Below are 223,499 nucleotides of genomic sequence, written 5' to 3' on the forward strand. Positions count from 1 at the left end.
GCCTTTCTGGACACTAGGACCACCAAGAACAAAGACTCTCATCTCACTTCAGCGCCCGATATTTCACCCAAGCCCTTCCTCCCACCCAGAACCACAAAGTCCAGGCCTGGGCAGGGCCGCAGCTCTGCACAAGAGCCCAGGAAAGTCACTCCTTCCCAAGTCCCTCTGTCACCGCCACCTCCAGCTCCAAGACTGACAGTCCTGAGAGTCAGGTGGCAGCATCTTGGGTGCAATGACTCCTGGAAAAGAGGCAAGGAGCCAACGAAGGGAGTGGAAAAGGGCTGAGTCAGCAAGAGGATCACTGAGACACTGCTGAAGCGAAGGGAAGTGAGTCTGTGAAGTTTCCGGAGCTAAAGGTGGACGTTCCTGGGGTGGATGAGCCCAGACCCTGTACTAAGAAAGTCCTGACGGTCTCAGGGGCTGAAACGCCAAGGTGTAGGGTCAGCTCTGCCAGGAACTCACAACATAGCCCCGGGTTACTCCTTCTCCCATCCATAAAGTGGGAAAATAAGCACCTCATTGGCTGTGGGGACGAAAGGAGGAATCAGGCACATACTGGAGATACACAGACACACGCATACCACTGCCATCTGTACCCAAGAACCAGACACGTACTGGAGAAAGTTAGACAGATAGATATATAGAGATATATAAATAATGTACGTACACGTATAAAATACACACACACACGCACACACACACACCAATGCCTTTCTACCCAGCAGGTCCAGGGGTAGGGTTTGGTCAGGGACGCTGGAAAAAAGGTAAGAACAGACTAAAGGCTGAAAGCTCTGGTTCTTTCCCTGCGCTGGGGAAAGGGCACAGGCGGGGAGTCACAGACCAGGATCACTGCGACCCTACTCTGCCACCGGCCTCCCATTCGACCTCTGGCAAGTCAGATCCCACTCTGAGGCCTGCTTTCCCATCTGTATAATGGGCAAACGGACTCCAACGTCACTAGAACTATGACCAACAAGATGCTCAAATATGGAATGGGGGTGGGGGGTGGGGGGTGGAGGGTAGCGGTGAGGGGGTGGGGTTGGGCGGGGCCAGACGCTCCACCTGCAGGGGGAAGGGAGGGGAGGGCGCAAGGGGCAGGGGCGCCGGCCTCCCTCCCTTCCGCTGCGAGGGGCAGGGGCGCCGGCGGTAGTCACGCGCCCTTCGCGCCCAATCACCGGCGTCTGCCAGGACGAGGCGGACAGGCGGGGGCGCGCCGGGAGCCACTGCCAGCGCCACCCCTTTCCCCGTCCTCGCCCCTCCCCGGGTCCCGCTCACCTGCCCCGGCCGCCGCCGCCGCCGCCGCCGCCACAGCCGCCGCGGGTTAAACCACGGCCCGCGCCCACACTTCCGGGGCCCGCAGGCCCGCCCCCTCCCGCCGGATGTGACACCCTTCCAACGTCCGGGGCTGGGAGCGGGGTCCACGCCGCTGTCCCGCACCACGCTGGGAGACCCGCGGGCCCGAGTCACCACGGTAGCGCCCCACCCCGCCCCCCTCCCCAGCACACACACACACACACACACACACACACGCTCAGCCACCCCGGGCCACACCCACGGGCGTCCTCGCGACACCCCTCCCGCGAGCGGCGGACGCCCGGCCCCGCCCCCCGCAGGCCTCCGCCCCGCCCCTGGAAGGGGACCGCCCATTGGGCGGAGACCCGGCCGCCCAGGGCGAGTGCGCCTGCGCGGGTTTCCCGCGGTTCCTCTGGTGGCCGGGACCAGGGCTCTTCTGTTTTACCGGGCTTGGCCTTGGGCAGGCTGCTCTAAGCGGCCGAAAGGGGCCCGAGAAGAAAGGAGTGGAACCCCAGCACCTAGGGAACGACTTAGGTGGTCTGAGCTCGGACTAAGGGGCCCCCAAGCCAACCACACGCCCACGGCCGTGACACCAGTCAGCTCCAGGCCGGGAGTGACCACAGACCTGTGTCCCTGGCAGAGAGCAGTGCCTGTCAGTCTGGAACTGACTGGCGGGTTTTTCAAAACAACTCTTGAGTAGTTTCCCAAGTAACCTGTTTCCCAAGGCCCGAGATTGCACTTGTAGCCCATTCTGTGTGCGTAGCGCTTGACAGACGTCCTTATACAACCTCACTTGCCCAGAATCCCCAGACCGATGACCTGGGAAGAAAAACCCTGATGCTAGCTGGTGCTCTCTTCCCTGGGCACCGTGTACTAAACGACCAGACCTGGGGGTGAACCCCATTTCCTGTTTGGCTTCTCAGCGGGGTCCATGATTGCAGCTTTGTAAAAAAAGGGATCCCAGGAGGAGAGCTTCTTAGACCAAGGAAACCGTACCACCCAAAATTGGCCACCATATTAGGTGTGGAATTAAGACCATCGTTGCTAGTGGTAGAAATCCAACTCTAGGCCACCATCTGCAAAATGGGAATTATTGGGTCACATAACTATAAAGTCCAGGAGCTCGATAGCACCAGGCACAGCAGTATTCAAGGTCCCATCCTTACTTGACTCTGTTCTTTCTTTTGGGATATCAAAATTCCTTTCAGCAGAGAGTCTCAAAACTTCGATTTCAAATTATAGAGAGAATGGATCTGATTGGCTATGGTAATCGCCATTGTCCCTATTGGGCAGAGCCTCCTTCCTCTTTCTTGCCACCTCATAGGCTGCCAGGTAGCAGATGGATTAAGGACCCTTGGGCCAGGTGACCACGCAGCGATCGCCTCTAGAGGGCAGAAGGGACGGTGAGGAAGACAGTCTCAGCTACTGACTTGCGTAAGTTGGTTTTTGCAAACATCTCACTTTGAACACAATGTCAGAGTGGCTCCCCTTTACAGCGCCGTCAGATAGCTGGGGTGACACTGTTTTCCGAGGGGTCGGGAGGACCGAGGCAGATGACCTTAGCTTTGTGTCGTAAGACTTTTGTGCTATATAGTTTTTAATCTTGTGCATATATTACTTTGGTGGTAAAAAATTAGAAAACACTAGGATGGATTAGCTTGAGTTTATATTTAGCAAGCCTTTCACCCACTGGTACTGTGTTGGCAGGTGAAATCCAGACGTGATGCCTGGAGCTAGAGTAGCCATCTTGAGCTGTGAGGTGACCGGGGAATGGAGGCCATACTTGGAGGCACAACAAAGCAGAAGGACCCTGAGCCCTGACGCCATGGAGCGTCGAGACACTGCTGGATACTCACGTCTGGACTTCCACAGGAGAGGGAAATAGACCACCCTGGGTAAGCCACTCTCGTTTCGGGTTTGCTGTCACTCGTGCCCTTCAGGTTTTAGACTCCACTTCTGGAAAGCCCCTCTTGTACCCCCAAGGCTGGGTAAGTGCCCCCTTGTACGTTCTTCAAACACCCCACACCCTTTCCTGTCTCAGCATTTGCCACATTTTTCTGTAATGGACCATTCGCTCCCTCCGGAGAGTAATTTCTGTAAGGATGGGCAGGAACTGTTTTATACATCATCTTCTGCGAATGCTAGAAACTCCTGAAGCAATGACAGTAATAACCTGTGAATGTGACAGACACAATGATTCTATCCAGGGGAAATGACAAACTGCTCTATACTTTCCCCATCAAGTAGGTCATTGCCAAGTCATCCAGGTTTGGGGTGGGGGGGACGGCTGAATTAGCAAAGATAGAGAATTAGAGCAAAGGAGGGAGGGAGAAAGGGAGGGAGGGAGGAAAACGTGGTGAGTCGTCTGAGGCAGGTGGCCCCGGAAGAGGGTGCTCTTCCTACCTGGTTTCCTCCTGTTTTCCACTTCTGGCTCTTTTCAGCTTCCCCAGGCTCAAGCCCACCCCGTTCGGTCCTGGTGTCCTATCGCTGGCACATATGTCCCTTATCCCGTGCCTCAGTTACATCCAATTTCATTCATATTTCAGAGTGAGCCTGATACATGCAAAAGAGAGGGAGAGAGAGAGAGAGAGTGCGCGAGAGCAAGAGAAGACAGCTCCGTATCCTTCTCCCGTTCTGTCATTCCACATACATTCACTGCTAAGAACTGCAGACACAGGGGGGTCTGGGTGGCTCAGTCGGTTAAGCGTCCGACTTCGGCTCAGGTCACGATCTCACGGTTCGCAAGTTCGAGCCCCACGTTGGACCCTGTGCTGACAGCTCGGAGCCCGGAGCCTGCTTTGAATTCTGTGTCTCGGGGAAGTTACATTTTTGGTGGGAATTTGAGAGGCCCAGGAGATGTCTCTCCCCCAAGATATCTCCGTCCTTCAGATGATCTTCATCCAGCACAAAAAAATATTCAAGTCCAGATATTCCTTGTGTTTCCTCTCCACCCCCTCCTACCGAGGGTGGGTGGGTTGGTTGGACTCCTCCACTTGGATCTCGTTATGCTGGTTGACCGGATGGAGAAGTGATGTGAGCAGAAGTGAGGAAAGCGGAACAGGCAGGTCCGAGTTTGAGGTCAGACGAAGAAGGTGTTTGAGAGGCCGAGGTATAGTGGGGGCGAGGATTCGGGACCCGGTTGGAAAAGCAATTTTTGAAGGAAGCTTTGCCGCCTGGCACGCATAATCCCCAATTCGGGCTTCAGGAGATCTTCGGTGAAGACTCCGTTTTTTTTGTTTTTTTTGTTTTTTTTTCCCCTGGACTTGCAAGTCAGATTGGTCTGGCTGGTTTCTCACTCGGGCTCCTTCCTCCTGGTGCCCACTCAGTGCTCAGCAGATCCGGCTGTACCCCCCCCAGAAAGGAGTCGTGTCTCCAAGGCAGGGGCTGGTAGCTGCCTACAGCGTTACCCCGTCTCTCGTTTTCCTTTAAAAATAGAGTAGGGGCGCCCGGACGGCCCAGTCGGTAAAGGGTCCAACCGACTCTTGGTTTGGGCTCAGGTCATGATCTCGCGGTTTGTGAGTTCAAGCCCCACGTCAGGCTCCGTGCTGACAGCATGGAGCCTGCTTGGGATTCTCTCTCTCTCCCTCTCTCTCTGCCCTTACTGCTCTCTCTCTCTCTCTCTCAAAATAAATAAGTACACTTAAAAAAAAAGCGTCTAAAATAGAATAGAGTATATTTTATTGTACAGCAATGTGTCCAGTAGCTAAAAGGACAAACCAACCGACAAAAACCCCTGCATTTCCCAACAGCCTTTGCTGCCAGTTATGATGGTGACTTTGTGTAATAAGCAGAAGGATTGCGAGGAATTACTTGGAAGGCTGCTTTAAAGGAGCGGAGTCGGCTGGGAGGTGAGTCCTTTTGCCTTCCCACCTTCTTAACTGCTGCCTTGATTTCATATGTGACGGCTAGAATTCTTCTAGCTGTGTTGGACCATGAGGTGTCCTAGAAAATGGAAACCATTCAAACTCTGGATGGCCTACCTCCAGACTGGTTTGAGTGGGAGGGGGAAAAAAATCAAGTTTTATCTTGTTACGGTTATTTTAGGTCTCTTGCAACGTGTACCCAAACTTAAACCTGATCTGGTTATCATTAATACAGTACACCTTCATTAGTATTCTGTGGGGTTTGGTAAATGAATTTATATTTTACAAGTTTCTTTATGATCCTGTTCCATTTATGCAGAAACCATATATATACGAATATATATACTGATGCATCCTTGTGCCAATGCAAAATTGTGATTAGAAACATGCCTTCTTAAAGGTATAGCTTTGGGATTTTTTTTTCTTTTCATTTTTTTTGCTCTTGGTTTCCTGACTTATTAACAGCCTAGCGTATATCCTTTCATACGATCTCATCCAAATCTGTATCTACTGGCCTTGGGGAGGCTGAGGGGCAGGGTGGGGAGAGCTAAAAAAGAGTAAAGTATAGGCACGTGAATGAGGGGTGGTGACCATTATTGCTCATCATAAATATTCTAGCCAGGTCACATTACCCCGCCCCCCTCCAGCCCCCACCCCAGGTTTGCCATGACTATGGAATTTTCTTTGGCCACCGCGGTGTGCACAATATGTCACTTCCAGGTAGAAGCCTTCGCGAAGCAGGGTCCTGTTTGCCACGCATCCCCTTCCCTTGCATCAAGAGGGCGTGACTGTGATGAGCAGGGTCCCCTGCTAACCCGTGTCACATCTGAGTGCGCGATAAATCTTAGTTGTGTTGACCCGCTGAGATCTGGGGGTTGTATGTCTTCACAGTGTAACAGCTTATCTGCACTGAAACAGGAGGGCTTAACAGGGATGTTGTCTCCTTCTTCCTTTATTAAAAAAAAAAATTTTTTTTTTAACGTTTATTTATTTTTGAGACAGAGAGAGACAGAGCATGAATGGGGGAGGGGCAGAGAGAGAGGGAAACACAGAATCAGAAGCAGGCTCCAGGCTCTGAGCCATCAGCCCAGAGCCCGATGCGGGGCTCGAACTCACGGACCGCGAGATCGTGACCTGAGCTGAAGTCGGACGCCCAACCGACTGAGCCGCCCAGGCGCCCCTCCTTCTTCCTTTAATGATCAAACCCCTAGTCTAGGGCCACCTGGACAAAAAGACTAAAGAGGACATACATTTCCTAACCTGTCTTTCACCTAAAAGGACCCCTGTGACTTCATTTCGCCAGTGAGATACGAGTGGAAATAATATTTACAACTTCTGGCTGTGTCCTTTAAGGAACAGGGCATGTCCTGCTTCCCCTTGTCTACTTCCTGCGAGCCAGGATGCAGATGTAATGACAGGCGCTGGAGCAGCCACATTAGACCAAGAGTTAAATATCACGTGTTGAAGGTGGCATGGCAGCAAGAAAGAATTTGAGTCCCCATCACTGGGGAGCCACCTGGACCACTGCACCGGAGAGAAATGAAATTGTATTTTATTTAAGCCTGGGTTATGTAGGCCTGGGTTATGGAAGTTGAGCCTGTAACCTGGTACCCAACCCCTGTGTTAGCCTTACTTGGACAACAGAGTGTGAAGAATAGAAACCATATCTCTTTCCATGGACTTAGGAACATGTGAGATCCCTGCCCTCCAGAACATGTGGTCTAGCAGGGATATCAGAAATTCAAGAAAGGGCAAAGCCACATGGCAGAGAAAACTTCAGGGCGCTCTAGGAACACATAGGAGGGAAACTTAAATAAGTCAAGGTCCTGGTGGGTTGCCTGAAGAAGATCGTCTTAGGTCAGCCTCCCCAGAAGTAGCCCCAAAAATGAGGTGTCATTTATAAGGAATTTCTTTCAAAGTTGCTCTCAGAGAAACCAGTGAGGGACCAGGGGAGGGCAGGACAGGGAAGGGACAAGCCTGTTCCCACAGGGAACACTGAAAGGTTAAGTCTCACCTCAAAAATGCCCAACCCAGGGGCACCTGGGTGGCTCAGTTGGTTGAGCGTCCGACTTCGGGTCAGGTCATGATCTCGCAGTTTGTGAGTTCAAGGCCTGCGTCGGGCTCTGTGCTGACAGCTCAGAGCCTGGAGCCTGCTTCAGATTCTGTGTCTCCTCCTCTGTCTGCCCCTCCCATGCTCAGGCTCTGTCTCTCTCTGTCTCTCAATAATAAATAAACGTTCAAAAAAAAAAAAAAATTTTTTTTTAATTAAAAAAAAAAAAAAAAAAAGAAAATGCCCAACCCAGGGGTGCCTGGGTGGCTCAGTTGAGCATCTGACTTCGGCTCAGGTCATGACCTCACGGTTTGTGAGTTTGAGCCCCACGTCCAGCTCTGTGCTGGCAGCTCAGAGCCTGGAGCCTGCTTCAGATTCTGTGTCTCCTTCTCTCTCTGCCCCTCTCCCCCACTCGTGCTCTTTCTCTTTCTCTCTCTCTCTCAAAAATAAATAAACATTTAAAAAAAGGTTTTTTTTTTTAAGAAAAAAGAAAATGCCCAACCCGAGGCAGGGGAGCTCCCCGCAGCCGTCTGAGGGCCACCCTGTGCCCGCGGAGCCGCTGTAATAGATCCTCCAAAGCCAAGTCGCAGATGTCACTAGAAACAAAAGCACACCAAAGCCAGGGAGGATGCCACCTCAGACAACGTCCGCGTGCTCTACACCCCCTCCGCTCTCGCCAGCATCGGATCAAGAATCCCACCAAGGGGGGGTGGGGACGCCTGGGTGACTCGGTCGGCTGAGCGTCCAACTTGGGCTCAGGTCGTGATCTCACAGTTTGTGGGTCGGAGCCCCCCATCGGGCTCTGCGCTGACATCTCGGAGCCTGGAGCCTGCTTGGGATTCTGTGTCTCCCCTCCCCCTCTGCCCCTCCCCTGCTTGTGCACTCACTCGCACGCTCTCTCTCCCTCTCTCTCAAAAATAAATACATAAGCAAAATAAATAGGAAAAAAAATAAAAAAGAATAAAAAAAGAATCCCACCGAGGGGAAGAGCCCCTTCTAGACTCTAGAGCGAGCCATTCTGGGGAAGCAGGGAGGAGCCTTCAGCTGGAGTGTGTATCATCTCAGCATTTAAATCCCCACCTTCCCCCATACGCACATTCATACACACTGACATACTCATTTACACACTCTGTTCCTCACACACCCACACACACACACACACACACACACGCCAGTTTTTGAAGAGCAGGAAGCAGGGAATGGGAATGGCCACTGAGGAAGCGCTCAGTGAGACGGGCTGGGCTCTGTCTCCAGCTTGGGACCCCCAAGAACTGTGAGCCTCGGGTCCCGTCACAGCTGCTCATACTTCCATCCTCAGTGGCCACCCGATGGGCCACGATGAGGCCCCAGGAAGTCAAACACGGCTCCCCGGGCCCCGGGACCGGGACCGGCTGGTGACAGAATAAAAGGACAGCCTCTTGGGGCACCTGGGTGGCTCAGTCGGTTAAGCATCTGGCTCTTGATTTGGGCCCAGGTCGTGATCTCATGATTCAGGAGTTCAGGCCTCACATCGGGCTCCGCACTGACAGTGCGGAGCCTGCTTGGGATTCTCTCTCTCCCTCTCTCCCTCTCTCTCTGCCCACCCCCTCTCAAAATGAATACATAAACTTAAAAAAAAAAAAAAAAAAAAAAAGGACAGCCTTTTCTCCAGGCAGCAGACCCCAGGCAGACCCCACCAGAGAGGGGGTCAGGCAGCCTTGGGCCCGGAGGCCCACAAAGCAGCCTAATCCTCCCAGGCAGGACGGACGGCCGCCCCAGAGCCAACATCACACAGCTAGTGAGAGTCTGATTCTGGCCTCAGGCGTGGGCCTCACAACGCCTCTGAGTTCCAATTCATTTTGTCACTCAGTGATTTCAATCTGGGCTGACCTGGGCCAAGGCCTTTCTGTTCTCTGGGCCTTGATTCCTGCCCCTGCAAAGCCAGGGATGGAACCAGATGGCCCCTCAGTCATGACGTTCCACTAAGAGACAGCTCCTTCTTAACCCCCGAGTCCCAGACAGGCTCCCCACATATGGCAGTGTACCCGGCATGGATCTGCATCCAAAGAACATAACCGACTTTATGTAATGCACAGCACCTGGCAACGGTCTGAGCACCTACGCATATTCAAGCATGTGGCTCTGTTAGGATTGGTGATGAACCCATCACATTGGTGATGAAGGATGGTGAACGTGATGCACAGGAAGAGGAAATAACTTGTCCGAGGTCACACAGCTCGTCAAGGCCACGCTCGGATGTGAGCCGAGTCCCTCTGGCTCCAGCACTGCGTTCTCAGGCACCGTGCTCTGCTCCCCCTCATTTTGTAAAACAGTGTCTCGCACATCCTTCGATTTCTCAAGTTCGGTCTTCTCTCCCTTCCAGGCCACGCTTCCTCCCCCTCCGTGGAATCCAGTGAGATCCGCACACCTGTGTGGTGTCAGAAAAAAGTGGGGGTGGGGTCCAGAAACACAGCTCGCCCTCTGTCTCTGGGCAGGTCACACAGGGCCCCCCCTGCCCCGGACGAGGGCCAGTCCCACGGGGTCCCGCCAGCTCCTCTCAAGGCCACATGCGCAGCAATCAGACCTCGGCACCCCCCTACCTTCGATCAGTAATTCTGCCCCCTTCCCGCAGAGCTGAGCGGGAGGAGAACCAGCCCCCCCGGGGGACACCCCCGTGTCCCCCAGAGATGACTGCCTCCTCCTTTCCATCCTGGGACTTGCTCCTCTGTCCACCCTGCCCCCCACACCACTGGGTGCTCTCATTTAACTTCCAAACACTTGGCTGCGGTGGGAGTTCTTTCGGGGCAGAGCTCCTGTCCTACCGCCGCGAGAACAGGAAGGAAATTCACATTTCCAAATATTACGCCAGCAACTTTCTGTGCAAAGTGCTTGGCAAATAGCTTAAGTGACAACGAGAAGTTGATAACAGAAGTGGTTCTAAAACTCAAGCGAAATCTGCCTTCCCCACAGTTTAAACTCTGTCCCGTTCTGCTGTGAAAATTCGCCACAGAGGAGGCCTAGTCGCTTGGTTCTGAGAAAACCTTTTAGATCTGAGGTTGGTCCTTCCGCCTCAGGAGAGTCTGGATTGTCCAGGGTAAACAGCCCCCCAGGATGTCTGTGGCCTCTCCCTCTTTCCCATCACCCCCCACTACGCCCCTCCCCGTGACCTGTCCATACGCCCGCCCCCACCCGTTTCCACAGCCCCCCTCTTCCCTCTCTTGCAGCCTCTTCGTGTTCCAGCCTCCCGTTCCTTTTTACTCCTTTGCTTTCCACGGCCTAACAACATCGACTCACCTACTCAGCGCTGCCCATTGTGCACAGGATAAAAATTCCACGCTCCTGAACACGGCATTCAAGGCCCACCCATGACCTGGTCTTTGCTCTTTCCCACGTCAGCCCGTGTGTTATTAGGGCTGTCCTCCAGATTTTTCGAATCTTCATTCTACACGCATGCTGGATTACACTTCCACCGTGGTCCCTTAAATTCAGGGCGGCCACGTGACTTGTTCAGACCAATGAAATTTGAGCAGTAGTGGCACATGTCACTCCCGGCAAACGTTGTGACGGCCACCATGCGAGCCGACACCTGTCCTCACCATGACAACCAGTGGCACTGCAGATGGCGAAGTCTCCAACCATCTGCGTCCCAGAGGGGTGACATCTCCGGTCACAGGGCCTGTAATGGACAGACAGGAAGAGCAAGAAAGACACATGATTTTTCAGGTTGCTTGTTGCTGTCCATTCTTTTTTTTTTTTTTTTTTTAATATTTAAAACAAATGTTTTCAACGTTTATTTATTTTTGAGAGCGAAACAGAGGGTGAGCAGGGGAGAGGCAGAGAGAGAGGGAGACACAGAATCCGAAGCAGGTTCCAGGCTCCAAGCTGTCTGCACAGAGCCCAACACGGGGCTCGAACTCACGGACTCTGAGATCGTGACCTGACCCAAGTTAGACTCGTAACCGACTGAGCCGCCCAGGCGCCCCTGTTGCTGTCTATTCTGACTGATAGCATGTGTCACTCGGGCCTATGACCCTCGCAATTCCACCTCGCCAGGTGACTGACAATCCCTTGAGCTCACTGGGAGGCTGGTGATGCCTTCTTTGATGTTCTCTGCTCCCTATGCCCATCTTCTCATCCATTCACCCTCCATGCAGTTCCCCCACCAGGAAGCCTTCCTCACTTTCCACCCAAGGCCACTGAAGGGAAGAAAAAACTCTCCTCTACCCTCAAGGTCTTCGAGCCCGACTAAGAACTCAATTGACATGAGGCAGATTAACAGGAGAAAACAACCAAAAGCTTTGTTACAAGCACGCAGAAACCCAATAATGAAATTGAGATCCAAAGAAATCTCAAGGCAAGTTTTCACACCTTTTAGACAAAGAGGCCATAAATCTGTGAGGAATGAACAGGACAAAGAAAACTTAACCTGGGGAGCTTCAGTTCGGAATCCTAAACGGAATTTGAGCCGGGGTAGTAAATTAGGAAGAAATGAACAAGGGTTGTTTATATATAGTCTTCTTGGAGCTGAATGTCCCCTCCCTGGTGATAAGGATCTCTTTAGGTCCTAGATGGAACTTGCAGTCCGGCGGATCTGGGTTCAAATCTTGGCTCTCCTACTCACCAGCCATATCTCCTGAAGGGAGTACCTGACTCTTCTGAGCCTCAGTTTCCTCATTTGTAAACTGGGGACAATCTCGGCCTCACAGGGCATCCATGAAAAGCACGTGGCAAAACGCATCCGGTGTCTCTGGGGCCCCTTGAATGAGTCAGGCTCTGTGCCTGGGAAACCGGAGCGGCCAGGGAAGGTCTCGCCGAGGAAGGGACGGTTGAGGTGGTGGCTGAACGTGGAGAAGGAGACAGCCATGCAAAGGCCTGGGAGAAGAACATTCCAAACAACGGAACCGCGATCGCAAAGGCCCAAGGTAACCAAATTCAATAAATGGCTGCTTTTCCAGCTCCGGTCTTCCTTCCACACTGCAGGGGACACCTCGGCCACAGGTCGCCCAGCGTGACCTCATCACCTACCTCACTTGCAAGTTACCAGCAATGAGCGGTCACCCTCCTCCCCAGCACCTCCGAGGCTGCGTGTGTCCTGAGGCAGGACGATCAGGGAGATAGTGCAAAGTTTGCTGCAGGCCTCGGGCCGTGTGGATAAGCTGTTTATCTCCAGGGGCACAGTGGATGTCACTGCTACCACCACCGACTCTGGCTCTCTCGGTTTGCTTGTCCTCCTGGGCAGAACCTCCAGCACACCGATAGGGCCAAGAGGAAAGAAAACGCTCTGGTCTGATCTTCCCGTGTGATCGCGGGGCCGTCCGAGGTGGCTGTGCCCTCGGCCGATCTGGTCCCTCCATTCCTTCTCCAAAGATGGCCACGGGGCATCGGCATCAGCTCCTGACCCTGAGGCCCGGGTGCTGGAACTCAACCCGCAAGCAGTTGAGATCCAGGTAATGCCCAGCCTGTCCTTATGGGTCTGCCCTTTTCCTCCATCCGGATCCACACAGCAAAGTCCCCAGAGAGTGCGAGTGGTTTCATCCCCCATCAGGGCCTTCAAAGCTCCAAGGTCTGTCTGTCTTTTTTTTTTTTTAAATGTTTATTTATTTTTGAGACAGAGAGAGAGACAGAGCACGAGCAGGGGAGGGGCAGAGATAGAGGGAGATCCAGAATCTGAAGCAGGCTCCGCGCTCCAAGCCATCAGCACAGATCCCGATGCGGGGCTCAAACCCACGAACCGTGAGATCATGACCTGAGCCAAAGTTGGATGCTCAACCGACTGAGCCACCCAGGCGCCCCCAAAGTCTTTCTTGAGCATAGACAAGCCCCTTGAATGCAGGCTTGTCTGAGCCTCCTGACTTGGCTAGGCGTTCCCTAAAGAACGAATAAGACATCAGCTCTAAGTTGCCAAAGGCTGAGCAGACGAGGCTCAGTGCTCTAAATTCAGGCCAGTGCCAGGCAATCCCGGGATTGCATGAACGAGGAAGGGGAGCCATGGGGCTCGGCCTGAGCCAGACGCTGTCTGTGTGACTGCCGTCTGGTGCCACTCCAGCTGGGGCCGTGCCCGCTGTGCCCGGCACCTGGGAGAGCCAGCTCCCAACATCGTCCTCCTGCTGCCCCCAGAGGCAGGTCTGGTGACGGAAGCAGGCCAGACTGGAGAAGAAGGGGGAAGGACTTCGGCCCCGGCAGCCGAGGACCTCCGAGAGTCGCCCACGGAGGCGACGGCAGTGGATGCCATTGAGCGTTCTCTGAGCTGTCCCCGCTCCGCGCCCTCCCAGCCTGAGGACCAGACGTCTGGAGTCCCAACGCTTCGCTAGCTTTTCTTTGGTGAGTCACACTCCCCAGGCCCTAGTTTCTTCATCTCGAGGATGAAAGGATTGGACTTTTTCAAGGACAGCAGACGGTCCAGACTGCACGCCAGTGCCGGTTAGCGTGACAAGTGGCTGAGGGGTGCGTGTTGCCCAGGACTGCCCGGCGGGGTCTGCCCTGGGCTCCAGGTGGGCAGGGGCAGACCAGGTGCCATGATGTAACTGCCACCCCTGAGCCGGAGGACCTTTGGGCCCTGCCCGGCAGAACATTCTGCCGCTCGGAATCTGTGGGCTGAGATCAGGTGGTCAAAACACAGATGTTACCGACGGGGAAGGTTGCGGCTTCTTCAACAGAAACTCCAGCTTAGGCTGATGAATCATCTCTCCTAAAGGAATAAATAGCGATAAAAGGACTCTGGGTGCAAGACCTGCCAGGAAGGAGAGCTCCATCAGATAATATTTTAAATGCTTTGCATGGCCTGCCCTTTTGCAGTCTGGCTTGAGATGATGCCGCCAGCGAGGGAGCAATCGAGGGGCCGCTGGCTGGGGCTGTGCCTCTTTCCCGTGGCTCACTAGCAGCGAGGATGGCTCTGTGTCACCTCTACATCTGGAGCCGGAATTCTCGCAGATAGGATGCCACCTCCCGCGTGTTTACGGGGAGACCCGCTGGGGCTGGACCAGGGGCAGGTCCCATTCCTTGCCTGGGCCTTCTTCCACACCCCGGTCCCTCCCGGGCCTTGCCCAAGCTGCCCTCCCTCCTCTTCCAAAGCGCCACACCCCCTCACCCTCCTTGGCTCCCGCCCTACCCAGGCCGGTCCCTCACCTTGCAGACGGCACTGAAGATGAGTCCGGGGAGGGGGATGCCCGGTTGGTTTTTTCTAAAAATGCGCTCAGCCACATCCGGGCCTTGCCGTGGCTCCTCAGAATCTCCAGCGGGATGGTCAGGCAGCCCCGGGGTGGGGGTGGGGGTGGGGGTGGGGGTGGGCAGTTCCCAGGGGAAGAGCTAAAGGAGAAGCAGCTCCCAGTGACCCAGTCAGAGGGGGCCGGCTCAAGTCTGCTCTTCTTGGGTCCATCGGGGTAACACTAAAGGCAGAAACCTCAAAATGTAAGGGTTGTGTGGGGGGGTTGGTGGTTTTTTAATTTTTTTTTAATTAATTAATTTATCTGGAGAGAGCGTGAGCCAGGGAGCAGGAGAGAGAGGGGGAGAGAGAGAGAGTCCCCAGCAGGCTCCAGACGGTCAGCACAGAGCCCGCCACAGGGCTCCAACTCACAAACCGTGAGAGCATGACCTGAGCCAAAATCAAGAGTCAGATGCTTAGCTGACTGAGCGGACCCTGCTTGGGATTCTGTCCCCCTCTCTCCGTCCCTCCCCTGCTTGCTCTCTATCTCTCTCTCAAATAAAAGTAACCTTTAAAAACATTGTTTGAAAAAAATAAAATTAAAAAAAAAAAAACCTCCCTCCCTCCCCACCAGCCCACCTCCAAATACCATCATGTCGGGCATTAGGCTCCAACATGGGAATTTGAGGGACAGGGAGGGGGACACAATTCAGCCCATGGCAGTTACGCACATCTTTGTTTTATCTAGACCCTCGTTTTAAAGTTTTTGGTTATTCATTCATTTTTGCTGGTGTATTTTAAGGTACAGATTACCATTTCACTTTAAGACTATTGTACATCTCTAAGAGGTAAGGATTTTTTTTTTGATTTTTTTTTAACGTTTATTTATTTTTGAGACAGAGACAGAGCATGAACGGGGGAGGGTCAGAGAGAGGGAGACACAGAATCTGAAACAGGCTCCAGGCTCTGAGCTGTCAGCACAGAGCCTGACGCGGGGCTCGAACTCACGGACCGCAAGATCACAACCTGAGCCAAAGTCAGATGCTTAACCGACTGAGCCACCCAGGCGCCCCAAGATTTTTTAAATATATATAACCACAATGCTGTTTTATCCCAAACCAAAGTACCAATAACTTTCATATCGTCTAATGTCCAGTCCATGCTCGAATTTCCCTCGTACTCTCAAAATGCCTTTTTTCAACAATTTTTTTAAAGCTTATTCATTCTGAGAGAGAGCCCACAAGCTTGAGTGAGGGAGGGGCGGAGAGCGAGGGAGAAAGAGCATCCCAAGCAGGCTCCGTGTTGTCCGCACAGAGCCGGATGTGGGACTTGAACTCACAAACCGTGAGATCACGAGCTGAGTCAAAATCAAGAGTTGAACGCTTGACCGACTGAGCCACCCAGGCGCCCCTCTCACAATGCCTTTCAACGGTTTACTGATTTGAATTCGGGATCAGGATAGAAAGGACGTACACATGCATTGCATTTGGTTGTTGTCTCTTAAGACTTCGAATAAATAATAGTGTCTCCCCTTTGTATGCTTCCCCCAGATCCATTGTTTTATCAGGGGCTGCAAAGCAGCGATTTCTTCACTCTACCATTGCTTCTGAATTTAATTTCTAGGATGCTTCAGTAAAGAAGAACTTGCCTTTGCCAATTATTTGTAGTTACCTGAAATATACTTCACTCAGACAAAAATAGCGTAAATATCGATGATTATTTCCCTTTCTCCATCAATGATCAGACTAACGAGTCGGTGCCCTAGCAATGCCCCGTGGTGACAAATTAGATGCCGTATAATATCCCACGGACCTCATGACTTTTTGTATATTTGATTTGTTTCGATCAAGTTGAGGCGCTGCTCAAAGCGTCCCACTTTTGGCCAGCGGAAGCCTCTTCCTATTGATTCCTGAACCTTTGGACAGGATTTCAGTGATCTTTGGAGGCTCCCAACCTTCTGGACCTTCGAGACAATCCTAGGCTCACCCCATGCATTTCTTGGCCCAGCCCTGGAATCGGCCATCTCGTCAAGAATCCCTGATCCTCTAATAAGTAGTAAATGGTATCTGGAGGCCACAGGCTGGGCCCCAGGGCAGTCTCCGCTATCGGGTTATCACTGCTCCCAGGCTTTTCACCTGCCAGAGCCGGGAAATACAGTTGATCCTTGAACAACACGGATTTGAACCACACAGGTCCACTTAAACTCCACTGGAGTCTTTCCAATACATACAGTGCAGGACTGAAAGTGTATTTTCTGTCCCTTACGATCTTCTTAGTAACACATTCTTTTCTGGAGCTTACTGTATCCTAAGAATACAGGATATAATACGTATAACGTACAAAACATGCGTGAATCGGCTGTTTATGTTCCCAGTGAGGCTTCTGGTCAACAGTAGGCTATTCGTAGTGAAGTTTTAGGGGAGTCAGAAGTTACATGTGGGTTTTCGACAGCCTGGGGAGAGGGGGTCAGTGCCCCTAACCTAAACCCCACATTATTCACAGGTCCACTGTACATATTTAGTTAGAGAAAGAAAAATAATTAATTGGTACCAACTGAGACTTCCAATTCAAGCTGTCACCAACTTGAGGACCGTTGTGTTCATTTGCCACAGTTTATCCTCAATGTGGGGGGACGTCTTTTCGGGTGAGGGATTCTGTGGAACATGTACATGGTTGCAAAGCCACACAAGAGAACAAGAAAAAATGTCGCTTCTGACCCTGCCTTTCCCTATTAGTAACGGTGCTCGTTAGTTTTGAGTTTCTTCTTCCACGGATTCTTAGTAAAAGTAGGCATATATGTGTATATAAAAGCAGCAAGCTACAAATACTGTTCTGTGTTCTGTTCTACCCTGTCTTTTTTTTTTTTTAAACAAACAATATACCCTTGAGATTTCACCCATCCCTTTCTTTCTTCCATCTGCATTATACCCCGTTGTGCGGCCACCGTGCAGCTCGTATCCACGCTCCCCTTGACCGTCACTTTGGGAGTGCTGCTAATTTTTTGCTTTTGCAAATAGTGCATGTAGCTTATGAGTACATCTTCCTTAAAAAAACAAAATCACGGGCCCCGAGGGCATCACGTAGGCCAAGTCCCCAGTGGAGGCTTAATGCATAATCTCACTGCAGTTTCAACCTTCCCCAGAAATGTGGTCTTAACCGGTCAGTCAGGAATTCTCTGATGGGCCCTCTAGATCCCCTAAAGGAAGGTAAGGTGATCTTCATGATAAGACCCCTTAGTTTCCCCTCGAGGGAAAGCAGGCTTGCCTAGCACAATCTTTTTCTTTTGCTGGTAATTTTCTCGCCCCACCTGACTTGTAGGAAAAGTCTCCATTTCATACAGCTCCTCAGGGGCTCCCGTCTCTTTGCTTAGACAGGATGCTGCCCCATCCATGAATTGTACAGCCAATTAGATATTTAAATTTTACTCGGTTGAATTAACAAGTTGAAAAAGCCTGTAAAAGGCTTTTTGCCAATGTATCTTTGGGTGAGAGTCCTAGAAGTGGAATCGCTACATTAAAAAGGGGCATGTGTCGGGGCGCCTGGGGGGCTCAGTAGGTAAAGCGTCCCACTTCGGCTCAGGTCACGATCTCACGGTTCGTCGGTTCGAGCCCCGCGTCGGGCTCTGTGCTGACAGCTCGGAGCCTGGAGCCTGCTTCGGATTCTGTGTCTCCCTCTCTCTCTCTGCCCTCCTCCCCCGCTCGCACTCTGTCTCCCTCTCTCTCTCAAAATTAAATAAACATTTAAACAAATTTAAAAATTAAAAAGGGGCCCCCGCTCCATCTACTACCCAAGCCTGGGGACCAGGCCAGCATCCCACTGTTCTACTCAAGGGTCAGTCCTGGACAGATCTCACAGAGGAACCAACACCAGTGTCCTGGCAGTCCTACAGGAGCTGGAAAATTCCATTCCCTTCTCTTTGGCTGGAATAACACCAGTTTAATTGGGCAGCCCTGTTCATCTCAGGCTAAGCAGAAGCTTTTTTTTGCTTTCTTTGATTGACAAACTTAAAACTTAATTATTCCTTTGTGTGTTGGCTTGGCAGACAAAATGTTTCAAGGCATGAATCCTCTTGGGAAATTAAGTCAGGTGCTCAGCAAACAGAGGTTACCGGTAAGTTTGTTGGCTCATCTCTGACCCTGGTGGTCCTTCTTTACAAATGCTAGGTATTCCAAAAGATCTAAAAATGCTGATTGGGAGGCACGCACGCACCCCAATGTTTATAGCCGCTCTATCAACAATATCCAAGGTGTAGAAAGAGCCCAAGTGTCCGTTGACTGATGAAGGGATTAAAAGATATGATACAATGAAATACTACTCAGCGATCAAAAAGAATGAAATCTTGCCATTTGCAACAACATGGATGGAACCGGACTGTATTATACTAAGTGAATTAAGTCAGAGAAAGACAGATGTCATATGATTTCACCCATATGTGGAATTTGAGAAACTCAACAGATAAACACAGGGGAAGGGAAGGAAAAATAAGATAAAAACAGAGAGGGAGGCCAACCATAAGAGACTCTTAAAGACAGAGAACCAACTGAGGGTTGCTGGAGGGGCGGTGGGTGGGGGGTGGGCTAAATGGGTGATGGGCGCTAAGGAGGGCCCCTGTTGGGACGAGCACTCGGTGTATGGAAGTGATGAATCCCTGGGTTCTGCTCCTGAAACCGATACTACACGATATGTTAACTAACTTGAATTTAAATACATCAATTTTTGAAAAGGCAAAGAAAACTAATATGGCAAGGATGTATTCAGTCTCTTATTCGTTCAACCAACGTGAACTGAACACCCCTTCAGTCTGTGCTCTACTCCCACCGCTTGGCTAGAAATAAAAACCTGTGCAGCCTACAGCCCACAGTTGCTTGAGGTCTGGTTCACACTGTGTTTGTGGGTCGGTTTGTTTTTAAGAAAATAGTTGCTCACATTTGAAAATAAGGATTTCACATCAATATCCAGGCTTCTGACCTCTCTTGAAAACTTGGCCAGGCTGGCATCATCAGCCAGATGTGGCAGCTGCTGGTTGGAACGGGGTAGAGGCTGCCCCCTTGTGGTGGGGCAGGGGATGCCCCGTCCAGCCCTTCCATTCGTTTCCCTCACTCCCGGATCTTGAGCGTGTGAGCCCTGCCCTACATGGCAAGCTTCCTGAACCCAAGGACCACTTGTGTCTTATTTGACTCTGACTTTCTAGCATACAGCCCAGACCCCAGCACACGGTGGGCCCCCAAGAAATGTTTATGAATAAGATCTCTTTTGGATGCACACATCACCTTTCTCCTAATATTAAAATGGTGCAGGGCGCCTGGGTGGCTCAGTCGGTTGAGCGTCTGACTTCGGCTCAGGTCATGATCTCACGGTTCCTGAGTTCAAGCCCCGAGTCAGGCTCTAGGCTGACAGCTCAGAGCCTGGAGCCTCCTTCGGATTCTGTGTCTCCCACTCTCTCTGCCTCTCCCCAACTCATGCTCTGTCTCTCTCTCTCTCTCGAAAATAAATAAACATTAATTTTTTTTTTTTTAATGGTGCAATCATACTATTGCTCTGGCCTAATCTCAACAGAAAGACATCCTAAGTGCCCTTGGTCTGTGCCATCCCATCACCTCAAGTCACTTGTATGCAGTGTGCTGTCCCTCAGTGTCTTCACTGTGACTTTTGACCCCCTAGCAATCTCCTCTCCAAATGAGGCTCCCAGTGCATGTACCTCCAGGACCCTTGGGGGAACTGCAGAAATCAGAAAAGTCAAGCATAACACCTGGCACTTGTTTTTATCACATTATTAGCAGCACCTTTATCTCCAAGACAGCAAAAGTCCCCGCTCTTCTAGATCTTGTGGTTTGGGCTTTTTGTTTTTTGTTTTTTGTTTTTCCAGCCAAGCCCCAAGGAAGAGATTACACCAGAAATCTCTGTATTCTGTGAATTTTCTAAATCCCCTCTTCACAAACACTGATGGGCTAAAGATCTTATCGGGGAGGTTTGTTTTTCTTATCAGGTCCACTTAGCAGCCCTCAAGGGGACAACTGGGACAGGTCAGAGCACATATAGCAAACAACTTTTGGCGGCCACTGCATGCTCAGAACCCGAGGAGAAAGCATGAAGTGGTTTTGGGTCCTTGGGCTGGTGGCCCTCTCAGAGTGCTTAGTCACGTAAGTACAGGGACTGCAGGTGGCATCAGCTCTCTTTCTGGGCTCTTTCTTGCCCTCTTATTCTCCTGCCCATCCATGGGTAGAGAAGAGAATCTAATCATTCCCAGACTGTCTTAAAGTTCAAGTCTCCCTTTATTGATCAGTAGCTTACCATGTGCACTTTGGGGCCCCGGGTGTCTTGGGGCAGGCCTGCAGGGTTGTACCGCTCCAGGGGTGCCAGTCATGTGAGCTATGTGACAAGGTGCTCCTTGGAATTGCTCAGTGCACAACCTGTGCAACTGCAGGCATGGTTCTGTCTAGGAACAGCATTTCTCCTGCATTTGTTTCTGGGTCTCTTCTCTGCTCTCTCTCCATTTCCACATGTCTATGTCTCTCTTATTCGTCTCTGTCTCTTTGGACGTCTCTGTGAATGCAAAATACTGTATGTTTTCCATTTTGAGTCCTTCTTGTTTCTCTACCCTCTTCATTTCCCTAATTTATTCCCCACCTCCTCACTTCCTCTGTAACCCCTGTCTTCTGGCTGAGCCCCGGAAAGAGATCAAGGGGGCTACTTGTAGGCCCAGGTTTGCCTCTAACAAGCAGTGCGACCACAGGCAAGTCGCACACTCCCTGTAAAACGATGACGACGATTTCTGCTCCACCTCCCTCCCAGGGCTTCTTTGACAAAGACACAGTAAGGTGACAGTAGCAACAGTGATGGCTGCCACTGTCGAGGCCTCGTACCAGTCAGGTGCATCCCAGCCATCCTTTTGCTTAACGCCCAAACATGCTACGGGGGGGGGGGGGGGGGGATTATTGTCATTCCACCTTTTTGCAGGTGGGAAGGTGAGGCACAGAACGGCCGTATGGCTTACCCCAGATTACACAACAGAACCTGTATCCAAACCTAAGTTTATCGCCTCGGTCTTTCCATCGTGTTTGGCGGGGGGGGACCTGTCCTGATAGTAAGAGGACATCGTAAAAATGTTGGGAAAACCCCCGATAGCGTGACAGGCAGCAGAAGATCTGGCAGGTGCAGGGTAACACAGGGCAGGCCGTTGCTGTCTCTCATTTGTGTCTCTTTCCCAATGCTGGCGTCCAGAATCCCTCTGACGAGGGTCAAGTCCATGCGAGAAAACCTCAGGGAGAAAGACAGGCTGAAGGATTTCCTGGAGAACCATCCTTACAACCTGGCCTACAAGTTCGTTGACTCTGTAAATCTGGACCTGGGGATATATTTTGAACCGATGAGAAACTACCTGGATGTGAGTGCGGGGGGGGGGGGGGGGGGGGGGGGGGTGGAGAATGACTCTACAGAGCACACTAGGGCTCCGGCCAAGCGTTGGGGTTCATCTGGAGGTGTGCGCAGGGGGGCTGGGGCTGGGGCTCCTGCAGGCAGAAACGCTGGGGAGCGGGGACCCCGTTCCCAGGGGAAAAGGCACTCCTAACCTCAGCACTTGGCCCGTGGTGACCGGGTCCAGCAGTGACAAGGGGGCAGATAAACATCCATTTCAGTGCCAACGATACATCGTTGGGCACCTGTGAACCACGGTGCTTGGCCTGCGGGATTTTGTTCGTTCTGAACTAAGCAAAGCACTGAGTTATACTTGAAGGGCGAGCCCTATCTGATCAAACGACAAAGCCCACCGTGAACCCAGCCCGACACCCCAGGCAGAGGAAGTTCGGCCTCTACAGCCCCAAGAGTGACACCAGGAAAAAAGTTATTGAGCGCCTACCAGTGTGTGAGGTTACTGTTATTGTTGACAGAGAGTTACTGTCTCTTCTCCAGGGAGGCATAGCCCAGCCTGGAAGACAGACAAAAAGTAAATGAAGGTCCAGTAAAAGGGCCAGCCGCATGGCGTTGATATACATCTTGAGTTTAGAGGAAGTGGCCTGGGCTGGCCTAGGCGGGCTGCCTGGAGGAGGAAGCACTCAAGCTGGGCCTTGAAAGGCTGTAAAGGATTTAGTGAGCTGCAGGGGACACTGAGGAGCTTTTCAAACAGAGGCACTGGCCTGAGCAGAGGCTGTAAGGTAGATGATTTCAGGAGACCCGGGACACCCAGTGGAGGCAGGCACCCTGGGAGTCAGGGAGGACCAGGGCCGCCGGGCCTGCGGTAACCACCCCTTCCCGGCCCCTGCAGCTGGCCTACGTTGGCACCATCAGCATTGGCACGCCCCCGCAGGAGTTCAAGGTCATCTTTGACACCGGCTCGTCTGACTTGTGGGTGCCCTCCATCTACTGCTCTAGCCCTGCCTGCGGTGAGTGCAGCCTTCCGACGCGCGCCCCCACCACCCCGTCCCCGGTCCTCGGCAGACTGGCGGACGCTCACCTCCTGTGTCTGCAGCTAATCACAACGTCTTCAACCCTGTGCGGTCCTCCACCTTCCGGATCTCGGGCCGGCCCATCCACCTCCAGTACGGCTCCGGGACGATGTCAGGATTTCTGGCCTACGACACCGTTCGGGTAACGTGGAAACCGGAGGCTGCGGCAGGCCGGCCGTGGGAGCGATGACTGCTTAGAGGACTAGATGTGGGGTCAGGTGGGAGCACCTGTCTTCCCCAAAGTCCCCCGGCAGCTGGCCGCCTGCCCTGTGGGGCTGCGTCCCTAGGGAGGTATTCTAGACGAAAGGGAGTCCCTTTCCCACTGGGAGGCAGCGCAGGGCTCACACAGGTGGGGGGTGTTTGGGAGGTGGGGGCGGAACTGATACGGGGGGCGGGGTCCGGGCTCCCAGGCAAAAAAGCAGGGGCCACAGGAGTGGGAGTGGCCTGATAAATGGGTCCTTACCCTTGGGGGCCTTTGAGAATCTAATAAAAGCCTTGGACTGCCTCCTCCAAAGCACCTGAACACACACGCACACACGCACCCCTTGGGCGGACACAGAATCCACAATGAATTGCGAGGGACACACGCCATTTCTGTCACCGCGTCATAGCAATGCCAATAAGACGGCCACCCTCCTCTCGGTTCCTTTTGTCCTCAGGTGGGAACAGTTTGGTCCCACTTCCAGTCTCGGTTTCCCCGCCTGTGACAAAGGCATGGCGTCACGGGGGAGCAGGTGTGCGTTAAAATCCCCAGCGCCACGCAGACAGAACGTGTGTGTCTGTTCCGGCGTGTCGCGGCCACCTGAGGTCCGCCCAGGGCACGGCCACGCCTCGGTCTCTCTCTGCGGTGTTAGTCGTATCTCCCTGCCCACGTCCGCCCAGCCCAGCCCCACGTTCAAATCCGTCCCCGGTAACACCCTCTTCTCCCGCAGTTCGGGGGCCTCGTTGACGTGGCCCAGGCGTTTGGCCTGAGCCTGAGGGAGCCCGGCAAGTTCATGGAATACGCAGTTTTCGACGGCATCCTGGGCCTGGCCTACCCCAGCCTCAGCCTCAGAGGGACCGTCCCTGTCTTCGACAACCTATGGAAGCAGGGTCTCATTTCTCAGGAGCTCTTTGCCTTCTACTTAAGCAAGTAAGTCCGGGCTGGACCGGCCCTTTGTCGAAAAATGGTAGACTATTTGACCCTAACGTTTCTTGAGAGAGAGCCTAGTCCGGGGGTCAGCACACAATGGCCTGGGGGCCGTAGGTGGCCCACCATCTGCTTTTTGTAAATGAAGTTTTATTGGAACACAACCAGGCTCATTTGTTTCCATCCCGCCCGTGGCTGCCATTGCTCTGCTACGGCAACACCAAGCAATCGCAATAGATACCGTGCGGCCTGCGAAGCCTCAAATAATGACGCTCTGGCCCTTGACCGGAGAACTTTGCTGACCCCCGCAGTCTAAGTCCCTCATCTGACAGATGGGGAAACCAAGGCTCAGAGAGGAGCTTTGCACAAGGTTGCCCAGGCAGGTACTTGCGGACGGCAGGACTCGATCTCAGCCTGTAGGATTCTCCCCCATGGTGTGTGGTCAAGTCAGATCTCCAGGCTCCGGTCTCCGGGCTCAGTAGCGGGGAAAAACTGAAGTCCCCTGACCGGTTGAGGGTCTGGGAGGGGGCGGGGGCAGGGGAGAAGCCCAGACTCGTGAAGGACCCTGTTGACAGACTGTGTCTTCTCCACCCAAGGCTGAGTTTGACCCACAGATGTGTGTAGGGGACAGAGAGTATGGTGGAGGCTGTGGGTTCTAGGGGGGCCTGAGTTCAAACCCCAGAGCTGCTGAACCCCTCTGAGCCTCAGGAGTACGAGAGCCAGTCGAAGGAGAAGATTCATTCAACATGTATTGATTGAGCACCTACTATGGGCTGGCGAAGGAGGCAGCCAAGAAATAAGTACATAAAGAAAGGGAAAAGGTACCTCCGGATGGTAACTGGTTCCGCGGCAGCAACAAAACAAGGTGACAGAACAGACGGCAATGGGCGAGGTTGCAGACGGGCTACGGCAAAGGCCTCTCTGAGCTGAGACCTCTGTGATGGGAGAGAGCCGGGCCGGAGAGACAAAGTTCCAGGCAGAGGAGCACCTGAGCACCACCCGAGCACCAGCAAGGGAGCCGGTGCGGCCGGAGCCCTGGGGGAAGAGGGAGGTGGGAAGGAAGTCTGGCAGAGAGGCAGGGACAAGGCTCCCCTGGGTTGGGTTTTTTTTTTTGGGGGGGGGGGGGGGAGAGAGACAGAGCACAAGTGGGGGAAGGGCAGAGAGAGAGGGAGACGCAGACTCTGAAGCAGGCTCCAGACTCCGAGCTGTCAGCACAGAGCCCAACGTGGGGCTCGAACCCCTCAACCGAGAGATCATGCTCTGAGACGAAGTCGGATGTTTAACCGACTGAGCCCCCCAGGCGCCCCATGGCTCCCCTGGGGTTTTGCTCTAACGGGGAGCGGAGGCCTCTGGCAGGGGTTAGGCAAGGAAGAGACATGACCCAATTTACAATTTTGGAAGCTCACCCTGGGGGTGCCCCGGAGAATGATGCCGTGGAGCGGAGGCAGGGAGGCCGGGGAAGAGGCTACATACAGCAGCCTCTTTAGGAGAGAGAGGGTGGCGGCTTGGTCTGGGGAGGTGGAGGCGGAAGGGGGGGGAGGCGGGAACAGAGCACGAGTCAGGGTATACGTTGGCAGAAGAGGCAGCAAGATGTGCCCATAGACTTGTTATGGAAGGAAGGAGAGGGGTCGGCAGAGCAGTTTCCTCCCTCACTAATATTGTTTGCGTGCTCCCAGGCCCCGCTGCATAATTTGCAGGAAGGAACAGTGCAAAACGAAAACGTGAGGGCCCCTGTTTGACAAGCATTGGGAACTTCCAGACAGGGATGGCGGAGATGTGGGGCCTCGCCGAGCACGGGGCCCGTAGCCCACACCCCGGGTGAGCCTGAGCGCTCGAATTTTCTGAAAGATGGCAGGCCAGACCTCTCTGGCCGACGCGTCCTCCGACTGCCTATCTGAGCGCTCCGATCGCTCGAGGGGGTCGGCCCAGGGGATGGTCAGAGCCAGCCCTGAAGCCGGACTGTCCGGCTTCGAACCCGGCTTCACCATTTCATCAGCCAGGCTTCAACCTCTCCGTGCCTCAACCTCCCTGTCTGTAAAACGGAGAGCAGAGGATGTGTGGACAAGTGAGCCACGATAAACACAGCCCTCAGACAGTGCTGCTGAGCTTGAGAAAAGCATCCCCCCCCCCCACCCCCCGGCCCGGTTATCTTCCACTCACGATGAGCCCTTCCTTCTCCCTCCCACCTCAGAAAGAACGAGGAGGGCAGTGTGGTGATGTTCGGCGGTGTGGACCATTCCTACTACAGCGGAGACCTCAACTGGGTCCCCGTGTCCAAACGGCTGTACTGGCAGTTATCCATGGACAGGTAGGCCCGGCCCTCGGAGGGTCGCCCCGAGCGATGCCCACGCGGGCACACGCGCCCAGACGTGCCCGGACACCCGCTGCCCACGGGTCCTCACAGCCCCGCGCCTCCTGGCGAGGTCCTGACCAGGGAAGAGGGCCCAGGCCCGGATCTTGGAGTGTGAGGCGAGGGGCGAGGGAGGCCCGCCGACGTGGGGAGCTGAACTCTCTCGGGGAAGAAGCAGCGGCTGCAGGTCTGCGCCCGCCTGCTGGGGGGGAGGCTGAGACGGAAAGGGGATCAGAGAGACATCCGCCAAGGGAACCTCCATTTTCGCTGTGGGGGCCCCATCATGAGCCACGCACCAAATACGGGTCTCTCATTGTCCCTCGCTCGCTTCCTCTTCATTCGTTCGTTCGTTCGTTCATTCAACAAACATGTTGAACGGCTGCTGAGTCCTGGTCTCTCGAGGGAGGCCCTGAGAATAGAACTTGCTCTTCCAGAGCTCACCATCTCACAGGGCAGGTGTACAGGAAACAAGTCACACAAATAAGGAATTACCCCCTTTGATGCATGCCAGAAACGAGGAAAAGTATGCCAAGGTGACCCAGAGAGGAGACCTGACCGAGTGTGGGCGTAAGACTTGCCTGAAGCTGGAAGCTGGAGGATGAGGAGAAATTAGCCCAAGGGAGTTGGGGTGGTTCTAGAAAGGGGCAGCAGCGTATGCAAAGGCCCTGAGGCCCAAGAGAGTTCGGTCCAGTTGCAGACCTGAAGGAAGTCACAGAAGGTCAGCAGGGTCAGAACACAGGGAAACAGCCGGCGGGCCTGAGCTGAGGGGGGGTGCGGGAGAAGCCGGGGAGAGGGGGGTAGCGAAGGGAGCCCGCAGAGTCATCCTCCGGCCTGCTTTGTCCCTCTGCCTCCCAGCATCTCCATGAACGGGGAGGTCATTGCTTGTGATGGTGGCTGCCAGGCCATCATTGATACAGGAACCTCGCTGCTGATTGGCCCGTCTCACGTTGTCTTCAACATCCAGATGATCATCGGCGCCAACCGGTCCTACAGCGGCGAGGTGAAGGGTCACGCGGCAGGGTCGCCCTTGGGCTCCCCACACGTAGAAGGGTCGGCTGGGCCAACCTCCTCTCCCTCGCTTTCTCTGACAGTACGTAGTTGACTGTGATGCCGCCAACACTCTGCCCGACATCGTCTTCACCATCAACGGCATCGACTACCCGGTGCCAGCCAGTGCCTACATCCAGGAGGTGAGGAGCCCACAACCCCGGGGCCGGTCCTCAGATCCGGGACGTGCAGGAAGGCTGGGGAGCAGCCGGGAGGAAGAGCCCCCCCCCCCCCCAGAGGCCAAGCCGCGTCACTGCAGATGCCGCTGAGTGGCCAGGGAAGGCCCGCGTGGGTCCCCGGGAAGGCTGCCTGCAGGGGCTGAGCTCAGTCGGAAGGAGCCGGTAGGGGTGAGGGGAGAAGGGAAGGCATACTTTGCAGAGGGAACGGCCAGCGCGAGTCAGAAGGAAAGACCCGGCGGACCGTGAGAGCTGCAGACAGTTCTGGTTCCTGCGTGGGCACCCCACTTCCGCCGCTGCTGACTGGTGAGTGTTTCTGTCTCCTCCAGGGTCCTCAGGGCACCTGCTACAGCGGCTTTGACGAGAGCGGAGACAGCTTGTTGGTCTCAGACTCCTGGATCCTGGGCGATGTCTTCCTGAGGTTGTATTTCACCGTCTTCGATCGAGAAAACAACAGGATTGGCCTGGCTCTGGCAGTGTAAACACTGGGGCCAGCTCCAGGAAGCAACCGTGCCCACCCCAAACCCGCGCGCGTGTGCACACACACACACACACACACACCCCGCAGTCAGGGCATTCCTGCCCAGGGGCCGGCTTGAACTGTGTCTTCGGCTCTGCAAAGCCCTTCTCCCAGTGGAGAATAAAAGACCTCATTTTCCACGGTGCTAATATCAATGAGTGCCTCTCTTTGGGTCGGGGCGGTGCATCCGAATCAGGCAGGACTCCAGAATCCAGCCTGGACCGCCAGTGAGAGGGGCCCAACTCCAGCTGGAAGGCCACTGGGGACCCCAGGACGCAGGAACCAGAGCAGGTCCAGAGGTCTCGGGGACCCAAGGAATCAAACGCCATCGGCTCATTCTCTCTCTCCCTCCCTGTTTCCTTTCTCTCATCTTTGATTCTCTTCGCCTGACAAGTTTCTTTCTCTCGGTCTTCTGCCTGGGCTGAAGGACCGGGGCGGGGCTGCCGGCCTCACGACCTCCCAGCCGTAAGGAATCCAAACGGAAAGGAGGAAACCTTCTGCGAGAGCCGGGTACCAGGGAAGGCTCTGATTGGACCACCTCGGGTCATGTGTCCAGCCCTGGCCCGACCGTTGTGGCCCCGCATGATTGGCTCTACTTGGTCACGTGGCCTCATCTGGGCTGTGGGTGAGATTGACGGTATCTCACGGGACCACACGGCTCGGGGGGAGCGGCCCCCGGAAGAGGCGGCAGAGGTGTGTTCTAGACAGATGGGAAATTGGTGACTCTGCCACCAAGATCCGCCCCCTCCTCGCTCAGAGGGATGATAAAGGATGATAAAAATAGATTCTGTCCTTCCATTGCAAAGGACCAGCTGGCAGTGACCTTCTCCTGAACGAGGCCCTTTAAGCTCAGGTGGTTCCACCCTGGCCCCCCGTAGCCAAGCGGGCAAAGGACAGCCACCAACTCCCTGCCACCTACAGTGTCTTCTCCAGTCCTGCTTCCCAAGTGGCAGACCCATGTGGATGCCTGAGCCCTCCCCACCCCTCAGAAGCCCAACAGGGCCCCGCCCTTGGCCTCTAAGACTTTCTCGGGGAGATAGACGCTCACGTAAAAGGGGACCCAGGGTGCACAAGGCCCCCAGCCTTCTAGAGCTTGCTATTCTGTGCCTCCTCCAGGGGTGCAGCTAGGACACCATTTGGTTTGAGCTGCCTTGGTTTGGGAAGTGTGGGATGGGGGCATCACTTCTCCCCACCTGGAGACCCCAGGCAGAGGCCCAGGATGGGGCAGCGAGAGTCAAAAGGCAGAGGGAGGGAGGCCCAGACGGAAGAAGGAGTAAAAAAGTGGAAAACGCCATCCTATCCCATGCATGGTGCGGCCATCACTCCCAGGGGACAAACAGTGGGGGACATGACATTTCTTCCTTTGGCATCCTTTCTTTTGCTGTGCATTTACTGAGCACCTACGATGTGCCAGGCACTATGATGGGCCCCTGGGATAGAAGACTGGATTAGCAGGGCACCTGGGTGGTCTGGTCGGTCGGTTAAATGTCCGACTCTTGATTTCCACTCAGGTCATGATCTCAGGGTTCATGAGATCGAGCCCCGTCCCGGGCTCTGTGATATAAGCGCAAAGCCTGCTTGGGATTCTCTCTCTCCCTCGCTGCCCCCCACCCCGCTCTCGTGAGTGCACACGCGCATGCTCTCTCTCTCTCTCTCTCTCAAATAAATAAAGTTTTTTTTTTAAAGGGCTGGATTAGGGGGGGCGCCTGGGTGGCTCAATTGGTTAAGCCTTCGACTTCGGCTCAGGTCATGATCTGGCAGAGTGTAAGTTCCAGCCCCACATCGGCCTCTGCTGACAGCTCAGAGCCTGGAGCCTGCTTCAGATTCTGCATCTCCCTCTCTCTCTTCTCCTCCCCTGCTCACGCTCTGTCTCTCTCTCCTTCAAAAATAAATAAAGACATTAAAAAAATTTTTTTTAAACACACAAAAATCCAGAACTGGGCTTAATGGAGACTCAAGTGAACAGTTTGTAAAACTCGTTTTCCACGTGAGTCTTCCTGGAACCGGAGGCAACTTCTCGGTGGGTCAGAAACCACCATTAAGAGCAAGAATATGCTGTCTCGCCGTCTCCCCATGACCCCCTGCAAGGCAGGGAATGTACAGAAAAGGGGGGGGGTCTCTGAGCTTCTGGCTCCAGCTCCCGGTGACAGGCACATAGTAGGCCCTCAAGAAATACACGCTGATGAAATGGAGAGTTGAATTAGTAAGTGCTCCCCACGAGTGCCCACCGCTGCCTCCACGGTGGGGGACATGTGCGGCCTCAGTGGCCAGCGTGGGCTCACTGCCTTCACATCAACCGTAAACGGCCTTTGCTCCCCTGAGTCTAAGCTCAAGGCTGGAGCTGGTGTCTTTTAATGAACCAAACTTTCCTGGAGCCTCTGTATGTGGAGCCTGTGCCACCAACACGGGCATAAATCCTGATCTTCAAAACAAAAATTCTCCCCCCTACCCACCCACCCCCGCAGCCCTCCACTTTTAGCCTCTGCAGACTGCACACGGTAAGGCACGCATAGGCTTTGGTGAGAGAGAATATTATAGAGGAAAAGGGAAAAGCTAGCATTCGAACACTTCTTGTAAGAGGGTCAACTGATACCATCTTTTTAGAGCTTTGTCCTTAAACTAAGATTGGGAGGAAAGCTAAGCATGATTCTATGGAAGAGAAAGGCTTCCAACAGAGGGATGAGACCTGTGCTGGGGTTGCACACTGGCACAAATCCATTTCCGCAGAAAAAAAAGCCAAACGGGAACAGACTGTGACGCGCTGACACCTAGTGGCCGAGGGAGGTATTGCACACGCGCTCCGCGTCGTCTTCCCCGCCACCTGCAGCTGGGTTCCATCTACTTGAATGGCCATTTGGCAACATGAGACCACTGTCACGTGAACTCTCCCCCCTTTAGACCTGCCATGACTTTGATAAATAGATTCCAACTATATGTATTTAGCTAAAAATTATTAGCTGTAAATATTTTCCCAGGGAAGTTATATTAATAAAAGTTCGAAACTGGCGCATAGAGGTGCAGCGGGAATCGTGGGTCACGAGTACGCTCACTTCCTCCCTGATCACCTTCAAGTGTGTGCACCAAGGGCCCCTCCTCTGAGGCCTTCACTGGCACCTCCCTCTAAAATGTCAACCCTCAGGGTGCCTGAGGGGCCCAGTGGGTTGAGTGTCAGACTTTGGCTCAGGTCATGATCTCGTGGTTCGTGAGTTCGATCCCCACATCGGGCTCTGACAGCACAGAGCCTGCTTTGGATCCTCTCTCTCCCTCTCTCTCCGCCCCTCCCCTGCTCACTCTTGCAAAAATAAATAAACACTTAAAAAAATAAAAATAAACTATCAACCCTCACCAACACTCTCTGTCCCCTTGTCCCTTCCTTGTTTTCACTTCCCTCTTCCCCCCACTGTGACCATTTCACACACTATACAATTTGTCTATTTCTCCTGGGATTGTCCGTCCCCTTTCCTGCAGAGGAAATTTGTGAGGAAGCGATTTGTTCAAGGCACTGTCTTATTCTTTGATAGATTCCCCAGTGCCCACGTTAGGGCCTGGGACATGATAGATGCTCCATAAGTATTCTTGGGATGAATGTTATGTGAAACCAGTGTTAAGAAAACACCGCATCAGGGGCTCACGCGGCATACAATTCTGCAAACGCCCGAAGTGTGGATGTTGCCAGCTGTGATCAGTTTCCTTGGGCTGCTGTAACAAGTTCCTGGACTGAACCAGCTTATACAATGGAAATTCATTTTCTCCCTGTTCTGGAGGCTGGGAGTCTCAGCTCAAGGTGTCCGCAGGGTGGTTTGTTCTGATGCCTCTGTCTGTGGCTCGTAGGCGGCCGCTTTCTTCTGGTGTCTTCACATGGTCTTTCCTCTGTGTGTGTCTGTGTCCTAATCTCTTCTTATAAGGACACCAGTCAGATTGGATTAGAGCCACCCATATGACCTCATTTTATCTTAATCATATGTCTAAGGACCCTGTCTCCAGAGTTCCATTCGGAAATTCTGGGGGTTAGGACTTCAACATATGAAAAGGGGAGGAGGGGGAGCTAATTCAGCCCGTTACATAGATAAACACACCAAAAAATGCTGGGATGTGTCAAAAGAATACAGGTCTCAGCCGAAAGGGGTTCCCAGTGGCCAAACCCAGGACCAGCGAGGCATGAAACGTAAGAATAATAATAACAGATTATAACTCACCGACTAAAACGAGGATCTATGAGTCCATAGCGATCAATAAATACAGGTAAATAAATACGTAGGGTGAAAGGAATGGCTTTTCCTCACCATAGACTGCCAATTGAAAAATGCAAAAGAAAATTACCACTCTGCAGCCCTCGCTTTAATAATTGATTCGGACACAAATCCTCATGGGAGGCTTCAACCCGGGTGAAGGTCTCATGGAGAACAGCTTAGGAACACAGTCTCAAAGCGCCTCCCCGCAGAATACCTTAGTAATCCCGACTTGGGAATCGCAATGGAGAATCTGGACAGCGGATGCCCCCTTTTTTTGTTGTTTTTTCCATTTATTTATTTATTTTGGGGGAGGGGGGAATGGGCAGAGAGAGAAGAAGAGAGAGAGAGAGGGAGAGAGAGAGAATCCCAAGCACGGTCTGCCCTGCCAGTGCGGAGCCCGATGTGGGGCCCGAACCCACGAACTGTGAGGTCATGACCTGAGCCGAAACCATGAGTCAGACACTTAACCGATTGAGCCCCACCGGTGCCCCACAGATTAACAGGTTAACCAAGTAACCAAGGTCAGCAATGCACATTATGGGACAGATCAACACCCAGTACCTCCTGTGACATTCCTGCTAAAAAGCAAAAACAAAACAAAAACAAAACAAATGAACAACAACAACAAAAAAGAAAAAACCCATAACCTGAATCTCAAAGTCAGGATACATCAGATAAACCCAAATCCAGGTACATTCTGCAAAAGCAGCCGGTACTCGTCAAAACCGTCAAAGTCACGAACAACAAAAGTCCGGCTAAGGAGCTGTTCCAGACTGAGACCAGGCAGCCAAAACTAAGGCATGATCCTGGATTGATTCCTGGGTCAGGAAAAAAAAAAAATCACTGAAAGGGACAATCTTCGGACAGCTGGTGAAGTTTGAATACGTGCTGTGTATCAGAGAATGGCAGCGTGTCAATGTCAAGTTGCCTGAATATGATCATTGTACTGTGGTTACCTAAGAAAATGTCTTTCCTCTTTGGAGATACACACTAAAGATTTAGGAGTAAAGGCTCGTGACGTCTGCAGCTGACTCAAATTGTTCAACACCGTAATACTGTGTGTGCGTGTGTGTGTGTGTGTGTGTGTGCACACGTGTGTGTAGGGAGAGAGGGGAGGTAAATATGGCGAGATGTCAGTAAGGGGCGTACCTGGGTGAAGCGTATACGGACGCTTGTGGCGCTAGTCTGGCAATTTTTCTGTACCTCTGAAATCTTTTCCAAAGACAAAGTTTCAAAATTTAAAAAGGGTTTCGTGCTTGGTGCCGGGGACAAAAGAGCCGCAGGACGGCAGGGGGAGGGATGGTGCCTTACCTGAGCCGGCACAGGACAGGCAGAAGAGCCCGGGGCTCCAGTGCCTGTCACACAGGCACGCCTCCGCCTCCGGCTGAGAGGGGCTACTGGTTCTGGGGGTGCACTTCCCAGCCCCCAGCCGGCTCCGAGGACGCCTCCTCCTATCCTAGCGATCTAAAGCTCGTTCCAGAGGGTCTGTCAGGGCGCTGAACCACTCACCCCACATCGACTCTGTGCTGGGTTCAAATCCCTGTAAAAAGCTGATGCCCCCTGGGCGCCTGCGGGGGCGGGGGGGCGGGGCTCAGTCGGTTAAATGCCCAACTCCTGATTTCAGCTCAGGTCATGATCTCAAGGTTCGTGGGATCGAGCCCCGCCTCGGGCTCTGTGCTGACAACACAGAACCTGTTTGGACTTGTCTCCCCCCCTCCCTCCGCCTCTCTCTCTCCTTCTCTCTCTCAAAAATATATAAATAAACATTAAAAAAAAAAAAAGTTGATTCTTCCTGGGAAGGGGAAACAGACCTTAGGCTACTCTCATTAAGACAGCTCAAATGCCGGGGCGCCTGAGTGGCTCAGTCTGTTAAGTGTCCGACTTCGACTCAGGCCATGAATTCATGGTTCGTGGGTTCGAGCCCTGCATCGGGCTCTGTGCTGACAGCTCAGAGCCTGGAGTCTGCCTCGGATTCTGTGTCTCCTTCTCTCTCTGTACCTTCCCCACTCATGCTCTCTCTCTCTCTCTCTCTCTCTCTCTCTCGCAAAACTAAATAAACATTAAAAAAAAGAAAGCTTAAATGCCACCTCCTCTATCACAACCTCCCAGATGTTCCCTGTGACAGCCCCTTTTTCTAAATGACCTATAGCCCCTTGTCCCTTTTCAGCATCCTGCTCTAGTTAACTATTACGATCATTTTCTGCCCTTGTTATAGCGATTTAAGTATGGATCTTATTCCTCCCACTCAGATGTGAATCCAGTGAGGACAAAATTCACGGCTAACTTGTCTCTCGCAGGCCTACCGCCGGGCACGTGGAACGAAGGCGTGAGCGAAGAGATGAGCCAGGCAAAGGACTCCCGGGGAATCTGGGTGCTCAGGGAGCAGGCCAAGCCGTAAGAGGCTGTAGAAAGATTGGATTCGTGGCCTCACCGCGCACCCCCACCCCCAAGGCAGGACCCCTGCAGTGCCTGCGGCCCCCCGCTGTCCCCCTGCTGCTTCAAGGATGGCTTTTTTCATCTGGAGCCCGAGAGGCCCAGGGCAAGGGTTTTAAATACCCTCCGGCTGTTTCCCCAGCTCCCGCCCCTGTCACCAAACATGATAAAGTCACAGGTCAGAAGCCAGGACCCAGGTCACCGCCAGAAGGAACAGGGCCTCGATCAGGTCAGAAAAGACTCAGAGGATCAGGTCCAGAGGCGGGTCCCCCAGGGAGTAATGTGGCACCTGAGGATAAAGGAGCTGGGGCCCTGTGGGGCCAGACTCATTATCAGCGACCTTGACCTGTGTTCCCAGCAGGAGTTCGCCCCAGGCCAGCAGCTCCTGTGGGTCTCCGCTGCCCCCTGGCAGGCCCAGCTCAGGGGAGGTGGCTGCGGAGGAGCAGGGGCTGTGAAGGGGCAGGGGGCTTTCTGAGACTCCCTTCACCTCTGCTGAGGGACTTCAGGCCAACTCCTTGGTCATGCTCCAGTTCCCGAGAATTTTCCATACCCTGGTTAATATCTCCATCCCCTGCCAGCCCACTCCCCAGGTTCCAAACATGTCCTTGTCGGCTTCCAGTTAACCCTCGCTCTGCCCAGCTCCGAACGTCTGCCTCCCCCAAGCCCTTCCCTTGCATTTTACCCAAAGCTGGGGTGGAAACTCCAGACGGCGCTTCTTCCTTCCCAGGACTCTGCACGGCGTCCCTAACCCCCCCAGGGGCCACTGCCTCCTTCCTGCCTCCTGACTGTCCTCGAAAGCTTGGACCACGGTGTCCAGGGCCCTTGCTGCTCAAAGACCACAAAGCTGGGGCTGTCAGGGTCCCCATGCTCCTGCTCCCAGAAGGCTAGCGGGCTCCTGCTGTCCTGGGGCAACTCCCTCGCTCATTCACGTGTTCATTCACCTCATTAATCTGTAGGGAATGCCTATTCTGCACCAGCTGCCGGGGGCATCCCAGCTTCTGCTTGCATACCTCCTGTGGAGGAGAGCTCACTACCTGTACGTTGCCTCATCCACGGTCAACAGCTCCACGTGCCTCAGCAGAAACTCCCCCGCTGTCTGGGCCCCAGGGATGAACCTCGGGAGCTCTGAAGTTGGGTGTGTGCCTGTTGTGTGCGTCTTCCTGGGAAAGTGGTCGTCAGTGCTCACTGGCGTGGGCTCCGGATCCAGGCAGCCCGGGTTTGAAGCCCAGCTCTGCCCCCCTCCACCTGCTGAGTGACCTGTGTAACCTTGAACAAGTTACTGAACCCTCGGAGGTCTGGAAAACAAACCCAATGAGTAATTCACTTTCCTTAGTGGATAAGGAGGATCCAGAACCAGAATGAGGGGACTATCTGCTTTCTCATTTTCATTTTTTTAAATGTTTATTTATGTATTTTGAGAGAGACACAGAGAGAGAGAGAGAAAGAGAGCACAAAAGGACGAAGGGCAGAAGGAGAGGAAGAGAGAGAATCCCAAGCAGGCTCGACACTCAGTACGGAGCCCGACGCAGAGCTCGATCCCACGACCGTGAGATCATGACCTGAGCCAAGGTCAAGAGCCGGATACTTAACCGACTGAGCCACCCAGGCGCCCCTCATTTTTTATTTTTATTGTGAAGCATAACCAACATGTAAATAGGCTTAAAGCACAAATATATGTTTTGGGGCGCCTGGGTGGCTCCGTTGGTTAAGTGTCTGACTTCAGCTCAGGTCACGATCCTCACGTTCTGTGAGTTCAAGCCCCGAGCCGGGCTCTGTGCTGAGAGCTCGGAGCCTGGAGCCTGCCTCAGATTCTGTGTCTCCTCTCTCTCTGCCCTTCCCCCACTCATGCTCTCTCTCCCTCTCTCAAAAATAAATAAATATTTTTTTAAAAAAATTTTAAAAAGCATAAATATATGATTTAACACATTATCATAAAATGCTTGAGTAAACCCCACATAGGCCGAGAAATAGAACACGCCAGCCCCGAAAAGCTTCTCCTCGGTCTCCATTCAAGAGAATTTGCACGCAGGGGCGCCTGGGTGGCTTGGTCGGTTAAGCGTCCGACTTCGGCTCAGGTCATGATCTCATGGTCCGTGGGTTTGAGCCCCGCGTCGGGCTCTGTGCTGACAGCTCGGAGCCTGGAGCCTGTTTCAGATTCTGTGTCTCCCTCTCTCTCTGCCCCTCCCCCATTCATGCTCTGTCTCTCTCTGTCTCAGAAATAAAATAAACGTTAAAAAAAATTTTTTTTAAAAAAAGGAAAAAATAAAAGAGAATTTGCACGCATATTATCCCAAGAGTCTCAGGCCCAGCAGGACAGGCACAGTGGGCATCAGAGGTGAGTAGAGGGGTCAAGGTCACCAGCTCTGCCTCCACGACTCTGCACTGTAGGCAGGCTGCTGGACCTCTCTGAGCCTCAGTTTACCAGCTATAAATCTGTGAAATGGGGCCATACAGTCTTGGATCTATCTCACAGGAGGAGACCACAAGGGTACCTGGGTACCTGGCACGACACAGGAAAGTCCTTGACATCTACAGGCAATTGCTTTTACTAATTTGGGTGGGGACAGCTGTAGGGGAGAGATTTCCTAAGGGAGGTTTCTAGTCTCACACCTCTGCCCTCCCAAACTCCAAACCTGCAAATGAGATAGACACCTTAGAGGTAAGGGTGAGAACAGCATCTATTTCAAGGGTTTTTCAAACTGTGTTCCTTCGATTCCCAGGGGTTCCATAGAAATGTCTTTTAGGGCGACGGGGGCTTCATCCCCCGGCTGCCAAGTGACTCAGCTGTTCCCCTTTTCCTCTAATGGCATCGCACGCACGTAAGATTGTACAAAGGGATTTCGTTCCTAGAAAATTAAATTACTGATGTAAAACTCCCACAAATTGTAAAAAGGACAAACAAGTTAACTTTTTAAAGTTTACTTATTTTGAGAGAGAGTGCGTGTGAGTGGGGAAGGGGCAGAGAGAGAGGGAGAGAGAGAGAGAGAGAGAGAAAATCCCAAGCAGGCTCCACGAGTGAGTCGCTAAACCGACTGAGCCACCCAGACCCCCCAACCTAAATTGTTTTTTTAATTTTTAATGTTTATTTAATTTTGAGAGAGAGAGAGAGAGCAGGCATGGCAGAGGGGCAGAGAGAGGAGGCACAGAATCCAAAGCAGGCTCCAGGCTCCGAGCTGTCAGCACAGAGCCCGATGCGGGGCTCGAACCCACAAACTGTGAGATCATGACCCGAGCCATCCGTCGGCCGCTCAACCAACTGAGCCACCCAGGCGCCCCCCCACCTAAATTTTTTTTAATGAGCAAAAGACTTGAGTAGGCACTTGCTAAAAGAAGACACACAAATGGCCCATAAGCACACGAAAAGGTGCTCAACGTGACTATTCATCAGGAAATGCAAATTAAAACCACAAGAAGCTACCTCCTTACACCCACCAGAGCGGCTAGGATTCAATGACAGACGTACCAAGTGTCGAGCAAGTCACGGAGCGGCTAGAACTCCCACCCGCTGTTGGTGGGAACGCAAAAACGTACAACCACTTGGAAAACTGTTCGGCAGCTTCTATGAAAGCTGAACATATGTCTACCCTACGATTCACCGCGTCCACTCCTGGGTCTACACCCAACAGAAACGCACACGTCTATTCACCAAAAGGCGCGTACTGGGATGTTAATACCACCACTGTTCCCAAGCACCCCACTGGGGAAGCTACCCAAATGCCCATCCACCGGAGAAGAGGTCAATAAAACGTGTATTCACACAACGAAACGGCACGCAGCGGTGAAAATAGCCGATTTGTGGGGCGACTGGGTGGCTCAGTCAGTTAGGCATCCGACTTTGGCTCTGGTCGCGATCTCTCAGTGTTGCGGGTTCGAGCCCCACGTCGGGCTGTGTGCTGACAGCTCAGAGCCTGGAGCCCGCTTCGGATGCTGTGTCTCCCTCTCTCTCTGCCTCTCCCCCACTCACACTCTCTCTCTCTCTCTCTCTCTCTCTCTCTCTCAAAAATTAAACATTAAAAAAAAATTTTTTTTTTTAAGAAAATAGCTGATTTGCACCTGCACACAATACTGGGGTGAATCTCACAAACAAAATGTTGAGCAAAGGGACTAGGCACAGAGGCTGCCTGTTACACGGTGCTGTTTCCCTGAAGTACAAAAACCGGCCCAATTAATCTTTGCCGTTTGAAGTCAGGGCAGTGATTACCCTCGGTTTTGGGGGCGGGTTCGCGTCTGGAAGGGAGCCTGAGGGAACTCTGTAGGCGTTTGTAATGTTCTGTTTCTCGGCTCTGGGTCATGGTTACACGGATTTGTTTGGTTTGTGGCGTTTTATCAAGCCCTTCCCTGGGACACACACCTTTCCGTGGGCACCTGATGCTTCCAGAAAAGTTTCTAAGATGATGGTGTAAACTCACAAGGAAGCCCCTGGCAGACACACGAACGTTTAGTTTTCCTTTTAAAAGCAGGTCACAGCGCAGTGTGCTGTACCTTATGGCCCCCTACAGCATATTTTGTAGGAAAGAAATGCATGCATTTGCAACATTAATGATGGACAATTCTGGGTGGGGTTGAATCACTTGGAAGTTTTTGCTTACCTCTAAGTAACCTGCAAGGGACACGCATTAATTCGTACACTTGGGCCAAAAGAAAATGGGATTATGGATTTAATTTTAAAACCTGGGCCCTTCCCTTGGAGAAACTCCACAGGCCTGGGACTGGGGAGTGGCAGTGTGTGGTCAGTGTTGTCGGAAGATTGAAAGCCCCTAGGGGACCAGCTGTCCCCAAGCCTATCACAACAGCTCGATAACACTTATCACGCTTAAGTGCTCTGTTTCAGTCTTGCCGTGATTGGGTTCTTTAGATTTCGTTCCATTGCTTGATTTGATACGTTCGCGGAACATTTGTGAACACCTGTGCCCTTGGCAGGGGCTGCCCCGCGTTGGCGATGGATTTCCCGGTGGCCCTCAAAGCCAAGTGCCAGGCCGGGCTAATGGCAAAGTAAACAGCATTGTCTAATCTTTCTGCCAGGCCAATCTGGCACGCTGAGATTACCCAACTTCCCCCTGGCAGCCACGGAGGGGCCCTGGCAGATGATCAGACCTCATGGAGAACACAAGGTTCTGGAGTCGGGGGGGTCCACTTTCCCTCCAGGGAGTTCCCGTGGGGACTGGGCAGAGTGGCTTTTCTGAGTACCCCGGGGATTGGAGGCTGTGGCCGTCACAGAATGTCCACCTTATGCTCTAACCAATGGGCAGGAACCACGTGCGTGTGTGTGTGTGTGTGTGTGTGTGTGTGTGCGCACAGAGCCCGACCCAGAGCAACGGTCTCCCAAGACAAGAGCCTTCTGTGACTCAGGTCCCGGGCTCTAAATAGTGTCACTATTCGGTTACATGAACCTGTGTTGACCACTTAGACCTTCGGAACTGTGTCAGTAGGGACAATGCAAGGGAGGATAATAATTTTTAAAAGCTCGTGTATCTCAAAGCACTGAGAAAAGCATGGAGAACCTTGGAAACACAGGCCTTATTGCATGGATGGAGGTTCGTAGGTAGTCAACTTCCTCCAGTTCAGGGTCTCTCACAAAGCCGCAGCCAGGGTGTCAGCCAGGGACGTGGTCTCATCTGAGTTTCGACCGGAGAAGGGTCCGCTTCCCAGCTCACATGGTTGTTGGCAGGATTCAGTTCCTTGTGGGTTGTCACACTGGGGGAGGGGGGGTGGGGGGGGGGGCTCTGTTCCTTGCTGGCTAATGACTGGAGACCACCCCCTGTTCTTCAATGTTTGGGCTTCTCTGCAGGGCAGCTCGCCTCATCAGAGTGAGCAAGGGAGAAAGTCTATACAAAGAATCTACTGGAAAGACAGAATGATGATCTCACCTAATGTCATCATACAAGTGACATCCCATCTGCTTTGCCATATCCTGGCTTCTCCCCACCACCCCCGGCAGACACAGAGCGGCCCTGGTTGATGATCAGACTAGAATCAAGTCACAGGTCCTGCACACATTCAAGGGAGGGGTTTACGAGGGGCACGGATACCAGAGGGCAAGGATAACCTGGGGGTCATCATAGACTCTGCCATTAGCTGGGAATTGGTGCCATCCATTTCAGCCTCTCCCGGGGTGTTAAAATCTCTAATATAGGAAGACTCAAGGGCACCTGGGTGGCTCAGTCGGTTAAGCGTCCAACTTCAGCTCAGGTCATGATCTCAAGGTTTGTGAGTTCGAGCCCCGCGTCGGGCTCTGTGCTGACAGCTCGGAGCCCAGAGCCTCCTTCAGATTCTGTGTCTCCCTCTCTCTCTCTGCCTCTCCCCTGCTCATGCTCTGTGTCTCTTTCTCTCAAAAATAAATAAACATTTTTTAAAAAGAAGGAAAGAAAGACTCGATTATCTTCACCAATCCACCAGCTTCCCATTAGTGCAATCCAAAGACCTATCCAGGTAGGAAACGGAGAGCAGCCCTCCTGGATCCCTGGCCTCTCTTGACTTGACCACAAACCCGTTGAAGGCTTGGCATGTTTCCATTTTGTGCACAGATGTACCCCCAGCCGCTGGAACATGGCAACCCAGCATGTAGCAGGTGCATAATAAAAATGAGCTGAATGAATACGTAAATGGCTCCTTCAGGTTCCCTCCTAAAGAGCCTTCCTTCTGCTTCGCAAACACATTTCTCCTCTGTCTGAAGTTCCCATGCGGGGGGCCCCCAGTCCAGCTGTGCCCCCCAAATTGTTGCCCATCCTCAGACTCTAAACCCTACAACCCTCTCATATGCCCACGGGGGGAGAGCCTGAACACTGTCTACCCCTCCTAGATGGACCCTGGCCACCCCACCCTCACCCCCAGGATGGCGTGAAAGAGCCTGCCAGCCAGGGGCTCTGAGGAATGTTTGTGGGTCCTCACTCGGCGCTCCTCAAAGCTTTGCCACAGCGGCCCAGCTTTGTCACTGCCACCATTCGATGTGGAGGAGAAAAGCAAATTGTGACAGATTTTACTCATGGTGCCAAAGGACCAAACTGAAAGTAGGGATGAGGAAGGGGTCATTCTTCTCTTTTGCATTTCCTTTAATAGTATTCTGATATCTTATTTTTTTAAATAGAATCTATTTTGTTTTTAAATTTGTTTAATCTTTATTTATTCTTGAGAGAGAGGGGGAGACCCAGCATCCGAAACAGGCTCCAGGCTCCGAGCTGTCAGCGCAGAGCCCGACGCGGGGCTTGAACTCGGGAACCGCGAGATCGTGACCGGAGCCGAAGTTGGACGCTTCACCGACTGAGCCACCCAGGCGCCCCTTACGACATCTTATTTGAAATGAATGCCATGTGTCGCCCCCCTTCCAGGGCCCACGTGGGCAGAACCTAGGCACCCAATTTCCCTTCACCACCCCCCCCTCGTGTGGCTGTCACTGGCTTCACACGCCACCTGCTGTAAGGTCAGGTGCATTACGTCTGTGGCCGTGGAGAGAAACGTACCTTTTCAAGTGTACCATCTAGAGAGAGGGTATTTCCATCTCCCCCAAGTCAACCTCTTCCCTGGCCTCTGCCCTGTTTCCTGTTCCCATTATTTTGCCTTTTCCAGAACATCGTATACATAGAATCGTACGGATGTGGCCTTTTGAGTCTGGCCTCCTTCACTCCGCCTAATGCTTGCTTGTAAGATTTGTCCGGCAGCTCGTTTGTGTCTCTTGCTGAACGCTCTCCCATCGTGTGGCTACACCACCGTTCGCGCATCCAGCGCCCAGCTGAGGGACTTCTGAGTCGTTGCCAGTTTTCGACAGTTACGAAAAAAAGCTGTTATAAACATCTGTGTGCAGGTCTTTGTGAGGACACATGGTTCTCATTTCTTTTCAGTAAATACCCAGGAGGGGGATTGCTGGGTCAAATGGTAAGTGCGTGTTTACTCTATACGGAACTGCTGAGCCATTTTCCAAAGGGGCCATACATTTTGCGTAGCCACCTGCAAGGGGGGGCCAAGCACTGGGGGTTGACTGTGGCTTTCGCCTTAGCCCCTGGAAGGGTGTGGCTGGTTAGCACCCTGCATTCAGTCGTCACTACAGTCCCCTGGAAGTGGCAGTGCCATTATCCCCATTTTACAGATGAGGAAACTGAGTCTCAGAGAGACCCGATCACTAGCCCCGGGTCTCACAGACGTTCAGAGGCAGGGCTGGGATTCAAACCCGGACGCTGGACCCAGGAGTCTTCAGAAGATTCCTCCACGGCCTGCAGTAAACCCCAGTCAGGTGATGGGGGCCGAAGGCAGAGGGAACAAGAGAGAGAGGCCTGGGTTCAAACCCCTGCTCTCTCACTGTGTCCCTCAGGCAAGCGGCACAACTCCTCTGAGCCTCGGTTTCCTCATCCATAAAATGGGGCTGATAATATTACTTAACAGAGTGAGCTAAGGGTAAGAGGTCGATAGACCTAAGCTCCCATCTCCTCTAATGGCCAAGGGAGAGAAACACTTGGGATGATCCCACTCCGGGCAAGTCACCAGAATGAGCAGGCAATGGCAAAGACGGCTAATTATGGAATCGTGCCCCTGCTCTGAGCCGCATCCCCGAGCTGCTTTTAACCAAGCCCAGCTTGCTTGGGGTCAGTCAGGACACCGTCTTGAACACTTCTGTGCACCATATAATTCATTGAGAAAAGTGAAAGATGAATAAAACACACATCATGATCTTTATGGTCCGCTCCCCACATCTCAATCCCGAGGGTTCCCTGACTCTCCCCGCTACGACCCACCCACCCACATTTCCAACTTGAAAAGTAGGTGCAAATGATTCGGTTCTTTAAAAAAAAAGAAAAAAAAAAGACTCGGTCCTTGTTTCTTTCTTTTTAATTTTTTTATTTTTAATTTTTGAATGTTTATTTATTTTTGAGAGAGAGAGAGAGAGAGACAGAGCATGAGCGGGGAAGGGGCAGAGAGAGAGGGAGACCCAGAATCCACAGCAGGCTCCAGGCTCCAAGCAGTCAGCACAGAGCCCGACGCGGGGCTCGAACTCACAAGCCATGAGATTGCGACCTGAGCCAAAGTCGGACGCTCAACCCACCGAGCCACCCAGGTGCCCCTTGTTTCCTTCTTTTTTCAGAAACTATTTATGAACGGTTTCAGATACACATAACATATACATAAAGTAGAAAGAATAATGACGAGCACCCCCACCCCTGCGCACTCCCCCTCCCCCCCTCCCCCCTGCCCAATGGCAGCTTTGAGCCAGGGGTTCTGGTGCTCCCAGAACTTAGACAACCATCCGGAGGGCCATCAGCTCCCCCGTAGATGTGCTGAGATCATCCCAAAGGTGAGAGTGAGAAAAGCTGGAGGGGAATTAAAGAGAGAGGAGAGGAAGCAGGTACCACAAGATGGGACCGGGGAAAATACCGGGCAACGATCCACGTTTGGGCCACCAAGATGTCTTCACGGGTCTTCACGGGTTAAGTGTGAAACGCAAATGTGCTTTGTATTTAACCACCACCGGTCCCAACCTTGATCCACACCGCCCACCCCTCCACAGTCACCCAGAGGCACTGGGGGGGAACTTGGAGCTTTCATAGAATCTGTGTCTCCTGATGCTGGAAAAACCAGGGGTGGCCCAGGGGATCTGATTTCAAAACAAGACCCACAGATAGGGCTGGCAACCTCTCTCTCACTTATATCCCTCCCCGACAATTTCTGAATCAAAGTTTTCACTCCACTGTGGACCCTGAACACCCCCTACAAGGTAGAGAATCCGGTGGGCTGGTAATCCTGTTCTTTCTTTCTTTCTTTTTTAATTTTTTTTTTACTTTAGAGAGAGGGAGTGAGAGTGGGGAGGGGCTGAGGGAGAGAAAGAGACAGACAGACGGACAGACAGAATCTTAAGCAGGCTACACACTCAGCCCGGAGCCCAATGTGAGGCTTGATCCCACGACCCTGGGATCATGACCCGAGCCAAAATCAGGAGCCGGTCGCTTAACCAACTGAGCCACCCAGGCGTCCCAGTAGGCATCTTCTAAGAAGAGAATTCTCTTTGAAGCCATTCACATGCTAGTATGAATTTTCCCCGATAGCTTTGCTCTACTGTAGCTGATCTGGCCACGTTTTACGCATGAAGCACCTGGGAGCGTCAGGCCCCGGTGGGATCTCCAAGGCGGAGGCTTCCAGCAACCTGAGAGGGTCAGAGAGGAGCAGTAGGGAGAGAAGGAATGCGGAAAGCGAAGGGCACAGACTCCCGTGACAAACCCAAACCCAGCCTGTTTCAAGTTTGCTTCCTCCAGGAAAGACAGGCCTTGTTCTTCCACGTGCTCCACTCCCTCCTCTTCCTCTCCGCTGCATGAAAAACAAGAACGTAAGAGGGCCTGGAGGCTAGTTCGAAGCCCGACAAACCCTTATGAGGACATTTCTGGGCAGAAATGTGTCCTGAGGGGCGCCCGGCTGGCTCAGTCAGTTAAGCGTCTGACTTCCGCTCAGGTCGTGATCTCACGGCTTGTGGGTTCGAGCCCCGCGTCGGGCTCTGGGCTGACAGCTCGGAGCCTGGAGCCTGCTTCGGATTCTGGGTCTCCCTCTCTCTCTCTGCCCCTCCCCACTCACGCGCTCTCTCTCTCTCTCTCTCTCTCTCTCTCTCAAAAACTAAATAAACATTAAAAAAATAAAATAAAAAGAAAGAAATGTGTCCTGAGTCCCAAGCCACCAACCTAGGAATGTGTTTTGGGCTAGCAGCTACAGGAACGTGGCCCATCACCGGGTGGGGAACCATCCCCTGAGAACCCCAGCCCCTGTGCCACGGGGGCAAAGTGGGGGGTGACGAGCTTCCTCCGCATCCGTTCCAGGTTAAGTGCACTTTAGACCCATTCTGTCAAAATATTCAAGTTGTCACATTTTAATGGATTCCATGTAAGAAATAGGCCACCCCTCCATAGCTTGCCGCTCCCCCCCCCCCCAGGTCCATCCCAACTGCGGGCTATGGTTACAATGGAAATCTACTTCATTGGAAACTTCTCAGAACAGAGCTCGGGGGCGGGGACCGTCTTATCGGGAACTTTTCTGTTTGGGGTTACGATAAGGGGTGACATTGGGAGGCCGATAAGGCTGATCCCCAAGGACCTGGGCTGTATATAAGCAGCAGCTCCCGTGGACTGCGGTACACTTTCCACCCATCTACCCTTCTCCGGAGATCGGGACCGACGAGAACCATGAAGTGGCTGCTGCTGCTCAGCTTGGTGGCACTCTCTGAGTGTGTCATCGTCAAGTGAGTCCGGGGCCGCGCTGCCCGAGGAACAGCCATCTCCTCCTGCTGTCTTCCTCCCCGCCTCACGATTTCCTTCCTCCCCTCTCCCCCCATCCGACTCCACTCTGTTCCACTGGCTCCAGTCTCCCTTCTTGTCTCTCTCTCTCTCTCTCTCTCTCTCTCTCTGCCTTCTTGGGGACGCAGCCCCGCCGACGTGGGGCTCCAGCCTGGCCACGGCTGGGTGCCCGGCGACTTCGGGCAACCGCTTAACCTCTTTGCCTTAGCGTGCCAAAAAGAGAAGCGTCTCCCACCCCCCGCCTCGGCCTCCCTTCTTCGTCCTCTCCCGGGCCAGCTTCCTCGGCCTTCCGAGGCTTCCGCGGCACCGCACGGGCCGACTCCTCGCCCGATTCCTCTTCCTCCTGCCAACCCCCCCCTTTGCAACTGCTCTGCCACAGGGTTCCCCTCACCAAGAAGAAGACCTTGAGGGAGAATCTGATCGAGCACGGCCTCCTGGATGACTTCCTGAAGAAGTACAGCTTCAACCCAGCCAACAAGTACTTCCACGATGAGTCCGCCACCTTGATAGCCGCCCAGCCCCTGGAAAACTACATGGATGTGAGTGCACGGGCCGGCAACCGGGCAGCTCGGAGGATGGGCCAGCGCTCCGGACCCCCAGGCAGTGACCGCGGGGTCTGCGTCCGGGATCCCAGAGGCCCAGGGAGGGCAGGAAGTCACCGTCAGAGCTGTTGCCATTCATTCACTCTTTCCTCCGGTGTTTATGCATACGGGGCACCTCTCTACATGTCAGGGACCGTGCTGGGCCCAGGGGCACAGCCCCTGCGCTCAAGGAGCTCACAGTCTTAGGAGGGACACACAGACGGTCCCCAGTGAGCCTCACAACCCCGGCTCAGTGACGGTCTCACACTGTGAGGGTGTGGCTGGGACAAGCAGGGAAGGAACAACGGGGGTTTCCAGGGGACAGGAGAGCGTCCCAGAGGGCTGACGGCGTGTGCCAGACCTCGGGACAGCGGGGGACAGAGCGCATGCGAGGAAAGGAGGCCGGTGTTCAGGGAGAGCAGAGAGCTAGAGAGAGAGGCACGATGGAGGACTGAGGGGTCGGTGAGCGTAGCCAAATCAGAGTCTGTTTCCTCAACCGCCACTCAGTTGTCTTCACCGGGAGGGTCGACACGATCGGACTGGAGTTTCAGGAAGATCACTCTGACTCTTCCATCTGGGACCCAATGGCAACACCCTGCCCCTTAGGAGATGTCGTGTCCCCAGTGTACGTGGCACTGGGCCACGGCTATGAAGCAAGCTTGCCGGTCGTTAAGAGCGTAGCCTGTGAAATCTGCCAGACCTGGTGAAAGTTAGGCCGTAGGGCTGAGGGGCCGTGTGACCTTGGGCGAGTCATTTAAATTCTGAGTGAGCCTCAAGTGTCCTTGTCTGTAAAACAGAACCACTAGTATCTACCTTCAGGGGGTTGCTGTAAGTAATTAATGCAATAATGTTCTTTGGTTTTGTCTGCTTTTTGGGGGGGAAGGGGGTTTGTTTTTGTTTTTGTTTTTTGTTTCTCGTGGGGTTTTGGAGTGCTTAGCACAGGGCCTGGCCTTTGGCAAGAGCTTGGTAAAATTAGCCCACCTATTCACTTCACAAATATTTATGAAGCACCTACTATGTGCCAGAGGCTCGGCGCAAGGAGCTAAGGAAACAATGGTGGATAAACAAAGTTCCTAGAGCTTGTGTTCTAGAGGGAAAGGCAAGTAAGAGACAAGTATCTAAGATAATTTCAGGTAATGACCGGGGTCACAAAGAAGAACTAATTAGAGTAAGGGGAAGGAGAACCATGAGGGAAGGGCATATTTAGATAAAGCGGTCAGGGAGGGCCTCCTGGCAGAGGTGACAGTCGACTGGAGCACTGAATGAGTGGTGAGAGGGCGCCAGCCGAGGAAAGATCTAGAATAAACATTTGCCCGGCATAAGAAATAGCAAGTTCAAAGGCCCTGGGAGGGGAATGAGCTTGACATCATCATCAAAGAACGGCAAGCTTCACGGGGCTGGAACAGAGCTGGGAAGGGAGAAGGCGCTGCCACTGAGAATAACAATCCTGACTCTGTGCTTTCTTGAACCTGCTACACACACCGAGATTTAGGAATCAGAGCTGGGAAGGGAGAAGGCGCTGCCACTGAGAATAACAATCCTGACTCTGTGCTTTCTTGAACCTGCTACACACACCGAGATTTAGGAATCAGACGCCTCGAGGGGTGGCCCATCGTGAGGGGATTTATTTACCTCCCCGTCAGCAGTTTAAATGCAAAGCAGTTCAGCCTAGACTCTGATGGGTGCTGTAAGTTTCTACCCCCTGTCCAAGAACGTGCGAACGTTCTCTAGGACTACGACACTAAGATATACCAGACAAGAGCTGAATGAAGAGGGGACAGCCGATAATCATCAGGTGTTCATGGTGCTTAGAAGAGAACAGTCAGAGGGTAACAGAGGAGCAATCAGGGAAGACTTCCAGGCGGAGGGGGAGGCCAGGCTGGGCCTTGAAGGATGGATGCATTGGACAGGGAGAGAAAGGCCGGCAGAACGGTGAAGGGAAAGGTGGGAGGTGGGCTGAAGAGCCCACCCCGACATAGTCCCCGGGGAGGCCAGGCTGGGGAGCGGTCACTGAGCTGTGCTGTCCCACCCTGGCAGATGGAGTACTTCGGCACCATCGGCATCGGCACCCCCCCTCAGCAGTTCACCGTCATCTTCGACACCGGCTCCTCCAACCTGTGGGTGCCTTCTGTCTACTGCAAGAGTCCTGCCTGCAGTGAGTGCCTGGCCCTGCCCTGCCCGGGTTCTCGGGGACCAACTGACCTGGAGCCCTGAACACCCAGGGGCTTCCACTAGGGTTGAAGCCTGGGGGGAGTCACTCAGGGATTCACTCGGCAGGCATTTCCTGAGCAGCTACTAGGCGCCAAGCACTGGACTCGGGGGCCCAGGGAGAACGGCGTGAATCACACGCGGTCCCTGCCCTCACGGAGCCCGGTCCACCGGCAGAGAGAACTTGAAAGGGCTCGGCCCCGCGGACAGCCATGAGCCTGCTCTGTTCAGTGGTAGCCTGGGCGACCTTGGGAAGACCGTGAGGTCTGCTGGGGACCTGCCCTCAGTGACAGGGTCCCTACTGGCCCAACCAGACACAAGTGGAACCTGGGCATGCTTAGGCTCCGAAACCTGGGGCGAGGGTTACATTTCTCCTCCAAAGCCCCACCCAGAACCAAGGCACCCCCTGCCCCCAAGGAGCACACTCTCAGCCCGTGACTCTCGCTCAGCTTTTCGAACTTGACATTGTGACTTCTTGCCCCGGCAGCCAACCACAAGCGCTTCAACCCTCAGGAGTCCTCCACCTACCAGGCCACCAACCAGCCAGTCTCCATCGCCTATGGCACCGGCAGCATGACAGGCATCCTGGGATACGACACCGTCCAGGTGAGCACCTGCCGGCCGGCCGCCTCACCCTGCCCAGCCCCGGAGCCATCTTCCGAGGACCCCGGGGACCACGGTGCACCCCCTCCCCCAGAGCCAGCTTATTCAAGCGACGGAGGGCTCAGTGATCACAAAAGTAACCTGAGAGGGGATGCAGGGGGGGAAAGTGGCAGAGATGTCACAGACATTTCTAGGGGGGTGGGTAGTAGCGGGTAAGGGAGTGGATTCCCAGAGCCACAGGCCAACCTCAAGCACCCCCAAGTTGAATGGTGGGTAGGGGCCAAGAGCGGAAGGCACAAAGGCTCAGTTCTCTTTCAGCACCTCCTTCCCCTCCTCACCCTCCACCTGCAGCCCCCCTGAGTCACGAGAGCTTCACAAGCACCCCACCCCACCCCAGCCCCTGCAGGTGCAGCAGGGGTCAGGGGCTGTGACTTGTCTGCGGTCTCCTTTGCATCCAATCACCGGAAGCTAGAGCGTGCACGCACTCGTGCGCGCGCACACACACACACACACTGTGGCCATCTGCTCTGCAGCAAATTCTCACTCCACAGACTGTGGCCATCTGGAGATCAGTCGCAATGGTTACTTCCACAGGAATAACAAGCCTTCCCGGGGACGGCCCTCCTCCCTTCCTTCCGGCCTGCCACCCTGGAAGCCAATTCCTACTCAAAATGAACCAGGGACCCTCTGGGCCCAGGGCTGGTCCCCACAGTGCTCAGCCAACCCGCGCTGACCGCAAACATCGTGGTTTCCCCCGATCCAGGTCGGAGGCATCTCAGACACCAACCAGATCTTCGGCCTGAGTGAGACTGAGCCCGGCTCCTTCCTGTACTACGCTCCCTTCGATGGCATCCTGGGCCTGGCCTACCCCCAGATCTCCGCCTCCGGGGCCACACCCGTCTTTGACAACATGTGGAATGAGGGGCTGGTTTCGCAGGATCTCTTCTCAGTCTACCTGAGCGGGTAAGTTGGGCAGGGATGGGGAGGGGGGTCACAGCCACCTGGCCCCACAGGCGGCTGTCCAAGGCTGGAAAATAGGGCTTGTGGCTTCTACGAGGGAACTTTTAAATGATGAAAGCAGGTTTCCTCTGTTAGTTAACCAAATCTAGGTTCCGGTTGTGGCTATGAGTTAATTCCAAGAATGAATACAGAATACACCAAGGGTTGGTTCGATTGAGGAGAGGTTTATGCAAGAATATCAGAGGGTGTCATCAATTTTCCTGAGACACTCGGCTTTCTTGTGACACATCCTTCTCTTTCGAAGCGATTGGTCGTGGTCGATGTTTTTCTTGAGCTGTTAACTGTCCCCCTACAACCTCCCTGCGTTGCATTGCACGGTCAGAGGTTTGCAGGGAGCTGGGGTGGGGTTAGGTGAGTGGGGACCATTATATCTGGGGCCAGTTCTTTCGTGGTTAATTTCTTGGAGTCACCCACCTTCGCTTCCCTATCTAACCCGAAACTGCAGAGATTTAGAAAGAGGATGTCCCGGTCACAAGGACCCCTGCAATTTACAACAGGAGGAACCGTTCATCTGTTTTTCCTCTGGGACCCTTAATATTCAAGTCGCCTCTTAAACACAGCCTGCCTTTATGGGTGCTACCCATAAGAGAGGTCAGGGTTTCTCAATCACAGCACTATGGACATTTTAGACCCGATAACTCCTTCTGTTGGGGCTCTCCTGGGCATTGTAAGATGTTTAGTGGCTTCCCTGGCCTCTATCTACTAGCTCTCAGTGGCACCCCCTTACGGCCACTGGATCATGACAATCAAAGCATCCCAGACATGAGCAAATTAGAAACCGCCCCTGTCTGAGAACCTGTGAACTACACTGTCAAATCCTTACAAGCAGACACGCATCTGCTTCTTTTCTTCCCTTTTTTTTTTTTTTTTAATTTCTTAAGCTTATTTATTTATTTTGGGAGCAAGACAGAGAGCGCGAGAGGCACAGAGAGAGAGGGAGAGACAGACCCCCCAAGCAGGCCCCGCACTGCCGGCACAGAGCCCAATGCGGGGCTCGATCTCACACACCGTGAGGTCGTGACCCGAGCCGAAACCGAGAGTCTGGACGCTTAACCCACTGAGCCGCCCAGGCGCCCCTGCATGCACGGCAGTGAGGGCGAATATGCGGCAGAAACCACACGCGTTGGAACCAGAAAGACCTGGGCTCTGGTCTTGGTCTCGGTTTGGGCACTCGCTGGCTGTGTGGCCTTGGGCAAGTTGCCTCGCTTCTTTGAGCCTCGGTTTCCTCGCTGTGAAGCGGAAATAACAGTAGCGACCACTCAGGGGCCTTGGTGTAAGGATCACGGCTCCTGGGACTGGCAAGAGCTCAATCGTGGGCGTGGCTCTTAGGACACAAATGGCAGATGTTCAGATCAATGAATGAATGGATGAATCCCTATCTCCGCCCCACCCCCCACCCCCAGCAATGACCAGAGTGGCAGCGTGGTGATGTTCGGTGGCATCGATTCTTCTTACTACACTGGCAATCTGAACTGGATCCCTGTTTCCGTCGAGGGTTATTGGCAGATCTCCGTGGACAGGTGAGAACAAACACTGGACAGGGCAACATCCTGGCAGGGGCCCTGCATCTCCATTGCATATAGATTCCTAGTTAACTGAGCTTTCTAGAATCCCCCTGGAACAGCCAAACAGCCGGCCCAGGGAGAGGTACCCCAGCGGGAGAAAGGAGAAGTTGGCCAAGCCAGAGAGATCCCAAGAAAGACGCCTCACTGGAGGAGGCGAGCTATTGGGGACCCTCCCCACCCGCCTCAAGATGTTCTGCAAGGATGACATAGCCACTTTCCTTCCCGTCGAACAGACAGGACAATCTACCAGCATCCTTGTCCACACACCCCAGCACTGAGGAGACCCTGAACTGGCAGTCACTCCTCCCACCCTAGGGCGAGGGGGCTCATTGCAGGGCATTCATTCCCCCCGCCCCCCGCCACTGCCCCCTTTGGAGCCTGCCCCTCCCCCAAGCAGCCTCATTCCCCAGCTGTTTGTCACCCCGCTGGCCTCTTAGGGTGACCACCTACACAGGTTTGCCCAAGAATGAGCATTTCCCTGGGACGCCAGACTTGCAGTGCTAAAACCGGGACTGTCCTGGGCAAACGGGCACGTAGGGTTACCTTGCACCTGCCGCAGCCATGGCTAAAAGTCCCTCACTTCCTCTACCTCCTGCTCCTGCTCCGTATCTCTGTCACTCCCCGCCTGTGATGTCCTCCTCCCGCTATGTACCTCCCTAGCAACCGCTGGGTGTCCGCTTCCCTGAGAAGCCCTCCCTGATTGCTCAGCACCACCCCTTTTGCCCCCTGGATCATGCTTCTGTTCCCCTGCCACGTGTCCTGCTCCTCCTCGACCGTGAGCTCCCCGCAGCCTGGAACCGTGTGGCTGTCCGGTTTTGCATCCCCCATGCCTAGCACAGGGCAGGCACTCGGTCAATATTTGTTGAGTAACTGAATGCACGATGGAGAAGCTGGAATTTTATGTGTTGGCCTGTGGAGGGAAGGAGGGGACCCTCTGGGGCCACCTGGCTCCTCCTTGGGGAGATCTACCCCCTGGGGACTCAGGGGACCCTTCCTTGTATCTCATCCATGTGTAGCATCACCATGAACGGACAGTCCATCGCTTGTAACGGGGGCTGCCAGGCCATCGTTGACACAGGCACCTCTCTGCTGACCGGCCCAAGCAACGCCATTGCCAACATCCAGAGCGACATTGGAGCCAGCCAGAACTCATACGGCCAGGTGAGTCCGGCCCTGACTGCCCTGTTCTGGACCCAAGTGGCGGGTCTGTCCGCCCCGCAGAAGAAACCCAAGTCCTCCTAACCCTCAACTCTTTCCAGATGGGGATCAGCTGCTCAGCCATCAACAACCTGCCCGACATCGTCTTCACCATCAATGGCAATGAGTACCCACTGCCTCCCAGTGCCTACATCCTGCAGGTAAGGGGGCTCTGGGCCAGCCACCTAGGTGTGCCTGCAGGGAACGCGGCCAGCTACCACACCGCGCCCCACACCCCGCCCCCCGCTTTTGCACAAGGGAAAGGGCTCTTCCACAAGAGGAAGCTGAAGGCTGCTCTGGACAGCCTCCAGAGAAAATAGGATACATTGTAAACAGCTGCAGGCATGAAACTGTGGGTGCAGCGCCCCTCCCCCAACAGGGCAAAAGTGAGGCAAAGGCCCGTGGCAGGAAGAGAGGGTTTCTAGCTGCACACCTGAGTCCAAGCTGGGTGCCAATTACTGGCTCGCGGAGTCTGAGCAAGCGGCAGCCGCTCCCGGCCTCAATTTCCTGGTCTAAAAACTAGAGACGCCAGCTTCCCCCATCCTCCGAGGGTGGTGAGGGTGATCAGGTCGGAGCGACCACATCAAAGGCGCGAAAAGGGTTGAGCAAATGGAAATCGCACTTTCCGCAGGGCGGGGCTTGTGAAGTAACAAATCTTTACTTGGTAGATTACAAGCCACGAGGGGGGGTGGGGGGGGCGACGCACCGCCTGTTAGGAAGCCAGGGGGAAAACTAGTTTTGCCCAGTGACTCGAGGCTATTCAGCAAGAAGTGCTGAGGTCCGGGGCCGGTCCCCCAGGCATGCTGATTCATTAGTAGGGGGCGGGGCCTAAACAGTGGGGTTTTCCTAAGCCCCCCAGGTGATTCTAGCGTGCAGCCAAGGTTGTGGCCCGGTGCCCCAGTAAATGAAAAGGACTAACAGCCGATCCCCTTTGCCACTGGAGGGGGTCAGAATAATGAGAAAAGGCTGTGTCACCCCAGCTTCCAAAATCCTTCACGGCGGCTGAGTTTTCCCTAAACCCCTCAGCCCCGATGTTGATGTCAGGGTCTGTACAGCTGCCAGAAACACTGGATAATGTCTAGTAATCCCTGGAAACCAATAGTAGAATGAGCAGTTTATACAGGCCGACCCCCGGCCGAGAAGAGCCACGTCCCCGGACACCAGCCAGGACGCCGCTCCTTGCGCGTGCCTTGCGGCGGCCCGCGCTACCTGCGGCTTAGTCCCCAGTGCCTTGTCACTGCCGAGCCAGTGTCCCATCTCCAGCTTCCTTCTCCTCTTCTCCAGAGCCAGCAGGGCTGTATCAGCGGCCTCCAGGGCATGAACCTCCCCACTGCCTCCGGAGAGCTCTGGATCCTGGGTGACGTCTTCATCCGCCAGTACTTTGCCGTCTTCGACAGGGCAAACAACCAGGTCGGCCTGGCCCCCGTGGCCTAAGCCTGCGTCTTTCCCGCCACGTCCCCAGGAAGATCCAGCCTTTGTTGTCCACTCTAGATGTATATAATTCTCCTGATTGTTCTTCCTATGGGATCGTGGAGGCGGAATCTTGGCCCTGTTCCCTATCATACCAATAACGTAGAATAAAAACCCCACCTCCTGAAACACGCTCTGTGCAGTCTCTTCTCTTCGTATTTCTCGCCGCACCATGGGGGTTAGAACGCCAGGCCAGGGGGACAAGATGACCACATCCGCTTGGACCCCACCAAGCAGTGACAGTGGTTCACACCCCATAATCGAGTCAGGAAGATGAACAGCCCTCCGCGGGTTTGGCTGGGAGCGTCGTGTAAAGACAGGCACCAGAAATGCCAGGCCTGTTGCCTCCTCGTGGAACAGGGCACCAAGGTTCTTGGTGAGGGAGTCAACTTCTTTCTCCCAAAGGCAGTAAGAGATAGAAAAAGAAAGAGATGGAGGGCAGGTAGCTTTCCACCAACATTCCTAAGCAGGCCAGGCCAGGCAAGGGTCGGAGGGGTGACCAAAGCTGACACCCCCAAATCTACTGGGCTGCTCTCTGTTGGTCAGCTGCTTGATCCAGACCAACGCCTGAAAACCCCTCGAGCCTCTCACTCTGGGTACAGATAACTGAATGGGTCCATTTTCCCATCAATGAGTTAAACTTATTTTTTATTTATTTTTTTAATGCTTATTTTTGGAAGAGGGAGAGGCAGAGCGTGAGTAGGGGAGGGGCACAGTGAGAGAGAGAGGGAGCCACAGAATCTGAAGGAGACTCCAGGCTCCGAGCTGTCAGCACAGAGCCCGACGCGGGGCTCAAACTCACGGACCGTGGGATCATGACCTGAACCGAAGCCAGACGCTTAACCGACTGAGTCACCCAGGCGCCCTGCCCTGTCAGTCATTTAAAGAGGACGGTGTTCCAGGCCCCTGAGCCGAGGGTGTGAGAAGGAAGTGAGCAGGCTCATTAGCAGATACCGCCCTAGCCCTGCAAACAGGAAATCCTTAGAGCATTTCTGCCCATGGGTTTGGAAGCACAATGTCCAATGAGGAACAAAGTTACAAAAGAAGCAGAAAACACGTAGAGTTCTAGGTGGTGCTTCCTGGAGGTGCCCAAGGCATGTTTCCCAAAGGCTTGGCGAAGTGCTCCCGCAAAGTGATCTCTTTCACCTTGACTCAGCTCAGCGTGATGCCGCTTCCTTCCGGGTTCCTCTCTCGCTGGGGAACCCACTGCAGACCCCAGCTTCTCAGCTGCACCGTGGGAAAAACCCCCACAGCCAGGGGGCCGCTGGATTCCAGGCTGAGGGCCGGCACTAGGCCTCCCTGCAGAGAGGGAGTGACTTTGGGGTCCGCAGGACAACATGGCTTTGGAAACTCTCTTGTTGCCATCCTCCCCTGATTTGTCATTTGTCACCCATGCAAATATAAGATGTGGGGCTCTAGGATGTCCCGGTCTCCCTACTGTCACTAATACCTTCCCTACCCCATCTTCCACAGCCAAAAGATCTTTTTGAAACATAAATCTGATCACATCGCTCCCTTGCTTAAAGCCTTCTTTTTTTTTTTTTTTTAATGTTTATTTTTGAGAGACAGAGAGAGAGCACGCTTGCCAGCGGGGTAGGGGAAGAGAGAGAGGGACAGAGGATCCGAGGCACGTTCCACACTGACAGCAGCGAGCCCAAAATGTGGGGCTCGAACTCACGAACCTCGAGATCACGACCTGAGCCAAATCAGACCCTCTGTCAACTGAGCCCCCCAGGCACCCCCATGAAGACCTTTAATTAATGCCCTGGAATTGCACAGTTGAATAAGACAATAAGCCCTCCAAGCCTTGCATGCTCTGGTCCCCAGCTACCTTCCCTGCCTCACTTTGACCCCTCTCACCCTGAGCTCCTGCCACCCTGGCCCTTTGCCACCTCCACAGATGCCCAGACTTCTTCCCTACCTCCAGACCTCTGCACACCCCGTCCCCTTTACCTGGCTTGCTGCTCCTTTTCTCCTGACCTGCTAACACCAAGCGTCCTGCAGACCTCAGCTTAAATAGCGCTTCCCTGCGAAGCCCTCCCTGACTACCGTCGTTCGGCTCGGAGCCTGGCTCTCCCATCCGTGAGGGCATTCAGCACAACCTGCCATCGTGCATTTATGGGACAGCCTGTTTTCGATCCACCGGGGCAGGGACGGCTGAAGCCTCAGCGTCAAGAGCAGGGCCCGGCACACTGTAGGTGCTCAATAAATATGTGTTGACCGAGCAATGAATTCAAGATGACTTTTTGGAAGGAAACAGCAAGGAAGTGGATCTGACTTCACCGAGGGCACGCGTAAGACCCAGACGGGTCCGCTCCCACCCCCACCAGCGTTCTGTTCCAGTCGTACGTGGTCCCGAGACAAACAGGTGGACTTCTTGGGTTTCTGGGGAGGAATTTCACACTGTCTTGTCTCCTCTGCTGTGTTTCCGTTTCTGGCATTTCCGGAGCACCTCCCATGAGCCAGGCGGTGTGCTCGGCTCTGGGGATGCAGGCCCGGCTTCCTGGACCCTTCCCACTCTGCTCCTGGCCCCGGCAGCTGCAGCCCAGCCCCTCCCTCCCAGCCCCTCTTCCGTTTCCTCACCCTGGGATTCCTGGATCCCGACAGAATCTAAAAAGGCTCCCCTTTAAACAGACCATTTGGACTGAGAAACCCTGAGCTGACGTATCTGATCTGACTCTTCCCATTTCGCCCCACGAGATAAGACGGATTCACATTCCTTTTGTACGATCTCGGGCTTCTTCGTCTTTCCCCACTCCCCGCAGGCCTTGGGGGTCTGAGCACAGCTCCCCCTTCACGCTTGTCCAGGGGTGTATTTTCATCTCCTAGGTCTCTGCTCCACTGGTCTGTGGAACCCACAGCGTCGCCGGACGCACTCTGCTGGTAAGGACGGAAACTGGTACAGCCCCCAAGGAATGCCATTTGGCAATATCTATCCACATTAGAAATGCGTATACCTTCTGGCCCAGTAACGTCACTTCTGGGAATTTCTCTTAAAGATACACTTGCACACGTGCAAAATGATGTAAGTACAAGGTTATTCTTTGTAGCATCTTTTGTAAGAGCAAGATTTGAAACGACCCAAATGTCCACCGGGTGGGGGGCTGGGTGGGGGGCTGCTTTTAAACAACTTGGTGTGCGGGCAGGCAAGGTTTACAATGAGCGTGCTCTCCTAGGTGTGGGGAAAGATCTTGAGAAGAGACGGTTAGGTGAAAACACACATGCAAAGGTGACAACAGGCCTGTGTTATGCTGTCTTTGGATTACAAAGGAAGAAACTAAGATTTCCTTGCACTTACATACCTACCGGACCTGAGAAAGGACACCCAGCATCAGAAACCAGAAAAGAAAGAAGAGGGGGAGGGACACCTGGGTGGCTCAGTCGGTTAAGCGACCGACTTCGGCTCAGGTCATGATCTCGTGGTTTGTGAGTTCGAGCCCCGCGTCGGGCTCTGTGCTGACAGCTCAGAGCCTGGAGCCTGTTTCGGATTCTGTGTCTCCCTCTCTCTCTGACCCTCCCCCGTTCATGCTCTGTCTCTCTCTGTCTCAAAAATAAATAAACATTAAAAAAAAATGTTAAAAAAAAAAAAAGAAAGAAAGAAGAGGGGGAACCGGGTAGAAGGGGGATGGGGGAGATGTCTCACTGAATACAGTTTTACGTGTTTGTATTTCTAATGATGTGAACGCACTGCACACTAAAAATCAGGGAAGGCACTCTTAAATCTGAGTTTATCCTAATTCGAAGCCTACTGTGGTTTGTTCTCAAGCATGTTCATCTAAAAACCTCCAAACCCACAGGGTGCCTGCGTGGCTCAGTCGGTGAAGCATCCGACTTTGGCTCAGGTCATGATCTCAGGGTTCGTGGGTTCGAGCCCCGTGTCAGGCTCTGTGCTGACAGCTCGGAGCCTGGAGCCTGCTTTGGATTCTCTCTCTCTCAAAAATAAATAAACTAAAGCAAAACAAAACCTCCAAACCCAGGTCTTTTGAACAGGGTCTCCTAATGTGGCCCTTTGGGAACTCCCCAGGTCCAGGGAAACTGACACCGCAGACCAGGCTTCCAGCATCCTCTACTGCTCCTCAGACCCCTCCTAAGCACAGAGTCCCAGGTACGGGACACTGCAGGGCGCTTGGGGAGACACCCAAGAACAACCCCCCACCCCCGCCCCTGCATGTTGGAGTCAGAGAATTCAGACCAGCTGCTGAGAATTCAGACCGGCTCATCCCATTCATTAAAAGCAGCTCTCACCCATCTGGGGTCCTGAAGGCAGCCATCCAGCCTGCTGGAGCCAGCCAGCCCTGGACAGGGGCCCATGCATCCTGGGGCTTATTTCGGGCAGAACACGGTCTTACCAAGTTGGATTCTACTGGGGCCTCCCAACATGTCACATCAGCACTGCTCGAAGGAGGACAGCCCTGGGCCCCCCAGGGGTCCTGGGAAGGGACGGTGCTGACCACAGTGTGAGGTAATAGCAGTCCCGGCCAGCCGGGAGGCCCTCTGCAGACAGTCCCCTACCTCTTCTCCAAGCGCCTGCTTGTGCCCGGGAGACCGTATAAAGGAGGCAAGCTCCATCCTTGGCCTTGGCCAGTCGGACATGCTGGAGAGCCAACAGCCTGGGAGCAAGAGGGGGACAAGAGAGGCACGAGGATGCCTTTGTCCACAGGAGGACAGTTCCGAGGCCTGTGCTACACGGTCTCCCAGAGGGCCTGCAGAAGGGCCAGGTACCAGATGCCCCTAGCGACGACCCACTCTGTAATGCACCGCGATTGGTTTTCTTCCCATCTCTGTCTCACCGCCCCCTTCCCTTGCCGTGCTCCCCGGGATCACTCCCCAGGTCAGTGACTCTCCCCCAGATATTTATCTCTAAGTCTGCTCTTGGGGAACCCAAACCAAAACAGGGTAATCACAGCGCCCTACCATATACTGTCTCTAAAACTACAATGGAAGAATCCAACCAAGTGTGATGTGAAGGGACAAAACCCAGACTGGGAGTCAGAGAAACAGGGCTCTCCTCCCAGCTCAGACCTCATACTCTTGCACAACCTTAGGACACTTCTCCGGGCCTCTGTGGTCCCAGCTGTGAATGGGGAGCGGGGGTCCAGATAAGCATTATTTATACTTGGACCACCTCGGGGAGGACGTTTACAGCTATCCTCCCGCCCTTTGCTTTTGTTTTTTTTTTTTTTTAAACATTCAAAATAAATACAATTTACTTGAGCTCTGTGGAGGGGGAAACTGGGATTAACACTCAAGTTGCACACTTTATTGAATAGCCACGAGAAACTTGGCACTGACTTCTAGCCATTACCGTGTCGATAGCCGGGTTGTTCGAGAAGGGGCAGTGTGGAGGCAGCCAGCCTTCGACACTTTCATCCTGAAATTAGATCCTGGGGTGCGGGGGCGGGGGTGCTTCGTAAAGTGGGTGGGCCACACCAAGTCACAAGTGCAAACCACAGAGGCCTGAGCCTGCCATTGTCACAGCTCCGAGCGGCGGGAGTGTTACGATTCCCCATTAGACAGACCCAGGAGCCGGACCTAAGGTCCCTGGGCTAGTCACAGCCGAGCAGGGCATCCCAGACCTCACTCCTCACCACACGCCTATGTCTTACTGGATAAAACGGTCTCTAAATCCTTTGCATCTCTGAGTCTCGGGTTTCCACGCTCCCAGCTAGAAATTTGCGACTCCTGCCACCACACTGGGATTAGGACCTCACTGATACATTCATGTCTAGGTGGGTACCCCAGACGGATGCTCCCCCCCCCCGCCCCGCCCCGGGAAGTGTGCTGGGCAGCAGGTCAGAGGGCAGCTGGGGGTGGGGGTGAGGGCTGGGCAAATGTGATGGGGGCTGCAGAATAAACAGGTTTCAGTGGTGGCAAGCTGGTGACTGGGTCCTCTCCATCTGTCGCACACACTGGGCTGCACCCGCCCAAATCCTCCCCTTCGGGACTGAAGATTTATTCTCCCAGCTGCGGGCTGCCGGGAAGGTTGTTGGCTAATAGCTCTCGGCCATCAGCCCTCCCCGGGCTGAAGGGAGCTGCCTGGCCAAGGTCGCGCCCCTTTCCTGGGTCAACACGGGGGCCACAAAGCCCTGGCCCTGGGCCCCAATTCAGGACAACTCTGAAGGGCCATCCTAGCCTCAGAGGGGGTTGGCTGAGGCCTCGGGGCTTCCCCCTCCTGGCTGCCCTCCCTGCCTCCCGCCCCTCAGGTGCCATTGCTGAGAGGGTGCCCTAGGGAAACCAACCCCTGCTCCTGTTTAATTCCAGAGGCTCCCACCCAGGGAAACCAACCTACGAAGGCTCCTCCTCCGTCTGTCGTTTCCCTTTCCAGTGTAGGAGCCCTCCCAGCATCGAAGTCAGCAGGTGCTTACACGAGACCCCCCCCCTCCCCCGGTTCAGCTCAGGTTTTTTTTTTTCCCAAGCCGGGGCGTGGGGTGGGGTGGAGGTGGGGTGTTACTTTCCCACCGGTGGGCTCGGAGTGACATTTCCCCACCTTTCCAAAAGCGAGAAGTGAAGGAGTAGGGCAGCCGGCGGCGGAGGGGGGAAGACGGAGACAGCCTTTAATCGGGAAACCTCAGGGAGGGACGAGGGACGGCTGGAGGCACAATCCCAGGGGACTCCCAGGCCCTCTGACTCTTCTCCTCCAGAGCGGGGAGCTCAGCAGCCCCAGCCTTCCTTCCAAGACAGGCTGCCGTGGTGTCCGAGGAGGATGCGACCGTGGAGAATGCCGTTTGCCTCCTCTCACGGCACACTCCAAATGCTTCTTGGGGACAAGGCTGCATTGGACCCCGGGGACGTTCCCCCCCAGGAGCCCTGCAGCAGTGAGCCTCTGGCGTCGCCAGCCTCGGTCGCCCCAGAGCCTCCCTGCCAGCGCCCAGGGCCCCTGGCAGTTTTCTGTGTCCGAAGTCTCCCAGGCAGGGCCCTGAAGCCGAGGCCGGCTTACCCGGTGGATTCCTCCCCCTCTGAGGTCCCCGTGCGCGGGGGGCTGGGGCTGGCCATGACTGCCAGGGCCGCAGACAGTCTGGAGGCGGCGGGAGAGAGTCTGCGAGGCCGGAGGAGGGTGGCGGGGGTCTCTGAGGGGCTGGGGGCCGTCGTGGAACGGGCTGACGGTTCAGTCAGGACGATGGCAGGCGGAGAGGGCCGTCTGGTCGCTGTCTGGGCTCCAGATGAGGATTCAGGCTCTGGGGTTACAGGAGGAGGCCCAGGAGCTCCGGGAGCGGCTAGAGGTAGAGTGGAGGCTCTTGGAAGGATCAAAGGCCCCGGGGAGGGCTGGGAGGCCCCCGGCTCCCCTGGGAATGTGCCCCCAGGCCCCGGATGGGGTGAGGGTGAGGCCTGGTCTCCTGAGGGGCTCGTGGGTAGAGTCTGCGTGGTGGTCACGTTCGTTCTGAGGAGGAGCTGGAGAACATGGGGCACTGGTCTCTCAGGCAACGCTGCTGGGGGGCCTGGGCAAGAGCTACAGTTCACCGGGGCCTCAGTGTCCCCACGGGGGCTCCGAGCTGCCTTGCCAGACTCCACGGCTCTTCTTTCCAGGGAATCTAGAGAGAAGAGGAGGAATCAAGATGCACATTGGTTCTCCGGACGGCCGAGGCGGCTCTGGGATGAGTTGCCCTGGGGACGGAGGCCGCTCACACCTGGTAAGGACCAGCTGGCCCCTGCCTCCAGGGAGAGACCAAAAGGGAACCTTGAATAGAGGGGGGCAATCCCCCAAAGTCACTCTGCCAGGCATTGGCTCTGTGACGTTGTATAAGGCACATAACTCCCTTGGGCCTTGGTGTCCTCATCTGTAAAATGGGCATCATCACGACGTACAGAGTCACTCTGAGGACTGAATGAACGGTGCATGGGAAATCTCAGCCTAAACCCGGATGTTAAGGACGGACGGACGTTGGGTGATAACCATGTGTCCGTGGAGGTTCGTGGATTGTGGCAAACGGACCATCTGGTACAGGATGTTCGTGACAGGGGAGGCTGTACTGTCTGCTCATTTTTCCATGAACCTAAAACTGCTCTAAAAAAATAAAGTCTATTGAAAAAAAAAAAAAACTTTTTGGAGTCTCAGCCTGGAGCCTGGCACGTCATAAGGGCTTGGCACACGGGCAGAGAACAAGCAAAGGAAGAGGCTTAGGCGGAGAGAGCGAGGAGTGAAGACGCATAAGAAGGGAGAATATTGGAGGGGCGCCTGGGTGGCTTGGTCGGTTGAGCGTCTGACTTCGGCTCAGGTCATGATCTCACAGTCCGTGAGTTCGAGCCCCGCATCAGGCTCTGTGCTGACAGCTCAGAGCCTGGAGCCTGTTTCAGATTCTGTGTCTCCCTCTCTCTCTGCCCCTCCCCTGTTCATGCTCTGTCTCTGTCTCAAAAATTAATAAACGTTAAAAAAATTAAAAAAAAAAAAAGAAGGGAGAGTATTGGAGAAAGGTATGATCAGAAGGAGACAGATGCTGTCAAATCCATAAAACCTGGAATGATTACATTTTACTTTTTAGAATTTTTAAAAAAATTTTTTTAACGTTTATTTATTTTTGAGACAGAGAGAGACAGAGCATGAACAGGGGAGGGGCACAGAGAGAGGGAGACACAGAATCTGAAGCAGTTCCAGGCTCTGAGCTGTCAGCACAGAGCCTGACGCGGGGCTCGAACTCACAGACTGAGATCATGACCTGAGCCAAAGTCGGACGCTTAACCGACTGAGCCACCCAGGCGCCCCTACTTTTTAGAATTTTTGTAATGTTTTCTTATTTATTTTTGAGGTGGGGGATAGAATGCAAGCAGGGGAGGGACAGAGAGAGCGGGAGACGCAGAATCCGAAGCAGGCTCCAGGCTCCGATCTGTCAGCACAGAGCCCCACGCTGGGCTCGAACTCACGAGCCGTGAGATCGTGACCTGAGCGAAAGTCGGACATTTAACCGACTTCATTCCAGGTGCCCCTGGAATGATTTTAAAAATCATCTGAAAGACGGACACACAGCTCTGAATATACCCGAAGGCACGGAACTATATGCTTTGAGTGTGTGAATTAAGTGGCGCATGAATTACATCTCAAGAAAACTGTTATGTTTATTAAGTAGCAAAAGGAAACAATTCATATTCTATTTCAGCAAAAAGTGGCTTCTCCCTAAAAGGAGCTATTGTTAGGAAGAGGCACATGGCGAATGGAGCCAAGGGTGGAGTGTCCCGGGAGAAGCGGCCAGGCTCTGCACCTTACCTCCTTGGGCCTCTGTTTCCCCTTGTGAAGGCAAGACAGCACGGGGCAAGGAATCGGAGAGACCCCGGCTTGAGCCCAACACCAGCAGCTAGAGCTTGAGTGGTGATCTTGAGGTCTGTGGGTTCGAGCCCCGTGCGCCCCAAGCGCGGAGCCTGCTTGGGATTCTCTCCCTCTCTCTGCCCCTCCCTCAGTAGCGTGCGCGCGCTCTCTCTCTCTCTCTCAAAATAAATAAACATTAAAAAAAAAACCATACAATAGCCACACGTAAGGTACTTTACGGGCGTGTTAAATTGGAAAAATTAAATTCAAGGCACATGGTGTAGAGCTGGAGGACGTGTGGGGAGCCGGCTACCCCACGGCAAGTTGCCGCTTGGTCGAGGGGCCCCATCTGGTGACGCGCTGTCATGCTGCTGGGGTCCCCGCGCCACACCCGCCCCCCCGCCCCAGTGCCCCATGGCCCAGGATTCCACCTGCTAACCACAGGGCCCCGACACAACTCACAAAGTGTGAAAAGAACAAAGTTGTCGGACCCAAGATTTTTCACAGCAGGTCCATTATGGATAGACAGAAAAAGAAGAAGAATCGAGAAACTGTCCAAACGTCAGCTTAAAAGTCAGAGGGTGAGCAAACCGGAGTATCTGGGGGCTTTTTACAACAGCTAGCTCTGGGCTACGTGGGTACTTCAAAGCCATGTGTTACGGCACTTTGTCTGGGTCCTATCTGTACCTCTGCAGAAAGAGCCACACGGGTGGACCCTCATGATGGAATGGACAAAAAAATGAAAATCGTGTTCAGCAGTCAAGACAACGCAGGAGCTACAAAGCATCAACTCTGGGCTCAAATCCCGGCTCTCCGGCCCGTCAGTTACGTGACCTTGAGCGTGCCCCTCCACCCCTCTGCGCCTCTGTTTCCTCACCAGGAAATTGGAGATGGTAACACCTAGTATTCAGGACATACTGTGGTTACTCCCCTGCCAAGTTGATTCAGTTCCTAAATAGTGGGGTGTTTTTGTTGTTGTTGTTGTTGTTGGAAAAGGGAGAAAGAGGAGAAAAAGAGATTAAGGGAGGAGGTAATGAAGGAAAAGGGACACAGGTGTCACGGATGTGGCACAAGGGACGCTGGATGAGGATGAGCGAGCCCAGGCTTGTCCTCGCCGCGTGCTGGCGGTGTGGCCTCGAGCCAGACGCGTTCCCCCGCTGAGCCTGGGTGTCTCACACCCAGCCCTTTACAAGTTCTCCGTTTCTGGCAAGAGCAAAGTGCAGGAAGACAGTGGAGAAGCCCCAGGGCCCAGAGGCCCGCTCACCTGGACAGGAGGGACAGCAGTCCCCAGGGGGCGTGGAGGGGTCCGAGCAGGCCGGCTGGCAGGGCACCTTCTCACAGCTCACCTCTCCCAGCTGGGGAAGCACAGGGACACACGTGAGGAAGCCCCATCCCGTCCCAGGACGGCACCCCACGCTCCTCTTACGCCCACAGAAAGCTCCTGGGACAGAGGCTGAACAGCAGGGCCGCTTTAAGGAGACCACAAAGAGGGAGGATACCATCAAATCTGGAGGCATGCTGGCCGGCAATTAAAGCTGGGAAGGCAGGAGGAAGGCGGGCTTATGTTGGCTGAGGGGACTTACAGTTTTGCAAAGGGACAACAGGCCAGACGCAGTCCCTGGCCGGGCAGCCCCTGCGTCCCCAGGCCCAGCTTACCTGGCACGTGCACTGGGTACAAGGCTCATCGTCCAAGGTGAACACCTGGCCGTTCACCACCTTCCTTCCCTCATAGTTGCAATCTGCGGGAGCAGAGGGGACAGCGCCATGAGGGCCAAGGCCCAGCTGGAAGCCTCGGACATAGGGGTGCTGGTCCCACTCACCTCTGCAGACCGGGCAGCATTCCCCGTCGGGGTGGAAAGGGTAGGTGCAGGTGATGGGGCAGTCCACCGGGGAGCAGGCCACCGAGCCCAGCTGCGGGACACAGAAAACACACAAGGCCTTTTGCTCCGAGCAGCTGATGGGACACTCGGGAAGGACAGCCGCATAACCACGGAGCGACCATCGGAGCCACCACGGTTGGGGGAGAGGTTCATTCACTCAGTCTGTCTTCTCGACAGAACGCAAGCCCCACAGAGCCAAGGGCCTGGCCTTGACCGTGCCGCTCATCTTTCAACAGGTCCCTGCCGATCAAATCCACAAAATACCCAGGAAAGGTGAGCACCAGAAACCGAGGAGACAGAAGGACCCGGAAGCCTGAAGCTCCCGGAAGCACGTGAACAAATAGGGCCACTCAGAGGCCCGAGACGTTCACCCTGAGTTTCTCTGTTTCTGTAGACCTTGTCCCTTTCCACTCGGCGTGCTCACTCGACTGGCCTCGGACGTTTCCAGCGTGACAAGGAATAGGACTTTTTCCCCCATTTTCCAAACACTAAATGATGTTAACTATCTCGCATGCTTTTTCAGACCGAGAGGCAGCCTGGCTTAGGGGCAAAGGTTCACCTCCTGGAGCGCAGACTCAGAATACTAGCATTCGATTCTTGGCACTCGAGTGGACCAGCGTGAGAATCTTGAGGGAAGGACTTCGTCTCTCTGTGCCTCAGTTTCCTCACCTAGCAGATGGACATGACCCTGGCACCTACCTCAGAGGATTCCCCCGAAGATTAACTGAGCTCATGCAGAGAGAGGGCCGAGAGCTGGATCGGCACACAGCAAGAACTCGATAATGGGAGTATATCACAGATTCCAGCTCAGAGTCCTGGGCTTGAGGCCTTCACCTGCACCCTCAGCGAGCACGCACGTGTTTACTACTGGGAGCCCCCAGGACTCCCCCTGATCACCCAGAAGCAGAGGGCTTTCGCTGGGCAGGCTTAAAAAATATTTCTCTGGCCCCGAGTAAAGATTCACCCTCGGTAGGGCCGGAGGGAGCCAACTTTCACCGTGACCCAGGATGACTTTTCTCTTGGAAGGTTCTGGATTTTGCCTCCAAGGTTCATGAGCAGGGGTCAGTGTCTGTGGAGTTTCCACAAACAGGGGTCAGGTCTGGGTGGTCCTTACCAGGCAGATGCAGCTCAGACACGGGTCCAGCACGGATGGGAAGGTCTGGTTGTTGTAGAAGATTCTGCCTGTGTAGGTGCAGCCTGCCAGAGAAAGCAGGGGGTGAGCGCCAGCCAGGAAGGTGGCTGGTGACCAGGTGCCTGCCAAGGATGAAGGTCCAAGAGTTTTCTGGGAAGCAAAGGTCAGGCCAGCCCCAGGCAGTCAGCACGGGGTTTGGAGAAGAGACAAAACACAGGTCTGGATTGGGCGTGGACTTTTTTTTTTTTTTGGCACTGGATTTAGCAGAGGGGTCAGAGTGGCTCTTCTTCCAGGGAGGGAAGCGTTTCCTCCCCTGCCCCTCACCGGGCAAGATCAAGCCGGGGGGACTGGGAGACACAACCTGAGAGCCCGGCACCACAGCCATCCTCTCTGCTCCCCCATCGACCCCCCCACCTTCCAGAACATTCCCCCACACCGCCTCCCTCCGCTTCCCCAAGCCCGCAGAGGCCAGATCTGAGGGCTGCCACCTCGATGCCATTTATCACATTCGAGTAAGTATAAAAGGAGGTGACAGGACAATAGGTAACTCTTTTTTCATGTATATATGTTAGATACATTATTTGTTACTTACAGACACATGTTATAGATATGTTATATAAAGATACTTATGTCTTGAAAAGAGATGAAAAAAACAAAACCATGAGGCTAAAAGTGATAAGGGGCCCTTTAAATTGTTTTTATTTTTGCTCTCTGTATGTTCTTCAATACTTTTGAAATAATAGAACAGGTGAAAATTAATATAAAAAAAATAAGTATCGGGGAGCCTGGCTGGCTCAGTTGCAAGAGCGTGTGACTGTTGAACTTGGGGTTATAAGTTCATGTCCCACGTTGGGTGTAGACATTATGTAAAAATAAAATTTTAAAAAGTGGAAAAAAGTATCATTTTTTAAAGTTTACTTATTTTGAGACAGAGAGAGAGAGAGAGAGAGAGAGAGAACACTCATGCAAACAGGCAGAGAGAGAGAGAGAGAGAGAGAGACAGAGAGAGAATCCCAAGCAGGCTCCACACTGTCAGCACAGAGCCTGATGAGGGGCTCAATCCCACAAACTGTAAGATCATGACTTGAAATCAAGAGTCAGACACTCAAGTGACTGAGCCACCCAGGCACCCCCAAAAAGTATCATTTTTATATTCTCTCACTGTTCCCTGTTTCACAGGTGTGAACCTTTGTCACCCCACCTAGGCTACAAACTCAGCATATCTTTCTTTCTGCTTCTAGCACCCAGACCGGGCCTGCCTTGGGCAAACTGCTTTACGAACCACCCCCCTCACTTTCCTCATCTGTAAAATGGGTTTCTCCCATGGGGCTGTTGTGAGGATGACCGGAGATAAAGCCTGTGTGGTCCTGTCTGGAGGAAGCTGGGGCAGGGTGAGCCCAGATGTGGGAGGGAGGGGTGCTGTGTAGCCCCACAAGCAGGGAATTACCTGCTGAACAGTCCGGACAGCACTGTCCAGGGATCCGAATTGGGTGAGGGCAGGAGTCCACGCAGTCTGTCCTCTTGCAGCTCACTGAGCCATCTGCCTGAAGGAAGGAAGAACTTCACCCAGACCCCACCTGACACACCGGGCCCGGCCTCCTTGCCCGACCCCACCCTCCCCCCCACCAGAGAGGGCAATGCCTCAGACTGGCCAAGGCTTGCCTGGAGGGCGCCATGATGCAGCTAGGACGTGGCAGGTACCCCCACACAGAGGACCGGCTCCTTGGGAAAGGGGGTGTGAGCCTTCCGGGAAGGCTTCCCTATCTAAGGACAAGGAAGGTCAGAGCGGGGTTTTGGTCTCCTCGGCTTCCTGTCCTTCTCTGGCAACAGCCAAAGCTCACCACCACCCCATCCAAATTCTCTCAGCTTTTCCCTGGAACCCTGGCTCACCCCAAACCTATAGAGTACAATAAAATCCTATTTTTATAGAAAACTATTCCACCGGAAATGTCTATTTCAGAAGACAAAAGCACCACATACGGTTTCTTTTCTTCCCTCCGAGAATCTGAACGTTGACAAAGCTTTCTTAGACTACGAGTGCCCTGGGTCAGTCACAAAGGGGAAAGGCAGCGGAGGTACCCTCCTCCCGACTGTAATCCCAAGGAAACGTTCCCAAGTTCTGCAAGGGTCTAAGGCTTTTTAACAAATGGCGCATCCAAGGTACTTGGGGGCTGTGCCTCTCAAAAGCCGGTGTGCACATGGGTCACCGGGGATTAAAATGCAGATTCTGAGCCCGGAGGTCTGAGCAGCCTGGAGATGGTGCGTGTCCAACATGCTCCAGGTGATGCCGAGGACACCGCCGGTGCAGGGACCTCATTTTGAGAACTAAAGCTCTAAGCTCCGAGGCATGAATCAAGAACTCGAAACAAAAGCCGACGTGCGTACTTAACGAGCCGAAACAATAGTGTTTCTTGGTAAGTGGCTATGTTGGCATATCGGGGTCAACCGGACTCTAAAGCTCGAGCACCCCCTCCTTATCCATTTCTGATGAACTGAGGTCACAGATTCACGTTCCCAAAGGAAACACTGCAGCTTCGCAGGAAAGGCCTGCACTACTGAGCCGCGGGCTGTTACGCCCCTTCAGTTACCTGTGCCCGGGGAAACCTGCTCTTGGGACCCGAGTCCTCGCAAGCAGCGTGTGGCACCCCATTTAGGCAGGCTGCCAAGCTCCGCTGTTCCAAAAGAGCTACCGAGGACAGAAGAAACTGGGTCCCAGCCCCTCCTGTAAACATGGAACCTGCCAGCATGGGAGGGAGACGAGGGGCGGGCTGAGGCGGCCCGGCTTCTGGAGCAGGGGGTGCCCGGCCCGGAGGGCCCGCGCAGGGCAGAAGGGCTTGCTCGGGGCGAGGCAGGGACCGCCGGGGGAAGCAGCTGAAGGCGTGCACGCTGTCATTCACCTGGCAGATGCATAACTCACAGGGGTCACCGGGAGACCAGATCTGTCCAATAGGAAACTCAACCCCGTTGTCGTCGAGAGAGCAGCCTGGCCGGGGGACAGTGAGGGAGAAAGCTCGGGTGGGCGCGAGCGCCGAGGAGGTGCTGAGCGCCCGCCGGACCTACAGCAACACCCCACCAAGGACAGCCGCCTCTGCTCGCTCACACTACCCAGGCAGCTCCCCAGGTGTCTGTCCCGCCACCTGCTGGACCCAGGGGCTGCCCGCAGCTGTCTGTGGGGTCCCTCAGTTAGTGACTCTTCCCTCCAAACGTGTGCCCAGTTCACACAGGCACCTCGCACAGACATACACTTAACCTACAAACCCATAAACACACATAAACCTACAAACCCATTCACACACACACGGGCACACTCGCACAAATACTGCAAACACATACACACACACACACACACACACTCACAGAGACATACACACTTACAGAAACACACACCCTAAGTCTTTGCACGCAAAGCTCAGCCTCCCTCCTGGAGGGCATCGCCATGGGCTGGAGGGCATCGCCCTGGGGTGCAGGGCTGGGGGCCCTCACCTGTCATGGGTGTGGGCTCCCGGCAGGTGAAGCAGCACTGTCCAGGGCCCAGCCACCACTCCTCTCGGGGACAATCCAGTTCCGGACATGGTGTGAAGGAACATTCCACCTCCCCGTTCTGGAAGAGAACCAGGCACATGGGCCAGTGAGGGCAGCTCCCCGGCCCTGGGCCATCTGAAAGCTGAAGAGGAGGCTGCCAGGCTGCTGCTGTCATTCTCCTCAAAGTGACAAAGAATCTCCAGGGATAGGGGTGGGGGTGGCTGGGGGGAGGCCAGGAGCACGTTCTGGGACGTCCCAGCTGTTGGGCTGGGGGTCTCCGCCTGCCCGGGCCATAGCCCCAGCACCCCTTCCCTTCACTTGTGCAACAGCCTTCTGCTCTCACCCCAGTGCACCCTCACTCTGCAGCCACAGAACGTTCTCATGCACCAATATGATCGCACGGCTCCACCAATTAAAACCGGTCATCAGCTCTGCCAAGTCCAGAGCCCTCAGCCTGGCCAGAAAAGCCCTTCCTGAGTCTGTGGGAGAGGCTGTGAGGCCCCCTCCTCCCCGCGACCCCTTCCTCTAAGGACTGCCTTTGGTTGACAGCCGCCGAGTCCTTCAGGTGCCTGGATGGTTCCTTCACCCCCACTTCCCGGAGAGCAGAGGGAGTGCATACAACTAACTGATGCGAGCTCCCTGATCTCTGCGCACACCCGTCTCTGCCGTGCAACTCCTTCCAGAGCTCCCTGTGGAGTCAGCCTGAGACCCCATCTTCACCTGGCTCCTTCCTCTGCCCTTGGCTGCCATTCCGAAGATGACTTACACGAGAATCCTGCCCCAGGCCCTGCTTCTCAGACCCCAACTCAAGGACCCTCCCTACGCACAGCTGCCTCTCTGGCCTAGTCTCTTGGCACTCTGTGCCCCAGGCAGCAGGGACACGTTCAGGCCTTAGAAAGGGCTGTGCGTTCTCGCTTCTGCCGGGCACACCTGCCTCAGGCTCCTCTCCCTCACCCCTCAGGTGTCAACTTAACATCCCTCCTCCAAGAAGCCTTCCCTTCCGGTGAGGAGCCCCGGTCATCAGCCCACAGCCCACCTAGGCTGTGGGCTCCCTGAAAGAGGGGACTGGGGCTGTCTTGTGCTTAGCTGTGTCCCCAGCATTTGGCATTGCTCTGGGCACACAGTAGGTACTCTATAAATAGCTCTGCTGAAGGGTGAACTCCAAGGAGACTGTGGGCAGGCCTTGGTGAACGCGAGTAATGCCCCTGCTGCCTCAGTTTCCCTTCTGCCGTGTGGCAGCTCCTAGTCTCCTGGTCGAGGCATGCTGGGAAAGTCCTGCGCCCTGCTCCCCTCCCCCACCCACCTACCTGGCAGACACAGGTGGTACACTCATCACCTCCCACACTGAACACAGCCCCGTCTGCGTACCACCGGCCGTGGAAATAGCATCTCACTGCAGAGGAGAAAGGGAGAGGCAGCTAAAGAGAAAGGGGAACAGTGGGGAGGGGAGGGGCCCTCGGGAAGCTAACACTCCCACCATGCCCTCCAGCATACCCCACACTCAGGGAGCCAACCGCTCCCCTCCAAACCCTTGACAAAAAAAATAAGCTGTTGCTTAAAAACTGATGGAGAGTGAGTCATGTGCAAACTAAGGTCCTTAACCAAAAAGGGAGGGAATCCCGGAATAACTAAAGAGTAAGAAAAAAAAAAAAAGAAGAAATGAAAAGAGACTGGCCCAGACACCCAAGACAAGGTCTGGGACAAATGACATCCCCTGGAGGTAGGGAGGAGTCAGTGAGAGCCTCTCCTCTGAAGACTGCCCCCCTACAGATAAAAACAGCCTAGGGGCGCCTGGGTGGCTCAGTCGGTTAAGCCTCCCCTCTTTGACTCAGGTCATGATCTTGTGGTTTGTGAGTTCAAGCCCCGTGTCGGGCTCTGTGCTGACAGCTCAGAGCCTGGAGCCTGCTTTGAATTCTGTGTCTCCTCTCTCTGCCCCTCCCATGCTCATGCTCTGTCTCTCTCTGTCTCTCAATAATAAATAAACGTTAAAAAAAAAAGGTTTTTTTTTTTAAAAACAGCCTAAAAATTGGCCCAGGTCCCCCTGGCTTAGACCGCCTTCGGTTCAAATCCCAGCTACACAACCCACTAGGGAGGGATTCAAGGGGACATACTTAATTTGTCTAAGCCACAATCTTTTCATCTGTAGAATGGGGTTGATAAGAGCTGACAAAGGCTCCTACTTCATAGGCAGTATATTACCTATTCAGAAATGTCTTAGCTGAAAATAATACTTAAAAGTTAAGAAAATAATTTTTTAGGGGCGCCTGGGTGGCTCAGTTGGTTAGGCATCCGACTTCGGCTCAGGTCATGATTTCACAGATCGTGGGTGTGAGCCCCACGTCTGGCTCTGTGCTGTCAGCACAGAGCCTGGAGCCTGCTTGGGATTCTGTCTCTCTCTCTCTCTTTCTCTCTCTCTGCCCCTCCCCCACTCGCACTCAGTCTTTCTCTCTCTCAAATAAATATTTTTTAAAACGTTAAACAAATTTAAAAATTAAAAAAAAAAGAATTTTTTTAAAGAACACCAGCTTTGAAATCAGGCAGCCTTGATTTCCAGTTCTGTTCTGATATTAACTGGTCGTTATGTCTCTGGGCAGCAATGACTTCCGTGAGCCTCAGTTTCATCATCTATGAAATGGGCCTCTGAATCGTACTCCCTCAAGGCTGTGCCACATGGATTCAATGAGATCAAGGGCTGGCAGGCAGCAGCACAGAGCCGTCGGGGAACATTTGTGATGATGATGAGGTCATCCCAGGAAAAGAGAACCACATTTTCAACAAAGGACCAACTCATTAGTGGGGAAGGGGAGACGCCCTTCTAGTCTCAAGACAGAGCCATGCCAAGGATGGACTCACACCCCTTCCTGGCCGTGCTGAAGGCACCTCCTAGAGCAGGGGCAGACTGGGCTATGAGCCCAATCTAGCATCTAAAGCACTATGCACATAGTAGGCGCTCAGTTAAGCTGGCACTTTGAAATGCTTCACTTGATTGGAGTTTCTGAAGCAAAACTCAATCTCCTTCCCCTGCTCTGTTCACCCTGCTCCCAAACACACACACAAAAGCCGAGTCCCCCACCCGGAACCCCAAAGACTCACTTACCTGGAATACAAGTACAACAATCTGACTTCAGGGGGGTCTGACAGGGGCCGGGAGGACACTCAGGGGACATGCAGGACACATTTCCGGCCTGAGGAGGGGAGAGATGGTGGTGGGTGGGGGCAGAGGGGAGGAGGGGAACCAGGCCCCAAGGCCCCTCAAGCTCATTCCCTATCTCACACAACCCCTCAAGCTTCCTGTCCAAGACCAAAGCCTCCGAAAGGAAGCCATCCCAAACCTTTTGAATGCCACCATGGTGACAACAAGGACAGTGTGCAGGGACTTAGTTCCTGGCATTTGCTACGGTGTGGTGAGAACATCCTCCCACGGCACATAGAAGCTTCTGGAAGGATGCCGGGAAGAGGCAAACAGAGGTTCCTCCGTCAAAGACACCTTCCTGTACATCTGAGTTTTGAACCATGTGACTCTATTGGCTATTCAAAGAATTAAATTTAAAACTTACTTTTTTATTAAAAAATATTTTTAACACTTATTTATTGTGAGAGAGAGAGAGAGAGAGAGAGTGTGTGTGTGTGTGTGTGTGTGTGTGAGCAGGGGAGGATGAGAGAGAGAGGGAGGGCGAGACAGAATCCCAAGCAGGCTCTGCACTGTCAGCACAGAGCCCGACGTGGGGCTCGAACCCACGAACCGTGAGATCATGACCTGAACCAAGAGTCAGATGCTTAACGGACTGAGCCACCGGGGTGCCCGTTAAGACTTAATTTTAAATTTGAAGTTAAGGCAAAAAAATAAAAAATAAAAATCCCCCGCCTCAAAAAAATAAAAAAATAAAAAATAACCCTCCCCCCCCCCCCCGCCCCCACCTCTGGAGCAGCAAGAGGTGAGTTGCAGTGTTTGCTCCTCCACGAACGAGTCGTGTGACTCTGGACAATGTCCATCACCTCACTTAGCCTCAGTCTCCCTATCCGTGAGATGGGGTAGAAGAGGTGCCTCTGTCAGGGATCGCTGACGATACACACAATGACATGATCCACGAAAGTGCTTGGCCACTGCGTGTGTGTGGCACACAGGAAGAGCCCAGTAAAGCGTGGAGGTGGCTGTCTACCTGCCTCACCCCCCCATCGCACACTGCAGCCTCTGCGGTCACCTCCAGGCCAGTGATGGTCAGAGGCTGGTAGTGAGGGTTGGCGATCAGAGCCCGGGCCTTGGATACAGACAGACCTCTTGGCACCTCCCGGCCTCGGTCTTTTCATCTGTGGAACAGGGACAGTAAAGCCGACCCAGACGAGCTGCCAGGAGCCTCGGGTAAGGCAACAGATGAAAGGCCCCAAGCCCCGTGCCTGGTGCACACTGCGTGCTCATAATCAAATCTGTGTGACGGCACCTGGCGTCACAGTAGGAACACAGTAGGTCCTTCATAACCATTCTTACAGAAGTGAATTTGCCTAAAGCGAAATAATACTCTTAACAAGCTGCGTCTGGTAATAAGCCTCCTCCCTCCCAGATGTGGATACCTTTATTGTGCTGGCAAATATTTTGCCTGGAGAGAAAAACAGCCTCCCTGGTGGGAAGTTTCCGAGGGAGTTTCATCCCCTCCCCTTCCTAGACAGATGGACCCTGTTTGCCTGTTGGCTCTTTCCTGCTCAGTAGAAGCCTCCCTGACTCCACAGACCCCCACGCCTTTAAATTCGACAGATTCCAACCAAAATCCACAACCTGGGAACTCTCCTTCCATTTGACAAGCTCACTTTTAACACCCGATCTTTCCCTCTTCCTCTAAAACCCCCAAAGGTTAGGAAAACACCCGCGAGGCTTCAGGGCTCTTGTGAGGCTCACCATGCAGACACAGACGGTGCAGTTCTCATTGGCAGGTGAAAACACGTCCCCTTCGGCTCGGATGACGCCACTGTGAAAACAGCCTTTGAAAGACAAACAAGAGTGGAGGCATCAGACCTCTTCAAAGTGGTGGAAGCTTGAGATCTCATTACTTTTCCAGGCATAATGTACCTGGAACATTCTCTCACTAGCCAAGATGTCCTGGGAGTGGCAGATCCAGGCACCCAGAACTGTGCAGTCCTAGGACCCCCCCCCCCCGGAGGGGTAAGCAAGAGACACCCACATCAGATGGCCCAGGAGGGCTCCATTGGTGTCTGTAAACCTAGAACTATATGCAGGACCTGGCATATTTTCCCCATAAGGCAGGAAAGGCAGCCAGACAGCCCTGGGTTCAAAATCTGGCCTGTCCATTCAGGAACCCGGGTGACCTTGGACATGTCACTTAGCCTCTCTGGACTCAGTTGTCTTTATCATAAAATGGGAACACCACTGTGGGCAGGGACTTGGACGGATCCACAGCCATTCGCAATCAGGGCTCAGTATAGAGCAGGAACGTGGTAAGAGGCCACGAACATCCTGAAGACACCACTAAGTCTATGCTCATTCTAACCCTTAGGAAGATGTCTTCACTGCTGTTTCACTCGCAGTGGCCTCAGCATCTTATCACCGGAGCTTCAGAGAACGCAGCAGTTCCGGCCCCCCCACCCTCCCAGGTCTACTGAAGGAGAAGCTGCATTGTAACAAGATCCCAGGGATTCGTGTGCAGAGTGAGTTTTGCCAAGCTCTGTTTGAAGGACTCGTTAAGATTCAGGGTCATTATCCTTGCAGCAACGGGAAGCCGATGAAAAACTGTAAACAGATCATGGGAGGGAATTGGAAAGAGGACAGGATTGATGAAGGATCCCTCCTCTGGTTGTGGGAGGGGAGTTGGGACAGGGAAGGGGACATCTGGAGAAGGGAGATGTGGAGGAACTCACTGAATGAATGAATGAATGAATGAGGCTCAAAAAGGATCCCCAAAAGATGGAAAGTTCCCCTTGAGGGATACCACAGCGTGGACCAGTGGGTCTCAAAGTGTGGTCCTTGAACCAGCAACTTCAGCATCACCTGGGAACTTGCTGGAAACGCAAGTCCCCAGGCCCTACCCCATGCCTAATAAATCAGAAGCTCTGGGGGTGAGGCCCCCAGATTCTAGTGATTCAGGTGATTCTAATGTACCCCAAAGTTAGAGAACAGCCTTTCAGCTGCAGAAGGGCTGGGGAAGAAGAGAAGCAGGATCATGAGGGGGACTCTTAGCCTCCCCCAGACCAGCTCCCACCTGTGCACGACGGGCAGCAGCCTCCATCTTCGGAGGGAATCGGGTGGGAACAAGCAGCTTCACACATCACCTTTTCACAGCTCACCTCCCCGTTCTGGAAGCAGAAGCAGGACTTCCAGCCATCACGAGGCCCCAGACACTGGACCAGAGCAGCCCCCAGGACCCCTTCCACCTACCTGGCACTGGCACTGGGAACACCCGGCCTCTGTCCAGCGGCTTCCGGACTCATACGTGGCTCCCAGGTGCCAACAGGCAGAGGACCCTGGTGCCAACCACGTGGCCTCTGGGCCCCTGGGCAAGTAAGGAGTCACCTCCTGTAGTTTCGAGGGAGGTCCCAGGGTTCCCAGGAGGGAGGCACTAGGCACAGGAGTGGCCACCAGGGTGGCTGGCGGCCAAGTGTGTGGTGCAGGGGTGGGAGACGGCAGGCTGGTGGTCCTGACGCCAGCTGGGGGCCCCGGGGCTCCGGAAGGAGGGCTGTGTCCAGGGGAGAGGGCAGGCCGGCCCGCCTCCGGGAGCAGCAGTAGCATTTTGGGCGGGTGCTGCAGGGGCTGCAGGATGGCAGAGGGGGCCAGCACGGCTTTGGGGAAAGCTGAAACGGAAGCACGGGGGTCTCTTGAGGGAGGCAGCAGCAGTGGCAGGAGGCGAGACTGCAGCCCACCGCCAGTCACTGAATGTCTGTGGACCAGTTTTTCTTCATCAGCATAAGAGTCTAATACCCCCAGTTCACCCCAGACCAAGGGGGCTACAGTGACCATCACACAAGGCTGAGGGGAAAGCACTACAGGAGCAGGCCCAAGTGACAAGTTGGGAGTGGGTCCCCTGCTGCCCCGCCCAGACGTGGCTTCCCAAGAGGGGATGCTGAGGCTGGGGATGAAGGAACAGCCCGGGGAAAGCTTGCCATGGGCTAGAAAGAGCATCTTCGGCATTTAGATGATCGGAAACGCATGTTTTTAGGCACACTGTCAAAGTATGGCAGAGCGAACTGACGCCACATCGTCCAAAGTGTCCCTGGGAGCCCAGGTTACTGCGACTCCTGTCACGTGCTCCTCTCCCCGCCCCCGCCCCCCCCCCCCACCTTTTACCATTTGGGGGAAAACAAAAGGGTTAGGGAAACAGTAAAATGACAAGGGAGGACGAATGGGTAAAGAAGTAGAAGGAAGAAGTGAGAAAGAAAGTGAAGAGTTGGAAATAACAAAATGAATTGAAAAAGAATGGGTAGAAAAGGAAAAAGGCCCAGCGCTGGGAGGGCAGGGCCAGGGCAGGGGCGTGGCTTGGGTGGGACGGGGGGCGTGGCTTGGGGAAACAGGCCTAAGGATGGAGCTGGAGGGCGGGGCCCGGTTGGGACGGGACCGGGGCCTGAGGGGACGGGCCTAATGTTGGGGCGGCGCCTTGGAGCTGTAGGGCGGGGCTTGGGGAAACTGGCCAAAGGTTGGGGCTGGAGGGCGTGGCCTGGGTGGGAGGGGGCGGAGCCTGCGGGCTGGAGGGAGGGGGCTGGGTGGGGCGGGGGCGGGGCCTGGTAAAACCCGGCCCAAGGTTGGGACGGAGCTGGGGCCTAGGAGGGCAAGTATGAACGGTCGCTCACCTTCACAGGACACGCGGTCAGCTCGGAGCCTGAAACCAGGTCGGCATGTGCACAGGAAGCTGCCCACGGTGTTATGGCAGGAATGGTGACAGACTCGCCTCTCCAGAGGCCTCCGACACTCGTTTACATCTGCAGGAGAGCCTCGCTGCCAACAGCCGCCTTGTTGAGGCTACTTCTTCCTCCATCCCTGGGCCCAGAAGAGACTGGGAGACTCTCCCAGCCATGTTCTGACAGGGTCCATCCCTACCTCAGAGTGTGGGAGGTGACTCAGATGTCTAGGAGTGGGGCCACAATCTACTGCTAGTCCCTTTGGAAGGTTCATACATCCAGTTGGCGTTTAATGGATGCACCGGTGACTCATCCCCCAGCACCACGCAGCAGTGGTTACACGCTGGCTGGTGGGGACGAGCCCTGCTGGGAATGTCATCTCCAAACCTTCCACCATCCCACGGGCCAGGTTTGAGATGGTGCAGCCCCTTCTGAAAAGAGTCTCGAAAATCACGGCACTGCTTCAAGGTAGGCTTCGGGACAAATACCAAACTCCACCAGAACAAGGTCTGTTTTCAGGTCCACGGGACCCCACCTTCAACCCATGAGCCAAGCTTGAGCCAAACATGCCAATCCCTTTCTGGAAATATCTGCTAATGGGCTGAGAAAACAGGGGTCTCCTTCTAAACCAGAGGAACCAAGACTAACACGCTTTATTTACCAAGGGGAGCAAAGGCAGCCAAGAAAATGGGTGAGCAGAGAGGAATCCTTGGGGTGTATCTGGGAGAGGGGTGGAAGAGGAACATAACAGGATGAAAGTTGCATGTGGCCAGGAAAAGTCCAAGACAGGGTCTTCCGTGAGGAGCCACGCCAACCCCAGGAAAAGGCAGGCTCTGAGCAGACGCTCAAGTGCTTACGGGCTCCAGGCAGCCAGGAGGTCCAGACTGCTGGCCCGTCCCCGTCCCTGGGCTCGCCCTGTCCAGGTGACCGGTGGCTGGCAGCCTAACCATGAAGACAACAGGGTCCCCCCCACCTTACCTACACAGGAGTGCCGGTTGCCATGGAGATGGAAACCCGGTCTACAGGAACACCTGTAGCTGCCGATGCTGTTTCTACACCTCTGCTGACAGGGGGTCCCGAGGCATTCGTCAGTGTCTGGAAGGGACCAGGGCAAGCCTGAAGGTCATTTCCCCCCCCACGGAGTATCGGAATGGTGTGCTCCCCCGTCTTCCTCTCCTGTTTCCATCCTCAGGGCCGTGAAGGACCATCTTAAACCCTCTCTTTCTCACCACCCACATTCAGCCTATCAGTGACATTCTCCCTGGACCAGCCCTCTTCTCTCCATCCTCACTGCCCTACCTAGCATGGGCTGCCTTTGCGTCTAGTCTGGAGAAGCATAATGGCCTCACGCAGCTCCCCTGTACCCCTCCTAAGCCATCTGCTACCTGGCCTCCAGGCTGTTCTGTGCAAAGGGCACCTCTCTGATCAGGCCACTCTCTGCTCCCACAGGCACCACTGTGGTACCAATCCTGCACCATAGCTCTCGACCCCCCGGGCGGCCTTTCCTACCTCCTTCCCTGCCCCTCACCTTTGTTCTGCCATCGTCTAAAAATGCACCATGTTCTTGGGGGCCTCCCTCTTGGCCCATGTTCTTTTGTCTGCCTGGCATGCCTGTGCATCTTGACTGGGGGCAAACTCCTACTCATACCTCAAAACTCAGCTTCTATAGCACCTCCTCTGTCAAAGCTTCCCCAGACCATCGTTTAAAATCATGAAAAGCTGGAAATAATCCACATGTTCATCAATAAAAGAAGAGTTGGTAAACTAGGGGGTGTTTGTGCTGCAGAGCAGCAGGAAGCAGTTAAAAAGAACAAGGCAGTGGGGTGCCTGGGTGGCTCAGTCGGTTAAGCGTCCGACTTCAGCTCAGGTCATGATCTCACAGTTCGTGGGTTTGAGCCCCGCGTCGGGCTCTGTGCTGACAGCTCAGAGCCTGGAGCCTGCTTCAGATTCTATGTCTCCCTCTCTCTCTGCTCCTCCCCCGCTCATGTTCTGTCTCTCTCTCCTTCAAAAATAAATAAAAACATTAAAAAAAAAAAAAAAAGGAACAAGGCAGGTTTGTTTGCCCGGATGTGGAGACACCTTCGCGACAGGTTGCTGAGAGGAGAAAAAGCAAGGAGAGGAACAACTGGGTTCAAATCCCAGCCCTAACATGATCTTGGGCAAGTCACTTAATTTCTTCAATTTCTCAGTGGTCCTACCAGGAAAACGGAAGTAAACAGTATCAACCTCACAGGATCAGTTTGAAATGGGAATGAAATGCCAAAAGGCACGCAAAGTGTGAGCACGGTGCCAGAATCCAGTTCTGCAACCGTCTGCTGCTCGTCTCTTGTCCTTAATTAGGTTTAGATGAGGTCTTGAGGCGGCTGGGGGGTTGGGGGGGACCCTCGTGACGGGATCGTGCCCTTAGAGCTTGCTACCTCTACTTGTAAGAACCAGCAAGAAGTGACTGGCTACAAGCCAGGAAGGGCCTTCACCCGAAAGTGAATGGGCTGGCACCTTGACCTCGGACTTCCCGGCCTCCAGACCCGTGAGAACAAATTTCTGTTGTTAAAGCGGCCCATGCGGTGGGATTTTGTTACAGCAGCCGGAGAGGGCTAAGACACCAGGGTTATTCCCCAGGCAGAGTAGAGAGAAGGAGGGGCAGAGAAGGTCTGGAACTAGCAACTTTTAAAACTTATTTTCCCATTTATGACCATTTCAAACAATAGAAAATAATAGCGCAGGTTCATGGGGCAGCTTTCCCCTCATCTGCCTCGTTTAAGAGAGAATGCTTCCTTCTGTAAGTCATCTTAAAGGAAAGGGGGACTATGTTCAAAGATCTCCCTCATCCTGTCCACTCAGGAGCAAAGACTCCTTCCTCTCCCCGGAGCTCCCCCAGCACTGACTCCTCACCCCAACCTCATTCTGCCTCTCCCCACCAGACTGGGGGCAGGTGGAACTAATGAATGCAGGGGGTGAATGACTGCAGCAGGCACGGCGTCCCACGTCCCATGTCCCACGAGGCCCTCCCTCACCTCGGTGGCCTCCTCCGCCCAGCCCCTAGCTCTCCCCTAGGCCTCTCCAGCCCCCTCCCTCCACCCCGCCGTGCCGGGTCAGAGCAAGGGCCCTAGGGTCGACATGCCAGGATTCAAGCTGACTCCAGTGTTTACTGACAGAACGGCCTTGGGTGAGCCTCAGTTTTCCCATCAGCAAAATGGGGGTGATACAATATCTCCCTCAGGGGACCACGGGGAAGGTAAGACGCAGTAATGCACGGACGAAGTGCACATGTTGGGCTGGGTAGGGCCGCGCCTTCAACTCAGAGCCCAGCAGCGGTGGTCACCTGTCCCTGGGCCACTCACCTTGGCAGCTGTGGCGGTCGGCAGACAGCTGCATGCCGGGCCCACACTCACACACAAATCCGCCTTCTGTGTTCACGCACTGGCCCTCGCAGGAGGAGCTTAAGCATTCGTCAATGTCTGGGAAGAGAGAAAACATCTTTGCACGGACGACTCTGAACGTGGCTGCGTGCAGGGAAAAACTCTACCCCACAGGGACCCTGTCCGCGCAAGAAGCCCGCCTTCAGCCGGGTGGAACCCCCACCTGAGACAGAAAGACCAGGCCCCAGGAAGGTCATCGGCCATGAGGGAACCTCCAGGAAGCAGAGGCCGAGAGGCCAGGCTCCTGCTCTGTGACCCATGCAGACCAGATGACAGAGAGCATGGCTGAGACAGAACGATTTTCAATGGCCCCACCGCAGGGCGACCCTAGCAGGGCAGAGGAGACTGAACGGGGAGGCTGACTAAAGTCCACTAAGTGTTTATTGAGCACCACCTGTATGCAGCCGATCTGGAGGGGGGCCATTGAGGACACAAATGTGACCAAGGGGACAGAACTCCCCAGCCCCGCTTCATGGCATCCCTTCCTCCTCTAAGAACTGTGGTCCATGGTGGCTCTCAAGGACCCACAGCATCTGCAACTGCCCACTGCAGTCTGCATCCGAGTTCCCGCCCCCTGGCCCCGTGCCTGCAGGACACCTGCATTCTCTGTACTTGCTCTCCCCACAGCGGCCCCTCGGGACCACAACCGCCGCCTCTAGGAAGCCCACCTTGACTAACCCCATCCCACCGGGATCCCTCGTGGTGGCGGCCAGTGCTGCCCTGCTCGGTGCTAGCTCTGACACTCTTCTCTGGCTTTTCCTTGACCCAGTCCCCTGGGCAACAAGAAGTGTAGGCAGGAAGTACTCCCCATGAAAAACATTCAGGGGAGGATGAATTGCTTCAGCCTGCCTGAAGAGGATGTTGCAATGGGGCCCGAGCACCAACACTCCTTAGTGAGACCCTTGGCCCAATGGTTCTCCTTCTGAGAATACTGAGAGAGGCCGATGAGAAGCCTCCTTCCTGCAGCATTACTGACAGCGAAACACTGCAGGCGACCTAAATGAGGGACAGCAGTGACAGCAGCCACAGGCATGGCCGGTAAAAATTCTGTTGTAAGGACTGTTCCCCACTCACCATATAAGGTGAGCAAAATAAGGAGCAAAAACTATGGATAAGGCATGACTGATGCCAATTTATAAAACACACAAATATGCATCACGCGCACACACACACACACACACACACACACGGCCAGGGAAAAGGGAAGAAAAAACAAGTTCATTTTAGGAACAAATATCTAGGGACATCGGGGACATGTTTGTTTTCATCTTCTACCCTCCTTTTACTTTCCAAATGTTCCAAAATAAGTTGTTTTTCACTTTTATATTTGGGGAAGAGACCTTAGTTTTACAAAGTCCAAATTCAAAAAAAGGCTTTCTTTCAACTCTCTGGAAAGATATGCAAGAAACTGGTCCCAGAGGCTGCCTCTGAGGAAGGTAACAGACTTGGCCTGTAAGAACTTTTTTAAAATCACATGGGGCGTGTGGGGGGCTCAGTCGGGTAAGCTTAGGACTTTGGCTCAGGTCAGGATCTGGTGGTTCATGAGTTCGAGCCCCGCCTCGGGCTCTGTGCTGGCAGCTCGGAGCCTGGAGCCTGCTTCGGATTCTGTGTCTCCCTCTTTCTCTCTCTGCCCCTCCCCACTTACTCTCGGTTTCTGTCTCTCAAAAATGAATAAACATTAAAAAAAATTTTTTTAAAGGGGCGCCTAGGTGGCTCAGTCGGTTAAGCGTCTGACTTCGGACTTTGGCTCAGGTCATGATCTCCCAGTTTGTGCATTCAAGTCCCGTGTCAGGCTTTTTGCTGACGGCTCGGAGCCTGGAGCCTGCTTCAGATTCTGTGTCTCCCCCTCTCTCTCTCTGCCCCTCCCCCACTTGCTCTGTTTCTGTCTCTCAAAAATGAATCAACATTAACAAAAATTTTTTTTCATTAAAAAAAAAGAACTTTTTGAAATCACAAACGAATCACACTTTTACACAGTAATTATTGAGGTTTGCTTCCCTCAGTGACTCAAACATCACGTTCCCAAGGGAGCCTTCCGTGGTCAGCCCTGACTCCAGTCCTGGTTCTGTCCCCCTGTGGGTCCGGCTCCAGGCACTTCACCACTTAGGGTCCCATCGCACGGGGCTGCGGTTACCCTTACTTGTCTCCCCTCCTCCGATTCCGAAGCGGGGGCCAACCCACGACTCGTCACCGCAGCCCCTCGCTCAAGTTCCTGGCCCCGAGCTGCCCAAATATCTGTCAGATGGATATTTGGGCATCTGGAGGGCCGGCACCTCCCTGCCCACTCTCAAACCAGAGCTCTCCCCGGCTCAGCCTTGCCCTGCATCTCTCTGCAGACTGTTCTGGAAGGACGGCAGAGACAAAATCCCCTCTCGCCCCGTCCCCGCCAGCTCCCAGGTCTCTCACCCGTACACCTGATGCCGACAGCTGTCTCTGTCATGGTGAAGCCCACGGGGCACACCCGGGCCACCTCCTGACAGCCGCCATGGTTACAGGTAAGGTCACAGCCATACTCTCCACAGGGTCCGTGGGCTTCTGAAACAGGCAGCACACGGGTGAGCACACACCATGCCCCACTCCCGGCCGTCCCCACCTCAATTCTGCTGGGAAGGGGCTGGGGAGGCAGAAAGGCCCGATCGTAAATCCAGCACTGCCACTTACTAGCCATGAAACCCTGGGTGAGCCACTAACTTCTGTGCCTCAGTTTCCTCATCTATAAAATGGGGATGAGAATGCCCACCTAGGTGGTTGTCGGAAGATGATACTCTAAGACCAAACCCCGTGCCTGGCACATAGTCTCAGCCATGTCCCACCCCCCCCATGCCACCCCGTTACCTGGGCAGGTGGCCCCTTGCTCTCCGTCCTGGCAGGAGCAGACGTTGGGAGCAATGCAGATACCCCTCCCGCAGCCAAAGGAGCAGAGGGCTGAGAGGAGAAATGCAGGTGAGGTAGTGGGGGCTGGGGCCCCCAATCTGCCCTATTTAGGCCAGCCCAGGGAGTGAGCGCCCTGCTGTAGAGGATGTTTGGGGCACAGGGACAGGCACTTACGAAGGGTGCAGTGCCCACTGCCCATGGATGGTGCCCAGCCAGGGCAGCAGCCACTCCCGAAGCCCGAGAGGCAGACGTGGGGGCCCAGCCGGCGTCTGGAAGAGAGGAGAGAATGCTTTTCCACATTTCTGCACCGGGCAAGGGACTGGTCTACCAGGCCATGAAAGTCTCCCGGCCAGTCAACAAATAGTTCTCGAAACCTGCCAGAGGGGCAGTGGGAAGTCCCCAAAGAAAAACGACCCAGACAGTCTCTCCCGGAGGCAGGACAAAGAAAAAGGGGTGAGAGAACAGACATCAGCCTCCTACAGATACCTGCCACATGAACAGAGGCAGAGTGGCCGGGAGAGAGGGGCCTCAGCACTGACGGGGAAAGATGGCAATGGCTGAAGAGCCCCAGGCATGGCTGCCGCAGGACCTTTGCACCTGCAACTCTCTCCGTCAGGAAGGTTCTTCCTCAGAAACGCACCCAACTCTCTTCTGCCTTTACCCAGGTCTCTCGGCTCATGTACCTTCTCAGAGAGATCCTTCTTGCCCACTCTTATCTTGCTTTATTCTTCTTCATAACACGTACTTTCTGGGGCATTCGGTTACTTATCAATTTGTTGATTCATTCATTGTCTGTCTCCCCTCTCATTCTCTGAGGACCAGGGCTTCATCTTTTTTGTTCACCTCAGTGTCAAAAGCGATGCCCGCCGGGCACATAGTATGTGCTCAATAAATGGCAGTTGAGGGAAAGGTTGAGAAAGGAAGCCAGCAGAAGAGACAAAGGAGGAGGCCAGCCCCAGAGAAGCCAGAGAGAGGTCATTCCCCAGGTGACATCAATGTGGTGGTGGTGGGGGGGCCAGCAAGCTGCCCAAAACAGCAAAGGGGAGCGTGTGCCTGACCTTGGGTGAGGCATAGCACTACAGCCAGGAGCAAGTCACTTTCCCCACCTTCAAGGGGCTCTGGGCAGACAAACAACCAGGCGGAAACGAAATAGTGTGACAAGTGCCACGATGGGACAGGCTTTGGAGTCCCAAGGAGGATCAGGGGAGGCTTCCTGGAAGGACAGAATCTAGGCTGAGGCAGGAAAAAGTAGAGTAGGGGCAGGCTGTGAGAGCGGAGGGGGGTGGGGGGTGCTCCAGGCAGAGGGAACAGCAGGTGCACAGTCCGGGAGGGGGATGGAGGTGGTGAGGGGAACTGGTCCTGTGATGGCTAGGCGCCGAGATGAAGCCCAGCCTGGTTCGAACTGGGAATCCCGGCACGGCAGGAGAGGGACAAGAAAGCCCTGCCCTACGGAGGCTGCTGGGAATATGCTGCCACTCAGGCAGTCTACGGAGCACCCAGAACACGCGCCACGTGCTAGGTGCCGCAGCAGGCACTGGCCACATGGGAAAGGCAGACTCACTCCACGCCTGAGAGTATCTGTCAAGAGCGACAAGTGCTCCGGAAAGGGGAACTTTCGGCACACGGCAGTCCAGAAACATCTGCAGCAGACGGTCCCTGGAGCCTCAAAGACTCTCCCCTCTCTGAAGTTATCACAGAAGAAGCAAAGAAGCGCGGGGCTGGGGGGCTGGGGGGCTGGGGTGGGAGGTGCTGGCAGTGATGTCCCACCCGCTACCCCTTGCTAGAGCGATTTTGTCAGCAGCCTGGGAAAGAGGAGCCAGCGGCTCCGGCTCCTCAGACGGGGCTCTGAAAGGGGCTGGGGTGCCACCAGAGCGGCGGACGCAAGGATGCTCGCGAGGCTGGTGGAGCCGCGCCCTCAGGTGGGCGGCGGCCGAGCGCCCCGAGGAGCCTCCTAGGGCTGGCGGTGACGGGGAGACAGGTGGCTGGAAGGCTGTGAAACGCCGCGGGGGCCCGGCCCATCTGGGCAGGAACTGGCGGTGGCTGCGGAGCACACGTGCGAGCTGCGAGCCTGGCGGGGCCGCCCCCCTGCGCGCCCCCCGAGGCGGTGGCCGCGGGCCAGGCCGCCCGCTGACACCGTGTTCCCTCGCTCGGAGCATCACGCACACGCGGCGGCCCGGCCTCCGCCGGGAGGGGACTCGAGGGGAGGGTGGCATCAACCGGGAAAGAGCAAAGGGGCAAACACCCCACCCCCCGCCCGCGCGCGCGCACAGGCGGAAACCGAAACGTGACCCAGGGAGAGCCCGGCGGTTCCAAGGTCCAGGGGCGTGCGTGCAGCCTGGACGCAGAGGAAGCCCCCAGCCCCGGCGCGGCCGGCGCGGCCGGGAGGCCCGTTCGCCAGCGACGACCAGCCGCTCCGGAGACCAGGTGGCACGTCCCGGGCTGCCCTCGCCAGGGGTCCGCGCGCCAGGGCAGACTCAGAGGGGCTCACTCAGCGCCTGAATCTCCATCCCCCCAGGTTCTTGTCAGGACAGCCCCTCCAGGGGCGCAGAACGGGTTCCCGCCCGGAGCACAGGCTGCTGTCTCTTTGTCCGGACCCCCCCCCCCCCACCACCACGGGCTGCGCCCGCGCACGGACAGCGCCCGGGAGGGGAGCCCCGAGGCGCGGCTGCCGGCGGCTCCGGGGCGCCCTTCTGCCCCACGCCGGGAGCGCCCCTGCGGCGGGGCAGGGGAGGGGCTCGAGGCGCTTACCTCTCGGCCGCGAAATGCCCGGGCGGCTTCCTCCCGGTGTAGCCGCGGGCCGGGGCCCCCGGCAGCAGGAGCGCGACGCAGGCGGCCCGGAGGAGCAGTCCGGCCCACATGACCGGCGGCGGCGGGTCCCCCCGGCTCGGCTGGGCTCCGGCGCCGCGCGCGGGGGAGGGGGCTGCCGGCCCTCGCCCCTCCTCCTGGCGCCGCGGGGAGCGAACCAGCGAGCCCCGAGCTGGCACGCAGAGCCGAGCAGGGGGGCTGGGGACTCCGAGAGGAGGGGCCGGGGGCCGCGAGGGGACGCGGCGGACGGCTGTGGCGGGAGTGGGGGGGTGGGGGGGGGGTCTCTGGCACCTCTGAGCGAAACGCACAAAAGGCAGCGCCGCCGGCCGGCCGGTGGCCTCTAGGGGAGGCGCGGAGCCCGGGGCGGGGGCAAAGATCAGGGACCCCTGGGGGCGGGGTTTCGGCCTCGGCCCACACCCCCTGCCCGGGTTTGGGAGTCAGCTTCCTGAGAAGGGCTGTGGGCGTCAGACTGAGGCCCTGGGAGGAAAGAGACTCCCGGAGCAAGGCTGGCGCGGGAGGCTGTGCGCCAGGGCATTGCCGGTCTCCGTGGAGCGGGAGTTGCCTGTGTTGTCACGAGAAGGTGGGACGCTGGGTCACTGCGCTGCTGGGCAGTTCTAGGCCGGCTCCCAGCCTGCCAGCAGATCAGCACGCGAACCCTGGGTGCGCGGGGTCAGTGGATCCACCTGCGCCCCGGCCAGGGGGCACTAGCGGGTCTTGAACCCACAGGCTGCTCTTTGCCCATTTCTGCAGCTGCCCCAGGCCAACAATCGGAGACTGGTAGGCAGGGGGAGTGGATGAAAATCGGGATCGTCCAGCTGGGAGGAAGCTGGAAGGATGACCAGATTGTGTGCCCTCTGCCCTGTGCAGCAATCTTCCCTAGCGGCCCAGTTCCAATGAGTCAAGCTTTTGCTCAAACACTTCCAGGGATAAGGAACTCCCTGTCAAAAGGCAGCCCAATTCAGTTTTGAAGAACTACATTGGTTAGGAAGTGTAAAGAATCCCAGCTCCTTTGGTTCTGCCTCTACAGCTGCCCTCCTACAGGCCACCTTAGGCTGTCACTGAGACCCGTAATAACACCCGTGACCACAGACGAACATGGTGTGCCAACAACCGTCTGGACTCTTGTCTCCTTCCAGACACCATCCTTTTGTCCACACAGCCCAATAGGACTTGGCTTTCCCGGCACCCACGTGAACCTAAGTTTCCAGTAGAGGTGTTCTTGGCTGTCATGTTTTTATGTTGTTATTGTTGTTCACTGAATGCAAGTTACTAAGCCAATCTCCCTCCCTGAACCTGTGAGGTCGACTTTTCGAAGATGTTCAGATAGGCCTGTTGTCTCACCTTGTCACGCTTGATCCATCTTCCAATCTAAGCAACAAATTCTCAGCGAGTAGGTCACCAAAATTCTGTATCGTAAGATGAGTGTGACTTTCCTATTTATACCCATTCTGAGTCCCAAGGAACCTCAGGCATCTTTCCTTTTTGCCTCAGAACATCCACAGGTGCACTTTCTCCCTGTGCCTCATACTGCATTCCTGTTACTTTTAAAAAAGGGTTCCGGTGTCCACATAGTCGAGAACCCAGCCCTGAATTATTCAAGAGTAAGAATAAACCCAAACCTTTCCTTCACTTGAGCCCCCCCCCCCCCAAATCTAGTACACCACTGCCCTTAATCATTCCTACTTGGCCACCACTCACACAGGTGCTCCTTTTTCCTGGTCTCAGGAGCTACCCACAAGTTCTCAACACATTTACACAAGACAAAAATTCCCTTGCACACACCTGTACCCACCTCGTGCCATCCTCTCCCACGCTCCAGCGCGACTCAGCTGCCTCCTTCCTATACTCTGCTACTCTCTGTCCCCTCCGCCACCGGCTCACCCCTGGAACTACAGCAGGGTTTGCTCCATATTGGTCAGTGAGCAGCTGGACAGTTGACCTGCAGCTTTGTGCTTGAAGCAAATCCTCATTTTCCCCTCAAGAGGAGCCCAGGATGTTTAAGACATGGTAAATTCCAAAATTTACTCATTCCTCGGTGAGTTCCAAAAGAAACCACTTTCTCAACAGCCCCGGGCATTTCTTTCCTTTCCCCCAGTTCCTTTTGGACCTTAGGGCATTCACCTTGCTCCTCTTATCCTCAGTTCGCTTCTTTCCTTTGGTGTTTTGCTACTTTCTTTTGTCTTTTGGTTTGTTAGATCTCGAGGCTTCTCAGAGTTTGGACTCTGAGAGCCTCGAATTTAATATTGTTCGTCTCCAAGGACTAGTTTAGGCATACCCCTTCGTCACAGCTCCTCCGTGCTTCCTCCCCACTTCTGTGGCCTGTGGCTTCTCCGTAACAAAAGGGACCCTCCACTGAGGGCGGAGGATCCAAGTTGTTGTTGGCTGCAGAAAGGCGGCCTCTGGCTTGTGACCCTTCCAAATGGTCATGTGATGAGTCAGTGTTTCTATTATTCTCCCAAAGGTCCCTTCGTGCAGAGGCCTGGGGTGAGTAGCTCATCAGCGCCTACATGGAAAGGAGCCACTCCAGCTGGCTGTAGCAAAGCTCCAAGGGCAACCTTTCACCCCTCGAGAGGTGATTAATCGTTTTTAAGAGGGGTTGTGGGAGTGTGGCGGGAGAACGTCAGTTTCCAAAGGATTGCTGGAATTCAATCCAGAGTGAATATACCCAAGATTATAGCAAACAAAACAAAACTGCAAGGACTCCACAGCTCCCAAAGTCAAGACTGAAGCCACTGATACGAAAGAACCTTCTTACTCAAGGTAGCAGGTCTCCGCGGCTGCAGGTCAGACCACGAAAAAGGACCGGAATAATCCTCCCACCACAGCCTCTTTCTCACCTCCGCACCTTAGAGTCAATCCTCCATCTAGGATTAAATTTTTAAAATAATCACAATCTGGAGACCGTTGCTTGCCTGCCTCATTAAAGCTGGTCTCTGGCATGGGGGCAGGCCTTTTCAATTCAAACCATGACTTGAAGAATTCAAATCACAGTGTTGAGTTTCAAGTTCAAACTGTGGTTTTTTTTGAGAGATGCTGATTACTTTTTCCCTTAAGACCCTTACTCCCCACCCTCAGAAATCCCAGAAGAGGAAGGGGAATAGAACAGTAAAGAAACACATGGAATGCCTCCTAGGAAAGGAGACTTACTCCCAAAGACCCCCAAAGCGGAGATGCTTCCTTGCCCTTTCTCTTTTAAGCTAGAATCTCCCAAAACCACAGTTTGAACTTGAAACCACAATTTTCCTGACACTGTATCAAAGGCTGGTCTTAAAGGAGCCTGCCAATATGCCCAGGATCAACCCTCCTCTCCACTGTTGGGACAGAGCAGCCTTTATTCCCACTGGATCACTGGTGGAAATGTGGGCCCAGACACTGTGACCCACTGAGCCAAAAGAAGACAGGCTCTGTTTGCTGGACAGAAGGGTGAACCCCAAACGTGTCCTACTCCTGTATTCTCAAACCCAAGGCGCCAAAGGTTTACCTGATTAAACCAGAGGAAATAAAATCAGACTCCAAAGGGCATGTGGCAAGAGGAAGCTAGGAGGTGCATGAGGAGCTCCTTGCTCTGGCCAAGGAGCAGCGCCTGGGGGCTGCTTGGCTGGACGCTGTACACGTGTCTAAAATGACACCAGGAAAGGGAGCCCCCAGGAGCAACCCCCAGGCCCAGCAGGTTACTAACAGAGGCGACTGGGAATCAAATGGTGACTACAGGGTCAAGACCAATCAAAGGCCACTGAATTTTAAAGACCTGACTCCCGTTATCCTTGGGATCCCACCAAAAACGATCACATGGCAAAGAAGACGCAGCTGTCGTTTCCCTCCTTGGGAACCGCTGTTGCAGCAGCAAAGGCAAGTGACTACAGCAGCTGCCGTAAAGGAAGGAAAGGACTTTACACTGAACCGGTGCAGTGTGACCGGGTCGATGCTGGGGAGCTGGGCAACCAGAAGGAAAGCGGAAGCAAATGGATCTTTCTTCTTAGATTCTACTTTATTTGGTAAAACTCGGAAACTAACAACCAATTCACGGCCCCCGACCTTCTTCCCTCTGAAGAAGGCAGTTCCCCAGAGACAAAAAAGGCTGTGGCTTGGGTAACACCCACCATCTCCAGGTTTCAGACTCAGAGCAGCTCATGGCCTGGTGGTCAGGCCTCCAGACCCAAAGCTCTCAGGCAATAGAGAAAGCAAAAGGAAGCTCTCACTTCAGAGACAATGACCCCGTCCCACCCCCTTCCCCCCTACCCACAGCCTCCCCACACCCCAACCTAAATAAAAAGATAGCAGAGGACAATGCATGAGTGTGATACACACACACACACATACACACACACATACACACACACACACGCACACACACACAGAGCTTCTTTTCAGCCCAAGAGCTGCAAAATCCCTCCCTGGAAGGACAACCGGCAACACCAATCAAGGCTTGGTGGTCCAAAGCGATGGCTGGAATCATCTGAGACTGGTAAACATCCAGGGAGAAAATACTTCACCTTCACCCCGTTCCCAGGTCTCCAGTGAACTGGTTTTAGTTCAAAGAAATCCCCATTTCCACACAGGTAGACTGTGGCCTCTGGGACAGCTGGCTTAGGGGAAGGTTTCCCCTGGCCGAGAAGACAGTGGTGGGGGAGGGGAGCAGGGCAGGAGAGCAAAGCCTTCAGGGAGGGTCTGGGAAAGGGGACCCCAGCCCTTGGCTAATGGATCCGCGTCAGCTCCTCCACAACCTTGATCAGGTCGTCGGCGGTGGCCTCTCGCTTCATTCCGCTGCCATCATCGTACTGCAATGAGGAAAGGGGAGGACTGTGAGGGCCACTGGGGTGCTCTCTCACCCCAGGGAGGGGGAAAGGACAGTCACAGCGAGAAGCACCTGTCGGCAGTATTGCCGTGGCAGGGAAGGAGGTCTCATCGGAAACCCACACCTTTCCTTAAAGGTACAAGTCAGCAAGGTCTCCTGACAGCAAAGCTGGTTCGAAGGCCACCACCTGGTATACGTTTCTCTCCCTTCCAGAATGTCCCCCAGAGGCACTATCTCCAGTGAACAATACCCCAAAACTCTGCACTGTGGCAAGGTCTCTTCCCTATAGGATCCTGACCCTGCCTCCCATCTGTGGGTTGCCAGAGATCTGCACATGCCCGAATATGCCCTCACTCCTGGAGGTCACACAGGTGAAGTTCCTCGTACAGTGCCGTGACCCTCAGCCACATCCCCTTGCCTTCAGACTCCACCTTCCCACAAGGGTAGGAAACTACTTAGAAAGGGCCGCTGGTACTTGGGGGTGGAGGCAGGAGACACCGGCACTCTGGTGTCTCCAGCATGCCTGGCCCCGCCATGGACTTGGGTCATAGTCCAAACACCGCACAGCTCACCTGTAGGTTTGCCACGACCTCCTGCATCTTGGGCCGGCTGATGTCTAGGAAACTCTCAATCAAGTCTCCATCAATGAAGCCTGTGGCCGGTTCTGTCTTTCGCTCAGTATGAAAGGATCTCCAGGTGGACAGGTGAGTTAAGGAACATGCAATTATCTGCAAACAGCCTTACTTTCAGTCATCCCTGCCTCTGCCCAACACCACAATCTAAAAGTGATCACCAGGATGAGAACAAGAAATGTTTGCTCTTTAGACAGTTTTGGAACTGAAAGGCCTTAGGTAAAATTATCACCTGATCCAAATATTCTCTAGTAGAGTGATCTTTGGGGCACCTGGGTGGCTCAGTCAGTTAAGCATCCAACTCTTGATTTCAGCTTAGGTCATGTTCTCACAGTTCATGAGATCGAGCCCCGTGTCGGGCTCTGTGCTGACAGTGCGGACCCTGCTTGGGATTCTGTCTCTCATTCTGTCTGTCTCTCTCAAAATAAATGAACATTAAAAAAATACTTTAAGAAAACTACAGATCAGACCCTCTCCTTAGCACAGAGCCTGGCCACATACGGACGTTTTCCACAAGCACTCCAGGTAGTCCTATGTACACACCTGGGAAGAACCAGGCTTCTAAGTGTAACCTTGATCTACACAGATGAATAAACTGAGGCTTAGTGGGAGAAGAAGCATGCCAAAAGCCCTGCTGGGTAGCAAAAGCTGACACACCAGCCCATCGCCTCTATCGCAGGTAAGAGCTGGGCCGTCCTGCCTTGGAATGGGCCCAGAGCCCTCCCGCCCTCCTGCCTGGGGAGGGCTCTTTCTATCTCCAGGAATAAGCAAATGTCCAGCAGTACTTGGATCCTGGGTGTCACAGGGGCCTGATCCCTGGGCTTCTGGAGCTTTCGGCTTCTTTACTTTTCCCCTCTTCTCCCACCAGCCTCTCCCACAAGAGTTCTCAGACCCTGCTGTCCCCAACAAGATTTCTGAAAGCACATTCCTACGTGGTCATCTAAATTTCCTGTTTGACATGCAAGGTCAGAAAGACCAGAGGCATATTTCAAGGACACAAATAATACATTTCTAAAATGAACCAGGTAAGCTGGGTGATAAGTACACGGGGAGTCACTATACTATTCTCTCTGCTACCGTGTGTTTGAATTTTTCCAGAAGTATATTAAGCACACACACACACACACACACACACACACACACACTGGGGTGCCTGGGTGGCTCAGTCTGCTAAGCATCTGACTTGATTTTGGCTCAGGTAATACTCTCACGAATATCTGAGATCAAGCCCCGCATCAGGCTCTGTGCTGACAGTGGGGAGCCTGCTCAGCTCTCTCTCTGCCCCCTCCCCATGCTTGCTCGCTCAAAACAAACAGACATTAAAAACAAAACAAAACAAAACCCACAAAAGTCCATTCCCCATGGGAAGCTAGTCAAGACAGTTCCTAAACAGCAGCAGTTTCCAGAAGCAGCCTAGGGTAATGCAGCTGTCTACCTGTGCTGGGACACGCCCCTGGAAAGGATATAAAGAGTGCTCGATCTTGCCCACACTTTTGATGACTTTATTGAGTCGATTCTGCATGTCCAACAGCAGGTTGTACCAGCTCTCGGACAGCGAGGTCACCAGCCCTGGAGAAGCAAAGGGAGCCGTGAGCCGCAGAGCCCGCGGCACGCTTCCTCCCCCGAGGGCAGCCCGGGGAAGCCACGCGAGGAGAGCCGAGCTTGTGGCGGCCTCTGCTAGCGGACGCCTTGGCAGCGGCCCACCGCTGTCCGCATCCCTCCGAACGGGGGTCTGTGCTGCAGCGCGCCCTGCAGGCGCCCGCCTTACCAATCATGCCGTTGACTGTGCCGAAGAGCACCGAGCCCTGTGTGGGCGTGGAAGTCTCGCCCAGGTTCTGCATGACCAGAGAGCCGTGGCAGAAGACGTTGACGAACTCGCCCAGGTGGAAGAGACCGACCTCCTGGAGGTGCTGGCGCTCCTCGTCGGTAGTGGCAGCGCTGAAAGACAGCGTGAGAAACTCGCTCCCTGCACCTCCCGTCCCCGCCACGGACCACACGCACGGGACACCACGTGCTCCGCGTCCCTGGTGAGCCCACACACGCCCCAGCGGAGGAGGCGGCCTGGAGACACCGACTGCTGTGGCTCTGACTCCCTCGTGGAAGAACTCTACCTCAGTGAGGAGGCGCACGGACACCGAAAAAGGACCCGACGTCTTCATCCACCACTCGGGGGCCCTGCCCCCCGCCCCGCCGTCCCCAAAGCTGGTCACTCACCTATCCTTTTGACACACAAACAAGTTAAAAGCATTTTCAGCCCCCAGGAAATTGTCGTCATCCAAGATTTCGACAGCACTCATCCAGTTAGGATTGAAGTCTCGAGCAATCTTCAAATAGTAAGGTACAACAAGAAAATATAATCAGCAGTGTGTAACAGAAGCGAGTTCTCCGACTGGTCTTTTGGCCAGAGGCCAAGAGCCCGCCCCGCAGAAGAGATGGCCCTGTGTTTAACGACTGCCGCTCTACAGAGATGCTACCCCCATCTCCGGCCAGTGCATCCCAGCTGGTTGCACCTGAATGGGGAGATTCAAGTGCCAGGGGAGGGTCCTCCGAAAACACCTAACCAAAGCAGAAAGTATGCTCCGGGAAAAACCTGCCCCCGCTGGGCTTGATTACCCCTCCCCACCGCAGAAACACTCGCGGAGGCCACATCGTGAGAAGTCTGCCCCCGACCCCAACTACCTCTTCAAAGTTCCCCTCCATGGGCTTGTAGGCAAGCAGCAGCACTGAGCGCATCAGGTCGCCCACCAGGATGAAGTCGCCCTTGGTCTTCAGGTAGAGGGCCATGATGTTGTTGTAGTGATTGCACTCGGTGCGAAGCTCCTTCTCTGTTGTCCACTCATAAAGCCGCACCTGGGAAGGACATCCCGTTTCTCTCAACCCGAGGGGCCCCAAACCTCTCAGAACGGCCCCTGTCCCCCTCTTCAAGCCTCCATGTGCAGCACCATTTACCGGAGTGCAGCATGGGAGGTGAGCCGGCTTGCTGCGGAACTTGCGTGAATATTTTATTTTGGTATTACACACTTACGAGATACGAAAATAGAGTGAGCACGTCAAACTGGTAATAAATTTTCCTTTACATAAAAAAAATGAGTCCAGTGTCAAGAAAGATACCAAGTAAACAGTAACGCAAGCAATACTAAAGACACAACAAAAGATGGTCTTCTCGTGACTGACAGTTGAGAACTGACCTACAGAAATATTTCTGGAGAAAGAAGATCCATCTTGATCAGAAAGGAACAAGATCACCTCCCGACGAACCGTCTTTTCTGAACCCTTCTCAGAACATATGTTCTTAGAACATTCTGACGTGAACCCAATGAGCAGAGAAAATGGAATAGAAAGTCCAACAGAAACATGGTCAAATAACTCAAGGACTCTTTCAAATAACTGAAGGCTCAGGTCTTTATCCCAGGGTCGTGGGATCAAGCCCTGCATTGGCCTCTACACTGAGCGTGGAGCCTGCTTAAGATTCTCTCTCCCTCTCTCCGCCCTCTTCCACTTGCACGAGTGTGTGCGCTCAAGAAAGAAAGAGAGAAAGAAGAGAGAGGAAGGAAGGAAGGGCCCAAAGAACTAGATCTGTGGCCACCCCTCCACCCAAAGAGTTTTCCCCCCTTTTTTCTTCTCCACTGCTGTGTTTCTTCAGTTACAACCACACCTCCAAACTAATGCAGATGCTTTACAATCCAGCAGACAAACAGATACATATTCGGCACAACCCAGTCAGAGGACTCCACTCCCTGGAGAAGCCTGCCCTGGCAGACCCCCAGGATCCAGGTGGCCCCGCCCAAGGCTTCGGCACATACAGGAACTGCTGGACAGAATATATTAAGCCATGATTTCTCAGGGTATGTGTAATGAAACCGGACTCCAAAGAGGCGCCTGCCCTCCAAGAGTCACGCGTGACAATTACAATGGCTACCACACCTCCATCGGCAGGGTCATGGGTACCCAGAGCCCCCCATCTTTGGGTAAGCCCACTCCAAGAGTGGAGTAAAAATGGGGCCAAACACTCAACATGCTCCCGGCAACACCCCCCACCCCCTTCATTCGCAGTCTGTCTACTCTGGAGACAGTCAAAACCAAGGTCAGACACCACCAAAAATCCAGGATGTCCACTCTTTAACCCAGCAGGTTCTGTCTGCTATCTAATATGGCAGCCACTAGCCACAGGTAGCTACAAAACACCTCAAATGTGGCCAGCCCAAACTGAGATGTGCTTTAAGAGCAAAAACACAAAGCAGGTTTTGAAGTCTCTGTATGAATAACTCACAAAATACCTCCCTAATAATTTTTGCATTGACTACATGTTGAAACGATAGTTTGTACCTATTGGGTTAAATAAAATACATTCCTCAAGTCAATTTCATCTACCCTTCACTTTTACTCACGTGACAACAAGATAGTCTAAAATTACACCTGCAACTCCTATGGGAGCTCCGTTAGACAGCAATGGTCTAGCCACCTCTTCCCTAACCTCGCACTCCACCCCCCCACCCCCCCACGTCCCGCGCACAGGCTCTGCACCCGCTTGCTGGAGCACAGTCCCTGGGCAGCCTCCTCTCTGGCCAATCTCCTTTCTCTCAGACGTGGCTCTTTTCACAAGGACTCCAAGCCCTCTCAACTTCTCCCTGCCCCTGTCCCCTGTACTGCCGAGGCTGGAGGAAAGACAGGCTTCCAAGCACTCCCAGCCGGTCCTTTCTCACCTCCATCCTGCCTCCTCCCTGACATGCCATCCAGAAGCCCACCCCCTCAGACTCTGCCAGCCCCAGAGCAGCCATGCACACCCCCACCCCACCACTCTCCCCCACACAGCCTTCCTGGGATCCTTGGTGACTTTCACACTCATAGAAAAGGCCCAATACGGACTCCTTTCCTCTCCTCACCCCCCTCTCCTCATGTATCTCGTCCATCCAACAGTCACCCTCAGAACCTGCCACTACACGATTCCAGAATCTTGTGTCCTTGGTTTCACCGCCTCTCAGACCACTCACAGACAGCGAGCTCCTTCTACTTCCCAGTAACCGGATACTCTCCTGGTCCGCGGCCCTCCAGGTCCTGAGGCTACGAGCCATACCTCCTGAACCCTCTACTCCCTCCGTTTCCACCCTTTCTCTCAGCTCCTTCGGAGGGTAGACACAACCAAGTGGACCGGTGCTTCCGACATCCGGGGCCCACAGGGGTACTGCGTCCCACCTCCCATCGGTCTACTCAAAAACAGAGCTCCGGCACCTCGTGTCTAATGGACCGTTCTCGTCCACACAGAAGGATGCAGCCGTGTTTCCAAGCTTGAAAAGCTAACAACTCTCTTGTCCTGCCACCCCTGCAGTCACCCCATTACTCTTTTCTCCCTTCAACACCAACTCCCTGAAAGCGGTTCTAACGCCAGCAGCCCTCTCCTCCCAGTCCTGGTCGAACGCTCCTCTCCCAGCTTTCCACCCCACTGCCCACCCAGAGTTGCTCTGGCCGAGGGCAGCAATACCTTCCACGGTGGCAAAACCAGAGGCCAACTCGTAACCCTTACGTTACCTGACTTCTGACAGCACCTGTAATTTATCAATTCGCCCCCACCCGAAATTCTTTCTGTGGCTTCCAGAACACTTTTCTCTCTTGGTTCCTCTCCTACTTCATTCCTCACCCCTTCTGCGTTTGGCTCGTTCTTCCCCATCACCCCAACTTATGGGCCGGAGGATCCCAGGGCTCGGCCTTCTGGTCCCTCCTCTACCCACTCTCAGCATGTGGATGATCTTGGGTGACCTCATCCACACTGCTGGCTTATTTATTTATTTTAGCGTTCATTTATTTTTAAGACCTAGAGAGACAGAGCATGAGCGGGGGAGGGGCAGAGAGAGCAAGACACAGAATCCAAAGCAGGCTCCAGGCTCTGAGCTGTCAGCACAGAGCCCGACACGTGGCTTGAACCCAGAAACCGCAAGATCATGACCTGAGCGAAGGTGGACCTTAACCGACTGAGCCACCCGTGCACCCAACACACTGCCGGCTTTAAGTGCCGTGTCATAACCGCTGCCCTGCCATCTCTAGCCCATCCGGCAACCATCGTGACGTCTTCACTAACGTGACTACTGAAACCCAGGAGGTCCAAAACCAGGAAACCTCTGGTTTCCTCACTGGGACACAGAAAAATACCTTTGGTCTCTGCCCCCAGTTCCTGATCTAGAGTGCTCCCAAAACCCTTGTAACTTCCTAAATGAGAGCATTTTACACTGAGCTCCTAAATCCCCCGGAATTTCCCGGGTGACAAGAGTCCTTGGTTCTAATGAGGTGCCTCTTGGTGGTTCCTGGATAGTTTAGGATGTGGGCCGGTGCCCATGATTAGAAGCCTGGACCTGTTGGCCCCCTCCCCCATCCTCTGGGGAAGGGAGAGACCGGAGATTCAGTTAACGATCGATCATGCCTGTGTGCCGGAGCCCTCCCTACCTTCTCCAGCGCCCCTGCTCCCAGAAACCAGCCGCTGCTGTCTGCATCAGCACTACCGTCTGACAGATCTCACCGCTGCTGCCCTTGGGCTCCTCCGGCCTTTCCCAAGATGTGAAGTGATCTTTCCAAGACAGAAGTCCAACCACATCCAAGCATTTGCTCAAACCCTCTAGAAGTCTCCATCATCCTCACAGTAAAACCCCAAAGTCCTTAAACAGCCTATCAGGCCCCTGGCTGCCCCTCTGACCCCCCTGCCTGCCCCAGCTCGCTCCCACGCAGACAGCAGGACCGCTCCTTCCTCCCACTCCTCGCACTTGGCTTCTCCGAGACACAGGCATGGCTTCTCCGTCCCTCAGGAACCTGCCCGGATGTCACTTCTCAGCAAGAACCGCCCCCCACCCCCAACCATGTGATGAAATAGCAGTCCCCACCCCATGCTGCTTCTGGCACTTCCTCAGTCCCTGCCCCACTTTTATCTCTCATCGTCTCAAGAACAGATATGTGTACTAGCTGCTCGTAGGTCCCAGAACCAGCTCTTTGTCCACTGCTACATCTCACACCTACAGTGGACTGTTTCACGGGACCAGTGCTTCCGGGACGTACCGAGGGTAATAACACGGCTTGGCTCACCTTGTTCCGTACAGATGGAATAGTCCCCCGCCACGGCCCACTCGCAAGCACAGGGACTGCAGCCCGCACCCTGTTCTCAATACCCACAGCGCTCAGGATCTGATAGGCACGGGGGGCTCCCGTAACCAAGGCCAAGAGCTGGGCCAACCCGAGCTCCCCAGATGCCCAGCTGCGCCCTCCATCCCCCCGACCCTGTCATCCTTAGCATCTGACACATAGGCAGCCTCGGGGAACGTGAAAGAGACATGCTCTGTAGACGACGGGGTGCAACCCAGGGCGTGACACCAAGCGGCCTCACCGTGCTATTGATGCTGGCTAACAGCTTCCCGTTGAATTCCACCATGGAGTACACGGCCCCTTTCACTTCCTTCTCAGCCACAGTCTGTAGTTTTCCTGAGGGGAGAGAGAAGAGACTCTGAGTCTCCTTTAGGAGCGCACACTTTTCCCCCTCTGGCTCTAATTCCTGCTCCCAAACCACGCGTCTGAATGCAGGAAGTAGAGTCAGTGTCTCCTGGGGTCAACCACCACCACAGCTGTGAGCCCCACAGAATGTGCAGCGACTCCACGCTGTGTCCAAGATCTGCCGCCCCCAAAATTGCAGCTCCGACTCCCAAGATGGAGACCACATTCCATCTCAGCCATCTGAGCTGAGATTTTGGGGTTGAGAGTGAGTCCTGAGAACCCTCTTGGGTAGGGGAGATGAGAAGAGACAGATGTGCACACGAAGCACTAAAGCTGCAACAGGACCCACGCGGCTGAGCAACCGAGTGCAAAGCAAACCTAGGATTCCTCTCCTTCTGGCCGCTCGATTCTCTTACCGTACTTCACCTCCCCCGCCCCCGCCCCCACCCGTCTTCCCTTCAAAGAGTAGAAAAGGAAGAAACGCAAGCTAGATTTTACTTGTGGGTCTGCCGCCCCCCTCTGTGAAAACTGATTCAGATCAGCAGCAGCTTCAGTGGCAGAACACAAAGTCTCGTGGCACAGCAATCAATCCAGACTCTTCCGCCGCTTCACCAAGGCCCTGAACCCAAACGGTCTCACTTTCCCAGATGTCAGATCTCTCAAAGGCTGGGGACGGTGCCCACTTACCGTCGGAATACTGAAAGACCACGATCCGACCCTGCTTGGGCTCCGCCTCTTCGGGATACACCATGGCCGTGCCCACGATGAAGTACGTGTTGGGGTCTTTGCCCAGCTTGCAGGAGACCAGGCTGAGGGCGTACTCGTTCTGCAGAAACTGGTGGGCATGAAGCACTGGAAGGAGACCGGGAGGCGTGACTGGCTGCTGAGCCCCACACACAGGTACCCCTGTGCTCCAGGGAGGCCCCCAGCTGGGCTCCGAGCACGGCGCGGGCGGTGCCGGGACGCCGCCTCCAGCTGCTCCTGTCCCCTCAGCCTGTCTCCGTCCCTCACCAGCCTGTGCCGACGGGAGGCAGCCCGGCACCCTGCACGCCCGGCCAACCCAGAGGTCCCACCCCTCCTTTCTTCTCCTCCTCCTGGGAGGGTCTGCCACGAGGTTTACCCAACTTCGGAACCTATGAGAGCCTAGAACCGGCTAGCTGAGGGAGGAGGACGTGGGCAGCAAAGGACAGAAAGAGCTCATCCGCACCTTCGAAGGTGTGCTGGTCAATGATGAGGAGGTTGTGCACCTCCACCTCTTCTCCAAAGGAGGTCTCGTGAGGCGCTGTGCTGCTGGAGAACAGCTTGCTGGAGCTGACGCTGCTGGACAGGGCCTGAGAACACAGAACGCACGCGCCCTCTCAAAAGGAGAACGGGAGGGGGTCGGCCAGGACCAGGGGACAGAAGCGGATCTGAAGGAGGAAATCTCAAGGCTGGCAGCCCGAGGGGAGCCAGAAGAACAGAGAGCTTCGGAGAGGACACGGGGACCGAGGATAAGGAGCCAAATCCCGTACAAAATTGCCACAGCAGTCCAACACAGAAGAGCCTGAGGGTCGCTAACGGCCATTAAGACAGTGATGGCAAGTCGCTCGAACAAAGCGAATGAAGAACTAAGGCAACCTAGCGAGGGGAGAGACTCCAGCTCTGCCGATGGGAAGCGCGGGAAGCAGGTGAAATAAAGACAGGTGTAAAGACCTTATGCTCTGGGTTAAGGAGAGATGGTTCCAGCACAGACGTCTGGGAGCAAGAAAAGCAGAGAACACGCGGAACTAAAGCGTCAGCTAACACCGCCACTGAGTCTATCACGCGGGGCCGCAGACTGGCACCCGTATTTCACAGATGAGAAATCTGAACTTTAGGCTTGCCCAAGGTCACACAGCTAGCAGTAAACCCTGAAGACAGTTCTGCCAGACTCCAGACCCCGCCTCTTACCTGTTACGCTAACGCTGCCCCCCGTTACTCATACCTACGAAGCCCTCAAATTGATGAACCAAGAGAATTACTCATCCTGCAAGGCTACGGACTAGCAAAATCACGGACTTCCACACTTATCCCAAATTCTTCTCAACCCTCTGATGAGGGTGCCAAATCCAGCTCGCTGCCTGTCTTTATAACACGGTGTTACTGGAACCCAGCTATCCTACCTGTGTCGACGGCTGCTTCCGTAACGGCCGACTGGAGGAGTCGTTCCCACAGGGCCGACAAAGCCGCACCCATTATGTGACCCTTTACTGAAGAGTTTGCCAGCCCTGCTGTGATGCCATCTTTCTGTGTCCATGCCCTCACCTGGGTGCTGGCACTGGGCCTCAGGGCCGTTGTGCCCCCACTCGTGTCCTGGACTTCAATCCGGCTAGAAAGGACCCCGAAGCACTGGGACACTTCCTGATAGCAGATCTTCCTGGAGAACAGGTGCGGACAGTGCCTCTCAGAACAGGTCTGAAGCGCCCACACCGACGCCCAGATGGCTGAGCTCCGCGGCCCTCCTCCCCTGGCCCTCACCTGGGGGACTCGTAGAGGGGGACCGTGCGAATGTGCAGCTTCTGGATCTCGTCGATGGTGCCAATGGTGAGGGTGCTATTGTTGGCCAGTGCCAGGCTGGAAAGAAGGGTCTGGGTTTAGATTGAGTAGACCCAAGGAAGGAAAGGATTCTACGAGGCAACTCCGTAAGGGGAAGAAAAACAAGGCAGAATTACACTAGCTTACTCGTTAGTGGTTCTCAACTTTGACTCTATGCTAAAAATCATGAGGGGGTGGAGAAGGGGGCGATCTTGAAACATTCAGATCCCTGGTCTCACTGCCACCCCCCATCTCACTAATAAGTCTGGTTGGGCCTAGGCTGAGATTTTTTTTTTTTTTAACGTTTATTTACTTTTGAGAGACAGAGTGCAAGCAAGGGAGGGGCAGAGAGAGAGGAAGACAGAGGATCTAAAGTGGGATCAGTGCTGACAGCAGAGAGCCTGATGAAACTCACCAAACTGTGAGATCAGGACCTGAGCCACTCGACTGACTGACCCACCCAGGGTTGAGATTTTTAACTGCTTTCCATTTAATGCTAAAAATGTAGCTACAGAATCTACAACTAGGATCCTCAAAATCTCATTTGCATCAGAATGAGCGAGAGTGCTGGGCCCCACCCCCAGGGTCTCTGATTAAGGGGAGTTTACTGGAGCTGGAGCTGCAGGAGTGGGGGGGGGGGGGGGGGGGGGCACGTGGGGAGGATCATACTATGAGAAACCCAGCTCTAGAAGAATACACAATCATTTCTAAATCAGGGGTTCAGAAACCAACTAACCATCTGAATCACTAGGGAGGTTTCCTGAAAATATAGATTCTAGGACTGAACCCCAGATCTACTGAATCAGAATCTAAAAAGGAGTCAAAAGAAATCTGTACTTTTTGTAAAGCATCCCAGGGATTTCTAATAGGCAGCCAGAGCTGAGAACCTCTGTTCTACATTTCTCATCTTAGCTATTTACAGATTCAACTTTGGGAAAAGGCTAGAGGACAAGGGTTTGAGGAAAACATCATGACGCCCTCCATCAACGGCATCTGTTGAAGAAAGAAAAAGAGGCTCACCTGTCAGGATAGCCATCAGAGTTGAGGGGACACATGTAGTTGACTTCCTTGAGGTTGACATTGGAGAAGACCAATTTGTGGTTGCTGCTGTAGATGACAGTGGGGCGGTCAGAGCAAGCAAAGACGTTGGTGGTAGAGAGAGAACGGAAAGTCCTCAATACCGTGGGCTGGGTGCCCAGAGTCACCTTCTTCCGATCGCTCAACAGGCCTACAGAAAGAACGACATCAGGAGAGAGAAGGACAGGACGCGGGACAAACAGCTGGGCCGTGGAGGTTCAAGAGCAGTGGGCCGAGGCTAAGGCCACTAACTGCTCACTCCTGATTTCTCAAAGACTCCCCGGCCAAAGTGTTCTGCTCACCCGTCTCAATGTTGAGCCCGAAGTAGAAAAGTGCCCCGTCTCCCAAGGCACAAAGGAGGTAGTGGCTGCTCTCAAAAGTGGTCATCAGGATGGAACGAGGAATGATCTCTGTGGGAGAGGGGCACGTCAAGATCTTGCTCCACATTCTGACTTGGATCCCAACCCCTAAAGGGTCCTCAGGAGACACCTACCTCCACCCAGCATCTCTTTGTGCAGTAGCTCAAAAGAGGGCAGCTTCAAGATACGTGCAGAGATGTCTGTCCACAGGCCAATGGCACAAAGAGGGGACAGCCCGTTGCTGTCCCCCAGTGGGGTGATGTCCAAGCAGGCCACTTCGTGTTCCATCTCTGTGTGGCTGAACAAAGAGGAAGATGGCAGAGGAAGGACTCCGAGGATGAACGAAGACCCAGAGAACAGGAGAGGAAAGGCAGAGCAGACCGACCGGCACACACCTGATCTGCCGGAGCTCCTGAGGGTGGATCTGCAGGTAGTAGAGGGCCCTTCCCACGGCCACCACCACCTGGCTGCTGTTGCAGGAGGCCACGCTGATGTTCTTGCCCTGAGGCTCCTTCCACTCACTGACCAGAGCTTTGGGCTCTTGAGAGACCAACCTCACAGATGCTGACGTGATCTAGAAAAAAGAAGAGCAGTGTCTCCAAGCACCTGCTGGGATCCATCCACAAGGGGGAAGGTGGTAAAGGCTGCCCTAGTGGAGCCCTAAAAGTAAACTAGGGAAGTCCTCTCTGCCATGTATTTTTCTTCCCCAAACACCTAGAACGATTAGTTCCGATAGATGCCATCTGTCGCTGAAGCCCTGAAGAAGGCTGGCTTAAAACCACTTCCAGCTGACATACCGGAAAAAAAAGGTAACCTGACTCATTCTGATGAAGTCTTGGGAAAACTATCAACAGAGGAAGACCCCGTGACTACCGGCCTAGCAGTCTTTCTCAAACCAAAAATCAGTCTTCTAAAATAGTCAAGCTCTTTACTATACATGAACCATTAAAATGCTTTAAAATTTGGAGGCTCCGGGCTGGCTCGGTCGGTGGAAGAGTGCGACTCTTGATCTCAGGGTCATGAGTTCAAGCCCCATCTTGGGTGTGGAGATCACTTAAAACTAAGATCTTAAGGGGAGGGGTGCCTGGGTGGCTCAGTCGGTTGAGCGTTTGACTTCGACTCAGGTCATTAACTACTGGTTCGTGAGTTCATGCCCCGCATCAGGCTCTGTGTGGACAAGCTCAGAGCCTGAGTTTGCTTCAGATTCTGTGTCTCCCCTTCTCTGTTCCTCCCCCACTTGCACTCTCTCTCTCTCTCAAAAATAAACATTAAAAAAAAAAAAAATTTTTTTAAAAAGTCTTAAGGGGAGCCTGGATGGCTCAGTTGGTTAAGCATCTGACTCTTGGTTTCGGCTCTGGTCACGCTCTCACGGTTCGTGAGGTTGGGATCTGTGCTGACAGAACAGAGCCTGCTTAGGATTCTCTCCTTCCACCCCTCCTCCATCCTCTCAAAATAAATAAACGTTAAAAAAATAAAACCCTTTACAAAAGGCTACGAAATTATGTTGAAATAAGCTTAATGAATCTATTTCATCACTGAAATAAAATAAAAAGCAAGTTGATGACAGTGTAATGTCATTGATTCATCTCACCTATCAAAACTGAGTTCCTATTTAAAGAGTAAAGCCCTTTAATAACAGACACACGAACTGGTGCCAGTCTTCAGGCCACTAGTTAGAAAACACTGACAAAGCAATGAATCAGTATCTGGGCATCTCCCACACTTGGTCCAGAAACCAACAGAACCTTCTCTCTGGCTTTTACCAAATCCACCACTGCCTGCTGACTAACAGGAAGACCCAAGTGGATAAAAAGATGGAGACAAGTTCATTAATCCTCAGGCACACAAACGCCATGCCCGACACCGGCAAACACTGACAGTTAAGGAAAGTGCAAAAGGTTGAGGGGATGTGCAAAAAGTGAAGAGAGCCAGGGGTCACTCCAAACTGAAAACAACGAAGGCGTGGGAAGGCGCTCAGAAATCAGGCTCCCGGGGCTAACAAGCGCCAAAAGGACACCTGACCCCCGTGTCACGTATATATTTAAAACAAAATCAGAATACAGTAAGTTCTCGTTCTAACAACGTGGAGAGTGTTGCTGACAATCATATATGGACGGGAGCATTAGGACTAAATAGGTGTGTGTTACTATTAGAACAAGGGAAAAAATACGTCTCATAAAATAAGCATAATCAGCGGTTTGCCCAAATGTGGCACCCCAAACCATAAAAATGTTACGATCCCAGTCTATAAAAGAGAATGTGAATAAATACAATATACATACATTTCAGAAAAAAACAAAGTTAAAAGGAACAACTCCAAAATTAACCCACCACTGGGTGGTAGGTCATCGAGTAATTTTAATTTTCTTTCCCTAGGATTCCTGTTACTTTCAGAGTCATAACCATGGACTGTCTTAAAATCCTATGGTGCTCTAGACTGCACTGTAGGTCAAATTCAAGTAAACAGCGCTTGCCCCTTTCTCAGTTACCTGGATAAGTTGCTGATGAGCCACGTTGCCACAGAAGAAAGTCTGCTGATCATCCACGAAACCCATCAGTTCGGTTTCCTCCACCTCCTCTCCGTTCAACATGAGAACTCTGCGGCAGAAGGGAAGGCCCAGGTCAGCCGGCCTGGCTTCCCCACCTTGCACCCTTCACAGGAGCCCCTGGAGCTGGCATCAGACTCACCCTTACCTTGTCTGGCCCACAAAAGAGAGCACCAGAGTGTCATCAGTCTCCCGGTTAGGATCAGACCGCAGCGGCCACAGACCTGGAAGAAAGATCAAGGAGTAAGACTCAGAGCACAGCCCAACACTCGGCTGCCCACATCTAAGGAAGGGCAGCCTGGCCCCAAGGAGCGGGAACTTTGTGGAGTCCGTCCTAAAGCTGAAATACCCACTCTGTTCTTTCCTGGCTTTAAGACCCTGAAGAAGTTATTTTTAAAACTGTTTTGAGCCTAATATTTTTAAGTTTTTCCTTTAATTTGGAAGAGGAGAATACATTTCTAGGACTTAAAATCAAAATCTGTTCTTAAAATGTGTACACAGAGGTTCCATTCCTATACCTCTCCCTGAAACCTATCCGCCAAATAAGTCATCAATAGTCTCTTGTTTATTCTTCAAAAAGAAAAAAAATTTATAAGGAAATTGGCAGTATGTTACAAGCAAATACAAATACAAGAGATGTCTGGCTGTCTCAGTCCGTGGAGCATGCAGCTTCTTGACCTCAGGGTTGTGGGTTCGAGCCCCATATTGGGTGTCGAGATTACTTAAAAATAAAACCTTAAGAAGTATGTACGTACATACATATGTACATATACACACATACACATATATACACACACATAAGTATACGTACATGTACACACACATATACACATATATACATACACACACACACACACACACACACCAGCCTATCGTACACTGTTTGGCACCATACTTTTCCACTTTGTATTAAGCCCTTATCAAAACTGAACAGTACTTTGTTTTTAACAGATGCACAGCATTTAAATATACAGACACACCAGTTTATTATTAAGTCTTATCTGATGGACACTTTTTCAGTATTTTGCACACAATCCCACAACAAATGATCTTGTATTTATGTCATTCCGTACATACGAAGGTCTATGGGGTAGATTCCTAGAAACAGGATTATCTATAAATCATTAAATGCATGTGCAGTTTTGGCAATATTACCAATAAGCATGCTTATTTCCTCACAGCCTCACCAACAGTGTTGTCAAACTTTTGGATTCTGGTCACCTGGTGAAGAATGGTATTGCTACTCAGTTCGGATTTGCACTTCCCTTATTACAGGTAAGGCCCGTTACCCGTCTATGCATGTTCTCCTACAATTTGGGGACAGGAATTTTTGGTGATCCCCTTTATAGAAATGTTTGGATAAATTAGGGAGGTTAGGCCTTTGTCTATAAGGTGAAGTACAAACGTTTTTATCTGGTGTGCCATCTCTCATGACTTAACCTTACAGAGTTTGGTTTCTGCCATGCAGAAGTGTTTTACTTTTATGTTGCTGAATTAACCAATCATTCCCTTTGCTTCTGTACTGGAGTCATATTTTAAAAGACCTTCCCCACTAAATTATAAAGGGGGGGTACCTAGGTGGCTCAGTCGGTTAAGGGTCTGACCCTTGACCGGCTCAGGTCACGATTTCGCGGTTCCTGAATTCAAGCCCCACGTCAGCTCTGCACTGACAGAGTGGAGCCTGTTTGGGATTTTGTCTCCTGCTTGCTACCTCTCTTTCAAAACAAATAAAAATTTAAAAAAAATAATAAAACAAATAAAATTATAAAGGAATTCAACTTTTTCTTTTAACTTTTCTATAGCTGTTTTTCGAAAAAGAAATTTTTATGTTTATTTATTTTTGTACAGTCTCCTTTTTACATGGAGTCTGATCCATGTGGATTCCAGTAAGGTATACAAAGTACAGCACAGATCCAAACTCATCTTTCCCCAGTCGATGACTGGGAACACCATTTATTAAAAACCATTCATAAAAGAATCATCTTGGGGCATCTGGGTGGCTCAGTTGGTTGAGTGTCTGACATGGACTCCGATCATGATCTCACAGCTCGTGGGGCTCACTGCTGTCAGCACACGGCCCACTTAGGATCCCCCGTCCTCCTCTCTCTCTGCCCCTCCCCTGCCGGTGCTATCTCCAACATAAATAAACATAAGAAATCATCTTTGGGGCCCGTGGGTGCCTCAGCTGGCTGAGTGTCCAACTCTTGATTTCGGCTCAGGTCATGGTCTTACAGGTTGTGAGATTGAGCCCCTGGTCAGGCTCTGTGCCGACAGCACAGCACCTGCTTGGGATTGTCTCCCTCTCTCTTTGCCCCTCCCCAACGCATGTGTGATCTCTCTCTCTCTCAAAATAAATAAACTTAAAAAAAAATCATCTCTAGCTCACTGAACTGAGACACCACCATTGTATACTTAATTCCCACATGTAACTATGTCTATTTCTGGACTTTTTTTTAATTTTTGGATGTTTGAATTTTTTTAATTTCGGGAGTTTTGCTCAAGGAACCCTGCCTGTTAGTGCACCGAAACCACACTTTTATTCACTGAGGTTTAATGGCACATTTTAGTATCTGGTAGGGCTAGTCCCATCTCCTGGCTTTTCTTGCTTCTCCCTTTTTCCATTTGGACCTTGGATTATCTAGGTCAAGAAAAAAAAAAAAGGAAAAAAACCCTGATATTTTATTGAGATACATGAAATATAAAAATAGGTCAAGGACTACTTCACAATTTCATTTATAGCACGTTGGCATGTCTTTTTTTCATCTGACCAAGCTATCCTTTGAACCTTTAAGGAGTATTTTAATGTTTTCCCTGTAGAAGTTTTGCACACTTTTTATAAAGTTTATTCCTTGGTATTTTGCCTTTTTACTGCTATTGTAAATTGGCTCCTTCCCTCCACTATACCTTCTAATGGACTGTGTTTTCACGTGAAAGCTATTAACTTTAGTACGTTAATTTTATATCCTACTACCTTAATGAATTGTTGTGTAGTTTTCCAGTCAATTCTCCTGGGTTTTGTAGTTTTATGATCTCTTCCTTTCTAACTCATAAACCTCTATTTCTTTATCCGTTTCCATCCTCTTATTTAACAGTCTTTTTTTCTGATGTGTCTCTCTATGTATATATCTTTGGTTTTGCTTTATGATTCAATCTGATCGTCTTTCTCCTTTAATAGGTGAGTTTTAACCAATTCACATTTACTTAACATGACATAACAGATTTTTCAGACACCCATGCAGATGTATAGCTGTTCTGTCATATTACCCTGGGTCACATCTACTGCCTATATATCATAAAAGCCTTTCACTATATGGTCTTTCTTCGATCTTGATTATTATAGTTCTCCCGGAATTTAGGTTTTTACTTTTGTTCTACAAGTTCCCTTTACACTATATGCACTTGTATGTGATGTTCTCAGTCTCCTCTTTTTTCAGGGATTCTATTAGTTCCCTTATAGAAACGTTCAATTTAACTTAGAAACTTTCCTATTTCTCTACTCCATTATCCAATTTTGGTCAATAATATATATTTTCGAGTTTATTTTGGCACTTATAAATACGTTTAAGCTTCTACCACTGATTTGTCTTTTCCATTTTTTTTTTAATTCTTCATCTGACCTGCTTTCCTCTAGCTCCCACCCAAGTGCCTTCACAACTCGTAATGAGACCAAAGATCAAGGTCACTCAACTAAGATTTGCACCCTACATCCACCAAAAGGTTACCTTTGATGCCTGGTAAGTCAATGCTGGCATGCTCGTGGATTCCAATTCCATTTCGGATGATCCGCAAGGAACCTTCCTTGAAAGCCCCAGAGCAAGTAACCAGCTGCAAATAGAGAAAGCGTTTCTAAATACCCCCTCGCAAGCCTGGGGCCATCATACTGATGCCCAGAAAGTAAACCCAATGACCCTTCCAGTGGAGCTAAGTTTGAGGATGCAGACTTGGCAGAGGCTGATGTCCAAGTCCCTCAAATTTTCCAAGCAGACAGGACATTCTAGTCCAAGAAGCAAAAAGCAACTACCACTGCTCCTAGCAAGGTGGCTTCCATCATTGGAACCTAGAGTGTACTAGAAAGAACACAGGATCTAGACTCAGACACACCTGCCATTTGGGGGTTATGGGACCTTGGACAAGTTCCTTGATCTTTCTCAGTCCCAAGTCTCCTCACTTCTGAAACAGCCAAGAATTCCTATCTAATAGGGTGCTCGTGTGATCACAGATAATGTAGATCTGTATCACAGACCTAGCGACGCACTCAACAAATGGTAGTTATCCTTGCGTCCTCGTTAGTGAGCAAGGCTCTTAAAACTTATCTTCAGTGGGCACACCCCACTCCAGATAGGCAAGTCTAGAAGAACACAGTTTGAGTGAACGTATCAACCATCCATTTCTAGGATGACCCTCTTACCTGTCCCTGCCCCTGCCTCTCCAGGTCCACCACGCACATGTCCACAATGGGTCCCAAATTAGTAAAGGTTTCCATGGCCACTACATAGGAGCCTTGTTCGTTGCTGTCAACATTGAGCTAACAAGAAAAAACAAGGTTAGTCCTGGAATGCCGCTAAGAGATCCACCCTAAAGAGACGGTTATCATCCAAGAGAAACTCTGAATCCTACAAGATCTGCCCTTCTTGTACTCCACTGGATGCTTCTAGAAGGGGATTATTGACTAAGGAACATGGTTAGCTTCTAGAAGACCCACGAACCAGTCAGGGATGTCTAATCTGTGAGTCCCATGGATGGATTTCAAAGAAGCAGTTTGGAAATTAATGTAAAACGTTTGCATGTATTTCTCTGCAGAGAAATCCAAAGTTTTCATACTCCAGAGGTGATCTGGCACAATACACTATGACCTCTTTGAAGGGAGGAGCTGGGTCTTGTTTCATCATTGTATCCACTGTGCCCAGCACCTTGCCTGGCACATCTGTTGAATGAACCTTTAAGACAAAGAGCTAGTCAGGGTAGGAAGGGAAATCGACCGAGGAGACAGCTGCATAGTATGGAAACAGATGAAATGAAGAAATTCAGAGGTTCCAAACACAGGAGAAACGTGACAAAGAAGCAGTGAAGATGGCGAAAAAGCCAGAAAGAAGAAAGTATCTTCTCACCTTCACAAGCTGGGAGTCACCGAGGCGAGACCCAACGAACACAACACCATTATCGAGGTATGTCAAGCATTCGGCGATAGAGGTCTAGAAGAAAGTCAGTGGCATGAAAGGCATCAGAATGGACACTCCCTGGGAGCCCGACACTGTCCTACCACTGTCCTCTCACCTCTCAGAGGTCTGCTAAGAAAACAAACAGCTGCAGCCACGAGTCCCGAAACAATTCTCCGTTTCAAATCCCCAGGCCCCACTAAACAAATGTTCCTAAGTCTCTGAAGTTTGTGACTCCACTTATCATATCCTTACAGTCAGAAAAATCTACTCTTTCTCTTGCAGGTGCCTCCTCCGAATGATCATCTTAATCCCAATGGCTCCAGTCTGCTCCTTAACTTTTTTGGGACCCTCCCCCTGGAACGGAGTGTTAGCGTTAGGTTAATCTTCCATTCCGAACGGTATCCTTTCCATTTCTCTCCCTTTGTGTGCTTCACGTAGAGCACGGCTGCCTGCGAGATTCTCCAACATCTAACTCATTTGAAAACCAACTTCCGCAGCAGGACTGACCACGTGTCGCTAGGTGGTACGTAACACCGTTCCCAGTCACAGTGTGAGACCACACGCCTGGGGTCACTAGGGTGCTAGCAGAAGACAGCAGAGCAGGGACCAGCCCGACCTCTCCAAGGAGCTCCACGCGGAGATCTTTGAGGGTGACGGTGCCGTCCATCTGCTCCTCCTTCTCCAAGAGCAGCATAAAGAGCCGTCCTTCCATGTCTCCCAGCAGATAGCGGGAACCATTGGGGTCCACACGATTGTGACACACGATCGTGCTTTGCTGCCAAGAGGGAAGACATGGTCGTTAGAGATTAAGTGTCTCCCATAACCAGAGAGCAAACCCTCGTGAACCACTCCCTTTACCAAGCCCAGCCATTTCACAGGCAAGGAATCCACTTAGCAAACACTACGTGTGTGATTAAAAATGGGGACATTTTTATTCTGAAGACGATTTTCTGAGGAACTCAATACACCTGAAATGTTTTTTCACAGATTATCCTATTGGGAAATAGAAGTACATAGAAAATAGGAAGCAGCGGTAAGTATTCACTGGACTATGAACACTACCACAGATTTTGTTACTTACCGTCACGACTACGAATCCCTCCCACTGCTAACGCTACCAAAGACTATGTCATTTAGCCTTTAACTTAATATTCTAATTCTTAGGACTTAAAACACTGAGATTTGAAACTTTTGTGACCAATTTTTTTAAGTCTGTACAACCGATCACTCTATTACCCTCACATGACTTGAGCTCTGAGAACATTTAATCAAATCTGCAAAATCCTTCCCTTCGTAAAGTCGCCCCAGTAGACGGGAAGAGTAAGCCTCCTTCGATTACTACTTCCTTCTCTCGGCTAGTGGGCAAGCTCTCCGTAAGCAAAACCAGGCCAGTCTCTCTTCGTATTCCCAATGCCCCACGCAGAATCTTACACACATAGTAAACGCTAGGACAGACATCTAAAAGTGTCCCTTTACAAACGGGGAGAAAGAAAGGAGCAGGGTAAGAACGAGGGCAAAAAAAAAAAACAGAGAAGGAAGGAAAAGTAAAAGAGTGCTGCTCACCTTGATGATAGGAGGGGCAATCGCCAGGTATTTGTCACCGTTGTGATAGGTGATCGACTCCTGTCCAATGATGATGGCCCCTCCAAAGGGCTCTGGGACTGCAGGGGAAAGGACAGCATTAGAACGCTCAGTACTCCAGACCTGCCAAGCCCTGTAGCGTCAAGGGCACTGATCCAGCCACCTCTGGGGCAAACCTTCAGGAAATCATTATTTTTAAAAAGACAACCAAGTCCAAGGAACGTGGCGGCCTTTAACTGACGCTGTCTGGGCAATGTCAGGCTGGCATCACCTAACCCTGTATTGTTATCGTCACTCTTCCGGTGTTTCCGAGCCCCCACGGGTGGGGCGTCTCCCCTGTGCTCTTCCACCTGCACCCTCCCCCTTTCTCTCCTCAACTTTGATCTCTCGAACTCAAAACGGTTATTCTTTTTCCCGTTCCTTAGCTTACTTTCCCCCGTTACCAGGGCCACCATTTAGAAAAGCCAATTCTCACTTGAGAGTTCTAAAATTTCTCTCCTAAGCGAGACACATAACATGATGTCGAGGGCAGGATGTGGGACAAGGAGCACAGAGGCCTGGAGTCAGGCCGAGGCTTTGTCAGCCAGGCACAGGCACGGGCAAGCCCCGTGGCCCAGGCATCCCCATCTGCGAAAGACTCAGATTAGATAAGCTCCCCAGGCCACCCCGCCTCGGTTTTTCAACGTTATGCCCAGCAATGAAATAATGAGAGTAATTTCTACACACCACTCTGCAAATCAATCTCAGTACTTAACCCCGCCACCCCAAATAAAGGAAAGCTGTACTTTCTGGGAGGAGTAAAAAACAGACAATCCCGAAGACAAAAATGGGAAAAGCAAAGGAAAGCACATTTAGAAAACAGGAGACGTCAGGGCTGCTGAGTAATGCACGTGCATAATAGCATCTGAGCCCGGAAATGAAGGCGCAGAGAAGGTCAGGAAGGAGCAAGAGTAGGGAACAGACCCAGACCTGGGGGGCGGGGGCACATTTCCAAAACCCCAACCAACCTGCAATCACCATGGAAGCCTCAGCTTCTACGTTTTCCTGTTTCCAAGGGCCCTTATTGAACTCCTTCTCTCGGAGAGACACCTCATAGGTTTTCACATGCCGCCCCTGAGGGTCCTAGGTGGGGGAAAGGTGGAGTGGTTAGCCCCAACGAAGGGTGAACCCTGGACTGGACAGGAGTCCTGAAAGGGACAGGCCATCCCCACCCAGCATCTGACCGTCCTATCACATTGGCCTTACTACCCTGACCCATCCATATGCCGACAGCCACCAACTAAACCTATGACTGGGTAGGCTGAGACCCAGACCTGTTTCTAACAACTCAACCAACCAAGACAGGCGTCAGAATTAGAAAAATCAATGTGGCACGCTATACCGATCACCGTAAGAAATACAACATACACGTGTATATTCACGGGTGTGTCTAAGACATACGTTACGTCCTAGAGTCCTTGGTCTCAAGGAACTTACTATATTGAGAAGCTATATACGTCTAAGAGATTAAAAAATTTATCTGAGGGGCGCCTGGCTGGCTCGGTCCGTGGAGCATGCAATTCTTGACATCGGGGTCGTGAGTTCGAGCCCCAAACTGGGTGTAGAGATTACTTAAAAAAAAAAAAAAAGATACAATTCTTAAGTACATTCTGCAGGGGTGATGGGAGTGAGAACAGAACACAACACTACTCTACAAGGAGGTTTTAGCTAAGACCTCCAGTCCTGCCTTTGTCAACACCTTCCCCCGCTTCTCCTGAATCCTGACTCACATCAGTCCTAGGGCCATCAAAGTCACCTTTGAGGCTAGAAGAGCAGGGACGGGGAGGCTACAATCGGCCAGTGGGAGATGGCATCAACAAAGGCCAGATGGAAGTCTAAGAAGTTATGGAAAGAATTCCACAATGTGTTTCGGGGCAGGGGCCACATCTTAATCGCTGCTAATAGCTCCTGACACACTTAGAATGACTATCTTTCAACGGGCAAGTCCCTAAATGTTTCCCAAGTTGAATTTTTGGCACAAAACAGGAGATAGTGGTTTTTAGTTGAGGAAAGGTCTTCCCATCAATGACAGGGGTAAGACTGAACTTCATGAAAAGTTCAAGCTGGGGTTTGCATTTGGACCCCTGAGACATATACAGAAACGAAGATCTTTCACAACTGGCAGCCCTGAGGCTAGGAACAGACAGAATCAGCCTTGAATAACCAGCATCAATGTTTTAATGACCTGGTAATTTACAAAACTGTACACGAGAGAGAAATTCTTAAGTTTTTATTTCAGCTTCGGTAGTGAACTGTGAGCAAGATCAAACAAAATCTCCTAAAGTCGTTTCAACCTCATTCAACTGAACTTCATTCCGACCAGCCTCTGAACTCTAGCACTTAAGGGGACACTAAATAATATGCAAAAAACAATCAGTGTTTCCGAAGCTTAACAGAGCTATCGAACGTGCCCACGCGTCTCACTCGGGACTCAGACTAGGTTTCCCTCCACCATTGATTCAACCACATGCAAGCGAAATGACCGCATGCTATCTGGCTCTTTGTTAAAAGGCGGAGATTTTTCTAAGATATAGGCAAGTGAGCCTGGTGTTCTGCCACCCCGCCCCCACTTAACAAATCTGGCTCAGAGAACAGCTGCCCAGGATCAGCGCGGCTAAAGTTTGAGGCACAGACCAAAATAGAAGTCAACAGCCAACAAGTCACCAGAAAGTGAGGGCTGGACAAAATGCAAACCTCTTCTTAGAAGATGCAAATAAGACATCGCCAAGATGATTTTTCTTTTGCTTATAGGGGCAATTTCTAAATCACTGCTCTACAGCTAAGTTTTAATAATCCCCTAGCATGCCGGTAAGAGACTCAGACAAAGTATAAACTGGGTCACCCTATAAAATCTCCAAGGTCCGCAAGAATGTAATCTCAGGATTAAAACCTGCTACCAGCCCCAGAGAGCTTCCTGCCTCATTAAGTACTACTGCGCTCAAGAGGCAATCAAATTCTGACCCATATTAATCATACCATTCAAAACATTTAAGGACAAACACGTTCAACTCTCTGCCTGCCCTACTGCCAAATCCAGACATTCCAATTAGCGGAAAGCAACTCCCACCGTGCAAAACCACACCGCTTCCCCCTCTCTCCTCCAGCTCCAGTACCTGGTAGACAAAGCAGATGGTAGGTGCTTGGCAACCATATAAGAACTTGACGTCGATGACATGCAACTCCTCGAGGCGGATGTTAAAGGCCTTGAGCTCTTTATTGTCCCGGTCTAGCGGAATAACCTTGAAAAGCCCATCATAGAGTCGCAGGCCAATCATGCGGCACTCGGGGTCAATAATGCCAATGATGCCAGTCTCTGAGGGGCGGCCAATACGGTCCTAAGAAGTAAAACTGGGGTTAGGAGGGGCGCCTGGGTGGCTCAGTCGGTTAAGCCTCTGACTTCAGCTCAGGTCACGATCTCACAGTTCGTGGGTTCGAGCCCCGTGTCGGGCTCTGTGCTGACAGCTCAGAGCCTGGAGCCTGCTTCAGATCCTGCGTCTCCCTCTCTCTCTGCCCCTCCCCTGCTCACGCTCTGTCTCTCTCTCAAAAAAATAAAATTAAAAAAACTGAGGTTAGAAAAGAACCTCAACACTCACGGTAACAGAGGATACCAGGCACCTCCTCCCCAAGGTGACTTTAGGGGTAGTAAAACCAGCGGCATCTACTGGCCATGCCAGTGAGCCCACGTCAGTGCATGCCTTTTCGCAGAACACTGAATCTCAATGAATTAGTACCCTGTCCCTTGGACTATTCCTTTCTTCATAAAAGCTCAGACCCTTAGGATGTTCTCTTTGTTTCTCTGATCACAGAGAGAGGTGCCCCCTGCAGCTCAATTTTCTCCATCAAATCATGACAGCTCTACCCAAAAAACTCTCATCAGCCTAAAGCAGCCACCTCACCTGGACGTTGCCATGGGCTCGTGTTATGATATCAATGCTCTCGCCGCTCTGCTTGTACTCCAGGATGCAGGCATTGTACTTAGCTGTCAGGATAAACAGGAGGTCCTTGCTCTCCCCCTGGAAACCAACATGATATCATTAAAAGAGGTTCTTTAAAAAAAAATTTTATTTTTAATTTTTTTTAGTTTATTTTTGACAGAGAGAGAGAGAGAGCGCGCGCGCAAGCACGAGAGAGTAAGCATGAGCAGGGGAGTGGCAGAGAGAGATGGAAACGCATATTCTGAAGCAGACTCCAGGCTCTCAGCTGTCAGCACAGAGCCCAAACGTGGGGCTCAAACTCATGAACCACAAGATCATAACCTGAGCCAAAGTTGGCCACTTAACCGACTGAGCCACCCAGGCGCCCCTAAAAGAGGTTCCTGTTAAAACAAAAATAGCTGTCCAGCCTTTAAGCCTCTTTCTTCAAGCACGCTAAGTTCTTGAAGAACTTTCTTTTCTCTCTGAAGAGAAAAATCCCAGTGAATAGGTAACACACATCAGGTACACACACCCTAAGGGTGTGTGCAACAGGCCAGAACTAAAGCAGGTAAACATCTGGGCTTCACTTTGATGACTGTACTTGTCTCTGCCCTACCCACAGTAATGTCTTGTCTGTTTCCATCTCAAGCTAATCTCTCATTCCATTCAAATTCTCCAAGATGAATGCAATGCTTCCTCTAATCCTCTCCCAACTATTCGAAGAGGGAAAAACATGTGAATAACGATGAGAGCTAAAATGGATCTACAAAGTCTTACTTACTTATTAACAGAGACCCCAAAAGACTGAATATTTTGTTCCAAGGATTACAGTTGAAATTTTGAACCCACTGCTTTCTTGTCAGAGTCAGTTAGGATACAATGAAGCAACACAGATGAAAGCATTTGAGTTACAATGATGACGATAATACTATGATAATTGTTAGTGTAACAGTAAATGCTTGCCATGTAATAGCTCCTATTATTATAACATTTCCTCTTCACAGTAACCCAGGAGATTTCATGTCGTTATCCCCACTCTGCACACAAGCCAATAAGGCTCTGAGGCTCTGAAAGGTTAGGTGACATCCAAAGTTAGAATCAATAAGGAATAAAACCAGGATGGCCCTCATCAAGAGCCTACTCTCTGAATCAGTATGGTGACCCACATTTCAAACCACTGTAGTCTCCCCTTCTAGAGAAGTCAACCTGACTTTTTTCCTAGTGACCCTGTTCTATATCTAGGAAGCTTGTTCAATAACATAAATTGAAACGTGCCATGCAAAAAAAAAAAAAAAAAAAAAAGAGAGAGAGAGAGAGACTTTTCTCTCCTAAACCCCATTCCACCCATCCCAAGCCAAAGTGAAACCATCCACACGACAGTTCTTGTTGCTGGGCCCAACCCAGAGCACTTACCTTGGGCCTGAAAAGCTCCATGACAGCAATCTTCCCATACATGCCCACCTCTTTGACGGGCCGGAGCCCCTCAGCAGTGACCACATAGATCTCTAATCTCGTGTTTTTGGCAATCAACAGGTTCAGGTCTTCGGCTGATGTAAAGTGTCCTGAAAGGAACAGATCCTCTAACTTTTGAAGCCAGAGCAGTATCCAAATAATCCTATCCCTTCTCCTTAAATACCCCCAGAATTCACATTTATTTCAGAGTTCTCTGGCTCCCTCCATTCACTTCCTTCTTGCCAAATCCAGCACCTCAGAGAGTCTCACTTCATACGTTCAAGAAAGCTACTTCCCTAATCAGACTAAGAAAACTGGCCTGGGCCTAAGAGCAGCATGTCCTTCAACTGACAATGACTATGAAAACCTTTCAGATGGCTCTGTGCCCTCAAATTTTACTTTTCCTACCGCAGTGGCAGACTTATCTTCCCGGTAAGGGATGCTGGAGAAAGCGTTCACCTGCATTCAGTCCTTACCCACATTCTCACAAAATCTTGACCAAACAGACCGGATGGAATGCAAATTCTCAGAGCTTTATATCAAGACACTGTTTTTGTCCACACCTCTTGCCTTCCCAGCAGTCGACCAAATAACCCCCCGTCCACACTCCCTCACAGCTTCCAACTCTCCAAACAACAAGAGTTTTGTTTTGGAATCGTGATTAGGATGTACACAAACATACAACTTTAAGGCCTTCATATTCTGCTGTGAACGTGGTTCAAGACGATTACTCCCGGGGTTCTGGACATCTGTGTCCTTTGTGATCCTTGTCTAGTCAACAAGGCAAACCCAACACAGGGCCGGGCCATCCGAACCCTCGGCTCTAGCAGCTCCCTCCAGTAAACAACAGCCCCAGGCAGAGAAGACTCCTCTCCTTCGGGTGAGAGCGTACATTCCTCACATCCCTCCACCTCCTGCACCTTCCAGGCTCTCCCACTGGAAAATTCTGACCCTAAGAAAGTCGCCATCGCCACCGCCCCTTCCCCTGACCACACGAGGCCAATATCGCCCCCCCCCCCCGCAACACCGCACAATCCACTCACACTTCGCTCTGTCCCAGTGGGGCCCGTCCCTGTCCCCGAGGCCAAGTGACCTCCCAGGACGAAAAGGGGACCCCCAAGCGCAGCTTTTACTCCCCAAAAGGCGCGTGCTTCTTTTAAGGACACCTTCTTTAAAGCCGTGGGCTGGCGGAGCTCGGTCGGCCGCCAGCACCTTCCATTCCCGGGACTCGGTCCCGCCCGGCCGCCCCAGGGGCCGCGGGCCTCCCTAGGCCTCGGTGCCCCCCCAGCTCCCTCCCTCGCGGGGTCCCCTGCCCCGGCAGCCTCACCGGTCACGCAGCCGTTCACGGCGGTGGGCTTCTGTGCCGTTACCACGTAGTTGTACGACATGTCGAGGTCTGGGGCGGCCCGTCGGCACTCGAGCGCAACGATAGAGAAATGGACACAGGCGAAGAGACAGGGGCCCCCACCCGCGCGCGGCGAACTCCAATGCCGCTGCCTCCGCCCCAGAGACACGTTGCAGGCCAGAGCGGCCGGGGCGCAGGGCATCACGGGACGGCCTCACCTGGCCTCTTGGAGGACTCACGGCGCCCTAGGCGGCCAACCAAAAGAGGCCCCGCCCCTAGAGGCCCCGCCCCGTCTCTTACCGCCCGAGCCCGGAGTACCCGGATGAGGGCGAGCCGTCGGGGGTCCTTAGGAAGCGGCTGCGTTTTTGGAGGTGGCTGTTGCGGGCGTGAGCGGGTGGGGGCCCCTTCCTCCGCCCTCGGAACCGACCCGCTGCCCTCAGCCCCCGTCCGCGTCTTTCGCCCAACCGAAGACCCCCGTCCTCTCCCTCTTCCATTGCTCGGAGAGTTCTCGGGGCTGATCTCCCTTTTGGAACCGGAAGTACTGCAGAGGTCTAAGAGGGTCAGGGAGGGGACAGCGATTTGTGCACCTCCCAGACTGGAACCAAGGTCCGGACCTCTCTCTCCTTAGCACCCCCAGTTCCTCCAAACTCAGCCGGTACCCTCACCTGGCCCTAGGATGATCGATCACTCTGCCTTACCCCGAGGACATCCGGAGCCTCACCTTTCCTCTTTTAAACTGTGTTTTATTATTCAGATATGGGAGGGCCCGCTAGGCCACTCGCCCTCATTATTAGTGCCCCCGTTGCTGTAGAAATTCTGACCTCAAACACAAAACCGGAATTTCCCCGGGTGAGACCCTTAATGGCCCAGGAAAGCAGTCAGTCCTGCAATTTCCAGGCCACTCCACCTCAGAGAGGCTTTGCAAGGAAGGAGTAGGAGGAGGACCACGTCGCTTGGAGCACCTACAGCAGGCCACAGAGAAGGCAACCCCCATTTTACAGATGAGGAAGCTGAGGCTCAGGGGAATTGGTTTACCTGAGATCTCCCCAGTAAGTCAGGCAGAGCTAGGTGGGGACCCTGGGTGCAGACTCTTTCTATTGTAGATGCAGAGTGAGCATGAGACCTTGGATGACCCCAAGATACCTCTGAACAAGGCTGCACTGAGAGAAGCTAAAATGTCATTGCCATTTACCTACGTAAACAAGGACTCTGCCTGACTTAGGAAGCACTGAATAGCCAGTGAAAAGAACACAGGCTTTGTAGAAAAACTAGGCCTGAGTTTGAGTCCTGACTCTTACCAGTATGACCTTGGACAAGTCATTCGAGCTCTCGGCCTGTTTCCCAGAAGTAAAATGGGGTCACAGACTCAGCTGCTCCCTTCCTGGTGTGGTGCCAAGACCAAGTGCATGAAGATCTTTGTAAATGAATTCACTGCATGCGATGCCCATATAGGAGTTGAAGTTACTCCATGGGTAAACGCCCCTTGGTGATGAGGTGGGTGCTGTTCTTGGGCATAAAAGCAGCCCTGTGCCCAGCATGGATCAGTCTGTCTTCTGGCAGCCAAGTGCAGGTGTGAACCTTGGTCAGCCCCGTGCTCTTCTCCATTCGCAGCCCACGTACTAGAGTTTGGACTTGGATCAAAGTCTGGGGCAGCTCCCTCATTACTAGGGCCCTGGGTGCGTGATTGTGCCAGCAGGGTGCCAGTAGGCTGCCAGTGCCTCCAGCGGCTCATACTGTTATCCTCTCCTACAGGTGCTCCTACGACCTTTGCTGTGCTTAGACCCAGGTACTACCCACGGGATCGCCCAGCCTCTGGCAGCTCAACGTGAAGGCGTGAACTCAGCTTGCCTCAGAGCCTCCCCACCATGGTGAGTCCCATGAGGGCCAGGGCAGAGGAAGGATACCGTGGCCTTAGAGCCGTGGGGGTACCAGCCCTAGGCATGCTGGAGTTCCTTACACCCTGACAAAAAGACGCTGCTGCCTCCTGAGGTTCACAGAGGTTATGAGAGGAGAGGGGGTCATCCTCCCTCTCAGGGCCGGATCTCTGCTTCCCTCCATTTCCCAGCTGGTCCCAGCCGGGCCCGGGGCTGCAGCCTCTCAGTCCCTCCAAGGCCCATCTGCCCCTGGTCTTGGTCATACATTTAGATTAAAACATTCCTAGGTGCCTATTCTGTAATAGACACTGTAGCAGTCACAGGAGGAGTCACGAAGGATCTGGTGCCTGTTCCTGAACCTGAGGCAAGTGTGGGCTGGTCCCAGAGGTGTTCCTTACACCCTGTGGGTGGTACACCTCTGGTACACTGTGGGTGGCCCAGCATGCCCCTGGGCCTTACTCCAGGTCCACTCTAGAACTAGATCTGAACCAAAGCAGGCCTTGGAGAGACGTGGGTTCACATTTCAGCCTGTCACCAACCAGCTGTGTGACCTTCTTATAAAAGACTTGATCTCTCTGAGGTTGTTTTTTGTTTTCCTCACCTGCCGTGCGAGGCATATTAGGGCCCACCTCCATGTGGCCGTGAGGTGTTAATCAGACCTGAATCTGGGAGTCCTCACTCAGTGCCTAATCAACTTCCTTTACTTTTACTTTTCTATCCTCTCAGGCCACCGGGAACCAGGGTTGGCACGGTTGCCCGAGCCCCCCCTTCTGCCTCTGGTTGCAAATCCCAGGCAAGACTGACTGTCAGGAATGGCAGGGGGACACATTCTTGGAGGCTGGTGGCTCTGAAGGCTGGGCTTGAAGTTGAGACCGACTCAGAATTTCTTTGCGTATTCCAGTCCCCAGAGGGCTCTGAGAGCCACAAGCCCATGCCCTTACTAGGGCAAGACTTCTGTCACTCTCCGCCTCCCTTCAGCCCCTCGGGAAAGCAGCATGATAAGGCTAAAATGGGACTATCTTTGGAGCCAAGCAGACCTGGACACTCACTGGCTGTGTGACCCTGGGCAAAGTCACTAAACTATGCCTCGGTTTCCTCTTCCAGGCTAATCTTTCCTGCATAGTGTGGTTGGGAATATTAAATGAAGCATGCCCAGAAGCACTTAGACCCAGACCTCGCTCTCAGTCACTACTTGGGAACAGAGCCAGTCTTATTATTCTGCTCGCTTCCTGCTGACCTGGGCTGCTCTCCTAATCCCAGAGCAGGTGGCTCGGCTTTGGTCCCTGCCAGAGTTTGCACAAAGGAACCGGATGCCCGTAGGTTTAGGGAAGGAGCCTCAGGGAGATGCACCTTGACAGGACCTGGCTCAAAGCCGCCCTGGGCCACCAGGCGGCGCTGGGATCCTGCCCTCTGGGTCCGTATTAGGCTCTAGTCTCTCTTTGGGACAGAGACAGAACCCACACCCTAGTCTGCAAACCTTGTTCAGCTAGCAAGGGAGAAAAAGGGAGTAGCTGCCTTTTATTCAGTTCTGACCCTACAGCAGGTATATACTCTAGTTTATTAAGTCCCCAATTTGCCAAGGAAGACAGAGGTCAGAACGGTGAGGTGTCTTCCCTGAGCCTTCACAGCCGATGAGAGGCAGACGTGGGCTTTGAGCCCAAGCGCTCGTGACTGCAGAACCCAAATTCTCTTCCACTCCAGTCCCCGCGCTGGCCGCCTCTGCCTGCACCCTGTGTCAGCTCGGCTCTCCCCTCAGGCAAGCTGCCCCAGACCCTCCCAAGCGAGGTGTCCCATGGCCAGGTCCCACCTTCTACTTGTAAGGACCTGCCCACCTCTTCCTGACGGTCACTGGTTGCTCAGGTCATTCTAACTTGCCTCCTGGCCCGGCCACCATATGCTTTCACACCTCCAGACCCTGGCGTGGACTCTCCCCCCCGCGACCTGGAATATCCTTATCCTTTTTCCCTACCCCGGGCCTCTCGTGTCCTTTCCCTTCCTAACTCCTACCTGTCCTCACAAAGATTCTCGGGATCCACCGAGGACACGGTGCATTCCTCTCGTGCTGCACTTCCCACAGCATGTGGAAATGATCTCTCTGCACTTCCATCAAGGGCAGGACCAGCGTCTGTTAACTCTTTGCACACAGTGCCTAGCACCGGGCACACCAAGAGGCTCAGGAAATGTTTGTCCTGCACCAGAGGCCCGGCGGGAACAGGGTGCCTCCTCCAGGCACAGGAGCCTCAGCCTAGGGCTTCTCCTCCTTAGAAGAAGACTGTTGGGCCCTAATGTTATTACATTCGTTAATACTCAGGATTCTAGGTCCCCTCTTTTATTTCTACTGAAGCTATTCTCCCAGCTAAATTTGACCCATAGTCCAAAGCGCTTCATAAATTTTGCCCTGAATAAATGATCCCAAATTAAGAGAACTCCCAGAAGCAGCCACCTAAGAAAGGCATGCCCAGTTCGAGGAACTGCTGGGCCTTTGGGGTCTCCCTACGGTTAAAGGGGTCCTAGCCGCAGCAGCGTGTCCCTGCCAGCCGCACCTGGAGCCTCCTCCCTGCTCTTCTCTCGCAGACATCCAAGAAGCTGGTGAACACGGTGGCAGGCTGTGCCGACGATGCCCTTGCTGGCCTGGTGGCCTGCAACCCCAACCTGCATCTCTTGCGGGGCCACCGCGTGGCCCTCCGTTCTGACCTGGACAGCCTCAAGGGCCGCGTGGCACTCCTGTCAGGTGGGGGCTCCGGCCATGAGCCTGCCCATGCCGGTGAGTAGTCTGGGCAGAGTGCACGGGCTCCTGGGAGATCCTCGGGGCTCCTGGGTGTTGAGGACAAAGCCCCGGTCGGGTCCCGGTTCCTCCTCTCCCAGTCCCTCAGGCTGAGATCCGGGGCCAGTCGTGGCCTCTCTCTGGGCCTCGGTCTCTGTGTCTCTGAAGCACGAGGTTGGACCAGATGACCTCGGAGGCCCTTCCAGCTCTGCGAGTCAGTGATTCTGTGAATCCTGGCCTTCCAGGCCCACGTGACCCTTCCCCTCCTCCATGAAGCCTTCCTGACTTTTCCAGCCTAGAACCGTATACTTTTTCTGAATTCCCACCCTGCATTTTCGCATATAACGTGGACAGTCCTAGGTTGTTTCCTGTTCAGTGCCAGACATGGGAGTTTTCATTGAGCAATCCTGGGGGGCAGGGACCGGGCTTTGTATCGTCTGTACCTTTCCTGTCTCCCTCGGCAAAGCCATCCTGAGCACCATTCACGAGAACCTGTTGTTGCCTGGCACTGCTTTGGGCGCTAGGCATGCACCAGTGAGTCAGAAAGATAAGGTATCTGCCCTCACAGAGCTTCTGTTCTCCTTTGGAGATGCGGTAACCAGGTAAACACACAGTGAAAGAGCATTCCAGGGGCATCTGGGTGGCTCGGTCAGTTAAGCATCCGACTTCGGCTCAGGTCGTGATCTCACCGTTCGTGGGTTCGGACCCTACATTGGGCTCTGTGCTGTCAGTACAAAGCCGCTTCGGATCCTCTGTTCCCCCCTCTACTGCCTGTCTGCTGCTGGTTCTCTCTCCCTCTCTCCAAATAAGTAAACTTTTTTTTTTTTTTTTTTTTTTAAGAAGAGTGTTCCAGAGCGTGTAAGTCAAGTAGCAGAGACAGGAGAGCAGGGTAAAGGAACAGGGAGTCACTGGGGATAGGGCAGGGACTTGCCTCCGTTGGGAGGTCAGGGGAGGCCCTCCGAGGAGACAGCCCCTGAGGAAAGGTCTGTGGAGGGTGACCCGGGTGTTCTTTCAGCACTGAGCACACAGTAGGCCTTGCCAAACCGTGAAGCCCAGGAGCACGGGAAACCCTGGGGACTGCAGGCCCAGGTCCCCAGCGAGCACCCGCTCTGTCTCCAGGTTTCGTAGGGAAGGGGATGCTGACAGGGGTCATCGCAGGAGCCGTGTTCACCTCCCCGGCGGTGGGCAGCATCCTGGCAGCCATCAGGGCAGTGGCCCAGGCAGGCACAGGTAAGCCTGGCGTGCAGGAGGGGCTGCTGCGGGGAGGCCAGGCACTGAGGGGGCCCTGCCGGCTGCCTCTGCAGTGGGGACCCTCCTCATCGTGAAGAACTACACTGGGGATCGGCTCAACTTCGGCCTGGCCCGGGAGCAGGCCCGGGCTGAGGGCATCCCCGTGGAGATGGTGGTCATCGGGGATGACAGCGCCTTCACCGTCCTGAAGAAGGCAGGCAGGCGGGGACTCTGCGGCACAGTGCTCATACACAAGGTGAGATTTCCCACCCGGGACACTGGCTGGCCGGTACCCCCCACCCCCAGCCTGCTCTTTCCAGCCAGCCCACCTCCCAAGAAGCCACTCCTTCCCCAGTGCGCCCTGATCCAGGAAGCCCCTTCAACTACCTAAGCAGAGAATGGAAGCATTCTCCCGGACCTTTCCCTCTCCTTTCCCCACACCCACCCAGTTGCCCTGTCCTAGTGATCGGACTCCCGAATGCCCCTATGACGCACGTGCCCCAGAGCCCTGCCTTTCCTGTCCCAGCCTTGGTTCAGGCGCCCATGCGCTCATCCCCGGGTGGTGGTCGCTGCTCCTCCCTGGGTTCCCTGCCAGCTTCCTGCCTACCCCTCCAGTATGTTCCCCACCCTGCCCCAGAGATTTTGAAAATGTGTATCTGACCAGCTTGTTCACCTGCTGAAAGCCCCCCAGGCTTCTGAGAGTCAACCAGGGTTCCTTGGCCAGGCGTCCACCGACTAGCTGTGTGACACTGGACCAGTCACCTCCCTTCTTTGGGTCCATTTCTCTGTTTGCAAAGTCTCTTCTGGCTCCCAACACATTGGGGTTCTTGAAGATTCCTGGCAAGTGCACCGTGAACGCAAGAGGGTGCACTCTTCTGCCCTAAATGTGGTGGGCCGGGTTGAGGTGACGGTACTGAGATGCCCTCTTCCCAACTAGAAACTCAGCCCCAGCCGGTCGTCTACCCCCAAGTGGTACGGTGACCCCTTCCCCTCATTCTGTGCGGGTGCAGGTGGCAGGTGCCCTGGCTGAGGCAGGTGTAGGGCTGGAGGAAATCACAAATCGGGTGAGCGTGGTTGCCAAGGCCATGGGTGAGTGCCGGCCCAGGGATTTGGGAGGGGCCGGTGGGAGGATGAGGCTGACCTTGGGACTGACTAAGAGCAGGTTCCCTGCAGCTGCATAGGAGGGCTTTCCAGGCTACTCCCCAGGGGCTGAGGGAACGTCTCCTGGGGGAGCTCCAGGGGACAGGTAGCTTGGGTCCCCAAGCTGGGTTTCCCTTCCACCACCAAGGTGAAGAGTCTGGTGGCCTGTGTCAGCCAAGAGGCTGCCGTGGGCAGGGCTCCCGAGGTGTCTCTGCTGCCTGGCCCGACGCCCGGTGCCGAGAGCAGAATCTTTCTCACGCCTTGTCCTCGTTCCCGCAGGAACCCTGGGAGTGAGCTTGTCCTCCTGCAGCGTCCCTGGCTCCAGACCCACCTTTGAGCTCTCACCGGACGAGGTGGAGCTAGGCCTGGGTGAGTTTGGGGCCACCCCTGTCCTGGCCGTGCCTGCGCCTGGGTCTTGCCCACGTCTTATGCCCTGGGAGCTTTCCTCCCTGCTCACCTGGAGCAGGCGCCAAAGTAGTCTTCGTTGTTGGGGTTTTTTTAAGTTTATTTAAGTAATCTCTACACCCAACATGGGGCTTGAACTCACAACCCCAAGATCAAGACTTGCATGCTCTTCCGACAGAGCCAGCCGGGCGCCCGGGTCTTACTATTTTTATGTGGGCACTTGAGGCCCTTCTGGCCTGGCCTGCCTGGTCTCTTTACCTGCTTTACCGTCCACGCCTAGGGCTCTGGCCATGGGGGCTCTGTGCACCACCCACCTCCTTGTCTTTGTTCACACCACTTCTGGGCCCCTCTACCTCTGCCAGAAATCAGCCCTTCTTTCAAAGGGGGTCAGAGGCCACCCAGCTCCCTTCTTCCTCCCCCCACGCTTCCGAAGTGATAGGCAGAGGCCTCAGGTGGCCTCGCCGTGATTGCCTCTAGTTAAAGCTGCTTAACTAGTTAAAAGTTAAGTAGTTAGGTTCTAGCTGTCTCCACTACCCAGCCATAAGCTCCCAGAGAGCGGACTGTGTAGCTTTCATTATTCTGTCCATTGCCCCCGACACTCCTCACATACACGGTGCCTAGCCTCGTGCCGAGTGCTTAGTAAATCCTTGAGCAAAACATGAGGAGCAAATCCGCAGGCCCCGAGTGGGTCCACGGTGACCAAGTCTATCCACAGGGATCCACGGGGAAGCTGGCGTGCGCCGGATAAAGGTGAGAGGACTCCGTGGCCCAGGCTGGTGTAAGACCAAGGCCTCCCAACGCAGCTCACCCCTGACTCTTCCTTCTGACAGATGGCATCCGCCGACGAGATCGTGACACTCATGCTCGACCACATGACGAACTCCTCCAACGTGTCCCATGTGCCCGTGCAGTCTGGTGAGGGGCTGTCACGCTGCCTCCCAGCCTTTCCTCCCACTCTGGGCAGGGGGCCTGGAGAGTCTCACCTAGGCGTCATGTCTGCCCACAGGCTCCTCAGTGGTGCTGATGGTCAACAACCTGGGTGGCTTGTCATTCCTGGAACTGGGCATCATGGCCGACGCGGCTGTCCGCTCTCTGGGTGAGCCCTGCATCGGAAGGGGACCTCCCCGACCCCTGGAGCTGCTTTCCCTGCAGCCCTTTGAAGCCAGACATGAGAAAAGCAGCCAAGATGGGGTCTTGAGATGGCCCAGAGCAGGGGCGTACAGGCAGACGAGCCCAAGTCAGGCCATCACTCTGCCAGCTGATGACTGGATGCCTTGAGCCTGTCTCCTTGTCAGCTAGGAAGTGGCAACAATAGTACCTGCTTTATAGGGTCGTTACGAGAATCACAGGAGATTAAACAAACATAACGCACTTAGCATACGGCTTGGCACCTGCTGAGAACTCAGTAAAGGAGACTTGTAATTATCTCTCTTCCTTATAGAGGGGCACCTCCAGGGAATGTGGTAATTCGGGGCATCCCTGAGGGAATCTGGCCCTCTCCCTACTAACCTCAGGACCCTAGCTTCCAAAGTCCTTGTTTCTCTCCGTTTCTTTCTCTGACGCTCTGAGGACAAGTGCCCACCTTCCTCTCCTTCCCTCATGGACCTCCACACTCTGGTATTGCAGAGGGCCGCGGGGTGAAGATCGCCCGTGCCCTAGTGGGCACCTTCATGTCCGCCCTGGAGATGCCTGGCATTTCTCTCACCCTTCTGCTGGTGGATGAGCCTCTCCTGAAACTGATCGGTGAGACCCGGAAGCTGGGGTCATCCCAGCCTGGCCTCCTTGTGGCCAGGAGGAGCCATGGGGACTTGGAGACACCCCCTCAGGGACCATGACCTCTGTGGAGAGGCCCTTTGTGGCTTCTCCAGCCTTCAGCTCTCACTTGAGGCGTTGGTAGTAGGATCCTCCCCAGGGACCCTTCACACTTCCCTTGTACACAGCAGGCACTCGGTACTTGCTTGTTGAGATGGAGGGAACCAGGCACAGGTGGGGAGTCCATGTCCCACTTAATCCCTGACCGGCTGACCTGTGTCTACAAGAGTCCTCCTGCTGTTCCTAGATGCTGAAACCACCGCATCAGCCTGGCCCAACGTGGCCAAGGTCTCCGTGACTGGGCGGAAGCGGAGCCGGGCAGCCCCTGCCGAGCCTCTGGAGGTCCCCGATTCCACTGCCACAGGAGGTACTGAGCTGTGCTGTTAGGGAAGTGGCCCAGGGATTTGGCCTGAGCCCCGAGGGGTGTGGGGTAGACAAGGGATCTCCTACCCATGCCTCCCCACACGGGTCAAGTTCAGCCTCTTCCCCGCTGGCCTCCCTCTCCAGGCTTAGCCTCCGGGCAGACGGTGCTTGTGCTGGAACGGGTGTGCGCCACCCTCCTGGGCCTGGAGGAACATCTGAATGCCCTGGATCGAGCTGCCGGCGACGGGGATTGTGGCACCACCCATAGCCGTGCCGCCAGAGGTTGGTGCCAGGGTCCCTCTAGGGTTAAGAGAGGAGCTGGTGTAGAACATTGGTTCTGAGGTTTTGGCATTTCACGAACCAGAACAATTTTTTTTTTTTTAATTTTTTTTTTGGCGTTTATTTATTTTTGAGACAGAGAGAGACAGAGCACGAATGGGGGAGGGTCAGAGAGAGAGGGAGACGCAGAATCTGAAACAGGCTCCAGGCTCTGAGCGGTCAGCACAGAGCCCAACGTGGGGCTCAAACTCACAGATCGTGAGATCGTGACCTGAGCTGAAGTTGGACGCTTAACCGACTGAGCCACCCAGGCACCCCGAACCAGAACAATTTCAAAAGCACTGGGAGTGTTCACATGGGACGGACAACTTTTATTTTTCCCTGAGGTCATTCATAGGACCTGGCATCCCTTTCACCTGTTTTTATAAGAAAAGGTTCTTCTAGGGGCACCTGGATGGTTCAGTCAGTTGAGCATCTGACTTCAGCTCAGGTCATGATCTCGCAGTTTGTGAGTTCAAGCCCCGTGTTGGGCTCTGTGCTGACAGCTCAGAGCCTGGAGCCTGCTTTAGATTCTGTGTCTCCTTCTCTCTCTGCCCTTCCCTGCCATGCTCTGTCTTTCTCTCTCTTAAAAATAAACATTAAAAACAATTTTTAAGGAGCACCTGGGTGGCTCAGTAGGTTGAGCGTCCAACTTTGGCTCAGGTCATGATCTCACAGCTCGTGAGTTCGAGCCCCGCGTTGGGCTCTGGTGCTGACAGCTCGGAGCCTAGAGCCTGCTTCGGATTCTGTGTCTCCCTCTCTCTGCCCCTAACCCACTCGCGTTCCGTCTCTGTCTCTCTCAAAAATAAACATTAAAAAATACTTTTTTTACAAGTTTCTTCTAACACTACAAATGTAGAAATGTTGTTATTGCAAAATAAAATATTTTTTTGATAAAATTACGTATGTACATATGTATGTATATACGTAAGCTCTAGGCCCAACATGGGGCTTGAACTCACAGCCCCAAGGTCAAGAGTCGCATGTTCTACTGAGCCAGCCCGGTGCCCCAACGTGTAATCTTTTATAGTGAATAATAACTTTCAGATTCAAGGAAAACTCATATAATTGTCCTTATGTTTCTCAGCTTACCCAGACTAATGAAAGGCTCTTAATTATCCAGCCACCATGGGCTGGATTCCATCAAGAATTAGGCCCACCCCGGGCCTGGCACTGCTCTGCGGCTCTGAATACAATAGTAAGCCAAGCAGATAAAACTCCCTGCCCTCGTGGCTTATGTACGGGTGGGGGAGGCAAACAGCCGACGAGGAGTATCCAGGAAGGAGGACGCAGGGCAAAGGGCCGAGAAGTGAAGCAGGGGCTTGAGGCAGGGAACGCCAGGCCGAGGGTATCCGGGGCATGCCTCAGCTTCTGGGTGACAGGTGCCAAGGTCCCTGTCAGTCCCGGTTTCCCACCGCTCTGCAGACTGCCCAGAGGGTGTAGAAAAGGAGCTTTGGGGGGGCGCCTGGGTGGCTCAGTCGGTTAGGCGGCTGACTTCGGCTCAGGTCATGATCTCATGGTCCGTGAGTTCGAGCCCCGCGTCGGGCTCTGTGCAGACAGCTCAGAGCCTGGAGCCTGTTTCAGATTCTGTGTCTCCTTCTCTCTGACCCTCCCCCGTTCATGCTCTGTCTCTGTCTCAAAAATAAATAAACGTTAAAAAAAAAAAAAAAGAAAAAAGAAAGAAAAGGAGCTTTGGGAATCTCCCGAGGTTGGATTCCTCAGCCTCTTCCTGTGGCCATTACTTCAGCCTGGCAGCGAGGCCTGGGTGCTTGGTTGGGGTCCAGGCAGATGGGAGAGTCTGAATTCTTCGATGATTTTCTGTCTGCAGCAATCCAAGGGTGGCTGAAGGAGGGTCCACCCCCTGCCAGCCCTGCCCAGCTACTCTCCAAACTGTCTCTCCTGCTGCTGGAGAAGATGGGAGGCTCCTCTGGGGCGGTGAGTGCCGGCAGCCCCTGGGACCGGAGGGCTGACAGAGGGATCCCCCCGGTTGGCTAAGGCCCAGGCCAGCCCCGTGTGCTCAGCGTTTTGGTCCTTCCCAGCTCTATGGCCTGTTCCTGACTGCGGCGGCCCAGCCACTCAAGGCCAAGACAGACCTGCCAGCCTGGTCTGCTGCCATGGATGCCGGCCTGGAGGCCATGCAGAAGTGAGTCAGAGCCCCGGGCCTGAGACCAAGGGTGGGCTGGGGGCAGTGGATGATGTCACCCACTCCCAGCCAGGCCCGGTCCCCACTCCTAAAGTGACTCCCTGCAGGGAGTCCCACACATTCTCTTTCCCTGCCAGGTACGGGAAGGCTGCTCCAGGGGACAGGACTATGGTGTGTATTCAGCCCAGCCCTTCCCTCTTTTGAGTATAGAGGCCCTGAAGGCCCCCCTCTGTGGCAGGGCCTCTCCTCAGTCCCCTTTCCCTCACCTTATCCAGCTGGATTCCCTGTGGGCAGCAGGACAGGAGCTCCAAGCCTGGAAGAGCCCAGGGGCCAATCTGTTCCATGTTTTGACGAAAGCAGTCCAGGTGAGTGAGGCTGGGACCCAGCCACCCAGGAAGACAGGCTTGGAGCCACTGGGCTCCCATCTCTATGTGACCCTGAACAAGTTAATATCCTTCGTGTACCTGTTTCCTCCTCTGAACAGGGAGAGGAGTACCTATCTCAGGGGTACTGTGAGGCTAAGAGAGATGTGCAGCCCCAGCACAGTGTCTAGGACATAGCAAGCCCTCGGGAGATGGTAATTCTTGCCCTGCCAGACGTATGTGAGAGGTGACCTGTCCACCCTGGTGACAGTACTCAGGGCGTTGATAGGGCTGGGGCAGAGGGGTGCAGGGTCCATGGGAGGAAGGAGGCCTGGTGGCTTGTCTTTGAGCCTGCTCCCATGTTCCCACTCAGAGTGCGGAGGCTGCGGCTGAGGCCACCAAGACTATGGAAGCGGGAGCCGGGAGAGCCAGTTACATCAGCTCTGCGCGGCTGGATCAGCCGGACCCTGGGGCAGTGGCCACGGCCGCCATTCTCCGGGCCATCCTGGAGGCCCTGCAGCACAAGGGTGTGTGAGCGCCTCCTGGGCCTCTGTGCCCCTCTCACCGCGGCTCAGCGGTGGCCACTGGCAGTTCCTCCTGTCTTCCAGCTGTGACCCTCCCTGTCCCCTTGCCCCCAGGGCCTGTCCTGAGTTTGGCAGGGAACCCTCTACCAACCTCCAGAATTCCTACAGAAACTGCAGGCCCAGAGTGGGTCATGTACCACCTTACGCTACCCTTTCCCTCTTCAGGGAGGTGGAATTCTGGGGTCATGCTGCTCTGCCCCAGCCACCTTGAGGCCTCAGTGATAGCCATTTTCCTTGGGTGGCAACATGGCCTTTAACTGGCCATGCTAATTTGGTTTTAAGGCTTCCTGTGAAAGGCCTTCCGACCTTGACCCTGAGCCAATGTGAAAAACAAGCAAATTAACCACATGGAAGCAAGAGCTCCGGCTTCTGCTGAGGGAGATTTTTCCCACCAATACGCCAGGCACTAAGGCCTCAGCCTCTGGTTGAAATGATCATGACCCGGGGTGCCTGGGTGGCTCAGTGGGTTAAGCATCCCAACTTTGGCTCAGGTCATGATCTCAGAGTTCGTGAGTTCGAGCCCTGCGTTGGGCTCTGTGCTCACAGCTCTGAGCCTGGAGCCTACTTCAGAGTGTCTCCTCTCTCTGCCCCTCCTGTGCTCACATTCTGTCTCTTTATCTCAAAAATAAATAAGCATTAAAAAAATTAAAAAAAAAAAAAAAAAGATGATCACGACCCATACCCTTCTACGTGACACCCAAAGGTAGGGTCTACGCAGCTTGGCTGGCTCCACTGGGATCCCATTCCCGTTCTCCCTCCAGTACACACACCACACCTCCTAGGCGTGCTTTTCTCAGCACTACGATAACCTTCAGGAATCCAGTGGGCAAACAGGACACCAGAAGAAATCACCGTATTTTATATATAATTTTTTTTGAAATCACCATATTCTAAAGCTCAGTGGTAGGACAGAAGCTGCACCCAAGCCAAACCCCAGGTCCCTAGGGCAATCGCGGATAGCACCTGGGCAAGCAGGAGGGGCTGCTGCGTCCGGTGCACGGTAGAGACGATACGCACACCTGGCCCGTGCTCGGTGCAGGGGAGCAGTTAAAGGCACTGGTGTGGACTCAGACACAACTAAATCCCGATTTGGCTTCAAACCGGCTACATAAACTCAGGCCCACTATTTAGCCTCTTGGGATCTGTAAAATCAGAACAGTACCCGTCTCACAGGGACAAGGACAGGGACTGACATGAACTGAAGGCAAAGCCCCCAGCACAGCCCAGGTGCTCACTCGCTGAGTTCCTGTTATCACTAGTGTCTGCACCCGACTCCTGCCGGGTCATCTGATCCACCAGCAGGAGGTATCTACAGCTGGTCACAGAGGGAAGGGGGCCCTCCGTCACTTTACCCAAAGTTGGCCGCAGGCTCCCTCAGTCCCTGGGCTTCTCTATTCAGGGTCCCCTGTCCATCATGAGCCTGCACCTCGGGTCCCTCGTCACTAGGTATGGTTGTCAGTGCATAGGTGCGCACACCCACCAGCTGGCAAGGAGACTGGCATAAACACCTGGCCTGTGGATCCCAACTCTACCACTTCCTGGCTGAGTGATCTCAGCTACCAGTGACCAAGTCACTACCCAGTTTCTGAGTTCCAGTTGTAAAAAGGAAACATTTCCTTCCTTGTGAGATAACCAAGTACTCAGAAGCTTTTCGTTATTAAGGACATCCAGACATACCATGAGTCACATACCATTCCAGGAGGGCAGCCTGGAGATCTCTGGCGCCTTTTGGTGTGTTTCTCCCCAGTCTGAAGGTCACAACTGTCCTGAGGCTTTCACAAGTTTCCCAGAGCGCAATTAACCATAATGTGATCACAGTAGAGAAGGCTTTGATTCTTTAAAACACGATTAAAGGAAACCAAGCTGCGTGAACAAGTTACAGCTCCACCCATACGGAAAGAGGGGGCGCGGGGCACGTGACTGAGGTGCCTGGAAGTCATCCCAGTGGCTTCAAAGGCTCCATCCCCTCAGGAAGTCCAGTCACAGTCCTGCCGACATCGGGCCACACGGGGTTGGGGTGGACGGTCCGCCTCCTCACCACCTGCCAGGGGTAAGTGCACTGGTGCTGCTGGTCACTGAGCACGGCAATATGGAGCTGGGTCCCAGCAGGGCTCATTTGGAGAGGGCGGGAAAAGCCACGGCCCCATCACTTCAGAGAGGAGCAGATTCCCCCGTCCCATCCCCCACTACTCCCCCCTGCCCCCCCGCAGCTCACCCTCAGGCATAACAGGAGACTGGGTTTGGCCAAGCAAGTAGCCACTGGGGGCAAATGAGGCACTCCGGTACTCAGCAGGGAGCACCTTGGAAAGCCGCCCACGGGGAACAATGCACCACAACTTTGGCTTGTTGCATGGGGAGCTAGAGAGTGAAAATCAGCTGGGCAGGGGCTCTGCCAAGAGAGCGAGGCTGAGCCTGCCCAGGGCCAGGTGGGGAGGCCCTGATCCAGGCAGGGGCATCCCTTGTGGGGCAGCCGGGGACACGCAGTTCTTGGGAGAGCAGGTCATCAGGGTTCCTCGGGCTGCCCGACATTGACAGGCACGTAAGTCACGGGGAAAGGCCAGGATCTAGGCCAGGGCTGTGGCAGCAGCGAGAGGTGGAGGCACGTGGTCACAGTGCAGGCGGACGAGGAATGCAGCGACACGAAACAGAACAGCAAAGAGCAGTCAGCTCCGCAGCTTCTCTGCGGAAGCCCCTCTGCTGCCCTTCTCCTCCTTCCATCACCTTCCATCACCTTCCACCTTCTCCATTCCAGCCTCACGTCTGGGCGGGCTGGATGGAGGGCACGGCCGATGCTGGCCGCCCGACGGTCAGGGCGGCCCAAATATAACGCGCGCCTTCCAGGGAAAGCTGCCGGACACCGTTACCTCCCTCACTTTCCACGTACAGGTTGCACCTGCGTCCTGGCTTATCTGAGCTGGAGAGAGTCTCTACCAGATCCTTAGGGGCCGAGAGGGGAAATCAGCTTGACTTCACACAGGGAGCAGGGAGCACACAGCGTGAGCAGCTGGGGCGGCGTGTGCGGAGAACCCGAGAAGTCGATGCCAGGAAGGGGTAGAGAAGCCACCAAGCAGAGCAGGTGGGCAGGAGATCGGTGGGGAGAGCAGGCCCCACGTGGAGGCCAGAAGAGGTTCGGGCCCAGAGCGCAAAGCTGGTCTGTTGCCGAAACCAGAGAGGAGGCCCTGACAGAGAAGAGCTTCTGGGGGGAAACACCTCCACCTGCTCGTGGGTGCCCTTCCCGCTTCACTCCCCGTCACACAACAGGGGCTGGAAAGACAGAGAGAGGCACAGGCGTTAATGGCAGGACACCACAACTGCCCCTGACTGGCAGGAGTCGCACCTGGCCCGAGCTGTTCAGACAGACCCCCGACCCGCAGGGCGGTCCCCGCCCAAGCCACCACATCTCTCAGGGAAGCCCCAAAGTCCCTCAGTCCGATGCACCCCCCCCCCCCCCCCGCCGTCTCACCACATCCCTCAGGGGGAAACCTACCCACACACGGAACCCACCCCGAACCCGTCAGCCAGCACCTGCTGGATAAGCTCCGCCCCCAAGACCAGCCCCAAAGCTGGGAGAATGGGAATTCCGACACCCTCTCGTCATGCTCAAGCCCTTCCTTGGAGGACAGAAGGCCACACTTTCCCCTCATGAAGCCACAGGAATTTGGAGAAGGGCGTAACCGTCTGTCCTCTCCCAAGGGACAGGCCCCGGGAGCCTCTGAGCAGCTCCATTTGCCACCATGGCTGGGATGAGCCGCTTTGACACAGTGCCCCCCCATCAGCCAACCTAACCCCACCATCAGTCGACCCGGTTTCCCACCATGTTACTGAGCGGGCTTCCCGGCAAGGCCCGAACCCTTCCTGGGTGGCCCTTCTCTAGGCCTGGCCCTACCCCAACCTGGAATGAAAGACCCAAGACCCCGTACCTGTCCTTCGCTCAGGATCCCTGGCTCTGGGCGTTTCCAAGACGAAACCAGGAGGATATAGAGCACCAGTACCCCAAAGACCACGACCAGCATCCCGGTGCTGTTGGCAAAGACAGCTTCACTGGGCAGACTGGAGTATGGCTGGGTGTTGTTGTTCCTGAAGATGACAAAACACCGTGGGCCCTCGAGAGACTTTTGCCACCTGTTTTGGCCCAGTGATAGACCCAACACCCTTAACGGGATGGTGAGAGAGAAAAGCTTCCGAGGACCATCTGTGACCTGGAATGTTAACATAGTTTCTGGTCCCTGCCACCACCACAAGTATCTGCAGGATGCTTCTCACCTATGAGGAGACTAAAGCTCAAAAATATGAGCTTGCCCACAGTCGTACAACTAGTAAATGGCATAGCCCAGACTTAAACCCAAGTCTGACCTCATAACTTCCTTGCTTTTCACTACCCACCCCCCATGCCTTAAAATAATGGGGGATGGTAGTGGTTAGGCATGAGGTGGTCATCTTAACCCCCAGCTCTGCCACTTTCGGGCCGTGTGCCCTTAGGGAAGTTACTTAACTTCTCTGTGCCTCAGCTCCCTTATTTGTAAGCGGCAATGACAACAGTATCCATGTTGTAAAACGATCAGAGGATTAAATTTAAGGCGCTTCGAATAGCTTCTGACACACAGTAGGTACTAAGTCAATCTGATGGTAGATAAATTTTTTGCTGACGAATTTACCAATCCCAACCTAAAGATTCCATGACCTTCCAGATCAAGAACAAGCCCATCTCCAAAGGCTCCCTACCCCTGGATAGGCCCTGTGATCACAGGGTGCATCTTTGGAAGACGCCATGCCTTCCCCTCGACATTAGAGCTGGGGGCCCCATCCCACTCACAAACTGAAGAAGAGCTTCTCATTAATGCCGGAAATGACAGACGCAATGGACAGAAAGAGGATGATAGCTCCAAAGAAGACGTGGATGGGTTTAAGGAGGCTGCGCAGCCACACGGACACCCACGGCAGCAGGAAGACGACAAAGCCCAGGAACCACTGTGAACACAGGGAGGTGCCTGACTGCACCGTGCTGTTCCCGAAGGTGTAGCAGGCCATCCCGCCCACTGGGCCCCCGACCCCGCGGTGGCCTCTCGCCCTTGTTTCCCAGCTCAAACCTCCCACCAGCTCCCGCACTATGGTCGATTTCTTAGCCGAACCAGAATGTTCCACGAAATGCTTAGCTACAAGCCCAGTCTCCCGAAAGCCCAGCCACCCTTGTGATGTCTCTGCTGCCTTCCAGTCCTGCCCCATAAAACTCGCCTGTGCAGGGCTGACGTCAGTGTGCAGAAACCACTTCCAGAATTGCTTCTGGTTCACAGAAAGGTGGGGACGGGGAAGGTGGAAAGGACCACAGACCGCATCAGCGTGGTATGTGCTATGATAAAGCTAGGACAACGGAGGGGCAGGGGGACGGGCGTGGGAACTACCAGTCTCCTGCGGCCACTTAAGCTGCCGATTCTATGGGATGCGCCCTGCAGGGCCATCTCTGGGCAATAACCGGAGGGAGTATTTGGTGCGGACGCCAGTGAAGTCCCAACCGGAGCCCATGGCCGCCGTCTGGGAGCGGGAACCCGAAGGAGAGGACCCACCTGGCAGGCAAAAAGGAAGACGGTGACGATGCCCAGCCAGCTGTGCAGGGAGTAGAGGCTGACGGTGTTTTCGTGGTTGTGAAACTGAAAGACGACGACCAGCCCCAGCACGGTCAGGATGAAGGCCAGCAGGTGCAGGACTGCGTGGCCAATCTTCCATGGCAGCTTGGGCCCCACCCACGACTGCGGCAGGCGGTACACCAGCGACGCTGCGGGAGAGAACGTCCCAGGGCCCGGCCTCTTCCCCTCAGCTCCCCCAGCACCTTAGGGGGAATTAACCTGACGCGGTCCCACACCGCCTCCCAACCAGAGAGGAAGGAAATGCTAGCACGTGGCCACCCACTCCCCGGCATCTCCTCTCCTCACATCGTTTCAGCCGTGAAGGGGGCAGAGGGAGACAAAACAGTGACAAAAAGGGAGAAGCGGGTTTCTTGGACCCACCGGTCTGTCATTACATAATGATGTGTACATATGTCATTACATAACAAATGCACTCAAGCACAGTTCTGCGGGTGAGAAAGCAATGTCGCTTTCGTTATTTCTTCCGCCTTCTTACAAGCGCAGTTAGTTGTCACAAACCCGGGCTCTTAATCGGGTTACACAGACCGAGGTCCACAGCCCGGCTCTGCCTCTCAGCTCTGTGGCCTCTTGTTTCTAAATCTCAGTTTCCCCATCTGTAAAATGGGGAGAGCGGCAGAGCCCATCTCGCAGGCTTCTCGTAGGAACAAAATGGGCTGAGGTATCTGAAGTGCACAGGATAAGCAGCTACGACCAATGTCATCACCGTTCCCATTTTACAGGTGGGGAAAGTGAGGCTCACTTGGGCCCAAGGCCCGGCTCTGGATGCACGGGGCAAACACGGGCCTGGCACGGGTAAGCAGCTTCCTCATGGAAGGACCCGTGTCATGAGACGCTTCAATCTCCTGCTCCCTAAAGCAGAAGTTGGCAAACTACAGCCCATGGGCCAAGTCCAGCCTGCCATGCATTTTTGTGAGTAGTTTTACTGGAACACAGTCACGGGTGTGTTTTCATGTCATCTATGGCTGCTCACGATACAAGAATAAGGATGGGTAGCTGCAACACAGATCGTAGACCCTGCAAAGCCTGGAACGTTTACTATCTGGCCCTTTACAGAAAAAGCGTGCCAACCCCCGCCCCAGAGTGTCCGTGAAGCTCTGCTTCTCAGGTGGCCCTCCTCCTCACTACTACCTTCCTGTAAATGACACCGGGGGCCACAGACAGCCCGGCCTCCCCCACTCTCGTAGCCGCAAACCCAGCAGTGACAAAGGCCAGCTGTGGAGAGGGAGAGCTCTGCCCCGGCCGGGTCTGGGTCACAGCACGTCTCCCAGGGCCTCGTACTCACCAGCACTGTAGACCACCACTGAGCCAGCGACCATGAACACGGGGTGATAGTTGAACATGAGGCTGGTACCATCCCAGGCAAAGCCACCATGCCACAGCTGCATCCAGTAGACGGTGAGGATGACGCACATCAGGCCCAGCAGCGACAGCGCGTAGAAGGACAAGTAGAACCACCCGACAGCCATTCTGACCAGGCGCTCCTGGAAGCAGCAGAGGTCACACGTTCCCGCCGGCTCTGCTGGCTGGAGCGCACCCCACACGCCAGCTAAAGGAGGGAACAATGAGCTCGCTCTTGCCCAAGGGGTGGGTGCTTTTCACTTCAGATCTCCTGCCACCAGCCCGGGCACTGCCCCGTGAGGCCCGATCTCTGGTTATGGACAGTGAGGCTGGCCCCACCCCAGCACCCAACGGTACACAGTACGGCCAGCTTGGGCCTGCGGCCGGCTCTGGAGAGGGCCCTCCTCTGCCGGGGCCGGACGTCAAGGCTCTGGGCCCAAAGCCCTGCGATTAGTCTCCCTTCACAGGGCCAAAAGGTAAAGAATCCACCCTTTTCCCACGGAAAATTAGGGATAGGAATCAAAATCCAGGCTAGAGTCATAGAAACGCCTCGGCCCTCAGTTCTAACAGAAGGAGGCAAAACCATAATCTGCAAGGAGCAAACACACCATCATTAGGAAGAAGGAAGAGAGGAAGTCCTATGATCTCCCACTTCTACAAAAAAGTTCTTCCCCAGACGGTGAACTCCGTGGGGCTAAACCTCCCACTGAGGAAGTAAGATCAGGCTGTTGCTCTAGAACCCCCCACACTCCACACTTGCAATTGGACAACAGCCCTCAGGTGTCCCCAGGCCTGATACTTCTGCTTTCTCTTCCTCCGTGGAAAGTTCAGAGGAGAAAGGAGGAAGCAAGAACTCATGGTCTAGAAAGCAAGAGTTTATTTTTAGCTTTCCCTGTGTACCTGATAAACTCAGAAACCAACTCTGGTTTCAGACAAATGCCTCGGGCCCTAAGCAGTTGCACTTTAACACCAGGCAGGTGGGCGTGAGGTTTGGCGGGCAAACACACAAAGCCACAGGGCCGTCTCGGCTTTTCCGCTAACTACACGTGTAGGCAGCACGGGCCCAGCTCTCAAGGCGGTCACCCTGTCCCGCGGACTCACACCGAGAAGGAGACACTGCGGCAGGCTGCAGTTCAGATCCCTTAATCTGAGGCCGCTAACAGAGAGGAAAGGAAGTCCCTGAAACCGGCCAGAACTCCCAAGGAGGTAACACACTGGATTCCCTCACCTTTGGAATTAGTGGTAGGCTGACAGAGTGCGGGCCTAGGCTCCGATCCTTATGAAATGAGGCATCTGGAGGAAGTCACTTAGCATGTGTAGGACTCAGTCTTCTCATCTGAAAAAAAGGCATGGTAACAAGAATAGAACTTACTGAGTAGAACCCGTGAACACAGGATCCCATTTGCTCCTCTTGACAACCCTGTGAGAGGTCCTCAACCCCACTTTACAGAGGAGGAAACCAAGGGTCAGAAAGATTTGGGGCACCTGAGCGGTTCGGTCGGTTAGGCATCTGACTCGATTTCGGCTCAGGTCATGATCTCACGGTTTCGTGAGTTCAGGCCCCACGTGGGGCCCTGTGCCGACAGTGTGGAGCCTGCTTGGGATTCACCCAGTCTCTCTGCCCCTCCCCTGCTCGTGCTGTCTTAGTCTCTCTCAATATAAATAAATAAAACTTAAAAAAAAAAAAAAACTTAAAAAAAAAAAAGAAAGATTAAATACCAGCATTAGGACCCAGTAAAGGGGTAGGAAGTTTCAAATCCTTGTCCGTTTGGCTTCAAGTCCCCTGTTTTTTTACCTCGACCATAGGTTGTCAGAAGGTCAAGTGAGGGGCGCCTGGGTGGCTCAGTTGGTTAAGCGTCCAACTTCGGCTCAGGTCATGATCTCACAGTTTGTGAGTTCGAGCCCCGCGTCAGGCTCTGTGCTGACAGCACGGAGCCTGGAGCCTGTTTCGGATTCTGGGTCTCCCTCTCTCTCTCTGCCCCTCTCCTGCTTGTGCCTTCTCTCTCAAAAATAAATAAACATTAAAAAAAAAAAAAAAAAGTTTTTTTTAAAAAAAAGGTCAAGTGAGAAAATGTCCGTTAAGGACGCTGTGAGAGCTAAATATTCTGCTTTTCTCGATGTTGTCACAGCAGTTCATCCTAGCTACCAACTAAAGCCTGAAGCTCGTGGTCCCCGTGGCTGCCCAGGCCTCTCAGTGGCCCCAACGGCATGTCACGCCAGTTCTCTCCATGACAGGTGTCCACCTAATCAGCAAAAGACACTGAGCTCTCACAATGTGATCCAAGTTAGCAGTCACCACACTGAGAAAGTTAGATCCGAGGGCTGGGGGAAAACCAAGCTTCCATAAGGCTAGAAGGAGAAAATAATGTCTTCCTAGAAGCTTCCTGACTCAACTCCTGAGCTCAGAGATTTGCTGCCCAGCCTCTGAGGCGTCCCCTTAGTCCCCGTAAGAGCAGAGGAAGTTTCGGGTCACCAGATGTTCAGTCACCCCCCAGTGAAGTCAGCATGAAGCACTTGGTCAGCAGGCTCCATCCGTCAGACAGTATCTCTCATGACTTTCTTTTCCTTTGGAGGAGAAAAAAAACAAAAGTAAATATAATCCAAAAGAGACTGTCTCCACCCTCCCGGATTACTGCTCCGGGACAGACTTAGAATATTCAACGGGGACACTTTGCTGAACGAGGGCCGCAATATTACACTGCTCACAGGACACAGAAGAGCCCTTCCTCTGCCCGAGTGTGCAAAAACAGAGAAAAAAAGAATACAGTGAAAACTGCAACCCAAACGCCGAGAACAGTCTTTCATTTATTCCAAGAAAGTAGGTTTGTGCTATGATTTCAGGGTGTGCTCACCATTGTTTGGTCTCTGATTCTGCCCATTCCAAAGCAGAAATCCCCATACGCTTCTACAAAGGCCCAGAATGGTAAATACCTTAGGCTTTGTAGGCCGGACAGTCTCTGTCACAACTATGCCATCGACTCTTCTCATGTAGTGCAAAAGCAGGCACAGACACCTTCACAAATCAACACGGCTACGTTCCCCCAAAAACTTTATTTGCGGGCAAATTTCAGGTTCATGTCGTCTTTACGTACCACAATTATCCTTTTCGTTTCTGTTACTTATCTAAAAATGGAAAAACCTTGGAGAGCCGGAGTGGCTCAGTTGGTTAAGCGTCCTGACTCTTGATTTCAGCTCAGGTCATGATCTCACAGTTGCGTGAGCTCGGGCTCCACGTCCAGCTCTGCGCTGACAGCACAGAGTCTGCTTAGGACTCTCTCTCTCTCTCTCTCTCTCTCTCTCTCTCTCTCTCTCTCAAAATAAATAAACATTTTTTTTTAATAAAAAAAAAAATGCAGGTGTGCCAGATTTGGCCTGGAAGTTACAAGTGTTGTCAACTGTGATCTAAGAAATATACTCCCCAACCTAATACTTTCCTCGGTCCCTTGACAAAAAGGATTCTCCCTGGCTGCATCAGGCCCTGGCATAGAAAATGGGTAAGTTTCCATTCAGCTCTTAATTTTAGGAAAAGGCTCTATTCCAAGCTCTTATAATATTACATTTATAATTTAGAACTACAAGCAGATGAAGGGATAGAAAGTCAATTTGTTGTTCCTGCTTCCAGATGAATGGTGGGGGATTTAGGAATCCTGAGAATCAGACTTCGGGTTCAAGTCCTAAACGCTTCTCTGACAGATCAAAATCACCGGGACCCAAAGAAAGAAAGCGACTTGGCCACGGTGAGTGGCAGAGCTGGTACAGGAACCCAGGTTCACTTCCCCTCAGCTCCAAGAACGCCTCACTTCCAAACGTAGCTTCTGTAAAATCAGGGCTCAGGAGTGAGGACCCCTGAACTCCAGCCAGGAGGTAGATAAGCAAGGTACTCCTTAGCACCACAGTGATTACAGACCCGCCCTTCCGGACTGCTCCCGTTTGGCTCCGGTGTCGGGAGAACCGCTCCAGGAATCCGGAGCCCGATCCCTGACTCTTCTGCGGGGACGGAGGGCGGCTGTCGGTCCTAGCTAACCTTCGGTGAAAACTACGGCGAGGAGCTCCGCCTGCTGACTGCGACTTCCGAAGAGCTTTCGTGCCTGTGCAACCACACCTGTAGAAGGAAGGACACGGACAGCGGTGTCCATTTCCTACAAAAGAAAGCTGAGCCCGAGCGAGGGGTAGCGACAGCACGAAGGGAAATAGCAGCGGAGCCAGCACTCGAACCCAGGTCCGTGAACTCCCCACCCGAGCTCTTTCTCACCCCCGAACCCCAGAGGGTCGCAGGGGTCTCTCGGACCCGCCTCTCGCCACCCGGCGCCGCGGCTACTAGGACTCCGGGAAGTTGGAATCGGGGACTTTCGGAGACGAACCCACCCGCCGGGCACCGCCACCCAGTGCCAAAAGAGCCGGGCCGCCGCCCTCTCTTATAGGCTCATAGCACTTCCGGCCGCGCGCGCGGCCGCCTGGGAAATGAAGTCTGGAGTTGTGGACTCCAACATCAGTCCTTCCGCTGGTGTTTCTTCCCTAGGGAGTACCGCCCCGGCTCCGCCCTGCCTCTCACCCCGTCCCCCATCTCGCGTTCGGGCGGACGCGAAGCCTCTCGCCTGGGGCTGGGTCTCAGCAAGGCCGCGGGACAGCGACTGGGAGGGTCAGGAGCTGGACGCGGCGACGCCGGGAAGGCACCAGAGGACCGAGCCCAGGGAAGCGGGGGCCCAAACATGGCGGCCGGGCTGGCCACAGAGCGCGGAGGGCAAGCCGAGGACCCGCGGACAGCCCGGCACGGACGGCGCCCGCGTCCGCCATCTACTTCCGGGATTTAAACCCTCTTTCCGGAAGCCAGGCCGGCGTCCCCATGACAACCGACGTTGGGTCTTCGAGGTGAGCGTGCTTGAGGAGTGGGGAAAAGGGACCAGGGTCGGAGTTTTCGTTGTCGCTGTTTGGGTTTGGGTGTTTCGCCAAGACAGCCCCGTGTTGAGGTGAATTGGGAAGGGTGAGGAAAACTGCCCTGGGGACAGAGGGAACGCGGCGCCGAGCGGTGGGACGGGCCGAAGACGGCTTCGTTCTGTCGCGCATCACTGCTGCCCTAAAGCGGAGGTCATCCTTCCCGTAGATTTGGCGGTGGGCGCTTCTGGGTCCCGGTTCCTCACGACAGCTCTCCGTGGTGGCCCGTCCTAGCTTAGAGCGCGGGCTTTGGTGTCACCCCCCGTTGTGAACCCTGGCTCTGCTCACCAGCTACCTGGAGGAATGACTTGAACCCTGACCCTGTATTCTTGTCTTTAGAACGGGGGATCATTCTTAACTACCTTGCAGAGCAGTTGCGAGGACTAAAGGAAGTTATACCTGGTTGAGGTTAACGTAGTGCTGGTAGGGGGTGATAGCTATCAATATTATTTGACGAATGAGTGAAATTGCCATCATGCAGCCACTCAAGGGGGGGGGGGGGGGAACTTCTTCACCAGGTGAGGTGGATGCGGTTTGCTAACCTCTCAGAGCCACTGTATAATATGGGGATTATATTCGTAATAACTGTCTCCTTCTCAAGATGGGTGTAGGAGTAAATAATGTAATGAATATAAAGAGTTTATAAATTGTAAAACACTTTATAGATGTTAATTAAAACTTTTTAAATATATACTTATTTTTGAGAGCGAGAAAGAGAGAGAGGGAGACAGAGAATCCGAAGCAGACTCCAGGCTCCCAAGATGTCAGCACAGAGCCCCCACGGGGGTGGGGCTCGAACCCAGAACTGTGAGATCATGACCCGAGCTGAAGTCGGACACTCGATCGACTGAGCCATCCATGTGCCCCGATTTACAGATGTTAATTTAATTTCACTCTCTTACACTTCACAGCATTTTGAAATTTGTTTGTAGATTTCACCCGGCTGGAGGGGTCACAGGACACCTTGGGCCTTGGAATGTACCTTCCCCGGGGCCACTATGTGGCTGCCACCTTAAACATAAAAGTTTTGCAGGAAACCACGATTTCCTCTCAGCCTTTTCTGCCCGCACCTCTTCCCACTTCTCCTGTGCCAACGTCTTTCCCACCTAGTGACATATCAGCCTGTTACATAACAGGCAGCTTTGGGCAGTAGTTAAGAGCACAGACTCTGGACCCAGGCTGCCTGATTCTGAATCCCAGCTCTGCCACTGCTACTGGCAATGTGATCTTGGACAAATAATTTCTCCTCTCTGAGCCTCAAGTGTCCTGTCTGTAAAATGGGTAGCGTAATGATAGTGTGTCTTCTACTTCATGGGGTTATTATGAAATTTAAATAATGTTAGTGCTGAGGATAGTCCCTGGCAGGGATGCCTGGCTGGCCCAGTTGGTGGAGCAGGTGACTCTTGATATTGGGGTCATGAGTTTGAGGCCCTCCCCGCCCCCCAAAAAAAGTCCCTGGCAGGGGCGCCTGGGTGGCTCAGTCGGTTAGGCGTCCGACTTCGGGTCAGGTCATGATCTCGCGGTCTGTGAGTTCAAGCCCCGCATCGGGCTCTGTGCTGACAGCTCGGAGCCTGGAGCCTGTTTCGGATTCTGTGTCTCCCTCTCTCTCTGACCCTCCCCGTTCATGCTCTGTCTCTCTCTGTCTCAAAAATAAATAAATGTTAAAAAAAAAAATTTTTTTTTTTAAAGTCCCTGGCATATTGTGATATATAAAGGTTTGCCACTTCTATTAGTATTAGAATTAATATTACTACATGGCAAGACAGTCACTCTTTGTAGTACTCCTGGATTCCTTTGAACTCAAAAGTAGTTAGAAAGAGTTCTGCGTTGGGGCGCCTGGCTGGCTCAGTCGGAGGAGCATGTGACTCTTGGTTTCAGAGCTGTGAATTCAAGCCCCATGTTGGGTGTAGAGATTACTTACAGCAATCCAGTAAATTAAAATGAAGAAAGGAAAGGAAGGAAGGAAAAAATGAGCTCTGCACTTAGAAGCTTCCAGGAATGGAGAAAGTTGGAGGGTGAGAGTCCCTAGAAGGAGGGACTAGTGGATTTTTTGGTGGCGGTAGTGGTTTTGGTCATTGGTGTGTCCCAAGCACGTAGAATGCTGCCTGGGACGTAGTAGGTCCTCAGTGAATATTGTATTAATGACTTTCTAACGACCTTTTTGTTTTGTTTTGTTTTGTTTTGTTTTGTCCTCAACAGGCCCTTGTCTTAGAGCAAGGGGAACAGCTCTGATTCTGAGGAACTAGTGCTTCTCCCTCAGTGCTGGGGAGAAAGCCAGGAGCAGTTTTCTGGGTAACTGTGGAATGAGCCCCGCTGGGCCCACCAAAGCAGCAGCAGGATGCTCCAGACCAGTAACTACAGCCTGGTGCTCTCCCTGCAGTTCCTGCTGCTGTCCTATGACCTCTTCGTCAATTCCTTCTCGGAGCTACTCCGAATGGCTCCTGTCGTCCAGTTGGTGCTCTTCATGTGAGTTCAGGGGGTGGGACTGGACAGCTGAACCCAAGCAGTTAGAAGGCCCCGACGATTATGATTTAGCGTTTTAAAGTAGCTGATGGAAAAACCTCAGGGAAAATCAAATTTCACCCATGTTGGGTACTCCATGGTACGGAGACATGTCAGAGGTCCTTCATTTCTATACTTCTAGCAGGGGCCCGGGATACAGGGAGCAGTCAGAGGGTCAGACTGCTCACCGTGTCATTTTCTTCCTCTGTGAGTAGAAATCTTGGCTTACACTGCCATGAAAGTGGGTTGCAAAATGGCAGGTTAAAAGGGTACTCATATCAGTTCTCTATATGGTATGGAAGCGGTTGGCATTTTTCCTGCACAAAGAGACTCCATGAGGCAAGTTCTTGACAGAAGACTAGTTTTCGGCACCGTCTTCCTTCGGCACTGTCGCATGAATACATGTGACGGGTATTCATTGGCCTGCCGGACCGTGTTCTAGTTGCAGTGGCAAACCTGATAATTTCCTGCTCTCACATGGCTTCCATTCTAGAAGCCCCCATTGACCCCTCCCATTGAGAGGGACAATGAACCCATTTTTTTCAAGATAATTTTATAGGGTAATAAATGTTTACAATGGATGTGAAGTAGGTGGGGGTGGGGAGGGGAGGGCGACCCTAGGCGTAGGGTTAAAGAAGAGTCTTTCTGAAGAGGGGACACTTGAACTGAGACCTGAATGCCACTAAGGCACCGTCTGTGCAAAGATCGGGGGGAAGGTGTTGCCGTCTTGCTAGATGAAAATGTTTGACAGGACCAGGTTATGCGACAGGCGGGGCCAGCTTTGGACAGAGAGAAGAAACCGTCTTCTCACCAGCGTCTAGAAGTTAAGAGTGTCAGAGCAGGAAAGCCTTGGTCTATGGACTGCAGCTCAAGTGATGGGGCCAGCCCGTAGTTTTAGTCTTGTGTCACTTGGGACCCAAAGTCCATGCTATCTCTGGGGAGTTTCCGGAGGTCTAGATCACAGGGAAGGCCAGACTTCATAGTGTCCATTAGGACCCAGGGCCAGCTCTTGGGTCGTCCCACAGACCTCCATTTGGCTATGCTTTGTTTTATGTTTGCAGCATCCAGGATATCGCAATCCTTTTCAACATCATCATCATTTTCCTCATGTTCTTCAACACCTTCGTCTTCCAGGCTGGCTTGGTCAACCTCCTATTCCATAAGTTCAAAGGGACCATCATCCTCACAGCTGTGTACTTCGCCCTCAGCATTTCCCTTCACATCTGGGTCATGGTAAGAGCGGAGCTCTGAATTCCTGAACCCTTAAGGGACTAGGAGTAGCTTTTTCTCGAGGAAGCCAGCATCATTCTTTTACATCTCGAAGAATCCTTGATGGGAAACCGGTGAAATGAGTGTGGTCCCGCCTGGGGTTGGGCATGTGAGAGCTCCATGAGGCACCTCTGCCCAACCTTTTGTGTTAAAGAACTGCCTTATCCAAGAGTCAGGGGCCATTTCTGGAATATTCAGTTCATCTTTGCCCCAAACAGTCCAGCCAGAGCTAAAACAGGAAGTGGAATCCGTTTTATCATTAGCTATTTGGGCAGGTGGGTGTTGAGACAGGGAATTCTTAGGCATTCGTGTCCTATGGGAAATGGCCAGGCCAAGAGTGCCCCTTGCCCTTTAGTGCTTCGTGCCCTCTGCTCTGTCCCCGTCACTTATACTGGAAGAACCCTTCTCCAATGTGCCTCAGAGCAAACGCCAGGTTTCGTGGTTCCAGATTTCTCCTGCTTCATGAATGGTTCTGTCTGTTTGGGTCTGGCCTGTGTTTCTCACGTACTCATTTTGATGGAACACAGTAAAACCTCAGGGTTCTCGTCGTTCCTATACTAATGCCACCTTCTTAGACTGAGCCGTCTGTTAAGTTGCCCTTGTTATTCCAGGGAGACAAGTAGAGCTCACAGGAAAGAAGGAGCAGTGCCAAAGTCCCTAGGTGCTTCCTGAAGAAGATTGTCTCTGCTCTCGCTCCTGGGGCCAAAATAGGTCCTGGCTTTGTACTGTAAAGCTGTTAATCTGATTAAACCTTGAGAGCACTAAGCCTTTATCTGACAGGAACCGAGCCTGAGATCTTCAAGGCAAGACAGTGACCACACCGAACTCCTTCCTGAGATAATGTATAGCACTTCTCCTTGGAAAAGGCTGTGGAATGGAAGGAAATAAATAGCTTAGTTCAAACTTCCTCCTTCAGGGTTAAAAGGATATTTCCTTTGCAGCAGAAAAGGGAGTTTGAAGCTCCTTTGAGAAACACTACTTGGGGTTGTGCGAAGAAAGGAGGGGGAGATTAGCCTGATTTAAAACCACGTGGCATGTCTGCAGCTAACCAAGGTGGAGATGCTAGGGCCTCATCTGGTGGCTAAGCTTTCCCTGTCTCCTCATGTCTCCTGCAGAACTTACGCTGGAAAAATTCCAACCGCTTTGTCTGGACAGACGGACTTCAAACGCTGTTTGTATTCCAGAGATTAGGTAAGGACCAGAGCAACCTCAGGCCTCACTTTGGTGCCACCATTGGCTCAGGCTACTAAGGGCCTTGATCCTGCCTTCCCCGTCCATCACGGCCAGCATGGGATGAGTGGATCAGCCGTGGCAAGAACAGGAGAGATTATGGCCCACTGCCCTTGCTGGGAGTCACTGGGAGATCCTGAGGCAGGGCGCCCCTCCGCCTTGGTAGGTTTTGTTCTTAGCCTGAAACGAATACTCAGGAGCGTCCCTGAAGCTTCTTCTCTACTTATCCACAGCGGCAGTGTTATACTGTTACTTCTACAAACGGACAGCCGTGAGACTGGGCGATCCTCGCTTCTACCAGGACTCGTTATGGCTGCGCAGGGAGTTCACACAAGTCCGGAGGTGACCGCTTCTTGTCACACTGATGGAGGCCTTTCCTTCCTGACAGATGCTACACTTGTGGTCCTGTGGGGTGGGGGTTGGCCCTGTGCACAGGAAGCAGCTTGACTTTCCTAGGACAGGCTCAGGCCACTTGTGTTCTGCAGTCCAGAAGGAAGAGCTTCCCTCTTGCAAGTTAAAGTGTTTCCCAATACAGATTTCAGTACACACCCCTCCCCGGCCTCCTACCTCAGGTCCCTTTTCCTTTTCTGCCCTCTACTCCTCTTCCTCACGGAAGGCGGTGAGGCTTTATCCTTGGCGAGCTATCACTTAGCCTGGTCCAGGAGGGGCTCCTGGCACCTACCTTCTTTGCACCAAACACTAATTAATGACTGAAGGATGCAAAGAGTGTCATTTCTGAGCTCCTGACTGATAACACCATAGACATGTAGATTTTATACCCAAGGCGCTTTTTTTACATTTTATAAATAGGAAATAAATTGAATTCTTTTTCCAGAAATGGTGGAGTCTGTCTAGCTACATCTCTTCGCAGATAAGAGGCGTGTCAAGTCCTAACCTAGCGTCTTCTTGAGCCACAGAACAAATACAGATATTGATTGAGTGCCATTATGAGTATAAGCTATTTTTATAGGAATTCGGGATGTAATCTGACGCCCCACCCCGACCCTTGGAGTTCCAAACTTCTGTGCTTTATCCAGAGTCTCCCTGCCATTAGGACCCTAAACTGCCCTCAGAAGAATAAAAATGTTCCTTAGCCTGCTTTGGCAAAAGAAAATTTTAAAGTGCATGTGCCCGTAGTATCCGTTTTCTGTTGTCAGAATAGTGTGTAACACTACCACGAAACTTCACTGGTGCGTAACAACGAACAGTTACGTGGCTCTGGAGTCTCGGGGTTCAGCTGGTCGGGCTGGTTCAGGTGATATCTGCCGGGCTTGCTCATGTGTCTGTGGTCAGCTGTGGGTCAGCCAGGCGGCTGTGATGATCTTGGGATTTGGGGCTCTTGGCTAACCTGGGCCGGCCTCAGCTGGAATGACTGGGCTGTTCTGGTTCTCATGACTCATCCTTCAGAAGACTAGCCTGGGTCTCTTCACATGACAGCGGCCGAGGAGCAGAAGAATGAGCCCCATTGTGTAATCTTCCTTCAGCCCTCTGCTTTCATCGTGTCCCTTAGACCCCCATTGGTCAAAGCAAGTCATATGACTGAGCCCGGGGTCCAAGTGGGAAAGCACTACAAAGCTTCCTGGGAAGAGGCACGGATACAGGGAGGGCCGCTAATTCAGTCTACCCCACCGGCAAGTTGCTCTATGGAACTCATTGTTCAGAGGTACTTTAGCACGGAGGTTGGCAACCTTTTTCTGTGAGGCACCAGATAGTAGTTATTTTAGATTTCAAGGGCCACAAATCTGGTCTCTGTTGCAACCATAAGCACACCTTCCTTTACGGTACTTCACAGGTGCTGTGGTGTTTCGTATAAATACAAGGTTCGTGGCAACCCCGTGTCGAGCCAGTCTGTTGGCGCCATTTTTTCCAACAGCATTTGCTCACTTCATGTCTCTGGGTCAATTTTGGTCATTCTCAAAATATTCCAAGCTCTTGCGTTGTTAATGTATTTGCTGTGGTGCTGTGTGCTCAGTGATCTTGTTGTACTATTGTAATCGTTGGGGGCACCGCGGGCCGCGCCCATGGTAGACGCAAATATAGGCCATAAGTGTGCGGCATGTCGTGACCACTCCACCGACTGGCTGTCCCCATCTCCCTCCCTCTCCTCGGGCCTCCCTGTTCCCTGAGACACAACATTATTATTGGAGTTAGGCCACCGAATAAGCCTAAATGGCTTCTGAGTGTTCGAGTGAAAGGTAGAGGTGCACATCTGTCACTGAAAATCCAAAGCCAGCGTGACTGAGCTCAGTGAGGAAGGTGGGCTTCAAAAGCCAAGATGGGCCGAAAGCTAGGCCTCTTCGGCCGAGCGGTGAGCCAAGTTGTGAATGCGAAGGGAAGTTCCTAAAGGAAATGAAAAGCGCCACTCTGGCGTTCATACACACGAAGCAAAGCCACCTAGTTGCTGGCTCCCAGAGAGTCTGAGCGGTCTGGAGAGAAGACCAAACCAGCCTCGACAGTCCTGTAAGCCGGCGCCTAACCTGCAGCAAGGCCTGAACGCTCCTTAATTCTGTGAGGGCTGAGAGAGGTGAGGAGGCTTCAGAAGGAAAGTCCGAAACTAGTGGAGGTGGGTTCAGGAGGTTTAAGCAAAACGATTACAACTCACTGGAAGCTCGAGTGACGGTTCGCAATTTTTAGCAATTATTTTTTAATTAAGGTATATGCGTAGTTTTTTTAGACATGATGCTAGTTAACACTGGCTTGACCGCAGTGTAGTGTGAGCACAACTTAGATATACACCAGGAAACCAAAGCATTCACTGAACTCGCTCTATTGTGATGTTTTTCTTGTGGCGGTCTGGAACATCCTGAGGGCCGCCTGTGCGCAACCTCAGCGTCGTAGCGTGAGAGCAGCATGGTGATAGGTCAGCGAGTGCCTGTGGCTGTGTCCCCATAAAACTATGGACACTGAAATTTGAACTTCATTTCATGTTCATGTATCACAAAGTATTTTTCTTTAGACTTTTTTTTAGCCACTTAAAAAATGTAAAGCTACTCTTAGCTCAAGGGCTGTGCAAAAACAGGCTAGATTTGCCCCGGGCTGTAGTATGTTGAGCCCTGGTTTAGAAGCCTAGAATCAAGTTCTGGGGAAAGAGAGACTATAGGTAATCTGCTGTGCTGTCGAGACTTTAACAGATATCAGGGGCGCCTGGGGGGCTCAATCGGTTAAGTGTCCGACTCTTGATTTCAGCTCAGGTCATGATCTCACGGGTTCGTGGGTTTGAGCCCTGCGTTGGGCTCTGTGCTGACACCACAGTCTGCTTGGGATTCTCTTTGTCTCTCTCAAAAAAAAACATATTTTAACAGTTATTGAAAAAGTACAATGTTCAAATAAACCGTGTAAGGGGTGTGTGTGTGTGTGTGTGTGTGTGTGCGCGCGCACACACACTTAATATGTTCATGTGGTACAAAATTCAAGTTCTAAAAGGGTCTATGCAATTAATCTTTCCATTGCTGTATCTCAGCCACTGAGTTCCTTCCTCCCCCCACCCCTGACAATCTACATTTACTTATATACTTCTTATAAACACTGTTAACATGTCAGAAACATTTTTACAAAAAAAATATACAAAAGACAAGAACAAAACAGTTGTCATCATCCTATCCCAGCCATTTATTTCAAATCTTGGATGATATGTGTATATATTTTCAATGCAGGTGTGATTATGGGGAATATGCCATAAACCAGTTTACTCCCCATCCCCCCACCCCCAACTCAGCAGTAGGAATGTGTTTTTTAAATGTGATGTTAAATTAACTCCCTGGGGACAGTCAGCTTTCAAAGTTCAGAGGAAAGAAAAGAATTTTACAAGTGCTTAAAGACTTAATAGCATGCAGTTTCTGCTGGCTGACCAGTGCTCCAGCCAGTAACTAGAAAAAACCCCAAAAAGATAAACTACAAAAAATCGTCTCTTAAAAGGGCTTCAGAGAATTACCAAAGGAAAGAGGATTGGGGGACCTAAAATTCTACAGCAGGGAGATTCACAGAGAAGCGAGCTGACAGTTTGCGGCAGATTTTTCCCAGGGGGCGTTTGCCGATTCTGGGTTTGAGCAAGAAGCTAGGAATCCAAGCATTTCCCAGATGCGGGTTACATAGCCAGGAAACCAAGAGGCCAGCCGAGCTTAGTGGTCTTATCACACTGGAGGAGCAAAATCGAGGGCTAGAGGAGCCTTAAAACATTATCTCCTCAAGATATTTACCTAATCTTCGGGCCAGAGGCTATCAAAAGCTAAGCCTCAAAGCTCTGAGAAGCAGAACAGAATTTTTGGCAGATTTATGGAGCTGATAATTAGAATCCAGGAGGGAACGGGTAAGCAGATAAAAAGCTCTGGAGGACCCCTTACCAGGAACACGATGAAACAGGTAGACTGGTACCTATCAAAACTGGAGTGCAGCCTCAAACCATGTAGTTCCTGAGTGAGTTATCTGCCTTGCAGAGAAAAGAGTAGAGGAAAAAACATCTAGAGACACTATTACTTACTTATTTATTTATTTGAGAGAGCAAGCACCCATGTGCAAGTCGGGGAGGAGCAAAAAGGGGGGGGAGAGAAAGAATGCCACGCAGGCCCCTTACTGACAGTGCAGAGCCCGACGCAGGGCTTGAACTCACGAACCATGAGATCAGGGCCTGAGCTGAAATCAAGTGTTGGATGCTTAACCGACTGAGCCCAAACAGCTCCTTGAAGATACTGGAGATTGAAGGGAAAGGTTGATGGGCAGTCCACACTCAGAAGAGGAGAACTATGCGAGAAAATTCCCTATTTGTGCTCCTTGTAGCTTGGTAGTAGACAAAGTGACACATACAATACGCTGGCGGAAAATCCCAGTACCATAGCCCCGAGCCCGGGCAACCGGAGCCGCTGGCAAGAAAGATGAGAATCTCAGAAGGGGAGGAGCCAGACAGGCGGGAATCCCCAGATTCTATCTGTCCACATTTCTGCCCAGGCTCTGGACCACGCATGTGCAAGCCAGACTCAAGGCCGCTCGGCCAAAGACAGATGGAGACTGAGATTGGAGTCGTCACCCAGTAAGTGTGGCCTGCGGTGTGTATCCAGCCAGGCTGATTACCTGATGCAACCAAAGGAACATGGCTCTTTGCAGACACAAGTAACAGAAACCGGAGTGTCCACATTTCAGCATTCAGAACTGACACGGACACTGAGACGAACCAGATCCTGGAATTAACAGACAAGGGTATTAAAGCAGCAATGGAAATCCATTGTCAGCAAAATGGTAGGTGACCTCAGCACAGAAACCAATTATTTTTGAAAAACAGAAATCCTGGATTTCTGAAATAAAGACATTTGCAAATAAAAGACATTTGCAGATAAAGAGAATTAGTTGCCAAGAAATGCTGAAGGAGTTCTTTGGCTCGAGGGAAACGACAACAGATGGAAACTCAGATCCTCAGAAAGGAATAGAGCACATCAGAAACCGTGTCTAGTTAAATTTTTCCTTTTTTCCTGTTAATTTCTTTCCAAGACATATGAGTGTAGTATGCACATTGTTTTCAAGTACGCAGAATATTGGCCAGTATACGCTGGGCCATAAAACAATTCTCAATGCATTTAAGAAACAATAAATTTAAAAGGATAGAGAGTAAGTTCTTTGATAATAATGGGATCGAGCTAGAAATCAGTAACAATAAGACAGCCAGGTGGTCAGTCGAGGTCCAATCAGGAGATAGAAACCACATGGTCATTTAAACACGACAAGTTGACTGTAAAGAATCATTAAGTTAACGACAAAAGATGTAGAGAGAATTCTAAAAGGGTACCTGAGGGCTGAAGGAGAGTACCCAAGGGAAGACAAGCTTGGCAGAGTCCCCAGCCCCCAAGGCCGGGGGTTAGACCTCACCACAGCCCACCGGGTGTAGACAAGTTCACTGGTTTGCCCAGGCCAGAGCTGCTTCGCAGTTGTTAGGCAAGAAACAAGCCCTCCAGGACACAGGGAAGCTGAGGCTGGTGAGCAGGTGCACGGGGCGGTAAGGACACCACCTGCAGGCACCAGGCCCAGAGCACACAGTGTCCGCAGGTGGGTCAAAGCTGTTGGGAAGGTGACCAAAGGAGTTAAGAGTGTCCTATGTGTGCGAGGCCCAAAGCGCATGACCTCCACATGGTGGGGGGGGGGGGGGGGGGGGGAATCAGTGGGGAGAAGAGCCAAGGTTGGTGAGCAAATGTACAGAGAGAGTTGGGGCATTGCTGTGGGTACACAGTGTCCATGCCTGGAAGGCTTTGGGGAAAATCGTCCCAGGCGTAGGTAAGAGGCTGAGGGGCGCAGATGCATAGAATTAGGGAGGTGCCCCAGGGCAAGCCCTTGCCCCAGGGCAAGCAGTATCCTTGACAGGAGGGCCGCAGCAAAGTAGTCACTGGGCCTGGACCAGGTCTGCAAGGTTGCTGAGGGAGTGCCTGCTTCACCTGTTGCCCCCCTGTGCACCTGCAGTGCTGACGGGCCAGGGCAGGAGCAAGGAAAAGCAAACCAGAGCTCACTGGAGCCTAGAAAGACCAGTCCTTTCCTTCCTTCAGTGTCCCTCCGGCGCCCTCTACTGACAAAGCTAACATCATGCTCATGCTCGCTGTAAAGGAAGAACCACTGCCAGTCCACTAACATACTGAAGGGTGAATGTGGAGCTCAGAGGCAAAAAGTAGATAATAGAATCCGTCTTTCTGGCTACTCAGATTGCGTATGCACCCTTCTGCACCTGTTTGAACTCCCCCATCAGTTCTGTTCCTACCAACAAGATCGATCTATCCTTCCAAGTGATGTTCTCCCCCTTCCCCCCAAAGGAGAAGACACAGTCCCAACAGTCACTGTATCCAGAGCTGGCTATAGTAATCACCCTACAGTTTTGGTCATGGTTGCACTAAATATTCTCTTACCTAAAGATTAGATCACAAAGCTGACCTACAGTTTGTACATAAAATGGGAAGTGAAAGGGGGAAAATGGTCAGTAGATGCAAATGAACACATACAAGAACCAAAGAAACCCATGCGAAACCACTACGGTCCTCGTTTTTGTAATTGGTCTCTTTTTTTTTTTTTTAACGTTTATTTATTTTTGAGACAGAGAGAGACAGAGCATGAATGGGGGAGGGGCAGAGAGAGAGGGAGACACAGAATCGGAAGCAGGCTCCAGGCTCCGAGCCATCAGCCCAGAGCCCGACGTGGGGCTCGAACTCACAGACCGCGAGATCGTGACCTGAGCCGAAGTCGGACGCTCAACCGACTGAGCCACCCAGGCGCCCCGTAATTGGTCTCTTTGTAACTGGTCACGAGGTCGGAGCTGATATCCATGGCAGCCTTCTTCAGCTACCCCCTCCATGTTTCCCTTTTCCTTGGCTGAGAGTCTGCCGCTCGGGGCTCTTTAACCCAGTAGAGTGAGGCAAACGCTCATTCTGAGCGATGCTTGTCTTTAACTGCCCTGCTTTGCGTGGAGCATGGATGTATTGGGAGGCGCCCCAGAGGCTCCTCTAGGCTCCAGACATAGTCTTTGTCACCTCCATTGTGTAGCAGCGGTGGAATTTTCCCTTGAGAACCAGGATCAGTTACTCCGGCCAGTAGATTGGACCCCTTCCCTTTTCCTTGCCCATTGGTTTAGTGGCATAAGGAGCCCAGAATGGCCACGTGGCAGTCCCATCTTCCAATTCAGTGGTACCATCCTCGTGCCCCCTTCTGGGCCATTCCTCACTTGGGAACTAATGTCTCCAAATCAGCAGGCTCTAACTTTTCAGGATAAGAGGCAAAAACTCTACGGGTGGGGAAGGTATAATAGGAGAGTCATTCCTACTCCCGTCCCGTCGTTCCTGGCCCCGTGTTTGCTGGCCAGGGGGCTGACGGCACCATCAAATGGCCTCTGATTCAAAGACCTACTTCATTCTGTAAATCAACCCTCATCCTTTCATGGTGTTGTCTCCCAACTGGTGCCATAACCGGGTCTTCTGTAAGCTGTTCCGCTTTGCAGTTAAGCCCCCTGGTTCCAGGTAGTGATGCACGTGCGGGAAGACTTGTTAATTCCAAGGGCAGAAGCCCCTGGCCACACTTGCTCTGCTGCGAAATGGGTATCTTGATCAGACGCAGTCCTGTACGGAGTACATGGTGTATGTACATGACGTCTCTGTCGGGAGGGTCCTGGGAAACAAGGCTCCAGGGTGTGGGTGAGCCAAGGCTGGTGGGCGGGTGTGCAGAGCAGTCGAGGCACTCCTGCACGGGGCTGGTCTAGAGCCTGCGGTGTCCGTATCGGGAAAGTTCTGGGCAACTCCCTCTGGGGTGCAGCAAGCTGAAGCTGGTGGGCAGGAGTACAGAGGGATCCGGCTGGTGTGAGGCTGCGGCAAGGGGATCCCAAGCCTGGGGCGGAGGCTAAAAGACGGCTGCGGGCCCCTCCCCTCTTAGCACACAGCTGTCCCCCCCCCTACACACGTCTGGCGTGACAGACTGTGCAGCGAGAGCAAGAACAATAAAAACGCAGCACACTGGAACCAGGACGAAAGCCCCCTTCTTCCTGCAATGTCCCTCTAGCGTCCTCTTATCATCATGCTCACTGTAAGGGCGAAATGCTTAGAGTCCAGTCCACTGTCACAGAACAGGTACTGACAGGTGAATCTGGGGCTGAGGGACAATATAGTGATAACTGCCACACTGAGAAACCACTACATATTTAGAAAGTAAATAATAGCACTTGTAAACAATCCACAGATCAAAGAAGACCTCAGAAGGGAAGTTAGAAAGTCCTTTGAACGGAATACTAATGAAACGTAAACATTTTTAAATGCCTGTGACGCAGCTTTTATAGAAAAAAAAAGATCTGGGGGCCCCTGGGTGGCTTATTCAGTTGGGCGTCCGGCTCTTGATTTCAGCTCAGGTCATGATCTCACGGTTCGTGGGGTCGAGCCCCCCCATCGAGCCCTTCGATGACCGTCTCTTGGAGCCTGCTTGGGATTCTCTGTCTCCCTCTCCCTCTGCCCCTCCCCATCCCTTCTCAAAAATAAATAAATAAATATTGTTAAAAAAAAATAAAGATTTCTCTCTCTCTCTCTCCCTCATCCCCACTCATGCTGTCTCTCTAAAAATAGAAAAAAAGATCTACAATCCATGGTCTAAGTTTTTATCTTAAACCAGAAAAAAGAGCAAAGTACAAAGAAGAATAAAACACCAGAACTAAAGAGAACATGGACAAAGAATAAAAATATATATAAAATCAAAGTTAATTCTTTGAAAAGTTAATTGATAAATCTTTACCCAGACGGATCGAGAAAAAGAGAAGACACATATTAAAAATGAAAGACAGAATGTTCCTATAGATACTATGCATATTGAAAGGATCATAAAGTTGTTGTGTATAGACAATTTTATGCCAATACATTTGACAAGTGTTATGAAGTGAACGAATTCATTAAAAGACACAAATCACCAAAACTGGCCGAAGAAAAAAGAGAAATTAAATTCATAATGAAAAGTTTTCCCACAAAGAAAACTTCAGGTATGGACAACTTCACTGATGAATTCTATCAAACATTTAAAGAAGAAACAAGCTCTTTCAGAAAACAGAAAAGGAGAGGGGCACGTGGGTGGCTCAGTCAGTTAAGTGTCTGACTCCTGATATGGGCTCAGGTCATGATCTCAGTTTCATGAGTTTGAGCCCCGGGTCGTGCTCTGTGCTGACAGCATGGAGCCTGCTTGGGACTCTCTCTCTCCTTCTCTCTGCACCACCCCCTCCCCCCTTGCTCATGTTCTCTCTTTCTCAAAAATAAATAAACTTAAAAAAGAAAATAGAAGAGGAGAAACATTTCCCAATTCAAATGATTCTATGATACCCTGACACCAAGACTGATGAATACTTCACATGGAAATAAAACTAAAGATCAATATCCTTCAAGAACATAGATGCATGGGGCACCTGGGTGGCTTAGTCAGTTGAGAGTCCAACTTTGGCTCAGGTCATCTCACAGTTCATGAGTTCCAGCCCCACATCAGGCTCACTGCTGTCAGCCTGTCAGTGCAGAGCCCGCTTCAGATCCTCTGTCTCCCTCTCTCCGCCCCTCCCCTGCTTGTGCTCTCTCCAAACTAAATATTAAAAAAATAAAAAAGAACATAGATGCAGACATTTTTTTTAATTTTAGCAAATTGAACCTGGCAATATAAAAAGAATAACAACACATCATAAACAAGTGGAGTTTATCCCAGGAATATAAAATTGGTCTAACATCTAAAAATCAATGAGTGCAATTCACCAACTCGATAGAATAACGGAAAAAAGGCATTTGATCATTAAACAGATGTAGCTGTGACAACATTCAATACCCATTCATGATGAAAATACTCTGTAAACTAAGAAGAGGAGAGAAATCCATTTACTGGTAACTGGCATTTCTGAAATGCCTGTAATTAACCTACTGTGGCAGAAGACTGAATGTTTTCTAAAATCAGGGAAAAAGCACATTTCATCCACTTAATACTACATCTATTCAACATTGTACTAGATGGCTCAGCCTGAGCAGTAGGAGAAAGGAAAATAAATAAAAGGCATGTATATTTTTTTAAAGTATGCTCTAGACGCAACACGGGGCTTGACCTCATGACCCTGAGATCACGAGTCACACACTCCACTGACTGAACCACCCAGGCACCCCAAAAAGCCCTACATATTGAAAAGAAAGAAGGAAAACTGTCCTTAGTTGAAAATGATCACAGTGAACATAAAAATTCCTAAAGAAAAAGCAAAAAGGCATGACAACTAGTAAGTTAGTTTGATTTAGCAGGGCATAGGATTCAAAGATGCAGCCAAATTAGCATGTAGAGGGAAATTTATAGCCTTAAAACAAACAGAGAAGAAAGACTGAAAAGGTAAGCTTTCAGTTTCCATCTCAAAAAGAACACCGAGTCCTATAAGGAAGGAAATGAGGAAGAGCAGAAATCTATAAAATAGAAAACAAATATAAAGGGAAGAAAACCAAACCCAGAAGTTGGTTCTTTGGAAAGATTAATAACATTGATAAACACCTATCAAAAATAAGAAATAAAATTATCAGGAAGAAAAAAGACATCATTACAGAATTACAGATCCCATAGGCATTACAAAATATGAGGCTGATGGAGTTCCTGACTGGCTTGGTTGGTAGAGATGTGACTCTTAATCTCAGGGTCGTGAGTTCAAGCCCCATGTTGGGTGTAAAACTTACTTTAAAAAAATGTATGTATAGGGGCGACTGGGTGGCTCAGTCGGTTGAGCATCCGACTTCAGCTCAGGTCACGATCTCGCGGTCCGTGAGTTCGAGCCCCGTGTCGGGCTCTGGGCTGATGGCTGAGAGCCTGGAGCCTGCTTCTGATTCTGTGTCTCCCTCTCTCTCTGCCCCTCCCCCGTTCATGCTCTGTCTCTGTCTCAAAAATAAATAAAACGTTAAAAAAAAATTTTTAAAAATGTACGTATATATACACATACACACACACATATATATGGATGTTATGAAAAACTTCACACCAACACATTTGAAAATTTATAAAAAATGGGAACATCTTTGAAAAACACAAATTTACCCAAACATTACTCAAAAAGTAGAAAATGTAAATGATCCTATACATATTAGAGAAATTTCGTTATTATAAAATTTCTGACAAAAACAGTTCCAGGTTTAGATGGCTTCATCAGTGAATTATTCTTCTAAAGAAATAAACCTCTGTTACACAATCTCTTTCATGTAACAGAAAAAGAAGGAACACTTCTCATTTCATTTTATGTGGCCAACTCAACCTTAATACCTAGGTCCTTACAAGAGAGTAAAATCACAGATCAATCTCTCATAACATATGTAAAAACTTGAGCAAAATATTAGCAAATGAAGTCCAATGATGTATAAAAAGGGTAACATATCTACCAAGCGTCCCCAAGACCACCCCCCAGGTTCAATGATTTGCTGGGAGGACTCACAGGACTCAGCATACAGTCCTGTCCGTGGCTTTGATTTATTACAATGAAATGATACAAAGCACAGTCACAAAAAGAAAAGGTGAAGTCTAGAGGAAACCAGGAGCAAGCTTCCAAGAATCCTCTCCCAGTGGAATCACATAAGATGTGCTTAATTCCGCCAGCAAGTTCTGACGACACGTAGGAAGTGTTGTCTACCAGGGAGGCTCATTAAAGACTTGGGTGTCCAAGGGGGCACCTGGGTGGCTCGGTCAGTTAAGCAACTGACTTCGGTTCAGGTCGTGATCTCACGGTTCGTGGTTCAAGCCCCGCATTGGGATCCATGCTGACAGCTCAGAGCCTGGAGTCTGCTTCAGATTTTGTGTCTCCCTCTCTCTCTCTGCCCCTCCCCTGCTCGTTCACCATCTCTCTCTGTCTCTCAAAAATAAATAAACGTTAAAAATAAATAAATAAAGACTTGGGCGTCCAAGGATTTTACCGGGGGCTGGCTACATAAACAACTTCTGCTTAATAGGCACCTACTAAAACTCCAGACTCCCGGAAGGAGACAGGTGTTCAGCAGAAACCACATAGTTTGTACGAACAGTGTAGGCACAGTGAGCCACTTTGGATTGGTGGGAATGTTTTTGAAATCCGAGTTTCCAGACAGTGGTCAAAGGCGAAGCTTTGCAAGTAGGACTTCCTAAGGATAGCAGTCCCAGGCCTGCTCTGTCAACTGTTTTCTGCATGGTATCATCACCAAATGGGTTTCTTTCCAGGAAGGCAAGGCTAATTAAACCTTTGGAAATCAATGTAATTCATTCCATTAGCAGAATAAAAGGGTAAAATATGATCATCTCAATAGATGCAGAGAAAGCATTCAATAAAATATATCATCAGCCTGCCAGCAAACGAGGAAGAGAAGGGACTTAAAAAAATTTTTTTAATGTTTGTTTTTTTTTTTTTTTTTTTTTTTTTTTGAGAGAGAGATAGAATGTGAGTGGGGAAAGGACAGAGAGTGAGGGAGACACAGAATCCAAAGCAGGCTCCAGGCTCTGAGCTGTCAGCACAGAGCCCCACGCAGGGTTTGAACTCACCAACCATGAGATCATGACCTCAGTCGAAGTCAGATGCTTAACCAACTGAGCCACTCAGCCACGAGAAGGGACTTTCTTAATCTGACGGAGTATCTACCAAAAAAGAAAAAAAAAAGTCTATATTTAACATATCGATGGTGAAATTTTTTTCTTGTGATGAGAACTTTTAAGATTTTCTTCACAACTTTCAAATTCGCAATACAATATTATTGACTATACGTTAGCATGATGTACATTACATCCCCATGACTACTTTGTTTTATAACTGGAAGTTTGTATCTCTCGATCCCCTTAACCCATTTTGCCCACCACTCACCCTCACATCCTCCCGTCTGGCAACCATCAAATTATTCTTTGTATCTATGAGTTTTGTTTGTTCATTTTTTTTAAAGTTTATTTTGAGAAAGAGAGAGAGAGAGAGAGCAGGGGAGGGGTAGAGAGAGACGGAGAAAGAATCCAAAGCAGGCTGTGTGCTGTCAGCGCAGAGCCTGATGCAGGGCTCGAACTCACGAACTGTGAGGTCATGACCTGAGCTGAAGTCAAGAGTCTTCAAGAGTTGCTCACCTGAGCCACGTAGGTACCCCTGTTTTGTTTCCTTTTAGATCCCACCTGTAAGTGGACTCAGCCAGGAATTGTCTTTCTCTGACTTATTTCATTTGGCATAATACCCTTAAGCTCTATCCATGTTGTTGCAAATGGCAAGATGTCTTTTATGGCCGAGTAGTATTCCATTGAATATATGGAAAGAGCACATCTGCTTTCTCCACTCATCTGTTGACCGACGCTTAGTCTTTCTATATTTAGCTATTGCGAACAACGTTGCAGTGAACACAGCGATGTATCTGTCTTTCCAAATTAGTGCTTTTGTTTTCTTGGGACGAATACCCAGTAGTGGAGTTACTGGGCCATGTGGTATTTCCATGTTTTATTTTTTGAGGAACCTCCACGTTTTCTAGAAGGGCCGCGTTAATATAACATGCCCACCACCAAGTGCACGAGGGTTCCCTTTTCCTCCGCATCTTGTCAACATTTGTTATTTCTTGTCCTTTAGATACCAGCCATTCGGATAGGTGTGAGGTGACGTCTCATTGTGGTTTTGACTTACATCTCCCCGATGACTAGTGACGTTGAGCATCTTTCCATGTGCCTGCGGGCCATCGGTAGGTCGTGTTTGGAAAAATCCTGTTCGGGTCCTCTGCCCGTTTTTTTCATTAGATTTTTGTCTGTTTTGTTACTGAGCTGTATAAATTCTCTATAGATTTTGGATCTTAATCCCTTACTGGATACATAACTACATTGTAATTGCTCCCTCCTCCAGGCGCCCTGGCTTATTAGCTGCTTGCTCAGAAACGTGCTAAGTCCTTGCCCTGGGCTTCTCAGCTGTGGCATCTATTGTGTGCACCTCTATCTGGGCTCACAGGACTTGAGTGCCGGGAAACCAGGTATGTTCCCGCTGCTTGCTGTGCTGTGAGCAATTCAGTCTTATCCCCTACTCTGGGCGCCTACAGAGTCGTGGCAATTTTACTCCTCGCCATCCTCTATGACAGGGGTGACAACGTTTTTCTTAAAGGGCCAGCTGCAGTATTCCAGGCTGCAGGCCACGTTTTCTCTGTTGGCAACTACTCAGCTTAACCACGGTAGCCTGCCGGAAGCTGTTTACAGTATGCAAATGAGTGGATGTCGTTGTGTTTCCCCCCTCAGAATTTTAAGTACAAGAACCAGCAGCTGGCCCACCTTCCTTCTCAGATGGGACAGGTGAGGCTCGGAGGAACCTGCCTAATGGCTCTTATCTGGCAGGCAGTGGAGGTAAGGAAGTGGAGGTGAAGGTGGCCCTTTGTTGGTACATCCCTTTCCACCTTTCCCCACTTTAGTCTCTGCTTTTTTTCACCGGTGCTAAAGAAAACCTCCAACTTGCGGTTAAGTTCCTAACAATGGGAGGCACGAGCCGAGACCGGAAGACAGAGGACAGGGGAGGGAAACGTAATCGGTAACTCAGCCACCAACTTCTCAGACCGCCGCCCCCTGGCGGGAGGACTTCTCGCTACGTCTCTCCAGGTGCATGGAGTTGCTTCTGCTCTTTCCCCTTTAGGACTAAGAAGAGATTACCGTCCCACCTCCATTCCAACTAGGTAGGAGCACAGCACTGTCCTTAAAGGTTGATCACTCGACTCAAATGACCTGTTTCTTGCTCTGCGGGGACTGACTGCGGGTCAACAGTCAAGCCAGCTGGAGTCCTCTAAAAACCCTTTTTCTTTCCACTCCCCTGCGGGAAGTAACACACTTTACTCCACGTTGTCTTCAGGCTTCAAATCCCAGTTCACAGGCCATCTCTTGGAAACTTCTTTTTCTCTTTCTTTCTTTCTCTCTTTCCTTTCTTCTTTCTCTCTCTCTTTCTTTCTTTCTTTTTCTTTCTGGAGACAGTGTTTCTATTATTGCTTTTAATGTGTGTTTGTTTTAAGAGCACACCAGCCTGAGAGCGGGGGAGGGGCAGAGAGAATCCCAAGCGGATTCCCAGTCCTCAGGGCAGAGCCTGACAAGGGGTCCATCTCACGAAGTGTGAGATGTGAGATCATGACCTGAGCCAAAATCAAGAGCCCCAGCTTAACAGACTGAGCCATCCAGGGACCCTTTGGAAACTTCTTTCAGGTCCTACCCAGGAGTACTTTGTCCTCTCAACTCCCCCTGCACGTTCTGGGGTCACGTGGTGATCACGTTTCATCTGTGTGTCTCATCCGTGCTCCTTGGAAGGAGCCTCTAGTTCTGATTCGCTTTGGTGCCCGCTAACTACCTGGTTCGTAAATCCGCCACACAAAAGACCGATGCTAAACCCAACCAGGCGTTTGCCGAGCACCGTCGCGCAAACCGTTTCTCATTAAGACCGCTATTAGAAAACAGAATCGTGGGGCTAAGGCCTATTTACCAATCCCGCGGTCACACCGCCACAACTGACCACTTCTGCCAACGCACTGTCACCTGGGGCTGGGGGGGCCGAGAACTGTCCCTGCCCCGGAGCCCTGCGGCCGACGGCTTCGGGCGCAGCCGCTGACCCCCTAAGCCTCAGCGAGCCGAAATCCCAGCGCAAGCCTTTTGCGCCGGCTGTCCTCCCCGCGCACGCGCAGCCTGCCCCCGGTCGGGCCCCGGCCCTGGAAACCATAGAGTGCCGGGGCTAAGCAGAGGGGCCAGAAAGCCGGGGTCGCTCCATCTCCTGCTTCCGGCTGCGCCTCGCTGCTCTGGGAGCGGCTGTAGCGGCGTACGCAGTTTCCATGGGGACTGAAGATGGCGCCGCGAGGTGAGATTCCGGAGGTGTGTGAGTCGCTGGTCCTGATGCCTTCAGTGCCCCTCTCTCCCCTGCCAGAGCTCGACCTCAGCTCTTCTTCTCGGGTGTTAGGGACATCTCTCCTCACCTGTCCAGAGTGGGGTTTCGAGCCCCACCCACGCTGAGTGCGTGAAGGTCTTGAGGTGCAGATCTCAGAAACCCCCCAATCCTGGGCTCGGCCTGTTCTAGGCAGGATCGGTTACAGATTTGCTGTGTGACCTGGACCAGGCCATTGCTGGCCTCTGCGCACCAGTTTCTTCTCCCAAATAGTGACGGGGTTAGATCTTAGAGCGGCCTTGCCTTTCACCCCGAAGCCGAGTCGAGTTGGACGGCGATTCCCGGGGAAAGGGGGGATTGAAGGAAGCCCCCTACACACACACGCACGCACGCACACACCTTCATCATCATCAATCGCAAGTGCCCCGAATGGCCTTTCCCACTACTGCGACCTCGTGTGTTCTTCAAGTTAGATACCCAACCATTCAAAGAACAGAGATTGAACAGAGATTGAGCTGCCCCCCGCCCATACCTCTTTTTTGTGCTTATCTTTTCAGGTAAACGACTGTCCTCCACCCCGCTGGAAATCCTGTTCTTTCTGAACGGGTGGTATTATGCCACCTACTTCCTGCTGGAACTCTTCATATTTCTGTATAAAGGTAAGGCCTGGGGCTTGACTACCATTGGCCCCAATATCCCTTCCCCACTTCAGCCCAGAGCCAACTCCCATCAAGTGCCTTCTTATTTTTCATTCTTTCCTGTAGCTCCTCTTCGCTGCAAGGTAGAAGGCTCTTCATCATATGGCTTCTTTGAGAATGATTCAGTAGGAAGCCCCGCAGCAAGAATCTCCTGAGTTTGAGAAATGTGGGCTTCTCCATCCTTACTCTCCCTCATCGCCTCTTTGCAGAACTGCACGTTAAGCTCATTGGTGACCCTCAGGATCTATTCAGCGGCCAGTGTACCCTTGTAGATCCGATCATTTTGGAGAATGGGGTCCTCACAGACTTTGGCTTAGGAGTAAAATCTCCTAATAATGCGCGTGCCTCCAACAGTCGCACTAGGAGTTAACATATCCTGCAGCAGGTGAACAGATCCTGCCCATACCTCGTGAACTAGTTCACGGAAAGCTGATAAGACTCATGCCCTCATTATCCCCAGGTGTGTGGGTGTTCTTGTGGGTGCCGGTGTATGTTGTTTGCAAACTCTGGCTTTTGTGTTGGCAGCTCTCCTCCTACCATACCCAACAGCCAATCTAGTCCTGGATGTGGTGATGCTCCTCCTTTACCTTGGAATTGAAGTGATCCGACTGTTTTTTGGTGAGTGTTGGCCAGAGAATCCTTCCATTCCCTCTGAGAAGAACTACTACCTGTAACTTGATTAACGAGAACAAGTACATAACCTAGTCTCACAATAAAAGATTGGATCTAGTGGGATGTCCCATTATGCCCTCTCTGAAGTTTCAAGCGGCTTCCTATTTTGGGTCAGGATCTGTTTGTGTGTTGCTCTGTAGGGGCAGGAGTGGGCAGTAGCAGGAGATTTTAGATTGTTCCTCCCGAACTGCATAACTGCCAGGAGAGCCTGGTTCCTCTCCCTGGTTTGCTTGGGAGAATAGATTTACCTGGAAGGAACTCCATGTTCAAGGCAGTGCATGTCACCCGAGTCAGCACTCAGGTCCCTTCCACTTCTCTGAACAGGGGTTTCTGTAGGACAAGTTTATCCTCAGGTCTAGAGCAAACCTCCTATTAGTTAGAATAGCTCATCCCATGAAACACAAAGAAGAAACAATACTTCCAACACATGTAATGAAGGATGAAGAAGGTCCACATAAATCAATAAGGAAAAGACAACCTAATTTTAAAAACTGTGAAGGGACACGAATAGGCAGTTCCCATAAGAATAATAAGAGGATCAATAATCATGATAAAATGCCCAAACTCACTAATAAAAAGCAAATTGAAACAACAAGGTAACAGTTTCATCCAGCAGATTAAAAGGATTTCCAAATACCTAGCATTAGATTGGGTGTGAGGACCAGGTCTCTATATTCCCACACTCTTTGGGAACGTAAATTACAGCAGTCATTTTGCTAATCGTTTTGCCATGTAAAATTGTATTCTTGGACCTAACAATTACACTTCTAAAACTGGGTGAAAAAAACAAACACTTCCACAGATATGTAAAGATATCGATGTGTTTTGTAACCTGAAAACATTAGAGGGGTGCCTGGCTGGGTCGGTCATGGAGTGAGCGACTCTTGACTTTGGGCTTGTGAGTTCAAGCCCCAAGTTGGGTGTAGAGACTACTTAAAATAATACATTCTTAAGAAAAAAAGAAATTAGAAACAACCTAAACATCTGTCAGTACAGGATTAGTTAAATTATGGAATTGCTTCAATGAAATCGTTCATAGCGATTAAGAAAAGAATAAGGTAGTTACATGTGGCAAGCTGTCTAACTCCTGTTAAATGGGGAAAAAATATAAGTTGAAAACAGTATGTAGAGTATGATTCCATTTTTATAATAGTAATATGTAAGTATACACACATAACAAAATCTGAAACAATATACATCGTTCCATAAGAATGGCTATCTCCAGTGAGGAATCATGGGGTCTTTTTAGTTTCTAGATTTTCTAAAATTATTTTCTGTATTTGTATTAGTTGGAAAGTTTTCAATGATTATATAATTAAAAAATATATTTCCCCCCAAGTAAAGAACCCATTGTCCCAGAGTGGGAGCCAGACCTGAAGCAGGACCTTTGGAGTGAATGACTCCAACCCTAATGGCTCCTCCAAAACCTCTCATTTTGAGCACAGAGGGACCCCACTTATAATCCTGCCCATCTCCATTCAGGACCAGTTTTCTCTGCCTTGCCGGTCTGGTCCATCCCATCCCATCCCATCCCATCCCATCCCATCCCATCCCATCCCATCCCATCCCATCCCATCCCCCCAACGTTTTCTCTGAGCCCAGGGAAAGCAGGCCACTGGAGGTGACCCCATGGGCTGTGTCTGACAGGTACCAAGGGAAACCTCTGCCAACGAAAGATGCCACTTGGTATTAGTGTGGCTTTGACCTTCCCATCTGCCATGATGGCCTCCTATTACCTGCTGCTACAGACCTACGTGCTCCGCCTGGAAGCCATTATGAACAGCATCTTGCTTTTCTTCTGTGGTTCCGAGCTGCTGCTTGAGGTGCTCACCCTGACTGCTTTCTCCAGGTACTGCTGCTGAGGGACCATTTCCTGTCACCTGAGGGTTGGGTTCCCATCCCATCCTAGGGAGGGATTCGTTGTTCTTCTGAAGCCTGATGGGTCTCTAAAGGATTGCTAAGGGGAAAGAGGTGTCTGTGAGATTGCTTTTCCTGTTTAGGGTAGACCGTTACCCAGGGAAGACATTCTCCTTGTTCTTTGGGGCCAAGAGGCTTGGAATATAGAACAGTTCAGGCCAGTCGCTTTTGTTCACTGGTCTTTTAACATTTTCTTTCTTTCTTTCTTTCTTTCTGCCATCAGTATGGACAGGATTTGAAGTGCAAAAATTTCAGCCAACAGTCCTCAGGGGCTGAGACCACAGATACTTCTGGTCTTTAGGCACACCAGTGAGAAGTGGTGGGTCACGTTGTCCCGGGAAAGTTGCAGCTTTTCCTCAACACAGATATTTGGGCAACAAACTGAGCATCAGGCCACTGGGCATCATCTTCTAAACCAGGACCATCAGCCTGAGAGACTGTTCTACACTCCAGTGTAGGGAGGGGCAAGGCTGTCCCAAGCTGGCCCTTCTCAGAACCAGTTCCCTGCTGCCCTCAAGTCCTCTGTGATCCTCGTGGCTTGTGTGGACCACGGAGGCTCGTTGGGCTTCCAGCAGGACTGGAGCCCCACACTCCCCGTACGTGCCGTGCCACCCCTGTCACCCGAGCACAGAGAGCCTCAGGATGCCTGCCCCTAGAGTGACGCAAAAGCCTCTCACCTCATTCCTCAGAGACTGAGCTCCGGAACTTTTTTTAGTAGCTCATAGTGTTATTTTTCTACTCTCATCATGAAACAAACATTATTTTGTAATAAACGTGTATTTTCTGTCATGGGGGTTGCAGCCTTTTTCTTATGGCACCTGTCCCTAGAATTTCATCCACGACGAGGGAAGGGAGCGACTGTCCCGGCAGGTTTTTCTCAGGCTGTGCTCGGCGACCCAGCGTGAACGCAAAGGCAGTGATGACTTTCTTCCCCCCAGCGGTAGCCTAGATTAATCCCTAAAGGCAGCAGTTTCCGTATCTTCTTCAGGCCTGTCATCCTGTAAAAGACTCTGCTTTATATTCTTCACCTCTGCCCCCAATCCCGCATCCCCGCGTCTTTTCCCTCCTCCCTCTTACAGACAGCTGTCAGCTGCTTTCCAGAGTGAGGCATAAATAATTGGAAGAAGTATATTCAAAACTTGGCAGCATTTTTGTCATCTGGTTTAAAATTTCAATTTCATGTAAAAGGAAACCCCTTTTTTTTTTTAATAAGCTGGGGAAATATTGTCCTATCTTAGTACATCATTCCCTTCTCCAAGCAAGAGAAATATTGTCCTGAGTACATCATTCCCTTCTCCAAGCGACCCGCTTTAAACCTGTTTCTCATCTTACTTGGTAGTGGCTTTTTTTGTTTGTTTGTTTTTCTAAGTCCCAGGACACATGACAGAATTCACTTTAGAAACCCTTGAGCCATATGGCTATTTGCTATCAGATGAATCCTCTGGTATCTACTCTTGCTCCCAGTAGAAAGTGAATTGGTCTTTAAGCGTTTTCATGCTGGTTTTTAATTCTGCTTATTTCCTGGGGTTGAGCTCATTTTCATCCTGTGAAGGTCACCACTGTCCAAAGCACTGAGACGTTTCTCGTTTCCTACCTCTTCTGTGTCCTTGCCTCCTAGCTGCCTTTGGGGTCTACCCAAAAGCTATAGTAGACAGGTGTAATCAACCACGAAACAGTAACAAAAAATCCAGTGGGAACCTCCCTGATATTTGTCACAAACCCCGCTAATCCCCTGACTTTTCTGCTGCTCACACTGCTTTCTCTATCTGTGCTTTGAAGAAGTTGCTGGCATCAAACTGGACAGGAACTTTTTCCATGGCCTCCCCGTTTCTTCGAGAGGTTCAGTGGTTAAGGTCACTCTCCTGGCAACACAGATAAAGGAATGAAAGACTCCGCTGAAGTTTAGAGTTGGCTTAAAATTTAAAAGGGACCTTAGAAATGAATCTAATCCCCCACCTTGCAGGCTTAGCAACGAGGAACAGCCAAGCCTCGCACACCTGGTTAAACAGCTGGAAATAGAAACCTTGTCTGAGGAGTCTCCGTTTAGATCAAGCAAACTCTATTTCAACAGGTACCGCTTGAGGATGAGGAGTGGTTGAAAATGGGGATAGGCTACAACAGGAAGTCCCCTCATTTTTTCATGCTTATCTGGGAGCTTCGTGCCTCTTGCTTCCTGTGTATGGCTCCACCCATGTTCAATCTTCCTGGTGCTTGTTGGAGCCACCTGTGCGGGTGCAGTCACACCAGAGTAGAAAGAACATCATTCAACAGACACCGAGGCAGCAGAGGACAGGAATGAGGACAGCTAGCCTTTCAGGGTCAGTGTGGTACAGTGGAGAGGACCTGAGTGAAGGAGCAGGCCGTGGTCACAGGTGCTGGTAGAGACCTGCTCAGATATTCACACTCATGGCTAGAACTTGTCAAGTGACTGCAGTGGCCATCTCTAGAGGCTGAGGCGTGGCCCAGTTCAGGAAGCACTTTGGACCCACAGATTCAGGTTTCTGGCTCTATACCCTGACAGCAATGTGTAGGAGACTATGTCCCATCCAGGGCCTGGCAGAGTATATTTTAATCCATGCTGCGATCCTATAAGGCAGAAAATCAACTTGAATGTGAAGTCAACTTGTGTCTGAGCGCATTTAGCTTAAAAAGTAAGAGTTGGGATTTGAACCTAGAGTAACCCAAAGGTCACCCCTTTCTGTACCACCATGGTAGCTCTTCGATGAAGGATGTGTTTCCTTCTCTAAGCCACCAGTCCTCACGCTTTACTTTACATAAAAGTCATCTGGGCATAAAAAGTAGGTTTCTAGATTTCACGTAGAAGTGGATGCAGGCAGAGAAGAGGCACTTTTAGCAAGCACAGCACGTACCTGAGACGCAGGGGACCACGTTACTGGCCTGGACTAAGCACACTTACTTCCCTCACGCTGCTTCTGGTCATAGAGCTTCTGGGGCTCTCCCTCCCCCTGGAAGTGTTTTTTAATGCCAGTCTTGCCTGTGCTCGTCCCAATACTCATTCACTATCACCTGATCTCTGGTTCATCTTTTTATACATGTGACTCTCCTCTTGCTCACCTGGCTTTCTGGAATTCCAAGGAAGTGACTCACAACACTTGGCTGAACTTTCCAAATGTGTACTTCCCGACGTTTAGACAGCAATCCAGTTTCCAAAACACGTTCACGTTATCTCTGATTCTTAAGACACCCCTGTGTGGAAGGCAGAATAGCTGTTCTCAGCTCAGAGGAGACAGGCTATGCTGCTGTCAACAGCCAGGTAAACAGATGGTGGAAGCAGGCACCGCGAGCACACTTCCTAAGTCCGGGCAGAGGAATCTTCCCTTCCTGAGCGTGAGAACATCAGAACGTTCTCCTTACTCTGAGCATGAATCTTAGGGATCTTAAAGGATAAAGGACTTGGAATGTTTCTTTCCCTAGGTTAGATGGCTAAGGAAGAAGGCTAAGCCTCAAGGGGGGCACTTCCAAAGGTTTGCACTAGAGGCCTCCTCGGTGCACCACAGGCGCCCGGGTGCCCGCCAGGCGATTCCGGCCGAGGGCTCAGGGTTCCGCTACCATCCCACAGACTCTCCATCAGCCCATGCCCACGTCCCAGACACCTCAACAAATCTATTCAATGCAGAATCCATAAAACAGCTCACACCCCATTTATTATTTAAAAATATTTTGTTACAAAAGGAAAAAAATACAATGCAGTATAAAAGATTGACAGCGTCATCAAGTTTATTACACAATTTTCAACCTATCAGAAAGACAAACAAATCACCGACAACAGGGGGACGGGGCCTTGGCTTTTTTGAGGGCTGGGTTTTTTTTTTTTTTTTTTTTTTCCCTTTTGCTATCAGGAAATAAAACTAAAATTTGTGTCATTGAGTAAAAACAAAACAAAAGTGGGGAGAAAAAAATTCTCCGGGTAAACGGCTTTTCTGGTATTCTATATATTTTCTTCCTTAAACTGTCACCTTACTTGGTTTTCTCTACATTTTAAAAAGACACCCGGAGCTGCTCTTGAGGATAAGCACATCACTTAACACTTGGCCAGTTGGGCGGGGGGCCGTGTTCTGAAGTGGAGGTGGGGATGGGGTTGGGGGACAGGGGGAAAAAAGCTACAAACCTGTAGCCTCTGTCCCAAGGGAATGTGCCTCTCCAACCCTGGGGGGACCCCTCACTGACTGATTGAGGGCTATGTCAGAAACGTGCAGGGAACAGAGGAAGGGTTCAGTCCCACTCAGTCTCTCCCCTCTGAGCCAGAAGGGTCTCCAGTGACCCTACGTCTCACATGCCAAGTCTCATCTCACGCCACGTCTCTTCTCGTGTCGGATGTCACATGCCCTGTAAATGCAGGCAGAAACAGCCCCCATCGCCCCATGGGTACCGCAGGACCCCGTCGCCGCTTCTTCCTTCAGCAGCAACCACATCACAACTTAGATGTTATGGGAAAAGCAATTCCATTTGCCTGTGTAGAAAACGGCCCCCAGAGTGGTGGTCCTTAGAACGCTGAGCTGAACTCATTCAAGTCAGGCTCCACTTCTTCCTTGCTCCCCATGAGAGGCAGGAAGTGCCTCCACGTAGAGCGAGGGGAGCTATTAAGTCAACAGTCAAAAGGTGGAAAGACACCACATTTGTGACTTTACCTGCCTACCAGTGCCAGGTTATCCCACGGTAAGTAAAGGTATGTACCTGGAGGATGTAAGCCCCTGCTCACATCGAACCTGAAAACAGAAAAGCCTATGGAAGTAGGCTCTCTCTCGCCCAGCTTGCCTCCTCTCCCACTCCTCCTGGTACTTCACAAGGGTTCTTCGTTGCTGAGGTCCGATGTCCCCATCTCCCAGTGGCAGTATCTTCCTCTAAAACAAGGAAGCAGCCTTCTTGGGGGAGGGGCTCCACGTGTGAAATGGAAAAGCCCCAGGAAAGGGAACACCTAGTACAGCTGGTTATTGCAAGAGGCGACCAAGCACGAAGCAGCAGAGGGTGGTAAGTGGCGCTGCCGGCTCCCCGGCAGAAAGCGACCTCAGGGGCCTTCTCTGCTTAGGAGGGGCAGGTCCACTGAGGCGGCTGGGCGGCAGGGGGCCGGAAAGGTTCGGCCCTCTGGGAGGTCAGGGAAACCAACCGTCAATACGTAAGAGGGGAACGCAAGAACAGGAGAGGCTTCTCATAAGGGAATTTCTGTTCTCAGGGTCCCTCTCAAAGGGCTGGGAGGGTAAAGGAGTTAAACAAAGAAGTGGTATGTTAGCAAGGGGTTTGGACCCTCTTGGCCCCATCAAACCTAGTGCCGAGGGCAGGACCCCGGGCGTATTTTGGCGCACCCAGTCCCTCTCCTAGATCCTGCAGGGAGGATCCATCTTCTTTGGGAAGAGAGCCTTCCCGCCAACCTCACCACTGAACCGCTCCTGGAGAATCAGAAACTCCTACGTTTCCTTGGACCGAGCACCATTCTCTATGGAGACCAGGGGCCTGGACATGTTTTCTTCCTGTCTGCCACCCCTCCCAACCACACGAAGTCTTTAGGTTCGTTCCCCTGACCAACAGGAGGTGTGGGATTGGGAGGGCCGCCAGGCAACCTTCAATCCTGTAGGGCAGAGGGTATTCCCTGGGTGTCTGAAGGGGGTTAGGGGCTTGGAGGAAGGGGGAGGGGTGGAGTGGCCTCCGTCCTTTAGTCCTGATCAAGGTGAGGAGATGCAAGTCCATTAAAAAAACATTTGCTTCCAACCAGACTCCTGCAATGAGAACATCAGAAGAAAAGAAAGAAAACGCAAGTTAGAGGTTACTTTCCGAATGATGGGCTTCTATGAACGACACTGGCATTTTTCTCAAGTTACCACATACGAAGTAGCGCATATACACGGACCGCAAGCCTGGGAGGGTGCAAGCAAGCAGGCAAGACTGTCCGGGGGCGTCCGGCACTGTGAGCAGCGAGGGAGAGGCTGCAGGAGCTACGGTGAGCAGAAAGAGAAAGCAGGGGCATCTCACTTGGAGGTTAGGGGGAAACAGACAATGAAAAGAGCTCTCAAAGCAGTTTGATTGGAAAGTAGGCTTTGGCTGGAAAAGTACGGAAACTCCAGCATTTCAAGAAAAGCTGCTCTAAAGGAATATGGGGAGTTTAAAGCCTGTTTCAGAAAATCTATTTTGAGCAAGTCCTAGCTTACCTTAAGGGGAGGGGTAAACATCTGGAAACGGGAGGCACAAGGGTTAAGAAAACAAGCAGGTACACGACCAACTCTACTGACTCCAAATACCCAGGAGGCCCTGTCAGGGAGCATGTACTTACACAGGAGACTCCTATACTTTTCTTTTAAAGAAGCCCCATTTAAAACAGACTCCAGTGTCTACGAGAACACTTGTGGAGGCCCACGTGCAAAGAGCCAGGGATGTTCTAAGCTGTACTAAAGGGATTTTAAGTCTTTACCCAGATGACAGCTCTGAGTGAGGGACCAAGAAGCATCCTGATACCAAGCAAGAGTGATCTGGCCAGGCCCCAACAGAAAGCAAGGAATGGAAGTAAAAGAATCGGCAGTTACCATCCAAGAAACCCAAAAGCACAAGTAAGAACTTCTGCCCAACAGTAAGGTACTGCTAAGCTACTTGCCACATCGCTACCAAACTTATAAGGTCCCTAGTACGTTCAACTCTGTTCCAATGCTGCAGTACCAGTAAGTGGGGGGTGGGGGGGGCGGGTGAGAGGTAGCTGGATCAATCTGACCATATAAGACAAAATTAATCACTAACAGGAAAAAGGGAGATTAAATTTGGGCTTAGGATGTCTACTAATGGCCAAACCAGCAACACAGCCTCCACACAAATGCTCCCTCTTTATGTATGCACTTCTGTGACCTAGAGGGGCTATCCGAGAAAAACACATCCACAAGCTACCTGATCCTTCTACGTTCTGAAATGGCACTATTTCGGCTTGGGATCTTCAGAATCTGTTACAGAAGCCTCTGTTTTCCGGTTTCTCTAAATACCTGTGCTGGCAGATGTCTGTCTCATTTTCTATATGGGAAAACTGAAGCCCTCAGTGCCTTCTCCATTTCTCACCATTGGGGTTTCTGAATCTCTGCATCGGATCAAAACTGAACACAATGTTTAGTTTTCACTGGACCAGGAGGATGGGAACGAGGTGAGAATGACCATCTTAAATAGGATAATAGCCCCAAATAATGAGCCAATAGCCAAGAACTACAGGAAGTTGAAGCCAAAGCCACAGATTACCTAAGAATATCCTCAAATTCCAAAGCATACACCTGTATACCCCAAAAGAGATGTAATTTGGGAATTGTCCCTACAAAGCAAAACATGAAGGATAACTAGTACATCAGGAGACGTAAACTGTAGCACCCAATTCTTAGAGGTTATGGTTACATCTGCTGGTAATGTTTGGATGGCAGAAGCCAAAGTGGGCCAATCAGACTTCGTGCCCCAGTGCTGGTGTCCATCCTGAGGAAGGATGGAGAAAAAAGGTTGCCGTTGAATTGCTGCCTCTAGACAGAAGACACCTTTTGCTCTCAGGAAACACCTGTCTATACAATATAAACACTATTCTTTTCTAACTAAAAGGTGTTGTACATAGAACCTGCAAGGTTCTCCAGATATACGGGCCCGTGTACATCTCCCCAACATGAGACCTCCTACGTCACAACTTGGCGACTGCAGATAGAACGAAGAGTCCTTAGGATGAGGATGTGAGAAACTGACATTTTTGGGGTGTCTCAATCAGTTCTTTGGACTAGTTATTCGGAGGGAATAACCAACGTATCTAAGGGGTAAAAAATGGGGAACTGGAAAACCCATCGCAGAGTTCCTTTTCCTTGTCTTGTCATAGGCCTGCACAGGCCAAATGACTTTTCTGGGTACTGGGTTAAGGGATTCTTCAGTTATCCAAATGGAATCACCCTCCTCATGGAAGAAACAGTCCCATTTTACAGGTGGGAGAAATGAAGCAAAAGGACAGCTAAAGTCTCAGGTTCAGATGTTCAGTCCCCAAAGTACTAATTATCAGTGGACCTCACAAGTTCTCTATCAAAAGGCTGTGAAAAGCAAAGCCACCAGGAATGGTGACGTGCAGGGACATGTTCTAACTGCTGAACCGAAGGTAGCCCCAGAGACCACAATCCGTGCTCTGCACGGACAAGTGCCTCCCTCGTCACTGTTCTCCTAGTCTCCACTCTGAAGGACCTACACTGGGAGCAGCAGGATTGGGGAAGGGGGGACACTGGACCCACAGCAACACTAGCAACTGTGCTAGCTCAAACAAGAGAAGGGGGATGCTGCCGCTGCCACCGAAGGGTGAGACAGGGACAAAGGTCTACCCCGATGCCTAGCTCTCCTGCCCACTCTGAGGCCAAATTAGCCAAGAGCTATTAGCAGCTCCACCTCCCCTCAAGTCAGTTTTTCTGGAAGATATATGGGCACCTTCTCAAACTCAACCTGTTGCAAAATCTAGAAAGAAGTATCTGGAACCCACAGCCTAACTGTTGATTTGATGTGGACTACCTTAGATTTCAGTGATCTCAAGCACTCTAAAATTTTGTGGAATAAATAAGTGGTTTAAGAACAGAGAAGGAGGGGCGCCTGGGTGGCTCAGTAGGTTAACTGCCTGACTTTGGCTCAGGTCCTGATCTCATCGTTCATGAGTTCAAGCCCCGCATCGGGCTCTCTGCTGTCAGTGCAGAGCCTGCTTCAGATCCTCTCTCTGCCCCTCTCCCACCTCTCAAAAATAAAACTAAAAAAGAAGGGAAGCAGTTAAAAAGTTTAACTCTTCATTTCCCACTTATTCGCCTCCTACAAAAGACGACAGAAAAGAATTTCCAGCTCTAACTGCTTAAATTAATGGCAGATAATGCCAAACAACAAAGTAGAAGGCGGCACCACATAACAGAACTTTCTTGTTAGCAGGTTGTCAGCAGGCCTAACACCACAGTTTCTGTCTACAGTCCCACCACTGCGTGTGAAGCACAGGCACTCTCAGGTAGCGGGAGGCTTTCTTTCCCCTTCTTCATCCAGTCATCCATCCAGCCACCCCTCAGACACGACAGAACCACTCCTAAGCCTCACCTCACCCCTCCTCACCCTGTTACTTCAGACCAACCAAACTGGCAAAAAAAACCCAGGACACCTTCGTAACACACTTGACGGGAAACCACAATGTTGAAAAGAGCCCCCCCGTGCCCGGTCACCTGGGTCACTCAGTAGCCTCCGGGAACCACGAACAGACCACCATCCCAGCCAGAGTCTAGACTACCGTTAAAGGTCTCCACGGAAAGAGAATCAACAATCACTCCTGCCTGCTTATAGACTAGAAACAATCTTCATTGGAAGTATTCTTTCAGTTGGGATTACTAAGCTGGTAGGACACAACTGGGAACTATGGGGCCCCTGCCCCCTTCCCTCAAGGTCTGTCTGAGAACGAAGACCGAGAAAAAGCAGGGTTGAGACATGCGGAGGGATTAAGTCCTGAGGGCACAGCTGGAGCCCCTGGATCCAGCCTACCCTTACTCAACTTCTCCATTACCTGAGTTAAAAAGTTCCCCCCACAATTCTTCTGCTTTTGCTTTGGAAAAAAAAAAAAACAAAAAAAACCCCCAAAAAACCCCATAGGACTGTCAATGAGATTTTTTCCCCCCAAAACAAATGTATCCTTCCATTGAAGTATCCTCCACACTACTACATTAAATATGATTTTTTTTAGATCAGCCTTCTCCGCTGACTAAAGTATCCTGAGTTTCAAAATCTTTTTAATAGATATTAATTCTTAAAATCATTAATGCTGTGCCTTTTGAAAACTAACAAGAAGGCAATGGTCTTACTTTTTGTCTTGGTCAGTTCTTCTGATTTCTTACTTGCAAGTTTGGTGAGGTGAAAACAGAAGTGGCTACCGTCTATTGAGAACTTGGTATGTGACAAGTCCTATGAGCGCTGAATGCTCTACATGGACTGTCTCACTGAATTCAACAATTCGGGGAAACAGTTGTTTTTATTATCTTCATTCCCAAATGAGGAAACTGAAGAACAAAGTAATAAGGCCCACAGGGGTGCCTGGGTGGCTCAATTGGTTAAGCGTCCTGTAAAACGTCCGACTCTTGGTTTCGGCTCGGGTCATGATCTCACGGTTCGGGAGATCTCAAGCCCCATGCATGGCTCTCCACCAAGTGTGTAGCCTGTTTGGGATTCTCTCTCTCCCTCTCTCTCTCAAAATAAATAAATAAACTTAAAAACAACAACAGGGGCGCCTGGGTGGCTCAGTCGGTTAAGTGGCCGACTTCGGCTCAGGTCATGATCTCACGGTCTGTGAGTTCGAGCCCCGCGTCAGGCTCTGTGCTGACAGCGCAGAGCCGGAGCCTGTTTCAGATTCTGTGTCTCCCTCTCTCTCTGCCCCTCCCCTGTTCACGCTCTGTCTCTGTCTCAAAAATAAATAAACGTTAAAACAACAACAACAACAACAACAAAGTAATACGGCCTGCAGACACTGTGCTCTCAGCCCAGACGCCATGCTGTCTCCCAGGTACGAGCCTAAGGCAGACAAGACACAGACAAAACCAGCACAATCTCAGGTCCATTTCAGGGTGAGTCTTCTCCAAACGAGCCCCAAATCTGCCCTCCTCAACTTCCGGTTACCTAAGTCAAAAGTCCTCCCTTCCCCTTTATTTGCTTTAAAGAGAGAGAGCAAAATCTTTGCCGTAAGTATTTTTCCTTTCACACAAGGTGTCCCGCAGCCAGGAACAGGGCCTCGTCCCACCTTTCTCAGTGGTGCCGGTCCCGCTCTCTATCCCGGTGTCGCTCATGCTCCCGGTTCCTTTCTTGGAAATAATCATCATGTCGATCTTCGTTATGAAGCAGATCCCGATGCCTCCTGCTGCTCTCCCGGGACCGGCTAGGTGACCTCTCTCGGGATCGATGTCTTTTCCTATTAGAAAGATCCTTCAGCCTCACTCGGAGGACCTATCACACGCCTTCCAAGAGTGTTGTGTTTCGGTGTCTTCTGGTATTTGTCTGAACCACTTTTCTAGCATGGGCCCAATGTCTGAGGATTTAGCTCTTTGAGGACTCGGCTTTTTTTGGGGAAACAGTAACAGTCAAGTTTGTTGAGATCTTACTAATGTATCAGGCACAGTGCTAAGAGCTTTACATGCTTCTCTCACCTCATCTTTACGACAGGTCGGTACGATAAGTACTACTGTTGTCCCCTTTTTAAAAATGAGAAAAATGAGGTTTGGAAAGCCGAGTGACTTCCATACTCAAAGTCACACAGGTACTTAGAAGCAGAACTGAGATTCAAATCCAAGCACGTATGGCTTCAAAGCCCACGTTCTTAACTATGCCAGTCTATCTTTATTCCTAAATAGCCCACTGCCTCACCCAACACAGGTTCCAGACATCACGTCATTTGTCAACACAGGTGTTTGACTAACTCCTTCCCCTTAAAGATGTTACAGGGCTAGATCTGCTCTTTCAGCCAGGGCCTTGCCAGACCCCCTGGGCTCTTTTCCTCCCCCTGCCAATCCCTGGAAGAGTGCTACTCAGGGCTGGGAGGCCGCGGAAGCAACCAACAACTCACCTGGATGAGCTCCCGCTGGCACCCACACTGTAGGACTTGGCTTCAATGCCATGAAGACAGTCCTTAAGAGAGGAGATGAGGACACGGCAACGCTCATCATTGGCGACCCGGGACTGTTTGATAACAGCAATGGCTGTGAGCAGCGTCTCAATCGCGTCACTGTAATCCCCTGACAGGGGACGGATGGGAAAGGCCAACGATGAGCAGAGGCAGTAGACTATCGGGACCAAAGGGAGAACTCAGGAGGACACAAATCAAGAGTAACTAGCTGTCCCACAGAACCATGGTAAAATGGGCGAAGCAGAAGTGGCAGGTATAAAGCTGGACGGCACCTATATTCCAATGGTCTGGAATCAGACTGACGTTCTCAGATGTTGCTAGTGGATGTACAAACTGGTGCGTGGTTGTCTGAGGGCGACTGGACGATATCCGTTAAAATAAACAACGTGCATACTTTTCGACCCAGCAATTCTAAAAATGTTCTACTTCTCTTCACAAGTATGTATGCTTAACAACGTATGTTTAGGCATTATTTTGTCAAAGAACTAGACACGACTTCAGTAGGGTCTGGCTATATGAATTATGGGACATTGGTTTTATAGAACACTACATAACCGTTAAAAAGCATAAGATAAATCTGTAGGTAAACAGAGTAATCCACATAAAGCGCTTAGCACAGTGCCAGGCACACAGTAAGGGCTCAATAAATGTTAGGTATTAGTACATATTGATAGATGTCCAGGATGTATTAATTTTTAAAAAGTTGCAAAACAGTATTCCATTTTTGTAAAAATAAAAATTACATGTATGCTGTCCTATACGCACAGAAAAAAAATCTGACACTAAATTGTAGATGGTCTTGGTGGTAGTCCTTGTATAGAGGACTTTCATTTATTAACAATGCACATTTCTAAGTCTGAATTATTTTAAATCTATAATCAGATGTGTGTACACATGTGTGTAACGTGTACCTAACACTTCTACACGTAGTGTGTGTGCGTATACATTTTTAAGTTACGCTGCCATCAAGAACCAGCCCCTTCATTCCCCAAATATGAGCAATGCCTGGCTCAGGGATAGTGGTCATGGGCTGGGTACTTGCACGATGCTTTCCCAAGCTAGGTCAAGTGCATTACAGACAGAAGACAATGCGAGGGAAGCATGAAACCAGACAGGGGTCCAATGAGGAGGACTGGTAGCTTCCTCTGTGCAAGGCAGTAAGAACAGAACAGAAGCTGAGGAGGAACTGTGATTCTGTAGAGGTCCAGGCACACCAGGCTGTCCGCTCTACCGGGGTGGGGAATTTTTGCTTATTTTGTAGGCATTCAATAAGTATTTGTGGTTTGAATGACTGGAATGAGAACAACAAAAAGGGAGGGAGATAGAGATTCAGTTATTGATCATCTCAAAGTGAAGGAGTTGGTAAGGAAGAACAATGATTATTTCCCTTATACTCCTCTGTATATATCTGACTTTAGTTACAATGAGCACTGATTACTTTCTAATTTAAAAATCATTCAGATGTCAATGAATGTTTTGGGGAGGAAAAAAAAAAAGAAGTAAGAAATATATATATATAAAATATTTCCTGTCTTTAATCTACTCTGTGGATTCAAATTTGGCAGCCAGAGATGAGAAATTACAGAAAACAGACAATATTTACTGTTAACCTATTTCTTAGACCTGACGGTCTACATTTACGTCAAATGGGAAACTCACAAGAAGGAAGTGAATATGACTAATATCATAATGTGAAACTCAGACCAGAACTCTATAAAGAACCAAAGATTCCATGCCCGGGGCTCTCAGAGTCACAGCTTCTGGTTCTGCCCACTGATTGCTGACAGCAGGGCCAAAGTCAGCCATTAGGGCATATCCTGTCTTACGATGACACCCAACAGACCTCCTTATTTCTAGGATAGGCTACGTGGAGGCCACCAGTTCTGCCAAGACCCCCGGATATAATGAGATTCCATAACAAACCACATCTAGCTGGGGCATGAGTCCTAAAAACCCAGGGTCTACACTTGGCACTGCAGACACTAGATCCCCTGATCAACCGCTGAGATCTCCACGAGGCCAGGAATTTCATTCTACAACAAATACTATGATGAGGTATTATTAGTCCTTTATGACCTAGGCACGAAGTTTGTTTTCATGGGGCAGGTTTAGGTACAGGTTCAATAAATAACACCAGTGGAGCTTCTGCAAAGCCACAAAATCAGGTTATATATTCTGCTTCTCAAAATGTGCCACTCTTGAGACTCTAACAGTGCTCCAACTTTATCTTACTGAACTTCCTGCCAATGGAAATGACAAAACCTGGGAAAACCAAAGGTAAGGAGAAGACAGCAAAGGTAAGGGTGAGTTACCTGCACTGGCTCCAGATACCGCTTTGGAAATGGCACTGCTGGAAATCGCTCTATTTCGCTTCATGATCTCTTCAAATTCTGCTTCGCTCACTGTGGAGGGCGGAGGGCCCGAGTCTCGGCTGCACAGAAAGAACATTTCTGATTGCCCACACCCCTTATGATCTTTACCACACCCTACAGTACGATGTCACTTAATCGTGCTCTCCTATAGAACGTCTTAAGTGGTTCTCACCCTGTTCATATTTTATGTGTTCACATTCTCCTCAAGGACAGGACTGACATCGTGTTCTTTTGTAACTTTGGCATGACCCAATAGCACTAGGCATTCCCAGCATCCCTAATAGCCACTTATGGCGCTCAATTTAATCAAGCTCCTTAAAAAGGGATGTGAAAGGCATGGTTTGGGTCAAGAGACTAAGATGCAACCAAAACACCAAATAAAAAATGTTACCTATCAGATGGTTAACTACTTCCCAGGACTCAACACTGTGGCAACAGTTTCCACAAGGGAAAACACAAGAATTCACGCTCACTTACTTCCTCAGGGGAGAACAAAATGCTTAACACATGGTCTACCCTACTATACCTGGCTCAGATCAGAAAGGAACAAGATAGTCCTTACCTGCCATGGTGGTTATAGGGTGCTGAGGCCTTCATGTAAGTATCTGGTGGAGGCCCCACTGTAGCATTTGGTGGGGGGAAGAAGGCTGGATTGAGGTGAAGGGCAGGTGGGATGGCCCCAGGGGGAGGTACAGCCAGATGAGGAGGTAATCGAGGAGGAGGGGGCATGAGATGCTGGTAGTGGATGCCAGGAGGAGGAGGAGGGACCCCAAAGCTTGAGGAGAGAGGGGGTGGGGGTGGAATTGGGGGTGGGGGCAGACCCATCAGGGGGAGGGCTGAAGGAGGGCGATTGAAGTAGGGCAGCACACTGGGGGGCTTATCCACACGGGCAGATGAGGGTACAAGGTTCTCAGAGGGTGTGGCCCGTCCATCAGCAGAATCACTAGAATCCCGGGAATGGGCCCGTGGAGGTATTCCTATGAAGCAAAACAGAACTAACATTACTGCCCAGGCTTTACACGTACCCACGGGACCAGCTCATCCTTCAGCAAGAGTCCTCCGACACCACACTGAGGAAGGCGACAGGTAGCTGAGAAAGAAGATGAAATCATCGGCTCCCTTTTCTTTGGCCTCAGAAAAAAAGGCAAGCGAGTTAAGTCATAAACCCAGACAGCACGATCACTCTAGTTCTGTTTGTCAGAGAATGCTCTTTATCCAGAACTCTCAGTGCTTTACATTGAATTTAGCCTCAGATTTGCTTTCAATTTCTAAATGCAGGGTCCTAATTAACCCCCAAGAAAATGACCTGTTCAAGTATGTTCATGACTGTTCCGCTGGATTCAAGCAGACGTGAAATCCCAGGGCCCTTCTCCTTTGGCCAGGACTAGCTGATCTTAGACTAATGTGCTAACATACACTTGAAATTCTCTTTGCCGTGGCACCATGGCCAGGGAATTTGGGAAAAGGGAAGGGAGGGCAGGGGACATATTTTCTTCCAACCATATACTAAAACTAGTCACTGGGACGGGGAACAGACATATACCACAGAAGCCTTGGAGGTCAAGTTGAGAGGTAGGGAGAAAATGGGAGGTAAGCCAAGATAAGATGTGCCCACAGAACGAGCAGAAGGCACACAGCCGAGAGCAGGGACTCCTAGTAAAAGCTTAGTGAAAAACAAGCCTCATACCTGGGGAACTCCCACTATATTTCAGTGGCCCAAACACTGTACCCCACAGGGCAGCCTACCAGGGAACATCACCATAGCACCTTGGTATGGTGTTGTGCACAACAGGGACTCAAACATGCTTGTACGCAGCTGGGAATGGGGTCGTAAACTGTCAAGTCACCCAGTTAAACTTGTTCACTCTCCCAATTTAACAGTCGCCTCCAAGCCTGGTTAGTGTGGAATTGAACAGAAGAACACGATCACACGGCCTTAAAGGTCTTGCTGGGAGGCAGAGATGCCATTAGCAGTCAAATGTGGACAGAAAGGAGAGTGCTCTGTAAACTAACACTTGCTGGCAGACACGACTCCAGGTTCAAAGACAGGGGGAGGGGGTCCATCACCCAGCAACCACCGAGCTTTCTTCACCGTAGTGTACCACCAGTGCCTGTCACGGCACACTTGTGCTCTTCGTGCCTCAAACACACGGCAGCTTGTCTCTTCCCTGAGTTCTCTCAAATCGAAGAAAGAGGTATTAGCACGTGTGATCCTCTGCAAGTTCGCCATCTTCTCGGTTACTGCTCCCACTTCTGCACGGGTTCTGTTTTGTATCTATGGCTACAATCCCAAGAGCAGCAACCATTTTTAGGCGGAGGAAGTCCACCAGCTGTACTCAGTGACTTAACGGAGCCCAAGTCTGTCAGCATGACAGAGCAGACCACCACCACTCGGTCACTACCATTATTTCAGCAAAGAACGGGAACGCTGAGTAAGCAGCCAGGTGGAGGTAGGAATGTTATCCCTAATGCGACTGTCAATTTATGCATCTTAGGAAAGTCAGAAGAGGGTTGAATTACATAAAGGCTCTGAAACAGAAACTTGAAAATTCAAGTTGTCAAGGAAGAAAAGTGTGTGCCTTTTAACCCAGAGCAATGGGAGCTCACACTACACCCATCTAGGCTCTCAAACTAGTTAAAAGAACAGTTTTTCCTATGCAAGAGACAAGTGGCCAGATTTTCACGTTCAATCAATCAATACAAGGCGCTATCTTGAGAGCAGGACCTAAGAAATGACAGAACGTAGGCGGTGAGTCTGTCCCCCTCCCCCGCCACCCCCGCTGTCAGAAAAGAAAAGTAAAGCCAGTTGGCGGCTTCAGGCAGGGCCTTGCAGGGTGGCTGCACCTTGTGAGGTCAGGACAATCCGAGGTCTGGTCCTCAGGTTTCGCAGGTTCAGAAACTCGATTTTAACAGTACATCCAGGGGTGATTGTACCCTAGGAAACTGATTCACGCTAACCAAACTCACAAGAGACTGATTCATAAACCAGAATGCCAATTTATTAATTTACAATGAGAAATATAACTGCCAAGCAGACCGGAATACTTGTGTCGGCTGGTCAGCGCATTCTCTTCCCAGTAGGAGAGCCTAGTTGGGAAACCAAATTAGTATCAGAAGGTGGCTTGGTGAGTACAGAATCAGAACAAAGGGAGCAAGGTGAACTTAAGTGATACCATCATCAAGCTAAGGTAGTAAATATGATGCAGCTTTATTAGGGGGAAGGATCTGCCAAGCAGACTAAAATACCTGGTCACTGAAAGGGCACCCTCTCCCCCAGACAATGCGAGAAAAACACTGTGAGATTCTTATTTTCCAGCCCTCCTTTTGGTTGATTCCTTACAGAGCACCCTTCCAACATAGGTTTATGACAAGATTAGAGCCATCTTTATGCCTATTACCAACACATTAGGGTGGCTGCTGCTTGTTAATTAACAGAGGGCACAGGTTACAATTAAGCGCATACACGGATTTTTTAGATAGAAACGCGTAATTTAGAGTTGACAGGAACTGTGAACATCACGTATCTACTTCAGAGAAGGGAAGAGGTCCTAAGCAGTAAAGTGACTTGCCCAAGGTCACACGATGAGTTAGTGGCAGAACCAAACTATAACTTGAACCTACCTCTCAGCACAGTGTTCTTTCTTGTACACAGCCTCATGTTTGGGTCTAACTGACCGCGCCACCACCCATAACCCCCGCCACCCACCCCCGCGCCCCACACCGTAGGCAGAGCCCACAACACAGCAAACAACCCCACAAACTTGCCCCCCTTCAGACAGATGGTCTCCACGTACCCCCTCTTGGGACTCGGACGCACTCACGTTTCCGAGCCTGTGCCTCAAACTGTGACAGGTTCTGCCGGGTGGCCGGCCTCACGTCCACTTTTTCTCCATTAAGAACTTTTCCTGGCAGGAGTTCCAACAATTTGTGGACAGAGTTTTCAGAGGCTACCACCACCTCAGCATACCTTGGGGAAGAAAAATTGAAAACGAGTGAGATCTACTAGCCGAACAAGAGAGGGACAAAGAAACACTCTTCCGCTTTTAGTGAAAATTGGTAAAGCAAAAGAAAGATTTCTTGCTAATACAACATATACAAAACCACCCTTGATAAAAAGGTGTCACCCTTTAATCTTCCTATTTATTCGGAATTAGAAATCAGCTTTCTTGGCCCCTCAATGGATGGACATTGTTACGCTGCAGCTAGGTCCCCATTCTACAGCAGTGTGCCAAAACCAAGGAAATAATCCTGGCCAGGGGTAGGAGGGATTAAAATCCAGGGTCAAAATACAGTGCAGATCTGTTATCCTAACGGTGACAAACTAAAAGGGGCTTCTCAAATCCAGACCTCACCCTTTGGACTGGCCATTTGCTCGATTCTCTGCAAATTTCAACTCCACCACATCATAGACTCCTATAGAGCGAATAACCTGGATCAGCTGCTGGTCTGTAGTCCACTGGGGCCGGCAAGATGGAAAAGGAAGAAATGTCAACAGCTACACCCCCGCCCCACCTAGAATGTCCCAAACCCCTTCACCAAACCTACGATTCTAGTCACAACCACGACCTCCCAGAGAAACCCTAAAGCCCATCAACATTTCAATTAGTGCAGGCTTTTCTTCTTATCCTCATCCATACAGAATCCCAAAACTTCCCACCCCCTCCCCAATCCCCGTCTTTTGAGATTAAGAAGATTAAAACCTATTTTAACTTTGACTGCCATTTGGGCTGGCTGGTCATCGGTTCAAACACTGATTATTAGCAGCTTTAATTACAGAGCTGACAGGCTACAGTTTGACCACTGTCAGGAGTATGTTCATTTTCTAATTTGGGCTCTCCCTCTACCAGTCCCAAAACATGTTATACAAGAACTTTTGCAGAACCACAATCACCACCTACCCCAAGTATACTACAACTATCAAGGTCTTTGATCCCTGTCACCCATCGTTATCAAAGGACCGTCTAATGACCACCAAGAGTTCAAGGTGCTCATTCTGAAATCTCATCCCACAGATGACCCTACTGGACATAAAGCCCCAGGGTCAGGGGCATTAACAAGATGGCAGAAAAAGCAACTACCCACTTAATCATTGCTTTCTTCGGCACCAGTACGTCCTCAGGATAGTTCTCTTTCAGAGATCAATCCAACCTGATCCCAGGAAAAAGAAATCCAACCCCATCAGAGCACAAAACAGTGCAACAGTGGTTTTTGAAAATGCCATCACCTCCCAGTGCTCTCCCTCCAGCCTACCCAGGGGCCTTTTTGGTTCCCCATGCTCACCCAGGAGAAGCTGCCCACATAGACAGCAGCTCGCCTATTACGCAGGCCACTGTACGTGTACAGGATTGCAGGGCTCTTGTTATTGGGCTTGGGAGACGGCTCCTGGCGAACAGGGGGAGGTGGCTCAGTGCTGCTGCTTCTGTCATCTGAGGGCTGTGAGGTGGCTGTCAACACGTCATCATACAGGTCAATCTGATCTGTATTGTTGAACTCCGGGTCCTAAGAGATGAGGGGTTGACAAAGGTGGGTTTGCAGACCTTCCACTGGGTTCGTTCTATTTCATTCTAGTTCACTTAGAATCCACGGTCAAATGCTTCATAAAACAACATGTAAAACTTCTTTGTCCTACTCCAGGAAACTAGGAAGAATAATTTCCTTTTAAGAATAATATTTCACTTAAAACCATTTCATTGAATTATGCTTCTGTAGGCTTTTCTTCTAAGACCCTGTTAGTAGTCTGCGACGTGTCCAGCTTCAGCCAGCTGTGAGAATCAAAAAGTCACGGTGATTAAACAAGCAGACTAAGAATGCATAAAGATGCACCTGCTACAGCTACCAAAGAGGGCAGCTTCTAAAGGCCACATCGAAGACACAGCAATGAAAACTTACTTCCACCATCTCATGCTGCTTCCACGATCAAGAGCTACACAAAACTTACTACTCTATTTAATCAGAAAGACAGTACATTCATTTAGAAGGAAAAAGCATATGAAGGCGGAAACTAGAACGCAAGAAAGAATTGGGAGTTACTGGTTTAAACTTTTACATTTACACAAATGATTTAGAGAGGCTCTGAAACTCAGTCAGCCCACAATCCCGTCTTTCTACTAACCACCAAAGAAACATTAAAAAAAAGGGGGGTGGGGAGAGGAATAACTCTGGGAGATTTTCCCTTACTATTTCTCAAATGACAATGCAGATCCAATACATTACTATGACACTTATATGAGAGACTTTTGGGAGGAACACCAAAGACATTCAATGATACACAAAAACAGTGAAATTCTCTAAAACAGAAGGGCAGAAAACAGGCCAAGCACCCATGTCACAAACTGTGTCACGGTTAGCATTTACAATGTGGACACGTACTCTGAAAGACACGTGAAATGTACTTTGTGTGTATGTGATATGTTGCTGTTACGGACTGAATGCCTGTGGCCCCTCCAAAGTGCATACGCTGAAACCCTCTTCCCCGGTGTGATGGTATTAGGAGGAGGGGCCTTTGGGAGATAACCGAAATTAAATGAGGTTTTGAGGGGGAACCCTCGTGAAAAGGATTAGTACCCATATAAAAGCCAAGAGAAAGCATGCCTGCTTTGTATCCCTGCTCAGCCTGCTGGCATTCTGCACCCAGAAGAGGGCCCTCACCAGACCCAAACCTGATTTTAGTCTTCCAGTTTCCAGAACAGGGAGATACATTTCTGTTGTTTATAAGCACTAAGTGTTCGGTATTTTGTTACAGCAGCCTAAGTTAACACTATATACCCCCAATCCTAAAACCACAAGAACTACTGCCAAGTGACCTCAACGTTTCAGATTTTGCAATGTTATCTCAGAGAGCTCTTTTTAAGGATCAGTGTTTTCTCAGAGAACGTTCGAAAACATCCCGACCATGCTAAAGATGCTGCTGCCAACATGACAGACAGAAGTTCAAAGTGTTTGAGGGGAACTACAGCTCATCATGTCATTGCTGTGTTTTTAAAAAGGAAACAAAGAAGAACCTACGTTAGGTAACTTGTCTAGTTCTCTGAAGGACAGCACTTCCTATGATGTAACTCAGGATAGGAAGTTCCAGTAACTTTCTCTGTTCAATTCCATCACAACTGCAGATTCTAAAATGAGACTAGAGACGAGACTCACTACCAGATTCATTCCTAGACCTATATACCATCACAAACTTCTGGAAACAATTTTCTAGTTCCTCAGTTCATCTGAAGAACAATGGAAGAACGTGCACACAAAAATAGCATTACCGGCCTGTTCTGGTAGTGAAGGGGAAAGGGTTCCACTCCCTGAGGCATGTAAATAACTCCAAATAGTACAAATACCCTAAAAACCCCTATAAGAGGAGTGTATACACTTGCTAAAACATCAGAAATAGGATGGCAAAAGAGAATAACCTTTTTATTTTTTTTTAAGTTTATTTATTCAGGGGCGCCTGGATGGCTCAGTCGGTTGAGCATCCGGCTTTGGCTCAGGTCATGATCTCACGGTTCGTGAGTTCGGGCCCCGCATCGGGCTCTGTGCTGACAGCTCAGAGCCTGGAGCCTGCTTCCGATTCTGTCTCTCCCTCTCTCTCTGCCCCTCCCCAACATGCGCTCTCTCTCTGCCTCTCAAAAATAAAGAATACTGAAAAAAAAATTAAAGTTTATTCATTTTGAGAGAGAGAGAGCACACGTGAGCGGGAGAGGGGTAGAGAGAGAGAGAGAGAGAGAGAGAGAGAGAGAATTAAGCAGGCTCTGCGCTGACAGAGCTGGGCTCTGGGCTCGATCTCATGAACTGTGAGATCATGACCTGAGCTGAAACCAAGAGTTGGATGCTTAACTGAGGCACCCCAAGACAGACCTTTTTGGAGGCGACTTGTAAGTAAGAAAAGGAATTAATGAGATAAATAAGCACAAAAAGACTGTTCTAGAGAGTCAATTTATAAATAAGGATCTTCCATAAAGAGTATGTAAAGAACAGGAAGAGAAGCTAACACTGGAGAGCACAGGGGGGATAATAAGGGGAGTACAGCGAAGGGCTAAAAACTTGACAAACACAATGTGCGTAAAATACTTCACAGCTATTATGTCTCAGGAATTGCAACTCTAGACAAAATCATTTATTTCCTTATTCCTGTACTAAGTATGGTGATACGCCCTTGTGGTTCAAAGGAAGAAGATGGAAACCGCTTGAGCCTCTTCAACGTTCTAATCCTTAGAGAGCAATAGTCCACACCAGGGCGCTTTTAAAATTCACTTCTTTATTTACTGAGTGTTTCTTTATTTTTGAGAAGGAGAGAGAGAGAGTGTGTGCAGGGGAGGGGCAGAGAGAGGGGGGCAGAGGATTCGAAGTGGGCTCCACTCTCACAGCAGACAGCCTGACGTGGGACCCCAACTCATGAACCGTGAGATCATGACCTGAGTCAAAGTTGGGAGCTTAACGGACTGAGCCACCCAAGCACCCCACTTCTTAAATTTAAATCGACGATTTTGAAATGGAACTTAAAGGGAATAAAGAAACACACCATCTTGGATACTCAGTGGAACCAAATTAGGATTCCTTCCGGCACTGTGATTCAGAGATGCGAATCTAAAAGTTGTAATACAAAAATCACCACTGATACTTGGGTAGTGAACTAGCGTGCAGATTTGGGCCAGCTCAGAGATCACACACGTGACCAGGAAACCTCCCGTACCGCAAGCCTAGGCAAACAATCTACTCTTTTAGGGACCCTTAGAGAACACGGTAAGACTCAAATCCTGAAAAACCTTGTACATGATTACCTTACCACTTTAAGAAGCACAAAAGGATTCAATGAATCCAAAACTGTCACAAGATTCAAATGGTTTCTCTGGGCCATAGAACCTGGGAACTGTTCTGATGCACAGAGCAGGCCTGTGGAGGAGTCTGCTGAAGAAACAACGTATCAAGTTGTGTTTGAATTTAAGTCTACTAGCAACACCAATTCATTTTAAGTTCTTGAGCTGGTAAGAGAAAAACAGATAAGGCCTTGGAGTTTTTCTGATTACCAAAGGAGCTGGCGATTTACTCAGTGTTGAATTAGGTTAAAGCAGAATCTAATTCTACAAATTAAGGGAAAAATACAATGTTTTATGTGCACTGATGCCAAAGGTTTAGTTCCAGGGAGATTAAAAAGTATGTATTCGTATTCGAAACTGATTACATCAGGAAGAATTTTGTGTTTAATCGTATAGGAAGAACTGTGACGGTCTCAAGAAGCTCTTTAGATAAAAAACAACTTGCATGATTCTGAATTTAAGGAAGAACCTCTCCACCTGTATGTTCCATGTTTCTACCCTCCAACCCCCTTTTCCTGATATCCGAGAGAAGGAAGGTTAGCATTTATTTTTCTCAAAGCAACCTACTCAATGTTCCTTTTAATTGTAACTAAAGCTCAAAGTTTTTGGCTTTATGACGACTGTCTCCAGTCCTCACCTCATGCCTGCCTTCCTTGCCACTATCCACTGCCCTCAACCGCCAGGAATGGAACGTCTTTTGAACACAGGGATCCATTTGTTCCCCATTCCCTCACTGGTCTTGACACAGTGCCTAGCAAACAGAAATTGCTCAATAAATACTTGATGGAAATAGCAAAGAGAACTGGGTAGTGTGCAAAGCACCTTGCTTAGCACAAGGAACAGAGAGAAACACTCAGCAAAGCGGCAGCTCTCACTCACTTTTCCAGAGTACCTCCCAGCCCAAGAGAGCAGCTGTGAATTTCAAGACTCCCGATGTGACAGCAGTAAAGCAGTTCGGCAAAAAGAGGCTTTTATAGCACGCTACAGGGGATCAGGGAGTCAGCACCACAGGGTTCCATCTAGAAACTGTTCATTTTGCCTGGGGACCAGAGTACCATGTGACAAGGTTCTCGAGCATGGGTTCTTGAGCTTGGGATGAATCCGTAATATTCTTAAAACATTCTAAAACACAATCTGTACTGGCTGTCTTCAGTCTAACCTTGCTTTTTACAATGCTTGCCAAACAAAACCTTAATCATTTCTTTAGCAGCCTCCCAATTACACTAAAACCGGCTTTACCAAAAATTTACTCATGAGAGGAGCACTCCTCCCTGGACCTTCCATAAACGGACATGATATTCAAAATCTGTACTTCTTCCAACTTGCCAAGCATTAATTACTGTCTATTTGATACAAACGTCTACTAGATTCCACACACCATCTTTGGCCTTACACCCATAAACAAGTCTTTTTTTTTTTTTTTTAAACGTTTATTTATTTTTGAGACAGAGAGAGACAGAGCATGAACGGGGGAGGGTCAGAGAGAGGGAGACACAGAATCGGAAACAGGCTCCAGGCTCTGAGCGGTCAGCACAGAGCCCGACACGGGGCTCGAACCCCTGAACCGTGAGATCATGACCTGAGCTGAAGTCGGACGCTCAACCGACCGAGCCACCCAGGCGCCCCAGGTCTTTTTTAACTAAAGACACAGGAGAACAAATTGTTGAGGCCAAAGACACGGCAGCGACCACTGGATAAGGTCTGTGCCTTGACTATACCCTGTAAGTTATACTGCTTAAGAAATTCTGAAATTCCATTTTCTAAGACCAAATGTGACGAGACCTATCCTGTTCTGCTCATTTCTCAAAGTGATTCACCAGCATGGTTATCTACCTATAGAGAAGAAAATTAAGGGGGGGAAAAAGGGTTTTTATTAATAACTATCCTTCCTATCATGTACTAAAAACAAAACAAAAAAATGAAAACCACCCATAACTTGTAAAGAATAGTAAAGGTCTGATTCAAAGTAATATGGAAAACTCAGGAAAACAATGGTTGTAACTAAACTGATATACTGAACCTTTCTATTCATCCATAATTATTTGACTTGTTTGAGCTTAAAAATTTTTTTCATGTATTTAGATCAACATGTAGATGACTCCAGTATACCTGAGGAGACGTGGGAAAATGACTATTAAAAAGTATAACTGATGAAGCTGTACGATGGGTACAAGATCATTATACTATTCTCTCTAGCTTTGTATTTTTAACATCTCCATGTTAAAATGGCATAACGTGTTAATTTTTTTTTTTTTTTAACGCAAACTTTTGCCAAGCGTACAGAACCTCTTCTGTTGCCTTGTATAAAAGTCAGGGTCCAACCAGGGCAGTCTCCTTCCCTAGTCTCTTCTTTTTACCCTCTTTCCAGGTTCTTGTGTGTATGCATTGAAAGACACCAATGAAAGAACAAGTTTACTCAAGTAAAATGGTCCTGAAAACAATCCAGGCAAGATACTACTAAGTTTTAAAAAGAGACTTTGAGAGGTGCCTGGGTGGCTCAGTTGGTTGAGTGACTGACTCCTGATTTTGGCTCAGGTCATGATCCCACGGTCATGGGATCAAGTCCCACTTCAGGCTCTGCGCTGAATGTGGAGCCTGCTTAAGATTCTCTCTCTCTCTCTCTCTCTCTCTCTCTCTCACACTCTCTCCCTCCCTCTGCCCCTCTCTTCCACTAGCACGCCCTCTAAATAAATAAATGAATGAATGTTTGGTAGAATTTATCAAAAAAATAGAATAAAAAGAGACTTCAGAACATTCTTGAGCTTGACCTCAATATATCACTGTTTCAAGGGAAATCACCATGTAATGTTCCTCGACGTAACATAAAGAGATCAACAAATCCACAGGTCTATGCATGCTTTTTAACTGGTTTTCCCTCAAAACAATGAGACTCAACAATAAAATAAAATTTATTACACCAAAATGCCTACGCACCGCTGAAGACTGGAGTCAAACTACTTACAGGAAGAAGTAAAACCCAGAACAGTCAGAATGGAGCTGCGACTAATTGTTCAAGTATCTTTTATAGTGTGCTTTTGCACTGCCTCACGGAGGAGGAGACTACATTTCTCCAGCTGCCGTTTGAAAGAGTCACAAAGGAACGGGTATGAACACTGTCTTCACGAATCCTACAGCAAACATAATTCTGATTTTTAAGTGTGCTCAGTCTCTGAGCAGACTGGCACCCAACTCTGGCCTCCTGGGGGAGCAAGTTCCACAGGTTGATCCCCATTCTATTAAACCTGATTTTTATTTGCTCTTAAATCAAAGCTTGTAAAATTAAGCCTGGAGGCTTAAAATTAACATAAAGCGGAACGGTCAGAAGTCTCGAAAGTCTCTGATAGAGGAAACATTTTAGACCCTACAGAGGGATGTTCAGGCCTAGCAAAGACTGCCATAGCCTGGAACCACCGCAAGTTTGGGGAAAGTGATTCCTCGGCTGATCCAGGACAAGCCCATGCTCCCGATGACCCCTCACCTGATTGAACTCCTCGTCAGCATATATATCAATCAAGTCCACTCCTTCTGACATGGCTCCGGAAGGAAGATCGCGAGCCCGGAGAACCGACCAAGTAAGAAAGATGCCACTGCGGTATCCTGGAAGAGGCAAGAGTTAGAAGGCGTGAGGGTCCCGGGCTGGGAGGAGAGCAATGGTTGCCAACCTCCCGTCTCCAGAGACGCAGCATCCCGGCAGCCCAAGCTCGGTCCCACCCGCTCCGCCCCGCCCCCGGCCTCGCGCCGCCCCTCGCTCTCCCAGGCCGCCGGGGCTCGCGGGGCTCGCTGCCCATCACCCTCGGGCCCGACCCGAGTTGCGCCGCAGCTGCCCGCGGCGCGACGGGAAAGTCCAGGCCTCTGCTCCTAGGGGCCCTGGGACGGCGCTGCGAAGAACGACCGCGGCGAAGCCCGCTGCCCCAGCCCGCCGCACCTGCCTAGGCCCCAGAGCGGCCCCGGCTTGCGTCCCTGCGGGTCGCGGAGCTCCAGCCGCCTTCGCTCCCCACCCAGGCCCAGTCCTCGCCCCCGGCTAGGCCCGCCCCGCTCCCTCCCCACAGACTCGGCCCGGCGCCCTCGGCCTCCTCCCTCAAAGGCCCGCGCCTCCCTCCGCCCGCCGACTCCGGCTGCCCCAAACTCAACCGACCCCCTCCCAGTTTCAGCGCTGGCCCCGAGCCCTCTTCCGGCCCAGCCGGCCCCCGGCCGCGCGCCCCCGTTACCGGGAATATGGCGGCGGCGGCGGCGAGTCCGGACTAGGCCCGAAGCGCGCGAACCGCTCTCGGTCCCAGGTCCCGCCCCCCCCCGCCGCTGGCGTCACACGCACAGCCACTTCCGCCATACGCAGGGACTCATCTTCCGGCTCAGGTCCTCAGAGCCGAAGTCCACAGTTCAGGCGTCCGGAAGTGCCTGGGCCACAGGCTTCCGGTGAGGGTCGGGAAGGATGGCGGTGGCCACCATGTTCCCGGGTCTGGCACGGGTGAGGAGAGTGGAGGTTTTAGGGTCCTGGGCAGGCCGTAGTGGGGACTGAGTCTCGTCTTCCAACGCAGTCATGGAGACTGCGAGGAGCGTCCAGCTGCCTGATAGCCCAGGGCAAGGGCAGACCCAAGGAGAGATCCGTCTTGAAACATAGGAGATTCAGGTCACATCCACTCTTTTCTGAGCCCACTGTGTGCCTGACTCGTGCGAGACCCGATTCAGATTTCACCTGTTCCCCAGGTGGAGCTGGCTGCACCGCCTCTGTGCGCCGCTTCTCTCTGTTCTTGAGTCTCTGTTCTTACGTGTCTAATACATGTTAGGATTTCACATCGTAGATTTTTTTTTTTCTTTTTTAATGCAGGCATTTCAGACTGTAAACTTCTCTCTACTTTTTTATTGCACCTCATAAGTTTTTGTATGTTGTGTTTTCTCTGGTCTCAGGATGTTTTGGAATTCCCCTTTTGATTCCTTCTTTGACCCGTTAGAACTATTGGTTTATTCATGACCTAGAGTGTGTTCATTTTCACATATTTGTGAATTTTCCAGTTTTCCTTCTGCTGTGGATCTCTAGTTTTAGTTCATTGTGGTCAGAAAAGATACTTTGTGTAATGTTAACCTTTTTTAATTTGGTAAGACTTGTTTTGCAACCTAAGGTGATCTGTCTTGGAGAATATTCCCAGTGTGCTTGCAAAGAATGTGTTCTGCTGGAATGTTCTGTATGTGTCCGTTTTGGTCCACTTGATCTATAGTGTTGTTAAGGTCTTCTGTTTACTTATTGATCGTCTGTCCAGATGTTCTATCCATTGATAGATATCCATTGATATCTATCCAATGATAGATATCCATTGAATGTGGAGTACTGAAATCTATTTTTATTGTTTTGCTGTTTCTTTCTTTCTTCAGTTCTGTCAATGTTTGCTTCACGTGTTTGGGTGCTCTGATGTTGGCTGCATGTATGTTTATGATTGTTACATATTCCTGGTGCATTGATCCTTTTATCATTCTATAATAATGTTCCTTATCTCTTGTGACAGTTTTTGACCCAAAGCCTATTTTGGTTGACATGAGTAGTGCCATCTTTGCTCTTTGGTTACCATTTGCACGGGTTATCTTTTTTTCATCCTTTCGCTTTTCACCCTGTGTAGTCTTACATCTAAAAGGAGTCTTTTGTAACAGCTTATAGTTGGATCCTGTTTTGTTTTGTGTTTTTAATTTTTTTTAATGTTTATTTATTTTTTTTTAATTTTTTTTTAGTGTTTATTTATTTTTGAGACAGAGAGAGACAGAGCATGAACAGGGGAGGGTCAGAGAGAGGGAGACACAGAATCTGAAACAGGCTCCAGGCTCTGAGCGGTCAGTCAGCACAGAGCCCGACGCGGGGCTCGAACCCACGGACTGAGAGATCATGACCTGAGCCGAAGTCAGCCGCTTAACTGACTGAGCCACCCAGGCGCCCCAATGTTTATTTATTTTTGACAGAGACAGAGCATGAGTGGGGGAGGGGCAGAGAGCGAGGGAGACATAGAATCCAAAGCAGGCTCCAGGCCCCGAGCTGTCAGCACAGAGCCCAACGAGGGGCTCAGATGAGCCCGGAGATCATGACCTGAGCCGAAGTCGGACACTTGACCGACTGAGCCACCCAGGCGCCTCTGAACCCTGTTTTTTAATCCATCTAGCCACTCTAGTGTTTTGTTTGGAGAGTTTAGTTCATTTATGTGTAATTACTGATCGAGAAGAACTTACTATTGCCATTTTATTTTCTATCCTAATTACTGATCGAGAAGAACTGACTATTGCCATTTTGTTTTCTATCCATCTTGTAGCTTTTGTGTCCCTTTTTTCCTCTCTTGTTATTATCCTTTGTGTTTCATTGTTTTGTTTTGTTTGTAGAGACCGGCGTTAATCCTTTTCTCATTTTCTGTATGTATCTTCTATGGGTATTTTCTTTTTGGTTACCATTGGGCTTACATAAAGCATAATCTATTTTAAGATGATAGCAATTTAACTCTACTGTCATTGCAAAAAAACTACTCTTTTACTCCTCCCGCTTTATGTTTTTGATGTCGCGACTGCATATTTTTATATTGAGTACCTATTAGTATATTTTGTTATTTTTTGATGTTTTTCTCTTTTAACTTCTGTACTAGCATTAAAAGTGATTTACCTATCACTTACAATATTACAGTATTCTGTATTTGTCATATATTTATCTTTACTAGTGATCTTAATACCTATCACTTACAATATTACAGTATTCTGTATTTGTCATATATTTATCTTTACCAGTGATCTTTATGCTTTCATATGCTTTTGTATTGTTTTCTATTGTCCTTTGGGTCCTTTGGGCTTCTTAAATTTGGATGTCCAAACTTCCCCAAATTTGGCAAGTTTCTGGCCATTTCTTTTTTTTTTTTAATTTTTTTTTTAATGTTTTATTTATTTTTAAGACAGAGAGAGACAGAGCATGAGTGGGGATGGGGCAGAGAGAGACGGAGACACAGAATCTGAAGCAGGCTCCAGGCTCTGAGCTGTCAGCACAGAGCCTGACGTGGGGCTCGAACTCACGAACCGTGAGATCGTGACCTGAGCCGAAGTCGGACGCTCAACCGACTGAGCCACCCAGGCGCCCCCCTGGTCATCTCTTTGTATTAATTTCTTTTTTTTGGTAAGCTGTACACCCGATGTGGGGCTCAAACTCACAATCCCAAGATCAATAGTCACATGCTCCCACCGACCGAGCCAGCCAGCCACCCCTGGCCATTTCTTTATATAAGCTTTCTGTCTCTTTTCTCCTTCTGGGACCCCATAATATTTGTGTTGGTTTGCTTGATGATGTCCCATAAGTCCCTTAGGCATATTTCACTCTTTTGCATTCTTTTTTTTTTTTTTCTTTCTCTGATTGGGAAATTTCAAATCACTTGCCTTTAAGTTTACTGATTCTTTCTTCTGCTTGATCAAGTCTGCTAGTTAACCCCCATAGCGAATTTGTTTTCATTTGGTTATTGTATTCTTTAGCTCCAAAATTTCTGTTTGGTTCTTTTTAATATTTGTCTCTGTTTATATCGTAATTCCATTCATTCACTGTCTTCCAGAGCAAATTGAACATCTTGATGACAGTTGTTTTGAATTCTGTGTCAGGTAATTCATACGCCTCTGTTTCTTCAGGGTTGGCTTCTACAGATTTATTTTGTTTCTTTGATTGGGCCATGTTTTTTCCTGTTTCTTCGTGTCCCTTGCAAATTTATGTTGAATCCAGGCTTTCAAAAAAACAGTCTGCTCTCCCAGTCTTTTTAGATTGGCTTTGTACGAGGAAAGACCTTCAGCGGTCAGCCTGGCTAAAGATTCTGGGAGCCTCTCAAACATTTTTGTGTGGATATATCTTCTCTAGGCTGGTGCATATAAATTCTCTATTGGAAGGATTTTCTGACTTCTTATTTCAGGAGCTTCTTACCTGGTTTCTGGATTTCTCATAAAGGGAATCGGTCCATGTATTGTAGAGTTGCTGTCTCCGTGGGAGGAGGGGAGTGGGGGCTTCCTGTTCCACCATCTTGCTGGCATCACTGCCTTCTCGTTGCATCTTGATAGGTTTTACCCTTCTCTAGATTGGGAGTCTTCTGGGGATTAGGAACCATGCCATCACTGTATACTCAGACTCTAACACAGGCAAGTAACTAAAATATATACAACACCATAAGAACTTTAAGGGAATGCAAAGGAAGGAGAAGATACTTCTGCTGGAGAATTTCTGGAAAGGTACCAGTTAAGAACACATGTGCAGTTAGGGCCGTGTTCTAGTCCTAACTGCAGTCACTCTGTGGGTGACTTGGTAATTATTTAACCTCTTCTAGCCTCAGCTTCCTAAGCTATAAAGTGGGAACAGTATCAACATAACTTCTTAAGGACTAAAGGAGATTGAATGAGCTTAGTACTTAGGAAGTGTTGAGGGAATGACAGTGACGGTAGTTATTATAAAGATGTTTGTGCTTTATTTATTTCAGATGCTTGCTCTGCCAAGGCGCCACCTAGTGTCACCCTCGCTCAGCACGACATCATTCAGCCGTTTCTACAGAGGTGACAGCCCAACAGATTCCCAAAAAGACATGATCGAAATCCCTTTACCTCCGTGGCAGGAGCGAACTGATGAATCCATAGAAACCAAAAGAGCCCGGCTGCTCTATGAGAGCAGAAAGAGGGGAATGTTGGAAAACTGTATTCTGCTTAGGTAGGGAAATACGAGTCTTGGCATCGCTTGTCTCGTACTGGAGACCGCCTTTTCAGCTTCCTTCTCTCTCTTTCTCGTTTTTAGCCTCTTTGCTAAAGAATATCTGCACCACATGACAGAGAAACAGCTGAACCTGTATGATCGTCTGATTAATGAGCCCAGTAACGACTGGGATATTTACTACTGGGCCACAGGTACTGGGCATGATAAACAAGCAGCATGATATGGGAAATAGGATGGCTTGTGGTGATTTGCGTCTGGAATTGTAGCCTAGGCAAATTTTTTTGCCGTTCATTCACGTAATGGACACTCAACCCAAACACTCTTCACATTCTTCAGAGTGAAGAAACGGTTTTGCAAAACAAGTGCAAAATGCTTTTGTTACTTAAAGTTCGCTGAGGCTCCATCTGTCCCTTCCATGTTCCAGCCAGGAGTCGACGTATAGAAGCACACACCCGATTCTTTCTGGATCCTTCTTGGGAAATTCCGCACCGCGCTTCTGCTTACTTTCCATTAGCCACAGTTTAGTCACATGGCTACACCTCATCATAATGAGAAAATACTATAGTCTATGTGTCTAGGTGACTTGGGAGTTCCTTTATTATCAAGGAAAAATGAGAGAACGGGTATTAGGGGACGTCGTGTCGTTTCTGTCACACTCTGGGTCTTTGGTTATTATGTTTCCACTCAATATCTGAGTCATAAAATAGACACCATTCTGTAGGTTCCACGTGTACAGTGTGATGGTACAGTCTAGAGGTTTATGTAGCCATTGGAAAACCCACAAGGTGTAAACTCTTTACGCTCTGGTCTTTTAGTGTCGTTGAGTAAAGTTGTATCGTGTGGGCGTACCACAGTTTGTCTGTCCATTGACCAGTAGAGGGATATCATGGTATTTCCAGTTTTAGGTGATTATGAATAAAGCCACTGTAAATGCATATAGCTTTTTGTGGAAGTAGGTTTTAGTTTTTCTTGGGTAGATACCCAGGAGAAGGGTTAATGAGTCCTGTTGTAAGTGTATGTTTATGACAAACTTTTTCTATAATGGGACAGGTAGTAAATATTTTAGGCTTTGCCGACCATATAGTCTCTGGCGTGATACTCACCTCCTGCCCTTAGAGCACGCAAACTGTCACGGACGATAGGTAAACAATTGAGTGTGACCGTGATATAATAAAATTATTGACAGGCACTGAACCTTGGATTTCATATAATTTTCCTGTGTCATGAAATAACTTTTTTCCTCAACCATTTAAAAGTCATCCTTAGCTCACAGGCCATAGTTTGCCGACTCCTGTGCAAGTGAAAGGGGCCAGGATCGAAGACTGACCATACAAACTGTATGATTCCATTTGTATGATATTCTGGGAAAGGCAAAAGTGTAGGGGCATAAAACAGACCAGTGATTGCCAGGGACTGGGTGTGAAGTTCCACATCCTTACCAGCACTTGCTATTATCAGGGTTTTGTTCTTGTTTTTAGCCACTCTAAGTAAGGAGTATGCAGTGGTATTTCACTGTAGTGAATCGGCATGGCTCTGATCATTAAGGATATTGAGGCTCTTTTTTCAGTGTTTATTTGCCATTCCTATATCTTTGCTGATATGTCTCTTCAAATCTTACCCCACCTTTGTTTTTTTTCTTAATTGGGCTTGTTTTCTAATTGAGTTTTGAGTGTTCTGTATGTTGAATTCAAGTCCTTTATCAGATGATGTGTCTTACAGATTTCTTTTTACTTGTCCATGGCTTGTCTTTTCATTTTCTTAACATTATTTTTCAAAGAGCAGGTTTTTTTTTTTTAATGTTTATTTGTATTTGATAAAGAGAGAGAGAGACAGTGTGAGTGGGGGAAGGACAGAGAGAGAGAGAGAGTCACAGAATCTGAAGCAGGCTCCAGGCTCTGAGCTGTCAGCACAGAGACCAACTTGGGGCTCAAACTCGTGACCCGTGAGATCATGACCCAAGCTGAAGTTGGAGGCTTAACCCACTGAGCCAACCAGGAGCCCCGCAAAGAGCAGTTTTTAATTTTGGTGATGTACCATGTTTTATTGGGTGATTTAGTGGATTGTGCGTTTGATACTGTATCTAAGAACTCTGCCTGATTCAAAGTCACAAAGATTTTTGCTGTTTTCTTCTAGGAATTGTATAGGTTTAGAATCACCTGTTCAGTTTCTCTAAAAAAACAAAAAAAATCCTACTTGGATTTTGATTGGAGTTGTGTTAAATCAACAGATCAATTTGGAAAAATTTTTTTTAGCAATTTAGAATCGTCTGATCTATGAACATGCTGTATTTCCATTTATTTAGGCCTTTGACTTCTTTAATCAGCATGTTCTCTATTGTTGCATAACAGATTACCCCAAAACTTACTGATTTAAAACAAACCCACCTTTATTATCTCATCGTTGCTGTGGGTCTGGAATCCAGGCATGGCTTAGCTGGGTCCTGGGCCTTATTCTGTCACGAGGTTACAGTCAAGGTGTCAGCCTGGGTTCGGGAGTCTCATATGGAGGCTCAGCTAGGGAAGGAGCTGCTTCAAGTTCTCTCTGCTGTTGGCAGAATGAAGTGCCTCACAGGTTCCCCACCTGCAGGCCTGAGTTCCTTGCTGGCTGTTGCCTGGAGGCTGCCTTCTGTTCGTTGTCACCAGCGCCTCTCCCACTTGGCAGCTTGCTTCTTTGGAGCCTGCCAGCTGAGAAGGCGACAAGAGGAGTCCGCTAGTATGACGGAAGTCTCAGTGTTTTGTAACATAATCCCAGAAATGACATTCTGTTATCCTCACCACGTTCTGTTGGTTAGAATTAAAGAGTTCGGTCCAGCGCAGGGTGGGGGTGGGGATCACACAAGGGCTTGATACCAAGAGGGGGACCTCAGTGGGGGACATCCTAAAGTCTGACTGCTACAATCCGTGTGGTGGAGTTTTCAGCGTTATTTTGGACATCTTTTGCTGGATTTATACCTAGGTAGTTCATGTATTTTGGCGCTGTTATAAATGGTACTTTAAGAAAAGCTTCCAATCTCCCATTGTTGGTGGAATGTCAGAGTATAATTGATTTTTGTATCCTGTGACCTTGCTAAGCTCACTCAGTTCTAGAAGCTATTTTGTAGATTCTTCGGGATTTTCCATGTAGACAGTTGTGTCATTTGTGAAGAGAGATGTTTTTTTTTCTTCTTTTCCAGTGTGTATTATACCCCCTTTATATCTTTAATTTGCTTTATTGAACTATCTGGGATGTCTTGTATGCTGAATAGCAGCAGTGAGAGCAGGCATCCTTGCTTTGTTCCCACTGTTCCCACTGTTGGGGGGAAGTATTCAGTCTTTCACCATTAAATATAACGTTAGCTGGGCGCCTGGGTGGCTCAGTCAGTGAAGTGTCCGACTTCGGCTCAGGTCGTGATCTCACTGCTCATGAGTTTGAGCCCCGCATCAGGCTCTCTGCTGTTAGCACAGAGCCCGCTTCACATCCTCTGTCCTCCTCTTTCTCTGCCCTCCCCCCGCTTGTGTGTGCATGCGTGTGTGTGTGCTCTCAAAAATGAACATTAAAAAAAAAAAAAATTAAAAATAAATAAATAAATAAATAAATAAGTTAGCTGTAGGTTAGTTGTAAATTCCTTTTATCAGATTGAGAAAATTTCCTTCTGGTTCTAGTATATTGAGTGTTTTTCCATAGATACTGAATTTTGTCAGGTGCTTTCTAGACATTTCTGTAGAAATGATCATTTTTTGGTCATATGATTTTTTTCCCTTTAGTTTATTGATCTGATGAATTTTTGACTGCTTGGTTTTTAGATATTGAACCAACCTTGCATTACCGTGCTAAACCCCACCTGGGCTTGATAGGTATTTGATTTGCTAATATTTTGAAGATCTTTGTATCTGTCTTCATGAGGGTTTTGGCGGGTAGTTATCTTGTAACGTCATCTGGTTTTGATGGGGGTCGTGCTGTCTTCATAAAATGAGTTGCGAAGTGTTCTCCTTTGTCATTTCCTGGAAGCGTATATAGAATTGGTATTATTTCTCCTTAAATGTTTGGTAGAATGTGCTAGGGAAGCCATCTGGATCTGAGCTTTTCCCCGTTGGAAGTTTTTAACTGTGAAGTCTGATGTTTTATTTTTTACTAGCTGTGGAACAATTCCTGTTACCTGTTTCTTCTTGGACGAGATTTGTTAGTTTGTGTGTGTTTAATAAGTGCCCATTATCATAAGCTGTTAAATCTAAGTTGTGGTAGTATTCCCTTTCTCTTTGAATGTCTGAAGAGCCGTAGTGAGGTCCCTCCTTTATTTTTGATGATTTATGGGTTTTTCTTTTTTTCTTGATCAGTCTGGCTAAAAGTTTATCAATTTTATTTATTTTTTCAGAGAACCAGCGTTTGATTTCATTGATTTTCTCTATTTTTCTTTTTCTAATTCCATTGATTGCTGCTCATTATTTCCTTTTTTCTGCTTGTGTTCGGCTTAATTTGCTCTTATTTTTTTAGTTTTTTAAGGGGGAGGTTGAGCTCAATGATTTGAGACACCTTTTCTACTATACACATTTAATGCTGTGAATTTCCCTCTAAGCACTGCTTTAGCTGCATGTTGCCACTTTGGATATGTTAATGTTTTCATTTGCATTCAGTTCAGATTATTTTCTAATTTCCTTTCTGACTTCCTCTTTGATCCGTGAGTTATTTAGAAGTTTCCAGATATTTCTCTGTTATTGATTCCATTGTGACCACAGAACGTATGTTGTATAGTTTTGGTTAAGTTTCTTGAAATTTGTTTTATGGCCTGAACTGTGATCATGATACTTGATAAATGTTTCACGTGCACTTATTTGAACATAACAGGTCTTTTGCACCTGCGGGTGAAGTGTGCTGTAAATGTCAACTAGGTCAGCTTGGTTGATACTATTCTTCATGTCCTCGTATTCTGACTGGTTTTCTCTGTACATATCCTGTCAACTAATCAGAGAAGAGTGTCAGAATCTCCAGTTGTAATTGTGGATTTGTCTGTTACTCCTTTCAATTCTCTCAGTTTTTCCTTTATGTATTTTGTAGCTCTGTGGTGTGTGAAAACATATTTAGGATTATTGTATTGATGAATTGATTCTTTTACCATTATATAATGGCTCTTTCTGTTTTTTTTTTAAGTTTATTCATTTTCAAGAGAGCACGAAAAAAACCACATGTGATTATGTTAGAACCACCTAGATAATTTTCCTGTCCTGAGGTTAGCCGTGCTGCGTATACAGCCTGATCACGATAGTGAAGACCATTGTGCCCACAATCCTGAAGATTATGCAGGCCCTGTACACCAGGGGAGTGGGAAATACTGAGGGCCAACTTAGAAGTCTGACTCCCACACCATTCTTTTCCTTTGAACCTGTATTTGTCTTTATATGTATTTTTTAAATTAATTTATTTAAGTAGTCTCTACACCCAGAGTTGGGCTCAGACTCACAAACCTGAGATCCAAGAGTCGCATGCTCTACCAACTGAGTCAGCCAGGTGCCCCATATCTTTGCCTTTATGTTTAGTTTGAGCTTCTTATAGATAGCATATGTCGTCTCTTTTTCATTCAATCTTATGGTCTCTGTCTTTCCACTGGTGTGTTATGTATCATTAAGGAGCAATGTGGTTGAATTAAAATCTGCCGTCTTTGTTTCCTGTTTTTCCATCTGTTCTTTTTCCTTTCCCCCTCTATTTCCATGTTTGTTTGTTTTTTAGCATTTTAAATTTCATACGACCTCTAGTGTTGGTTTATTATTTATACCTATCGTTATAATTTTTCTAGTGATTGCCGTGGGGTTTACAACCTACATCCTTAATCACAGGGTCTCTTCAAGTAATCTTATACTGAATTGTGTATGATGTAAGAACTTCACAGTAATATGCTCCCAAATCCTCCCTCCCATCTTTTGTGATGCTCTTGACATACTTTTTACTTCTACTTACCCTGTAAGTGTACACTACATTTCTCCTGCTTCACTTTAGACAGTTATCTTTAGAGCAGTTTAAAACAAGGAAAAGAGTACATTATATTTTACATTTGTGTATAGATAATTATAACTCTTATATGTGTTGTGTATATGACAACAATATGTAACACAGCGTGTCACATATATTTTATATTTACCTTTGTGTTATCTCTGGAGATCTTCATTTCTTTGCGTAGATCCATGTTTCTATATGATATCATATTCCTTCTGCCGAAAGAACTTCCTTTAATATTTCTTGCAGTGCAGGTCTACTATTATGAATTTTCTCTGCTTTTGTCATTTTTAAGGGATACTTTCTTTCACTGGGTATAGAATTATAGGTTCACGGTATTTTCTTTCAGTACTTTGCAGGGGCGCATTTCATTTGCCAGGCTGTTAGTGTGCAGGGTTGAGTCGGTCTGGTCAGGAGTTGAGCTGGGTTTGGGTTTGATTACCTTCATCATAGCATTGACTTCAAATTCTGGGTACTGTTTTCTGGTTTGCATGGTTTCTGACAAGACGTCTGCTGTGTCTTTCTTTATTCCTTTGTATGCAGTGTGTCATTTGTTTCTGAATGTTTTCAGCGTTTCATCTTTGGTTGTTAGCTGCTTGGACACGATGTGTCTTGATGTTTGTTTTTGGGATTTTTCTGCTTGGGTTCTCTGGGAATGTTGGATCCCATTACTCCATTTAATATTACCCCACAGCTTTTGGATTCTGTTTTGTGTCTTTAACTCTTTTTTTCTTTGTTTTCTTTTTTTTTTTCTTTTTAAAATATTTGTTTACTTAAGTAATCCCTACACCGACATGGGGCTTGAACTCACACCACTGAGATCAAGAGTCGCTTGTTCTTCCCACTGAGCCAGCCAGGCACCCCAACTCTTTTTCTTTTTATGTATCAGTTTGAGGAATTTTTATTGGGTAATATTGATTGATCTGTCTTCCAGTTCCCCAAATGTTGAATCTCTTGATGAGCCTGTTGAGGTCAATCTGCTTTTTTGCTACTGTATTTTTATTTTTAACATTAACGTTTAACTTTTACGGTTTCTAACTCTCTGCTGAAGTTGCTTATCTGTTCCTACATTTTGTCTACTTTTTCTACTAGAGCCTTTAACATATTAGTTACTTGAAATTTCCTAATAGTTCTAAAATCTGGGTCATCCATGAGTGTTTTTCTGTTGATTGCTTTGTCCCTTCACAGTGTGTTGTGTTTTTCCTCTTTTGTGTGCATGTGTATCATAATTTTCGATAGAATGTTGGACGTTATGCGGAAAACACTAAAGACTAAAGTAGATAGTATTTATATATACTTAGAAATGGGCACACTTCCACTAGGCTATTAGATGGGGATCAAATCAGTCTAGTTAGGAGTAAAGCTCCCTTAGATTCTGTTTTGGTTTTGGTTTTTTAAATAGACTCCACGTCAAGCGTGGAGCCCAGTGCAGGGCTTGAACTCACAACCCTGAGATCAAGACCTGAGCTGAGATCAAGAGTCCGACGCTTAACCGACTGAACCATCCAGGTACCCCTAAGTTCTGTTACTGCTTTGGTTCCCTTCACTGCACCACGAGCCTCTGTTGCTACCATGTCCTTAGAGTAGGGGCTGAGTTTCCAGAGGCATATCTCAGTGTTCCCCTTCTATGCTCAGCGTTGTGTCTTCCTTGTATTTCTGTGCCTCAAAAGGGATCTCTCCATGCTGTGTCCTTCCCCAGCCATAGATTCCTGTCGCGCCCACTTGGTGCTTCGCTCCCTTGGGGCAAGGAAAGTTGGGAGGGTATTATCCTGGTTCACATTCAGTCCCTGTGGCCCTGGGCTCCCAGGGGTGGACTTTTCTCTGGCTCTGCCTGTCCCACAGGAATAGAATTTTTTTCCTTTTCCCTTTTTACCCCTGTAGGAGACTGGATTTGGAGACCTAGTCTCAGTCTCTTATGGCTTTTATTCTTGATAGGAGAAGGGTTGGGCTGGGCTTTATGCTTTTTTTGCACTGTTGGCCGCTCCCCTCCTCCTGGCCTGCCTCACTGAGGGAGGCATTCTCCAGCTTCCTGCTCTGAACCTAGTCTTTGTCAGGAGGGCATTCTGGAGGTCTGTTGACAACAGCCTGCAGGGTGTGAACTCCCCTGGTGTCTGTGGCCCACACCTGGCTGGGAGCAGTTTGTTCAAAATTGTAGCCAAACTCTTCTTACCTGTTCATGGGGTATCCAGTGTCTCTTCTTCCCACACCTGTCTCGGGCGAGCAGGTGCCCATGTGCAGTTTCTCCTTTGAGGGGCTTCTCTTCCCTTACATTTTATTCTACTTGGTTGCCCCGCGACCTCCGTTCTCTGACGACTTCACAGAAAGTCGTGCTCTTTGTATTTTATCTGGCTTTTGTTGTCAGGACGAGCGCAGTGTTCTCTTGAACTTTCACTGTCTTTGGGGGAAGCCTGAATCTCCTGGACTTTATTTTCATCGCCACAGAAAACAGATGCCAGGTCCATTGGATGCCGGGCTCTGTGCTGAGTGAGGGGGAATCGGGCGTTGTTGTGAGGAATTCTCTCTCCCAGCATTGTGGTCTTGATAGGAGGGTCATTCTCCAGCACGTTATTACCCAAGCTTTCCCAGCGGGAGGCTTTGCTTGTAATTTGAACCTTAGGTGAGTGTCTCAAGTTGGAGAGAGAGGTTGGAGGTGAAGGTGTTTACTGGGATTCCCTCGTGTGCTCCCAAGATGACGCTCTTGTGTTTCTGCCCTCGATGCTGTTCCGTTGTCTGTCCATTCAAGTCTGGTTCTCCGGGTTTGTGTCCATTTTGCGTGCATAGCCTTGCAATGCATTCCTTTTTGCTTAAGTCAGTAGAGCTACTAGTTTGTCATGTACAACTGAGGATTTTTGCCTCGGGAAGTCCATAGGCTGGAAGGGGAAACACGACACCCAGAAAACCAGAGAATACCAAGTGCAGAGCAAAACGGTGCGGCTGAGCTGGGACGGTCCAGGGGTCGGCAAACTTGTCCCTAAAAGACCAGACGGTGAATACTTTTTGTCTTGTGGCCATACGGTCTCTGTTGCGGCTACTCAACCCTGCCGTGGTAGTGCCACAACAGCCACGGACAGTGTGTCAACAGATGGGAGCGGCTGTTCCAATAGGACTGGTTACGAATACGGGCTGCCGTAGTTTGCCGACTCCCGGTGGAGGCTGCCGTGTATACTTAGAGGGAGGATGGAGACCGTCTGTGTATCTACTGGTTCTTTGCCAAGGCTAGAGTTTCAGGTTTCAAGGTCCTTGTGCCTGAGTATTGACTGACATTCTTTCTGTCTATCCTTCTCTTGCAGAAGCAAAACCAGCCCCAGAAATCTTTGAAAACGAAGTCATGACGATGCTCAGAGACTTCGCTAAAAACAAAAACAAAGAGCAGAGACTGCGTGCCCCGGATCTTGAATACCTCTTTGAAAAGCCTTGTTGAGCTGTGCACCGCTGCCTGCCACGGGGGCTCAGTCCACAGGCCCTAACATGATAGGCAATGGCCTTGACTTCCTGCCTCTCCTTAGCCCACCCAGACCATTCGGCTTGCCTCCAATGATGGACCCATCTCTCAGGCCGTGTAAATGTTCAGTTTGACTCATTCTGACATTTTTGTGCAGTTTTTACGCCTCAGAAGTGGTTGTCAGGGTTGCTGGCACTCAGGTCCGTTTCTGTGGCTGCTGTCTCCCGAGGCAGGCCTCTGCCACAGGAGGGCACTGTAGGTTAGCGATGGGCCTGGCTCACTGCTTCAGCCACGAGAGGTGTGTGCTCAGTGGAAAGAGGCAGCCAGCGGCTGGTCCCTGAGCAGCCCAGGGCCTTATTCAAGTGAAATTCCCCCTTCCCGCCCCCAGTGTGGTCCTTTCTACCAAGGGAAGTGGATCCAAGCCCCCTGAGCTGAATCGTTCAAAGGCACCGCAGGCAGAATGAGGGCAGCAAGCTGGAATGTGTGGGCCGAAAGGTAATTAAATATTAAAGAATATTTCACAAAGGAAAATCACAATGCCCCAGCCCTCGCACCATGGTTTTAATGTTGTCTATTCTCACATCATCTGTAGTCCTTTGTCTCTAGAGTGTTACAGAGTCCCAACCACAGGTTTTATTTCCATGTAGCACGGTGGCAAACTTTTTCTGCATTTCTACGGTCTTGCCAATTACTTTGGCAAGTAATTTGTCAATTTGTAGTTGACAAAGTAACAACACATGAGAAATAGCATCTTGGAGTGAATTAGTGGGAAGTGTTGAGCCCTGGAGCCCGGGAGATTCCTGTGTGGCCAGCAGTGGTGTCGCTGGAGGGGTTTTGCCCTCAGAACTGTGATCCAGTCAGAGCAGTAGTGACCCAGACTGCGCCGGGACCTTCTGAAGGTGTGGACCTCACGAAGGCAGGCCAGGATTGACGAGCACACGGTGGGTGATCACAGGAGATGCCTGCAGAGAGGAAGTGTGGGCTTCCAGTTTTGGGGAGCCCGTAGGGTTCCCAAAGAGCCTCCTCATGGGCCTTCCTGCCCTTCAGTGCCTCCAGCTGAGGAGAGAAGAGAACCGGTCTTTACTTATAGGACTTCGTGAAAGCCTCACAGCCTCACAGCGCCCCTATGGAAAAGTGGTGTCATGCTAATTTTGCAGATGAGAAAGTGGGCTCAGAGTCATTTGTCCCAGGTCAGGTAGCTATTCATTCGTAATTCACGGTCTCCTTTAGGGGCACCTAAAGTTAAGCATCCAGTTTCAGCTCAGGGAATGATCTCACGGTTCATGAGTTCAAGCCCCACGTCGGGCTCTTTGCTGACAGTGCAGAGCCTGCTTGGGATCCTGTCTGTCTGTCTGTCTCTCCCTCTCTCTCTCTCTGCCCCTCCCCCACTCACACTTTCTGTCTCAAAAATAAAAAAGCAAGAGAAAAAGCTCGTAAAGCCCTTATGTGCCCCCCCCCCGCACACTAGTTCTCAGTAGATATTAGGTGTCAGTGCTTGGTCATGGGCCCCTGAGGCCTGAGAGTTCAAGCTGTCTCCTAACACAGATTGCCTGGCATGTCCGTGAGGTCACCGGAGCTCGTGCAGGGCTGTCTCCTGCGCAGGTGGTAGGAAAGCGCAACCTGTTAAAGACCCGCACGCTATCTTCCCAGCCAGTGAAGACAGAAACCCCCCTGGGGGTGAGAAGCACTCTCCCCGAAGCAAGGAGTAGGAGTGACCTTTGGGAGGCAGCAGCAGGGCCAATGAGAAGGCGTCCCCTGGCCGCCCTTGGGCCTCTTGGTGAACCGTGGGGAGGGCGTTAGATGGAGGGTTTGTATAGAGATCAAAGTGGATGTAAGAAGTACACACGAACCGGGCAGTGACTGACTCGTCTGTTCTGGGCGCTTGTGCAACCCACCCCACCAGCCTAGTGTGCAGCGTGAGCTCTTTTCCCCTGGGGTCTGATCGCTCCTCACCCTGATTGTGTCTCATTTAATGTAACGTTAAGCTCAGGCCGCCTCCACCTGGGAATGGCGTGCTTCTAAAAGGGATTGTTTTCCTCCCAGGCTGCTGGCTTGTGTCATCTGAGAGCGAAGGATCTTGCTCACTTCAGCCGCCCAGTGTCAGACTCAGGGGTGCTGTGTCAACAGTTTTTCCCTCTATTAGGCATTAACTGAAACTAGGCCGGCACAGTGCATTTTTTAAAAATTAATAAACGTCTAGCAAGGGCCTGCAGCCCCCCAAGGATCTGTGGTGAACAGGAGCTTGACCCATAGCTCTCAGTCTGACCCCTCAGTGCTCAGTGGCCTCATTGCGGGCCAGAGCCGGGCAGATGAGCGTCTGGCCCGTGAGTCCTGCCATTGCAGGCTGCCAGGTGACGCATCACGTTGGGTCATAAAGGCTCTTCTCTTCCATTCGTTCCTCTCTCCATCATCTTAAGCCTTCAGAAGGCACAAGCCAAACACCTTTGCCCCAGCTCTGTTGCCTTGGGGTCACTGTGGACGTGCCTCTCGCTGGCTTTGAGCCCCATCTGGAGATGATCTGGTCCGACTCCTAGCTCTAGCCAGGGTGGCACAGACACGCACCTGCTTCATACTTTGAAACGTCCCCAGGGGAAGAGATTGCACCGGCAGAATTAAGAGTCCCGGCTGCCCATCTGCCGCCACTGCTATGGCGAGATGGAGAGGAAGGGTCCGCGGGATGGAAGCTGGGCAGCCTTATGTGGCGAGCAGGTCTGGGAGACTTCTGAGCTGTCAGGTCCCCGTCACAGCCTAGTGTGTCTGACGGGGTGGGCTCGCCATCCTGTGGCCGTCAGGGGGGTGATGCCTATCAGCTTCCAAACAGCTTCCAGTTAAGCCACCTGTCGGCAGGCACTTCCGTTTGCCGGGGAGCCCTCTGGGAGGGAGGTCGCGTGCAGAATCTTCCCCAGTCGGTCGGGTAGAATGGCGCCGGTGGGACAGGTGGCCTGACTCAAGGGCTGCTCTTTCAGCTTCGAGAAGCACATGTCTGTGAGCGGTCTGACATTTTTTAAGGTGACTTATAGAAAAGTGGAAGCTTTCCAAGATAACAGGCTCGAAGCGGAAGAGCTGCAGCGAAGAAATCTACCACCTTGTAACCTGTAACCACAGAAGCGTCCAGGTCTTTTGCTGGGTCCCAGGTCTTGCCTGAATCCAGATACCCCTGCCAGAGCGGAGAACGTTCTCTCTAACAAGGGCACTGTGAACACATCTCACGTAACTACACATCACAGCAGGTAGTTTTAAAGCACATGGTGACATTAAGGTGTGTGGGGTTTTTTTGCCAGTGGATTTCGGGTTGGTGGGTAGTGAATGGAATGTTCACATTTGGCGATGCCCTGGAACACATGTTTAGGGCAAATAGAGCAGGGCAGATGTTTGGGAGTCAGACTTAAGTAAACATCCTGGATCCCATTGGGGAGCCAAGTGGGCACAGCATTTAACCTCTGTGTGTGTGTGTATGTGTGTGTGTGTAAAACGGAAAGGAAAGGAACCTCCCCGCACGTGTGGGGGGAAGGACCAAAAGGGTCACGCACGTCAGGCGCTCAGCGCAGTACCCCGCGCGTTGACGGCACTCAGTAGTCATGGCAACAGCGCCGTGTGCCGAACGCGGGCCCAGCACTGCTAAGAGGACCACGTGGGCTCTCTCACGGGATGCTCCCAACGGTAACGTGAGACGGGTACAGTTAGCATTCCCCTTCCACCGATGAGGAGAGTGAGGCGTGCTGAGACGAAGCTACGTGCAGGAGGTCACAGATGGGAAGGGGCGGAACAAGCATCTGAAGGCCGGCCTTGGTCACCATATGCTCCAGTGCCTCGAAACAGGAACGCCACCACCAGTACCCCTCTGCTACTGACTTCTCGTCCTGGGCCTCATCTTGGTCCGTGGAGGACTGACTGCTGGGCACACTTGGCAGAGATCCTCCCTTGGTTCCCGGGCCCGGGCTCTTGCAGAAATGACGTCATGGCCTCAGCAGCTCCAGCCTCAACCACCTGAGCCTTACAAGCATGACAGGTGCAGTCTCCAGAGGATGGTTTGGAGAGACCCTTCTTTTGGACTTGGGGGACAGCCAGAGAGCGAAGCTCCAACTCTGCCCTGGTTTCGAGGGTTTTGCCCTTACCTCAAGCAGCGGGGAAGAGGTCTGAAGCTTTCCGGAGCTTCCTGTCACTGTCTCTCCTCTTCCTCCAAGTTGGAGGCTGGCTCTGAGAGCAGGATGTGGCTGGTGGGGAAGGCCACGAGAATCCCGTTCTAGGGGCCGAGACGAGCTGCCCACCCACACTGGCTCCAGGGCTTTTGCTAAGAAGACAGTGCTGGCTCCTAGTCAGCGGCTCGGACGCCAGGCCCCTGGTGAGCGGGACCCTCACCCTGTTCCCCTTGCCTCCCACCCCCCTCAGCAGGGGCCGGCGGAGGTGAGAAGTTCTTGTAGATGCTGCGCTAGATGATGTGTCTCCGGCTCAAGTAGAAAGAAGCAGCTGGTTTGGTCCAAAAAGGAAGCGATGCCCAGAAACTAATTTGAAAGATACACTGTAATGGCTTCAGCACGGTGTGCATTAGCAAAACGTTCGGTAAAGCTACTGCCTGCTCTAACTTTAGAGGAAGCCCGCATGCTTTCCAAGCTGACGACCCACGGAAAAGAGGTTGCAGAGCCAAAAACTAGTCATCTCTGTTGGCCGCTTTTGTGTGCGTTTGGTGAGGATTTACAAGGAAGAGATGAGCTCAGGAAAGAATTACCTTGTGTTCAAGAAGTAAGGAACGGAAGTGGAATCCGGAGATCCAAGGCCTTCCAGGGCTGATAAATCTTCTATACCCTAAGTAGAAAAGATGAGATGTAAGAAAAATCGGGGGCAACAAAAGCCCAGTAAAACTTCTCCCTTGGATAAAGTGACTCAGGACAGGACCGGACGAGGCAATGCCTCCTGTTATTATTCTGAATAGCTTCAAGATAGCCATTGAGGGGAGAAGGAATAGTAGGGAGAGTGAACCAGCAAAACAAGTTAGGTTCTAGAATTGCCTAGGAAAGGAGGAGCCAAGATAGTGGAACAGCATGGAAGTATTTTGTGTGTTTCACGTCCATGAAATAGAATTGTCTAGGAAAAGACTTTGGGGAGTGTGGCTACTGGCACACAGAACTGACTAGAAGCAAATGGGGTGGAAGCCAGCTAAGTCTGTGAGGGATTGTATTGCCCTTGGAACCATGAGCTGGGGCTCCCCTCCCCTCAAAAAATAAAAGTCCTTGAGACGCCTCATTGGCTCAGTCAGTTAAGTGTCTGACTTCAGCTTGGGTCATGGTCTCACAGTTGATGAGTTTAAGCCCCGCATCGGGCTCTGCGCTACCCTGCTGACCTTCCCGCTTGAGATTCTCTCCCTTCCTCCCTCTCTGCCCCTTCCCTGCTCACGCTTTCTTTCTCTCTCAAAATAAATAAATAAAAAGAAAAGTCCGTGACAGTTTTGGGGCACCTGGGTGGCTGAGTCGGTTAGCGTTCAACTCTTGGTTTTGGTTCAGGTCATGATCTCATGGTCCATGAGATCGAGTCCTGCATCAGGCTCTGCACTAGCAGCCCAGAGCCTGCTTGGGATTCTCTCTCTCTCCCTCTCTCTCCGCCCCTCCCCCCTGCTCGCTCTCTCTCTCTCTCTTTGAAAATAAATAAACATTAAAAAAAATGTTCTTTTAAAAAAGTCCTTGGGTCGCCTGGGTGGCTCAGTTGGTTAAGCATCCAACTTCGGCTCAGGTCATGATCTCGTGGTTCGTGGGTTCGAGCCCCCCAGTCAGGCTCTGTGCCAACAGCTCAGAGCCTGGGGCCTGTTTCGGATTGCGTGTCTCCTCTCTCTGCCCTTCCCCCACTCGCCCTCTATCTCTCTCTCAAAAATAGATAAACATTAAAAACAGATTTTTTTTTAATAATTAAAAAAAAGTCCTTGCCAGTTTTCAGCTGGACGTCCAACCATCCATGGGCAGGAGGGAGAATGTGCAGCCCCCAAGGAGGACAGGCCTATGTCAGAGGTGGCCAAGGAGGAAGTTCCCAGTGGAAGGAGCCGGGCCAATGTGAGCAGGGGGCGGCTCTGCAAGGCAGAGCCAGTCGGGGAAGGAGTTTCCCTGCAGCGCCGTCTCTGCCCCACCGCTGTGCGGGGCAGGGCAAGGGGACAGCGGACCTGGCTTTTCAGTGCCAGGGGTCGTTGGCCCAGGAAGAGAAGAGGTTGCTGCACTGACGTCACCAGGGACGCTGGGCTTCGAGCCAGATGCAGAGACTGGGCGAGGCTCTGGGTGGTGTCCCTCGAGGAGAGCGTGCATGGGGGCCACGTGGGAGCAGACACCTTGCTGGTTTGGCGAATGGAAGGGCGGCTGGGGCAGGGACTACAGGATCTGCCCATCGCCCCGTTTCTTCCTCCTGAGCACCTAGAAGACCGCCAGCTCCCGGCCTCCCTTACGTAAGGGCGGTGCTGGGTGATCCGCACGGGCAGGTAGGACGTGGGCAAACATAACGAAGTCCACCTTCAGGCCTGGGCCCTTACGAACACCCCGAGTGAACTCAGGCCGCCGCCACCCGGCTGCAGACGTCCAAGACGCACGTTCACGATGGGGTGCCCACGCCAAGGAGGAAGGCCACCGAAACGCTCCCATACTGCACGGATGAGATACGAGCCTTTACGGTGTCGAGTCAGGGCGGTTTTGTGTTTTATTGATTTCCTTTTCGCGGCCTTTTCTACTCTGACCAGCATGTCTTGTTGTATCAGATACACAGCACAGCAGACCCCTGAACCACGCGGGGGTGGAGATGCACGCACAGCTTTGACTCCCTGAAAACCCAGCTACGAATAGCCTACCGTGGACTGGAAGCCTTACTGATAACATGAACAGTCAATCAACACATCTTTTGGGTTGTGTATTATAGACTGTGTTCTTACACAAAAGTAAGCTAGAAAGAAAATGTTATTTTTTTAAAATGTTTATTTTTGAAAGAGAGAGAGAGACAGAGCTTGAGCAGGGGAGGGGCAGAGAGAGTGGGAGACAAGAATCCGAAGCAGGCTCCAGGCTCCGAGCTGTCAGCACAGAGCCCGACACGGGGCTCGAACCCACAAACTGTGAGATCATGACCGGAGCTGAAGTCGGATGCTTGACTGACTGAGCCACCCAGGCACCCCCAGAAAGAAAATGTTATAAAGAATATCATGGCGGGGGGCTGGCTGGCTCAGTTGGTTAAGTATCCAACTCTTGCTTTCAGATCAGGTCATGGTCTCATGGTTCCCCAGATTGAGCCCCGTGTCGGGCTCTGTGCTGGCAGCGTGGAGCCCACTTGGGACTCTGTCTCCCTCGCTCTCTGCCCCTCCCCTGCTTGCATGCACCCCCCCCAATAAAAATTAAAAAATAATAATTAAAAGAATATCATAAGGTGGGGGCCTGGCTAGCTCAGTGGAGCATGTGACTTAAAAAAAATTTTTTTAACGTTTATTTATTTTTGAGACAGAGACAGAGCATGAATGGGGGAGGGTCAGAGAGGGAGACACAGAATCCGAAGCAGGCTCCAGGCTCCGAGCTGCCAGCACAGAGCCTGACGCGGGGCTCGAACTGACAGACCGCGAGATCGTGACCTGAGCCGGAAGTCAGACGCTTAACCCGCTTAACCGACCGACTGAGCCACCCAGGCGCCCCAGCATGTGACTTTTTAACTGTTTATTTATTTTGGGAGAGAGAGCATGAGTGGGGAGGGGGACAGAAAGAGAGAGAGAGGGAGAGAAAGAATCCCAAGCAGGCTCTGCACTGTCAGTGCAGAGCCCGACTTGGGGTTTGAACTCACGAACTGTGAGACCATGACCTGAGCCAAAATCAAGAGTCGGATGCTTAATTGACTGAGCCACCCATGTGCCCCAGGAGCATGTGACTCTTAATCTCGGGGTCGTGAGTTTGAGCGCCACATTGGGTGTAGAAGTTATTTTTTAAAAAAGAATACCATAAGGAAGAGAGAATACATTTACAGTACTGCACTGTATTTATGGGGGAAAAACCCACGTATAAGTAGACCCACGTGGTTCAAACCTGTGCTGTTCAAAGATCCACTGTATATCACTGCCATTTCTTGTATATCAGACCTCATCTTGGCCAGGCCCTCTCTGTTTTGGTGCTCCAGGCTTTAAGATGCTCCTTCAGCCTGTGCTCTCCACAGTCCCTCCCACCACAGGGCCTTTGCACATGCTATGTACGTTTGGTCAATCGGCCGTCTCACTCTCCACAATGACTGCGTCAAACCTACCCATCCTCAAACCTGTGACCTTTCACGTCCCTCCGTTCTCAGGAGACAACCTCACCGACTTCCTTCAGGGAAAACTGGAACCATCAGACGGGTACCCCCATACCTTCCCATAGCTGCACACGCTGTTGTCCTGTTATAACACAAGAGCTGTCCCTCCTCCCACGTGCAGGTTCAGAGCCCATCCCAACCGTGTTCCATCTCATCCAGCAGCAGCCCTTGTACGCTCATGTATCTCTCTCCGCTGCATCCAGCTCGCAAGCCGGATCCTTCCCCTTTCCTCCCTTTGATGGCCCACCTTCCCCGAAGGATTGACTGCACTCATCTCCATTCCGTTCCTTCTCTTCATCCGACTAGCTCTCCACTTTGCTGTGCTATGAGAGCGTCTCTCACCGGGGTCCCCTAGGACCTCCCTGCTGCAGTGGACATTATACACCTGTGCCCAACAAGGGAAACCTCTTTGTCCCGTTTTCATGACTCAACGTTTCCTTGCGCCTCTCTAGCCACACCCCCGCCTCCGTAGAGGCACATTTACCCTCTCTCCGGTCATCAGATTGGAAGGTCCTCATCGTGTTGTCCTGGGAGCACTCCTCTTTTCTCTTGATATGTCCTCTAGTGATCTCACCCACGCTGGGCTGTCCGGTACCAACTGCGTGCGGGCAGTCGGCAAATCTGTGTCTCACACCTGTGCTTTCCTTTGAGCTCCAGCCTGAATATCTAACTGCCAGCTTGACTCCTCCAGTGAGTCTCAAAGGTCCTTCAAACGCAGCACGTCCAAAAGGGAACCAGGCTATTCCCCATCCCTGGTCCACCCCCCTGCCAACCTCCCTAGCTTTCCTCTGTAGTCTCTCAGTGAATGGAGTCAGCATCCGTCCAGTTGCTCAAGCTAGAAATTGTCCCAATGCCCCCCCACCCCCCATGACATCATCAAGGCCTATTGACTTACTTCCGAAATAGCTCTTGAATCCATCCACTTCTTTCTGTCTCCAGAGCCATCACCAGGGTCAAAGCTGCTCACACCCTGCAGCTGGACGACTAGTATGGCTGCTGGACACCCCCTTGAATCTGTTCTCCACCAGCGGCCCTGTATTCCGATACACTGTTCTGATCATGACTTCCACCTCCTTAAAACTCTTCCATGGCTGCCCACTGCTCTTCAAAAAAAGGGAGACACTTAACAGAGTTCTCTACGACAACCCCTCCCACCACAGGGCCTTTGCACCTGTAGTTCCTTCTGCCTAGAATGCTCTTGCCTCCATTTCCTTCTTCACCCCTATCCTCTTTCAGATCTCAGCTCAGGTGCCACTTTCTCGGAGAAGCTTCCCTAGCCTCTCCATTTTAAATCTGTCTGGTGATTTCTCTGATCAAGGACTGTCTCCTCACCAGATTGTAAGTTCCATGAGGACAAGGATTAGATCTATTTGTGCTCATCTTCTTATCCCTAGCGCCTGGCATATCGCTTGGCACATACAAGGTGTTTCTAATTATTTTTTTTAATGTTTATTTATTTTTGAGAGAGACAGACTGCGAGTAGGGGAGGGGCAGAGAGAGGGGGAGACACAGAATTCGAAGCAGGCTCCGGGCTCTGAGCTGTCGGCACAGAACCAGACGCGGGGCTCCAACTCCCGAACCGTGAGATCATGACCGGAGCCGAAGTTGGATGCTTAACCAACTGAGCCACCCAGGTGCCCCAAGATGTTTCTAATTATTTAAGAAATCAAAAAAAAAAAAAAAATCTATGCGTCAGTCACATTGCAGAGCTCAAAGCAAACCTTCCCAGCAGGGAGAGCTGGGGTTCCGCAGGGATCGCAGCCCTCTTGGGTGCACTGCAGTGATGATGTATTTTTTCCTCTCGCTAGTTCCAGTGGTTTTGTGTGCTTGAAGGATTGGTCCCCAGCTTCCTAGGTGGCTGGATGCCCTTGGACTGAGGAGAAGGGTTTCCATGAGTTAGATGGGTCTGTCTCACGGTGGAAAGCAGAAAGTTCTTGGTTCTCTGCCCAGGTCTCTGGAAGGAAGCACACTCCCAAACCCAGATGTGCTTCAGGAAGTAGATGCTGCATGGAGGGGTGCTGAAACCTGGGGCGCAGTGTGTGTGTGTGTGTGTGTGTGTGTGTGTGTGTGTTGGGGGGTCCGTCCACCACCCGCTGAGGTGTGGGCGTTATTCCCGATACTTTTGCCAGATGGCGATGTTCTTTGCCTTTCTCCGAAGCAGGGAGGTCACTTAGCTGGGAAGCAGCAAGACAAGAGTTAAAGCCAGGTTTCCCTAGATCTTGGTGTGAACTTGTCCCGGACTTGCCCTGTTCACTCCTTGCCTTCACAAGCCTTGCCAAACCCATGCACCATCTACACTAATACTTACTCTCTTCCTTAAGTCTAATACCTTCTTTATTTAAACAAATTAATTTTCAGGAGCGCCTGGGTGGCTCAGTCAGTTAAGTGTCTGACTTCGGCTCAGGACATGATCTCACGGTTCGTGGGTTCAAACCCTGCGTCAGGCTCTGTGCTGACAGCTCAGAGCCTGGAGCCTGCTTCGGATTCTGTGTCTCCGTCTCTCTCTGCCCCTCCCCCCACCTCTAAAACTAAACGTTAAAAAAAAAAAAAAAAAAAAAAAAAAAAGAACTTTTAAAAGGAAACTTTACATCATAACCGTGAATGGGAAAAACCGTATCAATGGCGTCACTGGCCAAAACGAACAAGGTACCTATAAAAAATGCATAAAAGTTATGGATTTTTTCTAACATTTTATTCTAAAAACTTTCATATACACAGCAATGTTGAAACAAGTTTTTTTTTTTTAATGTTTATTTTTGAGGCAGTGTGGGGGGGGGGGTGGCACAGAGAAAGGCACAGGGAGAGGGAGACAGAGGATCCCAAGCAGGTTCTGCGCCGACAGCCGATGCGGGGCTCGAACTCACGAAAGTGAGATCATGACCCAAGCCAAAGTTGGACGCTTAGCCAACTGAGCCACCCACGTGCCCCACGATGTCGAGAGAGTTTTACAGCGAACGCCTGTATATCCGCCACTTAGATCCTACCATTAACTTTTTACGTACTCGGTTCATTGCCTATCTGCCCATTTTCCCATCCGTCTCTGTCCGTTAATCCATCTACTTTCTGATTCACTTCAAAGAAAATCACAGCTATCAGAACGCTTCCCCTAAATACTGCAGGACGCACGTCATGAACTAGACATATATTTACTTAAAGTTGTTTCCTTTTGTTGTAGAATTTGCATCCAATGGAATGCCCACCCCTTAGGCCACCATATCTGGGTTTTTTTTTTATTGTTGAGCCGAATGTGTCCCATGGAACAACTCGACCGCACTCAATCTGTCCGTTGAGTTCTTTCCAGGATTGGGCTACAGACAATTCCTTTTGTCAACAAATGCTTTTATTTCGCTTGGTGAATATCTAGAGGTAGAATTGCTGGGCCAGAGGTGGGCGAATATCTAGCTGAAAAGCAAGTGCCAGAACGTTCTCCAGAGCAGAGGTGCCATTCTATACTCTCACGAACAACGTACGAGAGATCCAGCTGCCCCGTGTAACCTTGCCAGGATTTGGTGTCAGTCCTTCAAGATTTAGCCATTCTTTTTTAAAAAAAATTTTTTTTAACATTTATTTATTTTTGAGACAGAGAGAGACAGAGCATGAACAGGGGAGGGGCAGAGAGAGAGGGAGACACAGAATCCGAAACAGGCTCCAGGCTCTGAGCTGTCAGCACAGAGCCCGACGCGGGGCTCGAACTCACGGACCGTGAGATCGTGACCTGAGCCGAAGTAGGACGCTTAACCGACCGAGCCACCCAGGCGCCCTAAGATTTAGCCATTCTTCTGGCTAAGTACTGGTGCCTCACTATGGGGTTTTATTATTATTATTGTTATTTTAAAAATATTTATTTTTGTTTCTTCCTGGGAGGGCAAAAACTGGGGAAAGGCAGAGAGAGAGGGGGGACAGAGGATCCGAAACAGGCTCCGCACTGACAGGCTGACAGCAGCGAGCCTGACGCAGGGCTCGAACCCATGAACCGTGAGATCCTGACCTGAACCAAAGTCAGACGCTCAGTCCACTGAGCCACCCAGGTGCTCCTCACTGTGGGGTTTTTTAAAATTTCTTTTTAATGTTTATTTGTTTTTGAGAGAGACAGAGCATGCAACAGGGGAGGGGCAGAGAGAGAGGGAGACACAGAATCTGAAGCAGGCTCCAGGCTCTGAGCTGTCAGCACAGAGCCGGATGCATTTTTTTGGTTTTATAAAATGCGTTTATAAAATGTGGGGTTTTAATTTGCATTTCCCTGATGATTAACGGTGTTGAATTTTTTTTTTTCACATGCTCCTTGGCCCTCCATATATCTTCTTTGGTGGGGGGCCAGTTCAAGTCTTTCGCCCACATTTAAATTTGGCTGTTGTCAATTTGTTATCGAGTTGTAGGTATTCGTGATACCTGCTCACCAGTCCTTTGTCGATATATGTTTGCAAATATTTTTTACCCAGTCTGTGAGTTGCCTGTTCATTTCCTTAAGTGTCTTTTGAAGAACCAAAGTTTTAAATTGTGATGGAGTCCAATTTGTCAGCTTCTCCTTTCATGGTTATTGCTTTTTGTGACCTGTTTCAGAAGCTTGCTTATCCCCGAGCCATGAAGGTGTATCTGTGTATCTTGAATGAATTTTTACGTGTGGTGTGAGG

At 51.3% G+C, this 223,499-nt stretch overlaps 10 protein-coding genes, 1 long non-coding RNA gene and 1 other non-coding gene across 41 annotated transcripts; 8 read left to right on the forward strand and 4 right to left on the reverse strand.

Moving 5' to 3' along the window:
- Window positions 1-1,276: 1,276 nt before the first annotated feature.
- On the forward strand, window positions 1,277-28,134 carry LOC122199217 (pregnancy-associated glycoprotein-like). Of its 3 annotated transcripts, XM_042904054.1 has the most exons (13): window positions 1,277-1,471; window positions 2,618-2,731; window positions 3,001-3,188; window positions 5,043-5,141; window positions 18,369-18,436; window positions 21,548-21,710; window positions 22,587-22,704; window positions 22,791-22,909; window positions 23,700-23,899; window positions 26,088-26,204; window positions 27,102-27,246; window positions 27,338-27,436; window positions 27,799-28,134. In XM_042904054.1, the coding sequence occupies exons 6-13, from the start codon at window positions 21,573-21,575 to the stop codon at window positions 27,949-27,951; spliced, it is 1,089 nt and encodes a 362-aa protein (XP_042759988.1). In that variant the 5' UTR covers window positions 1,277-1,471; window positions 2,618-2,731; window positions 3,001-3,188; window positions 5,043-5,141; window positions 18,369-18,436; window positions 21,548-21,572; the 3' UTR covers window positions 27,952-28,134. The 3 variants fall into 3 exon arrangements, with proteins under 3 accessions (XP_042759988.1, XP_042759989.1, XP_042759987.1); XM_042904055.1 differs by lacking the exon at window positions 18,369-18,436; XM_042904053.1 differs by lacking the exons at window positions 1,277-1,471; window positions 2,618-2,731; window positions 3,001-3,188; window positions 5,043-5,141; window positions 18,369-18,436 and adding an exon at window positions 20,014-20,466.
- A 16,906-nt stretch (window positions 28,135-45,040) lies between these two features.
- Window positions 45,041-45,125, forward strand: TRNAG-UCC. The gene has a single exon. It is a non-coding gene; the product is annotated as a tRNA-Gly (tRNA).
- A 679-nt stretch (window positions 45,126-45,804) lies between these two features.
- Window positions 45,805-54,674, forward strand: LOC122200381 (pepsin A). Its single transcript, XM_042905945.1, has 9 exons — window positions 45,805-45,860; window positions 46,295-46,454; window positions 48,534-48,651; window positions 49,192-49,310; window positions 50,071-50,270; window positions 51,731-51,847; window positions 52,909-53,053; window positions 53,152-53,250; window positions 54,374-54,674. Exons 1-9 carry the CDS (start codon window positions 45,805-45,807, stop codon window positions 54,521-54,523), a joined length of 1,164 nt encoding a protein of 387 aa, XP_042761879.1. The 3' UTR covers window positions 54,524-54,674.
- A 6,425-nt stretch (window positions 54,675-61,099) lies between these two features.
- VWCE (von Willebrand factor C and EGF domains) lies at window positions 61,100-87,318 on the reverse strand. Of its 2 annotated transcripts, XM_042905369.1 has the most exons (20): window positions 87,209-87,318; window positions 84,635-84,729; window positions 84,422-84,511; window positions 83,993-84,121; window positions 81,509-81,625; window positions 79,146-79,262; window positions 78,120-78,248; window positions 76,714-77,126; window positions 76,538-76,631; window positions 75,220-75,302; window positions 73,426-73,513; window positions 71,636-71,721; window positions 70,290-70,407; window positions 69,704-69,789; window positions 68,254-68,350; window positions 66,789-66,871; window positions 65,615-65,705; window positions 65,451-65,533; window positions 65,059-65,149; window positions 61,100-62,088 (listed from the first exon to the last, which is right to left on the reverse strand). In XM_042905369.1, the coding sequence occupies exons 1-20, from the start codon at window positions 87,316-87,318 to the stop codon at window positions 61,493-61,495; spliced, it is 2,796 nt and encodes a 931-aa protein (XP_042761303.1). In that variant the 3' UTR covers window positions 61,100-61,492. The 2 variants fall into 2 exon arrangements, with proteins under 2 accessions (XP_042761303.1, XP_042761304.1); XM_042905370.1 differs by lacking the exon at window positions 87,209-87,318 and having other exon boundaries at window positions 65,451-65,705; window positions 68,254-68,346; window positions 69,724-69,789; window positions 84,635-84,721.
- A 3,916-nt stretch (window positions 87,319-91,234) lies between these two features.
- On the reverse strand, window positions 91,235-120,395 carry DDB1 (damage specific DNA binding protein 1). 5 transcript variants are annotated; one of them, XM_042906096.1, is made up of 27 exons: window positions 120,167-120,395; window positions 118,801-118,949; window positions 117,370-117,486; window positions 116,587-116,808; window positions 114,442-114,556; window positions 113,417-113,514; window positions 112,470-112,628; window positions 111,803-111,886; window positions 111,103-111,219; window positions 110,417-110,519; window positions 106,843-106,918; window positions 106,638-106,746; window positions 104,544-104,722; window positions 104,283-104,446; window positions 104,092-104,199; window positions 103,733-103,940; window positions 102,656-102,751; window positions 102,443-102,554; window positions 101,367-101,490; window positions 100,847-101,011; window positions 100,056-100,150; window positions 95,372-95,542; window positions 94,907-95,016; window positions 94,461-94,630; window positions 94,159-94,261; window positions 92,633-92,756; window positions 91,235-92,043 (listed from the first exon to the last, which is right to left on the reverse strand). In XM_042906096.1, the coding sequence occupies exons 1-27, from the start codon at window positions 120,384-120,386 to the stop codon at window positions 91,960-91,962; spliced, it is 3,582 nt and encodes a 1,193-aa protein (XP_042762030.1). In that variant the 5' UTR covers window positions 120,387-120,395; the 3' UTR covers window positions 91,235-91,959. The 5 variants fall into 5 exon arrangements, with proteins under 5 accessions (XP_042762030.1, XP_042762034.1, XP_042762033.1 ...); XM_042906100.1 differs by lacking the exon at window positions 120,167-120,395 and adding an exon at window positions 120,006-120,110; XM_042906099.1 differs by lacking the exon at window positions 120,167-120,395 and adding an exon at window positions 119,883-119,984.
- On the forward strand, window positions 111,432-113,398 carry LOC122200484. The gene is made up of 3 exons (XR_006193820.1): window positions 111,432-111,859; window positions 112,292-112,376; window positions 112,841-113,398. It is a non-coding gene; the product is annotated as an uncharacterized LOC122200484 (long non-coding RNA).
- Window positions 120,396-120,450: 55 nt separating the features above from the next.
- Window positions 120,451-133,693, forward strand: TKFC (triokinase and FMN cyclase). 7 transcript variants are annotated; one of them, XM_042906107.1, is made up of 19 exons: window positions 120,451-120,555; window positions 121,937-122,052; window positions 124,633-124,822; window positions 125,942-126,052; window positions 126,127-126,308; window positions 127,063-127,141; window positions 127,472-127,561; window positions 128,313-128,347; window positions 128,428-128,512; window positions 128,604-128,693; window positions 129,224-129,340; window positions 129,657-129,776; window positions 129,917-130,054; window positions 131,919-132,025; window positions 132,130-132,233; window positions 132,371-132,404; window positions 132,509-132,598; window positions 132,718-132,810; window positions 132,969-133,059. In XM_042906107.1, exons 2-18 carry the CDS (start codon window positions 122,050-122,052, stop codon window positions 132,784-132,786), a joined length of 1,644 nt encoding a protein of 547 aa, XP_042762041.1. In that variant the 5' UTR covers window positions 120,451-120,555; window positions 121,937-122,049; the 3' UTR covers window positions 132,787-132,810; window positions 132,969-133,059. The 7 variants fall into 7 exon arrangements, with proteins under 7 accessions (XP_042762041.1, XP_042762036.1, XP_042762040.1 ...); XM_042906102.1 differs by lacking the exon at window positions 132,718-132,810 and having other exon boundaries at window positions 132,969-133,693; XM_042906106.1 differs by having other exon boundaries at window positions 132,718-133,061.
- Window positions 133,694-135,382: 1,689 nt separating this feature from the next.
- On the reverse strand, window positions 135,383-144,798 carry LOC122200480 (lysosomal membrane ascorbate-dependent ferrireductase CYB561A3). 7 transcript variants are annotated; one of them, XM_042906115.1, is made up of 9 exons: window positions 144,712-144,798; window positions 144,067-144,261; window positions 142,633-142,724; window positions 141,388-141,495; window positions 140,104-140,302; window positions 138,741-138,949; window positions 137,993-138,147; window positions 137,100-137,256; window positions 135,383-136,443 (listed from the first exon to the last, which is right to left on the reverse strand). In XM_042906115.1, exons 5-9 carry the CDS (start codon window positions 140,285-140,287, stop codon window positions 136,420-136,422), a joined length of 729 nt encoding a protein of 242 aa, XP_042762049.1. In that variant the 5' UTR covers window positions 140,288-140,302; window positions 141,388-141,495; window positions 142,633-142,724; window positions 144,067-144,261; window positions 144,712-144,798; the 3' UTR covers window positions 135,383-136,419. The 7 variants fall into 7 exon arrangements, with proteins under 7 accessions (XP_042762049.1, XP_042762050.1, XP_042762051.1 ...); XM_042906116.1 differs by lacking the exon at window positions 144,712-144,798 and adding an exon at window positions 144,412-144,570 and having other exon boundaries at window positions 140,104-140,367; XM_042906117.1 differs by lacking the exon at window positions 144,712-144,798 and adding an exon at window positions 144,412-144,569 and having other exon boundaries at window positions 144,184-144,261.
- Window positions 144,799-144,920: 122 nt separating this feature from the next.
- TMEM138 (transmembrane protein 138) lies at window positions 144,921-164,167 on the forward strand. 4 transcript variants are annotated; one of them, XM_042906123.1, is made up of 6 exons: window positions 144,921-145,028; window positions 147,291-147,557; window positions 148,655-148,826; window positions 149,978-150,053; window positions 150,326-150,434; window positions 164,134-164,167. In XM_042906123.1, the coding sequence occupies exons 2-6, from the start codon at window positions 147,430-147,432 to the stop codon at window positions 164,150-164,152; spliced, it is 504 nt and encodes a 167-aa protein (XP_042762057.1). In that variant the 5' UTR covers window positions 144,921-145,028; window positions 147,291-147,429; the 3' UTR covers window positions 164,153-164,167. The 4 variants fall into 4 exon arrangements, with proteins under 4 accessions (XP_042762057.1, XP_042762054.1, XP_042762058.1 ...); XM_042906120.1 differs by lacking the exon at window positions 164,134-164,167 and adding an exon at window positions 150,928-153,241; XM_042906122.1 differs by lacking the exons at window positions 144,921-145,028; window positions 164,134-164,167 and adding exons at window positions 145,039-145,126; window positions 150,928-153,241.
- A 959-nt stretch (window positions 164,168-165,126) lies between these two features.
- TMEM216 (transmembrane protein 216) lies at window positions 165,127-170,471 on the forward strand. Of its 5 annotated transcripts, none has more exons than XM_042906128.1 (6): window positions 166,318-166,385; window positions 166,953-167,054; window positions 167,130-167,478; window positions 167,619-167,711; window positions 169,413-169,614; window positions 169,906-170,471. In XM_042906128.1, the coding sequence occupies exons 4-6, from the start codon at window positions 167,666-167,668 to the stop codon at window positions 169,919-169,921; spliced, it is 264 nt and encodes an 87-aa protein (XP_042762062.1). In that variant the 5' UTR covers window positions 166,318-166,385; window positions 166,953-167,054; window positions 167,130-167,478; window positions 167,619-167,665; the 3' UTR covers window positions 169,922-170,471. The 5 variants fall into 5 exon arrangements, with proteins under 5 accessions (XP_042762063.1, XP_042762059.1, XP_042762062.1 ...); XM_042906127.1 differs by having other exon boundaries at window positions 167,160-167,478; XM_042906129.1 differs by lacking the exons at window positions 166,318-166,385; window positions 167,130-167,478 and adding an exon at window positions 165,127-165,211.
- Window positions 170,472-173,328: 2,857 nt separating this feature from the next.
- CPSF7 (cleavage and polyadenylation specific factor 7) lies at window positions 173,329-196,770 on the reverse strand. Of its 4 annotated transcripts, XM_042906112.1 has the most exons (11): window positions 196,693-196,770; window positions 195,963-196,081; window positions 188,961-189,179; window positions 188,033-188,136; window positions 187,475-187,647; window positions 184,502-184,657; window positions 184,243-184,300; window positions 183,621-183,739; window positions 181,249-181,417; window positions 180,430-180,597; window positions 173,329-175,414 (listed from the first exon to the last, which is right to left on the reverse strand). In XM_042906112.1, exons 2-10 carry the CDS (start codon window positions 196,014-196,016, stop codon window positions 180,435-180,437), a joined length of 1,215 nt encoding a protein of 404 aa, XP_042762046.1. In that variant the 5' UTR covers window positions 196,017-196,081; window positions 196,693-196,770; the 3' UTR covers window positions 173,329-175,414; window positions 180,430-180,434. The 4 variants fall into 4 exon arrangements, with proteins under 4 accessions (XP_042762046.1, XP_042762045.1, XP_042762043.1 ...); XM_042906111.1 differs by having other exon boundaries at window positions 184,243-184,657; window positions 187,502-187,647; XM_042906109.1 differs by having other exon boundaries at window positions 184,243-184,657.
- Window positions 196,771-196,826: 56 nt separating this feature from the next.
- On the forward strand, window positions 196,827-210,717 carry SDHAF2 (succinate dehydrogenase complex assembly factor 2). Its single transcript, XM_042906410.1, has 4 exons — window positions 196,827-196,949; window positions 200,947-201,170; window positions 201,255-201,364; window positions 210,428-210,717. The coding sequence occupies exons 1-4, from the start codon at window positions 196,914-196,916 to the stop codon at window positions 210,556-210,558; spliced, it is 501 nt and encodes a 166-aa protein (XP_042762344.1). The 5' UTR covers window positions 196,827-196,913; the 3' UTR covers window positions 210,559-210,717.
- Window positions 210,718-223,499: the final 12,782 nt, after the last annotated feature.

This window comes from Panthera leo, chromosome D1, assembly GCF_018350215.1.
Source record: "Panthera leo isolate Ple1 chromosome D1, P.leo_Ple1_pat1.1, whole genome shotgun sequence".
NCBI classification, from domain to species: Eukaryota; Metazoa; Chordata; class Mammalia; order Carnivora; family Felidae; genus Panthera; species Panthera leo.

Bases quoted from the DNA above. Each gene is read 5' to 3' on its own strand.
- LOC122199217 (XM_042904053.1), top strand. From the start codon at position 20,390: ATGCTCAGAACCCGAGGAGAAAGCATGAAGTGGTTTTGGGTCCTTGGG. The intron at 27,247-27,337 runs GTGAAGGGTCAC...TTTCTCTGACAG, and splicing joins ACCGGTCCTACAGCGGCGAG to TACGTAGTTGACTGTGATGC. The intron at 27,437-27,798 runs GTGAGGAGCCCA...TGTCTCCTCCAG, and splicing joins CCAGTGCCTACATCCAGGAG to GGTCCTCAGGGCACCTGCTA.
- LOC122200381 (XM_042905945.1), top strand. From the start codon at position 45,805: ATGAAGTGGCTGCTGCTGCTCAGCTTGGTGGCACTCTCTGAGTGTGTC. The intron at 46,455-48,533 runs GTGAGTGCACGG...CCACCCTGGCAG, and splicing joins CCCTGGAAAACTACATGGAT to ATGGAGTACTTCGGCACCAT. The intron at 49,311-50,070 runs GTGAGCACCTGC...CCCCCGATCCAG, and splicing joins TGGGATACGACACCGTCCAG to GTCGGAGGCATCTCAGACAC.
- VWCE (XM_042905369.1), bottom strand. From the start codon at position 87,318: ATGTGGGCCGGACTGCTCCTCCGGGCCGCCTGCGTCGCGCTCCTGCTG. The intron at 84,730-87,208 runs GTAAGCGCCTCG...CCTCTCTTCCAG, and splicing joins GGGCATTTCGCGGCCGAGAG to ACGCCGGCTGGGCCCCCACG. The intron at 65,150-65,450 runs GTAAGCTGGGCC...GTGCTTCCCCAG, and splicing joins GTACCCAGTGCACGTGCCAG to CTGGGAGAGGTGAGCTGTGA.
- DDB1 (XM_042906096.1), bottom strand. From the start codon at position 120,386: ATGCCCTGCGCCCCGGCCGCTCTGGCCTGCAACGTGTCTCTGGGGCGG. The intron at 116,809-117,369 runs GTGAGGTGGCTG...TTTACTTCTTAG, and splicing joins GAGCCCATGGCAACGTCCAG to GACCGTATTGGCCGCCCCTC. The intron at 110,520-111,102 runs GTAAGAGGGTCA...CTCTATTTGCAG, and splicing joins AGAGGCAGGGGCAGGGACAG to CTGGTTACTTGCTCTGGGGC.
- TKFC (XM_042906102.1), top strand. The intron at 124,823-125,941 runs GTGAGTAGTCTG...CTCTGTCTCCAG, and splicing joins CCATGAGCCTGCCCATGCCG to GTTTCGTAGGGAAGGGGATG. The intron at 127,142-127,471 runs GTGAGTGCCGGC...TCGTTCCCGCAG, and splicing joins CGTGGTTGCCAAGGCCATGG to GAACCCTGGGAGTGAGCTTG.
- LOC122200480 (XM_042906115.1), bottom strand. From the start codon at position 140,287: ATGGCTGTCGGGTGGTTCTACTTGTCCTTCTACGCGCTGTCGCTGCTG. The intron at 138,950-140,103 runs GTGAGTACGAGG...TCTCTCCCGCAG, and splicing joins AGTGGTGGTCTACAGTGCTG to CGTCGCTGGTGTACCGCCTG. The intron at 138,148-138,740 runs GTGGGTCCTCTC...CTGTGTTCACAG, and splicing joins TCTTCCTTTTTGCCTGCCAG to TGGTTCCTGGGCTTTGTCGT.
- TMEM138 (XM_042906120.1), top strand. From the start codon at position 147,430: ATGCTCCAGACCAGTAACTACAGCCTGGTGCTCTCCCTGCAGTTCCTG. The intron at 147,558-148,654 runs GTGAGTTCAGGG...TTATGTTTGCAG, and splicing joins GTCCAGTTGGTGCTCTTCAT to CATCCAGGATATCGCAATCC. The intron at 150,435-150,927 runs GTGACCGCTTCT...TTCTTTTTCCAG, and splicing joins GAGTTCACACAAGTCCGGAG to AAATGGTGGAGTCTGTCTAG.
- TMEM216 (XM_042906125.1), top strand. The intron at 167,055-167,618 runs GTAAGGCCTGGG...TTGTGTTGGCAG, and splicing joins CTTCATATTTCTGTATAAAG to CTCTCCTCCTACCATACCCA. The intron at 167,712-169,412 runs GTGAGTGTTGGC...TGTGTCTGACAG, and splicing joins AGTGATCCGACTGTTTTTTG to GTACCAAGGGAAACCTCTGC.
- CPSF7 (XM_042906109.1), bottom strand. From the start codon at position 196,016: ATGTCAGAAGGAGTGGACTTGATTGATATATATGCTGACGAGGAGTTC. The intron at 184,658-187,474 runs GTACGTGGAGAC...TTTGCTTCATAG, and splicing joins CGTCCGAGTCCCAAGAGGGG to GAATACCTCCACGGGCCCAT. The intron at 180,598-181,248 runs GTGAGTTGTTGG...TCTTTCTAATAG, and splicing joins GCCAGCGGGAGCTCATCCAG to GAAAAGACATCGATCCCGAG.
- SDHAF2 (XM_042906410.1), top strand. From the start codon at position 196,914: ATGGCGGTGGCCACCATGTTCCCGGGTCTGGCACGG. The intron at 201,171-201,254 runs GTAGGGAAATAC...TCTCGTTTTTAG, and splicing joins GAAAACTGTATTCTGCTTAG to CCTCTTTGCTAAAGAATATC. The intron at 201,365-210,427 runs GTACTGGGCATG...CTTCTCTTGCAG, and splicing joins TATTTACTACTGGGCCACAG to AAGCAAAACCAGCCCCAGAA.